We start from the raw sequence: 288,358 nt of genomic DNA on the forward strand, positions 1-288,358 counted from the left end.
CATTCCTAAGTTCAACTGTGATGCATGTCAATGACCCATTTAGACCTTGTTTAATAGAAAACACCAGTTGCCTTTCACAAGAAACATTTGTTAGTCCAGTCCTGGAAATCTGCATCTGCTTTACTATTAATTTCCCTAAAAATTGGGGCTAGATGCGCGACCGCTGTGTATGTGAGATGCGCAACTGCTGTGTACGCTGAGGTATATACCCGTGGCGCATATCTGGTTCCCAGAAGTGGTAGCCAGCACACAGGAATTACATCACGCTCCTACAGGAAGTTGCTTGTACTGCGGCTAATTTCTTCCCACCACTATGCACTGCGTTCTCTGAGGAAGAGATGATCCTTATTTTCAACTTCAGAAAAATACATTTTTTTTTTCTAACAAGGAGTGGGTGTTTGTGTGGGTCCCTAACACACATTCATACATATTAGGGCCAATTTAGACAGGATCCAATTTACCTAGCAGCATGTTTTTAGAGTGTGGGAGGAAACCCACGCAGGCACAAGGAGAATATGCAAACTCCAGGCAGATGGTGTCACAGGCGGGATTTGAACCAGTGACCCTTTTTGCTGCTAGGTGAAAGTGCTAACCACTACACCACTGTGCAGCCCAAATATATAGCTATAGATGTAGGTTTTTGTGTCCACCAGCAGAGAGAAGTTGGGTAGATGCCACACTCCCAATTCTGGAGGCATAATAATGGTCCAGCACAGGGGTCTTCAAACTACGGCCCTCCAGTTGTTCAGATACTACAAATCCCATCATGCCTAGTCATGCCCGTGAATGTCAGAGGTTTACAATGCCTCGTAGGATGTGTAGTTCTGCAACAGCTGGATAGCCATAGTTTGAAGATTCCTATCACTCAGCATGTCTTGAAAAAAAGGTGTTTTCTCATGTGCCTTGTATAATGCCCAAGAAATATCGTTAGGAAAATACAAGTGGGTCATGGTACATCTACATTCCAAATTTGGCACTTAGGATGGTCATGCACTATGCAATCTGATTGGCCGATATCTGTACAACTCGATATTTCGGCAAAATAGGTAATAGGAAGACGCACTTGAACAATTAATTTAAATTATAGGAAATCAAACAGGCTCTTGCACTAAATCTAATTTATTTAAGATCTAACTGATTGCAGTGTATGGTCACCTTTAAAGATCAAGATCTGAAAATATTAATTTATTGGGTTTAGAAACACTTCTCTGTTCTTTGTAATGTATTGAAAGATTTAGGTAAAAATAGAAAAAAAAACACATTTCAAAAATATATTAGAAGTAATAGGAATGAGATTAGCATCAAAAGGCTTAATTAACTGAGAACACCTACTAATTGCCTAACAAGACACATCCAATGAGATGAAATTAACCATTTGTATTGGGCGTGCGCTATTATCAATGAGAAAACCGCAGTTACCCTAGCACCACTTGCAGTTTACATATTTATTATCGTTTTGCGTTTCAAAGTGCACCGGTTCGCACGTTCAGTTAATTACTTTTCCAGCGCACCAATTAAGGTATGAACTGGCGTAACGCATTCTTCTTAGTAAATCAGCCCCAGTGTGTTTTTTTTTTTAAATTGTCGCTCTTCTTTTGTTTATAGCGCAAAAAATAAAAACCGCACAGGTGATCAAATACCACCAAAAGAAAGCTCTATTTGTGGGAAAAAAAGGACGTCAAATTTGTTTGGGTACAGCGCAATTGTCAGTTAAAGCGATGCAGTGCTGTATCGCAAAAAATGGCCTGGTCATTGAGCAGCCAAATCTTCTGAAGTGGTTAACAAAGACAATGTAATAAAATGGTAGGGATATCAACACACACTCAGGTTGAACTGGGTGGACTGGTGTTTTTTTTTTTTTTTTTTTTTTTCAACCTTACCAACTATGTAAAAGTGTAGCTTCTATGAATGGAGAACGGGGGCCCAAAGGGTCCACAGTCAGCACTTTCGATGAATGCCTGTGATAAGTGGTGCCTATTGTATTGGAACTAAAGGCAAAAATAAAGAATTGCAAACAGGCAGGCTCTTTATTGAAATAGAGACATGCAATTAAATAAACTTACCTGCCTTTGCATACCCTCTGCAGATTGCATATGGCACAGTGCTAATGTGCAAGGGTGAATGACTCCGGTGCATGCATGGGAGTGACAACATCCGGCACTGGCTAATCAAGATGTCCGAAGCCCAGCAACAGGAAGATGCCGATATCGGCAAGGGACCTTGTAAGTGTCAGACCGCTGGAGCATAGTCGAGTATTTCTTGCTTTGTTCTCATATCCATGTAGCCTAAAAGAACCTGATGTCATCTCCAAGCTATGGCCCTCCAGCTGTTGCGGAACTATATGTCCAATGAGGCATTGTAAATCTCTGACATTCACAGACTAGGCATGATGGGAATTGTAGTTCCTGAACAACTGGAGGGCCATAGTTTGGAGACCCCTAATTTCAATTTGCATTTCAAGCAGATATTACTAGTCACTTATGGATGACAACCAGGTTTAGGGAAATAAATGCTCCTTCTTTCTCTGTCTCTCTTTTCTATAATATACAGTAAAACCTTGGATTGCGAGCATAATTAGTTCTGGAAACATGCTTGTAATATAAAGCACTTGTATATCAAAGCAAATGTCCCCATAAGAAATAATGGAAACTTAGATGATTCGTTCCACAACCATTTATTCATGCGCCCTTCAGTTTATAGTCCATATAAAAAGATCATAGCAATGTGACCAGGTTGTGTAACCATAAAATGTCCATTTACAAATGGCAGCCTCCACAAGGGGATTAGAAGCAAAATCCAGCAGGAGCTACAGAGTATAAAAGAGAAGAGAGGCGCCTTTAAGTGTAGCAATATGGTTACAATTAATGAAGGTCCAACATTTAGCAACTCACATGGTTTATGATTAAAACTGGCACATCTAAGTATGCAGGCACCTGGGGTAAAGCTGTCCACATAGACCATCCTCCGCACCGCCGGCTCTCACCGCTGTCAATTTGCAATATGGAGGAATTTAAGTCTTCTTCTAGCAGCAGACTTGATGAACTACTTTATCTTCAGGACACTCTTTAGCATCCCCTTTACTGACACCCGTCCACTTCTAGCTGAAGGGGGCGGCCCTCACTCGACAGGCCCCAAAGACACAGATCTGTACTCACAGTAGGCAGAACCAGATCCTTCCTGGTGTCTCCCTTCTAGTCCGCTCGGCAGGACCTCTGGGTTCAGCTTCTCTCTCTCTAGGCCAGTGTTTCTCAACTCCAGTCCTCAAGGCGCACCAACAGGTCATGTTTTCAGGATTTCCCTCAGATGAAACAGCTGTGGTAATTACTAAGGCAGTGAAACTGATCAAATCACATGTGCAAAATAGTGGAAATCCTGAAAACATGACCTGTTGGTGCGCCTTGAAGACTGGAGTTGAGAAACACTGCTCTAGGCTCCTGGGTCGACCACCCAGGGCCACACAACCACCTCCACGGAGGAGAGGGCAGCCAGTTTTGATGGAAATAGAGATTTTCTGGACCATCTTATTGATCAGGAAAATATATATTTTTCTTTTTTCTTTTGGTCATCAACCCTGTACTCAGGGCCCACTAACAGGCCAGGTTTTATGTATTACCTTTGGGAGATGCAGACTAGAATACTGCAATCACTGAGCAGCAAATTATATCACCTGTGATGTATTTCAGTTATCTGCAAACCTGGCCTGTTAGTGGGCCCTGAGGACAGGGTTGATGACCACTGCTCTATATTACCAAAAGTATTGGGAAGCCTGCTTTTACATGAACTTTAATGGCATCCCAGTCTTAGTCCGTAGGGTTCATTATTGAGTTGGCCCACCCTTTGCAGCTTTAACAGCTTCAACTCTTCTGGGAAGACTGTTCACAAGGTTTAGGAGTCTGTCTATGGGAATGTTGGACCATTCTTCCAGAAACGCATTTGTGAGGTCAGGCACTGATGTGGACGAGAAGGCCTGGCTCGCAGTATCAGCTCTAATTTATCCCAAAGGTGTTCTATTGGGTTGAGGTCAGGACTATGTGCAGGCCGGTCAAATTCCTCCACCCCAAATTCACTCATCCATGTCTTTATGGACCTTGCTTTGTGCACTGAAGTGAAGAGAACTCACTTCACTGTTGTTTGATTTCCTAAGTAAATTGTAAAGTGTGTACCCAGCTTTAAAGCGTCAGCATACCAAGACATTTTGGACAGTTTATGGTCCCAACGTTGTGGGAACAGTTTGGCCCCTTCTTGTTCCAACATGACTGTGCACCAGTGCACAAAGCAAGGTTCATAAAGACATGGATGTGTGAGTTTAGGGTGGAGGAACTTCTTTTCTATGAATAAAAAATAAATGAATACAAAAAAAAAAAAAAAAAGCTGTAAGGAAGTGCTGTTGATTCCAGAGCCAACCAGGCAGCTAGCATTTCTAGAAGGCAGTCAATAAGGGAATCCTATTAATTTCTCTAACTACACGTTTCCTTTTATTCAGTGTGCTCCAGTGACAACAGAAAACATTGTTTGCTATTATTAACTTTTTCCTTGGTCTCAATTATAGCAGCAAGGTATAAAGCTTCATGGAATCCATGGAACAAAGTGTCATAGTTTATATATGAAGGAATGTTAAGTTTGTAAGTGCAAACGCTTATTTATAATGATGGGCTTGGCCATAGCAAACTGCTGATCTGATTTTGTGTTTAGGAAGGAAAAAGGTGGGGGACCCCAACAAGGAGGAAGTCAGGCCTGAAAAATGTGACCTTTCTACCCGTGCGGGTTAATACTCCTCGAATTCTGGAGCAGGTCCTTTCCGTGTCAGTTAGTAGGCTGGGGAATAAAGGCAGGAAGTTTAAACTCACTGACAGAAGAAATAGCTAGGATCTGGCGTCACCATAGTGTTGCTCCATCAGGGATGGGTGGGGGCCCTTGTCTCATCTGAAGAATTCAGTACGTGGAGATGGCACCAGTAACCAGTCTGTCATTGTACAATTTACTCCACAAGTCAAAGAGAAAATTGAATACTGTCCGTGATACTTTTTTTATTTGCACTAATATACAATATTTTAGGACAAGCTTTCGGGGTATGTCCCCTTCTTCTAGGTCCAAGCAGTACTCACAAGTCAAGTCTCCACAAGTCAACAAACAATATAACTAGTTACATCCATTTTCTACCTTAAAATCCTTTATTTCTTGGACACAGACAGCTCAATAATTACAAACATTGTTGCCAGTCTTGCGCATCCCTTGAAAGGATCAGGCTGCGGAGCAGAAAAAACAATGAAGTACTGTGAGAGTGCCGCCGTTGAAGATTACGTTGGATCCTAATGTGAGAGTGACTCATGTGGGAACAGTCTCACGTCCTCCTACCTGTCATAATTTAGGAGACCTTGACTCTGACCAGCCTTAATCCATTTGTGTTCTTGTTACCACCCCCTGTACAATAACTTTATAACCTAAGATGAAAAATGTATAGCATGAGCCTTGGTAAAAAATGTATAGCATGAAAAGTTCCAGATTTTTGCATACATCCAAGAGATGCTGGTACTTCAATGGTTGCTAATACAAATCAAGGGAAAAAACAGTCTTTTGAAGCGCTTATTGGCCCTGGTGAGGCGGGTTACATTCAGCCAGGACTACCCTCCACTGAGTACCCAGGATCATCACTCAGAGGTCAAACCAACAGAGGGGGTACCAGACCAAATTTAAACAAGGCCACAAACCAGTTTTAATGATTCACAAAACAGCCAACATGCTTTGTGGGGAAACCCCCCCTTTATCAGAGCATCAGCCTACCTGAGTACATTCAAGCACTTACAAACATTACTTAGCCCTGATGGGTGGGGAAGGTGTGTGCCCCTGAAACGCATTTGAAGTTCTTTTGAATCAATAAAGCTGGTTTGGACTGCTTTATGATTTTGGTCTGGCATTCCTTCTGTTGGTCAAAGCCTGTGGTCTCCAAACTACAGCCCATGGGCCAGATCAGATGTGGCCCTTTGCTTGCCTTTATCTGGCCCTTGGGACACTCTTTCTCCCTCTGACATCAACAATAGGGTATTATTCTTCCCACTGACACCAATCATGGAGCATAAATTCTTGCTCTGACACTAGTCCTCCCACTGACACCAACAATGGGGCACTATTTCTCACACTGACACCAACAATGGGGCACTATTCTTCCCACTGATATCAATGATTGGGAACTATTCCTCTTTCACCTAACCACAGGGATGCTATGCAGTTTTTTTACACCCACTGACCACCAAGCATGGGGCATTATCTACTCCCACTGTCCACAGTCCGGCCCCCCTAAAGTTTGAAGGACATTAAACTGGCCCTTTGTTTAGAAAGTTTGGAGACACCTGGTCAAAGCTTTGAATGATGTTCCTGGGTACCCACTGGTTGCATATAAGCCACCTCACCAGAGCCAGTAAGCTTTGGAAGCTGTACTTCTATGTTACTATCTCACTGGGGACGTGGCCTGGATCTGCATGGTGTAGGGTCTGTAGAGTGAGAACTCTGCTTGAGCAGAATCCTTTATACTGATCCTGGGGGCTATCCTCTTCACGAAACATCGACATCCTGCTTACAACAACTCTCAGACCTCATACCAACATACCAACATACCAACATGTCTCTGCTGAAGAGAGTGTCTGGAGCCATTACTAAGCTGGACAAGTATCGCCACGAGGAGCGAGACCCGGCAGAGGAAGATGGTATCGCTCCACTCCCGGAGGAAGCCAGCTTCTGGAGACACAGCCAGAGTGCTCAAGGCTATCTCCCTATGTCAGACCACTCTCACCTCGAAGATCGAGGAGGTGAAGGTTGACATATCCCTCATCTGGCAAGACATGCACAAGCTGTGGGAGAGGGTGACGGAGACCGAGCGCCAAGTCAGCCATGTGGAGGACGGCCTGTCACCATTGCAAGTAACCACAAAAAGGCTACATCACCAGTTAACCTCTGTTCTCCATAAGCAGAATGACATGGAGAACAGACTCTGGAGCTGCAATCTCTGTTTTGTGGGGCTACCAGAGTGGACCGAGGGCTTCAAACCCCCCCCCCACCTTCTTGGAAAACCTGCAGATCAAAACCTTCAGCAGAGAGGCCTTCTCCTCCATGTTTGTGGTGGAGCACGCCCATTGTTTGGCTGCGAGACCTCCACCGAGTGGCGCCCCACCGCACACCTCCATTGCTAAACTGTTGAATTACCAGGACAGAGACGCTATCCTGAGGCTTACTTGCGAACAAGGCAACTTCCCTCTCGGTATTGTGCAAGTCACCGTGTTCCCAGACTTCTCCGCTGAGGTACAGAAAAAGCGGGCGCAGTTCGTTGAGAACAAGCAGCAGCTCCGGATCCACCGCTTGACGTATGCGATGCTCTTCCCGGCAAGACTCCACGTGGTGTGCGTTGGCAAAGCTAGGTTCTTTGAAGATCCAGATGCGGTGCTCTCGTGGCTGGAACACCGTGGTGCGGCCGGCCCTGCACCTGCCTGAATCCCTTTTCACCAAGCCTCTGCTACCCCCCACAAGTGTTATGTTCGCTGCTGATCCTGGCACTCTGCCCATCAAGATTTTACTCTGGATCATCCTTTTCTCCATGAACCGTGAGTTGGGCATCGGCCGCCTGCACCCCTGCCTCCCCGAACTCACCCTGCTATATTAGGGGTTTCCCCTGTTACATATTCCCTCTCCCCCATTGAGGCCCTCAATGTGCCCCCCCATCTCTAGCGTTGTTATATCCCATGAGTCTCAAGTGTCCCACCTGCTGCTCTCTCACTGTCAGAGACTTGCCACCCCCGCATCATTATGCACTCTTCAGTTATTGAACGTCCCCTAGACCTCAAAGGCCGTCCTGAACATATGTCACTTTTAATTTTTTCATTTTGACTTTTCAAGCTTTGTTTTCCTGGCCAGCCCTTGCCCCCTCAGTTGCGGTAGGCAGCAGCCTGTTTGTTCTGCCACGCTGGTCCAGTGCTGATAAAGACTATTTGTTATTTGTTGTTTCTAATGTACTTTTGACATATCATCATAACTTTTATAGCAATATGCACAATTTGTCCTTATTGAAGGGTCATCTGCAATCTTCCCCTGACATGTATACAGCCCTTATCTACGAGTGGATATCTCTCCCAGAATATCAGTAGTGTACCATTAATTTTACATTTATGATGTCTTATATAAATATCTATACACCTGAGCAATGTCTCTTCATTTCTATGTTTCTGCACTGTATTATTGGTTGCTCGTTGCGGGTCCGACTGCATGCTTTCCTGCCCCCTCCCCCCACAGCTACCATGGCTACCCTTAAACTCATGACCTGGAATGCCTGGGGACTGTGCGCCAGGGCCAAACGTACCGCCATTCTAACGCATCTCAGATCTCTAAGGGCGGATATATCTGTCTTTGTGGAGATCCATGTCACAAGCCAAATGCAAGTGGTCCTCAAAAAATCTTGGGTTGTCTTGCTATACCAAACCCCATTCACTTCTAACTGCGGAGTGGCCATCCTGATAGCCAAATCAGTACAGTTCCAGATTCACACTGTGCAGTCGGACCACCAGGATCAATTGATATTTTAACATGCTACTATTAATGGTCTGGAAATTCTCCTTATGGTATTTTATATTCCCCCTCCATTCCAGTTCACTGTACTACAGGAAGGGGTTGCCTTTATGGCTCAGCACCCCACGGTGCCTGCAGTATGGCTGGGGGCTGTTACCATGACAATCAATCCTAGTCTTGACAAACTAAGCCCTAATGTCCCTATACCCACTCCATCTCTAACCACCAGATTTGGGAGATTCCTTTCAGAGTTCGCTATGATTGACACATGGATATACAAATACCTGACATCTATAGACTTCTCATGTTTTACCCCCTCCCACCTTGCCATGTCCCGCATTGATCTAATCCTAGTTATGCCCCCTCTCCTGCCTATCCTACTCATAGTGGAATTTGGTGTTAGGTGCTCTCCGACCATTCCCCATTTTGGGCTATGCTACGCTTGCCTGCTCCCCCTGCAGTCCAGATTTGGAAGCTGAATCCCTTCTGGCTTTCTACCCTGTCAAATTTGGAGGAAATTCAAAGGGAATGGGTGTACTATTTCCGTACTAACCAGGGTTCGGCCACGGTTGGGACCGTATGGGAAGCTTTTAAAATACATGCCCGTATGGTTCTGTTCTCATGCATCAACAGACATAAGGACTCCTCTAAATGGATACTCAGGCAGGCAGAGGAGCATCAGAGATCCCTTGAACAAGTGTTTCTGAATGATCCTTCTGCAGCCAATGCTTCCCTTGTGCGAATACAGACTAGACTCACCGATCAACTACACTTTGAGAAGGCCAAACCGGGAATCTTCTTCAGCAAACAACGCATTTTCGAACACAGCGAGCACGCTGGCAAACTGCTCGCCTTTATGGCACAACTTGATTATAAACCCCCGGTAGTGGTTACACTCTAAACTGCTTCAGGGACTAAGATTACGGACATCGATCTAGTGGCTGGAGAGTTAAGGAATTTCTATTGCGACTTATATACCTCCACTGCCAACTACTCTCGGGATGAGTTGTCTGCATTCTTACAGGATGTCAATTCCCCTATATTGACCCCCTCTCAAACTGATCAGCTCGAGGCAACAGTCACTACAGAATGCATTGAAGAGGCTTTGGCACACCTTCCACCCTCCAAGGTGCCCGATGAACTCCCCCTAGAATTCTACAGCCAATTCGGGGAGGTCCTCGTCCCTAAACTGTGGGAATTATATACCTACATTCAGCCACGCCCCCTACCACTATGGGTGAAGCTCTTGTAGTTTTGATACCCAAACCGGGAAAGGACCTGCTGTTCCCCCAATCACATCGCCCCATATCTCTCCTGCAATTAGATGTCAAGATACTTGCTAAGATCCTTACCCTGCATCTCAACAAAGTAATATTGGATCTCATACATCCAGATCAGATAGGGTTCATGCCCAATAAGAACATGGCTTTTCATAAATCTCCAATCCACTCATGACAATACCGGCTCCAGAGTAGTGGCCAGTCTTGAAGCTGCTAAGGCGTTCGACTCGGTGGAGTGGAGCTACCCATGGGAGTGTCTTTGCAGATTCGACTTGGGCCCCAAATGTGTTAAATGGCTCCAACTCCTATATCAGGCCCCCACAGCCCGCATTCAAGTTAATGGCAGGGTCTCAGATCCCTTCTCTCTCTCCCGTGGCACTCGCCAAGGCTGCCCTATATCCCCACTTTTATACGCTTTGGCAGTAGAACCCCTCGCTATTGGGCACACCTGGATATCAACGGCCTCCATTTCAGACAGGTCACCGAGGTCCTTAGTCTGTATGGAGATAACATGCTCGCTCCTGTATCTGAATGATGCTGGTCCATCGCTCCAGGCTGCCTTGCAGCTTGTCAAGCAATTTGGGGTATTTTCCGGCCTCCAGATTAATTGGGCCAAGTCCCAAATCCTACCAGTAGATATAGGGGCCCCTACGGCTGATCAGGCTGCGCTTCCCCTGGTAAGGGGCAGCAGGATCAAATACCTGGGCATTCAGGTATCCCGATCATTAACGGATTACATAAGCTTCAACCATGAACCCCTATACCACATTCTAAAAACCAAAACGCAGACATGGTCTCGTCTCCCCCTTGGGGATATGGGACGCATTAATCTAGTAAAAATTATACTGCTTCCCAAATTACACGCCCTTTATACATACCACCACGTACAGTAAAACCTTGGATTGCGAGCATAATTCGTAACAACAACATTCGCAACATACTTGTAATCCAAAGCACTTGTATATCAAAGCGAATTTCCCCATACGAAATAATGGAAACTCAGATGATTCGTTCCGCAACAATTTATTCATAGGTTTATAGTCCATATAAAAAGATTATAGCAAAGTGATAGGTTGTGTAACCATAAAATGTCCATCCACAATCGGCAGCTTCCACAAGGGGATTAGAAGTCCAGCAGGAGCTACAGAGTATAAAAGAGAGGAGATGCGCCTCTAAAACTTTATCTCGGAAGGGAGTTTAACAAGACACGTGGCCACTCATTAAAATTATTAGAAACCTTAGTTTAACCTTAAACTACATAGAGGGTTCTTTACTGTAAGAGCGGCAAGGATGTGGAATTCCCTTCCACAGGCGGTGGGGTCTTAGCGGGGGGCATCGATAGTTTCAAGAAACTATTAGATAAGCACCTGAACGACCGCAACATACAGGGATATACAATGTAATACTGACATAAAATCACACACATAGGTTGGACTTGATGGACTTGTGTCTTTTTTCAACCTCACCTACTATGTAACTAAGTGTATCAATATGTTGCTAAATGTTGTACCTTCATTAAATGTAACTATATTGCTACACTTAGAGGCGCCTCTTCTCTTTTATACTCAGTTGTGACATGACGCTACTCTTATATCAAGATATTGCTTGTGTATTAAGTCAAAATTTATTAAAAATTTTTGCTTGTCTTGCAAAACGCTCTCAAACCAAGTTACTTTCAAACCAGGGTTTTACTGTATATTCAAATCCATGGAATCCATCCTCAACACATTCATCTGGGGTTCTTCCCGTTACTATCTCTCACTGAATCTCTCTGCACATAGATACATTTGCCAGTAAAAGAAGGACCCTTCGTGAAGACTGTAAATACTTATCCCTCCTGCCACCCATTCTGATGTTTGAAGCGGCTGTAAAGTCAAAATTTTTGAAAATTAAAATAATAAACAGGTTTATACTTGCCTGCTCTGCGCAAGGATCTTGCACAGAGCAGCCCTTACCGCCTCTTCTGGGGTCCCCCATCGGCGCTCTCAGCTCCTCTTCTGTGTGTGCCACCGTAGCAAGCCGCTTTATATGGGGGCACACATGTGAGCACGCTGCCGAGTCATGCTGTGTGCGTCCATAGACACACACACAACGCGGCTCTGCCCCGCTCCCTGCTTTCTCCTTACAGGATTTGACTGTCAGCAGCAGGAGCCAATGGCTGTTATGAAGGGCAACAAAGCTAATAAAGGGTCTGGAGGATCTTAGTTATGAGGAAAGGTTGCGAGCACTGAACTTATTCTCTCTGGAGAAGAGACGCTTGAGAGGGGATATGATTTCAATTTACAAATACTGTACTGGTGACCCCACAATAGGGATAAATCTTTTTTGCGGAAGGGAGTTTAACAAGATATGTGGCCACTGATTAAAATTAGAAGAAAATAGGTTTAACCTTAAACTACGTAGAGGGTTCTTTACTGTAAGAGCGGCAAGGATGTGGAATTCCCTTCCACAGGCGGTGGTCTCAGCGGTGAGCATCGATAGTTTCAAGAAACTATTAGATTAGAGGCACCTGAATGACCGCAACATACAGGGATATATAATGTAATACTGACACATAATCACACACATAGGTTGGACTTGATGGACTTGTGTCTTTTTTCAACCTCACCTACTATGTAACTATGTAACTATGATTGTAGCCTGTGAATGCAGGTAGAGGGAAGAGAAGACCTGCAGAAGGGCACAGCGCTGGATCAATACAGGAGTCAGGTAAGTGTTAAGGAAGGAAAGGGGAAACAGTGGAAGATTTTATACTTTAATGCAGAAAACGTAAAAAAAAAAAACCTTTAGAATCTAGAACCACTTTAAAAGAAATGCCAAACGTTATTTCAAGAAAAATCCTCTGCTGAAGTTTTGCAGAAGTGTCAATCTCCTGTGAACCCAGTGACACACTTGGTGGAGGCTGAACTTTTGAGCTCTCCCTTACACCTCCTGTCCCTTTTGTCCCTCAAGATTAATGACAGAGTAAGACAGGACACGGAGCGACACGGGTCGCATGTATTAAGCCCCCAGCCAGCAGAAGAACTGGATCAGGATAATGTTTTATTGTTATTTCCTTAAGTGTAGGTTCTTGTTGGTATATCAAGTAGCTTGCTATGGGGGCACCTGAGCAGGCTTGCTCCTGAGCCGCTTCTCTGTGTGTCCATTAACACACAGAGCATGGCTCGGTCCCATCCCCATTCTTTCCCCATTGGCTCACTGGCTGTGATTGACAGCAGTGGGAGCCATTGGCTCCTGCTGTTGTCCCAGCCAATTAGGAGGAAGAGACCTAATTGGTCTCTTGTGCACATTGGTGGATCGTGGCGGGGCTCAGGTAAGTATGTAAGGCGGGCTGCTGCACACAGAAGGTCTTTTACCTTTTTTAACTTTAAAAAAACCTCGAGCCTTTACAAGCCAGCAGTAAAACAGTTATCTGGTGGGGCCTGCTGTGTTTCTTCACATGCGCAGGGGATCTGGTGCATGTGCAGACACAACACTGAGATCTGCTAGGTAGCTGATAGAGGCAACTGCAGGAAACAAGTAAATGGCTAACACCATGCAGCAGAAACTTTAAAAAAAGTACTTTTAGTACAGTTATAATTTTTTAAGTCAGACACCCTTCAACAGCTCCACTGTGATTTCAATGTGTGTTCTGGTCAGCAGGGCATAGCCTCTTTTTCACAGTTCTCCCAGCTGGGCTTTGGTTCTTCCTCACATGCATCCTGCAATCTCTGATCTTTCCAAAGGTCCTACAAAGTTTGGATAATTAGCGAATGGCCTTTGCAAAGAGATGATGAAGTCAATCAGGATGGCATAATACTTAAAGTAAGGGGTGAATATGGACCCAGTAAGGGGTGAATATGGACCTAGGGTTATTCATTCTGTATGTAGGTACCAGGAACCTAGCCATATGCAATACAATTCAAGAAATGGGTAACTTTCAAGGATTGCATGATACCACTTTTTATACAACTTTGTACTGCTCAGAAAAACAAGCTTTTTTATATATTAAAAGGACCGGTGATAGCAAATGTTATATATTCTGGTGAAAGTTTTCCCTTCATTTTTAAATGCAAAAAAGGCCACTGTCTTTATAGCGTACCCTTTTCCTCTGCTTCATAGTCTTTCTTTCAAAATGACAGGTGCACTTTGAACCGAAAATATGATAACATATCGACTGGAGGCTGTTGTATTTGGCAGTACGCGCCTCTAGATCGCTCCCCCAGCAGTTGTGGTTCCTGGGAACTATACAGATATATATATATATATATATATATATATATATATATATATATATATTTACAGAGAGCATACATCCTGGAGGGAAGTCGGCGCTCATTCAACGTGCAGATAAGGCAGCAGGAAGTGGCTGCATCTCTTTGATAGAGAACATAGTTTGTATAATGACATAGATCGAGGTCCCTACCACGCATGCTGCTGCTTCCTCACGCTCACAGCCATTTAATACACCCTTGGTCAAATCTCACTGCTATGGTCATTCCTCATGTACCTATAGAGATGATAAACGATTGGGTGACCATACAGAGCTGGGAACTGCAAGCGGTGAAGCCAGTCTGAGCATTGCTTATAATCAGAGGTTAACTTTGGAGTGATTAAAATTAGAGTGCTGAAAGTGCATGCAGAGATTTTCAAGCATGTCTATGGTTGCTCCAAAAATATCCTCTTTTCTTTATAGGCAATAAAACCTGCCATGTACAACATTCATATGTTGATGAAGCCCTAATAAATGATTGTGGGTCCCTGCAGCGAAATTTTATTGAGGGTAAAAGCAGATCTTTCATTTTACCCTATTATGCCGCATACACACGAGCGGACTTTCTGGCAGACTTGGTCCGGCGGACCGGACTCCGTCGGACAATTCGATCGTGTGTGGGCTCCAGTGGACTTTTTTTTCCCAAAAGTCCAACGGACCTAGAAATAAAACATGTTTCAAATCTTTCCGACGGGATCGAGTCTGGTCGAAAAATCCGCTCGTTTTAGTCCGATGGACTAAAACCAACGCTAGGGCAGCTATTGGCTACTGGCTATCCTTATTTTAGTCCGGTCGTACGTCATCACGTACGAATCCGTCGGACTTTGGTGTAAATGTGTGTAGGCAAGTCCGTTCATTTGGAAAGTCCGTTGGAAGTCCGTCGAAAGTCCATCGGACAGTCCGTCGGACCAGTCCGCTCGAAAAGTCTGCTCGTGTGTATGCGGCATGAGAGTGATGTCAGTGTAAGACAAGACTTTAGCAAAGGGTAAGTACCTTTAGTGATTGAATCAGTTCCATTGCAAAGATAAATAAAAACATAGCCTGTAAAAAAAGCGTGATAAAAGTTGCCTGTCCTGCTGACCAATGTTTGCTTTCTTGCCGAAACTACACAAGCTGGAGAATCTTCAGCATCAGACACCTCCAAGTGTGTCAGATGCTGCACCCTCTTCTGCACGTTGTAGTTCCACCTCCCAGCCACTACATCATTAGTGTGTTCCAGGGACATGTAAAATACTGTTTTTACATTTTTTCTTTATCCTTTGTGGCAGAGGCGTAACTATAACCTTCAGGGCCCCCGGTGCATCACTCCCAGGGGCCCTACCCACTGATCCCAGGGCCCTTTCTTATGGTCCCGCAGCGGGACCCTTTCACATGTACTGCAGCGGTCCCTCTTCCTGCCCCCACAGTGGTGGAATGCTAGGGCCTGGTAGCAGGTGCCACCTTTGCGACCCTGGTAATTTCGCCACTGACCTTACTATTACTAGGTGGGCATTTTGGAGGATATAGGGGGCACTCTGGAAGATATAAGGGGGCACGCTGGAGGTGCTAAAATAGTACCTCCACAGTGCCCCCTTACATCCTCCTCCAGAATATCCTCTTAATACCTCCGAAGTGCCCCTTTACATCATCCACAGTGCCCCCTTACATCCTCCTCCAGAATATCCTCTTAATACCTCCGAAGTGCCCCTTTACATCATCCACAGTGCCCCCTTACATCCTCCTCCAGAATATCCTCTTAATACCTCCGAAGTGCCCCTTTACATCATCCACAGTGCCCCCTTAGTGCCTCCAGAGTGCCCCCTAACATCCTCCAGAGTGCCCCTTTACAGCCAGAGCTCAAAAATAGCTGCGCATTTGCAGTTTCGAATTCAGCCGATTAGTGCACTGCTGCTCTTGATCTCTACTCATGCGGCAGGGGGTGTATAAGCCACACCACATTTGTTGTCGGAATTTCCGACAACAAATGTTCCATGTGAGCTTGTTGTCGGAAAATCCGACTGTGTGTATGCTCCATCGGACATTTGCTGTCGGAATTTCCAAAAACAAATGTTTGAGAGCTGGTTCTCAAATTTTACGACAGCAAAACTTGTTGTCAGAAATTCCGATCATGTGTACACAATTCCGACGCACAAAATTCCACGCATGCTCGGAATCAAGCGTACCGGCTATTGAACTTCATTCTTCTCGGCTCGTCATACGTCTTGTACGTCACTGCGTTCTTGACGTTCGGAATTTCCGACATTTGTGTGACCGTGTGTATGCAAGCAAAGTTTGAGCCAACATCCGTCAGAAAAAAATCCACGGTTTTGTTGTCGGAATGTCCGATCGTGTGTATGCGGCATTATTCTGCTCCACATTCTTCGATCAATAAGCCTTGTCAGGCAACCATTATTTTTGCCTTACCACATAGTTGGTGTAGCGAGAGAATGTCACCAGCACACCATGGATCTCCAGAACGGGTCCAAAGCTTTATTCAGAAATCACATCATTACAGTAGATGCAATGTTTTGGAGTCTTGCAGGACCTTTTAATTAGGCATTTGACATAGTTGTAGGGGGTCCCGTATCTGTGGTTGCAGGATGGGTCCATCAGGGGTTGCTCAACCCTGGCCCAATTAACTTCAGGGTTGTGGGGTACAAGGCTTAAGGTCCATACAGGGGATCTGTCACCAACAACAGACTTGCCAATCCTTCTCCGGACCACCACTAGTCCACTGACGGAGCCAGCGTTCACTTTTTTTTCCCATTTCCCTGGGTATAGGCCACCATGCACTACTGAAATTAAGAGACATAGTCCAGTCCTTCCTGGAATTTTTCTTTACTTTACAAATGTGCAATGAGCAATCCATTTCAACTTTGTTATTAACAGTCCATTTGGAGCTTGATCTCATATATCATGGCTGATCACATTTAGTTCTCTGCCCACTTCCAAGGTAGGTAACTCCATAAAAAGAAGTGCTTGACATGACATGTTCATGACGTGACCAGCAAGTATTCTTTTATTGAAAGTTAAGTTGCAGAATTATAACAAACTGAACATCACAGAGCCATTTCTTGTCCTGGCCAGTTGTCTTCTTAAAGCCCCCTATCACTCAGCACGTTAGGAGTAGCTGCCTCCACCTATCTCTATAGATATGCAAAAGGAAGAAGGAGGTCACATAACCACAACTTTATTTAATAAATGGCTTAGTACAAACAAGTATGTATGAATAGTTAGATGCTGGTGAAGAGTAGCCTTTCTTATGGTCCATAATATGTTACTGGGTCAGACAGCAAACATCCCTTCACTTCCATTACAAATGGTATCAAAAGAAGAAAAAAAAAAAGGCATTCTGCATACCTTAGTGCAAAGCAGGAAGAATGTGGGGGCGGAGTAGGCTGCCCGACATGACCCCGATACTGTAAAGTGGGAGAATAGTAAGCAGTGCTTAGTCTACGAGATAGATGGTCCCTGGAATTGAAGACATTAAATCAAAAAAATAGTATAGTACTATTATGTGTCATTGTGTGTTAATATATTTAAAAGATAGAGGTTCTTTGTCTAGTTTGTAATTATATAAGTGTATGTTTGTTCATTGCTTAAGAAGAAGAGGGCAATTCAATTTGCATGCTCAAAAACACTGTACTGGTGTAACACAATATCAATTTCATGCGTAAGGCTCCATTCACACCTAAGCGTAGCGTAGCTGACATCTGCTGCAGCGTGTTTTTCTTTCAGCTTTTTTTGTTTTTTTATTTGAGCGTTTTTGGAGTGGCACCATTCATTTGAATGGGCCTCCCTCTGCTTCAAAAGAAGCTCATGTACCAAATCTTGACACAGAGCCAGGAGCGTTTGCAGTCGGGATTTTTCCACGATTGCAGCGCGATTTGTCGCTTAATAATCGCAGCAAAATCACACAGCGTTTGGGGTGCCAATAAGAAATAATGGCATCGCAAATGCGTTTTGCTGCAATTCTAGAATCGCAGAATTCCAGGTGAAATCACAGCAATTCTGCCCAGGATCCAGAGCGCTTAGGTGTGAATGGAGCCAATGTTCATGCTTCCACTGTCATTTGGACATTGGGGTCATAGTTCCTGTGATGTCTCTTTGTTGTTGTTTTTTTCCAACTTGAGCAAGAAATGCTTGAAGTGAATATACCACTGATGCAAAATAAATGCAATTTAAATCTTATATTATCATACCTGTTAGATCAGCGCTTTTTCAACCAGGGTGTATTGGCAAGGTGCCTAAAAATTGACCCAAAATTGTATACAAGCTGGTAGGGGGATGAAACCTACCTTTTTAAAGAGGAAGTAAACTCTCCCACTCTGATCCGTTTTTTCATTTAGTCCATTATAATAAGTAATTTTCAAACTATAGCCACTGTAATCCAGCCCAAATTGCATATTACTCACTGTTTAAAGAAACTTTAAAAAACTTGTTTCCAGGGGTAAGGCAGCGCCATCTTAAGTATTGTTTTCTGAGTCCACAGTAGAGTGTATTTCCGCCCTTACATTGAGCACTTCCTGTACTGTTAACCAAGCCTCCTTCTCAATCCAACGTTTCTATGGCAACCCTGCTTCCCTGTTAATAGCTGACTTGTTTTTTTTCATAGTATTTACTTGTGCCGATTATCTAGTGTTTGCCTATGTCAGTCTTATCAGCTTCAGCTGATAAGACTGCAGTAATGCTGTCCGATGCTCAGGGTTACACTCCATGTGATGTCACATGGACACATGGGGTGTAGTAGGAAGCTCTGAGTGATTATGCAGTCTTGTGGGATTTCAGTGTTGTGCCGTAGGAAGTCCTGATAATAGACAGACAAGCACACAGAGTGTGCCATAAATCAGGGGAGATATGGGCATGCTCAGTGACGTCATTCTAAAGAACAAAAAGGATTACAACAATACTAAGCAAGTAAGGAGATATCTACAAGCAGTGTTCATTAGGGTTTTTTATGCTGATTTACATGGGACAAAGTTGTGGGGGAGAGTTTACAACCACTTTAATTACACAAGGCCACAGGTTTTCATTGTACACCATTACAACCTTCTAGCTACCAGCATCCTAACAACCAATGGCATCATTTTTTGAATTTACAAATTTTCAAATATTTGAATTTACGAATTTTCGAATATTCGAATTTACGAATATTAGGAAAAATTTGTTAAATGGATTTTCGTTAATTCGGATATTTCCGAATTAACAAATTTGTTGAAATTTGTTAAAAAACTAATTCAGAACAAAATGAATTGCACATGTCTAGACATTGGCTGGTTTAATTTAAACCGTGTGTATGGCAGCTGGTCCAACATCGGATTGTTAGTACAGCAGCTCCAACCTGAGTTGTCAGGGGTTTTTTTTTCGTTCAACCCAGCAAAAAAAAATAGTATGTGCTAGGCTTTAGATAAAGTGGGGAAGAACCTTACAATGGGAAGATTTATCCTCCTTCCTGTCCCAGAGACTTTACAGGAATTGGGAGGAAATCTCCCCAAAGTCAAGGAGAATCCCATCCTACACAGCTGTTGCTGTAAAATTTTGGATTTCTCCTCAATTTCAATCCAGGTCACAATGAGTGAGAATGAATCTCAGCAACAGGGCCATAGACTGTAATAAGATCAACAAAAGGAATGCCAGATGGTCGCCTTAAGAGTCCATAATCATTTACTTTCGATAATAATGTTACAAAAGAAAGATAAACAGTATCTAACGCATTTCAGAGGTTTAAAATCTCCAGGACCATGCTTCCTGTAGGACTAGATCTTAAGGTTACCTGGGCAATGCTCTATATTAGGAGAGGAACATTGATGGTCGTAGTCAATGTGTGTGTTAGAGATGATAGCTGCATGTTCAGTATCACAGGTTTATATGGCCATCGATGTTCCTCTCCTGATATAGAGCACTACCCAGGAACCTTTTTATAGAGTCCTATAGGCAACATTGTCATTTTCATTTAAGCCCTGATTGTTGGCCCCTGAAATGCATTGCACATTGTTTATCTTCCAATTGTCACATTATTATCTGCACTAACCAATTATGGTCCCTTGAGGTGACTATTTGGTGCTCCTTTTGTTGATGTCATTGTTATTGCATCACCTCTTGAGAGGGCCCCACATTGTGACAGAATACCAAGGTTAAAGCGGAACTAAACACTCTCACCCAACATTAACTAGTTGCCGCCCGCCCACCATCAAATGACAGCGGGGCTGTGCGGCTCTTGTTCTGGGACCACGTCATATGACGGCATCCCATAATGGCCGCTCTCGTGCACCCGCGGGGGGGGGCAGTGTGGCAATCGCGACCACGCCGTTTTGCTAGGACACGTCGTGACCCCGATCTCTGTAAAGAGCCACTGCTATTTAACCATGTGATCGGCTGTGTCCAATCATTGCCAGCAATCAGTGCCCACCACTGCCCACAAGTGCCACCAATTATTATTATTATTATTCAGGATTTATATAGCGCCAACAGTTTACGCAGCGCTTTACAATATAAAAGGGAGACAATACAGTTATAATACAATAAAATACAAGAGGATTAAGAGGGCCCTGCTCAGAAGAGCTTACAATCTAATAGGGTGGGGCAGGTGGTACAAAAGGTTGTAACTGTGGGGAATGAGCTGGTGGAAGTGGTAGGAGATTAGTTGGAGACGTGATAGGCTTTCCTGAAGAGATGAGTTTTCAGGGATTGCCTGAAGGTAGCAAGAGTAGGGGATAGCCGGATAGATGGAGGTAGCGAGTTCCAGAGGATGGGAGAGGCTCTGGAGAAATCCTGGAGACGAGCATGGGAGGAGGAGATGAGAGAGCTTGAAAGCAGGAGGTCTTGAGAAGAGCGGAGAGGTCGATTTGGGTGATATTTGGAGACAAGGTTAGTGATGTAGCTTGGGGCAGAGTTGTGAATGGATTTCTATGTTGTGGTTAGAATTTTGAATTGAATTCGCTGGGTGATTGGGAGCCAGTGTAGGGATTGAAGTAGAGGGTTGGCAGACACTGAGCGGTTGGTAAGGTGGATAAGTCTGGCAGCAGCATTCATGATAGACTGAAGAGGGGATAGCCTATGGAGAGGTAAGCCAATGAGAAGGGAGTTGCAATAGTCAAGGTGAGAGATAACAAGGGAGTGAATGAGGAGCTTGGTGGTTTCATTTGTTAAAAAAGGGCGAATTCTAGAGATGTTACGGAGGTGAATTCTACAAACTTTTGACAGCGATTGGATTTGAGGCTGAAATGACAAGTCGGAGTCTAGGATTACACCTAGTACACTGGCGTGAGGGGAGGGACTGATGGTTGCATTGTTGATTTTGATGGAAAAGTCATGGAGGGGGGGCACGGGCGGGGGGGAATATTAATAGCTCAGTTTTAGAGAGATTTATTTTAAGGAAGTGGTGCGACATCCATGCTGATATGTCAGTTAGTAAGTTAGTAATGCGAGAGGAGACTGAAGGAGTGAGGTGAGGAGTAGACAGATAGATTTGGGTTTCATCAGCGTATAAGTGGTATTGGAAGCCAATCAGTGCCCATTAGTGATGCCAGTCAGTGCAGTCAGTCAGAAGCCCATCAGTGCTTCCCATCAATGCCCATCACTGCTGTCCATCAATGCCCATCAGTGTCGCCCATCAGTGCCACCCATCAATGCCCATCCGTGCCCATCAGTACCGCCTATCTGTGTCACTTATCAGTGCCCACCAGTGCCATCTATCAATTCCCACCAGTGCTGCCTATCAGTGCCACCTAACAGTGCCCATCAGTGCCGCCTATCAGTGCTCATCAGTGCCACATATCAGTGCCCATAAGGCCCCTTTCACACTGGGGCGGGGGCGGCATCGGCGGTAAAGTGCCGCTATTTTTAGCAGCGCTTTACCGTCATATTTGCGGAGGTATTCGGGCGCTACGGGGCGCTTTTACACCCCCACTAGCGGCTGAGAAATGGTTAAAACCACCGCAAAGCCGGCGGTATAGCCGCGCTGCCCCATTCATTTCAATGGGCAGGAGCGGTATACACACCGCTCCTTCACCACACCAAAGATGCTGCTAGCAGGACTTTTTTTACCGTCCTGCCAGCGCACCGCTCCAGTGTGAAAGCCCTCGGCTCTATTTGTGTGAAGAAAATGATAAAAATTTCATTTGGGTACAGTGTAGCATGACCTCGCAATTGTCATTCAAAGTGTGACAGCGCTGAAAAATGGCCTGGGCAGGAAGGGGTTGTAAGTGCCCTGTAGGCAAGTGGTTAAAGAAAAAGTGTGGGAATTAAAAAAACAAACAAACATACATACTAACTTCTATGGCTTCAGCATCGTTGTGATGCTACAGCTGTTTCCCGTCGGCTCTAACAAGAGACAACATGACCGCTCAGTTCTCTGTCTTTTCTGAGCAGAGAGCGGTGATTGACAGTCACCGCTCTCTGCTCTGCCCCTCCAGTTCTCACTGGAGCACCAGGCAGGAGAGCAACTGTCTTATGCTCTCAGTGGAGCACAAAGAGGCTGAGCCAGCTGTCCATCAGGCATTTGGTGAATCCTGACATTATTGTCAGGATACATCCAGAGACTGGATTGGCTCTGTGATGTCAGCCAAAAGCAGAGCTTAGCTGATTCTGGCTCACAAGAGTGCAAAAGTAAGTGTACTCCCTTGACCCACATGAGAAGTATGATCAAATAAGCTTTGGCCTTAATTCTCTTTTAACTATTTGTAATTCTTATGCTGCTAGCATTAGTAAATAGACAGAAAGGTAAATTACATTTACTTGTGTTAAACTTTCTTTTTTGTTTTGTTTTTCAGTTGCTTTCTGGTTTCTGGCCTAGGCCAAAATGATGTCAAACGTCCCAGGAGTCTTCATGGGCAATTCTTGCTCTTTCATCTGGAAGAGGGGAGGAGGGGGCTTTCTCAGCTAAGCACACCCTCCTGCCTGCATGCCTGAGCTAAGGGCAGATGGATTCCAGGAAGTAAATGCTACACGCTACATAATAATTCATCTGCCTTTATTTAAAGAAGTATAGCCAAAGCTCATTTGACTGTACTTATCCTATGGATCACAGGAGGGCAATTCGTTTTGCACTCCTGTGACCCGTTTTCAGTAGAGAGTGGGCTGAAGTCTGCTCTTTGCTGACGTCACAGAAGCCAGTCCAGGCACCGCATCATTACAACAATAAAGTCTGGATCCGACACCCGACTCAGCCTTTCAGCGAGCCGCTGGGAGCCTGAGCCGGTGTCTTGCCGAGAAAGTTCCCTCGGCGGATAAGTTCCCCCCCTGTACTGCGCAGGCGCAGTACGAACTACTGTCAGCCGCCGGAGATAGCCGAAACTCAAACTCTTCAATCAGCTGTACACGGCTCCTGCGCCCTGGGTCCAGGTTCCTTCCCCACCATCCAAGTGGACCTAGAGGGGGAATCTAAAAGAGCCGAGCGAATCGAGGCCATGCCCGAAGCGTGGCGAGCGAAGCGTGGCAAGCGAAGCGAGCCCGCGAGGGGCCCTCTTACAGGTGCCGTGTACAGCTGATTTTCAGCTATTCTGCTTCGGCTATTTCCGCCGGATCCTACTGCGCAGGCGCAGTGCCTGTGCAGTAGAGGGGGGAACTTATCTGCCGAGCGGAACTTTCTCGGCAGAACACCGACCGCCCCCCACCCCATCCACAGCTCGGCCTCCAATGAGCGAGGAGGGGACAGAGCAGAGAACTGTGACTGACAGTCTGCATCTCTCTTTGAAAGGAAAAGAACCGAACGATCGGTGGTGTTCATTTGCTCGGTTCTCAGTGCAGAGGCACCGGGGGACATATGCTGCATCCACCTAGGTAAATATTAATATAAAAAAAAGCCCAAACCCATACTTCTCTTTTAAAGCGGAGTTCCACTCAAAAGTGTAAGCTCCGCTTGTTTGCTTCCTCCACCCCTCCGGTGCCACATTTGACACCTTTCGGGGGGGTAACGAGTACCTGTTTTTGACAAGTACCCGTCCCCACTTCTGGGAGACCTGGCTGCAGTGAGTTGTGGTGAGGTCCCCCGGAATTTCGCCCCCCCTCCTCCTTCCTCCGCTGCTGGGCCAGTTAGAAAGCTTTGCGCATGCACAGTAGGTAACTGCCGGTTTCCCTTACTACGAATGGCGGCGGCAGCACCTGAGAGCCGATCGGAAAATCGGCTGGAGTACCGACATTGCAGGATCCCTGGACAGGTAAGTGTCCCAATATTAAGTCAGCAGCTACAGTATTTGTAGCCATGGGCGTCCGCAGGTAGGGGCAGGGGGGGGGGGGGCGAGTGACCCCCCCCTGGAATTGGCAAGGGCCTGCCGTAGCCGCATCTGTAGCTGTGCTGTCTCTCTGGGTTTGTGCGAGTCGGCTCCACAGCTGCTGCAGATCTGTGTCATTGAGCTTACAGAGCTCTTTACTGCCACCTCTGGCTGCTTCCTGTATGTGCGCCCCTCGTGTTTGCTTTGCTGCCTGTTGTATTTTCACAGGGACGTGTGGAAACAGGACTTGGGAGAGGGAAGACCACCTTACAAGTGGGGGCTGTAAGTACAAGTGAAGGGAGGAGGTTGTTTGTGTACAGGGGGGGCAGAGCTGTGTGTGTGCTTACAGATGTCTGTGTGTGGGGGCCTGACATATATACAGATGAGGGGGCCAGATATAGGAAAGATCATATCCTCTGTCCTGTCCTGTATACAGCTATATACACCCATCTTCCTTCCTGTATTCCTCCATTATCACCTACTGCAGATATGCATCATCTGTCCTGTATATATAGCTGTATACAGGACAGATGATGCATGTCACGGAACGCCCCACACTCCGCTTGAGTGTTTCCATCATATACCGCTTCCTAAGTTCTGGAACACGAGTCCAATGGATCTGGCCATAGGAACCCCAAGAACTAGACAACACCAGTCTTGGAGTACATCAGAACTAACTTTATTTTGAGATCTCACAGACCTTTATACAGCAGGGATGACTCAAAGCTAACCTAATTAACATGACCTAATTTACTACAAAATGTACCCAGACCAGATGACAGTCTTGTGGGCACCGAGCTTCACACATTAATACAATTAACAATACAAACAACAATCTCCCCCCTCCTCAGCCTAGACCATTCGTCTATTAGCCAGGGCTGGTGGCTAATGTGATCAGCTCTCTCAATTAACATAAACACATGTTGATAACACCAGCATCTCCTCACAGGATGTGTCCCAGCAGAATGAATCAGTCTTATCAGCAGGGGGCTGCTGGAGGAATCCCCCCTCCCTCTTCAGGGACACAAATATACAGTAAGGAGTCCCCATACAATATATACATGACTGAGTCCGATTAATACAGTTCAGACTGGATTTCTCATTCACCTCAAATGCTAGGGCCCATAATCGGTGGGCAACAGGCTTGCACACAGTCCTCTCCAACAGCCTCCGCTCTGGCCATGCCCGTGACATTTCTTCCCTTTCGGCAGGAGACTAACACAGGAGGAGACCCCAGACGGGTTGACTCCGAAGTTAGTCCACAGCTCCAGTCCTCTACTGCCTGTACCCACACAGTACCCCAAACAAATCATCCCAAACAGTGCATTACTCACCCAGCCATCCTCTGCCTCTCTCAGAGAACATATCTGCCGCTGGGGAGAGGCCCGGACTGGCCCTTCTCCCTGGAATCCTTTCTGCCGCTGGAGAGAAGACAGGGGGACTGGGCTCACTCCATCCTGCTGTTGGGGATCTGGGCCGACTGCCCAGCATCCCTGGGGTATACAGGTGGGGACTGAAGCCCCATCAACCGACACCAGATCAAGCTGCAGTTGTGAGGTGATGACTGCATTCTCTCCTTGGATCCTGATCTGCAGCTCGCGATAGACTGCAACCTCCTCACCTTGGGCCTCCACAATTGCTGCAGGTGTGGGGCAGAGGTCTTGGACCCTCTGTCCGGTTGCCAGCACTTCTGCTGGGGGTTTGCCAGGTGGTTCCTCCTCTACAGAAACGTCTATTAAATCCCCAGTCTCTGGAATTGGTAAAAGTGTGGGACAGAGGTCTTGGACCCTCTGTTCAGTTACCAGATCTTCAGCTGGAGAAGTTTGTTTTAACTCCATAGATGCTGCTGGCAGAAAATCACATGTCCCTGTCAGTGTTGTGGGAGAAAGGCCGACTACCTCTTCTCTCAGGAAGGCCGAAGCCACTGTTGGTGCTGGGCAGAACACAGTGAACTTTGGCCCCGATAGCAGCTCTTCTGCTGGAGGCTCATCAGGTTGTTCTTCCTCAGCAGAAAAGTCTATCAAATCCCATGTCTCTGCAACTGATGTCGGGGAATAGGGGTTCACCATCTCCTGTCCATGGAACCCAGAAGATGTTATCATTTCTGGACAGAGGTTAGCAGAGCTCTGCCCTGTTGTCAGCACTTCAGGTTTGGGGACGGCAATCTCCGGATTTTCCACTGCCGATTCTCTGGCATGCTGCTGAACTTGTTCTAGCAGTTTCCTGTATGCCCTTTCCAGATGCTGTTCCTTCCTTAGCAAATGGTCCAGATCAGGTTTGAGCTCTGAGACCCCTGCAAGACCGAGCATAGACTCTCTATAGTCTCTCATGTCCTCAAGGTCAGGTTCCCCTTCATCGCCAAACATAAAAAGATCTGTAAGGTTCTCCCACAGCAATCCAGGGCCGCCAAGTCATATCCCTCCGGAGAGCATTCTGTTGTCTCCCCTAAATATCCCTCCTCTGCGTGCCATTGCAGAGCCCGATATCGATTGTCCAGCTCTATCTCCTGCTGGACCAACCTGTCCAACTCAGTCACCCATTGCTCCTGGGGCTGCTCTCCCAGGAATGCCATCCGCAATGCCCGTTGGTCACTGGCCCGTTGCTCTTGGGTTGGAAAGCACTTGCCCTGTTTTATACCAGCGAGACGGAGGGCTGCAATCCAGAGCTCCACCCTAATCAGCTGCCTGAGCTCCAGGTATTCATCCTCAGACACAGTCCTGGTGTACGTTGAAAGGATGATCCGCAGCAGCCCCGGGAATTCTGATGCCAGGTCCATATCTCCGCTGGGGTGACTGAAGTCTGCTATGCTGATCTTGGATCCAGTTGGAGGTTTGGATGTCCCAGACTTCAGACTTCAGGAAGCTTTCCCGCTGCTTGCCACCAATGTCACGGAACGCCCCACACTCCGCTTGAGTGTTTCCGTCATATACCGCTTCCTAAGTTCTGGAACACGAGTCCAATGGATCTGGCCATAGGAACCCCAAGAACTAGACAACACCAGTCTTGGAGTTCATCAGAACTAACTTTATTTTGAGATCTCACAGACCTTTATACAGCAGGGATGACTCAAAGCTAACCTAATTAACATGACCTAATTTACTACAAAATGTACCCAGACCAGATGACAGTCTTGTGGGCACCGAGCTTCACACATTAATACAATTAACAATACAAACAACAATCTCCCCCCTCCTCAGCCTAGACCATTCGTCTATTAGCCAGGGCTGGTGGCTAATGTGATCAGCTCTCTCAATTAACATAAACACATGTTGATAACACCAGCATCTCCTCACAGGATGTGTCCCAGCAGAATGAATCAGTCCTTTCAGCAGGGGGCTGCTGGAGGAATCCCCCCTCCCTCTTCAGGGACACAAATATACAGTAAGGAGTCCCCATACAATATATACATGACTGAGTCCGATTAATACAGTTCAGACTGGATTTCTCATTCACCTCAAATGCTAGGGCCCATAATCGGTGGGCAACAGGCTTGCACACATTCCTCTCCAACAGCCTCCGCTCTGGCCATGCCCGTGACAATGCATATCTGCAGTCAGTGATGATGGAGGAATACAGGAAAGAAGGTGGGTGTATATAGCTGTATACAGGACAGATGATGTATATCTGCAGTCAGTGATGATGGAGGAAGGTCTCTATATAAAGGTATATACCCACCTTCCTTCCTGTATATAGAGACCTTCCTCCATCATCACTGACTGCAGATATACATCATCTGTCCTGTATACAGCTATATACACCCACCTTCCTTCCTGTATATACTAATATCATCCACCCCCTATATATACATACTGTACACCCTCCGTACTATACAGGCCATATTTAATGGGCACAATGAGGCTTTAGTTGATGGGCACATGCCTGCGCTTTATGTGATAATGACTAAGCCCCTCCCCTTCATTACACTGTCAAAAAAGGGGCAGAGCATGGGTGACCTAAAATGATGCCCCCCCCTGAGAAAAAGTTCTTAGGATACCCATGTTTGTAGCTGCTGACTTTTAATTTTTGGAGGGGGGGGAGGCTGCAGCTCTGCTTTAAGATGGCTGCAGCTAGAAATGCTAGAGTGGTGATTTTCAATGTGATTTCTTTTCTCAACAAAAAAAAACTCATAGGCGAGCGCACATGGTGTGCCAGATGTGATTGGGCACACCCTAATCACCCTGTGTGGCGAACAGTCCTCCTGTTTAACCACTTCCATACCGGGCCTATTCTGGCACTCCTCTCCTACATGTAAAAATCATAATTTTTTTGCTAGAAAATTACTCAGAACCCCCTAACATTTTTAGCAGACACCCTAAGGAATAAAATGGTGGTCTTTGCAACTTTTTATCTTGCACAGTATTTGTGCAACAATTTTTCAAGGATGAAAAAATAACAAAACAGTAATGTTCGCCCAATTTTTTTGTATAATGTGAAAGATGATGTTATGCCGAGTAAATATATACCCAACATGTCACGCTTTAAAATTGCCCACACTCATGGACTGGCGCCAAACTTCGGTACTTAAAAATCTCCATAGGCGACGCTTACATTTTTTTTACAAGTTATCTGTTTAGAGAGGAGGTCTAGCGCTAGAAATGTTGCTCACGCTCTAACGCACGTGGTGATACCTCACATGTGTGGTTTGAACGGCGTTTACATATGTGGGCGGGACTTACGTGTGTGTTCGCTTCTGAGCGCGAGTTACCGGGGACAGGGGCGTTTTAATAAATTGTATTTTTTTATTGTTAATTTTACTGTATTTTTTTATTTTTACGCTTTCTCTTTCACTTTTTTTTTTTTTTTTTATCACTTGTATTCTTATTACAAGGAATGTAAACATTCCTTGTACCCCACATCTCTCCTCCAGGCTGAAAAGCATGAGATCAAAAAAAAAAAAATTCACGATCTCATGGTTACCAGCCACGATCATTGTTTTTTTTTACAATCTCGGCCCAAACGTGACGTCATAATGTCGCGCTCGGGCCTCCGACGGTCATAGACATCTGGTCACCGGAAATCCCCGATGGCATGGGAGAGCCCGGAGAAGCACCGGATGGTGGCAGAGGGTGGGGGGGGGGGTTGTCCCCTCCCATCACCTGTAAGAACGATCAAGCGGTGGAACTGCCGCTATGATCGTTCATATGCTGCACAGAATCACTGGCTGAAAACGAGGATATCTGTATGATGCATGTAGCTGCAGGCATCATTCAGATATTCCCACTGAAAGTCAAGGACGTCATATGACGGCCTTAGGCTCGAAGTGGTTAAACCCTTGATATTTCACCAAAGCCTACTAACAGGGCTCCTAAAAAAAAAAAAAAATACAAATAAAAACTACTGACACATCCACTGTTGTACAGACACCAATCTCTGCCCCACTAACACTGTACACTGCTCTCCTGACACCGTATATATAGACACCATAGATGTGCACAGGGGGGGGAGTTGGGTGTGCCTGGGCACACCTTAATCACCCCCATGCGGTGCAGATTGCACCTGCTGTACCCCTCCAACCCCCCCCAACCCAACAGCGCTGCCAGTTTCCCTCCTCTCTTCTCCTGCCAGCTGCTGCTGCAGGTACAAAGAGAGATGTTTCAGGATGTCATTTACCAACCCTTCCTTTTCTGAATGAACACAGCGAGTGATCAGTACCGATTGCTCACTGTGTCCATTCATAACTGAAGAATAGCAAACTGGGTTTGCTGTACATACACGTACACGTATGCGTGACTGAGCTTTGAGGTGCACACCCCAAATGCAATAGGCTATGCACACTTATGCATGGAGACATGGATGGATGAGGTAGTTTGCTTTGAATATTAAAAATGAATTAAATAGAATTTTCCGTTTGTGGTACTCAGATACAGCAGAGTTGTGTTTTAAGCCATCAAGCCCAACCAACACCTCCTGTCTGATGGACCAAATATCTAAGCCTTATGCCCCATACACACGAGCGGAATGTTTGACAGAAAAAGTCCGCCGGGAGCTTTTCATTGTATATTCCGATCGTGTGTGGGCCCCATCAGACTTTTTACGTCGAAAATTCTGACGGACCTAGAAAGAGAACATGTTCTAAATATTTCCGACGGAGCCAATTCCTATCGGGAAAACCGCTCGTCTGTATGCTGTTCCGACGTACCAAAAAACGACGCATGCTCTGAAGCAAGTACGAGACGGAAGCTATTGGCTACTGGCTATTGAACTTCTGTTTTCTAGTCCCGTCGTACGTGTTGTACGTCACCGCGTTCTGGACGGTCGGATATGGATGTGACCGTGTGTATGCAAGACCGCTTGAGTGGAATTCCGTCGGAACTCCGTTGGAAAAACCTTCAGAGTTTATTCCGACGGGAAAACCGGTCGTGTGTACAGGCCATTAGCCTAGCATTCACATCTACACTTTCTGGGCCATAGACTGCAGTAAAACCTTGACAGATGTTCTTATTCCTTTCCACTTTATCCAAAACGAAAAAGCTTTGGTTGAAGTTCTATTTTAAGGATAGTTTCCTTTCCCCCGAAGAATTTGACATTCTCCACACATTCTTCATAAAAGGAATTTCCATGGCACTTTTAGATCTATGACTGTGAAGATAAAGACATCGAGATCTTTGGTAAGGTTTTTGGTGGAAATCGGTAACTCTCTTTGGCCAGCCTTGGCGATATAAAAGCTGCAAGGGCAGTCAACTATGTCTGTTATTACAATAGAATATGACTTTCTGCACTAGATAATATACTGTATCACACAGCTGGGAAATGTTTGAGTGATGTCAGCCCTTTGCATCCAATGACAGGTCAGATAGAGTCATTTTGGGAAGTTTTTGTCCTCTCCCCTTCTGCATGGCCTCTCCCTCTGGCATTGAGTGTCACAGTCCTAGTGACAGCTCACACAATCTCTGGACCTTCCAGGAGAGAGCAGGCTGGGGGGGCTCACACCAAGAGGGGCTACTACAACGGACAGCTTGGTGAGTGTATTCCACTATAGACTAGTAGCTTAATGTATATCTATTGCATATGATAGCCTGTGATGTTATGTTTCATTGATCTTATCCTGTATTTATTTTATGAGCAACTTAATATATTTGTTGGTTTAATTTATAAAAAAAAAAAAAAACTGCAGCTGTTGTCGGTAGGAGCTAGAAAGAATCCTTATTTATTTTCTAGCACAGATTGCAGGATGAAAGGTGAAGTCTTGAGGTTCCCGAAGGAAACACACTATAATCTCTTTGTGTCAGTTGTCATAAAATTATTCTTTGCAACATTTACGGACGGATTTTAAAAGATCGCAGTTGACAAAATGGAAGCAGAGCGGCTGAATGTCTATCCTACCTAAAGGATCAGTCCACCCAAAACTGATGTTTTAGTTTTGGGTAGATCCTGAAGAGTTAACACCTAAACCTACCTAACAACTAAGTATACTGGTTGGAGACTCTATGATTGGGATCTCTTGCTGAGTCTGAACACCTGCTTTGGCTATTACAAAGATTTTTAACTCTCCCAGTTGGATTTTTTGAAATGTATTTTGGGGAAGGAAATGATGGAATACACAAATGTGGACAGGAACACCCCGAACTTCCAGGTGAACAGGAACAGATAGGGGAGTTGTGGCAGGGAGATTGCTCTGTTGGGGTATACAAGACAAATAAAAAGGCAGGCACTGACTCAACCCACTAGGGTCCACCTATAACTAAAATATCACTTATAAGTGGAATGGCCCTTTAACTACTTGCGGACCGCCCGTCGTACATATACTGCTGCAGGACGGGCGCTCTGTGCCAGATCACGTATTGGATATGTTTTATAGCAGAAAGTAAAAAACATTGTTTTGTTTTTTTTTTTTTTTTAAATTGTTTTGCATATAGCGCAAAAAATAAAAACCAAAGAAGTGAGCAAATACCACCTAAAGAAAGCTCTATTTGTGGGAAAAAAGGACATCAATTTTATTTGGGTACATTGTCGAACAACAGCGCAATTGTCAGTTAAAATAAGGCAGTGCAGTATCGCAAAAAATGGCCAGGTCATGAAGGGGGTAAATTTTCTGGGGGTCAAGTGGTTAACACACCAAATTATAAATCGTAACCTATTTTATATACATTTTTAAAGGAATTATTCAGTAGCATCCATCTATTCTCTATTCTTATCTATCTATCTATCTATCTATCTATCTATCTATCTATCTATCTATCTATCTATCTATCTATCTATCTATCATCTGTGTTCTATTTCCCAATATGGTATTTAAATGCAAAATGTTTCCATTTGATCCATCAAAATTAAGGCTCATGCAGACAGGTGTTTGGACTGCTTTGCCTGCAATCCATATGCACCTCAATAGGACCTGCTGCGTCTGAAGAAATGCAACACATTGCAAAGCTGGTCAATTGCTCCTGAACTGTCATCTACACTCCTCCATCAAAGTCAATGGGAATTTGCTAACCTGCATTTGATGTCAAATGCAACAAATCAATGCATCTTATAGTGATTATAAAGAATCTTATAGTGACTTTAGATCAGCTATTCTCAACCAGGGTTTCATGGCACCTTAAGGTTCCTCCAGAATTTTGGTTATCTCACTGGTCTTGCTAAACTTAAAGAATTGATGTAAATGATGTCACTTCCGGTTAGGCAGCTCCTACACCTTAGAGGATCTCCATAGTCTCTTTGGTTTGTAGTGCAATGTAACAAAAATTTAACCTGAAGCACCACAACACTGCTAAGGTACAACTTTATTCCAATAGAAATCAGGGGTACAATCCAAAAAGTAGCCAACGTGGAATAAAGCTGTTTCTGGACCACTTAGCATTGGTGTGGTTCTTCAGTTTAATTTTTTTTTAATAAGGTCAGTTTCAATTTTTGTTACATCAATGTAAAGGATCAGGTTTACACTGACATCCAATGTAATGGACATAGGCGTGCGCACATGGGGTGTCAGGTGTGTCTGGGCACACCCTAATCACCCTGTACTATGCAAATTCCCCTTACTGCCTGGTTGCAGAGAAAGGGACTGGGGAACCTCTGTACTCAGTACCTTTCTCTGTCTCAAAAGTGAGACATCAGGGGCCTGTTTACACCCCTGATATTACACCAAAGCCCCCCAACTGGGCTCCTAAAAAAATCATAAAAAATAAAATAAAAAATAAAAATAATATTGTAAAAAATAATAAATAAAAAATAGGGAAAAAAAGGAAACAAAAAATTAACTACTGATACCAATCTCTGTCCTACTGACACTGTCATGTATGTATATATATATATATATATATATATATATATATATATATATATATATATATATATATATATATGTACAGTATACACACGTATGTGTTTTTTAGTTTTGGGGCGCACACCACTTCATCATGAGAAAGAGAAGGAAAAGATGAGGACACAAGTTTCAGCATGGCAGCTTGGATAGTGGGCTGGGTTCCTGTGTCTTTTAAATGCACATGAAACTCAGGGCAGCAGATTTCCAATTATGTTAATAGTATAACGGGAATGACAGTTCTTGCATTTCTTTGGTCACAACAGATCCTATTAAGATGCCTTTAAAGCATGTCAAATGCATATGTTTGAACAGCACTGCAATCAATTACGAAAGACAACATTTAATAATATTGCCTGTGCAAGTCGTAATTTTATTATTTTGATAAGGATTTGATAAGGCAACTTAAATTGTTACATCAGCCTTTCTCATGCTTTTTAGAATGGAGAAATACTTGAAATAATGTTGCAGTCTCAGGCAACTCCTGCTAATAAATACTATATCTACAGCTCACTGTACATTAGTGTGATGGTCAGTGGGAATAGTGCTCCTTACATCTGTGGTCAGTTGGAAGAATGCTGTTTATGTAGGTGGTCAGTGGGAAGAATGTTCTTTACATCGGTGGTCATTTGGAAGAATGTTCTTTACCTTGATGGTCAGTGGTCCTTACGTTTTTTGGTCAGTGGTAATAGTGCCCCTGACATCGTAGTCATTGGGAAGAATGTTCCTTACGTTGATGGTCAGTGGTTCTTACATTTTTGGCCAGTGGGAATAGTGCCCCTTACATCGGTGGTCATTGGGAAGAATGTTGTTTACATTGGGGGTCAGTGGGAAGATTGCTCCTTACATTTGTGGTCAGTGGGAATAATGCTCCTTACGTTGGTGGTCATTGGGAAAAATGTTCCTTACATTGGTGGCCAGAGGGAAGAATGTTCTTTACATTGGTGGTCAGTGGGAAGAATGTTCTTTACATTGGTGGTCAGTGGGAAGAAGGTTCTTTACATTGGTGGTCAAATGGAATAATGCTCCTAACATCAGTGGGGTTGTCAGTGATAAGAATCTCCCCCATACAAATAGCTAAAAAGATCATTGGAGTCAGCGGTTATTTATCTGAGGGTCAGAAATTGCTCCATGTTCAAGGAACCCCTAGCAACCTCTGGAGGAACCCTAGTGGTCCAAAAAACCCTGGTTGAGAATGGCTATGTTACATAATTTTGGGACTTTTGATCCTACAATGTCTGGAAATTGTTCTGTAGTTCAGCCACCATTTAACAACTACGCATTCCTATTCCTTCACTGCATAGTAAGAGTTGTAGTTGGGCAGATGATACAAGGCATGTTTCTCTCACCAACTTGGCTCCATATGGCATCAGGTATTACGTATCTGTCAGATCTCAGTGTTGCCTGCTGGGTATTTTCATGTATTTTCATTCAAGGATGTGACAATTGATGGCCAGCTCTGACCCAATATAAACTTTCTAAACTTATCCAAGGCTTCATAGCTAATCACCCTCTGGGCTTCGAGAGGAGTTCAGGGCTCGGGTAACATAAATAATGCTGTGTGTATGACAGGCTGTCAGGATTGCAAGAGGATCCAAAGCTTACTGTGTCATATAGCAGGCTAAACCCATTAAGAGAAATGTAATATTTCAGCTTACCAATCCTTAGATTTTTTTTTGTGGCTTTTTGTCCCTTTTTTTTTTTTTTTTTTAAACGGTTATTCTGTCCTAGGGTGACAACACCTACTTACAGTACTGTATCCATAGAGCAGCAGCATTGTCACCACCATATTACAGGAAGTGTTAGGACTACAGAACACCTCCACCCCTCTGCATCTTCATAACATCAAGCAACGTATTCTGTAGCCCACAGGCAGAGAACACAGAAGTTATCAGTTTATAGGATTTCTGGTAGAATCAGCAGCCATTTTTTGCACTTAGTGAAGAGTGTCTTGTATTCAGCTCTCCCTTGTTTCATAAAGGGTCCCCATTGATTTTCATGAGTTTCTATTAAAATATAGTTTTCAGTAGAGGGATCATCTCACACTACTAACAGACAAAAATCTCATGTGTCGTCAAGATTTTAATTTAAAGAAAACCTATAGTGAGAAAAATACAGGGGGCTGCCATTGTTGACGTTGATGTGAACTGCGAGCTTCCTACCAGTCTCTGGTAGCTGTCACAGAACAAGCATACAGCAAGTAAAATCGTAGAAAATGTAGCGCTCCTGATGAGTACTTGTTCTTTTTGAGGGACTCATAGGGGTGTATTTACTAAAGGCAAATACTGTAGACTTTGCAAGTGCAGTTGCTTAGTAAATGAGGTGAAGCTTCACCTTGCAAGGAATACCCAAGCACATGCAAGGAAAATTTTAAAAAAAGGTATTTTTGATTGGCTGACAGAAGTTAACAGATCTTCCCCTCATTTGCTAAGCTCTGAAGCAACTGCACAGTCTGCCTTTAGTAAATCCACCCCAGAGCTCAAACACACATGCGCGCGCGTGTGTGTGTGTGTGTGTATATATATATATATATATATATATATATATATATATATATATATATATACAGTATACACTGTATATATATATAGAGAGAGATAGAAAGACATACACTCACAATCTTAAGCCTCGTACACACGATCGGATTGTTGGAAGACAAAGCACCAGACTTTTGTCCGAAGGGAGTGTGCCGTCAACTTGTCTTGCATACAAACGGCACACAATTGTCGGCCAACAAACACGAACGTGGTGACGTACTACGTGGAATTTAAGCTCTTGAGCGCCACCCTTTGGGCACCTTCTGCTAATGTCGTGTTTGGTGAGCATTGATTCTGAGCATGCGTGTTTGTACTTTGGACGTTTGTGTGACGAACTTGTGTACACACGATAGGAAAATCTCACAACAGACCGTTGTCTGACGAAAATTTACTAGCCTGCCATCCAACATTTGTTGGCAGAAAGTTGGCCAACAATTGTCTGATGGAGCGTACTAATGGTTGGATTTTAGGCAAACAGTCTGTCATCACACAATTCCCTGCTGAAAATCCCATCGTGTGTACGAGGCTTTAGAAAAAAATGTATTAAAACATGGACGGTGTCAGTAGGGCAGTGCACAGTGTAAATGTTTGTTTATTTTAATAATTTTATTTTTTTAATGTTTTTTACAATTTTTTTTACAATATTATTTTTTTTACAATTTTTTAGGAGCCCCGTTGGGGGGATTTGGTTAAATATCAGGGGTTTAAACAGACCCCTGATGTCTCACTTTTGAGACAGGAAAAAGGGACTGAGGACACAGATTCCCTAGTCCCTTTCTCTGTAGCCTCAGCCGCACTGGACACTGAATGAATGGGAAGGGCTCTGTGTTGAGCAGATTCCTGTTTATTCACAAACTGAAGCATAGTAAACACAGTTTAATCGTGGCTTTCTTTAACCACTTCAGCCCCAGAAGATTTGGCTGATTTTTGTGTCGCTTTAACTGACAATTGTCAGTTTTATTAGTAATGGCGGTGATCTGTGATTTTTATCGTGACTGCGACATTATGGCTGACACATCACACTTTTGACACTATTTTGGTGAAAGGCAGCAAATTTAAAGGAACGTACCTGTACGCCCATTTGCCTGCCTGTGCCATTCTGCCAACGTACATCTGTGTGCGCCGGTCAGCAAGTGGTTAACAGAAATCAATGCAAGTCATATTGAAGTCTCACCAAAAGTAGTGCAGGAACTTTTTTCTAAGTTGGAGCATCTTGAGTCGCACCGATTAGAACGGTTCCATTGCAGTTAATGGGGCGCGACTTTTCATTGGACTTTGAACTCTCAAGTCGCATGACAAGTCGCGGCAGTGGGAACTGGGAGTATTGTCAGAGCTTAATTGAACAGGCTGAAGTTAGGAGCTGACTGGTTACTATGCACAGCTGAACCAGATTCTGTGTGCACCAGTCTGTCCACTCTCTATCCAAAACTATGCCTGGCGTTATACTTTAACGTGGTTGTAAATGTTCAAAGTGTTTTACCATCATGCATTCTATGCATGAAGGTAAAAAAACCTTCTGTGTGCAGCAGCCCCCCCCCCAGTACTTACCTGAGCCCCATCTCAATCCAGCAATTTGCACTAGAGCAGCAGCTCTCCTGGGTCTCTTCCTCCTCATTGGCTCATTGGCTTAGACAGCAGCAGGAGCCATTGGCTCCTGCTACTGTCAATCACAGCCAGTGAGCCAATGAGGAGAGAGCTGGGGTGGGACCAAGCCGCGCTCTTTGTGTGAATGGACACACTATGGGGCACTCGGCAGGAGGAAGGGGCGACAGCAGCGGACCAGTGAAGAGGAGGATCAGGGCTGCTCTGTGTAAAACCACTGCACAGAGCAGGTATTTATGACATGTTTGTTTTTGTTTTATTAAATCTGCCTTTAATATCACTTTAAAACCATGAACAACTCTAGAAACAAATACCTACCCACCTCATTCAAAGTCCCAAAATCCCTCCTTTTCATAGAAACAAATGTGTGTTGATCCCAATGTTTCTTGGATTACCAGGAGTTCTTTTTAGCTGAGTAGCTATCCTTCCAATGTTTAGGGGTGTCTGCCATTCTTTTATTGTAAGTCCTAAACATATACTACCTGAATGGGAAGCCTCAGATGAAGATGACATTCTCCAAATTCTTGTGCGGTATACCAGCTCAGGGGCAATTATATCACATGTAGTAAAACTGAATGGTAGCTTGCAGTGAGGTGCAGCCCTATGGTTAGGATTTCCCTTTTGTAATGATAGGTTGGGTGGGAGGTGCCTGGCATTATATGGGTAGGTGTCGTCAGGAGAGAGAGAAGAAGTTGGATACCAGAATGTGCAATATTTAGGTTAGCCATAAATTATACAATTTTCCGTTAGATTTACCAAAACCATATAATATGAGGTCAAACCTAAACACTTTCAATATTATTAGGCAGGCTCTTTCACTACATAGTTGAAAGTAAATCTAAAGGAAATTGAACAAGAAAAGTGGTGCACTTGGGCTTTTCCTCTCTGCAGTTGACCAATAGTGGAAGAGCTTATGGGGAATACAGAAAGGTGAGTTTCCTACAGTTCACCCCTCCAGTAACACCCAGCAATGTAACTAACTTTATGTAACTGAAAATACATTTCCAAGCATTACCATGTTGTTTGAAAATGCACCATATCTTTGGAACCATATTTTGGAACAAATGGCTCTCATCGATGTACCACGTTAGTCAATTAACACCATAAACGTTATAAACCAACTATGCCTTCTTGGTGTGTAAAGTGGGGAATATCAGCATGTACGGCAAAGAGTGCAGTGCTAAAATTGCTAGGTCAGATTACTAATCTTTCTAAAATGACATGGAACAGACAACACCTGATAAGTGGGGAAAAGGAACCCCACTTCAGAAGTCAGTGGTGGCTTGATGGGGGGAAGGTCCACCCACCTTTTGTGTCAGGCTCCTGGTTAAATGGGACTCCAGAGTTCGATGGGACCCCCTTGCATTTAGCCTCTAGAATAAACAGGAATCTAACCTCAATGGAGAACCAGAAGATGTCCATTTGGGTCACTGGATCACCATCTTGAAAAATATATGCAAGCTTTTCCTGTGGGCCCTGGCAAGGGAACGACTGAACAACTTGCTTCTAGAGGATGCCACAAGATTCACTGGCCTAGAATCCTGGGTAGCCTAGTGAGGACTAAGGAGACATTTTGTTGCACACGGCTGTCTTCCTGTTAGATTAAGACAGCACAAGGTACTTGAAATGATGAAAAATTTGTTTATATCGAACCGAGTAAATAACAGAAAGACTGAAGGAGGGGGGACAGAAAGACAGAAAGGGGAAAGGGTGGAATTTTTTTAGTTTTTCATTGCTGCCTTTTTGCTCCAACAATGCCCCATTCAATGGAATATAATAATCAATTGGATACCTTCGCTGATCTGACTACCATATAGCAAAATATGAGTGGTTGTTCTGGGCCACTAAAACTAGTCATCGTCATTCCACCGCATTGTTGAAAAAGCCGAAATGTCTTTGAGATGAATCATTGCGTTCCAAGTCACTCATTGTGTCATTGTCTGGTATGGACATTTAAACGTGACGAGCCCCGGAAGGATGTACGCTGATTAACTGTGTTGCAAATAGAAATTGAGGGCTTTGGCCTTCTCCCGGATGCTGAGACATGATGCAGTATAGTGGGAGAGGCAGGAGAAGACGCCCAAGTGTCTGTAGACTGGTGAGGGCCATGGATGACAGGAAGGGCCTTTTCCTTCCTCGTGGTTTAATGTCAGAAAAAGGCAAGGGTATTTAAAATGTTCTGTTTCCCAGTCTGATTTGTTGGTTTTGTGTCAGACATAAGTTAGCTTTTGCTTGGGAGGGGTGCCATTTCTATGACTTTGTAGATCTAAATGCAGTTACTAAACTCGCTTATATAATCTTTAACATCTGAATGCAATGTCAAAAGTCATTTTCATAATTTTTAAATCTATAGCTGTCATAAAATAATAAAAAGGATTATTTAAAAATAATACCTTAACCTCAAATGGCTTTCTACACCTTCATTCTGCTTGACCAGAAATGGATCAATAAAAGCAAGAGATGGTCATTGTTTTGCCAGGTCATTTCTGATGTTTTGGATGTCATTGGGACACCTTAGATGGTTGGAAGGGCTCATTAGGACACATGAATTTCCATCCTGATGGAAAACTTCTTAATAAGTCTGACCCTAAATCTTCACTCTTGGGTATAAGAAGAGGATGCGAACGGAAGTACCACACACATGGGCATTCTAATGCAGCGTACACATGAGCGGACTATTTGACTGGACTGGTCAGGCGGACAATCCGATCGTGTGTGGGCTTCATCGGACCTTCAGCTAACTTTTCCAGTCGAAAATCTGACATACTTTAGATTTGAAACATGCTTCAAATCTTTCTGACGGACTCGAGTCCGGTCGAAAAATCCGCTCGTCTGTATGCTAGTCCGACGGACGAAAACCCATGCTAGGGCAGCTATTGGCTACTGGCTATCAACTTCCTTATTTTAGTCCGGTCGTACGTCTTCACGTACGAATCCGTCGGACTTGTAGGCAAGTCCGTTCGTTCAAGAGTCCATCAAAAGTCAGTCGGAAAGTCCGTTGTACCAGTCCGGTCGAAAAGTCCACCCGTGTGTACGCGGCCTAACTCTTCTTCATTGTACCCAAAATGTAAAAAAAATAGTTTGGGCTGCAGGATTTTTGCATGCATCATTGCATGGTATGCTCTCTTAATTTCGTGGTCCCTCACCTCTGACAGTAATACAAATCTTCTATGACAAGTATGAGCTAACTCACATACCACACTGGGAGGACAGCATAGTCTACGAGCTTCTTTTGAACTTGAAGCCAAGGGAACTCCAGCTCATCTCACGCACGTCTTGTCCTCATGCTGGTTACTGTGTTGTCACAGGCTGCGTGGGAGATTTGTTGTGTGTGACAGCAAGCAAAACAGCAAGACTATGGCCAGACCACATCCAAAAATGGAGCAGCAGCTGTGATACCAGAGCACTGGGGTATGTGTATCTAATCCATGAGTTGTGGTCATGTAGAGAGGACAGGGCCTTCAAACACCCACCATCTCCTGAGACTGGCATGCATCGCATATCATGTTTAATTTCAACTTTTTATCATTAAGTTTATTATTCGCAGTCATGTGTAAATATTAGAGGGGTAACTGTGGGGGAAAGAGTACAGACAAAGGGGGATGCAGGGTAATACAAAAATACATTAAATACAAGTTATTAAAAGAAAAGCTAAATGTCTGTGGGGTCTGGTTAAGTGGCTAACAAACAGAACTGTCACTATGTAATAAACCATGGAATTAGGACATAGCTAAAATGCTTCAACTTTTGTAACGAAGCACAGTATGATTTTTTTGGATGGGGGGGAAGGTGGGGGGTGTTGTTAGTACAAATGCTCATTTATTATGTTCTGAGGACATGTTCCCTTTAATAGAAGCCAAGGCCGCATCTAAAGCTCCCTGGCTGATTTGTTTGGTAGAAATCTACTGAATAATCATTTGTACAGCTGATAGTACACATACCATAATAAACCTATTGTATGACTGGGACACAAGGCTTCAAGTTTTCCTCCATAAAATGGAGAACTGGAAAATTTCCAAGGCTTCTTTTAAAGTAAACGTGTCCTCAGAACATAATAGATAAGCATTCAGTAGCAAGGAAAAGCAGGCCATGTAAGATGCAAATCTTAGAATTGTCTTAGAGCTCCAATGCACTCCAGAAGCCGTGGAACATGTTGCATTCACATACTGGAAGTCCCCAAAGCTAGCTGTAGCTTTTTAGTGCAGTGTAGACGCCTCTCAACATGTCACTGAAGATTCTGCATGGCCTTCTGGGAAGATGAAGAGCATTTTGCAGTGCACACCTTGAATTCAGCACATTTCTCTGCAATAAAATACTATACTATAATATGTCGTTGGTTGAGGTTATACAAAACTTCACAGGAGGAACATAGTTTCTATTTTACTGTAATCTAATGCAAGCTCCATGGAGAATAATGTCATATCCATCTCCTGGTTGGAGATTGTGTTGTGGTGGCCATTACCTTTGGTGGTGTCTTGCCAGATGTAAAAGTAGTAGAAGTTTACTGTGGTGTCCATGGACAATAGTGGAAGTCTAAATCTAGCACTGATAGCAACCACTTATAGTGATGTATGTATTATGTGTGAATGCAATTTGGAGGCTACTGTGGAAAAGGTTTATTTTACTGTCTTTGACCTTTTTTTGGAGGATTTCCCTCACTTTGTTTCCTTTGTGACACCAGGACAAGAAATGGAGGGCACAGTTGTCACCAGGACAGGAAGGCACAGACAGCAAAAAAAAAAAAGCTATAACGTTTCTTGTTTTTGTTTTTGTCACTATTAGAGAGATTTCCCATCACTTTTTGCCAGGATAGGAATTAAGGAAAGATCACTTTGTTAGGGACACAGATGGGAATAAAAATCTCACAAAACAGAAAAAGCCAGCACTCCATAATAAGCCTCGGTTATTTATTGAGGGCTCAAAAAACCACTGGGACCCATTATGGGGTGCTGGCTTTTTCTGTTTTATGAGCTATAATGCAGTATCACTGGTAACCACACTCTCCTCATTAGGGAAGAGTTAAGGTTCAGGCTGGGAAACTGTCACATGTCAGTAGGCCACCACCCTGATTGGCTGTAGCCATGGAATTTCCTGCCCCTAGCCAATGTAATGCTGATTACTTTATTGACCTAATATGTCCAGTCCACATGTCTTTGTCATGTTGCCAGATTAGGTCAATGATGCCACCGGCCACAACTTTTTTTACATGCAACTGTGGGGGGGAGAATTCCACGGCTACAGCTAATTGGGATGGCAGCCTGCTGTCACGTGACAATTTCCTGCGAGTTCAGGCTTGGCTTAGCTCAGCCACACTCCCCATCAGTGGTGTACAGGGTCCGGTGTTGCACTCTGCCAAAGCAGTTGCTCCAGAGTTAGTAAATGAGCAGAATCTCTGCTGACTTCCATCGTCCAATCATGTGCAAGCAAAAATACTATTTTTTAAATTTTCGTGGCACGTGATTGGGTATTCTTTGCTAAGTGAAGCTTTACCTCATTTACTAAGCTCTGGAGCAATGGCACTTTGCCTTTAGTAAATCAACCCCATAGTGTCAGCAGTGTCCAGAAATGTTTATGTTTTACCCATCAGATGTTAGCACAACCTGGTATTATATGGAGAAGGTAAAGTCAGTCCAATAAAACCATCGGTTACGATATTCCTCTTATTGCTGGGTGGCACAGTGGTGTAGTGGTAGCACTCTCGCCTAGCAGTAAGAAGGGTCGCTGGTTCGAATCCCAACCACGTCACTACCTGCTTGGAGTTTGCATGTTCTCCCTGTGCCTGCGTGGGTTTCCTCCGGGTACTCCGGTTTCCTCCCACACTCCAAAGACATGCTGGTAGGTTAATTGGCTCCTGTCTAAATTGTCCCTAGTATGTATGAATGTGAGTTAGGGACCTTAGATTGTAAGCTCCTTGAGGGTAGGGACTGATGTGAATGTACAATGTATATGTAAAGCGCTGCGTAAATTGACGGCGCTATATAAGTACCTGAAATAAAAATAAAATAAATAAATTGTTATCCACAGCTGTCAAGTCTTTTGGCGAACCACAAACTCAACAGTGGTGTCGCGGTTTGCTTCCAATATAGGGGTATGCATGCTTTGTCTGTGTTGAGGAAATGTATAAGGAGGGAGCATTTGTATCTTGAGGAAGGCATCCAAGATTTTTCGGTAGCTGTATGTGTGTTAGTCTGTGAATGATCTGTTTAACCTTATTCTTAAAATTTGAGATCTTTGGGCATAACCAAAAAATGTGAAGCATGGAGCCCTTTTCCTCTTGACATCTCCAACAAACTGAAGGGTACTGTGGGAAGAGTTTATGTATAAGGTACTGGATGGATTGTATATCGTTTGGGAATACAAATGTGACATAGGCTCTAACCTTTTTCCACTTTATCCAAAACTCACACAAAACGTTTTATCTGGAGATGGGATTTCAGCATTGACGTTTTTTGCATACATCATGCATTTTGGGAAAGGCAAAACAAAGAACAAACCACACTGCTATATAGAAATACATAAGCAGTATACAAAATCGGACCCATGTTGCTGATGATATACATGTATTTACTTTCTTGTCTTTGTTGCTGACTGTATACTGTTCCAGCAGTGGTTGGGTTAATAAATATGGAGCTGTGCCCTGTATTAAGGGAGCCATTGTTCACTTGTGTAAATCCTTTTTCTTGGTATGTCTGTAATGCTTTTTGAGGGAGTCTGAATATGGTTGCCTATTGTGCCGAGAAGGTCCGGGAATTTCATCTATGAAGCTTTGACCTTTCTCAGAATCAGTCAATGTGGGCAGCACTCTGCCCGGCGTGGGACTCTGGAATGGGCACCCAGGCTCCTGCAGCCAGTTCTACATTGGCCTGCACAGTCAACATATCCATACAGCATAGAGGAAAACTGCACTGCTTTATTTTGTTGTGAAAATGATATAGACATAACACTGCAGTTTATTGCAGTTCATATTGCTTTATGACAATGAACAGTAACAGCTAAGAGATGCGTGGCTGTTCTTGTTTACCGTCACTATCACAGGAACGATACAGGCAGTCCCAGAGATACGAACGGTTTAGGGACTGCCTGTTTGTTCTTAAGTCAGATTTGTTCGTAAGTCGGAAGCGCATGCGCAAAACGGCAGAGACGTTGTTTTCCAATGTTTTCCAACGTCGTTTTCCGCTGTTTTCCGATGTGCCTGCCGCCGCTGCCTCCCGTTCATAAGTAGGAGTCGTTCGCAAGTCGAAAGTTCGTAATTCGGGGACCTCCTGTACAGGTCCAATAATATAAATGAGACAAGATATAAATTGTAATGCCCCGTACACACGGTTGGATTTTCCGACGGAAAATGTGTGATAGGACCTTGTTGTCGGAAATTCCGACCGTGTGTGGGCTCCATCACACATTTTCCATTGGATTTTCCGACACACAAAGTTTTTTTTTTTTTCTTTTTTTTTTTTTTTTTCTAAAAAATAAAAAAAAATATTGTAGACAATAAAAAAAAAAATATTGTAGACAATAAACACAAAGTTTGAGAGCAGGATATAAAATTTTCCAACAACAAAATTTGTTGTCGGAAATTCCGATCGTGTGTACACAAATCCGACGGACAAAGTGCCACCCATGCTCAGAATAAATAAAGAGATGAAAGCTATTGGCCACTGCCCCGTTTATAGTCCCGACGTACGTGTTTTACGTCACCGCGTTCAGAACGATCGGATTTTTCGACAACTTTGTGTGACCGTGTGTATGCAAGACAAGTTTGAGCCAACATCCGTCGGAAAAAATCCTAGGATTTTGTTGTCGGAATGTCCGAACAAAGTCCGACCGTGTGTACGGGGCATAAGTGTGTTCACCTCAATGCTCAATAGCCAAGAAGATTCTATGAACTTGGTTCACACGTCAGTTATAGGACACAATAAATTAGGGGAGATTTACTAAATATGGAGAGTGCAAAATCTGGTTCAGCTCTGCATAGAAACCAATCAGCTTCCAGGGTTGATTGTCAAAGCTTAATTGAACAAGCTGAAGTTAGAAGCTGATTGGCCACCATACACAGCTGCACCAGGTTCTGAATGCAGCAGTTTTAGTAAATCCCCCCCAATATACGAGGTGGTATCAAAAAGTTTTGAGACTACCTTTGTTTACAAGAAAGTACTTTATTTATTCTATGTTTTCACACTATCTCCTTCGAAATAGTCCCCTTGCACAGCAATACAGCACTCCCAGCGTTACTGCCACTTCTGGAATGTGTCCTGGATGTCTTCTCTTCGAAGCGTGTCAAGCACAAGTTGCCGAATGGTTTCGTCATTTTCGGGGGTTGATCTTGTTAAAGGTCTTCCTGATCTCTTGTCATCTTCCAGTGATGTTCTTCCACTCTTGAAGCGTGCGTGCCACTCAAAACACCTTGAACCACTCATTGAAGCATCGCTGTAAACTTGCAGAATCGTGTCAAACGTCTCTGTGGCAGATTTGCCCAGTTTCAGTTTCACGCAGAATTTTTAAGTTTGCTCTTTGTTCTAACTTGCTGTCCATGATGAAATCACAGACGTGGTAACGTACGTGGTCACAATAGCACCAGTTGCACAGCTCCCGATGTACACAGGATGATGTCTTTTGGCACAATGACTTAGGAAGTTTGGTGCTCCCAGTGACTATGCGTGCAGCCTTGTGCTGGCATCTGTTGGTGTGTTCCATAACTAGTATCAAAACTGTTTGAGGCTGGATTTACATATGAGCACACAGTAGCTCACAGGAGGAGTCCGGTGCGTCCTCGTTCACTGTTTCAGGCCAGATTTCAGTCCAAATTTTTGTCTGAATTCGGACCTGAAACGGACCAAAAGACACACAGGGCTCCTGTGCAAATTGCACTGGAGCTGGTGTGGAGATATGTGAACCGACTCCATAGAGAGCCGGTCACAATCTCCTGCTGTGCAAATTGGATGCGGGGAAACCCAGAACTAACCATGCCCCCCCCCGTATTCCCCAAATTCCACCTTCCCCAACTTCATAGAAAAAAACACACAACACTTAAGTGGGGTAAAATGGCCGAAGACGGCCTTTTATTCACGTAAACTTTATTTAAATAACAGAACATAATAAATGCCTTAATCCTGAAACAACGCTTCGAGATCCTTGATGGTACCACATATCCATAAAATTTTTGTGTCTGAGGTACCAGATAACTGAGTTGTAACCCCAGACGCAAAACACTGGCTCAGGGCCAGTGGCGGCCCGTCCATATACATATATTTCTATTGTTGTGTAGGATCTGGGCCTGCTGTTCCTCCATTCCTCTCTCCCTCCCTCTCCCTCCATCCCTCGTTCATATCAGACTCTAACCACACCCCCTTAGAGCCACGCCCATTTAGGTCATCCCCACTATTTCACTGAAACCACACAATTTTCCGATGTGCCAAGCCTACAAACAAATGCCCCACCCCTAATTATAATAAGGGGTGTGGCTTATGAGAAGTGGGATGGGTCAAAAAGGAAGGGCGGGGTCTGGCGCCCCCCCATACTAAAACTTCACCAGCCGCCACTGCTCGGGGCCCAACCCAGCTGACCTCAGCCACCCAGGGTTCTTACCACTACCTGGTCACTATGCAGTGAACCGTACCAACTCGAGGATACCATACCTCAGATGGTTCCCCACCGTTTACCCAATGACCAGATTTTAGACCGCCGTCAAGGACCCCAAACCGCCAAACTGCAATTAGCACCAACGAGACTAATAGAAAAACAATAAGGGCGGGAGTGAGGGATGTTCATCCACCGATTTCTGCTCCGCAACTGCCCGGACCCCTCCTACCCAGCAACTATATCTTTTAGCTCCTCCCCATCACCCCGTCTCATGGGCCAATCAGGTAAGAGTCCATACTAGCCATACCACAATTATTTAACCCCTTGTGTCTGGTTCCCCTTCCACCCTGTCATGTATGCTCTATGCTGAATTAGTTCCTTCTCAGCTCCAGGCATGTCTTTAAGGTAAAAAAAAAATCTTTTTGACTTTATAAATACCTTCTGTCTGGTTTCTCTGGATTCTCATTTCCTGATTTCCTTTTTTTCTAATATGTTACTAGAACAGGAAGCAAGGGGAAAGCTCTCCAACAAGGACAAGAACAGCAATTAAAACACCTAATTTAGCAATGTGAGGAAGGGTTAGGGCATTGTCAGATTTTTATTGCTGTCTGTATCCCTATTGAGTTGGTTTCCTCTCCAGGGACAAGAAGTGAGGAAAAACTCCCTAGTAAGGGCATGGTCAGCAATAAAAACATATGCTAAACGTGCAAAAAAAAAAATAAATTAACAAATATAGCCTAATGCCCTATCACAATGTGCCATGAGAACATAACATGTTGCAGCAAGGATCTAGGAATGCACACCTGTGTGCGATCTTAGTTCTTAGACACCAGTATCTAACTGAAAAAGGTGTCGTAGAGTTTTAATCAAGTCAGCTGAAGCATACTGATACTTCTAAATGTGGTCTGGATATGTAAGTAAGCATCAATGACCTCTAGTCACAATAGAATTAAGGCAATATACTGACACTACTTGGTAAAGAGACAAAATGTTAGCGTAATGCCCGAGGCGTTTACTGAGCATTTGTAGGGCATTTGGCAAGCATTTTAATAAAGTCTTCCTATCATTTGGTAATGAGACAGATGATGTGAAATAAACCTTTGATCTTCTTCCAGAAAATATAAGGGTCCATTTACACTATAGGGTGGATTTACTAAAGGCAAATAGAATGCACACTCTGCAAGTGCAGTTTCTCCAGAGCTTAGTAAATGAGCAAAAGCTCTGCTGACTTCCATCATCCAATCATGTGTAAGCAAAATGCTGTTTTTTATTTTCCTAGCATGTGATTGGGTACTCTTTGCAAAGTGAAGCTTTACCTTATTTACTAAGCTCTGGAGCAGCTGCACTCTGCAATTTCCACAGTCTATTTGCCTTTAGAAAACCAACCCCTATGTGTTGTGGTAAAACACGTAAATTAATGCGACCCATTTTTGTGCATAAGGCTAGGTTCACACTGCTGCAGTGCGAATTTAGTGCAATTTTGATCCGATTGCGTTGCGAATTTGCATTGCGAATTCTTTGTGTGTTCTTGCGATTCTACTGCAAATTTTGCAATCTATGGAGCTGAATTCGCATCGCACACGGATCAAACTCGGACAGGACCCTTTTTTTACGCAGGTTAAATTCGCAATGCATTGATGTGAACAGCACTCATGGAAAACAATGTTATTAAAATGACTTGCGAATTTGAGCGATCGCAATAAAATTCGCAGCAGTGTGAACCTAGCCTTAAAAAGGAACTTTACCGAACGTGTGAAAATTAAAAGTCAGCAGCTACAAATACTGTAGCTGCTGATTTTTGGAAAAGGTACCCACTAGCCTACGAAGTCCAGTGCTGCCTTCCACACAGCCAATTCTTCTCATGGCTTCAGATCCTCCACGCCGCCATATCAGCGAGATGGCGGCCCACTGGTCCTGTAGTCTTCTGGTCCTGATGAAGGAGCACGCATGCTCCGAACGTGAGCGCTCAAGCCATGCCCCCTGTTTTTAAGCGCCTGACATGGCAGCTGACGTACCCTGCTGTGATATCCTCCAGCCTCGGAGCTACGGACACCACCAGAGCGGCCGGGGACTAATCCATCACCACTACCCAGCTGGAACCGAGGGAACACCCAGGACAGCGAATGCCGTGTACACACGGTCGGACTTTTTGACCGGATTGGTCCGACGAACTTTCAATGGACTTTTGACGGACTTCCGACTGACTTTTTAACGAACGGACTTGCCTACACACGATCACACCAAAGCCCGACGGATTTGTACGTGATGACGTACACCGGACTAAAATAAGGAAGTTGATAGCCAGTAGCCAATAGCTGCCCTGGCGTCGGTTTTTGTCCGTCGGACTAGCATACAGATGAGCGGATTTCTGGGTCCGGCGGAGTTACGACGTAAAGATTTGAAACATGTTCCAAATCTAAAGTCCGTCAGATTTTCGACTAGAAAAGTCCGCTGAAGGTCTGATGAAGCCCACACACGATCGGATTGTCCGCCGGACTCAGTCCGTCTGACCAGTCCGATAGAAAAGTCCGACCGTGTGTACGCGGCATAACAGAACCATAAAACCAATGCCCGTATACCACTGCTCAAATGTGAGTTTACTTTTAAAGCAAATTAAAGCTTTTTAAACTAACATATTGGGCTTAGAGCGGTGCTGCTCTCTTCCTTCTTCTCATTACTTTAGAATCTCTTCTGCTCTCCTGAGCTGGCTGCAACTATCAACACCGACCAGAACCTTTAATACAGGTCTGGATCCAGAAGGAAATGCTTCCAAATACTAACTGGACTTCTATCATTATTGTTGTTTATATATCTCACTAGCTGCCCCTTGCAGCACTCCATCCTACCCTCCTTAGTCTTCTGGGATGTGTGACGTTATTCTGGTGGGCTAGGTGACCCCATCTTCACCTAGATGAGGAATAAGGTAGGAGTAAGTACCACTAAATAAAAAGTACTCACTCCTCCAAAAAAAGATCTTCAGTTCTGAATGGGCCCCAAGAGCCCTCCTGGGTTGATGACGGGGATATGTGATGGAGTCTGGTGGGGCCATTATGGAAAGTTATGGCTGCGCAGATTTCCTCCCTGTGTCGACCACTGGGCCATTTCCTGAAACAATAAACCTCCAAGAAGCTATATAACCAACCACCTGTTAACTGTTTAATTTTAGTACATGCTTGTGTAGCAGAATCTCTAACCTCTTCCAGTCTAATGGGAACCTTTGAGGCCACAGACCGCTGACATCCTTCAATATGTAGTGGGTTGTGAGACACAGTGGGTGCAAAGGTGGTAAAAGTCATTGGGCACCAGACACTTCTTGGATGCAAAAGAGGTTTTATTTCTTTTAACAATCCTTTTTATATTTTGCAAGGGAAAGAGGGTTAGGGCCAGGACACCCTTAAGTAGTTACAATTTCAATAGGCAGATTCTGAGACTTCAATAGGAAGACATCCGTATAGGGAAAGGCCCCAGCAAGGTGCCACTATTGCACATGCAAGTTTGCTGTCTCCTATGGCAACAGTATTCAACAGTTCCTAATGCAAAGTTCAACAATTCTCTCAGCTCAGCTTCACTACAATGTCCACTTGTACCTGTTCAGCCCCTTGAGCTCCTAGTCTCTCACTGGGCTCTCTGATTCACTGACTCTGAATCCTGTGAGCTCCTCAAGGCTTTTGCAGTGGTATCTCCCTCAAGCGTCACCCACGCTTCCCTGCTGGGTCCCTAGCTTGGCACTCCAGATACCTTTCAAGCTTTACCCCTGCTGCCTGGCTCGGCCCCTGGTTTGACACACAAGGCTGCTCTGCAAGCGTCACCTCCGCTGGTTGGGTCCTTGACTTGATCACCGCCTGAAGTTTCCCGATTCTCTACCGTGCCCGGTGAGAATGTTGCTCCGTTACATGCTTTAGTTACTCACTGTGGTCCCTGGTAAAGGTGGTTGGCCCCTTAGTGGCGACAGCTTCCCCTCTGCCTCCGACCACGACAGGTTCTCCGGGCCGGCAGAACCGTCACTTTTGATTGGACTGCAAGTAGCAGTCCCAACCCTGCGCTGCCCTCTTACTTTTGGATAGGCCCTCACACATCCTGGCAGCCAGATGACCCTGGGATAGGCCCAATCTCTGGCCTATCAGCCCGGGCCAGATGACACACGTCCACCCAGATGGCAGTTCGGGTGGCACAGAACATAGATCAACTGACTCCACCCGAATATATAGGTTCTCCCAGCAGGCCAAGGGATTCAAGAAAACTCCTGCCCATTGGCCGAGATATCCCATATACCCATAACTTGACCTTGGAATGTCCTTCTCGCATCTAATGCCGCCAAGTGCCTGGCCACCTAGTGGCAGAAGAGAAAAGTACAACAAGGCCAAACTTAGGGAGAAATCAATGGATCTCTAATAACTATCTACAGTAGCTACTCCTGACAAGGAATTTAATGAGGAGCTCCCTGACTAAACCCCAGGGCGAGACACTTGAAAAATGCTTCCTAAGTATTAGTATAGCATTTGGTTAGAATTCTAATTGACTTCAAATGAGCTCCAATGTAGGCCAAGCATTGCTAAAAAATAAATGCCAATCTCATCCAATCCAATTTATTCAAATATTAAGTGTTTAAAGAAGACTAAGAAAAAAGCATAAAAGAAAATCTAAGCAGAAGTACACCTTTAGCAGTGTTAATTTTGGCAGAAAATTTCGATTTAGTTTTAGTCTTAGTCTTAGGACTAAAATGGCATTTTAGTTTTAGTCCCATTTTAGTCTTCTGCAATTGTTTTAGTTTTAGTCGTATTTAGTCGACTAAATCTCCAGTACATTTTAGTCGACTAAAATGTCCTACGTTTTAGTCGACTAAAATCTCCAGTACATTTTAGTCAACTAAAACTCATTTTAGTCATCTAAAATCGAATGGGTGTAATTCAATTGTAATGCATTAGTTAACATTTCTCTACAATTTCCAAACTCATTATATACTGCTGGAGTGAAAAATCTCATATATTATTTAAGGTATTGAGGCATGAACATGCACTACAGACCAGTGTTAATTTTGAAGTCAAATTTCAATTTAATTTTAGTCTTAGTCTTTTGACTAAAATGCCATTTTAGTTTTAGTCCTTTTGACTAAAATGCCATTTTAGTTTTAGTCGTATTTTAGTCATCTCAATTGTTTTAGTTTTAGTCGTATTTTAGTCGACTAAAATAGTATTCATTTAGTCAACTAAAATGTTTTAGTCGACAAAATTAATACTGCACCTTAGTAAGTAAGGGTTACATAAAGGATACCCTTTGAGGGATTTTTTATGTTTTGGCGTAAGATACAATCAAAATGTTACCAATAGGCAGTGGCGGACCACTCATTGGGGCGCCCCCCCGATCCATGCGTCCGGCCCCTAATCTACATGCAGGGTGCCGGACGCATGGATTTCAATGGGGGGGGGGGTTTAAGAAGCACATGATTAGAGCTTGAGGCTCTAATTGGCTTAAAAAAGGGTGAGCACTGCGCCCCAAGCCCACCCACTTCTGTGATGTGTGCGGCGGTGGTTGGAGCGGAGGAGGAGCTAGCGGCAGCCAATGAGCTTGCAGTCTCCAAAGTTGCTGTGCAGCCTGCGCTGGGAAAAGAAAGATGGCAATTTCTGACAGTGGCGCGTGCTGCAGCCTGGCTCTATCCACCTGACTTCTCTCCTACTGCTTCGTCCATCTGCAGTGCATGGACTTCACGGTGGCGGAGAAGGAGGGGAAGCTGCGATCGTGGATGGGGTAAGTGCGGACCCGGCAGCGGGTTGTTTAAACACCTACAGTATTCTGACTAACAGTATTTAACAAAACTGAACTGCATTTACCTAGCAACAGTATATAAAGACAGTCCTAACTTGCTATAAGAGTCCCTGTTTTATCCCACTGGCCAGTGAATGATAAAAAAACTATTGGCCGGCAAAGTCAGGGGCCCTTGAAGAAAGCAAAACAGTTCCCAGGAGACAACAGAGGAACTAGTACAATGTTAGACCCAGAACACCCTCTTCTGGGACTCTGGTGCTCTGATTCAGTAAAAGTCAAGCTCGAGTCAGACACGGATTGAAGTTCCTGTGATGTCTCACTTTGAGTTGTTCTGAGACAGTCCCTCTTTTCCTTCCTCACAAGTGGTAGGACTGCTCTCCAGTACAGTTTGATCTCACCAGACTTGCAGATGCTCTTTCACCTGGCCCTGTCGCATAAGTCAATCACCGCTGCCAGGGTTGAATCAGATCCAGCCAAGATGGCTGCCCCCTGCACTGGAGACACTCCATAGATAGTGGTCTCCTTAAAGATGGCTGCTGCACTTCTGCATTAATGAATATTCAGTTTAACCATGTCCACAGGATAATACAGCAGTAACAAAGGAAGACATTCCGAAGCATTATTCAGCTACAGTCCAGGTTACATATCAAAAGCATTTTTTTTACATAGAAATAGCATAGAAGCATGAGCCTGTCTTGATATCAACCTTCTGTCAAACTCTGTACAGCAGTACTCTGGAAGAGAGTGGAGCAGCATTAAGAGCCATTCAGACTCTACTGCATGTACATGTGCTGACTGCAGACAAGCATAGCTGATGACTTATCAGTATGTTGCTGCTCCTTCCTAGTCTAGGAGAACATGTAATCACTTTAACCCATTCCTGCGCAAAGATAGGTTGGTTTCCTACTTCTACCAGGGTGCTATGGGCTTGGGACCACCCTATGGTACCCGCTGCATCCTGCCATTCACACCCTGGGAGACTCCTGACCTGGCCTAACCAACACGCCCAAGCAGTCAGTCTCATACTTTCAGGCCTTACAGCAATGGACCCCAATAGCAGCCTCAGTCAGCACCATCACATTCCAGAGGAAATCACCATCTTGAGCTTAGGAGAAGGAAGACCCCACACTCACAAAAGCGCTTTAACTATTTACTGAACACAGATAATTATATATATATATATATATATATATATATATATATATATATATATATATATATATATATATACATCCTTTGGTTGTCCCAGTGTTAACAACACAATTCTTAAGGTTACAAACAATACAGAAAACATAGGAGAGTGATATCTGAGTCAGGGAGCCTATACCTTTTAGAGAGTTTTGCCAGTGTCCAGCATCCCATGCAAACGGGATACAAGTAGTCCCCATTAGTCCTACATCTTCTTCCTTTGACAACCCCCCAAGGAGAAGCTAAAACAAATAGAGTCTTACAGACTACATTTTTGCTGTGGCTTGGTCTTCCAAACACTTCCCATGACCACTTTAGCAGAATCCCACCAAGTCTAAAAATATCTGAGGTCTACTGAGGTCTACTTCTCAATATGCCCCATACTGGCTGGGGCAGGGCTGACACTTCTTAGCTTGGGGTTTACAACTACTTTAAAGCACACCTGTCAGTCACTTAAACAATTGAAATACTAGAATTGATATACTCACCTCTGCCTGTGTCCCCAGTTCCACACCTTAAATTTGTGGATGGGGGAATAGGGTCAGTTTTTTTTCGTTCACCTTGCTAGTTGAATGGAAAAAAAACGATCCATCTATGGGCTGCCTAACAGAGCAAATGTCCTCATCCTGGCTGTACTGTCTGGCAGAGGTGCATGAATCACAAAAGTGGCTGGATAGGGTTACAAACTTTTTGGAAGATAAGACTGTCCACATATTTATATTTTTAGCTGCTCACCTAAACTTTTGCTTTTAAGGTGTTTTATAAAGTCAGTGTAAGACCTTTTTTACTCCAGTGGTTCACGCGAAGCAAAGCAGCTTGTTATGAATGCAAAACAAGAACACACCTGCACTGCAACTCACCGCAGTGCTAATTAGCGCATGGTGGGGGGGAATTTATCAAGACTGGAGAAGGCACAGTCTAGAGCAGCTGTGCATAGCAACCAATCAGCTTCCATCATCAGCTTGTACAATTAAGCTTTGAAAAAGGGAAGATAGAGGCTCAATGGTTTCTATTGACAACTGCTCCAGATTCTGCTTGCTCCAGTTTTGCTAAATTCCCATTAATGTGCATTGACACTGCGCTGCAAAGAAATTAAGCTTTCCCTCTGAACCAGCCCATATTGAGCCCTAAAAAGTTTAAAACAGCATTCCTCTGTAGGTTTAGAGGACAATAAGGCAGGTATGTGCTGGGGATAGAGATGGGAGCCAAAGAAGCCCACCATACAAAGCGGTTTTAAATGAGGACAACAGCTTTATTACCCAAATGGATCGCTTTATTACAAAATGTAAATTAAATCAACAACGTTGTCATCTAATTTTAACGTTGAGAGATGGAGGTTCCTTTGTGTTATTTATTGATTTAATTTAGATTTTGAAATAAAGCAACCACTGTCCCCCTTGTTTGAAACTGCTTTGTATGGTGGACTACTTTGGCTCCCATCTCTATTTGTTTCAGTAGTATTATTAGGATGCAACCTGGGAATATAACGTTTTTAATTAGGTGAGTTGGTGCCCTTTTTGAGATAACGCATTTATATTATTTTTGTCTCTTCGTTTTTTTTTTTGCATTTGGAGTTATGTTCTGCAGGTAGCCTCCTCATTTTAACATCTTAAAGTGATACTAAACACACACTGTTTAATTTACATTGCCCCTTCTATTTCTGTATATGGATGATGGCACTGTAATTATTTAAATAAAAAAAAGAAAATCTAAGTACCTTTTTCCTAATCGATATATAGCTGTGTCATGACCCAGCTCTCTCCCAGCCTGTCTGCAGGGAAACATAAGCAGGAGGAACTTGTAGTCCTCTGCTGCTGGTCAAAATTAAAAAATTGCCTTTGGAATACAGAGTAAAAGTAAATAATTAATATCAATAAACTGTTTTAAATGTTCATACAAATATATACTATATTAGCAAAAGCATTGAGACACCTGCCTTTACATGCACATAAACTTTAATGGCACGCCAGTCTTAAGGCCCATACACACGATCGGACTTTTTGACAGCAAACATGCAAATTAGCTGTGTTAAGGCAACATCTGACCGTGTGTACGCTCCATCGGACAAACTTTTTTTGGTTTTCATCAGATAAATGTTGGCTGTGCGAACAGACAAACTTGGCGGCAACAAAAGTCCGACGTCGGCAAGTCTGATCATGTGTACACAAAACCATCAGACTTTAGTACAAACTACAAACACAGATGCTCAGAACCAATGCAAAAGATCAGACAACAATACAGAAGTTGACCAAAGGGTGGCGCCGGAGAATTGAACGTCCTCTTTTGAAGTGTTGTCAGTTACGTTGAAACGTCACTACGTTTGTGTTTGTTGCCTAAAAAGTCCTGCCGTGTGTATGCCTAACAAGTTCACGGCCAACGCCCTTTGTACAGAAATCCACAGAAAGGTTTGTATAAGTCCGATCGCGTGTACGAGGCTTAAGTCGGTAGGGTTCAATATTGAGTTGCAGCTATAACAGCTTCAAGTCTTCTGGGAAGGCTGTCCACAAGGTTTAGGATTGTGGCTATGGGAATGTTTGACCATTCTTCCAGAAGCACATTTGTGAGGTCAGGCACTGATGTGAACAGGAAGGCCTGGCTCACAGTCTCCACTCTAATTCATCCCAAAGGTGTTCTATCGGGTTGAGGTCAGGACTGGTCTGCATCATTTGGTGGAGGGGGGATTATGGTGTGAGGTTGTTTTTCAGGGGTTGGGCTTGGCCCCTTAGTTCCAGTGAAGGTAAATCTTAAGGCGTCAGCCTATCAAGACATTTTGGACAATTTCATGCTCCCAACTTTGTGGGAAGAGTTTGGGGATGACCCCTTCCTGTTCCAACATTACTACACACCAGTGCACAAAGCAAGGTCCATAAAGACATGGATGAGCGAGTTTGGGGTGGAGAAAATTGACTGGCCTGCACAGAGTCCTGACCTCAACCCGAAAGAAGACTTTTGGGCTGAAAGGGTGGGCCAACTCAATATTGAATTCTACGGACTAAGACTGGGATGCCATTAAAATTCATGCGCGCATAAAGGCAGGTGTCCCGGTAATATAGTGTATAATTGAAATCAAATCTTTACTATTTTTTGCCAATAACATGGTACGGGCGGATTTCTGCCACTCACAGGCTGTGTCATGCCCCTCCAGCCTGTGTCTTAGAATAAGAGGGAGGTAAGGCCTCAATTAATCTACATGTAATATCCCACCCATTGTCTTTAGCTGGTTAGTGGGCATGTAGGGGGAGGGAGTGGAGTGTCATTTACCACTGTGTATACTCCCACATGTGTGACTCTATAGTCACATGGGCTTCCCAGATTTAATCGGGAGAAAATGCTCAGCATAGAAACTCACTGAAAACTGAGCATGTGCAGAAGCTGCCAACACTGCTCTTCAAAATCCCCAACTACATAGGGGACATGATCAAAAGGGGGAGATAGAGAACATCAGGATCAACCAGGATTTTTGCAGAATACAGAAAACAAATCTCAGAGTAAGTATAAACAGTATGTAATACACCATTTATTGATAGTTTTTTTATGATGTGGGTTTAGTGACACTTTAAATCTACATAGTTCCAAAAAGTTCTTGTAACTTCAAGAAATCTATCTATAAATGTTATTGTCTTTTGTATAAACCAACTTCTCATTTTTGTTTTGTGGCCTTTTTCTATTTTGTGACTCTGGAGTTGATATACTAAAGGCAAATAGGCTTTTCACTTCACTTGGCAAGGGAATTTGTACATTGCAAGGGAATGTGGTGAAAATTCACTTTGCAAAGAATACTCAATCACATATAAGGAAGTGTATTTAAAAAAAAAAGTATTTTTGCTTGCGCATGATTGGATGATGAAAGTCAGTAAAGCTTCTCTTCTTTCAAAGGGTAGATTCCCTTGCAAAGTACAAATTCACTTGCATAGTGAACAGCCTATTTGCCTTTAGTAAATCATCCCCTACGCTGTATATCATAACACATGCACGTGTTTTTTATAGCTCATTCAGTAGGCATGCCTTGTGCAGGAATTCTTTGCACTGTCCAACATGATCACGCCCTGCTCTTGATCCCTATGTCGGAGACCCCAGAGTGAGGGAGGCAGGTGTCCATATGTCCTTAGGCATTCAGAATTTGTTTCTTAAAATAGCCAGGCCCACGTCTACCCCATTAGAAGATGAGGGATTCTGCTCTGGATTTACAGAATGAGTGATTGTCAAATAATAACCTGAAGTAACCCAATCATTGTAGTGCTGTAAATGTGGACTAGTTGATGTTCCACCCTGCTGATTTTGTCTCTCCGTTCTGCCATCTCGTAACCCCCCACCTCCTATAGGTGCCATGTTTGGTCTGACTGATATAATGTATGTTTGCATTATTTTGAGAAGGCCCTAAATCACATTGCGTGCTTTACCCTCTTCAAAATGTGCTAATGTATTTACTTTGTATATAGAGGCTGGTCTATTGCTGAATTGACAGTTGTTATAAGGAATTAAGCAAGGTAATTTGTAATTTGCCACTATCAAAACCAGTAAAGGTATTTTTACATAAGTACATCAGCCACCTGTAATTCTCTGTACAGCAGTAGTCAGAATGGATGAGGGATGAGCATCGGTGTGAGCCAGTCCAGGTTCTATTACTTTGCACAGTGCTGTCTGTGAACATGCTTACCTGGGGAAAAGCAGAGGGAAGAACTCAACAATCTTCTGCTGCTCCTTTATTGTCCAATCACACAAGGTGTGGTTAACCATATTATTTAAGTGCAGTCTGCAGAAAGAACTTAAAACTGGGGTCACACTTATGCAAATTGGATGCGGTTTTCCGCACATCCAATTCGCATGACAAGAGACTGTGACCAACTCTCAATGGAGTCAGTTCACACAGCTCCGGGCTGTGATCCACACTGGAAAAGTGTCCTATGCATCTTTGGCTCTGTTTCAGGTCCGAATTCAGGCAAAAATTTGGACCTGATTCGCACATGAAACAGAGAACAGGGATGCACCAGACCCCTGCTGCGAGCCGCAGCCACAGCTAGTGTGAACCCGCCCTAAGGAAAATATGGAAGCCACCAGCACTCCAAAATGTATTGTGAGAAACACATTGGGGTCGATTTACTAATGCTGGAGAGTGCAAAATCTGTTGCTACTCTGCATAGAAACCAACCAGCTTCCATTTTTTTTTGTTTGCCTAAGTTTAATTGAATAAGTTGAAGTTAGAAGCTGATTGGCTACAATGAACAGCTGCACCAGATTTTGCACTCTCCAGTTTTAGTAAATTCACCCCATTATGTCACATAGGTCAAAATGCCAATGTTGCAAGGTCCCCTTTCTCATATTGTGTTCTCACATTTGTAAAACACATCTTTGGGGAGCTGGTAACTTCCTTCCTTTCTGCTGGTTTTGCATTGCTTATCCATTGCAGTCACTGCGAGCACCACCTTTAATCATTGGTCCAGCATTGTCAGAGTTGAGAATCCATGTTTTCAGTTGCTTAGCCTGTAGTGTGCAGTTTGGTTCATCCTACATCTTCTGAAACCATCACTTGTGCCCACTCCTAATGTGTCACTGTGATAGAAGGTAGCAGCTGTATGTTGAGCAAAAAGCCATACTGATTTACCACTGTATGACATTTAAACTTTATTACAAATCATGTAAATGGAGTAGTGGACAGATTCAAAGCTGTTGGTAGGAATACAGTGGGATCCCTAACAAATTATGTATCTTACATCTCCTTACACTTTCATTTTGCTTGTCCATATATACTTTGGCTCTTTTGTATTGTTTGAAGATAATATAGTATAACCTACAGTTCTCAACTCAAGGGTAGATTTGTTTCCAGTTCTAGTAGGAAAGTGTCTAACAGGGTAACTGTTTGTCTGGTCCATATTAGGATTTTTGCTTTCATGCTCTCCACTTACACTGTAGAAACACCTAATAAAACTGAACAAGGACAGTATACTTCTCCTATTGTGTCCTTCATAATGGAAAATGGTATTTAACGAAAGAACATGAAACCTTTGTAATGGACCTGACTTGAGATGGAAGTTGGTGGAGTTCTAGTAGAGCAATTGGCTGCCAGAACCCTTAAAGCAGTGGTCTCCAAACGACGGCCCTTTGCTTGCCTTTATCCGGCCCTTGGAACACTATTCCTCCCACTGACACGAATAATGGGGCATAATTCCTGCTACTGGCAACAGCAATGGGGCAGTATTTCTCCCATTGATACCAACGATGGGGCCCTATTTCTCCCATTGACACCAACGACAGGGCCCTATTTCTCCCCCTGACAACAACGATGGGACAGTATTTCTCCCATTGAAACCAAAGAAGGGCACGCTATTTCTCTCATTGACACCAGCAATGGGGCACTATTTTTCCCATTGACACCAAGGATGGGGTATTTTTTCTCCCATCGACACCAACCATGGTGCACCATTCCTCCCCTTAATACCAAGAATGCATTGTTTGCTCCCACTGACACCCGGACAATTTCTATTCCCAATAAATTCTGAAGGACAGTAACCTGGCCCTTTGTTTTAAAAGTTTGGAGACCCCTCCCAAAGCTCTGCCCAAAAGAAGCAGACAGAGGGCAAAGGATTAGTCACCAGTATTGCCTGATTCCCCAGTACTGACTAATTATGCATTGTTCTTGTCCTTGACATTACCAAATCTCACTCCTGATCTTCAGAAGACTATCAGTCAGAGAAGAGCTTGCAACTGTGACTGTGTAAATGGAGGTGTAAACTCATCTACTCACATGCTTTCTGCTATCACTATATGGTTAAGTTTGCTATTTCTGTGTGTCTATCATCTATCTATTTATCTATCTATCCATCTATTTGTCTATCTGTGGATTTTCTGTTCAATTCTTGAAGGACCAGTCCATTAAAAACAGATACTGGAACACCCTTCTTTCTTCCGTACTTGGACGGCTGATGGCGAAGTGAGGTGTGGTAGGTTCTTCTAAGACCAGGGATTAATCTCATGGGAGGAACTTAGAGCTTAATATGGTAGATTCCCCTTAGATGATTGGAGATATAGACAGCTTCAACATTTTAGGCGTGGTTTACCTCAAGCCATATGCCCCCCTACCTCCTCCACTCTATTTGAGAAGCTTTGCATGTCAGCCAATCCAATCCCGCCCTCCATATCTGTCCTGTATGAGATGCTACTAGGGCTGGGACCCAAGGGGAAGCCAATATACTTTCGAGAATGGGAAAGAGACATGCAACATGAGTTTACTGAGCTGCAATTTGACCATTTATACCGCCTTACTCACTCTAGTTCTGTTGACATGAAAATGCAGGAGAATGGGTTCAAGGTAATGACTAGATGGTATGGGGTCCCCACCAAACTTGCTAAAATATACCCAGCCTCCTCAGATGCTTGCTGGCGGGACTGTGGGCATAGAGGCTCATTTTTACACATTTGATGGGCTTGCCCTAAGATACAGCCTTATTGGCAGGAAACTAGAACCCAAATAAACCTCATCTTGAACATAGACCTCCCTGACTCTCCAGTGGGTTTCCTCCTTCATGTCCCCACCATCCTTTTCAGCATCTATCGAAAGTCGGTACTACCTCACCTCCTGAATGTGGCTAGGAGATTGATCCCCATCTACTGGAAAAGCAGCCAAGTTCCAAGGTGCACGGAATGGATTGGTCTTGTGAATGATATTAGGGCTGCAGAGGAGTGGGTGGCGACATGTAAGGACAGACACGATAAATAGTATGGGATTTGGGTCACTTGGATTGATTATGTAGATGAGGCCCGCACAAACACACAACCAATGGTTACCGTCCCTGTGGGAAAAGTTTAACTGTCATAAATGTTATAGACTTGACTTGATCCTCCGAGATATTTGATATATGACTGCTAGTACATCTTAAGAGTGCTTCTTTTCTTTTATTCTTTTTGTTTGGTTTTAATGTTTCATGTTTTCTTTATCTGTATGCCTGCTGGGCTCTAGTTTTTCTGCCCAAATCAGTGTTTGCTCATTACTACCGCTAAGTTTAGTAGCAGGGACAGAGACAAACTAATATGGCTCATATGTTTTCATGACCACCAAGTAGACGCCTCCGTCTCTAATACCCTCTATGTTGGATGGCTAATCGGGCCTTTTGTTATGTACTTTGATCAAATACTTACTTGGGTTGCTTTGTCTTCTCTTTTTCATGTCTGTTACTTGACTGTTGTCGTCTTTTTGACAGTTTTGTCAGAATTGTGAACATAAATAAAGATTATATAAAAAAATTAAAAAAAACTGATACTGGCAAGCTAATTAGCCAATTGTTTTTTTTTTAAATCTCTTGGGTTCTCATTCTTGGTCCTTCCATGTCCATAATGAAGGAGTTTTCACCATCTTCATGGTGAAGGAAGCTGAGCTCAGTAGTGTGGAGATAAGATTTTATCACTATTGGACACAGACAAGAACTAAAATCCAACCTTCAGACTTTGGAAACGCCAATCCCTTCACCTGCCTGTCATTTATGCTATGGCAGGAGGGCTTGGTGGAGAGCTTCAGAGGAAGTTGAATGATGTTATGTAGCAGCTTAAATTGTTTTTAATGGCATGACCGTCTTTGTAAAAGAAGATAATGTGAAATCATTTTATGACTCTCAGCATTATTAGAATGTCGTGATTTTAGTAATAATGGATAAAATACTGACTGATTGTTCTTTTCCCAGGTGTAGGGGAAGAAAGATTAGAAAGGCATGTGGTCAGTAAAGTGTCTGAACCCACAGTAAGTATTTTTTCTATCATATGCATGCTGCCTTTGACTATAGCTGAATTGCTGCTCCTTTAAATTACACAAAGCTTTTGTCACTTGCGATGGTAACAAAAATATACTGGCATTATATATCCTAGGACAATGACACATTTTGGGTTTTAGGGCAATGACATATAGGACTTTTAGAACAACAATGGCACAATGACAACTGGAAGATTCCAGAGCAATGGTACACTGATACTTGTGGACCCATATCAATGGCTCTTTGGCATTTGAGATCCTATAACAATTGAACTATGGTAGAAAAGATACTAAGGAAATAGTTGTATACAAGTGTGCCTGTGCAAAAAAACTGAAGATGTGCACAATACAGAAATCATCTTTTAACTGATTTGTCTATAGTCAACTTCAATGTGATTATGCACCCGCTTATGAATAAAGTCAGGATCTGTTCCTATAGACACTGTGGTGCCCTAGAACAATATACATTCACAAATGGAGGTTCCAGTAGCAATGTGACAGCGACACTTAGGGTATTAAAACAAAAAATCCAGGACACTCTATACTGCAGGGGTAGGCAACCTGGGGCTCTCTAGCTGTTGTGGAACTACATTTCCCATGAGGCATTGCAAGGCTGGCAGTTACAATTACTCCCAGAGGCATGATGGGACTTGTAGTTCTGCAACAGCTGGAGGGCCCCAGGTTGCCTACCCCCGCTATACTGTGATTATACCCAATTATAAAAGGGTGCAGATGGTGCCATCAAAACATAAGTTCCAACCCAAGGTATCACCAGCATGCCATGTTCCACCAAAAAAAGGGCACACCATACAGTAATCAGAACCAAATATAAAAAGGTGCAGATGGTGCCATCAAAACATGTTATAATCCCAAGGAAATAACCAGCACGCCATGTTCAAACAAAAAAAAATGTGTTGCCCCCTAAAAATGTGATGTGACACTTGGGATTTGCAGAAAAAGGCAACACTTGGAGCTCTCCAGAACACAGCAACAAAACCACACAGACCTACGGTATGTTTTGAATAATGCTTTTCTCTCTCTGGGATTCATTTTAACTAATTTCCCTTCACCTGCCTTGTTAATGGTATATCATTTTTGTTTCTACAGCAAGCAACTGTAAAAGAGAAGTTCAGCCCCCTAAAGCAGAGGTCTCCCCCCGCCGGTCGCCCCCACCTGTCCCTAGAGGAAATCAAAGACGCAGATCGAGCGGTGAGAATTTCCTCTCATTCATTGCAAGGAGGGGAAAGGGATGTTAGGCTGAAGTAGCAGAGACTGGGGTCATCACTCCAGCTCACATCCTGTGTTATGTTAGAAGGTGAAATTCACTTCTCGCACAAGTGAAATCTAGGTACGTTACATGGCGGTGGAAATGGAAAAGTGATGTGTCGCTAAAATCAACTAAATATCCCTTTATAGTGTGTACTTGCCTCAGTTAAGAGCACTAGTTTCTAGTTTCTGCTGATTCGTTCATCTGGGAGGAGGTATCTCCAGCACAGAGCCTGTGATTTACAGCCTTAGCTCTGTTCCAGTGTGACGTGTGAACGGGGGGGGGGGGTGTCCCTTCCCTCCAATCAGTTCTCAGAACTCTCCTCGCTAAGCTCTGCAGTGTGTAATTTCATCTCCCCGTCCCCTTTTTCTGACGGCTTACGTGGCGTACACACGAGCGGAATTTCCGTTGGAAAAATCTTGGATGGTTTTTCCGACGGAATTCCGCTAAAGCTTGGCTTGCATACACAAGGTCACACAAAAGTTCGCTGAACATTTTCGAACGCCAAGAACGCGGTGACGTAAAACACTACGACGAGCTGAGAAAATGAAGTTCAATGCTTCCGAGCATACGTCGAATTGTTTCTGAGCATGCATAGGAATTTTGCGCGTCGGAATTGGTACAGACGATCGGCATTTCCGAACGGAACTTTTTCCGACCGAAAAATTGAGAACATTCTCCAATCTTTTGCTGGCTGGAATTCCGCCAGCAAAAGTCTGATGGAGCATACACACGGTCGCATTTTCCGACCAAAAGCTCGCATCGGTCTTTTGCTGCCCGAATTTCCGATCGTGTGTACGCGGCATTAGACAAGCTTTATTAATTCTGAACTTTGAACAGCTGTAGAGAAGAGAAGACTGCATATAGACAGGAGGATTTGACCCATCTCTGTGTATCATCTGTGTCCAGACACTTCACTGGGTGTATGTAAGGGGCTTACAACCACTTTATAGCAAACCTGTAGTGTAAAAACAAATATTCATAAATGTATTATCCTGAAATCTTAGAAGTTAAAAATTAAATTCATAGCAATGCTCACCTTGTCTCCAGAACTGCCCCCCCCCTCACAGACAGTCTACAGGGCACTGGTCCTTTTCTGGGTTAATTGTTGTCCACTTCCTGTGTGCACAGGCTGTCATGGACACACCCCCTGGGTCAGCCTGAGCACACAGTACAATACTGAGGCGCTGACTTCATTCAATGTGTGCAACGTTAAAGATCTCCCACCACTGACACCAGAATAGCGGAGGAAGGGTAATGTAAGTTGTAAGGTGACATAGCATTGCCAATCAGACGACTGCTAGAAATAAGGTATAATACATGTATGTGTGTGTGTTGGGGGGGGGGGGGGGGTTGAAGTCATGACAAATCAGCATGACAGCCTAGCAAAAAGAGGTGTCAGTGTTCTGCTGAGAAAGTTCCCCTTGGCGGATAATGACCCCCCTGTAGTGCGCAGGCGCAGCGCTTGTGCAGTAGGAACAACAAGGGAGCCGCCGAAAAGAGCCGAAGCTGAACACCTGAGTCACTTTGTAACAGGCCGCTCGCCACGCTTCGGGCACGGCCTCGCTGCGCTCGGCACTTTAATATTCTGACTCTATGTCCACTTGGATGGTGAGGCTTTAACATGGACTTAGGTCAGAATGTAGTGCGCAGGCGCCGTATAGAGCTGACGATCAACTGCTCTTCTTCGTCAATTTTCGGCGGCTCTGTAGTCATTTGAACCTTTAAGTGTGTTTTATGTGACTATTTTTGTGCACATGACAACCTCTGACCTCAGCGAGGAGGAGGGTGTTGTACAAGCACTGCTGTAATCAAAAATTGGTACAATTCTCTAGCAGATAACAGTACAGAAAGGTTGCGATTCGCAGTTTTGCTGCCAGAAGTAAACACAGCTATCACATGATCACTGCTGACACTAGAAGAAACTTGCAAAGGACTGACTTGTCCTCTGCACTGGGCTCCCAGTGGCCATCTTGGGGGAGATGTGTCTGATTGGGGGCAGAGCTTTTCTGAGATTTGGGAAGCCATCTTGGACTCAGACTTGGACTTTGATTATATATAGCCCCTGCTGAATCACTTTGGCATGCCAGCACTTTGAGGAGTACAGAGACGGACACCCACTGGTTATGAAAGACCAGGTAAAGCCCAGGGAAAGGTTTCACATACCGCCCAACATTTTGAGATGGGATTGAGGGACACCTACTAGTAAATGTATGTAGGCATAGGACACGCCCCCTGTCACACCCCCTTAAAGGAGAATTAACCACAAGTGCTTTTTTTTTACCACTACTATTCCTTTATATTGGCTTTTAAAATGTACAAATGCAGCAATTTAGAATTTGGATTAAATGTTTAGCACTGGGAAACACTTTTTGAAAGATAAAGAGTGTATTTTATATACTACTATATGGATCAGACCAAAATGAGGGACAAATGAGGAGGAAAGAGGGACAGAGGGACATTGCTCCGAATCAGGGACAGTCCCTCGAAATCAGGGACAGTTGGGAGCTATGGGTTTCAGAGAAGTCCTGCATGCTCTTGAGACACCCTGGCATTTGGGGAGGGACCTATGTGCCCAAACTGCTATCCGGATTGGTACATCCTTGCATACCGATCTGCCAGCACAGCACCCCTTCTGGAAGGCCACATGTAACAGCCACAAGGGCACCTGTTTGAAGAAGTAATCCTTGATCACCCTGATGTATGTAAGTCTTGCAAAATTGATGGTATTGTGGCAGATGTATATAAGCGCTTTACTGTCCATAGTTCAACTTTGGGAAAATGAACTCATTATTGTAACTACTGACAATTCCTGATGTAAATAAGAAAATCACAAGAAGACATTGTTATGACTGCTCCTTATAAGCCCAGCTTCACAGCTAGCCCAATGTAGAAACTCACTTCTAAATTATATTCCGTAATAGTTAGAAAATGCAGTAAAGCGAGGAAATGGGACAGGGTGAGAAGTGAATGGGTAGTATTTTTCTGAGAAACCTTCAGCCCCTCTGACCCAATTATCCAGTCCCTCGTTACTTGTGTTTCCTGATCTAGCCTGTGCCCAGTTATCTTATGAGTAACATCAACATAAGACGTTTTTCCTGTGAGTCAAATTCCTGATGTTTCCTGTCGAAACCATTTGTGAGGATCACCAAGGTTCCATTGCTCATTTCTCTGAGTGGCTATAAAAGGGCTCAAATCTGACCTATTTTGGAAAGTGAACCTGTTAGTCATTTTAAATGGATGAAAGTATAAGACACAGAAATCACAAGATGCCTTTTTATCCTTTGTTACTGGGAAAATTATTTTATTTGTGCCTCTAATCTAAGCTCTACCTAATTGCTACAAGCTTGTCTATTGAGAGTGCCTTCATTGGACACTGAGACAATCTCATTGGCCAGAGGGATGATGGTTAGGCTTAGCTATGAAGTTATGGAATGTGAGGTATCAATAACACAGTTAAAATAGGCTTCTCTGACTAATAACAGTAATCTCTGGGTGATCGCTTATAGGCAGAACGATAAAGCATCTCTATTACTAGATTTAAAAACTTTAAAAAGTGCTTTCTGCAAAGAAAATAATGAATACTACTTATACCTGTCCTGCCAACCGTGCCACCAGTCTTCACTCTATTGAAGAACTAAGCTTGTAGTAGAGCAATCAATTCCATCCAACACTTTTAGGAGTGTAGGGTGCCTGCAGAGGTGGCTCTTTAATTAGGCAAATTAGGCGGTCGCCTAAGGCCTCGCGCTTACATGGGCCTTGCGGCCGTCTAATTTGCCTGACACACTGACCCTTGAGCCCTGTTGGTTTCCTGGAGAGTTCGGTGGCAGGCAGCGGGAGAGTGGCAGCAAACAGTGACGAGGCCGCGGGAATTTGGGGAAGGTGGACAGCGAGGAGGGCAGCTAGACTTGTGAGAGCCTGGGAGGGAGAAGAGATCCACCCCCTCCCTGACCACCGAAGAGAGGTCCCCCCCTCTCTCAGCCCTCCTCTCTGTCACTCCCCCTCTCTCAGCAACTTCCCTCTCTCACACTTCACCCCTCTGTCTCTCAGCCTCCTCTCTGTCTCAGCCCCCCTCTCTCACCCCATCTCTCTCTCATTCACTACCTCTCTTTTACACCCCCCCTCTTTCCCTTTCATCCACCCCTTCTGTCAGTCCCCACTCTCTCTCCCACCCCTCTCTCACAGTCAGCCCCGTCTTTCAGCCGCCTCTCTCTTTCAACCCCCTCTCTCTCAGCCCCCCTCTCTCACACTCATCTCTCTCACACTCCATCCTCTCTCTCAACCCCCCTCTCTCACACTCCACCCCTCTCTCTCAGTCCCCCTCTCTCTCACACTCCACTCTCTCTCTTACACTCCACCCTCTCTCTCAACCCCCCTCTCTCACACTCCACCCCTCTCTCTCAGCCCCCCCTCTCTCACACTCATCTCTCTCACACTCCACCCTCTCTCTTACACTCCATCCTCTCTCTCAACCCCCCTCTCTCACACTCCACCCCTCTCTCTCAGCCCCCCTCTCTCTCACACTCCACCCTATCTCTTACACTCCACCCTCTCTCTCAGCCCCCCCCTCTCTCAACCCCCTCTTTCAGCCCCCCTCTCTCTCACCCCCCCTTTCTCAGCAGCCCCCCTCTCTCTCACTCCCCTCTCTCTCACACGCCACCCCTCTGTCTCTCAGCCCCCTCTCTGTCTTAGCCCCCTCTCTGTCTCAGCCCCTCTCTCTCTTGCCCCCTCTCTCTCTCTCATTCACTCCCTCTCTTTTACACTCACCTCCTCTCACCCACCCCCTCTGTCAGTCCCCGTCTTTCTCACCCCCCTCTCACAGTCCACCGCCGTCTCTCAGCCCCCTCTGTCTCTCACACTCCACCCTCTCTCTCAGCCCCCTCTCTTTCTCAGACCCCCTCTCTTTCTCAGCCCCCCTGTCTCTCTCTGCCCCCCTCTCTCACGCTCCTTCCTCTCAGCCCCCCTCATTCCCTCCTCTCTCAGCAGCCCCCTCTCTTTCTCTCTTCTTCACCTCCTCTCTCACACTCCACCCTTGTCTCTCAGCCCCCTCTCTCAAACCCCAGTTTTGAGGGACCTTTATGCTGCTGTGCTCAGGCAGCGTTAAGAGCCCTGTCTCACTTAAGTTGGCGTTGCGGAATTATTTTTCCCATTATGGGAATGAATGGGGCCTCATGTCTCAGTTTTGCCTAAGACCTCACAGAGTCTAGAGCCACCTCTGGGTGCCTGGTTCTCCTTTATGTTCGGTGGTTCCTTCTACCTCCCTCTACATCACTATGAGTGAAAGGTGCAAGACTGGTGATAGAACAGGAACAGGTAAGTATCCTTGTCTTTACAAGTTTGCCTGTTTTACAACTATTTTAACTAGTTTACCTGTTTTATGTTGAACTGGTGCTACAAACAAAACCAACCAATCTCAAGTGTTCATTCTTTTCTGGATGCTCTTCTATTCAGTAATATGGTGGAATGATGGGTAGCCTAAACTGTTGTTTGTGATCTTGTTTTTAGGCACAGAAAGAGAAGCTGCATGAGGAGCTAAAGAAAGTTTTACTACTGAAAGGACAAAGAAACTCAGCAGAGACAGAAGAACCGAAGATGGAGACTAAGATCAGCATCACTGAGGTGAGAGGGAAAGCATATTTATATATACACTCACCGGCCACTTTATTAGGTACACCTTGCTAGTACCAGGTTGGACCCCGTTTTGTCCACAGAACGGCCTTAATTTTTCATGGCATAGATTCAATACGGTGCTGGAAACATTCCTCAGAGGTTTTGGTCCATATTGACATGATAACATCACGCAGTTGCTGCAGATTTGTCGGCTTCACATCCATGATGTGAATCTCCCGTTCCACCACATCCCAAAGGTGCTCTATTGGAATGAGATCTGGTGACTGTGGAGGCCATTGGAGTACAGTGACATTGTCATTTTTTAACAAACCAGTTTGAGATGATTTGATCTTTGTGACATGATGCATTATCCTGCTGAAAGGAGCCATCAGAAGATGGGTACACTGTAGTCATAAAGGGATGGACATGGTCAGCAACAATACTCAGGTAAGCCGTGGCATTTAACCACTTGCCTACCAGGCACTTACACCCCCTTCCTGCCCAAGCCATTCTTTTCAGTGCTGTTGAATGACAATTGCGCGGTCGAGCTACACTGTACCCAAATAAATTTTTTATCATTTTCTTCACACAAATAGAGCTTTCTTTTAGTGGTATTTAATCACTGCTGGGTTTTTTATTTTTTACAAAAAAAAAAAGACCAAAAATTTTGAAAAGAAAATGTTTTTTACTGTTTTCTGTCAGTAAATTTTGTAACAAAGTAATTTTTTGCCTTCACTGATGTGCCCTGATGAAGCGCCACTGATGGGCACTGATAGACTGAACTGGTGGACATTGATGAGGTGGCACTTATGGGCACTGATGAGGAGGCACTAATATGCCGCACTTATGGGCACTGATAGGTGGCACTAATGAGCACTGATAGGCACTGTTGGGTGGCACTGATGGGCACTAATAGGCGGCACTGGTGGGCACTGATAGGCAGCACAGATAGAAGGCACGGATAGGCAATACAGATGGGCATTGATCGACAGCAGTGATGGCATTGATGGGCAGCACTGATAGGCGGCACTGATTGCCAGCACTGACAGGCATCGCTAATGGGCACTGATTGGTGGCACTTGTGGGCAGTGGTGGGCACTGATTGCTGCCACTGGTGGGCACTGTATGCTGGCATTGGTGGGCACTGTTTTGTGACAATGTATTTATTTATTGTAATCAGGGCACTGATGATCAGTGCCCTGATTACATCCCTAGATGTCCCCCCGTGAGGAGATGCCTCTGATCGGCTCTCCTCTCCTCACACTCTGTCAGTGTGAGGTGAGTAGAGCCGATTACCGGCATCTCCTTGTTTACATGTGACTGGCTGTGATTGGACACAGCCAATCACATGGTTGAAGAGCCGCGGACGCGGCTCTTTACAGAGATCGGGGTCACACTGTGTCCTAGCAATATGCCGTGGCCGCGATCGCTGCGCTGCGCGCACCCGCAGGCGCGCTGGCGTGGTCGTTCTGGGACGCCGTCATATGACGGCATCCCAGAACGAGATCTGCACCGCCCCGCCATCATTTGACGGTGGGCGGGCAGCAAGCAGTTAAACGATGCTCAATTGGTACCTAAGGGGCCCAAAATGTGCCAAGAAAATATCCCCCACACCATTACACCACTAGCCTGAACCATGGATACAAGGAAGGATGGATCCGTGCTTTCATGTTGTTAACGCCCAATTCTGACCCGACCATCTGAATGTTGCAGCTGAAATCAAGACTCATCAGACCAGACAACCTTTTTCCACTCTTCTATTGTCCAAATTTGGTGAGTTTGTGTGAATTGTAGCCTCAATCTCCTGTTCTTAGCTGACAGGAGTGGCACCTGGTGTGGTCTTCTGCTGTTGTAGCCCAAGGATCAATGTGTTGTGCATTCAGAGATGGTATTCTGCATACCTTGGTTGTAACGAGTGGTTATTTGAGTTACTGTTGCCTTTCTAACATCTCAAACCAGTCTGCCCATTCTCCTCTGACTTCTGACATCAACAAGGCATTTTCCAACACACAACTGCCACTCACTGGATATTTTCACTTTTTTGGACCATTCTCTGTAAACCGTAGAGGTGGTTGTGCATGAAAATTCCAGTAGATCAGCCGTTTTTGAAATACTCAGTCCAGCCCGTCTGGCATCAACAACGATGCCACATTCAAAGTCACTTAAATCCCCTTTCTTGTCCAATTCTGATGCTCGGTTTGAACTTCAGCAAGTTGTCTTCACCACATATAGATGCCTAAATGCATTGAGTTGCTGCCATGTGATTTGCTGATTAGCAATTTGTGTTACCAGGCAATTGAACAGGTATACCTAATAAAGTAGCCGATGTGTATATTTTATATTTTCTTTTTTCATATACAATATATGATAACTACTAACATTGTTTTTTCAACAGGGAGATCAGAATACACGGACAGCTGAATGAGTCAGAGGAAGGACAGACACCCCTCCCTCTCGCAGCAGAGATAGGACATTATGAAATAGCTAGTTGCACACAGGTTGCTAGCAAGCATGCTTTGCAAACGGATTTGCATGCAGGCTCTCCGTTGACCAGAAAAACACATTATAATTTCCTTTATTGGAAATTGTAATTCAGATCTGACAATACACAGCATTTTCAATCAGTTGATGATCACAGTAATGATCTGACAGAATCATTGTCCCTAAGCATCAATCTTTATTCCAAAAGGTGTTGAACCAATGAACACTGTAGATTGGAACCTCCTAAAGCACCGACAGGCAGGAGATAATTCCTGCCTGATCTTACTGAAATTAGCTAAATTGAGTAATGACCAGGATGTTTATGGCCAATCTTAGAAAGGGCAAGTATGTACTTTGATCATACTGATCTGCTTAATAACTATTTAATGTTTTTGATACCAGGAGAAGTTGAGAGCCTCGGAGATGGTGGAGGTGATTGTAGAAACAGAGGCTCAGTCTGGAATGAGTGGCATCAGCATCTCTGGAGGAGGAAAGGATGGGCTGTTCATATCAGATGTCCTCAAAGACTCCCCAGCTGCCAAAAATCTGCCTTTGCAAGAAGGTAAATGATCTAGCGGGGTGGGGTTAATGTCTCATCTGGGATGGAATTGGCAGAAACCTTATGATACTGTATTGCTTCCTTCCTAATTCAAACAGGTGTAGCAGGCCTGTTGTTCAGAAGTCTAATAAAGAATTGGGACTAGAGCATTCTATTTGCTATAGAACAGTTATTGAGTGTGTGCTAATTCCTCCTTCTCTCTCCTTAACAATGTCACAGGGGACCAGATCATCAGTGCCCGAGTATTCTTTGAGAACATTAAGTATGAAGATGCATTGAAAATCCTACAGTATGCAGAACATTACAAAGTCTCCTATTGCCTCAAGAGAACAGTGCCGTCTAGTGATGTCACAGTGTCATCAGAATCTGGGACGGTAGAGGTCAAAGGCCCAAAGGCCAAGATGCCAAAAATGGTATGTTGGAAAAAATAGGACTTATGCCCCGTACACACGGTCGGATTTTTCGATGGAAAATGTCCGATCGGAGCGTGTTGTCGGAAATTCCGACCGTGTGTGGGCTCCATCGGACATTTTCCATCGGATTTTCCGACGCACAAAGTTGGAGAGCAGGAGATAAAATTTTCCGACAACAAAATCCGTTGTCGGAAATTCCGATCGTGTGTACACAAATCCGACGGACAAAGTGCCACGCATGCTCAGAATAAATAAAGAGATGAAAGCTATTGGCCACTGCCCCGTTTATAGTCCCGACGTACGTGTTTTACGTCACCGCGTTCAGAATGATCGGATTTTCCGACAACTTTGTGTGACCGTGTGTATGCAAGACAAGTTTGAGCCAACATCCGTCGGAAAAAATCCATGGATTTTGTTGTCGGAATGTCCGAACAAAGTCCGACCGTGTGTACGCCCTATAATACAGTTATTGGAAGCAGACCACTCCACTCAGGATTTATTTTTTTTTCTGTTTTGAATGGAGTGGAGCAGGTTTGGTATACTGCTTAAACTTTACAGTTGCTCAGTATCCTAGTGAAGATAGTTGTCTAGCTTCACTTAATTGTAAGTTGATTTTGGCTTTTTGGACAAACTACTGGCATACAGGGTTAAAGTAGAAGTATGGTCAAAGCTAACTTAAACCTACTCCCACCCCCATTCCAAACCCTATACTAATTTCCGTGCTAGGGAAAGATGTGTATACTTACCTAATCTAAGGACTCCCTGGTCTGGTCACGTGATCTGCTCCCAGCGCTGGCTTTGGGGGAGAGGAGGGACAGCAAACAACGGATGTCACATAGTAAGTCTATGGGTGACCTCACTGCCCAGGCTCTGCAGCCGTTGTCACTGCTGTCTCCTCTCTCCTTAAGCATCTGCTGGGGAGATCACATGACTTTACCACCTTTGGATTAGATAAGTATACATATCTTTCCATTACAGGTTAGTTCGTTTAGCACTTAGAACTTTGATTTTAAAGTGTTGGCCAGGAAGAGCAGAAGACTCTGAAGGCAAAAAAAATGTACTCAAAGAGAGGAGTGATGCATAGGAAGTCTGTGACTAGCAACAGCGTGATCCCAAAGCATGCTCCTGTGCATCTGAGGTCAGTTCTTCTGGAATATAAACATCAGAGTCCTCCTTCCCGGCCATGGGCCCCAGACTATGTCTATAGTTATGCCACTGTCCAGCTAGCAGGTGACAGTCTTGGTTCCTTTTCACATGTTAACCAGGCAATATTTAATCGCTGTCCTGAAAAAATGATTGCTGTTTACAGAGGTAGATAGCTGAAGCTCAAATTAGACACACTGAATGAGGCGGAGGAGCAATCCCCCTAAACCTCCCTCTCTGTTCTGTACATCTCCATAAAGAGTGTTAATATTCAAAAGATAATTACAAAAGGGGAAGCTACTACTGAGCTTTCTTTATAGAAAACCCTGAATTTTCTACATAACCATATGGGTGCATCTTGTACTAATGTTTATTTGTAAAATAAAGAAGTTATATAACTATTACAATCCGTTATATAAAACATCAATAAATATTGTATATTACAAAAATTATATAATTATGTAAAACACTGTAAATATAACAGGAACCCGAGTGGGAAAAATAACAGGATCCCTTTAATGTATCCTTCATCAGCAGCATGTACTTACCTTCCTCTCAGTGCCCTCTCTGCTGTATTTAGCAACCAGGAGATACCAGTTTCCAGAGTTGTAGCTTACACAGGGCTATGGGCTCACCATGTCACAGCAAGGATTGGTCAAGTGCTGTCACATAGAGTGATTCACATGCTTTACCATAGCCACAGGCATCAGGTATTTCCTTTATCTCCAAGCGTTGAATGGAGAGGCTAAGGAAAGGTAAGAATATGCTGGGGAGGGGTAGGGGGACTAAAGAACCTGAATAGGAAAAAACACAGGTTTGCTTTAAAAGAAGCAAATAAAATTGACCCAATACCATTATTGCTTACCTTTAAAAATTTAGATCACCAGATATGTTAAAATTGTGAAAAAGTGATACGACATCAATAAGCAAAACAAAAAAGTTATCCCCTTGATTTATGAATTATTTAAACTGCTGTAAAATGTTGGAACTAAAATCAAACATATGCTAAGCAATATTTTGTTTTTTTCCCCAGTTTGTGAAAAGCCTTACACCTGTGAAGAAGAAAAAAAAGAAGGTGCCAAGTCAAGTGAAGGACTCCGAGGTTTCAGTGGAGGCTGTGAAAGGCTCTGAACTATCTGTTTCCAATATGGACATTCCACCAGTAGATGTTGAGTTCTCCTTCCCCAACTTCTCCAAGCTACTAAAAACAAAAGGTGGTGCAGAAGGTGAAGCTGTCACCAAGACTACAGAGGTTTCCACAGCTGAAGAACAGAAAGGGCTAAAGATGAAATTCCCACGATTTCGGCTCAAGGATACTGCTGGAAGAGCTTCTGTAGATGAACACAAAGCAAAAGCCAGAGCTGAGGGTGAGATTAAAGAAAAATCTTCAACCAAATTTGGTATTTCTGTTCCGAAAATGAAAAAAACCAAAATAGATGTTGATGTGTCTATGCCAAAGGCTGCAATTGAAACCAAAGAAGAAACAATTTTTAAGGCACCTCAAGTAGAACTTGACATACCTCTTCATGCTATAAAAACTGAAGCACCAGATATTCCTGAAAAGATTAAAGTGCCTGGGCTGAGCACTGCTGTTAAAATTCCAGATGTTGAAATCAAGATGCCAACAGCTAGTGTTGAATTGGAAGCTCCAGAAGCTAAGTTCAGCGTTCCCCAACTGCCAAAAGTTGGCATTTGTACACCTCATATAGAAAAGGAGCAAGACATTGCTATTCGGGTTGATAGAAGGTCTAAAACAGAAATCACATTACCCTCAATTGAAATAGCAGCACCTAAAGTGGATGTAGATCTGAGTCTGCCAAAAGTTGAAGGAGCTGTAGAGGTTGAGCCACCTGAAAGCACTAGCCATGGTTTTCAAATGAAACTGCCAAAATTTAGCATGTCTAGCAAAACTCCAGAAACTGGTTTTAAAGCAACACCACCAGAAATAAAAAAAAATATTGAAGTGAAAGTTTCCGATGATAAGCTAAAAATGCCATCTATAAAAACACCACAAATTGGTATTTCTATACCTAAAGGTAAAGTGGAAGGAGATAGTCCTGATGGTCAACGCAAAAGTGCCATAAGATTGCCCTCTCTTGAAATATCTGTTCCAAAAGTGGATGTTGATGTAAGTGTTCCCAGGCTGGAAACAGGAGACATTTCTGTTGAACAAGTTGAAGTTCCAGATGTAACATTAAAAATGCCAAAAATAAGCCCCCCTGGAGTACGCATAAAAGTAAAGGATGCTTATGCTGCAAGAGCCCATATGGGCGATGCAAAGACAGAAAAGTCTGAAGCAGGGGGCACAGTTGAAATACCTGATGTGATGCTTCAAATGCCAAAACTTAGCCTACCTAAAGTGGGCTTAATAGGTGATAAGCAGGAGGTCCCGGCTGAGGAGGTAGCTGAGAAAGACGAAGATGAAGAGTTTAAATTGAAAGGGCCTAAAATAAAGTTGCCCAGCTTTGGAGTTTTGTCATCAAAGGAGAAATCAGAGACTGAAGCTCCAGAAAAACCATCTATGGAATTGGAAGGGAAACTAAAATTTCCCTCTGTTAAGTTGCCATCTGTTGACATTTCATTACCACAAGTCCAAGTCACTGAGCCAAGTAAACTAGAAGTTACAGCTCCCTCAGCTAAGGTAGATATTAAAGCCCCTAAGCTGGAAAGCCCAGACTTGAAGCTGAAGATGCCCAAAATCTCCATACCCAAGTTAGATATCTCAACAAAGCTTAGCAAACCTGACGCATCTCCTCCGAAAGTGGGAATCCACATTCCAAGAGGTGATTCAAAAATAAAAGATGATGTGACTGTAAGAGAAAAACAAATCATCCCTGAATTGGATATTTCTATTCCCAAGATTAAACCTGTTGACTTTGGCATAACATTACCTAAATCTGATGACGGCATTTTGCTGGAGAAGCCAAAATTAGCAATGAAGCTTCCAAAAGTGGAGTCTGATGCAATAGCATTTGATGGGAAAATGGGAGACTCAAAAATTGGTCTTCCCTCTTTTAAAATGCCTGTTCTTGAGATAGAGACCCCAAGTCTTCAGGTTGACTTAAACCTTCCAAAAATGAAAACTGATGAACTTGAACTAGTTAGTGATGAAACTGAGACTAAATTCCACATGCCCAAACTAAACCTCCCTAAACTGAGTGATGTAGCCAAAGTTATGGATGTAGAACTTGATGTTCCAAAGATCACAGGTGATTTGTCTTTACGACATGTTACTGCAGACACAAAGGTACCTGGACTAGATATAGAAGATAAAGGTGTGAAAATGAGCTTACCAAAAGTTGAGATTGGATTAGGGAAAGTCTCTGACCTAGAAGTTGGTGAGCTTAAGCAAAAAGTTGATGTCAAGCTCCCTAAAGTAAAACTGGAAAAGCCTGATGTGAAAGATGTAGAAGCTAAAATTAAGTTTCCATCAGTCAAACTTCCTTCTGTTGAAATCACTACGCCCAGCATTCCTGATGTAGACATTGATACAGGTGTACCAAAAGTTGGCATGGAGCTGTCAGGTAAAGAGGATTTAGCAGTAGATGTTTCCAGTGAAGCTGAAGCTAAATGGAAAGGTCCAAAATTTTCTCTTCGCAAATTTGGCATTTCAGGCCCTAAAGTGAAAAAAGTTGGTGAGGTAGATATAAAAACATCACACCCAGAGAAAGATACAGAGGTTGCAGTCAAAGGACCAAAGTTGAAAATGCCTAAATTTGGAATGGTGTTCCCAAAAGCAAAACAGGATGTTGAGGCTGAAGGAGACAAAAAAGCTAGCAAAGGAAAGTTGGAGTCCTTTGAATTATCCACTGATGGGAAAGTGAAGCTCCCATCCATTGAACTACCCACTATTGACATTAAGGCTCCAAAGTTGGAGGTAGACATTGCGGTTCCAAAATGTGAAGAATCTGAAACCTTGGACAAACCACCTGAAATAAATATTGACATTCCAGATACAAAGCTGAGCCTTCCCAAATTTTCTTTGCCAAAATTTGGAAAGGGCAAAGGAACTGATGAAGACACAGAATCAGAAAAAGTAAAAGTTGCAGTCTCTTCATCTAAAAAAACAAAGACTATTGAGGCTTCTGCTGAACTCAGTGAAGGTAGCATTGAGGCCAAAGGAAAAGGCAAAGAAGTGAAAATGAAAATGCCAGCAATCAAGATGCCTTCATTTGGAATATCAAAGAAAGATGCTGATGCCACTGAAGCAAAAGTGGAGATCAAAACTCCTGATGATAAAACCAGAAAAGCAAAAGAAACAAAAGACGATAATGGAAAAATGGCTTTTATTAAAATGCCTATGTTTAAAATGTCCCCTCCAAAAGTGCAGGCACCCAAAGCTGATGTTACGCTAAAAGGTTCAAAAGATGACCTTAACCTGTCAGACATTCATGTGAAAGTACCCCAAGTTACACTGCCTTCTTTTGGCATAAAGGGTGATCAAGCAGCTGAAGCTAATCTTTCAAAAACGGAGACAAAGATATCAGAGAGATTGGAAAGCCTTGAGGTTCAGCTGAGTGAAAAGGTGAAGATTCCTTCTCTGGAGATCTCTACTCCACCAAATGTTCCCGCTTTGCAAATTTCTGTACCATGCGCTAAACCAGATATTTGTGGTGCCCTGCCCAAAGCAGAAGTTGATGTTTCTGATGCAGATATTAAAAGATATGAAGGTGATTTAAAAATACCCAAAATACCTTCCATTGATGTCTCTTTGCCAGATATAGAACTGGACATTGGATTGCCCAAAGCAACTGTGGACACAGCAAATAAAACTAGTCTTAGCCTAGAAAAGTCAGCTGCAAAATCGGCAATGCCAAAGATTGAACTACCAAAGTTTGGAGAGCCAGAAGCCAAAGAGGACAGCAGCATGAAAGGGTCAAAAATTAAAATGCCACATGTGGACATTTCATTTCCCAAAGTCAAATTAGATGAAGAAGACATACCATTTATTGAGAGTGAATTCAAAATGCATGGTTCAAGTGCTGAAACAAGATCTACTGAAGCCTCATTCACCTTGCCTTCTGTAGAGTTACCAAAAATGTCTACTCCCAAAATAAGGGCGCCAGAACTTGAGCTAGATGTCAACCTAAGCAAAGATGATGTAAAATTTGAAGACACGTCAAAGACACCAAAAGCAGATTTAGACTTTTCTGAAGGTGAACAACATGAGCTAAAACTCAAGATGCCAAAAGTAATGTTACCTAAATTTGGAAGTCACAGTGCTGGTGTACAAGAAGACATGGTCAAAATAGATGCTAAGGCTTCCAAACAAGAGGAAGGTTCAGATTCAGGGATTATGGGCTTTAAAATGAAAATGCCTAAGCTTCAAGTAGGATCTCTTAAGGGAAAAGGGGATGTTGAGAAAGAAGGTGACCATAAAGTGTATGTGAAAGGTGATGCAAAATCTTCAGATCATGAAGATTCTGAAAATGGGCGACTATTCAAAATTAGGATGCCTCCATTTGGAATTACCAGGGACAGTGCAGATGCTGCTACTGAGCCACTGCAACCATCTGAGGAAGGTACGAAGTTCAAAATGCCAAAAATCTCCTTGCCTGATGTTGGATTTTCAGGAAGTGATAGTGAGGCATTGGTGTATTCAGAAGGTGGTCAAGCCAGTACTATAGACAAAATCAAAAGCACCACATCATCAAGCATTGAAAATTTAGAAATAGATTTGGGCCTGAAAATGCCAAAAATCAAGATGCCAACAATTGGATTACCAGGAAGGAAGGGAGATGATGAAATGGAGATGTCACTTAATGAGGAGTCAGAGACAAAGAAGTCTTTCCTTAAGATGCCAGATGTGGAACTTTCTGCTCCAAAGATCAAAGCACATGGTGAATATGAAGTGGATAGTGCAAAACTGGACACAGAAGGAAGTGATTCTTTAAAGAGGAGTAGTAAAACCAAGGGGGAACACAAACATCATGGCACTACGGAAAATGATTCTGAAAATAAACTCAACATGAAACTCCCCAAGGTTGCAGTCGGTTTACCAAAAGCTGTGACTGCTAATATTGAGCTTTCTGCTCCCAAACTAAAGTCAGACACGAATGACTATGACATAACTTTGAAAAGTTTAGGCCACAGGGAAGATCATGAGGGAAAGAAAGCAAAAAAAACGTTCTCTCTTGGAAAAGTAAAGGATAAAACTACATCTGATCTAGATAGAAGTTTAGAAATTGAAGGACCAGACCTCAAGATAAAGTTACCAAAAATAAAAATGAAACCTTCTTTCAGTCGGTCACGAGGAAAGGGAAAGGGGGCAGAAGTAAATGGAGAACCTGATGCTGCAGATGCTGATATTGGTGCTGATGGCTCAGGGAAGTCTTCAAAGATTAAATTTCCCAAGTTAGGGTTTTCCTCCTCAAAGACACATTCTGGAGAGATCGGTGTAAATGGAACTGGTTCCTCTGGCCACTTGAATGGTGAGAATGAGATGTCTGTCCAAAATGGATCTCAGGATGGGGTCCTAAAGGTTGGGAAACTCAAATTTCCTAAACTTGAATTTTCGTCACCATACAAAGGCAAAGAAATAGACTCTGAAATGAATCTAAATTTGGTGAAGAAGGAAGAGCTAGATTCTAAAGAGGAAACAAATGAGAGCTCCTTCTCAAGCAAATTTAAATCTCCTAAAATAGCCTTCTCTGGTTTCAAGAAAAAAGATAAAGGTGAGTATATGGCAGCAGAGGAAAAGGTTGGGGAGGGAGACTCAAAATCAGGAAGAGGTCGCATTTCACTTGGATTCTTGTCAAGTAAATCCAAAGGGGAGTACACAGTGGACAATACTGGCATAGAGGATGACACAGAGGGGAGCACCAGCAAAGACAAATCAGCTAAATATAAGATACCTAAATTATCCCTGGGGACTAAGACAGAAGTGGACAGTTCTAAAGAGATAGAAAAACACATTGAAGAAGGTTCTCAAGAAGGTTTCAAGATCAGCCTGCCACAAGTAGGTTTCACCACCCATCAGGAAGAACAGATAACCAAGGAGGAAGAGACTACTCTGGGCTTCCTGACAGTTACAACGACAAAACAAATCAAGACAGAGATTGTAACAGAGAAGACACTTGCCATATAAGACAATCAGAACTGTTTTTTTGTTTTGTTTTTGCCAAACACTTGATATAACAACAGTATTTAATAGTTGCAGGCCTCACATTTCCAAGATAATCTCTCCACTCTAACCCCTAATGCAGCTTCGATCAAAGAGTGCTAAAGACATCATTGTAAAAGTGACCTTTTTGGCTTGTTTCTGAAATTGATCAGTTTAAATCAAACTATAATTAACACATGGCTTAAGAAAAACACTAAAAAACATTGTGTTAGTGTCATACATAATGAATATAGAGTTCTCTCTCTTTAGTAAATGCTGTGGTGAGTAGTATTGTAGAAAACATTTATAATTGTCACTGGGGCTATTACCACTGAGTTGGATGGAACACTTTTGGGATTTTGATGCCAGAACTGGAATTACTACTCTAGGGTTATTTTTCTTGGGGTCACTGATTCAAATCCCCAAATTGTTCTATGATATTTCCTAAAGCCAGTTTTCATTATCTGAGGTTATACCTTAATATCAGCTTATATGGGGCAGATGACATACTTCTTCTTGCTGTTTGACTGTCTTGGCTCTTAATTTACCTGTTATAGTTGTAGGTCACCAGAGATGGCCAATAAAAAAACTGCAAGGAGAAAGGTCCAACATAAACTAGAGCGAGCAACAACTCCTTTAATACTTGCTTCAAGTATAGAAATGTTGTTATCCCTGGGTAAAAAGTCTTATACGCTGTACTTTTTTCAAACATACACAACATGGACAAAAGTATGTGAACACCCCTTCAAATAATTAAGTTTGGGTGATTCCACAAAGGGAGTTGTTAATACTATAGCATACAAAGACGTTTTAGACAATTGTGTACTTCCAATGTTGTGGCAACAAATTAGGTAAGGCCTCTCTCTGGTCTAGCTTGACTTTGGCCCTTGCACCAATCCAGCAACATAAAGACTGATTTGATGAGTTTGGGGTGGAGGTTATTGTGTTGCCTGTACAGAGACCTGACTTCAACCCTATTGAACACCTTTTTGTCCAATATCCCAACCCAACCCAACCTCACAAATGCTCTTTACAACTGAATGGGCACAAATGCCCAAATAAACACTCCAAGATCTTGTGGAAAGCATTCTCAGAAGTGAGGAGCCTGTTACAGCTTCAATGGGGGTGCCAATTGATGTCCAACAGACTAATATAGGTGTGATAGTCATGTGTGCATAATGGTTTGGCCTATATGTAAATCTCTTGTGTATTTATACAGTAGCATATAATTAACAGAAAACTGGATCATCATCAGCAGATATTGGGCCCCTGTCCAGAGCATCACTTTACTAAAGTGCCTTTCTTTATTATACAGGGTCAGACTGTCCTACCAGAACAGATTGATGCATTTGTATTTTTGCATTTTGTATTCGTTTGAAAATACCTATATTGCCAGGTTTGTTATTCAGCTGTTCCACTGTCATTACACATATCTCCAGAGTAGAAGGGAGTCATTGGGGTTGATTTATTAAAGACAAATAGACTGTGCACTTTGCAAATGCAGTTGCACTTATTTTCACTAGAGCTTGGTGAATGGTGAATCTTCACTTTGTAAAAAATACCCAATCAGGTGCAAGGAAAATTAAAAAAAACAGCATTTTTGATTGCACATGATTAGACGATCATAATTATACCACATTTACTAGTTCTGGGGAAAAATTAGTGCAATTGCACTTGCAAAGTGCACCGTCTATTTGCCTTTAGTAAATCAACCCTTCTGTGTGTGTGTATGGCTTGCTCATTGGATACGTGAAGCAAAAGGTGGCTCAATGCATGTGAAATCAATGCCCTTGAAATAGAAGGAGAACACAGTCGGTGGATAGCTACTTCTATCCCAGCTATCTCGTAACCGGTGACTTACTTTATAACAGACTCCCTCTAAACCCAAAAAGTGGCCACGTCTACTTTGTTAACAATTTCTGGTTTCATCGTTATTAAGGCTGAAACCTTGTAAGGGATATGTAAACTTCAGACAATATTTTTTTCAGTTTAGAGGGAACCCCTGTCATGTTTTATTTTCAGTCTGTGTCTCCATTGGAGAAATTTTCCCTCACTTCCTGTTGGGACAGTAAGTATTGGCAAATTCCACCAGTGGGAACACAGCCTTCAACAAATTACTTATTTTTAATAAAATTAAGAAGTATTAGAATCTTTGTCAGGTTAGTTTTTTTTTGTTCCTGTGGGACAGGAAGTGATACGATATCCCTCAAATGGGTCATGGACAGCATTGACAGAAAAATCTACTTTTACCAAGTCTATCCAAAGCTTAAAAAAAAAAGTTGGGCTTTAAGATCTTTTTTTCCAGACTATACTTTCTTTTTAGAACCATTCAAACCTATAAGCACCATCTGCGCATCTTTACCTTAAATTGCAAAGTACATACAACTCCCTGACAATTTTGCTCTGTATATAATGCCAACATTGTATACAACATTGTATGTATAGGCTTATACCGACTGCTGTTTCAACGCAAACCCTGTAGTGATTTTGTGAGCCAGCAGTTGACTAATGCATATTCTAATTCTTGCATCTAAGTTCATGTTAATGTCTTCTTTTATGAATGATGGAGTAAAAAAAAAATGGAGCAAGAGTGGATCTTTGCCTGTAGCAACTAGATATTCGAATTTCGGTAAAAGATGAAAGCAGACCAGTTGCGATCGACAGCGATTCTTCTCCTGCTCTGCTTTTGACTAGTAGTTACAGATTGTTCAGAGCAAACTCGAGACTCTCTGTGAAGTGTCAGGGGCCTCTGTATTGTTTAAAGCTGAACTCCAGACAAACAGATAATTACAGCATGAGAACACATATATGAGAGCTGTTTCACCTGCCAAAGGATTTGTGTTTCTGTCCATCCAGTCCTGAGATTTACACAGCCTAAACCAGCTAGGTGACCAGAGTTTTATTTGCACCAGTTGAGCAATACAGCTAGGTCACCTCCTGTCCCCGGCCTGTGATTGGCTAGTGAAAGAGCAGCAGCTGACTAATATGGTCATCTGTCTGCTCTCTTCACCTTTTAGCATGTTCCTTGTCAGCACATGTGCATTCAGGATACGTTTGTCTCCTAGTGCTGTCCCTCCTGCTCTCAATCTGCTTATGAGACTGAAATAAAGTCAGGTATTTACATTAACTACATTTAAAATACATATAATATTTTTTTCCCAATAAATACATACTTGCGTTCAATGGTGTTATTTTTTATAATCTACCTGGAGTTCAGCTTTAGCATTGCTTAATGACATCACTTCCTGCCAAGGTTGCCCAGAAACAAAATGGTCAACTTGTACCTGCATTACCCTTAGGTTTGTATCCCTAGTGGTTTTCTAAGAGAAACATAAGATGAACCGAGACCGGGTTTACATAACCACCATAGACTGTCAGAGGCAGCTGCATGTAGAAAATAAATGGGTTTTCTTGTATTTTGGAGGTTAGAGTGGGAATTGTAGCACGAGAGAGTTTATCGTCCTGCAGACTGATGTGACATTTGTGTTATCGATAACAGCATTCGTCATTCTGTGTAAACATACTTGTGAAAATCTACAGGCTACTACAAGGTGTATAATGTCTTTTTTTGTATTACCATTACTGTTAATTATTAAAAAAAAAAAGAATAAAAGTGACTTTATATTTGAAGTGAAGAAAAAAAGAAAAACGATTGTTTTGTAAAGTATCAACTAATCCTCCTTCTGCTATGGACTTATTTTTTAAGTGGCGTTTTGACATAGTAATCAAATCTTTAATCAAAACGTTTTAATAAACATTTCACTGAAAAAACATGAAGAGTGGGGTGTGCCTGTGTATGTTCTGACTTTCCAACCCATATGTGACTTCCTAATTAGTTGTCTTGTAGAAGAACAATGCCAAGTGTCGCTTTAAAGAGAATCAGTCACAATTGTAGTTAGGAAGAATCTGACTATACAGTCTTTTTTTTTTTTTTTAACAAGAAAGACTATACATGTACAGTCTTTAATTAGGATAATTTTACATTTTTGCTTTTAACAGCTGTGTAGTTATCCCTTTTATTTTACACATTTTTTTTATACATTCTTTTTTATTAGATGTAAAGTCTCCCTCTTGTTAAAACAGTCTTACTTTAATAAGACATATACTTTCCCTCTTGTTTTTTACAGTCTTGCTTTTATCACATTCATATTTGCCCCCTTGTTTTGCTTCTAAAAGATGTATAGTTTTCCTCTTGTTTCAACAGTCTTGCTTTCTATACTGTATAGTTGCCCCCTTGTTTTATACAGTCTTGCTTTTTATACTGTATAGTTGCCCCCCTTGTTTTATACAGTCTTGCTTTTTATACTGTATAGTTGCCCCCTTGTTTCATACAGTCTTGCATTTTATACTGTATAGTTGCCCCCTTGTTTCCTACAGTCTTGCTTTTTATACTGTATAGTTGCCCCCTTGTTTCCTACAGTCTTGCTTTTTATACTGTATAGTTGCCCCCTTGTTTCCTACAGTCTTGCTTTTTATACTGTATAGTTGCCCCCTTGTTTCATACAGTCTTGCTTTTTATACTGTATAGTTGCCCCCTTGTTTCCTACAGTCTTGCCTTTATAAAAGTTATATTCTCCGTCTTGTTTCATACAGTCTTGCTTGTATAGTTGCCCCCTTGTTTTTACATTCTTGCTTTTATAAGATGTGTAGTGTCCCTCTTGTTTTGAACAGGCTTGCTTTTATATGGTGTATAATTTCCCTCTTGTTTCAACAGTCTTGCTTTTTTAAGATGTATAGTTGTCCCCTTTTTTTAATACAGTTTTGCTTTTAAAAATGTATAGTTTCCCTCAGTGACGGCCGGTGCTTTATATAATGCGAGGGGGGGGGGGGATGAAAATGAACACCAAGCCACCCCACCCCCCAGAGACGGATGTGAATGCGGTGATCGAACCCCCTGCCACTTGCGGGAGACGGACGAGAATGCGGCGAACAACCCATCCCCCACGCAGGATACGGATGGCACGGCAGCAATCAGGGCATTACCTTTGGAATCAAGGCGAATGAAGAGCCGGCCCGCTGATTCTCCTTCCAGGCGAACAGGAAGTGTGTTCTGAGACACGATTGGCCAGGGAGTCCTAAGACTCCCTGGCCAATCGGGTCCCAGGAACTGCTTCCTGACTGGCTGGGAGGACAATCAGGAAGACAATAGCTAATATTAATTCGCTATTGTCCCACAAGTGGGTAAACTCGAGGCACAGTGCTCTGCGGCCTGAGCCCACCCTTTTTTGAAGCCAATTAGAGCCTCGGGCTCTAATCATGTGCTTAAAAAAAAAAAACCCATTGAAATCCATGCATCCGGTGCCCCGCATGTAGATTAGGCGGGTAGATGCATGGATAGAGGGGGCGGCGCCCATGCGCCCTGCATGAGCAGCTGCCACTGGTTTCTCTCTTGTTTCAACAGTCTTGCTTTAACCAAGAGGGTTTTACCCCCTTAATGACCAGGCCATTTTTTGTGATATGGCACTGCCTCGCTTAAACTGACAATTGCGTGGGCGTGTGACATTGTACCCAAACAAATTTGACGCCCTTTTTTCCCACAAATAGAGCTTTCCTTTGGTGGTATTTGATTACCTGTGCGGTTTTTATTTTTTATGCTATAAACAAAAAAGAGCGACAGTTGTTTACACTGGCAGATCCCCGTTCTGCTTTTCTTTCCTGTGATCGCGGGTGGCCGTCGGACATAGAGTCCGCCGGACCTGCAGGGGAGTGCCTGCAAAAGCTAGTGCATGGACCACCGTACATGTTGGGTGATTCACGCAGGGGAGCCAGCCTGCCGCAGTATAACTGCGGCAGCTGGTCGGGAACTGGTTAATAAGACATATACTTTTCCTCTTGTTTTAGACAGTCTTGCTTTTATCACAACTATAGTTGCGCCCTTTTTTTATACTGTTTTACTTTCTAACGATGTATAGTTTTCCTCTTGTTTCAACAGTCGTGCTTGTATCACATTTATTGTTGCCCCTTTGTTTTATATAGTTTTGCTTTTAAAAGATGTATAGTTTCCCTCTTGTTGCACCAGTCTTGCTTTTTTAAGATGTATAGTTGCCCCCTTGTTTTATATAGTCTTGTTTTTATCAGATGTAAAGTTTCCCTCTTGCTAAAACAGTCTTGCTTTATTAAGACATACTTTCCTCTTGTTTTATACAGTCTTGCTTTTATCATGTTTAGACCCCTTTCACACTGGGGCTGCGTCCGCGCTAAAGCACCACTTGTTTTAGCGGCGCTTTAGCGCTGTTTAATCGGCGGTTTTCAGCCGCTGGGGGGGGGGGGGGGGGGCGCTTTTAACCCCGAAGAAGGGGTTAAAAACGTCCGAGTTGCGGCACATCCGAAGCACTTTTCAGGTGCTTTGGAAGCGCCCCCCATTCATTTCAATGGGCATGCAAGAACTGGGATGTCTTCAGCTTCCAGGAATTGATGTACAGATCCTTGCAACATGGGGCCGTGCATTATCATGCTGCAACATGAGGTGATGGTCGTGGATGAAGGTCACAACAATGGGCCTCAGGAACTCGTCACAGTATCTCTGTGCATTCAAAATGCCATCAATAAAATGCACCTGTGTTCATTGTCCATAGCATACGCCTGCCCATACCATAACCCCACCGTCACCATGGGTCACTCAATACACAATGTTGACATCAGCAAACCCTTCACCCACACAACGCCATACACGCTGTCTGCCATCTGCCCTGTACAGTGAAAACCGGGATTCATCCGTGAAGAGAACATCTCTCCAAAGTGCCAGAAGCCATCAAATGTGAGCATTTGCCCACTCAAGTCAGTTACGACAGGTCAAGACCCCGATGAGGATGTCAAGCATGCAGATGAGCTTCCCTAAGACTATTTCTGATAGTTTGTGCAGAAATGCTTTGGTTATGCAAACCGATTGTTGCAGCAGCTGTCCGGGTGGCTGGTCCCAGATGATCTTGGAGGTGAAGATGCTGGTGTGGTTACATGTGGTCCACAGTTGTGAGGCCGGTTGGATGTACTGCCAAATTCTCTGAAACGCCTTTGGAGACGGCTTATGGTTGAGAAATGACAATTCAATTCAAGGGCAACAGCTCTGGTGGACATTCCTGCAGTCAGCATGCCAATTGCACACTCCCTCAAAACTTTCGACATCTGTGGCATTATGCTGTGTGATAAAACTGCACATTTTAGAGTCGCCTTTTATTGTGGCCAGCCTAAGGCACACCTGTGCAATAATCATGCTGTCTAATCAGCATCTTGATATGCCACACCTGTGAGGTGGATGGATTATCTTGGCAAAGGAGAAGTGCTCACCAACACAGATTTAGACAGATTTGTGAACAATATTTGAGAGAAATAGGCCTTTTGTGTACATAGAAAACGTCGTAGATCTTTAAGTTCAGCTCATGATAAATAGGGGCAAACACAAAAGTGTTGCGGTTATAATTTTGCTCAGTGTATATAGTCTTGCTTTTATCAGATGTATAGTTGCCCCCTTTTTTTACAGTCTTGTTTTTATAAGATGTATAGTTTCCCCTTTGTTAAAACCTTTTTCACATTTACAGTTGCCCCTTGTTTTATACAGTTTTGGTTTTGTAAGGTGTGTCGTTTTACTCTTGTTTTAAACAGTCTTGCTTTTAGAAAATGTATAGTTTCTCTCTTGTTTTATATAGTCTTGCTTTTATCAGATGTATAGTCCCCCCCCCCCTTTTTTTTACAGTCTTGCTTTTATCTGATGTATAGTTTCCCTTGTGTTTTATACAGTCTTGCTTTTATTAGATGAATAGGTTCTCTCTTGTTTAGTTTTGGCTGAACCCGACACTTAGGGCTCATTCACACCACGTCCACTGATCATCATAGACTGAACGCAAGGGCACATTGAAAACAATCATTACCCCCTGCTCAGACCATATAGGTGCGGAGGTGAGCGCTGCAGCAGTAACATGGAAACAACTATCCGATATGAGGTAACCTCTGACCCTGAACTCAATCTTCAAGTAGATGTAAATCCTAACTGAATACCATTATAGGGCTCATATATTATAGAGAACATAACATTTAGGACACAGTATAAAGACTTTGGTATCTTATGGTGTTGTCTTCGTTTAAAGCAGCAGGGAGAACTCCTTGATTGGAGGAGAGACGCTCACATGACTTTAACAAGTCTTGTGACTAGGCTCCCTTCCCAACAGAGCATATCCCTCTATAGTGTATATTTGTCACAATTAGGGGAGACTTACTAAAACTGGACCGTGCAAAATCTGGTATAGCTCTGCATAGAAACCAATCAGCTTCCAGGTTTTATTGTCAAAGCTTAGTTGAACAAGCTGAAGTCGGAAGCTGATTGGATACTGATTGGAGCTGCACCAGATTCTGAGTGCTCCAGTTTTAGTAAATCTCCCCCCAATTGTCATTTCTGTCTGCTGCTCCATTCCTCCGCTATCAGCATGAATGACTTCTGACAAGTTTTCCTGACACCAAGAGAAAAAAGGTGACGGGAGGGACCTCCAGTTGATTGACAGCCTCAGCTCTGTTCCTGTGTGCTGTGTGAAGAGCATAAATCCTTTCCCTCCAATCGGCTCTCAGAGTTCTCCTCGCTGAGCTTGGCAGTGTGTAACTTCAGCTTTCTTGCCCCCCTGTTTTCTGAAAGAAGTATTATAAATTCTGGATTTTGAACAGATGTAAAGAAGAGCGGGGGTGTCCCTTCCCTTCAATCAGCACTCAGAGCTCTCCTCACTGAGTTTTGCAGTGTGTAACTTCAGCTCTCCGCCACCTGTTTTCTGAAACCTCAAACAAGCGTTATACATTCTGGACTTTGAATTGATGTAGAAAAGAGAAGACTGCAGATAAACAGGTACAACTTACATAGGAGGATTTGCTTCATTTTCTTCACTGAGTATATTGTAAGGGTTTACAACCACTTGAAAGCTACCAATTGAAAATGGTGTTTGAATTTACATTACCAATTTACATTATTTGAGATTTCAGTGATTGGGTTTACTTACTGTATGCTAAGAGTACAATGTTCAGAGTACATCTACTAAAGAAATTTAAAGTATACTGTAAATAATTCATAAGGAAGACTCCACCGCTGTACTAAATAGAGACCGATTGTTCAGATTTTTGTTAAACCCCAATCTGGTTCTTCTCAAAGCACAGCTATGATCTAAAGCTAGATCTGTTTTGCTCAGTTAGGCAAACATTGTTGATAAAGTACATATCTATAGCGTCACGTTAAGTCACATGGCCTGCATGTAATGAGTGGTAGTAGCAGAAGTATCAAAGGAAGAAGACAACACAACTGTTCCTGCACTTTTATCCGAGAACAGGAAATACAAAAACACTTCAAGGTCTTCGATGGTCAAGGTTCTACTTCTAAGGCAGTCATGAAAATGTAACAGCAGATAATAGTTCAGAATAGGAATTCACTTCTTAAATTAGGGAAACTACAAGAAGCATTCTTTCCTTGAAATCCTAAAAATAATGTCTCTCTTTGGACCAGTATCACCTCTAATTACGGTAAAAGCACTTCTGGTAACACAGCTGGTAGGCAAGTCCGCCTTTAGGAAATCCACTGCTGACTGAAAGGGTGAAATTTTGTATAAAGCATAACTGTCCTTATCTACACCTACCCAAACCAGGGCACCCCTATGATGCTATATCTAGAACTTCTGCGTCTCAAAATCTCATTAGAACTCTGCGTCAAAACAAGCAGACACTATGACCAGATGGTGCCTGGCTGGAGCCCATCGCAGAGGACACATTAATCCAATGCCGGGCTTCCCCTAGTGCCAACATCAACACAGTGGTCACATGACCACCCCATCAATCCTATACACCAGTGGTCTCCAAACTGTGGCCGGGGGGGCAGATGCGGCCCTTTGCTTGCCTTTATCCAGCCCTTTGGGGCACTTTTCCTTCCACTGATACAAGATGGAAGATGCTATTCTTCCCAATGACACCAACAATGGGGCATAATTCCTGCTACCGACATCAAAAATAGGGAACTATTCCTCCCACTGACACCAACAATGGAGAACTATTCCTCCCAATGACACCAACAATGGGGCATAATTCCTGTTACCATCATCAAAAATAGGGCACTATTCTTCCCAATGACACCAACAATGGAGAACTATTCCTCCCAATGACACCAACAAAGGAGAACTATTCCTCCCAATGACACCAACAATGGGGCATAATTCCTGCTACTGACATCAAAAATAGGGCACTATTCCTCCCAATGACACCAACAATGGAGAACTATTCCTCCCAATGACACCAACAATGGGGCATAATTCCTGCTACCATCATCAAAAATAGGGCACCATTCCTCCCAATGACACCAACAATGGAGAACTATTCCTCCCACTGACACCAACAATCGGCATAATTTTTGCCGCCAACATAAAAAATGGGGGACTATTTCTACCATTGGTGCCAACAGTGGGACACTATTCCTCCCACTGACACCAACAATGGGGCACTATTCCTCCCATTGACACCAACAATGGGGCACTATTCTTCAGTAAACTGACCCTATGTTAAAAAAGTTTGGAGACCCTTGCTATACACAAAAGGTGTTTACTGGTTACCTGACTGCCATATTACCTCCTGCACAGCTCTGCCATGCGTCTCTGGGAAACAGGCAGAGAGAAAAGCAATGCCTGACACCCTGTCTAGACCGTGCCTACATGTAAAAACTCAGCATTTTGGGTGCCAGCATCTATAGTCCTTATTAACTTTGACTGAAGATAATGCTGCCAACCACACCCAAATATGCTGCCTCCACAGCATAAGGTCATATGACCTGGAAATGTCACACCACAGTCCCTGGTTTTTGCTCATAATTTAAAATCAAAGCGCCGCACTCCTGCCCAGCCAACCTAGTGCAGACTTGAAATTGGCCTAAGCCTATGAGTCGCCACCAAAGTCATGCCCCACAGAATAAGGATTATACTTTGTTGGGCAGAGCGAAACATGTCAAGGGGTGTGGCTTTGGCGGAGGCTTATGGGCTGAGACCATATTCAATTCTACACTAGGTTGGCTGGTCGGGAGTTCGGCACTTCTTTGATTTTATATATGTATCACTTCGGATGAGCACCTTTCTCCTTGGTGAGTTTGGTTCTCCCGGCTTAAGCGGCGTTCATAATCTAGCATCTTGGTCATAATAGTTAGGGATAAGCTGTTTTTTATTTCTTCTGTCTTGTCTTTCTATTACCTAGCCAATTGCTTATGGCAGACAGATGCTTTTACTGCCACATCCAGCAATTTAGTTGGATGCTAACAAATGCTGTGCTATGTGAAGGGGGGTGTGTCCCTTCTCTCCAATCAGCTATCAGAGCCCTCTGAATCTGTCCCCCACAGGCTCTAACGCTGAGAACCGAGCGATCAAACACCGCTGATCACTCAGTCAGCAGCCCTCTGCTCTGCCCCTCCACGCCCACTGGAGCGCTGGGCTGTGGAGGGGGTGGGAGCGACCGGCTCAGGCTCACAATCTTGCCCGAACCTGCACTGGCTCTGTGACATCAGCCGACAGTGAACTTCAGCCCGCTGTCTGCTGAAAACGGGTCACAGGAGTACAGAACGAACTGCACTCCTGTAATTCGCAGGCAAAGTACAGCCAAACGAGCTTTGGCTGTACTTCTCCTTTAAAATGAATTAAATATAACTGTGAGTGTGAAGAACACAAAACAAATATACAATGAAGGAAAAGGCCACACTGTGATAATGACCTTCAATTTGCTGTAATTGTAGAACATTCAGGGCTGATTTATATCTATGATGCAGATCTCCCAACATTTTAAGATGGGAATGAGGGACACCTACTAGCAAACGTATGTAAGCATAGGACACGCCTCCTGCCACACCCCCCTAAAGGAGAATTAACCAATAAAAAAAGGTTAATTAAATACACAAAGGCTTTTTTTTTTTTTACCACTACTATTCCTTTATATTGGCTTTTAAAATTTACAAATGCAGCAAGATTTTGGATGGAAAGTTTAGCTCTGGGAAACACTTTTGGAAAGATAAAAAGTGCATTTTATATACAACTATATAGATAAGACCAAAATGAGGGACAAATGAGGGGGAAAGAGGGACGGAGGGACATTGCTCCAAATCAGGGACAGTCCCTCCAAATCAGGGACAGTTGGGAGTTATGATGATGTTATATGCATTGACACATTGCACTGCCATTTGCACCAAAAATGTATGACATGTCAGATTATTAAACTATTTAGTACATCAGACACCTAGTGATTTTAATAGAATTCCTTAATGCAAAACACATTAACACAGATAAGAGAAGCTCATTGTTAAGGTTTACTTCATCAACTTTCTGGCAGTCATCCCAGTAGTCTAGAGCAGTCTTTTTCAACTAGGTTTCCCAGACACCCTGGGTTGCTTTCAGGTTTCTTCAGGGGTGCCTTGGCAAAATGTCTAAAAAATTGCCCAAAAATTGTATACAAGCCAGAGGGTGGATAAAGCCTGCCTTTTAGTTACACAAGCCACAGGTTTTTATTGTGCACCATTACAACCTACTAGCTGCTGGCATCCTAACAACCAATGACATCATCCGTTGATAAGGAGGACATCAGACACCTGCACAGCCACCTTGCTTGCCTCACCTTTGCTTCTCTTTGTCAGTGCTGGGGTCACATTAGCTGAGTGAGGAAGAGAAACTGAGGCAGAAGAGAAACATTGGAATACTAGTCAGTACCAGTGTGCTAAAGGTGTATTTGGAAGTATAAATCACCACTAATGTTGGGTGTCCTACGTGTGTGGATGTTGCTGCATCGCTGTAAAAAAAATTGTTTAGTTTTTTACATTTTAGAATGGGGTGCCTCAAAATTGGGCAGGATTTTAAAGAGTGCCTTGACAGAAAAAAGGTTGAAACACATTTGTTTAGAGCTACAGAGAAGATTTTAATTAGCTTAGGCATGCCACTAAAATCACTAGCGATTACTCCCAAATTGTAGCAGCTGATCACTAAACAGTTGGAACAAATGGCTTTTTATGGTTTAAGCTACATAAGTAGAATGTAGTTTCAATAAAACTCGCATGATCGCACAGTGCTCCAGTCTAGTGTGATCGTTTGCTACAAAATACTACAGCATTCTACTTGTATAGTCTAGTTCATTTGTGCCATCTGTTTAGCAATCTATTGCTACTACTAGTAATTAAAGTGGCAGTAAACCCTCCCATACTCCCCTCCATGCATGCAATGTCCATGAGCTCCCCTGTGCTGAAATTTTCTCTTCAGGTTCTTCCAGGTTTGGGGTCTTCAGCCATCTTGATCGGCCAGGCTGGGATGAAGTCCTGCACATGCTCATGGGTGTTCATCTTGGCATCGAGGTGTGCCAAGTTGTACACTGAGCTGATGATAGGCAGCTCAGGGTACATTATGAAGCTTCTCGCGAGGAGGAACGTAGGAAGCCTGGTTAAGGTCAACAGTGGTCTGGTTACATAAGATAAAGGATATTTGCACAATGGAGGATATCATAGCCTCGTCTACTCATAATGAGGAACAATTTTGCAAAACCTGGTTCTATTGGATTGACTATACTTTCTCTGCTGCTTGACCTTAATAGTTTAACTCAACCTACGCATTTGACTTCCTGTGGGTCAACTACATCGCGGCTATGTCGCTTACTCTCATTTTGCGGGAGTGCTGGAGGGACACCTGGTGTGTCACGGCGCCCCAGACCCACCTATTTTGCAAATTCTCCTTTGCGGGGGTGCTGGAGGGACACCTGGTGGGTCACGGCGCCCCAGACCCTCCTATGTTGCCTACTCTCATTTGTGGAGGTGCTGGAGGGATAATTGGTGGCTCATGGCGCCCAAGACCCACCATTTAACAGGATTTTTTTTCCTTTCTACCCCTCCCCTCCACAACCAAATTCTCCCTTTTTTTGGCTTGTCTCCGAAAGTCCATAGGTGTGAGAGACCTTGTTTATGTCTGAAACCCCTTCGTGAAATATACCCTAGACACCTAGGTTGATCGCTGGGGAGGCCTCCCTCCCCATTCTGTTGACTTTTATGTCCTGATGGACTTGTTGAGATATCACCTAGTATTTTTGATATACTGTTTATTACTTCACTATGTACTTTATTTTTTATTTTTTTATGTGCACCAAGATTTTTGGTTTATTGTTGGCTTTCTTTACCTTACTCCAATTTATTGCTGTATTTTTGAAAAACAAAGAATTAAAAACTAAAAAAAAAGATGGCCAAATATTAGGTCAAAGATGTCTTTAGCAGCCACTTGTAACAAATGGGATGCTGGTGATCTAGTTGACCCATTATGATCATAGAATTCCATGTCCACAGCTGATTGGGCTGGCATCTGCTATCATGTAACAGTTTTCTGTGGGTTTGGGTAAAGCCGAGTTCAGCTCAAACCTCATTCTTCTTAGTGTGTTTCATAATTACACAGGTTTATATATCTCTCAGTAGTAAGAGGGTAAAACCTCCCATGTAGGATGAGGTAAGGTTCAGGTTGAACGCAGCTTGACACAAACCCACAGAAAACGGTCATATGATAACAGGCACCGGCCCAATCAGCTACAGCCATGGAATTCCATAGCCATAGTAGGTCAATGATGTCACCAGAATTCCCCCACCATTATTCCAAGTGGCTGCTGGTGACATCTTTGACCCAACATGGCCATATTTGCTCAATGACATTCTCCAAATATTGTCATGGGGCCATTTGAGATGGGCTCAAGCATGTTTGGGATCCTTGTCCCAACCCACCTGCCCGATCCTGCCAGGAAGCCGACACTGCACACCACTAATCACAGGCAGCGAGACATTTCCCGATCTGTGCAGCTGCGGACCGGGCAGGTGGGTTGGAACTAGGATACCGAACACGCCTCAGCCCATCTCTAGTGGCCATATTAAGTCACTGACATCACCATAATCCCTGTCTTTTTGTTAGGGGAATTCCACGGATGCAGTTGATTGAGCCGGCGGCCTACTATAAGCACGTTCCGGGCAACTTGAGTTTGTTCAAGACTTTAGCTCCTTCCCACCAAGCTGGAAATAAAAGATTCATAGACAGAACTTAAAGGAGTTCACTGAATTTATTTACTTTTGCACAATGTTATAATACAAATACAGAAGGTCTTTACATATAAAATCTTGGAAGTGAGGATTGGCTGTTCAGATTTCGTTTAGACTGACAAAAAAAAACTGGAGGACAGGGGGAAAGAAAAAAAAAATACGATTTCTTCTTTATAGAAACCCATCAGATTATATAAAAGATCATTTAGAAAGGCAGAAAGGAGGGGATTTTGAGTGGCAGTGTCATTATTCAGTAATAATCACCAGTCAGGTGCTGTTGTGTGGCAGTGATTGAATGAGCTTCCACCTTCACAAGAAACAACCCATCTGTGTATTGGTGGCAATGATTGCTTAGCCTACACCTGTGACAGTAATAGGCAGTCAGATCGAGCGGCAGAGACCGCGCTCTATGGCGGTATTTAAAACACAATCTGTTCCTTATATGAAAGAGCCAATTGTACTTCTCACCACCAGGACCCTACACCACTTGGCAAAACCTAGATCTGAAATGCAATGTGTTCCTTTGGGAAATCAGTTTCCTCCCGTCTTCATTTTCCCAAGAACAAAATGCCTGCTGTTCATTTCAATGACTTTTCTGGCCTAGCCGATGAGGACATTACAGAATTACAAAGTCAGCAGTTTGCAGAAACATTATCTTCATGCTGCTTGAAAACAAATGTAAAATTTCCATATTAAGTCTTGATTAAAGAAGCCAAGGCATAGGCATACAAAGTGCATGCGTCTGGAACCTACTGCGATGCTGTTGATCACTTGATAAAACAGAGCTAAATGCTGATATATTTTAGAAAACTTCATTAAAGAGTACCTGTCATTCATAGAAATCACCATCTACTCTTCTAGTGGCTGGTGATATCTTACCCCCTGTTCCAGCAGAAAATTATAAACTTGGCTCAACTCCAGCCAGGACATGGGAAGGATGATAGTATAGTGCTATTGTGTTATAGATGAGCTTGTGTGTGCTCCGGATTCATCGCTAACTAGTAATGAGCTCAGGCGTGTTCGGATGTAGTTTGAACCCACCTGAACAAGAGTGCCAAGAAGATGTCTCTGTACTGGGCCAATGATCTGAGGCCATGTGATTCCAAACTATGCAGCCATACGTATATAATGGGCATGTATAAATGTGGCTGCAGGGTAGAAAATGCCTAGACCACTTATGATTGGTCCAGGACAATGCAGCTTCCTGGCGGATTTGATCAGGTGGGTTCAGACTAGGATATGAACTCACCTGAGTTCATCCCTAGTTCTAAACAAAACGCTCACTTTTTTGTAATCCAATGAGCTGCAGGCTGGGTCATTTCCCAACCCAGTGTAAGTGTGTGTATTACCCAATATATTTGTGCCATTAGAGCTTCTGAAAATGCTGACTACCTGGCTGTCATGCTGATCTAGCACCTGAGTAAGGCCTTATTCAGACAGTAGAATGATAGTGGTTAGGCTGATACAATGGCCACATACAAACTGGACAATTAGTTTGTATGCAACCAAAAACGCCATCCCTGGACACAAAAGTCTGCATCCAGGGCCATTCAGATGCCAACAGCAGTGTCAGGCATTAATTTGTTAAGAATAAAAATCTGGCTGCACCACTGCCGACTGTGCATGGGGATCGTTTCTCCACCGGTAAGAATAAATGATTCTCATGGATGACTCCCTGGATTCTCATGGATGATGTGTGAATAAAGCCTTAATGACCAAGAACAAGTATGCAGATCAGGTGTCCTGACGTTACTGGCTGCAGGCTTGTGCTGCTCCAGTGACTCAAAGATATCCAGGCAGCTAGAATATTCAGAGGGAAGTCAGCAATGGCAGCCTGCATAGTTCTATATGTACTGGTTTCCTTTAGGTTATGTTCACAGGGGCAAGTCAAATTCCTGCAGTAATCCCCTTGGAAATGTCTCCCTATGACGTAACGCGTCAGAGTGGGGCTAAGAGCTGACATCATCACGCTGTTGGTCAGTTTTGTATTACTGCTCTGTTTATATTACATAATGTGAGTAAATAAACTGGTGATTGTGGTTTTGCACTATGGGTCTTTTGTGATTTATATTTTTGCCAGTGTTGTGCAATATACCTGCTGGTGAGGACTGTGGTTCCTAGTACCCCATCTATACAGGAAAGCACAGCCGACTGATTTCTTATCTCACTGAGCACTATACAGACCTCCTATGACTTGGGGTGTTACATTCTGGTAAGAAGCTGATGTTTTTGTGAGGTGGTGGATCACATGGACTCACCAAGAAGCCCACTAGAGAAAACCAGAAGGTCTCACTATCTGGCAGGGATGGGGGCTGCACTGGTCTGGCTTAAGGCCAGGCCGAAAGAAGCCCGTTGTGCATGTGCCCCTGGAGTGGCAGTCCAGGGGTGCTGTAACTTCACTGTGAGTGAGGGTCACTTTGTGTTGCGGAACCAAGGTCACTGCACTACCACACATTTTTTTTCACACCTGCCTCTTGGGCCGGGGCCTTTTGGATGGGACCAGAGGAATTTTTTATTCCTGGCTGAAGTATTGCACAATGGTCATTTTCACTTTCTCGCTCCACTTTTTCCCCCACTTTATTAATTTATTGCCCTTTGTTTGTCACTTTTTTGGTGCTGTACACAGTTTTGCACGTGTGACTGGTAGGGTGTAGGTCCTTAGGCCTGCCCTGAAAGTCTTTGGGAGCGGGTGGACATGGCCTTCTGGCTTAGTTCGCCCTCTCTCATTGGGTCTACCTTTGGGGAAGCCCCACCTAGTACTTGGGTGGGTCTGTTTCAGCAGACGCTCCAAAGAATGGGGTCCATCTGGTTTCGGCCAGGTGGACCAAGTGTAAGTAACTCAGTCCCCGTCTTTAGCCTAACGCCCTGGGGGATCAGGGTTAAGGTCTTTCTCCTTTGGAGGACCATGTGTACACCCGTTGCACGTTTTGTTTCACATTTATGTGTGCACTTTTTTTGGCACCGGGTGGAGTTTTTGGAGTGTGTTCACATACCATGGGCTTAAAAAAAGAAGCTCACTAGTAATAGCGATGGACTTTCCATATTGATTATTTATTTACATGTCCGCACATTGCGGTGTTTGCAAAAAATATTTCTGATTTAAAAGCATGGCACATAAAAAGTTTTTAACTGTGATGGAATTATATTTATTGATTATAAAATGAATTATCTTGCATGTTGAGTAGTTTGCACAATGTAATTTACCGGTACAGCGCAACAATATTTATTAGACAATATTTATTAGATTCCTGCAGTAGGTATCACAGCTGTATGCAAACAAAATGAATGACAGGCTGACACTGGCCGCATATGTCCGCATGTAGTGGAGCGATTGCCTTCGGTTAGAGATGGACGATTTGCCCCAAATGCAGGAAGATTGCATCCGTGACTGATCCCTAACTGCAGGTTATTGTTCTATGTGCGATTACATGCTGACAGCGATGGACAGATGCGGCCACTGTCAGCCTGTCATTCATTTGTAAAGGCCGCAGCCCTTTGCATACACCTATGATTGGTGCCGCAGGAATCCGCCGCCTGTTCAGAACCGCCCATGTGGACACAGCCTTTACCCGTTAAATACTTTTTTTTATTCATACTTTTGTCCAAGCAGACACCATCTCCACAGATCTCCCCATTAGCTCCTTCATATAAGGCAACATATCTTTATGTATATAAAATGCATTATAACACCCAATACCTGCACGCTCTGTTTATATGTAAACACAAATTATATGATGTATATGCAAATCCTATACAGTCATAGACACATGTTCTGAATATAATCTATAATGAAGATAATTTACACTTTAAACAGACACCTGAGTCAAGTTTTCTGAATATGTACACATACAGATGTATGTTTATATACACATTATATATGGTTATAGTCTCAAGATATATACGTTCTTTGCGTCTATTGTCGGCCATGATCCAGTCTCTGTCGTCTGGAGGAAACATGCTCCTATTGGACAGAACACATTGCACTCTGCATGATCATCATATATTGGATGTTCACAATTTTACAAACCAGAAGATAGCATTTAAAAACTGAATGATTCTGGGCATTAGCCAAAGACATAAAGATGATCTATACATAAATCTATGGAATATATTTTCTATCAGTCTCCAGCAGATGGCACTGTATGAAGAAGCGGTTTTAAACTTGTTACTATGGCAGAGCTGATCAATGGCGGTCTTTCCAAAATGTATTTTAAATTTAAAGGGACACCCGCTAGATGGAAAACAGGAAGGCTGCTTTTGCTGTCCTTTCCCTCTTGAAATGCTAGCTGCTTGGCCATCAAGTTGGCCCCCTAGCTTCAGCACTAAGAACCACTGACCCAGGATGATTATTCAAAAAAAGGGTTTCTGGTTTAAAGCTGAACTCTGGGGTAACTAATGTTGTCTAAACACATTCGTCTTTTGGACATCGGGCGTGCCTTCTTTCCTATTCTTCCAAGTCTACATACGGAAACAACCTTAAGGCCGTACCAGAAAGGCAGCAGCCCAAGCCCTAGGCCCATATCCACCATTGGACATGACCTACTGGAGGGGCATCTCCTTACCCACCCACGACTAGTGACTGATCCAGTCAGTCCAACGCGGTCTTCAGCACAAACAATAATACAAGGATATCCAGTTGGTTTAGAAAATAATCACTCACATTTTGTTGCTTTGCCACCTAAAATGAAGAAAGACACAGTTTTTGTTTTATCCAGCTGTATTTATTAGTGCAACTTATAACATCCAAGTGAAAGATCTAACACCAATATGTCAAGAAAAAAATTACAAAACAGTATCACTAAGTTGTAAAAAGGATCACACCCCTTGTGTCAGTATTTTGTTGGCCCACCTTTTGCTTTACTTACAGCCTTAAGACCCCTTTCACACTGAGGCGGTTTTCAGGCGTTTTAGTGCTAGAAATAGCTCCTGTAAAGAGCTCAAAAACTGCCTCCCATGCCGCCCGAATGTGACAGCCAAAGTGCTTTCACACTGGGGCGGTGGCGCTTGCAGGAACGTTAGAAAAAGTCCTGCAAGCAACATCTCTGGGGCGGTTTGAAATCACTGTATACAGAGCTCCCAAAACGCCCCTACCCATTGCAATGAATGGGCAGCGCTTCCGAAAGTGACTGAAAAGCACTTCGGAAGCACCGCAACACGGCCGTTTTTAACCCCTTCTTTGGCCGCTAGTGGGGGTTAAAAAGCGCTCCGCTAGTGGCTGAAAAGTGCCACTAAAATAAGTAGCGCTAACACGGCTCAGTGTGAAAGGGGTCTTAGTCTGTTGGGATATGTTTCTACTAACTTTGCACATCTAGACTACAACATTTGCCTGCTCTTCTTTGCAGAACTGCTCAAGTTCAGTTAAATTGGATGGCGGTCCAACAAAATACTGACATAAAGGGGTGATCCTTTTTCCAACTAAGTGATTCTGTTTTCGAATTTGTTTTATTTTTTTCCTGACATGTTGGTGTTATATCTTTCACTTAGATGTTATAAGTTGCACTAGTAAATACAGCTGGATAAAGCAAAAACTGTGTCTGTCTTCATTTCAGGCTGCAAAGCCAACAGTGATATGTGTCAAAATACAACTAAGATTTTTTTTGCAACCCCAGTTGGACGCAGTATTTCAAAAATTTGAGGTAACTAAGCTGGACCCAGCAAACATCAAAAAAGATTTTTTTCCTGAAGTCCCACTTTAACAGCCAATTCTGCGACGGTAGCTCCCATGATTCCACTGTCTTTAGGGTAACACTGCGGTTTTCTTCCAGAATGCAGCAAAGAAGTGAGAAGAGCATCAGGTACACCTCTCATAATAGAAACAAGGGGGCTGTGAATTCTGACCATAGAATTTGTTGAGTCACTGGCCTGGAATAGGTATGCAGATAAAGGTCAGGATCTCTTACCTACATACTGGTTCCAGGCAAGGACCTGAATCTGGGGGGGGGGGGGGATTGACAGTCCCCATGTTTCTCCAGTTATAGATTTCCTTTAAAAGGGTCCTATGGCTTACTGAACCATCCATAGCAGTGAAGGCCCCTTTTATGTTTAATAGTGTTAGCTACATTCAACATTCGATATGTATTTTTTGTAAACGGGAATATGACTGGCCTCTACTTCAAAAAAGACACACAGACCTACAACAGTCTCATTTAAAGAAGATTGAAAAATATAAATGAATGCCCCTTCATGACCAGGGTATTTTTTTTTTGTTGCCATTTAGCACTGCACTGCTTTAACTGGCAATTGCATGGTCATACCACGCTGTGCTCAAATTAAATTTATATCATTTTTTTTTCACACAAATAGAGCTTTTTTTTGGTGGTATTTGATCACCACTGGGTTGTTTTTTTTTTTTAGATATATGAAAAAAGACCGAAAATTTAGAAAAAAAAATTTAAAAAATTTTACTTTCTGTTATAAAACATATTGAATAAAATAAAATGTCTTCATAAATTTAGGCCAAAATGTATTCTGCTAAATTCCTTTGGTAAAAAAAAAAAAAAAAATGCATTTTTGGGGACACTAATATAATTGTAATAGTGATCAAGATACCGATTCATGCAGACACTACACTAGTAATGGCAGTGGTCAGTGACTTATAGTGTGACTGTGATAGTGCGGAGGACAATCTGGTGGTAATTATTTGCGATATGGCACTGCGTTACTTTAACTGACAAATTGCGCGGTCGTGCAACACTGTAGCCAAATAAAATGTATGTCCCTTTCTCTCCTATAAATAGAGCTTTCTTTTGGTGGTATTTGATCACCTCTGCGGTTTTTATTTTTTGCGTTATAAACAAAAAAAGAGCAGCAATTTAAAAAAAAAAAAAAAAATGTCTTCATCAATTTAGGACATGTATTCTGCTACATATTTATGGTAAAAAAAAAACTCCCAATAAGCGTATATTGATTGGTTTGCGCAAAAGTTATAGTGTCTACAAACTATGGGATATTTTTATTTATTTTTTTCTTTTTACTAGTAATAGTGGCGATCTGCGACTTATAGCGGGACTGTGATATTGCGGCGGTTAATTTGGACACTAACTGATACGTTTGAAACTTTTTAGGGACCAGTGCTAAAAAATATTCACTCTCACTATACTAATGACACTGGCTGGGAAGGGGTTAACATCGGGGGGTGATCAAAGGGTTAAATGTGTGCCTAGCCTGTTCTGTGTAGTGTGGGAAGTGCTTGTACTAGGAAAAAGGCATGAATCCTTGTCCCTGCTCTGCAGGAACACTATATCCATGCCTTCCCTACTGACAGAAAGGACGATCTGCCCTGTTTACATAGGCAGATCACCGTTCTGCCGGTATACTGAACAATCAACAGGTGCTGGTGCACATTGAGTCAGCGGTACCCGCCGCTGAGCTCCAGCTGTGTGTGATCACAGCGGGAGTGAGCCACCGGCGGCGGCATACAGGCGCACGCCATGTAAACGTGATCCGGCGCCCATGTACCACCCTGTAGCAGTAAATCTGCTATGAGGCGGACCTGAAAAGGTTAATGCAGTGTAAGTATCTAAATCTGACTTGGTATCAGACTGCTGGAATTCCTGTGCAGCAGAGCTCTGACTGTGGGTTAGGGAAGCAGCGCAAGCAGCCTGTCAAGGGTGCTACAGTGCTTATGTGCTAGCAAGGAGCATCCTGATAGGAGTAGAGAGTAGAGTGATTGGTAGAGATGAATTAATCAGTCTGCTTCTAAGCCATGGGTCAGGTACAATTTCCAAGACGTGGATCTCTATTTAAATGAGTCTGTTGCAGGTCTCTATGTGCCAGTAAAACAAACCCACCCCAACTGTCTGGTTACCTCCCAATAATGCCTGGCCAATAAGATCTCCAGATATCGCCGCACGACAGAACGTAAACATTTGACTAAACAAGCGGTTCAACTTGCCTGTGCCAAGACACACCCTGGCGTTTCTTTTAAAATACACTTTTCTCCTATCAATGGGCCATTGCCTGAATCCTCCAGGGTATATCCTTATTTGGTCAATTTACATTTCTTAAAGATAACAAAAACAAAATTAAGAAAATATATATATATATATTAAATATGAAATACATTTGGCATTTAAGTTACAATGCTAAAAACATAAAACTACAAAATAGTAAGTGGTCAACCTCTGAGAGGATTTAAACAGACATAACCCCCTATTATTGCCATGAGCTTCGTCCAATGGCAGTTCTAGAGTAACCTTGAGATGTAACAGAACTTGGCACAGAAAAAAAATAATGAGATGCGATGCTAAACTTCTCTTCTACCACCAGGTGGCAGTAGTGAGCCGAGGCATGGTTGTTGCGAGAGGTATAATTTAGATGAAACGTACTATATATACAAATAAATAAAATTTTAAAAATGCGCATACCCTGGATGAATAACCAAAATAGCACCACATGGACAAACTAATGCAAAGGAACAAGGGGTAGGTCTAATGTGGTGTCAAATATTGCATGAAAAAATGAGACATCTGCACCATCTTTATTACATCCTTCACAGACCTTCACATCACGTGCCGCGAGCCTCTGCCTTACCTACCAAACCCTCTTACAAAGACAACTTACTATAACTTTTTTTTATCTGCCGAATCTGTGTCCAGTTTGTACATTGTTCCCACCAAAAACATCTTTCTGAAATGGTAATTCACTTCCTGTATCAGTCCAAACAATCCTCAGCACCCTAATATATCGTAGTGTTGCTATTAGGTTAACATACAACTCTGTTGTTTGTATCCATCAGTACAGATGTCATCATTGGGGGGGGGAGGGGGTCACATGAACTCCAGTTTTACCCAACCACCCGTTTGGGATTTGGAACCTCTGAGGTTCTGTCACATGGCTCTTCATGGGATACTACTGGCTGATCAATTACTGGTGGTCGTTCCTGAACAAAGTCTGAGTAATGATTATGTTGGCTACAATTCTATCTGGAAGGTCTTCTGCAGTTCATTGGAGAAAGGGTTGGCCAGGCGTTGCTGAGATTTGGACTCCAGTGCGGCCCACTGAGCTTCAAACTGGTCCACTTCTTGTGCGGTGGATGCCAGTCGTAGCTGGCTGGGATCTGGAGGCCAAGTACCATTGGCAGGGTTGTTTGACTTTGGTCCAGACAGGTGAGGCTGGGTTGGGGCAGGGTTGTGGACACTTGTTGCTGAAGAGTGCATTATGCTGTGAGGGAATGGATTAGTTTTGCTTGCCAGGTTGGACGATGGTACTTGGGTAGCAGAGCAGAAAACATTGGCCACCATCTGGGAAGGAGTGATGCCTACCACCGGTACGCTTGGTGTAGGGTATGATATGCTGTTGGCCATGGGTGGGACATAACCACCCACTGGAACATAGGCAGGCTGCATATGAGGGGTGATGAACATACCCACAGGGGCAGGAGCGGCATCATATGAAACAGGATAAGCCTGTATTGCAGCTGGTACTGCCATGGGTATAGCCACCATAGGCTGCGGTAAGGGCTCTGGATGTTGCTGTTGCTGCTGCTGTTGGGCTTTGGCTGCCTTTGCTACCTCTTCCAGCCAGCGTTCTGCTTCAGACGGTGTACGACGGTGACCCATTTGGACGTTAGAAGGAGTTGAGTTGGTGGTCACAGCTTGATCTGGCCAAACTGGCATGCCTACATGAAACAGACATTTAAGATGCTTTATCCTGACCCATATACACAACAAAAATTTAAAGTTCTTCACTTAACTCAGAGCTAGGAATTTTCTTGGGGTAAATATTTCTAAAATTCCTCAATAATTATAATAAATATTAATAAATATAATAAGAATTATAATAATATTATAATTCTGAGAAGAATTTAATTACCGGAGCTTATATACTTTAGCTTTAACCTAGAGGTGCTAAATTCGGCCAATGCATACTAGATGGCCCTATTATGTTAGAACTGAAAGATACATTGGCTACTTTACTAAACTGCAAACTTTGCTTAAGAAAAAGCTTAAAGTCCAGCTTGTTCTTAACCTCTTCACGCCAGTCATACACATATATGCAGCCTCTCGGTGGGGGGGGCTTAACGCCGAGCGGCAACACATTTGTGGCCCCATGTAAACCACTTACCATGCTGAGAGCGCGCTCCCAGCACAGCCGGCAGGGATTGGTAAGCTCCTGATGCATACTTGCGATAGGGAGCTTTCCAATCATGTGACCACCGAATCACAGCGTTCACATGACCCGAATGCCTGCCTCTGCCTCCCAGCTTTTATAGCTGGAAGGCAGTCAGCATGAAAGGGATAACTAAACTTAAATCTGCCCCCACCCCTTTCTAAATCCTATTCTATCTACCCTGTGAAAGGAAAATGTGTATACTTACCTATTCTGAAATCACCCCGGTCCGGTCACATGATCTCTCCAGTGGCCGGCTTCAGTGGAGAGCCCGCCGACATCACCCATAGACTTGCTATGGAACATCCATTGTCGGTTGTCACTCCTCTAAACTAAAGCCGCCACTGACAGATGATCACGTGATCGGACTGGATCGCTCCCAGAATAGGTAAGTATACAAATCCTCCTTTCACAGGGCAGATAGAATAGAGTTTAGAAGAGGGGGTGGGAGCAGATTTACACTTAGTTTGGAATAGAATGGACTTCTACCTTAAAAGTGAATTCAAGGTATGGTAATTTTTGACATAGTGATATTGGTGAAGCTTGGGCCAATGTAAATGTGCATGTGCAATACCTGAGGGATCTCCACAGAAGTTGAAAATCACTGTAGTAGGCACTGCTACTACAGTGATCGCCACTAGCTTCCGGGTCCTGTGCCGAGCAGCTACCCTGCTGGATTGTGAATACAAGAGGTCGATCGCTTGGCATGGACGTCATTCAGGGAACACTTTGCATTTTCTCAGTGACTGTAAAGTGTTCTCTGAGTGGGTGAGGTGGATGGATGGGGTAGTGACAACACAATGCCCACCTCTGCAAAGTGTTCTCCGAAAGACGTGCAAGCCAAGCGAGTGATGCAGCAGGGCAGCCCCTTAGAACGGGACCTAGAAAGCTAGCACCAGTCACTAGAGTAGTGGTGCCTACTACAGCGATTTCCCTGCTTCCATGGGGATTCCATGTATATGGCACATACAGTACATAGTAACATCGGTCCAAGCTAAATCAATGTAACTATATAAAAATTGTCATACCTAAACTTCAGCTTTAAGAGCCCTTTCACACTGGGGTGGTTTGCAGGCGCTATTGCGCTAATAATAGCGCCTGCAAACCGACACGAAAGTGCCGCTGCCTTCATTCCAGTGTGAAAGCCCCGAGGGCTTTCACACTGGAGCGATGCGCTGGCAGGACGGTAAAAAAAGTCCTGCCAGCAGCATCTTCGGAGCGGTGAAGGAGCGGAGTGTATACCGCTCCTTTACCGCTCCTGCCCATTGAAATCAATGGGACAGCGCGGCTATACCGCCGGCAAAGCGCCTCTGCAGAGGCGCTTTCCGGTGGTTTTTAACCCTTTCTCGGGCCGCTAGCGGGGGGTAAAACCGCCCCACTAGCGGCCGCATACCGACGGTAAAACGCCGCTAATAATAGCAGCGTTTTACCACCGACGCCGCCCCCGCCCCAGTGTGAAAGGGCTCTTAAGTTTATCTAAAGCCAACATTTTTTTTTCATTTTCGAGTATGGAAGGGTTAGACACTGTTGGGTTTTTATTGCTGTCCCCAAGCAGATACATCCTCGCTGTTCGTTCTGGTGACCATTGTCACTGAGACGTACAATTTTAAAGGTTGTCGCTGAAACAGGAAAGAAAGAAGTTATGGGGATGTCTTATTCTGGTGAATACCAGACATAATTTCCCCAACTTCTGGAGAAATCTCCATTCGCTTTCTGTTGTGCCATAGAAAAGTGGTGAAGAGAAATCTCCCCAACAGGACAACATGTTATGAAAGAAACATGGAAACTTCCATTGCTGAGCTCCTCCATAAAGAGGATCTCCAGTCTCCTGTGCAAAAATTAAAAGTCAGCAGCTACAAAAACTGTAGCTGCTGACTTCCACTCACCTGTCCCATAATCCAGCGATGTGCTCACCCCAGCCGGTTTCCCTTCCGGTGATCTGTCCCCGGCATCTTAACTGTGGGCAACTGGCTGTGACAGCTTGCGGCTTCACAGCCTGGTGCCTACCACGCATGCACGAGCCGTGCTGCGCATTGTGAATGGTCTTGCAGTCTTCTGGGACCGGTCACTTGTTCCAGAAGACTGCAAGGAGGGAGAACTTCCGGTTGGATCGCCTAGGCGGTCAGAGCAGAAGTGGGAGTGGGTCAAAATCAGGTACCCATTTCCACTCCCCAAAAGTGCCATTTCACAAACAGGGGTGGGGGAGGAGGCCTTAAAGCGGAACTTCCCCTTTTGGGCGGAGCTCTGCTTTAGAATGCTTTGTATCTGTCATATTGACCCTCTTTCTTTGAGTCGGCGTCTCTCTGGCTCTGCCACTTAGCAGGTGTCTCTCTGGCCTCGCGTCTGTCTGGCTCTGCCACTGAGTCCGCTTCTGTCTGTCTGTCTCTGCCATTGAGTCAGTGGCTCAGAAGTAGAAGAGGACATCTTGTATGAGATTGGGTATTCCAAGGTGTCTGCTTTTACCGAAAATGTCCAAGATTACGCTGCACAACCCTGAGTTAGTCACTTTTCTTTTTTTTACTAGAATTGAGCTTCCATGACCCAACCAAAATGGATCCTGACCCATAAGAGTGCACAAGAGAGTTCTCAATGGACATTATAGAAATAGTATTTTGGAGCTGAACCCAGATGTCAGGGAAGTCCATTTTCAAATTAAAATAAATTAAAGAGGCGCACAGAAAAGATTTCACAGTCTATTAAATGTCACCTTTGGCATCTTATGGTACCTTCTTTTAACAAGGACATTTCATTTTTAATATTTAAAATGACGTGTTCATGTTGAGCTGGCCAGATAATCTGATTGTACAATCTACTAATTGCAATGGTACAAATGTGAAACTTCTTATAATGAAATGGTTTCATACATAGTAGATTGTAAAGTCATACTAAAAATTGCGTGGTTAGCTTTAGAAAGTCCCACTAAGACAACTGCCCAATAGGAATATCCGTTCTTCAGGAACAGGCAGTATGACATATCTTAATCACCCCCCCCATGCTCTTACTTTGTGCTGCCTGTCGAGGAGGAGGGAGACAAGCCACGTTAGGTGGGGTTCTCATCCCATTCCCATTCACATAGTGATCTTCAGATGATTTGTTGGTGAAGGAGCTATTGATCTGGTTGCACAGGTCAGTAATTCCATCTGGGTCAGGTGGTCCTGTGGGATCCATTTCTGGGACTAAAAGAAACACTGGATTCAATCAGATGGCGAAATTGTTTGCTTTCAGTAGATGTTAATAGAGGCAATAGAAAAAAAAAAAAACGTGCTCTGGATCAAAAGAATCTGTAGGCCGAATTTGACAGATGTATGTGCGAAAGAGTTCTGTATTAGAGGAACAGGTCTGGAAATTTAAGGCAACAGTTATACATGTTCCAGACTGCTGCAATGTAATGTCCCCCTTCTCTTGGACAACGATATTGTGGATTGTGCTGAACACTGAACTGCACTGCCACCTGGTGGCAGGTATGAAAATGTCCTATGCACCCCGCTAGTTCTTACACATTTTGAGAGAAAATGACTCCCCCTCATTTTCCTGGGCTCATCTCTCTTACACAAGCATCTCCACACTCCTCTGAGACACTCTCAAAACCATCACAGATGAAGACTGGGTGGGGAATCTGTTTTTCATGGCCAAAAGCTCTTTTAATATCTTAGCTCCAGAGCAGTGGTCTCCAAACTGTGGCCCGTGGGCTGGATGAGGCTCTTTGCTAACTTCTATTCAGCCCTTGATTCACTAATTCCTCCCACTAATACAAGGCACTATTCCTCCCACTGATACCAATGACAGGGCAATATTCCTCCCACTGATACCAATGACAGGGCAATATTGCTCCTACTGATACCAATGACAGGGCAATATTGCTCCTACTGATACCAATGAAGGAGCACTATTCCTCCTACTGATACCAATGAAGGAGCACTATTCCTCCTACTGATACCAATGAAGGAGCACTATTCCTCCTACTGATACCAATGACAAGGCACTATTCCTCCTACTGATACCAATGACAAGGCACTATTCCTCCTACTGATACCAATGACAGGGCACTATTCCTCCCACAGACACCAAAGATGGGGCAATATTCCTCCCACTGATACCAATGATGGGGCACTATTCCTCCCACGATACCAATGATGAGCTACTATCCCTCCCACTGACATTTATGATGGGACACTACTCCTCCCAATGATACCAATGACAGGGCACTATTCCTCCTACTGATACCAATGACAGGGCACTATTCCTCCCACTGACACCAAAGATGGGGCACTATTCCTCCCATTGATACCACTGATGGGGCACTATTTCTCCCATTGACACCCATGATAGGGCACTATTCCTCCCACTGACACCAAAGATGGTGCACTATTCCTCCCACAATACCATTAATGAGCTACTATCCCTCCCACTGACATCCATGATGAGGCACTACTCCTCCCAATGATACCAATGACAGGGCACTATTCCTCCTACTGACACCAAAGATGGGGCAATATTCCTCCCACCGATACCACTGATGGGGCGCTATTCCTCCTATTGACACCCATGATGGGACATTATTCCTCCCACTGACACCCATGATGGGACACTATTCCTCCCACTGACACCCATGATGGGGCACTAGTCCTCCCACTGACACCCATGATGGGGAACTATTCCTCCCACTGACACCCATGATGGGGACTATTCCTCCCACTGATATCAATGAAGACCATTCTATGCATTAATGTAAAAAATCTTCTGGGTGCAGCACCCCCCCCCCCCCCCCCCCCTTATACTTACCTGAGCCCCATCGCGACCCAGAGATGTGCATGAGAGCAGAGGCTCTCCTACGTCCCTCTCTCCTTATTGGCTCACACAGCAGCGGGAGCCATTGGCTCCCGCTGCTGTCAATCACAGTCACTGAGCCTGGCAAGAGCAAGAGGCTTGCTATGGGAGCACTTGGCAGGGGGGGAGGGGCCAGGACCGCCGGCAGGGTCCCCAAAAAAAAAAAAAAAAAAAGGATGTGGGCTGCTCTATGCAAAACCAATAGACAGAGCAGGTAAGTATAACATGTTTGGAATCAATTTAAAGTATAAGATTGGAGGTGACTTTTAATCAGTTAGATCAGAACAGCCTAATCCATGGTCCTCGCCACCAAGAACAAATTAATTTTCCCCCACCACCCATGTCTCACCTTGGCCCTTGTCCTGGAAATTTGTTTTGCGCTGCAGTGTGGATGGGAGCTCGTTGAGCCTCAGTGACAGCTGACGTTTGAAGGGTGAATTCTTCTGGCTAAGAGCAGGAAAACCGCGGAACGATCCTTGTCTTACAAGCTGTTCTATGGGGGCGTGTCGGCGTGGGATGGCATGCTGGCCCCCCATCTCTGCCTTCTCTGATGGGACTGAAGACCCCTGCAGGGGAGAAGAGTTCTCTGTCTGGGCTGGTAGTCCAGTACTGGGAGAGGCAGTCAGGGACGATGCATTTGATGACTGGCTCTGATTTCCTTCATTTATCAGACCTGAAATACATAGATTACATTAAAAGGGCTCTATATGTGTTTCAAGTCAATTTTACAACAATCTTTTAATGTAAAAAACCCATCTCCAGGAAAAGGAAAAAACCTCCCTTGCAGTGGGGTTGCCCCAGAACTGCGAGGGTAAATGTGCTCCTCTGCTCCCCTATTCTTCAGCAGTGGACTGACCCTTGACATCTTCACCTCCAATAGAGGCCTATGGGCCCTGCATTGTACTTGAAGACGTCAAAGGATCTGTGCCTGCTGGAGTATAGAGAAGAGGCTGCATAGACTAACTAGCAGTGCAAAGGAAGCTTGCGGGAGTGGTGGATCGGGTAAGTAGAATGGCTTTTTCCGATACCCTAGACATGTGGTGTCAAACTCAATTTAATCGCAGGCCGCATCAGCATTATGGTCGCCCTCAAAGGGCCGGTTACATCTGTAAGACTAGATGGCCAGAGCTCAAACCCCTCCCCCCCTTTTATATCTAAATTCAAGAGTCACCCCACCCTCCCTTTACATCACAGCACACCCCCCCTTACCCCCTACAGCACTGATGGCGAACCTTGGCAGCCCAGACGTTTTGGAACTACATTTCCCATGATGCTGAAATACACGGCAGAGTGCTTGAGCATCATGGGAAATGTAGTTCCAAAACATCTGGGGTGCCAAAGTTCAACATCACTGCCCTACAGGTATTCACCGACTTCTGGTTATTTGGAGAATCCCAATAGAACACATGTACAAAGTGCACAGCGCCCTCTGGTGTTTTTACGCTATGTACTGCTTTTGCACAGGAAAGCCTTCTTAGAGCAGAAGGTATTCAGGCTTATTTCTCATTTGGGACAGTGGGCAGAGCCATTCAAATCATTCCTTTACACCTCAACAACATCCAGAACTATTGGCATATAGTGCAAATATAGCCTAATATTATAGAGCCATTTATTCCAAACTCCATACAACTGTGTCAGGCTTTTTGCCCATCATCAGTGCAGTGTATGGAAACCATGGCTTCTATGGAGTAGGGCTTGGGACCCAATGAGACAATATATCCATACAGGTCATTGTGAGAGGAGACTAATGAGCTCAAAAAGCCCTTCAATTTATTAAAGTGTCACTAAACCCATATCATAAAAAAGTAATCAATAAATGGTGTATTACATGCTATTCATACTCACTCAGTCACTATGAGATTCTTTTTATTTATTCTGCAAAAAAACTGGTTGATCCTACTGCTCTCTATCTCCCCCTTCTATCCATGTCCCCAATTCAGCCAGGGATTTTGCAGAGCAGTGTTGGCAGCTCTGCACATGCTGTTTTCAGTGAATTTCTATGCTGAGCATTCCCTCCTTCACATCTATCACATCTGAGCAGCCCATGTGACTATAGAGTCACAGATGTGGGCATATACAAAGTGGTAAATGACAGCCCAGTCCCTCCCTCCTCTGTCACGCCCACTAAGCAGCTAAACACAATGGGGAGGGATATTACATGTAGATTGATGGAGGCTTCACCTCCTTCTTATTCTAAGACACAGGCTGGAGGGGCATGACACAGCCTGGAATTGGCAGAAATTCACCCACACCATGTTATTGCCAAAAAATTATAAAGATTTATTTTCAAATATATATATTTGTATGATAATTTAAAACAGTTTATTGATATTAATTATTTATTTTTACTCTGTGTTCCAAAGGCTGTTGCTTTTTTTTGTTTTTTGAACATGTGACCAGCAACAGAGGACTAGAAGCTCCTCCTGCTTATGTTTCCCTGCAGACAGGCTGGGAAAGAGCTGGGTCATGTGACAGCTGTATATCAAGTAGGAAAAAAGGTGTTTTTTTTAAATAAAATAATTACAGTGCCACTATCCATATGCAGAGGGACAATGTAAATTAACCACTGTGTGTTTAGTATCACTTTAATCATTGTGTAGCACAGCAAAGCCTTCTTAGACCAGAAGGTATGCTCAGGAGGTGATCCTTCTGACCTTCAGCTTCCCCTAAAATTCACCATTGTTTATTCTTTTTATAGATCTTTGTTCAGATTTTTGGCATTGTAATCTACCTTTCTTTTTTTCTTGAACTTGCCGCACTGTCTCTTCTCGGTCGCTTTGGCCAGATGCAGAGGTGACACGGAAGGAACCTTCACGAGCAAAGCTGGTACGGCTGGCATCAAAGGACGCAGTGACTCCGCACTCTTTTTCACGCTTCTGCTTTCGTTCCAGGCAAGCGGCAAATGCACAGCCTACTGCATGACTGAGGCGTTCCCCCTATTACGGAGGGATGAGAGGTCACATTCATATGAAGTCCTCCATATACATTCGAAGGAGATCTAAACACAATCACTAAAATCCTGTATAAGCTTAGTAATTAAAAAAAAATGTATTCCATCTTTTTAAATTAGCCTTTGTTAAAATAGTAATGATCCTGCCATAAAGGTCCTTGTTCAGGCACTTCCTGTTGTCTCCCAACTGTGCTTCTATGTTGCCACCCTGTCACATATGCCCCCTGGTGGAGAATAGAAGTAGCTGTAGTGATACACATTGTGCACACATGGCCCACCATTGTCACTATCAGGAAGCTTTTGCAGAGCAATGATGTGATACCAAAGCTGTACCAAAGCTGAAGAATGTGCATATAGACAAGAAGTGGCTGAATGAGGCTGCACAAGATCCGCAGCACTGACAAAAAAAAAAAAAAGAAGAAGTGTAAAAGATGTGAAGGCAGTATTTTATGAAAAAAAACTATGGTAAACGATTATGATACACAGTGCTGCAGGAAAGTGTGCCCAGTTAGGGTTTAAGTATATCAACTTTATCATAAGCAGGACACTGGGTTACAGCACTGCGATAATGACCTTCTTTTTTTTTTTTTTGCGTCCGTGGTGCTGTTGTTAATCACAGAGTAACATGAAAATTTTTAATGGAACCAACCAACAGACATACAGACCAAATGCATACTGAATACAGCAGATCCTTTAAATCCTGACAGCATCACATAAATTAAAGCTGAACTTTGGGAATGAGACAAAATCTACCCTTGCAGTGAGGCCCCCCCACACTCTGAGGGTTAAAAGCTTGATTCGTCAGGGGGTGCAGGGATAATGTTTTTACTCATTCTATACCTTAGTCCAACAGGCTCCAGAGCTGTGCTATAATAGGTCCCTCAGCATTATCATACATTGTGCATGGCTATTAACATGTATTGTACATGAGGAGGCGATCAGCGAACATGACCCAAAGCTGCAGAGAGGACACTGCAAAGAACCAGTTGCATGGACTGAGGAAGCCTGTCCGAGCCAGGGATAATGTAATACACCAGCCCTCAAAACTTCCACTCGCCTGCTCACATTTGGCGAGTAGAAATAAGCTGAGGGCGAGTGTGGAGCCACTTTGGAGAGGGGGGGGGACTGCCGGCATGCTGGGTTGAACAGCAGTGGATTCTCCCAGCCTCTGCCACCTATCAAAAAAAGAAAAAACCCACGGCTGAGCGGGGCTCCGCCCACCTGGCCACGTCATTCATTCACAGCGTTCTGTGAATGTGAAAACTACAAGTACCGTCAGCCTTTGTGGCTGTCGGCTTGTAGTTCTCAATGAACTTCCAGTGTGCTGTTAAGCGCTGTGGTAGTTCGTGCTTTCTATCAGATTGTATCTGCTTGCCCATATCGGAGGTATGGTCAGACAGCGTCACAGACAGTCTGCAGGACTGTGTCAATGCTTTACAGGCTCCTAAGAAAAGAAATAATAATTTTTTTTTTTTTGCAGGTAAAAAATATGAAAGTGCTTTTATTATTTTTTATGTAAAGGTGAACTTAAGCTGGCCATATATGTTCAAATCTCGCCTGGTTCAGAAGGGACTGGCCAAAATTTGAACCATCTATGGGCAGGCTGTTTGTATCCATTCATCAACTTGGGTACAACCACATGTCAGATTTGTAGCATGTGATTATTGCCAGCGGCTATACGGCGAACATATCACCATACGCCTGTTTGCAGTGGATTTTGTCAGATCAAATGCCAGGCGGGTGTCAGTGGACACATGTCCGCTGACATCCGCCTCCCCATAGGAGGACAATGGGTGGCCCGATCGGGACCGCCTGAAAAACGGACAGGCGGGTCCGACTGTGTGAAAGGGTCCTTTTTTTTTTTTTTTTTTTTTGCACAGAGCAGCCCCAAACCTCCTCTTTTCGGGGCCTCCATAGCAAGCAGCTTGCTCTGGGGGCACTCAAGCAGGCGCGCTCCCAAGCTGTGAGTCTGTGTGTCCATTCACACACGGAGCTGCGGCTCAGCCCAGCCCCCTCTATCTCCTGATTGGCTCACTGACTGTGAATGACAGCAGCAGGAGCCAAAAGTCAGGAGTGTGGTTCCTCAGAGAGGAAAGGCTCTCATGAACATCACTGGATAGAGAGGGGGCTCAGGTAAGTACTGGGAGGGGGGGCTGCTGCACACAGAAGGTTTTCTTACCTTCATGCATAGAATGCTCGAAGGTAACAAACCTTGTGCCTTTAATGACATTGATGCATTCTCTGCATTAAGCTAAAAAACCTTTTACCTTTATAGCCACTTTAATTCTGTATTTTTCAGAAACCTAGAGCTCTTTCAGTAGGACATACACAAGTTGCAACCATTCTAAAATGCCAACATTCACATTTCACTTACAGAATCTTTCAGGGCCAAGAAGCAGTGGCAGATCCAGCGTCGGGTGGTGCCATCCCGGCAGATATATGAAAACGCCTTGTCAAAATTGCGGTCAGGAGCGCAGAACGAAACTTTCTCTATGGTCTGATCTACAATGAGGTCCTTAGAAAGAAAGAAAATGTGAGTGGAGGAGGAATGGACTGAACTGATGTTCAAAGACAAGTTTTAATTGGTATAAAACAGTGATAAAGTGTCCTTCGCGCTATCTAACTTGATAATAAATTGTAAAACAATAATATTAAATAGTTGCAGCAAAATCTAGGTGTTAACAATAACACAATGTGGTAGTATTACAAAGAAAAGTGATTTTGCGCAATATTCTAGTGTATAGAGAAAAAAATTAGTCTAAATGGTGCGCATACAGTGCACTATGAGAAAAAAATCCATAAATAACAATATAGTGAACTATGTGATAAGTGAACACTCACTACAGGGACATAATAGTCTCACATAAATAATAAATGCTAGAAATCATCACATAATGAAGATGTAAAAACTAACGTGTACAAAAAAGTTCACTAATACCATAAGTATTAATAAAGCAGCAGTGAAAAGATAAATCAAAAACAATCAAAGTGAATAAAAATGTATAGTGAATAATGGTAAATAGTTTAGTCCATATAGAAAAATCAATAATTCATAAAAAGTCTCTTATGTATGGGACTTTAAATAATTGAAGATCATCTATTGAGTGACTGGCTGGTGATGTGATATGGTTAAATAACCCATAAAGATTCCATATAGTGACTTCTAAGTGTGGTCTCACAGAACTCTCACCTTCAAGTTGGTAAATATTAGCATTAAGGATTAAGGATATGTTGATATAATTGCTGATGGGTTCTGTCAATGAAGCCTGTGGGTCTCTCCCATAAATTCCTCCATCGATATCTCCTGTAAATGCTCCGATATTGCCACCCCAGTGGCGGGGGGAGAAAAGGGGAAAAAAGAGAGGCCTCCACTAGTGTAATAACGTATAAACAATAGGGAGATGTTTATTAAGTGTCTAAAATTGGACTCTTACATTGTGACAGATAAAAGAGGCAAAGTGGATAAAATGACAGTCTGGCGTTCTCAGCGCCCTCTCACTTGTCTTCCTGATGTGCGTATCGCTCCGGCCATCTGGTTTTCCCCAGATGAAGACACGTGACCGTGTTGTAACGGGTAGGGAATGGCCGGAGTGATACGCACATCAGGAAGACAAGTGAGAGGGCGCTGAGAACGCCAGACTGTCATTTTATCCACTTTGCCTCTTTTATCTGTCACAATGTAAGAGTCCAATTTTAGACACTTAATAAACATCCCCCTATTGTTTATACGTTATTACACTAGTGGAGGCCTCTCTTTTTTCCCCTTTTCTCCCCCGCCATTGGGGTGGCAATATCGGAGCATTTACAGGAGATATCGATGGAGGAATTTATGGGAGAGACCCACAGGCTTCATTGACAGAACCCATCAGCAATTATATCAACATATCCTTAATGCTAATATTTACCAACTTGAAGGTGAGATTTTCTGTGAGACCACACTTAGAAGTCACTATATGGAATCTTTATGGGTTATTTAACCATATCACATCACCAGCCAGTCACTCAATAGATGATCTTCAATTATATAAAGTCCCACACATAAGAGACTTTTTATGAATTATTGATTTTTCTATATGGACTAAACTATTTACTATTATTCACTATAAATTTTTATTCACTTTGATTTTTTTTTATTTATCTTTTCACTGCTGCTTTATTAATACTTATGGTATTAGTGAACTTTTTTGTACACGTTAGTTTTTACATCTTCATTATGTGATGATTTCTAGCATTTATTATTTATGTGAGACTATTATGTCCCTGTAGTGAGTGTTCACTTATCACATAGTTCACTATATTGTTATTTATTAAAAAATTCTCATAGTGCACTGTATGAACACCATTTAGACTAATTTTTTCTCTATACACTAGAATATTGCGCAAAATCACTTTTCTTTGTATTTGGTATAAAACAGCCTTCCTCAACCAGAGTTCTTCCTCAACCAGGGTTCCTTCAGAGGTTGCTAGGGGTTCCTTTAGAAGAGAGAATTGCCACATTGCCTGCACTGAACTCCAATGTACAGGGGTCCAGTGGTGTATTTAGGTTTTGTGCTGCCCTAGGCCTGACTAAACGCATGCACCCCCCTAATTTAAATACGACCCACCCCATCCTGTCGAGGCCACACCCCTTCCTGTTTAAGACCCACCCTATCATCTGTAAACCAAGCCCCTTCCTCTTTAGGCTTATTTGGCACCTTTCAGGGGGAACGGGTACCTGTTTCTGACAGGTACCCTTCCCCACTTCCGGGAGCCTGCGCTGTCCCCTCTGAAGTTTGCCCCCCCTCCTCCTTCCTCCACTGGGCCATTCAGAAAGTGCAACGCGCTTCGCACATGTGCAGTAGGGAACCGGTCGGTTTCCCTTACCATGAATGATAGTGGTAAAACCCGAGAGCCAATCCGAAAATCGGCTGAGGTGTCGACATCGCTGGACCCTGGGACAGGTAAGTGTCCTAATATTAAAAGTCAGCAGCTACAGTATTTGTAGCTGCTGAGTTTTATTGCTATCATGGGGGGGGGGGGGGGTCTCACTGTGCCCATCAATTGCAGCCTCACTGTGCCCCATCAAATGCAGCCACTGTGCCATCAAATGCAGCCACTGTGCCCCATCAAATGCAGCCACTGTGCCCATCAAACGCAGCCACTGTGCCCATCAAACGCAGCCACTGTGCCCATCAAATGCAGCCACTGTGCCCTCAAACGCAGCCACTGTACCCATCAAATGCTGCCACTGTGCTATCAAACGCAGCCACTGTGCCCATCAATTGCAGCCACTGTGCCCATCAATTGCAGCCACTGTGCCCATCAATTGCAGCCACTGTGCCCCATCAAACGCAGCCACTGTGCCCAAACGCAGCCACTGTGCCCATCAAACGCATCCACTGTGCCCATCAAATGTAGCCATTGTGCCATCAAACGCAGCCATTGTGCCATCAAACGCAGCCACTGTGCCCATCAAACGTAGCCACTGTGCCCATGAAACGTAGCCACTGTGCCCATCAAATGCTAACACTGTGCCCATCAAATGCTAACACTGTGCCCATCAAATGCTAACACTGTGCCCATCAATTGCAGCCACTGTGCCCATCAAACGCAGCCACTGTGCCCATCAAACGCATCCACTGTGCCCATCAAACACATCCACTGTGCCATCAAATGTAGCCATTGTGTCATCAAACGCAGCCATTGTGCCCATCAAACGTAGCCACTGTGCCCATCAAATGCTAACACTGTGCCCATCAAATGCTAACACTGTGCCCATCAAATGCCACTGTGCCCATCAAACGTAGCCACTGTGCCCATCAATTGCAGCCACTGTGCCCATCAAACGTAGCCACTGTGCCCATCAAATGCTAACACTGTGCCCATCAAATGCTAACACTGTGCCCATCAAATGCTAACACTGTGCCCATCAAACGTAGCCACTGTGCCCATCAAACGTAGCCACTGTGCCCATCAAATGCTGCCACTGCCAGTGCCCATAACACTGATATAATTTATTTAATCATTATACCTGCTGTCCTGGGGGTTTCCCTCGTGCTCCTCTCTCTCCTCTATCTGACGTCACAGCCAGATCCCGCCCCAGGGCCGAGGAGAAGATTCACTGCAGGGGAGGGTAGGCGGAGCTTAAGGCTCCACCTGTCACCTGCTGATTATAGAGGAGCGAGTGACACACGCCGCCCCCCCGCATGAGAAACACCCCCACCTGTCTTGCCGATTCCCGGATGCCGCCTCCCGCACACATGCAGCCCACGGCGGCCGGCTTTCTGTAGCGGCGCCGCGGTGTATGGGCGTGCTTGGCAGAGAGTGGGGGGGCGTGAGGTACACGCCCCCACCCTCTGCCAAGCACGCCCATACACCGCGGCGCCGCTACAGAAAGCCGGCTGCCTTGGGCTGCATGTGTGCGGGAGGCGACAGCGGGAGCCGGGAATCGGCAAGACGGGTGGGGGGGCTTCCTCTCATGCGGGGGGGCGGCCCTTTTCGCCGCCCCCCGCAAAGTGCCGCCCTAGGCCTAGGCCTTGTTGGCCTAGGCCAAAACACAGCCCTGCAGGGGTCACTAACATTTTCATTGTCTGTTTTACTTTTCTGGTCACTATTATTTGTTTCAGTTCTTGATTATTAAACTCTATTTTTTAAAAATTGCTGACAGGTAGGATTTTTATGACAATCTTCTATCATAAATATTTCCTCCTGCCTGTCGGCTGTCATGTTGTCTCTTTCGCCACGATCACGACAATCCTGTGCATGTACAGCACTGCATTCATTTAAGGCACCCAATCTGTGCCACGGTGATCTGACTCCTGTGCGCATGTGCGGGAGTGATGTCACTGGGGCAAAAGAGACAGAACCTGGTAGGAAGGCCGGTTGAAGATGGAAGTGCCTGGGACCCATGGGATTGGTGACTTCATAGTGCTAGAGGGCACATTATGACAGGTAAAGCAGTCCATAGATAAGTCTTTTTTTTTTTTTTTTTAATGTTCACCAGAGTGGGTTGAACAAAAAACAAAATGGACTTGATTTCTCCCAGGGCCGCTGTTAGAAAACATGGGGCCTCATACAGCCTACCTGATGGGGGCCCCAACCCGCCCCTGACCACGCATACCTGGCTAAAATCTTTTGTCTTCAATAGGGGACAAAAAGGGGCACTGGTGCTCAGTCAGGGGAGATGGGGGGTCCTGCTGCTTAGTGGGGAGAGATGTGGGGTCTTGGTGCTTAGTGGGGGGAAATGGGGGGGTGTCCGGGTGCTTAGTGGGGAGGGATGGTGGTCTTGTTGCTTGGGGGGGGTCCTGGTGCTTAGTGGGGGGAGATGGAGGGTCTTAGTGCTTAGTGGGGGGAGATGGGGGTCTTGTTGATTAGTGGGGGGAAATGGAGGGGTCCTGGAGGCACTGCGTGTCAGTGGGAGAAAGGGGGCACTGGTGCTAAGTGGAGGGAGAAGGGGGGTCCTGGTGGGCTTAGCGGGGGCCGATTAGGGGCACTGCCAGTCAGTGGGAGAAAGGGGGCACTGGTGCTAAGTGGAGGGAGATGGGGGGTCCTGTTATGCTTAGTGGGGGCAGATTGGGGGCACTGCCAGTCAGTGGGAGGGGGGGCACTATTGCCCAATGCCTGGCTGCTTGATCCATTTGGAATCCTGTAGTAGAAGAATCATCCCCTCTCAATGTTCTTCTTGTTTTGTTTTTCTTGTTGATCTTTCTTGTCTGAAGAGATGCTGGGGATGCCAATGCAGTGATAGCTCAGATGATTTCTGCTGCCAATTGTCAACAAGGAGCCGAAAGCAAAAGAAGGCTTCCTCTACTCACTTCTCTGCCAAGCTCTGACCGATGACCATCTAATGCAGAGCCCAGCAGAAGAGGCCAGTGGTGGAAGTCTTCCTTTGCTTACGCTTTTTGTTTACTTGGCTGAGCTATCACTGCACTGGCATCCCCAGCATCCCTCCAGGCCTGGGAATATGAGTTACCACCTGGGAGCCACGGGGGAACAACATTATGTACTTACAGTATATCGAAAATGTACTAAGCGTTTCGGGGGTCATGTCCCTTTCCTCAGAGACAAATCCTCTCTGAGGAAAGGGGCATGACCTCTAAAACAAGTCAGCCGATCAACCATCTGTTCCTAGGATGGGTTACATTGCGTTCAAGTTGGAGCAGATCATGTTTGCTTGAGGTTTTTGTATTGGCATGTGAGTATCCAATTGTCTATGTGGATTTAATAAAATTTACCAATGGTAATGCAGGAGCGCAACCCTTCACTTAACTGAATAAAAGAATTGCTGCTAACACCCACAAAGTGATTTTACCACACTCAATACAGGAATATATAAATCATAAATACAGTGTAGCGTAACTCAAATAAAATTATTGCTACCAATGCTATATCATAAGTATGCTCAAAAAATATAAAACCAAAAAAATAATTACATGCAAAATAGTAAGTCCACACCCCTGGGAGTATTTTATTACATGCATAGGGGCGGAGCTTGGAGCGTGACATCATCCCGTGGCATCTTAGATAGTGACTGTAAGCTGAAACCTGCTTTTTAATGCAAATATAATACTTTTTATCTCGCCGGCATGTTGGCATAGGAGACACGGAATAGTGGGAACGCTACACCTACATCCAGGGCTTTTTTTCAGCGGGAACGTGGAGGAACACAGTTCCGGCACCTTCAGCACTGTATGTAATGGCAAAGGGGTGCTGGGTTGTGTTATAGTGTCTATTGATGCTGGCTGCTGGGGGATCTATTGTTACTGGAGGTGCTATTTTTTGCAGGGGTTTATTGTTGCTGAGGGGGGACCTCATGTCTCTTGAAGCAATCTACTTTTGCAGGGGGAGGTTTGTTGTTGCTGGCGGGGGATCTATTGTTGCTGGGTGGGGTGGGGGTCAGTTGTTGTTGGGGGTGGGGGTATTTACTGTTGAGGGAGCAGTCTATTGTAGCTGGCTGCTGGAGGGTCTACTGATGCTGTCTGTGGGGGGGGGTCTGTTGTTGATGCCGGGGGTATTTTTGCAGGTGGTCCATTGTTGTCCATGTAAATGATTATTTACATGGACACTTTTATCTGTAAGACTAGATGGCCAGAGCTCCACCCCCCCCCCCCACCCCTTTTATATCTAAAGTCAAGAGTCACCCCACCCTCCCTTTACATCACAGCACACCCCCCCTTACCCCCTACAGCAGTGATGGCGAACCTTGGCACCCCAGATGTTTTGGAACTACATTTCCCATGATGCTCATGCACTCTGCAGTGTAGATGAGCATCATGGGAAATGTAGTTCCAAAACATCTGGGGTGCCAAGGTTCACCATCACTGCTCTACACTGTATTTATGATTTATATGTCATAGTAAAACATTCATTTAAAGAAAGTTATAAGACTTCTGGTGGACTCTATATTATTCTTTAGCTCACCTTCGTCTTATCATCCACAACACGCAAGCCATCAGCGGAGACCCATAGAATCGCTTTCACAGATTTCTTCCCAAGCTAGCCATGTAAAAATGAACACAAAACAAAACGTTAGCAACGGGAAATAAATTAAGCTGATTTTAGACTATATAAGCCCCTCTGAAAATGCAACAAAGTATCTAATTTTCTGTTCAATATGCTATACAGTATATGACCAACCTCGTTCCTTATATACAAGCCCTAAGCTTCCAAAGGAAAAAGTTCAGGTTTTTCTAGTTTCAAGTATTGGAATACGGAATGCTGTGTTATGTGAACATTCTGTACACTGATGAGCACAACTCCATACTGATCCTCTAAAAACCCTGGTGCCCAACCTGCGGCCCGAGGGCCACATGCAACCCTTTGATATATAATGTACAGCCCTGAGCAGTCTGTGGAGGAAACATTGATTAGGGTAATAGCATTGAGCTCTACTAGCCTCATGTAACATGTTCCCAGTTTCATATTGTCTTCTGCAGCATCTTCCCCACCAACAATGTATCCTGTCCTCACTCTCTGACCCTCATTCCCTCTATTAGGTCTGCAGTTTTCGGACAGTTCTCCCAAGCATCACACATTGAACATTATGTATGGCCCTTTGGTAATGTCAGGGGCCACATTTGAGGCCCCCTTTAGCTGATGAGTTGACAACCACTGATCTAAAAGTGCAGCATAAACTGTCGGTGCTATATAAACATAGCTCCCAACTGTCTCCGATTTCGAAGGACTGTCCCTGATATGGAGCAATGTCCCTCTGTCCCTCTTTCCCCCTCATTTGTCCCTCATTTTGGTCTGATCCATATAGTTGTATATAAAATGCACTTTTTATCTTTCAAAAAGTGTTTCCAGTGCTAAACCTTTCATCTGATTTCTAAATTGCTGCATTTGTAAATTTTAAAAGCCAATATAAAGGAATAGTAGTGATAAAAAAAAAGACCTTGTGGAATTAATTAACCTTTTTTAGGTTAATTCTCCTATAAGAGGGTGTGGCAGGGGGTGTGTCCTATGCCTACATACATTTGCTAGTAGGTGTCCCTCATTCTCATCTCTAAATGTTGGGAGGTATGTATAAATCCTGTATAATAATAATAATAATAATAATAATCTAAAAGCCAACCTTCACCCACTAGATGCCCCAGGAATCACCGCTATCCCCATGCAATCTAAAATTGTAAATTTTTTAGTCTATTTACCTTTTTTTCTCCTTTTCCTCCTTAGCCCCCTATGCAAGTCACATATCCCAGGATGCTTCACTTTCCATTCATAGTGGCTGGAGGAGAGTGGGCCCGGCATGCATCACCAGGGATTCAGGCTGCCTGAACCAGAAAGAGGCACCTGGCACCCAATACCAGCAACAAAGATGGCGGCACAGGACCCGGCTTGTGGCAGCAGCATGGTGAATCTTCTGGGCAGGTGAGTTTAGGAATTATTGATAACACTACCAAAAAGGTAAGGTGATCCTTGTTTCGAATCTTAGTCAGGACATTATCTGCATGGAGTTTGCTTGCATGGGTTTCCTCCAGGTAGTCAGGTTTCCTCCCACACTCCAACAACATACTGGTAGGTTAATTGGCTCCTGTCCATATTGGCCCTTGTATGTGTGTGCATGTACAGTATGTACTGTATGCGAGGTGAGGAACTTAGATTGTAAGCTCCTTGAGGACAGGAACAGGGATAACATACAATATGTAAAGAGCTGCATGAATTGTTGGCGCTGTATACTTGTAATAAATAATCAGTATTTTTACAGGTCTAGAAGCTCAACAAAGCGCTGCCAAATCCTACTGATCAGTCTATCTCTCGGCCTTTCCCTGATATGTACAGCTCCGGTATGAGTATTAAACTCATTTTGTAAAGGCGCTCTCTTTAGTTTTCATTTCAAACAAATTCAGCATCTTGTTCTAAAGGAATATTTGAGGTAAATGTATCGCACAAAGGCTTTAGGCCTGTGAAGACCCAGCAGGTGAGTAACCGAATCTTCAGAAGGTTGAGGAAGGTTATAAACCTGAGATGGTTTGCAGTATACCATTAGCTATTGGCCAGTAGTGTTGGATTACTTGGCATGAAATATGAAATACAGTACCCTCCGCTTCCGAGCTTCTCAAACACACATTGTCTCATGCAGAATAAATATTATAGTAAAGTCCAGCTAAACTTTGAATCAGCTAAATACATTCCAGGTGCATCAAAACTAAAGGTGTGCATCACTTTACTGCTTGTTTTCTTTAGGCTACTTTCACACTGGAGGCTTTTTTCAGGTGTTTTAGCGCTAGAAATAGCGCCTGAAAACCGCCTCCCCTGCCACCCCAGTGTGAAAGCCCTCAGCGTGCTTGCGGGACAGGAAAAAAAAAGTCCCGCAAGCAGCATCTTTGGGGCAGTGTAGGAGCAGTAATAAGGAGGTGTAATACAGCGTTCCTAAACCGCCCCTGCCCATTGGAATGAATGGGCAGCGATTCGGAAGCGCTGCAACACGGACACTTTTAACCTTTTTCTTCGGCCGCTAGCGGGGGCTAAAAGCACAGCTAAAATGACGGTAAAGCGTCAGACTGACTAAAGTGTGTCATCTGCTAGCATGATCCAGAGAAGAACCCTTGCCCGCCTTGAAAGCAGTGGTCTCTCTGCAGAGGTCTGCTATGCTCCCTGATGAGTGAGAACCAGAGCTTTCCAATCAGAGGGGGGCATGTGTTTTACTGATTGCAGAGATATAGAAGTGGCTCAGCAGAAAGGGTGTCAGACCTCTGCAGAGATCCCACTGCTTCCACACAGAGAGCAAGAGTCCTTCTCTGTAGAATGCTGGCAGCGGGCTCTACTCAGGCTGTGACTGCTTTCTGTTACATTGGTTCAGCTTGGACCTGTGAGATCCTTGCGAAAGCTGGAAATCATTGTCAGAGGCAACGTTACTGCAGTAATCTCTGCTAGCTTCCTAGTCCTGTGCAGAGCGGCTGTTTTACTGCTTCCTAAACATAGGTGGCTGCCCACTTGGCACGGGTGCCATTCAGAGAACACTTTGCATTTCCTCAATTAATATAAAGAGTTCTGTGATTGGTTGAAATGGAGAGGCGGGGTCTGAGCAGCCCCGATCCTCCTCTTCTGGGGTCCCCTGTCAGTGTTCCTGGCTCCTTCTTCCTGCTGAGTGCCCCATAGCAAGCCACTTGCTATGGGGGCACTGAAGCATGCTCATTCCCGAGTACGGTTCGGCCTGTCCCTCGCTCCCTCCTTACTGGCTGTGAATGACAGTAGCGGGAGCCAAAGGCTCCTGCTGCTGTCTTTTAGCCAATGAGGAGGGAGAGAGCGGAGAGAGCCCCTGCTCTTGTGCACATAGCTGGATCAAGATTGGGCTCGGGTAAGTATTGGAGGGAGATTAGGTGGGGATCTGCATACAGAAGGTTATTTACCTTAATGCAAAGAATTCATTAAAGGCGAAGCACAGCCCATTTGGTTCATTTTGGCTGTACTTCTCATTTGGATCACAGGAGTGCAGTTTGTTGGCTGATGACACAGAGCTGGTCCAGGCACGGGAATATAGCGACCGTATGGTCAGGATATACCCACATGCCTGGACTGGCACCGGGCCCAGGCTCTCAGAGACCGATCCCACCCCCTCCACAGCCCAGCGCTCCTTTGAGCAGGGAGGAGCCAGAGCAGAGAGCGGTAACTGACAGTGACCAGCTCTCTGCTCAGGAAGACCTGAGAACCGAGCGATTGGCGGTGTGTTTGATCGCTCAGTTCTCAGTCTTAGAGTTGGCGGGGGACCGATGCAGCATCCACCTAGGTAAGTATGATTCAAGAAAAAAACAAATTCCTATACTTCTCTTTTAAGATAAAAAAAAAACTTCTGCCTTTAGAACCACTTTAAGGGTAATAGGACCAACTCGTTTTCATACCTAACAATAATGAACCGCAGCACAATGGATACAAACATTGGAGCTTGCTATGCTAAAAAAACTGACTTGTAGTTAAAAAATTAGGTAAAAATAAATGAATTCACTTTTTACTACAGGGAATACAAAGAAATGTATTTAAAGCGGTGAAAATAAACAATACCGGCAGCAATCCCCAGCACGCCCCTGAAAGCTCATCTCTGATTGGTTGCTGAACAAGGCGACATGATATTATATTAAGCCGGCAGTGTTTCTGTCTCTTTCATGTACATTTTTTGGGCAATTTCCTAATTCCTCACATACAGGCAAGCCTTTCATCTTATCTTCAGAGAACCCAGAGCTGCAGATTTCCTGGCCTTCTAATTCCCTCTGTGCAGAGCACACTTCTTATGCAAATATATTTATTGGTGTCACTTCAGGTTCTTCAAAGGAACTGCTGCTGACATTCAAAAGGATGGCCGGGGAGATGGCAGGTCTTCGCTGCTGGACTGTGCCAGTCAGTCTGCCTTACCCCCCTTTAATCCCTTCTTTGCCATTAAATTTTAAATCCCGCACTCAGTGGTCTTGCTGTCAATTTATTTTCTCACCAATTTGAGCTTCTTGACGGCATCCTCGCATACATGCATGCCTCGCGATTCCTCCACCTCCACGTGCCCCAGGTACTGCGCACACACACAAAAAAAAAAAAAAAGGAACACATTACTGAAAGTCACGAGAGACAAGGGATAATTCAAAGGAATGACATTAAACACAACAGTGCGGCAATAATGACAGATGAACACTAGAGGGCAGTATACACCACAATGACAGGAAGCAAGAACTATTTAACTACTTGCCATCCAAGCCAATTCTGACACTTCTTTACATGTAAAAATCATCATCTTTTGCTAGAAAATTACTCAGAACCCCTAAACATTATATATATTTTTAGCAGGTGGTCATTGCATTTTTTTTTTTATTACACGGCATTAGCACAGCATTTTTTCAAATGCAGTTTTTTTGGGGAAAAAAAAAAACTTTCATGACTTAAAAAAAAAAAACACACATTTACCCCAATTTTTTGTAGAATATAAAGGATGATGTTACGCCAAGTAAATAGATACCCAACATGTCACACTTTAAAACTGCACACACTGGAATGGCACCAAACTTTGGTACTTAAAGCGAAGCTCCGCCCATCCCTGAAAAAATTAACAGCCAGCAGCTACACATACTGCACATACTTACCTGTCCTGGAGTCCAGCGATGTCGGCACCCCAGCTGATGTTTTCATCAGCTGTCGGGTGCTGCTGCCGCCATTGCGGGTAAGGGAATCCCACAGTGTAGACTTGTGGCTTCACGCCCGGAACCCTACTGCGCATGCGCGAGGCTCAGCTCTCTCCTACTTGCCTGGCGGCGGGGGAAGGAGGAGGGAGTCGAGCTGCTGGCGTAATTCACCGTGGCCGGAAGTGGGGACAGGATGTCTTTGACAGGCAGGTATCTGCTCCCCCTCTCCTCCGAAAGGTGCCAAATGTGGCACCAGAGAGGGAGGAGGAGGGGGGACAAGTGAGCAGAAGTTCCACTTTTGGGTAGAACTCCACTTTAAAAATCTCCATAGATGACATTTTAATTTTTTTTTTACAGGTTATAGAGTTACACCTTCACCCCTTCCCCGCCAGTATCATTAGTACAGTGACAGTGCATATTTTTACCACTGATCACTGTATTAGTCTCACTGGTTTCCAAAAGTAGTGTCAAAAGTATCAGTTAGGTGTCAGACTTGTCCAACGCAGTATTGCAGTCCCGCTATAAGTCGCTGATTGCCGCCATTACTAGTAAAAATAAATAAAATATACCCATAGTTTTTAGATGCCATAACTTTTACACAAACCAATCAATATACGCTTATTAGGATTTGTTTTACCAAAAATATGTAGCAGAATACATATTGGCCAAAATTGATTAAGAAATTAGATTTTCTTTTAAAAAATTTATTGGATATGTTTTATAGCAGAAAGTAAAAAAGATTGTTTTTTTATTTTCAAAATTGTCGGTCTTTCTTTGTTTCTAGCGCAAAATATAAAAACCACAGAGGTGATCAAATACCACCAAAAGAAAGCTCTATTTGTGGGGAAAAAAGGACATCAATTTTATTTTGGTACAGTGATGCACAACTGCGCAATTGTCTTTTAAAATAACACAGTGCCGTATCGCAAAAAATGGCCTGGTCAGGAAGGGGGGTAAATCTTCCAGAGCTGAAGTGGTTGTAAAGCTTTTTTTTTTTGGTATTAAAATAACAAACACCTCTATACTTACCTGTTCTGTGCAATGCTTTTGCACAGAGCAGCCCCAATCCTTTTGTACTGGGGTCCCCCGCCGGTGTTCCAGGCCCCTTCTCTTCATCGGGTGCCTCCACGGAAAGCCGTTTTCCTTGGGGACATTCGTGCATGCTTGCTATAGAGCTACCCTGTCTGCGTCTATTGACACAGACAGCGAGACTCGGCCCCGCCCCCATGTCACAGGATTTGATTGACAGCGGATGGAGCCAATGGCTCCTGCTGCTATCAATCTGTCCATTGAGGAGAGAGACAGCGGCTGAAGCTGCTGAACTCGTGCACTTTGCTGGATCAGATCGGGCTCAGGTAAGAAAAATAGGGGGTGAGGGGGGGCAGCTGCAGCACAGAAGGTTTTTCACCTTAATGCATAGAATGCAGAAACCTTAAGGCTTTAAAACCAGTTTAAGTTTTGACAATAAAACCTGGAAGTTGATTGGTTTCTCTGCAGATTTTGCACTCTCCAGTTTTGGTAAATCAACCCCTTTGCATTCTGGGAAAGGATAATATGAATTGCATGAATGGTGGCACAACTCTTTCACACTCGCAGCGGCTGATATTAATCCCAGCAGCACTGGAATGTTGGTGCCGCGGACTGGACCCAGTGGGGAGAAAATGTCTACACTATACAGCAGCCAGCCAGACATGGGACACAAGTCTTTAATTTTTGCTGCATAACGAAAAAATAAATAAATTCAAAGCAGAACTAAACCCAACGATTTAACGGTTTCCAAAAACTGTTACATTCAAGGCACGCTGTGAATAATAACTGTCATGATTGCTTGTGTGCCTAACCAAACTGTCAAACCATCAAATGGCTGGTGTCATAACTGATCACATGTGCAGCACCAACTGTAGATCAAACAGAGGCCAAGATGGCAGCTTCCTTGGCTGTAAAGAATGGGAGGGTTTAGTTCCACTTTAACTAAACTTCAGCTTTAATAAATCCATACCCATTTTTACTATATTGTAATCTATGTGAAAAACAAAGTGAATGCCCTGTCTAGTAAATTAGTAAAGAATCACAAGGACATTGCTAAAGCAGAACAATCAGGCCCCTTTCACACTGGGGCGGTTTGCAGGCGCTATTGCGTCAAAAATAGTGCCTGCAAACCGACCTGCCGCTGCTGTCTCTCCAGTGTGAAAGCCCCGAGGGCTTTCACACTGCGGCGGTGCGCTGGCAGGAGGGACAGCATCTTTGGAGTGGTGAAGGGGCACCCCTTCACCACTCCTGCCATTGAAATCAATGGGGCAGCGCGGCTATACCGCCAGCATAGCGCCGCTTTGCAGGCGATTTTAACCCTTTTTCGTCCGATAGCGGGGGTTAAAACCGCACCGCTAACAGCCGAATACCGCCGCTAAAGCGCTGCTAAAAATAGCGACGCTTTACCGCCGACGCACCTCCTGCCCCAGTGTGAAAGGAGCCTCATTGAGAAGGAGAACGGTTTTATCCTATTGGGTCTCATCAGTACAGGACACACAGGGGGGGATTTACTAAAACTGGTGCAGCTATGCATAGTAACCAACCAACCAGCTTCAAGGTTTAAATCCTGTATAATAATAATAATGTCTAAGCTTACAGTGCCTTAAAAAAGTATTCATACCCCTTGAAATTTTCCACATTGTGTCATGTTACAACCAAAAATGTAAATGTATTTTATTGAGATTTTATGTGATAGACCAACACAAAGTGGCACATAATTGTGAAGTGGAAGGAAAATGATAAATGGTTTTCAAAATGTTTCACAAATAAATATCTGAAATGTGTGGCGTTCATTTGTATTCAGCCCCCCTGAGTCAATACTTTGTAGAACCGCCTTTCGCTGCAATTACAGCTGCAAGTCTTTTTGGGGATGTCTCTACCAGCTTTGCACATCTAGAGAGGGACATTTTTGCCCATTCTACTTTGCAAAATAGTTCAAGCTCTGTCAGATTGGATGGAGAGCGTCTGTCAATTTTCAAGTCTTGCCACAGATTCTCAATTGGATTTAGGTCTGGACTTTGACTGGGCCATTCTAACACATGAATATTCTTTGATCTAAACCATTCCATTGTACAGTAGCTCTGGCTGTATGTTTAGGGTCGTTGTCCTGCTGGAATGTTAACCTCCGCCCCAGTCTCAAGCCTTTTGCAGACTCTAACAGATTTTCTTCTAAGATTGCCCTGTATTTGGCTCCATTCATCTTCCCATCAACTCTGACCAGCTTCCCTGTCCCTGTTGAAGAAAAGTATCCCCACAACATGATGTTGCCACCACCATGTTTCACAGTGGGAATGGTGTGTTCAGGGTGATGTGCAGTGTTAGTTTTCTGCCACACATAGCGTTTTGCTTTTAGGCCAAAAAGTTCAATTTTGGTCTCATCTCACCAGAGCACCTTCTTCCACATGTTTGCTGTGTCCCCCACATGGCTTCTCACAAACTGCAAATGGCACTTTGTATGGCTTTCTTTCAACAATGGCTTTCTTCTTGCTACTCTTCCATATAAAGGCCAGATTTGTGGAGTGCACGACTAATAGTTGTCCTGTGGACAGATTCTCCCACCTGAGCTGTGGATCTCTGCAGCTCCTCCAGAGTTACCATGGGCCTCTTGGCTGCTTCTCTGATTAATGTTCTCCTTGCCCGGCCTGTCAGTTTAGGTGGACGGCCATGTCTTGGTAGGTTTGCAGTTGTGCCATATTCTTTCCATTTTCGGATGATGGATTGAACAGAGCTCTGTGAGATGTTCAAAGCTTGGGATTTTTTTTTATAACCTAACCCTGCTTTAAACTTCTCCATAACTTTATCTCTGACCTGTCTGGTGTGTTCTTTGGCCTTCAAGACGCTGTTTGTTCACTAAGGTTCTCTAACAAACCTCTGAGGGCTTCACAGAACAGCTGTATTTTTACTGAGATTAAATTATACACAGGTGGATTCTATTTACTAATTAGGTGACTTCTTGAGACAATTGGTTCCACTAGATTTTAGTTAGGGGTATCAGAGTAAAGGGGGCTGAATACAAATGCACGCCACACTTTTTACATATGTATTTGTAAAAAATTTGGAAAACAATCATTTTCCTTCCACTTCACAATTATGTGCCACTTTGTGTTGGTCTATCACATAAAATCCCAATAAAATACATTTATGTTTTTGGTTGTAACATGACAAAATGTGAAAAATTTCAAGGGTTATGAATACTTTTTCAAGGCACTGTAATTGAACAAGCTTGTTAGAAGCCAAATGGTTACCATACACAGCTGCACCAGACTCTATGTGCACCAGTTTTAGTAAATCTCCCCCATAGTTATATGTCAGCTTCTGAGGTACCCAAAAGCAATTTCATTGGAACTCTAGGTGCATGATAGATGGTTTTATACAATAAAATGCTGAGATATACATGCATAAAGACCAATCTATAGGGAGATAGGAGTTTTGGAGCTATAGAATGAAACCACCAGCCCCGTCTCCAATGAGTACCAGTAGGCTGAAACAGTCCTAACTACAATTAGGTGGTGTGAGTCAGCAAAGTCTAAAGCTGACCATACTGTACATGGAAATATTTCAGGCCAAAAGAAATCCATAGATTGTAAGCTCCTTGAGGGCAGGGACTGATGTGAATGTACAATATATATGTTAAGCAATGCGTAAATTGACAGCGCTATATAAGTACCTGTAATAAATAGAAAATTATAAATAAATGGCCTGGCTCCTTTATTTCTCAGTTGAAGTTGGTCACACCAGGTGGTGTTGGCAAGGCCATCAGTGGCCAGAATTGCACCCGAATCAGACAAAATGTGAGCAGTGTATGGCCATCTGTTGTAAGACATTCATTTCCAGGCCTGCCATGTACAATGTCATTTAATCAGACGTCACTTCTGCTTTTCTAACATCTGGAGCATTTCCTGAGGTCTCCAAACCCTCCACTGATGACCTTCCTGAGCGGAGACACTTTGTAGGTGTGCACAATGACGGAGAGGTCACAGGGGACAGAAGATGGTGGCAAACACAATGTCACTCACCCGGACAGGAAAACTGCATTTCCCCCTCCTCACCGCCTCCTCGTCTGCCCCCCACTGGTGCGGGCGGCTGGCCTCTGGGACATACGTTGGTTTTTTCCTCCTCAGGCTCTGCCGCAACTTGTTCATCTCAGGAGCTGCCAGGCTGAAAATGCCAAAAAAGAGACATTTTAAATTAAACCAAAACTTGTTCTCACTAGAATTTAAATCAAATTCAATATGACACTGGGTCATAGAAGAAAACCTGTACTGAGGGAAATACACAATATTGTCAAAAGTATTGGGACACCTGCTTTTTATTTTATATATATATATATATATGTATATATATATATATATATATATATATATATATATATATATATATATATATATATATATATATACACACACACACACACACACACACACACACACACACACACACACACACGAACTTTAACGGCATCCCAGACTTAGTCCAGCTATAACAGCTTCAGCTCTTCTGGGAAGGCTGTTCACAAGGTTTAGGGGTCTGTCTATGGGAAGGTTTGACCATTCTTCCAGAAGTGCATTTGTGAGGTCAGGCACTAATGTTGGACGAGAAGGCCTGGCTCACAGTCTCCGTTCTAATTCATCCTAACTCTGTGTAGGCCAGTCACGGTCCTCCACCCCAAACTCGCACATCTACACGATATTGCCAAAAGTTTTGGGCCATACACCCAAATCATTAGGTGGAGGGGGGATTATGGTGTGGGGTTGTTTTTCAGGGGTCGGGCTTGGCCCCTTAGTTCCAGTGAAGGGAACTCTTAAGGCGTCAGCATACCAAGACATTTAGGACAATTTCATGCTCTCAACTTTGTGGGAACTGTTTGAGGATGGCCCTTTCTGTTCCAACATGACTGCACACCAGTGCACAAAGCAAGGTCCATAAAGACATGGATGAGTGAGTTTGGGGTGGAGGAACTTGACTGGCCTGCCCAGAGTCTTGACCTCAACCCCATAGAACACCTTTGGGATGAATTAGAGTGGAGACTATGAGCCAGGCCTTCTTGTCCACATCAGTGCCTAACCTCACAAATGCGCTCCTAGAAGAATGGTCAAACGCTCTCATAGACACACTCCTAAACCTTGTGGAGAGGCTTCCCAGAAGAGTTGAAGCTGTTATAGCTGCAAAGGTGGGCCAACTCAATATTGAACCCTACGGACTAAGACTGAGGTGCCATTAAAGTTCATGTGTGTGTAAAGGCAGGTGTCCCAATACTTTTGGCAATAGAGTGTATGTAGGCTGCCACTGCCAACCTTTCCTTCTGAAAATGCTAACTGCCTGGTTTTTATGCTGATCTAACATGCAGAGATGTCAACATGGGGAACAGTTTATAGCGTGGAGGTGGCACATACTAGATTTGGCTATACTCCAAACTCCAGGAATTACACAAAAATACCCTTGCCCCCACCCCTACCCCGGCATTGCCAGGGTTGATTGCTCATTAAGTCTTGCAGTAGAAGAGTAAACGGTAATATCTTATTCCTCTCTCCAACAGTCTACCTCCATGCTGTGCTACTGATCCCCCAAAGCCTCTTCTCCAAGGTCCACCAGCGAATGGTAACACTGATGTCTAGGGATGAGCCGAACACCCCCCTGTTCGGTTCGCACCAGAACATGCGAACAGGAAAAAAGTTCGTTCGAACATGCGAACACCGTTAAAGTCTATGGGACACGAACATGAATAATCAAAAGTGCTAATTTTAAAGGCTTATATGCAAGTTATTGTCATAAAAAGTGTTTGGGGACCTGGGTCCTGCCCCAGGGGACATGGATCAATGCAAAAAAAAGTTTTAAAAACGGCTGTTTTTTCAGGAGCAGTGATTTTAATAATGCTTAAAGTCAAACAATAAAAGTGTAATATCCCTTTAAATTTCGTACCTGGGGGGTGTCTATAGTGTGCCTGTAAAGGGGCGCATGTTTCCTGTGTTTAGAACAGTCTGACAGCAAAATGACATTTTGAAGGAAAAAACTCATTTAAAACTACCCGCGGCTATTGCATTGCCGACAATACACATAGAAGTTCATTGATAAAAATGGCATGGGAATTCCCCAAAGGGGAACCCCGAACCAAAATTAAAAAAAAAAAATGACGTGGGAGTCCTCCTAAATTCCATACCAGGCCCTTCAGGTCTGGTATGGATATTAAGGGGAACCCCGGCCAAAATTAAAAAAAAAAATGACGTGGGGTTCCCCCTAAATTCCATACCAGACCCTTCAGGTCTGGTATGGATTTTAAGGAGAACCCCGCGCCAAAAAAAAAAAAAAAAACGGCGTGGGGTCCCCCCAAAGATCCATACCAGACCCTTATCCAAGCACGCAACCTGGCAGGCCGCAGGAAAAGAGGGGGGGACGAGAGTGCGGCCCCCCCTCCCTCCTGAACCGTACCAGGCCACATGCCCTCAACATTGGGAGGGTGCTTTGGGGTAGTCCCCCAAAACACCTTGTCCCCATGTTGATGAGGACAAGGGCCTCATCCCCACAACCCTGGCCGGTGGTTGTGGGGGTCTGCGGGCGGGGGGCTTATCGGAATCTGGAAGCCCCCTTTAACAAGGTGACCCCCAGATCCCGGCCCCCCCCCCCCTGTGTGAAATGGTAAGGGGGTACATAAGTACCCCTACCATTTCACGAAAAAAGTGTCAAAAATGTTAAAAATGACAAGAGACAGTTTTTGACAATTCCTTTATTTAAATACTTCTTCTTTCTTCTATCTTCCTTCATCTTCTGGTTCTTCTGGCTCTTCTGGCTCTTCTGGTTCTTCCTCCGGCGTTCTTGTCCAGCATCTCCTCCGCGGCGTCTTCTGTCTTCTTCTCCTCGGGCCGCTCCGCACCCATGGCATGGGGGGGAGGCTCCCGCTCTTCTCTTCTTCTCTTCTTCTTTTCTTCTCTTCTTCTCTTCTTCATTTTCTTCTCCGGGCCGCTCCGCAATCCATGCTGGCATGGAGGGAGGCTCCCGCTGTGTGACGGCGCTCCTCGTCTGACAGTTCTTAAATAACGGGGGGGGGCGGGGCCACCCGGTGACCCCGCCCCCCTCTGACGCACGGTGATTTGACGGGACTTCCCTGTGGCATTCCCCGTGACGTCACAGGGAAGTCCCGTCAAGTCACCGTGCGTCAGAGGGGGGCGGGGTCACCGGGTGGCCCCGCCCCCCCGTTATTTAAGAACTGTCAGACGAGGAGCGCCGTCACACAGCATGGATTGCGGAGCGGCCCGGAGAAGAAAATGAAGAAGAGAAGAAGAGAAGAAAAGAAGAAAAGAAGAAGAGAAGAAGAGAAGAAGAGAAGAGCGGGAGCCTCCCCCCCATGCCATGGGTGCGGAGCGGCCCGAGGAGAAGAAGATAGAAGACGCCGCGGAGGAGATGCGAAGAACCAGAAGAGCCAGAAGAGCCAGAAGAACCAGAAGATGAAGGAAGATGAAGGAAGATAGAAGAAGCATTTAAATAAAGGAATTGTCAAAAACTGTCTCTTGTCATTTTTAACATTTTTGACACTTTTTTCGTGAAATGGTAGGGGTACCCCCTTACCATTTCACACAGGGGGGGGGCCGGGATCTGGGGGTCACCTTGTTAAAGGGGGCTTCCAGATTCCGATAAGCCCCCCGCCCGGCCAGGGTTGTGGGGATGAGGCCCTTGTCCTCATCAACATGGGGACAAGGTGTTTTGGGGGGCTACCTCAAAGCACCCTCCCAATGTTGAGGGCATGTGGCCTGGTACGGTTCAGGAGGGAGGGGGGGCCGCACTCTCGTCCCCCCCTCTTTTCCTGCGGCCTGCCAGGTTGCGTGCTCGGATAAGGGTCTGGTATGGATTTTTGGGGGGACCCCACGCCGTTTTTTTTTTTTTTTTGGCGCGGGGTTCCCCTTAAAATCCATACCAGACCTGAAGGGTCTGGTATGGAATTTAGGGGGAACCCCACGTCATTTTTTTTTTTTAATTTTGGCCGGGGTTCCCCTTAATATCCATACCAGACCTGAAGGGCCTGGTATGGAATTTAGGGGGACCCCCACGTCATTTTTTTTTTTTAATTTTGGTTCGGGGTTCCCCTTTGGGGAATTCCCATGCCGTTTTTATCAATGAACTTCTATGTGTATTGTCGGCAATGCAATAGCCGCGGGTAGTTTTAAATGAGTTTTTTCCTTCAAAATGTCATTTTGCTGTCAGACTGTTCTAAACACAGGAAACATGCGCCCCTTTACAGGCATACTATAGACACCCCCCAGGTACGAAATTTAAAGGGATATTACACTTTTATTGATTGACTTTAAGCATTATTAAAATCACTGCTCCTGAAAAAACGGCCGTTTTTAAAACTTTTTTTTGCATTGATCCATGTCCCCTGGGGCAGGACCCAGGTCCCCAAACACTTTTTATGACAATAACTTGCATATTAGCCTTTAAAATTAGCACTTTTGATTTCTCCCATAGACTTTTAAAGGGTGTTCCGCGGCATTCGAATTTGCCGCGAACACCCCAAATTGTTCGCTGTTCGGTGAACTTGCGAACAGCCAATGTTCGAGTCGAACATGAGTTCGACTCGAACACTCGAAGCTCATCCCTACTGATGTCATCCAGTACAATGCAGGTCCAGCAGTCCTGCATTGTAGATGTGTGCGGCGAGGGCCCACCCATAACCTAGAGTGCAGAGTGCCAGTGGCTGGGGGATCAACTAATAAGGGAAGTATTACAGTCGTCTCCTCTACCCCTAGATCTAATAAACATATATCTCTTGCAGTGCCGGTGGGCCCCCTTTCTCTGAAAGGGTATTTTTTGTGTAATTCCCAGTGTTTATGTTGAAAATGGGATCATAAACACACAGTAAAAATTATGTTAAGTAGACATAGGAGGTTGTGCAGTGCACTTGGCAAATACTTAGAAAGAGCATACACAGACGCCCCCGGCACTCAGAGGACTTCTACACAATCCCAATAATATGAGGACCGTCAGAGTCCACAGGGACTCTTCCACTGAAATGCTCAGCCAGGGCAGCCCTCCTCAGATAAGGAAATCTAACAAAAAGCTGTAGAAAAAACAAACAGGAGGGTGCAAACACCTAGTGCATTACCAAAAAAATTATTGATAAACATGAAAGCCTAATGTGTACTCCCAAAAGAGGAAAAAGTATAAGCATTGTATCTCACCAATAGCAGATCCAGTGTTGGTGAAGAGTCATCCGATCCAATGCACTACAACTTTGGCAAGCCGACGCGTTTCGGGGACGAAACCCCCTTTCTTCAGAGCATCTTCCAAAACGCATCAGCTTGCTGACATTGGGGTGCATTGGATCGGGTGACACTTCACCAACACTGGATCTGCCATTGGTGCGATACAATGCTTACACGTTCTCCTCTTTTGTGAGTACGCATTTGGCTTACATGCTTATTTATCAATAAATCTTCTGGTAATGCTACTGTGCAGAGACCATACATACAGAATAAGAACAGATACTGAGAATTACACCAGCACATGGAAAAAGAGAAGTGCTACTGTGCAGGGTCCATACATACATAGGAAGAGATACTGAGGATCACACATGGTGTAGAAGACAAAAAGAAGTGCTACTTTGCAGAGCCTATATATACATAATATGAACAGATTCTGAGGATTACACTCTGTGTACAAAAACAAGAGAAGTACTACTGTGCAGCATCCTTACATATAAATAAGAACTGAAACTATAAATTACCCCCCAGCACACTGGACCAGAGAAGTTCTACTGTGTAATGTCTACATACACTGAACAGAAAGAGATGCTGAGATACAGACCCAGAACACAGGGCAATAGAAGTGCTACTCTGCAGAATCCATATATACAGAATAAGAACAGATAATAAGAATTACACCTGGTGTACAAGACAAGAGTAATGTCACTGTGAAGCATTCTTACATATACACTCACCGGCCACTTTATTAGGTACACCTATTCAATTGCTTGGTAACACGAATTGCTAATCAGCCAATCACATGGCAGCAACTCAATGCATTTAGACATCTAGACATCTTGCTAAAGTTCAAACTGAGCATCAGAATGGGGAAGAAAGGAGATTTAAGTGACTTTGAACGTGACATGGTTGTTGGTGCCAGTCGGGATAATCTGAGTATTTTAAAAACTGCTGATCTACTGGGATTTTTCACATGCAACCATCTTTCGGGTTTACAGAGAATGGTCCGAAAAGAGAAAATATCCAGTGAGCTGCAGTTGTGTGGAGGAAAATGCCTTGTTGATGTCAGAGGTCAGGGGAGAATGGGCAGACTGGTTCGAGATGATAGAAAGGTAACAATAACTCAAATAATCACTCGTTACAACCAAGGTATGCAGAATACCATCTCTGAACGCACAACACATCGAACCTTGAAGAAGATGGGCTACAGCAGCAGAAGACCACACCGGGTGCCACTCCTGTCAGCCAAGAACAAGAAACTGAGGCCACAATTCGCACAGACTCACCAAAATTGGACAATAGAAGATTGGAAAACCATTGCCTGGTCTGATGAGTCTCGATTTCAGCTGTGCCATTCAGATGGTCAGGTCCAAATTTGGAGTAAACAACATGAAAGTATGGATCCATCCTGCCTTGTATCAACATCTCAGGCTGGTGGTGTAATGGTGCGCCCGATATTTCCTTGGCAAACTTTGGGCCCCCTAGTACCAATTGAGCATCGTTTAAAGGGGTTGTAAATCCTCATGTTTTTTTCACCTTAACCTCCCTGGCGGTATGATTATGTCCGATTTTTGATGCTGAAAGCGGTACAATTATTTTGCATGGAAATTTGGCGTTTTATATTGTAGGTCTGTAATTCTTAGGAATAACACACTTAAATCTGTCCAAACCAGAGTCTAGTAGTAATCCCGGGTTTGATAAAGTTTGAAAAACGAAATCATAAATTATAATATAATGAATGACTATAAATAATTATAACAAATAATAATATAATAATAATAATAAAAATGATTCAATAATGTAATAAAATTAAAAACACTGAAATTTGCTCAGTTGCAGAATTGTCGCTGTCATTACTTTCAGTGTTTGATGACGGATCTCCCCACAAATCACTATCACTCAATTCTGCAAGTGATTCTAATTTACTATCGCTGTTTTCTAGCTGGTCTAAAACCATTTTTGATGTAAAGGGATACTTTTTGGTTGCTATGGACAATCTCCAGTTTCCAGGCAGAAAGAACAGTATATATCATATAAAATTGCATGCAGGGCATAGGACAAACCACTAGGGCCAAAAGGGAGGTGAAAAATTGATACAGTAATGTAATCTGTAAGATTACAGTGTACTGTATATGTATTGTGTGTTTTACTTTTTGAATTTGACGCCGTTCTCCATCCCCATGCGTCGCAACACTTGCAGGGAACGGAGCCTGGTACTGTAATAGATCCGGCGGAGGACGGCTCGCTCACACTGCGGGGAGACATCGTAGGATCCTGGGGACAAGGTAAGCAAGCTCTTCCTGGATCCTGTGATGCGATCCCGAGTGTGGCTCGGGGTTACCGCTTTTGGTACTGAAAATACACCCCGAGCCACACTCGGGAATACCGCCAGGGAGGTTAATGCATCCTATGCATTAAGGTGAAAAAACTTCTGTCACTGACCGCCCCCCCCCGCTTTACTCACCTGAGTCCTGTATTCCCCCGCCAGAGACACACTCTTCTCCTCTGCCCGTTAACTTGGCTCTTGATTGGATAGATTGATAGCAGCGCAGCCATTGGCTCCAGCTGCCGTTAATCAAATCCAATGGTGCGGGGCCGAGTCCTTGTTGAATCTATGCTATGAAGAATTAAGGCAGTTCTAAAGGCAGAATGGGGTCCAGTGGCGGCCTGTGCACTGTGGGCGCACGGGTGCCCCCCCCCCCCCCCATCCATGGGCCCGGCCCCTTTCAGGAAGCCAGATGCATGGATTCCTATGGGGGGGGGGGGGTACTTTTTGAAGCACGTGATTAGAGCCAGAGGTTCTAATAGGCTTCAAAATAGGGTGCGCTCAGGGCGCAGAGAGTGCGCCTGATCCCACCCAATGGTGTGACGATAGCAAATTAATTTCCGCTATTTTCACACTAACCTTCCTCCCTGCCAATCAGGAGGCAGAACGTCAGAGCCGCAAACCCCGTGAGTGGGGGGGGGGGGGGGGGGGGTTGTCGGTGGGCACCACAGTGGCTGCATTTGATGGGCTCAGTGGTGGCATATACTGGGAACAAATGGCTGAATTTGATGGGCAAGTGGCTGCATATGATGGGCACATGTGGCTGCATATGATGGCACAAGTGGCTGCATATGATGGGCACAAGTGGCTGCATATGATGGGCACAAGTGGCTGCATATGATGGGCACAATTGGCTGCATTTGATGGGCACAAGTGGCTGCATATGATGGGCTCAAGTGGCTGCATTTGTTGGGCACAAGTGGCTGCATATGATGGGCACAAGTGGCTGCATATAATGGGCACAAGTGACTGCGTTTGATGGGCACAGGTGGCTGCATATGATGGGCTCAAGTGGCTGCATTTGATGGGCACAAGTGGCTGCATTTGATGGGCACAAGTGGCTGCATTTGATGGGCACAGGTGGCTGCATTTGATGGGCACAGGTGGCTGCATATGATGGGCTCAAGTGGCAGAATTTGATGGGCACAGTGGCTGCATATGATGGGCACAGTGGCTGCATATGATGGGCACAGTGGCTGCATATGATGGGCACAGGTGGCTGCATTTGATGGGCACAGGTGGCTGCATATGATGGGCACAGGTGGCTGCATATGATGGGCACAGTGGCTGCGTTTGATGGGCACAATGGCTTCAATTGATGAGCACAATGGCTGCATTTGATGGGCACAGTGAAGCTGCAATTGATGGGAGCTTCAGTATTTTTCAGTTTGTTTGCGCCCCCCAAAAATTTTGAGCACCAGCCGCCACTGAGGGTGACCAACTCAGTACTAGCAAGGTCTACCTAATAAAGTGGCCAGTGAGTGTATATATATATATATATATATATATATATATATATATATATATATATATATATATAATGTATGAATAGGGACTTGTATGTGAAATTGAATGCTACTGTCATCATTATCCTCATTTCATTATTTGGCGAGTCACTGCGCTGTCGGGGCATTTGATGTCTACATGCTTGTTTCAGATCAGCAGCTTGTTATGTAGAAAGACGCCAATATTAATGACAGCCTTGTATCCTTCACCAAAGCCAAGTCAGTAATGACGGCTTATCTTATTTCTCTCTAAACAGAAATCTCATGGGGGTTAGTGAGGTGAGTAGGTGAAGCATTGAGAACTGGGAAGGAGGGGTTCATGATAAAGCTGAGCTCCAAGCAGAAAAAAAGCTACCAATGAATGCAGTTATTTATTCATTATAATATAATGGAATGTATTATTGAATGAAACTTGAAAAATGGAATAAGCAACCAACTTTGACCGAATATCAGCCTCCTGAGATCCTCCTCTGCACAGACTGGGAGAGGGAGGAGGAATCAATCAGCCTCTGCTGCATGCACACATGCTGACCAGAGCTGCTCTTCCCTGCAACCCTATCCCCATTTATTACATACCATTAAAGTGTTATTCCTGAGCACTAGTGCAAAGCTAACTTTCATCAATACAAAGCTAGAGAGTTCCCAGAACACCATTGCAAAGTTTTAACCCCTTCATGACATTTTTTTTTTTTTTTGCTATTTAGCATTGCGCTACTTTAACTGGTAATTGCGCAGTCAGGCAATACTGTACCCATTTTTTTTTACTTTCTGCTATAAAACCTATCCAGTAAATTTTTTTTTTTTCAAAAAAATCTAAATTTCTTCATAAATTCAGGCCAAAGTGAATTAAATGTATTCTGCTACATGTCTTTGCTCCAGAGCTTAGTAAATGAGCAGAAACTCTGCTGACTTCCATCATCCAATCATGTGCAAGCAAAAATGCATTTTTTTTATTTTCCTTGGTCATGATTGGGTACTCTTTGCAAGATGAAGCTTTACCTCATTTACTAAGCTCAGGAGTAACTGTGCACTTTGCAAAGTGCACAGCATATTTGCCTTTAGTAAATCAACCCCATAGTGTCTACAAACTATGGTATGTATACTGGAATTTTTGTTGATTTGATTTTTTTATACTAGCAATGGCGGTGATCAGCAACTTATAGTGGGACTCTGATAGTGCGGTGGACAATCTGACACTAACTGAAGCTGGGTGGGAACTGACTGACACCGACATCACCAGTGACACCAATACAGTGATCAGCGATAATACTATACACTGTCGCTGTACCAATAACACTGGGTGGGAAGGTGTTAACATCTCTGTGTAATCAAGAAATTAAGTGTGTGCCTAACAAGTGTTAATGTGTGCTGCTTTTTTACTAAAAATCTGTTTGTCTCTTCTCTCTGCAAAGTAGGGAGAAGAAACAAAGACATTGTTCCCGCTGTACACAGCCCTGTGTTGTTTGTCAATACAGAGCTCAGGGTTGTGATTGGACACAGCCGATCAGCAGGTCCTGGCCATGATTTATTGGCTGTGACCTGCTGACAAAATCACCTTGTGTCCAATCACAGCAGTAGTCAACAGGAGGGGGCTGTTGCGCCCTGATCCTGGCAGCGACATACAGGTATGTCGCTGTGCCTGTAGGAGTCGCACGTCCGCAGTACAATGCGGGTGAGCGATCCTAAAGAAGCTAAAGTGGTTCTAAAGTCTAAAAGCTGTTTACCTTAATGCATTAAGGCATTAAGGCAAAATACTCCGAAACTAGGCTATGTGCAGCCATAGACAAACACACAGGGCTGGTAGGTAATGCTCCCTCTTCACTGGAGTTTGACTGTCACAGCTCCAGTGCTGTCTCTAGGCTCCTGCTGCTGTCAGTCAAACTCCAGTTAGGAGTCAGCGGGAGCATTGCCTACCGGCGCTGTGAGTGTCTATGGCTGCACACAGCCCGGTTTTGGAGCATGCATGCACGGGTGCCTTCTCAGCACCCAGCTTGCTAAGGAGGCACCAGTAGCAGGGAGAAGGTGACAGCGAGGGGACTACTAGAAGAGCAGAAGACAGCGCTTTCTGTGCAATATTGTTGCACAGAGTAGGTAAGTATAACTTTTTTTTTTTTTTTTTTTAAATGAACCTTTAGTATCACTTTAAGTTTATCCCTGAACATCAGTGTATAGTTCATAGCTTTGCAATGAGCACCAATGCAATTTCAGTGTATTTTTGATGATCATTCATATATTTAATATGCAATTCTGTTTTATATTTTATTAGTGTTGGTTATAACTACATACTGTATATATATATTGCTACATCTACAACTTATTTTAGTGGTCCCCTGGGATCTTAAAGCTGAATTCCAGGGTAAGAATCCTCCCCTGAAATAGGGCTGCCTCCGCACTGCAAGGCTTATTTGTAACTGATCTTCCAACCCCAAAAGGCTTCCTCCACTCTGCAAGACCGGTCCTGATAGCCTCTCCTCTGTGGTCTGGCAGTTGCAGGTCCTCTGACGCCATCCAGATCCACACATGGTCCATAGGCCTGCAATGGACGTAAGGGTGCCGATGAGCAGTTCACCGCTGAAGTGTAGGGGAGCACTGGCTGCTGCGAGAGCTGAGGATTGGATAAGTATAACTGAATTTCCTGTCCCCTAGACCAGCGGTCTCCAAACTGCAGGCCGTGGGCCGGATGAAGCCCTTTGCTTGCCTGCATCCTGCCCTTGGGCCACTATTCTTTCCACTGATGCAAGTCAGTATTCCTTCCACTTCCACAAAAGATGGGGCACTATTCCTCCCACTGACACCAGAGATGGGGCACTATTCCTCCCACTGACACCAATGATGGGGTACTATTCCTCCCACTGACACCAGAGATGGGGCACTATTCCTCCCACTGACACCAATGATGGGGCACTATTCCTTCCACTGACACCAGAGATGGGGCACTATTCCTTCCACTGACACCAGAGATGGGGCACTATTCCTCCCACTGACACCAGAGATGGGGCACTATTCCTCCCACTGACACCAATGATGGGGCAATATTCCTCTCACTGATACCAATGCTGGGGTACTATTCCTCCCACTGACACCAATGATGGAGTACTATTCCTACCACTCCTCATTACCTCTTATTTAGTGGCCACCAGTGCATAGGAGGAATCCCTTCAGTTCTCCCAGATAGAGGAGTTCAGCTCCCATGGTTGAGACAGAGGATCTTCCATTCTATTACTAGTGTAGGACCCACTAATTCGGGGTACTTTGTTGCAGTAAGTGGGCTTAGCACTATATGACCATATAGTGTGACCAAACCCCCGTATTTTTTTTGAATATGTTCAGGTGTTTTTAACTAGCCCTGCAGGAAATGTCATTCTTGAATGTGTGCGCTGTAATCTGTTTTGTACTGTTTGTTGGTCTTATAGCAGCGCCATCTTGAATTTAAACGCATTTTAGGGTGTGCCCCCCAAATATGATTTTATCTATTCCTCCCACTGACACCAATGATGGGGCACTATTCTTCCCACTGACAGCAATTATGTATTTTTTTTACTCCTGCTGACCATCAAGCCTATGGTATTGTTTACTCCCATCGATGCCCGGGCATTTTCTATTCCCAGTGGCCACAGTCCAGCTCCCATAAAGTTTGAAGGGCAATACACTGGCCCTTTGTTTTAAAAGTTTGGAGATCCCTGGCCTAGACCTACACTAGCATGTAAACCCTGCAGTGCAGGGGCAGCCGCATTGCGAGAAAGGATTTTTTTTTGGCCCCGAAGTTGGGTTTTAAAAGGATGTCAAGGTTTCCTCGAGGAGAAAAAGGTTGAGAAAGGTGAGAAAGGTTGTTGTAACCAATTGTATGTAAGTCGGTTTCTGGAGTAATATATGTACTTTGTTTTGTGGGCTTCTAAGATCTTCTGTAAAGCACAAAGCAGGAGGATACATCGCCACCTTACATAGTGGTGAGATCACACTGGCCGCGTCCAGGAACAAATGTGTTAATTCCCAGAATTCCAGGCTCTCCCCACCCTTCCAGACATATGTGGTTAGATTGAAAACATATGGTGAGCATTTTCCGGAAACAAAAAAAGGATCCAAAAAGGAAAGAGAATGAATTAAAGGAGGAAAAACAAAACAAAAGTAAACAAACCCAGACCCCTCCCGGGGGTAGAGGGCGTCCTGCATGGCGGCGATTACAGCATCAGAAAGAGCGATAGACTGCCCTGCGCTAATCTACAAGGAAAGAGGGAAAATACTGCCGAAGGGCCTTATAGGGAGCCAATAATGAGCAGCGCAAGTCTGTAACCTCACTGATTGTATTAAGTGGCAATGAAATGCAATAAACACACATTCTCCAAGAGATAGGAGACCGCGCGGGGAAGCAGAGAAGGGCAACGTCTACAACATTCCCATTTTTCTACTCTGGCTATGTGTAAGATGTCAGAGGGATGAGCAAATTTCCAGATCCCAATTCCCTTCCTTGTTATAGTATATTTTCCAACTGCTGTAGATCAACAGTTCATCCTCTGTCACAGAGAATGAAACAAAAATTCATTAGTGATAGGGGACTGAGCCAGGGACCCTGATGAAGATATCTGACCACAGAAGTCTTTAAGAGATATAAGGAGGTCAGATGTGATTCAGTACAGCCGTATCTACCCATAGCGGAAATATCAGTTTATAGATACATGGTATCTACCAGTAGTTGCAGCAGTAAAGCAGGCACTAGATAGAAGCATCCTGGAACAATCCAAACAGATCTTTCCTTCACTTTTATTCAACAAGGCAGTAAACACACATGATTCAATACGGGAAGGCTTTGTACAGCAATCTACAGCATAAAACAAAACAAAACATCTGCTCATTTAAACCACTAACTAAACTCAGATTGGTTCCCAACTAGCAAGTTGATTTCTAATAGGCTCCTCAAAATAAACCGCTAGCACATGTACCTTTTTAGTGTTCCGTCAGCAGTCAGCCTTTTCTTCCAGCAGACTCCCATAGCAGATAAATAGAAAGGGGGCTCTGAGCATTAGTCAGCTCACATGTATGTATGAAAGGGGGGAGGGCGGGAGAGAGAGAAGAGGAGAGAAAAGGAGAGAAAGAGGAAAAGAGAGAAAAAGAAAGATAGCCATGAGCATCAGTCAGCTCACATATATAAAGAACAGAGAAGAGAAACACAGAGAGAGAGGATGCCCTAAGTATAAGCCAGCTAACATATATAAAAGAAGAGAGAGAGAGGGTGCTGTGAGCATCAGTCAGTTCACATACATAAAGAGAGAGAACGAGAGAGAGAAAGAGAGAGAGAGAAAACGAAAGAGAGAGAGAACAAAAGAGAGAATGAGAGAGAGGGAATGAGAGAGAACCAGAGAGAACAATGAGAACCAGAGAGAACAACGAGAGAGAGAGAGAGAGAGAGAGAGAGAGAGAATGAGAGAGAGAATGAGAGACAGAGAATGAGAGAAAGAGAGAGAAAGAGAGAGAACGAGAGAACAACGAGAACCAGAGAGAACAACGAGAGAGAGAGAGAACGAGAGAGAGAACGAGAGAGAACTAGAGAGAACAACGAGAACCAGACACAACAACGAGAGAGAGAGAGAGAAAGGGAGAGAAAAAGAGAATTAGAGAGAACGAAAGAGAGCACACGAGAGAGAACAAGAGGATGCCCTAAGCATCAGTCATCTAACATAAAAGGAGTGACGGAAAGGGGGGGGGGAGAGGGGGAAGAAAGAGGGGGGGAAGAGAGAGAGAGGGGGAAGAGAGAGAGAGGGGTGAATAGAGAGTGAGGGGGGAAGAGAGAGAGAGGGGGGAAGAGAGAGAGGGGGGGGAAGAGAGAGAGGGGGGGAAGAGAGAGAGGGGGGGAAGAGAGAGAGGGGGGAGAGAGAGAGAGACAGAGAGAGAGGGGGGAGAGAGAGGGGGAGAGAGAGGGGGGAAGAGAGCGAAAGGGGGGAGAGAGGGGGGAGAGAGCGAGAGGGGGGAGAGAGAGAGGAGAGAGAGGAGAGAGAGAGAGAGAGAGAGAGAGGAGAGAGGGGGAGAGAGAGGGGAGAGAGGGGGAGAGAGAGGGGAGAGGGGGAGAGAGAGGGGAGAGAGAGAGAGAGAGGAGAGAGAGAGGGGAGAGAGAGAGGGGAGAGAGAGAGGAGAGAGAGAGGGGAGAGAGAGGGGAGAGAGAGAGGGGAGAGAGAGAGGGGAGAGAGAGGGGAGAGAGAGAGTGGAGAGAGAGAGAGAGACAGAGAGAGAGAGAGAGGGGGGAGAGCGAGAGAGAGAGAGCGAGATAGAGAGGGGGAGAGAGAGGGGGGAGAGAGAGGGGGGAGAGTGGGGGGGGGGGAGAGAGAGAGAGGGAGGAGCGAGTGGCAGGGTGCCCTGAGCATCAGTCATCTCACATATATAAAGGAGAGGAGAGAGAAACATGCATGACACACAGTAATACGTTAGCTTAAATGTTCATTTGTGTACAGGGAGATGACCACTTTGATCAGAAAGAAGTTCCCAAAAGAGGGGAGACAGGCAAACAGTTGCATTTCAATGGTTGAAGGAAGACATCCCTAGAAGCCTTGTAGATGTGCTTGTTCATTGCTCATTACTGTGGAGTCTCCAAATTACGGCCCTCCAGTTGTTCAGGAACTACAATTCCCATCATGCCTAGTCATGTCTGTGAATGTCAAGTTTTACAATGCTTTATGGGACATGTAGTCCCGCAACAGCTGGAGGGCCGTAGTTTGGAGATCCCTGAATGATTACTGTGGACATGCACATCTAAAGGGACGCCATCTTCAACAACTAGCCCTGTGTTTAGTCAAGTGCCTCGGACTGCAGAGAATGGTTAGGAAAGAGATTAGTATAGGTTTTAAAGTGGAATTAGAAAGGGCTGGCATTAATAAATGATTTAATAGAAGAACTGGTGTGACAACTTGCTTAGGAAGCCTTTGTTAGGTTGTGATGGTTTTAAATGTTCTGTTTACTTGCACCTTGTAGCCATGGTCCTACACAATATTGGAGTGGTTAGAGAGTTAACATGCGGTCAGCGTTCCATGCCTGGCGTACTGTTACCCCGGGTAGTTTGGTGTGTGATGCTTGGGTCAAAGTTTGTTTTAACTAGTTTTAATAAGGCCGTGGCTGACTTCCACCCACAATAGGGAGCTGCGAGCATCTCCGAGCCAATAGCTATTAAAGGTTAATGTGTATTCTGGATTAATTACCCACTGAGAACCCGTGTTCCTCCCCGCGGTCTTCTCTTTGTGGGGATATTTGCAAGGCACAACTAAACTTAGCTTAAGAAATCATGAAAATGAAGAGCCTCATTATTATTTAACCCTTTTCTAGCTGACAATAAGGCGAGATGAGGGGGTAGGAGAATGAAGTAGAAGGCGAGGGAAGAGGCAAGGGAGGGAGAAGATTGGTACAATTCTCCGCACTGTGTGGGGAAGAGGTTATAACCTCGTTCAGTCTGGAGTCACATGCCATTGACAGGAGAGAGATTTCCCAGGATACCAGAGACTTTTAGAAACTTCAGTCTGCTCTATAAACATTTCCAGGACTGCATTATATAATCGGCACAGAATTTGGCCCTGTGAGGAGAAGATCAGGTTCAGGATTCTATAGCTGCCATCTTCATGTCAATCACGGTCGGTGGAGCAGGCCCGGCGTCTCAGCTCTTCTGTGCCTGTGGCCCCAACTAATGTCTATAGCCTGAAAAACTTACCTAATTCATGATTTTTACAGACATTGCCATAGTAACCGTATACTAATATTAGCTAGTTTTATAGAAGGGCTTTACAAAACTCTGGCTTGGCCACATCTTGATATGCCGTCCAGACCAGTTCTGGTCACCAATCCTCAGGAAGGGTGTGTGCTGGAACTGTAAAGAATCCAGAGAAGGGCAACAAAGCTAATAAGGGGGCTGGAGGATCTCAGTTACAAGGAATGACTTCAAACATTAAACTTATTCTCCCTGGAGAAGTGGTACTTAAAAAGGAGATATGATAGCAATATACAAATACACTATATTTTCAAAAGTATTTGGACGACTTTACAAACACACATGAAGTGACCTGAGCAAGGTCCATAAAGGCATGGATGAGTGAGTTTGGGGTGGAGGATCTTGACTGGCCTGCTTAGAGTCCTGACCTCAACCTGATAGAACACCTTTGGGGTGAATTAGAGTGGAGACTGCAAGTCAGGCCTTCTTGTCCACATCAGTGCCTGACCTCACAAATGCACTTCTGGAAGAATGGTCAAACATTCCCATAGACACACTCCTAAACCTTGTGGACGGCCTTTCCAGAAGAGTTGAAGCTGCTATAGCTGCAAAGGGTGGGCCAACTCAATATTGAACCTACGAACTAAGACTGGGATGCCATTAAAGCCGAGCTCCACCCATAAGGGGAAGCCCCGCTTATCTGCCTCCTCCCCCCATCTAGTACCACATTTGGCACCTTTATGGGGGGAGCGGGTACCTGGTTTGGCACTTCCGGGAGATCGGGAAAAAATCGGCTGGGGTGCTGACATGGATTCCGCTGGATTCCTGGTCAGGTAAGTGTCCTAATATTAAAAGTCAGCAGCTACAGCATTTGTAACTGCTGACGTTTAATTTTTTTCTGAAGGAGCTTGGACCCTCTTTAAAGTTCATGTGTGTGTAAAGGCAGACGTCCCAATACTTTTGATAATATAATGTATCCAACAGGTGATTCTAACATAAGGAGTAAATTATTCTCTCTCAGAAGAAGACATGTGGCCACTAAATTAAGTTGGATGGGAAGCAGTTTAATCTTAAACTGCATAAAGGGTTCTTTAATGTTGGATGTTGTGGAACTCCCTTCCACAGTTGGTGGTGATATGGAGGCTTTGAAGACTCTTTGAAGCACCACTAAAGCGACATGGGGTATAATTTTTGAAGTGAAGCTGAAACAAAGCAAAAGCAAGGTGTAAACAGGATTGTAAGCTAACCGTTTTATTTAGTGACAGGAGCTTTGACTGGTGTTCAGAGAGATTTAACAAAGCCTGCCTGAAGCAAGTGTAAACTAGCTGTCAATGTGTGTTGAAGCCGCAGCAAGCGTAAATGAGCCCTTAAGTTACATGGGGTATAGTTTTTGAAGCAAAGCCAAAGCAAAGCAAAAGCAAGGTGTAAACAGGACTGGAAGCAAACCATTTTATTTAGTGACAGCGTTCAGAGAGCTTTAACAAAGCTCGTCCGAAGCCTTGTTTTGAAGCAAGTGTAAACTAGCCGTTAATGTGTGTTGAAGCCGAAGCAAGTTTAAAAGAGTCCTTGTGTCTGTCTAAGTGAGGGGGATATGGATACATAATGGATGTGTATACATACCTATCTGGATGGTACCGGCTTCTTTGTTCATGATTAATATTTAATCTTTCTGTATATACCTGTTCTATCTCAACCTACCCCCCGATATGTGGGGTGGGTATTAGCATTATTGGTCTTACCTAAAAGGCACATTAGGTGTAACTTAGTTGTGTGTATGGCAATACTCTTAGTGAGTTGATTATGGACCTGAATCCCGGGTCATTTTAAAGTGGAGTTCCAGCCACTTTTACAACTCTTCAGCATCCCTCACTAAACTGTGCACTGTAAACGAACTGGATATTTTTTTATTTTTTTTTCTCAGCACCTACTGTATATCTCCTGTATTAATTTTTCACTTCCTCCTCCCTGGCCGTGGCCCATCGCATCATTTCCTGTTTGCAATGCCTTCTGGGAAGGGGCGGCAACTTCCTCTGACACTGCCGTTGCTATGGAAACCTGACCTGAAACCTATTACACTGCTTGTGCTGCACTGAGCATGTGCGAGATCTTCAAGGATGAGATCCAGGAAGAAATACAGTCTGGCTTCAGATGCCCACACTTGAGATGGCCACGGCCTGCTGTAAGTTTATAAAATAACAAACTACTGCTATAAACTAACAAAACAGACCTTAGTTTACAGACTAACTTTACTAGAATACATTAAGCTTGTGTATTATAGGGGTATTTTTATTTAAAAAGTATAATTTCGGCCGGAACACCACTTAAGATTAGAAGGGGTGGGATTTAGCCCTGATTTAACCTGGAGACAGCTCACTGTCTTGTATGTCCTGATGAAGTAGGGATGGCCCCCTCCTCCCTGTATTGCCACACAATCTGTTTTATTGGAGTTTTTTTGATCTTCTGTGATCTTTTTTTCTTTTACTTGGACCTGCCTGGATTGCCCGAGACCGACTAGCACATAGTGAGAGCAGCTATTAGCGCCATCATCATCGCTACCCTACTATATGGCTATATAGCTTGAGACTACAGCGGGAACTGGCACCGGAGGAGATCTACCCTCATGAGAGCTGTTGAGACACACCACAGCAGAGTTAGTGGCTAATCGGATGGGCCGAGAGTACCATAGACGTCACAGGTCCTAGGTGTTTCTGCTAATGGTCACATCAGCTGCGTGTTGACACAGGGGGTAGGTTACCCACCACTTGGGACCAACCTAGTCCTGCAAGCCGGACCTTAAACACCTTAGAGCAGGGGTCTCAAACCGGTGGCCCTCCAGCTGTTGCAAAACTACAAGTCCCATGAGGCATTGCAAGGCTGACCGTTACAAGCATGACTCCCACAGGCAGAGGCATGATGAGACTTATAGTTTCGCAACAGCTGGAGGGCCACCAGTTTGAGACCCCTGCCTTAGAGAGTCTATACCATATACCACTCAGCTGGATTGGATGGTTTGTTCCTGCTAGTTATATTACAGCTCTATCCCGGTCTCTATAACCTTGACTTTTACTGTTTTTAATACCACCAGGGGATTTCCATATCTCATGCGGATATAGCTATAGACTCTCACATGGCTTTCTAGCAGCCCATGGGCACATCCTATTATCCCAGGATATGAACAGGAATATTTTTCTGGGAGCTGAAATAACACTGCAGAGCTCAGTGGGGTACACTCTGAGAGCTGAATGGAGAGAAGGGACACACCCCGCTTCACACAGCACACAGGAAAAGAACTGAGGATGTCAATCATAGGCTGTGTGCTGGAGCTCCCTCTCCTGTCACCTTTTTTTCTTTTGTTTTGTTGTCAGAAAAACTTGTCAGAAGTGACTCATTCTGATAGTAGAGGAACAAAGCAGCAGACAGAAATGACACTTAGTGCTCTTAATTGAGACAAGTACACACTATAGAGGCATATGCTTTGTTCATATTTCATGTCTGAGGTTTACAACCATTTTAATATAAAGACCTCCTTTTGCTATACGGAGAGTATCAGGCTTCATAACCCATCTGTCTGTGTCATCCTTCAATGGGAGGGGTAAACTAAGTCCCACAACTAACTTCTGTCTTTGTCCTCTGCAGTGGCTAATGGATTGGCAGCACATTGAAGAATACCTGAAAAGTACTTGACTTCAGGCAAACATGCATGACAAAAGCAAGACCTACAAGAAGGTCCCTTTTATCAAAGTGCACAGGTGATGAATCTTTATCCATCACCTTTGTGCTTTGATAAAATGGACCTTCGGCTCCTTGAAATGTTGGTCTGCATGTTTGCCCTGAAGTCAAGTACTCTTCAAATATTTTTTGGAGAACTGACTAGATATTAAGGCCGTATCTGGGCGAAACGCGTTATAAACCATTTGATGTAAGCTTGTTTGTATTGAAATAATTTTGAGGCTCATTGCTGTGAGATTTTATACAATGCACAGCTCAGTGCTGGATTAACCTTGCAGGTTTCTGGAGGTTTCTCATGCAAGTGCTCCAGTGGGATAACATTCAACTACGTAGTGTCCACGTCGGCCACTAGATGGAGATGACATCACTACTGTACATTACATGTATGTAGGTTACACCAAATTCTGTTTTTCAAAGTGATTTCTCAACTAAGTAAACCATGGAGACATGGATGGATGGGTGCGTTTGCTTCGAAAATTAAAAATGAATTAAATATAGTGTTTTTGGTGCTCAGATAGAGTGAAGATCCACTTTAACGGATCTCCTTTCCTCCCACAGACACAGCGTGGGAGGAAAGGACTGCCGATAATTGGCAAGTCTGTTTACATGTGATAATCTGTGATTGGCCCTTTAACCCTGATCTGTGATCAGCTATCTCCGAAGGACACAGAGCGCGTCCAATGCACGCTGCAGGTGCCACGCTGTAGCTGTCTTTTGGCTATAGCGCGGTCGGGAAGTGGTCTGGGGCTGCATGAGTGCTGCCGGCACTGGGGAACTACAGTTTATTGAGGGAACCATGAATGCCAACATGTACTGTGACATACTGAAGCAGAGCATGATCTCCTCCCTTCGGAGACTGGGCCGCAGGGCAGTATTCCAACATAATAACGACCCCAAACACATCTCCAAGATGACCACTGCCTTGCTAAAGAAGCTGAGGGTAAAGATGATGGACTGGCCAAGCATATCTCCAGACCTAAACCCAATTAAGCATCTATGGGGCATCCTCAAACGGAAAGTGGAGGAGCACAAGGTCTTTAACATCCACCAGCTCCGTGATGTCCTCATGGAGGAGTGGAAGAGGACTCCAGTGGCAACCTGTGAAGCTCTGGTGAACTCCATGCCCAAGAGGGTTAAGGCAGTGCTGGAAAATAATGGTGGCCACACAAAATATTGACACTTTGGCCCCAATTTGGACATTTTCACTTAGGGGTGTACTCACTTTTGTTGCCAGCGGTTTAGACATTAATGGATGTGTGTTGAGTTATTTTGAGGGGACAGCAAATTTACACTGTTATACAAGCTGTACACTCACTACTTTACATTGTAGACAAGTGTCATTTCTTCAGTGTTGTTATGTGAAAAGATATAATAAAATATTTACAAAAATGTGAGGGGTGTACTCATTTTGGTGAGATACTGTATGTGTTATGCGGGCAGCAGCAGGTTAATAAACCTGAATTGTGTATGATGACACAGAGGGACTGCCCACAGATCGGAGCTTTGGGGAGAAGAGGGCAGCGCCAGCTGAAGCAGGGGAGAGGGTAAGTAATCATTCCTGTTCCTCTACCCCCTAAACATGACGAGCACAGGGAAGAGGGGAGATTTAAAGGCATCCTAGTGGTCGGTGTGACTTCAAAGACAGAATGGTTTACAGTACACAGATTCCACTATGGAGCCACTATAGAAGAGAACCATCTATAACATCAGAATACTTATCAGACTACGGATCCTGTCCTGTGTGTGGTCTCTGTTTAAAGGGGGTTTCACAGTAAAGGACTCCTGCTGCTCATGAAAAAAGGGGGAGCTGGGAACATAGAGGCGGACAAGTCAGATGGAGCTTTTTTTTCTTTTTAATGGTTTTGTCTAACGAACGACTAATTAGCAGTGGATTGGCAAGAAAGAAAGGCCGGTCTGTGGCTATTTGCTTTGTAGGATGGAATTCTATAGGCCATATTGTAGAGACAGTGATAGAGGACTCATGATTCTGGCACAGACCTCTGAACACATCAACCCTGTGTAGTCCCTATAACAAGACATGTCCCCAATTGTACCACACTGGCACCATATACAAAGAGAACACGCCGCAGACAAGCACCAATCACTACAAAGATGAGCTGCACAGTGCTGACATTCACATGGTGTGAAAAGATTCATGCAGATATACTTAATGGAGAACTCCAGCCTGGACAAGCACTGACTATTAATACATGAATCGTTTTATAAAATTAGCAATGTATTTTTTCTGTAATGGAGTGCTGCAGGAGAGCCTTAAAGCTGAACTCCACCTTCTCTTCAGTTTTGCACATTTGGACAGGCACCTGTCCTTGACTCAAATTGCTTACTCTGAATTCACTACACACTGTGTGCATATACAGCCCATCTTCTTTCCTGGTTGGAAACAAGATGGGTTCCAATTATTAGCAGTGGTTCCCTGAGACCAGAAAGTTATTTTAAGGGTATCTCCATGTTAAAAAAGGTTAAGAAAGGCTGCTCTAGCTCTTTTGTCCCCAGCCTTGGTGTCCCTGGCCCACCCCTTTTGTTCATCGGATTTCAGTTCTTACCATCATGGGGGTTTGGTATCGCATGTGGGCTTTATCTAGGGTGGTCTGCATGCAAAAATGTTCTGCCTAGGAACAGCAGGTCCTCCACAGTGACACCCACAAATCAGGGCTTTTTAAAGCGGAGTTCCACACAAAAATGGAACTTCCGCTTTTCGGAACCCCCCCCCCCCCCCCGGTGTCACATTTGGCACCTTTCAGGGGGGAGGGGGGTGCAGATACCTGTCTAAGACAGGTATTTGCACCCACTTCCGGCATAGACTCCCATGGGAGTCTATGCCTCTTCCTGTCCCTCCGCGCTGTCTCCTGGGAAACACACAGGTCCCAGGAGATAGCAGGGACCAGTCACGATGCACAGCGCGACTCGCACATGCACAGTAGGGAACCGGGAAGTGAAGCCGCAACGATTCACTTCCTGATTCCCTCACCTAGGATGGCGGTGGCAGCTGCCGAGAACCGAGCGGGTTCTCGGCGTCGCCTGCCGACATCGCTGGACCCTGTGACAGGTAAGTGGCCATTTATTAAAAGTCAGCAGCTGCAGTATTTGTAGCTGCTGGCTTTTAATATTTTTTCTTTTTGGTGCTTTAACCTGGAACAGGGCTTGCATCAGAACTGAGGGCTCTTGAGAGAAGTACTGAGGTAGGGTGCTGGGATGTTTTCAGGAAGCTATGCAGGCAGAACCCCCCCATCTGGTTTACAGTGGGGAAAATTATTATTTGATCCCCTGCAGATTTTGTAAGTTTGCCCACTTACAAAGAAATGAAAGGTCTATCGTTTTTATCATAGGTGTATTTTAAATGATAGAGACAGAATATCCATCAATAATCCAGAAAAACACATGACTCAAATTTTATAAAATTGATTTGCAGTTCAGTGAGTAAAATAAGCACTTGATCCTCTACCAACCAACAATAATTCTGGCTCCCACAGACTGGCTACAGTATATGCTCATGTGGTACAGAGATTAGTCCTGTCAATTTAAGAAGGTGCTCCTATATAGATACCCTGACCTGATACTGTAAATAGGCAAGAATTGACTGTCTAAAACTGACTGTATTGTAATACTGAATTGTTTAATAAAAACTTCTCTGTTAAAAAAAGAAGGTGCTCCTAACGACAACTCTTTATGTGCATAAAAGACACCTGTCCACAGAATCTCTTTCTTCCATTTAAACCTCACCATCATGGGCACGACCAAAGAGCTGTCAAAGGACATCAGGGGCAAGATTGTAGACCAGCACTAGGCTGAAATGGGCTACAAGATCATCAGCAAGAAGCTTGGTAAGGAGACAACTGTTGGAGCAATTATTCGCAAATGGAAGAAACACAAAATAACTATCAATCGCCCTCGGTCTGGAGCTTCATGCGAGATTTTGCGAGATGGGGTAAGGATGATGAGGAAAGTGAGGGATCAGCCCAGAACTACATGGGGGGAGCTTGTCAATGATCTCAAGGCAGTTGGGACCACAGTCACCAAACAAACCATTGGTAACACAATACGCCGCCATTGAAATCCTGCAGCGCCTGCAAGGTCCCCCTCCTTAAGAAAGCACATGTACAGGCCCATCTGAAGTTTGCTAATGAACATCTAAATGATTCAGAGAAGGATTGGGAGAAAGAGCTGTGGTCAGATGAGACCAAAATTGAGCTCTTTGGCATTAACTCGACTCGCCGTGTTTGGAGGAAGAAAAATGCTGACTATGACCCTTAGAACACCATCCCTACAGTCAAGCATGATGGTGGAAACATTATGCTTTGGGGTTGTTTCTCTGCTAAAGGTACAGACTGACTTTGCCGCATTGAGGGGCCAATGGATGGGCCATGTATTGTAAGATCTTGGATGAGAACCTTCTTCCCTCAGCCAGAACACTGAAGATGGGTCGTGGATGGGTCTTTCAGCATGTCAATGACCCAAAACTTACCGCCAAGGCAACAAAAGAGTGGCTTAAGACAGGGCTGGACTGGGACAAAAATTTGGCCCTGGATTTCATCATGACCAGGCCAACTTTAATTTTGAGTGTCCCCAACAGCGTCCCCCTTACATCAGAGAGTCCCAATCAACAGTCCCCTTCACATCAGAGTCCCCTTTAGCAGCTCCCTTCACATCAGAGTTCCCACCAGCAGCCCCCTTCACATCAGAGTCCCCATCAGAAGTCCCTTCACATCAGAGATTCCCCATCAGAAGTCCCCTTCACATCAGAGAGTCCCCATCAGAAGCCCCTTCACATCAGAGAGTCCCCATCAGAAGCCCCCTTCACATCAGTGTGTCCTCCCTCTCCTCCCCCTCCCACATGTACTCACAGTTTTGAAGGCAGCTTCTCATTCCTCTCTCCAGTCATGTGATAGCAAGTGAAAAGGGGAGAGAGGAAGGAAAGTCTGCCGGCTGTCTATCTCCCCCTGCAGGCTGGAGGGAGCATAACGCCTAATGCTCTCTCCAGCAAGTGACGGAAGCAGCTTCTCCTGACAGGAGTGAAATCGCGATCACTCACTGTCAGTGAGGAGCGACTCCAGGACTGAACCTGACTGGCCCACTGAGCCATTCGGCCCAAGGGGAAACTCCCGGTAGTCCCGATGGCCAGTCCATGCCTGGCTTAAGATAAGGAGCACATTAAGGTCATGGAGTGGCCTAGCCACTCCAGACCTTAATCCTATAGAAAATTTATGGAGGGAGCTGAAGCTTTGAGTAACTAAGCGACAGCCAAGAACCGTTTTTACAGAAGATCTGTAAAGAAGAGTGGACCAAAATCCCTCCGGAGATGTGTGCAAACCTGGTAACCAACTATAAGAAACGTCTTACCTCTGTGCTTGCCAACAAGGTTTTCTCCACCAAGTACCAAGTCATGTTTTGCTTGGGGATCAAATCGGTATCTGAGTGCCCTATCACAGTGCCAACTCACCAGATATTTGTGTCCAATATTCACACTAAAAGCGGTCTGACTTGTTCAGAATATACAAAACCCTCCCAGCTCAGATTTCAAAAAGTCTGCAATACTTACACATAGCTCGGTGTTCATTGTTCTTACAGCAGTTTTATTTAGGAAAGAGTGCAGACTGCACTGTCTGATTTATAGATCTGTAGCCGCTACAGGGCTGACTTTTCCTTGGAAGAAGTAACATCATTAAATAAATGATATCTTTAACTATTTGGATATCCTTAACTAATTAAGGACCTTAGACATAGTATATAAGCCCTAAAAGACTTCAAAGCTTTTAGGTTTATCTCCTAAATCCTGCTACTCTCTCCCTAAGTGTAAGTGAGTAAATGCAATGTAACCATGTAATGTTACATTGTTTTTACTATTTTATTGATTCGTATTTATATGTAGATCAAAGGGTTGACCTTAGATCTGTAATATATATCAGTTAAAGAAATCTTACAGGTAAAACATAAATGAATAAAACATTTTTTAAATAATTGTATTCCTTTTTAATTCTTTATTAGTTGTTAATTAACCCTTATCAACCTTAATTAATTCCATCCATTCTTTCTTCCATTAGCTATTATTTTTCAGCTAAATGTTTCTTTGTATTTCTCTCAGCACAGGTTTCCTTTAATCTTCTTTTCACAATAATGTATGATACTGCTTATAATACATTAAAACGCATAATAGTTTCTTATTACAGAGTATGTAAACCTTAATGGGGCGTACACACGGTCGGACTTTTCGACCGGACTGGTCTGACGGACGCCGATGGACCAAATCCGGCGAACAATCCGATCGTGTGTGGGCTTCACCGGACCTTCAGCGATCTTTTCCAGTCGCAAATCTGACGGACTTTAGATCTGGAACATGCTTCAAATCTTTACATCGTAACTCCGCCGGACCCCGAAATCCGCTCGTCTGTATGCTAGTCCGACGGACAAAAAAGAACGCTAGGGCAGCTATTGGCTACTGGCTATCAACTTCCTTATTTTAGGTTTACGTCATCACGTACAAATCCGTCGGACTTTGGTGTGATCGTGTGTAGGCAAGTCCGTTCGTTAGAAAGTCTGTTGAAAGTCCGCCAAAAGTCCATCGAAAGTCTGTCGAAAGTCTGTCGGACTTTTGTAGCTGAAAAGTCCGACCGTGTGTACACGGAATTAGGCTACTTTCACACTGAGGCGCTTTACAAGCGTTTTAGCGCTAAAAATAGCGCCTCTCCTGTCACTCCAGTGCAGTGCTTTCACACTGGAGTGGTGCGATTGCGGGACGTTACAAAAAGTCCTGCAAGCAGCATCTTTGAAATCAATGGGCAGCTCCGCCAAAGCGCCTGCAACGCGCTTTGTGGGTTCTATTACCCCTTCATCGGCCGCTAGTGGGGGATAAAAGTGCCCCGCTAGCGGCCGAAAAGCGCAGCTAAAATGACACTATTTTTAACGGCGCTTTACCGCCCACGCCCCCCGCCCCAGTGTCAAAGTGCCCTAAAGTGATTGTAAAGGAAAAAGGTTTATAAAAAAATAAAAACAACAAACATGTTATACTTACCTGCTTTGTGCAATAATTTTGAATAGAGCAGCCCCGATCCTCCTCTTCTGGAGTCCCCCCGCCAGCGCTCTGGGCCCCTCCCCCTTACTGAGTGCCCCCATAGCAAGCCGCTTGCTGTGGAGGCACTCGTGCGTGCTAGCTCCCGACCTGGCTCTCCGCATCAATAAGACACAGAGCCGGGTCCATCACAGCGCCGCCCACCCCACCCCCCCACTCCCGCATCACTGGCTGTGATTGACCGCAGTGGGAGCCAGTGGCTCCTGCATCCCAGCCAATCAGGAGGGAGAGACCCTGGAGAGCCTCGGGTCTCGTGCACATCGCTGGATTGAGATCGGCATAGGTAATTATTGGGGCGGGGGGGGGAGCTGCACACTGAAGGTTTTTTAGCTTCATGCATAGAATACATGAAGGTAAACAAAACTTCAGCCTTTACAGCCATTTTAAAGCATACATCCCCCATTTCAAAAATAAGATAACAGTGAAAAGCCCATTACAATATAACATTAAAAAAACAGCTTTAGATACAATATTCATCTTCCATCCACAGACTTCCCCAGCAGTGCTTTTGTCCTCAGCCTGATAGATAGCATCATACAACCCACTTCCTCTGAGCCCAGGTCACCCTGGCCCTACCCCAGCTTGTGACAGCACAGTGGAAGAAAAAAACAGCACATTAATGGGCCCATCTCTCTGTTACTTTGCTCTCTCCCATCAGCATGCTCCTTGTCAGCACATGAACTGATTGGCTCCTTGTGCTGCTTCTTCCTCCCATACTTCAACCCTGCTGTACAGGGACTGCAAGAGGCTGGCAACAGGTCAAAGTCAGATACGTACACTGGTCCTCCTTTAACAGTGATATTCTCTTATTTGCTCTCTTTTTGTCTGGTAAATATACTAATGAAATCATTTTGTTGTATCTGTTTGACAAGTGTAAAAAAAATACCTGTTGATCCGGCCAGAAATCCGGTGAACCAATAAATTCCTGTGCACTCTGCCTCTGCTGACTATAACCAGCTGTATTGTTCTGAGGACTACAGAACCCAATCCATCAATGCATGGACAAGAGGACATGGGGAGGTTCCTGTAGTCCTGTCCTGATACAGACTGTTGAGTGAGTGTTGCCATACTAGGGCAGAATGTGGGCTACCGGCAGAGTCCCCAAATAAAGAAAACAAAGCCTGAAAGAATTAATACAGACATCCCATCCAAGTATTGGTAATCTGCAGTCTATTACTGTTTTATTTTTGGATTTGGATGTGCTGTATTTTATAGGAAATAATATAATGCTCTCTCTGGAGATTACCCTTTTGATTATTATTTGCAGTTTCTGTTTCACCATCATTGTGCGTCGTTTATGGTAGGACAAAAGAAAAAAAAAAAAAGAGAAATGCGCACTATTGCTTCTGGGCTGTACTACAGGTACAAAGAACCAATAACATACACATATGTGGTATCGCAGCGATCTTCCGGAGCAGGAGAATTTATTGTGGGTTGTTCTTTGGTGGTAGGTTATGGTAGGAACAAGAATTTTTTTTTTCTTTTTTTACTATTTTGGGACAGTTTTCCTCTGATAAAAAAAAAAAATCAGGAGACATCTATAACCATTTGTCAAAGTTGCAAAATTGTGCTTAGGCATTAACATTTGTTTTACCCTTGGGCGTGAAGGGGTTAAACTGTTCCTGTCTACTTTGGAGTAAGGGGTGTTCCCGCCTTTCTTGGAGTGTTTCCATTTTTCCTGTAAATGTATATAGAAACAAAAATCCTGGAATTATCTGTATTGTCGGCTTACATTGGTCCAGCTTGACACGATGTAATTATCCATATCTCATATCTGGAGGACCACTGGGGATGTTGAGATATAAGGAGGGCCGCTGGAGATATAAGCTGGCAACTCGGTGGACTCAAACGTTGAAAATCTTTATTGGCCACCCAGTAAAGCAATACTAATGCGATTTGGCCGCTGTGGCCTTACTCATAGCATGAGCATTTGATGCTATGAGTAAGGCCACAGTGGCCGAAACGTGCTAGCAAGGTTTTACTAGATATACTTATACAGCCTATAAAGATTTTAAACGTTTGAGTCTACCAAGCTGCCGACTTATCTCCATCAACGTTAAAAGTATTGAGGGACTGCACATCCCAGCCTTAGATAACATCACCAGCAGCGGAGCTTGGGTATTGTATTTAGTGCCACTGGGGATGCTGGAAATCATTGTAGTAGCCTGTGCTAATAAAAGCGATAGCCACAATCTTCTTGGTCCTACTCAAATAACTTCCCCTCTGCACACTAACCACAAAGGATCGCTCGCTCGGCACTGCCACCATTAAGAGCACTCCACTCTGTATTTTTTTTCTATGAATAAAAGGAGTTTTCCATTGAGCAGGGTGAAGAAGAGGGGTGGATGATGTCATGATCTACCCTCATCTAATCAGAGGAAGCCTTGTTTACACAAAAAATAAAAATAAAAGGCGCTCTCTAAATGTCGGAAGTGCCAAGTGGGTGACTTTCCTGTGCAGGACCCAGAAAATGGTGGCCATCACTGTATGTAGGATGGGCTACTACAGTAGTTTTCAGCATCCCCACTGGCCCCTTGGAAATAAAAGATGGGTAAATCTATTGTGCCAAGCTGGACCAATGTATATTAACAATACAGATAATTCCTGGAGTTCCGCTTTAATTAAAAAATACAAGAAGAGTAAGACTCCTTTATATATCGGCAGTTTAGGTGTGTGAACCGAGAACCTCAAATGCAGAGATCCCACTATCAGAGTTGTTGAGAGATATGAAACAACCATTACATTCCTAAAAATAAGATTTGGACCCTTTTTATTAATTGAAGGCGTCATGGAACGCCACACTTACTGTGCGGGTGGGAGCGGCAGGGTTGTCCGATGTGGGCATCCAACAGGCAATCGTCTGTGCCCTATTCCTCCTCCAATCGCACAGGCAAAGGACAGCGCAATGGTTGGACAGTGAGGATAACAGAAAAGATGACCTACAAGAAAAATAGAAGCATTACTATACGGTATAATACAAGATGGAAAACCATGCATTTACAGTGGGTAGCTTCTTCATACTCCGACCCCAGTCTTCCTCCACACCCACATTGATTGAAAAAGCAGGACTCACATCCAGGGTACCCAACTGTCCTGTATTGTCAGGGAGTCCCTACAGAAAGAACCCACTAAGGGCCCATTCCCATTCAAGCATTCTGATGTAGTGTGTTAATGCACATGTGTTAAAGCGGAGTGGCTAAGTGGTTAGCACTCCACTGGCAGCACTAGGGATGCTGGTTCGAATCCCAACCACAGCAATACCTACTTGGTGTTTGCATGTTCTTCCTGTGCCTGCATGGGTTTCCTCCCACCCTCCAAAGACATGCTGGTAGGTTAATTGGCTCCCGTCTAAATTGGCCCTAGTATATACATGTAGGAATGTGAGTTGGGGACCTTAGATTGTAAGTTCCTTGAGGGCAGGGACTGATGTGAATGTACAATATATATGTAAAGCCCTGTGTAAATAAGGCAAAGATGTTATTTAATTCATTTTTAATATACCAAGCAAACTCCCCCATCCATCCATGTCCCCATTTTTTATTATGCTGAGAAATCACTTTGAAAAACACCCCCCCCCCCAGCATTTCTAGATGTGCCCATCTTAAAGAGGAACTGCAGTCTGCTCACATCATTTGTAATAAAAACATCTTTGCCATTCTGAAGCTTCTTCCCTCCAACCACTTTGCATATTATTTTATATATACTGCGATTCTGTACTTGCCAAGTATGCTACAGAAATCTCCCTCCACTGAGTCTGGCTGCAATTATTTTAACTGGGAGCAGCTAAAGCTGCTGTCTGTTCACTTCCTGGATTTACACAGAGGAGGGCACACCTCCAGCTTTACAGCTCTCGTTGGCCCTCTTATGACTCATCCCCCTTCCTTCCTTCCTGGCAAACTCTCACAAGAGTGAGGGAGAGAGAGCTGTGCATGATGTCATAAGCCTAGGCTTTTTACCAGAAAGGAACAGGAAGTGGGCTGTATAAGGTATTTAATGGAAGAAAAAAAAATGTTTTACTATCCAAAGTTAAAACAACAAGGGCAGAAGATTTAATAGATGGAAAGATGAAAAAAATGACTGAAGTTCCACTTTAAGTAAGGGTAAATGATTCATGTAGCATTTACTTCCTGTAATCAATCTACCCCTGCAGAGCATCCTGAAGACTCCTGTGATGTATGACATCATTTGCCTAGGCTAGAAACCAGGAAGTAACTGAAGAAATGCGAAGAAAAAAAAAATCAACACAAGTAAAAATGATATGCTTTCTTATCAATTTAAATGCTAGCAGCATAAGCATTATAAAAATAATTAATATTGATTGAGTGAAGTTCCACTTTAGCATTCATGTACACTAGGCAGCAGGAAAAATGCCAGAGCTGCTGTCACATAAAAGCAGCATAACAAACGCTCCTAAGGAGCACATTGTACGGCGTTTAGGTGCTCTTGCATTTAGAAGCGTTTTTCCTCAAAACACTAGAAAAATGTACACTTTTGATGCGCCTAAACACAGATTTCCCAAATCTCCCGCGATATCCCGGCTGTCAGTCCCAAGAAGAACGGCTGCGGCCACAGTCAAAGAGGAATACAAGCCTGGAGCGCCACCTCCCTGAAATGAGTTTTTGCAGGTTGGAATGTCTGTAAACACCACGGTAGCAACAGGCTGAAATTAAAAACGCAAAATGCCTGTATAAGCAGCATTTTTGTATATGCATGAGGCATTATAAATGCACTGCCAACACATCAAAGACTGAAAAAATGCATGCAATTGTAAGCTCTAACGAGCAGAGCCCACTGATTCCTCCTATATTGAATTGTATTGTAATTGTACGGTCTGCGCAAACTGTTGGCGCTATATAAATCTTGTATAATAATAATAATAAGACTTTTTTTAAAAATGCAGTGCACCAAAATGCATGTTATATGTGTTGTGGTGCACTGCGCCACTTTGAATTCTACTGTACAATGTGTTAGGGCACCATTCATAATGAATAGTACTGCACAGTAGATGCACCGCCATGCATTGGGGTGAAGTCCAAATAGAAGTTGCACTCCTAAAGTACTTGACCTTTGAATGATGGATGCTCAAAGTGAGTGCCACGCCAGAACCAAAGACAAAAGATGCAAAGTCACTAGCACGCCAAATGAATGCGTTTAACATGTTTATTGTGAAGACAGCATGACATAAGACATAACAAATCAGTGTTTTGGGTCCTTGCAGGGTCTCTTTTTCAAGACAACATAGTGATGTCACCATGCTTGCTTAGGAAAGGGACCCTGCAAGGCCTCCAAACACTGGTTTCTTATGCCTTATACAATGCTGTCTTCACAATAAACATGTAAAATGCATTCATTTGGAGTGCTGGTGAATTTGCATCTTTGCACTGTGGTGAGGCGTGTTAATGTGTATGCTTTTTAGCGCGCATGGCTACAACACATAAGTGTGAATGAGCCCTAAATCTATGCAAACAGCATTCCGGTGGCAAACCCAGGACCACAACGCTGCAATACAAGACTGGTCTGCTAGCCACTTAGTCAATGGTCCTAATTTTTCCAATAAGTGATATTCTCTTTGAGTAACCTGGGTAAAAAAGGAGAAGTACAGCCAACACTTGTTTGGCTGTACTTCTCCTATGGATCACAAGAGTGCAGTTCGTTCTGCACTCCTGTGACCTATTTCCAGCAAACAGCGGGCTGAAGTCTGCTGTCTGCCGACAGCAAAGACCCGGCCCAGGCTTGGGCAAGACTGCGACCGTGGAGTTGGGTTCAGCCAACATGCCTGGGTCGCCACCCGGCTGAGTCTCTCAGTGAGCTGCTGAGAGCCTGAGCCAGCTGCTCCTGTCCCCTCCACAGCCCAGCGCTCCAGTGAGCAAGGAGGGGCAGAGCAGAGAGCGGTGACTGACAGTCTCCAGCTCTCTGCTCAAGGAGCTGTAAGAAACCGAGCGATCTGCGGTATTCGATCACTCGGTTCTCAGTGTTAGAGGCGGTGGGGAACAGATGTAGCATCGGAACGATACTGCATCCAACTAGGCAAGTTTGATTATAAAATAAAAAACAAGTCCATACTTCTCTTTTAAGGCCCCAAGCACACAGGGCATTAGCCAACCTCTCCTAAATGCTGAAATCCCTGTACAGAAATCCCAAGGAGTCTTATTAGCCCTACCTAGGTTACCTTGGTGTACTACAGAAAACCTCCCCCAATGTTAAAGGAGAAGGTGTTCTGTAATCTAAATCAGGAGTGAACAACCTAGGTTGTCAATGCTGATCTTTAAATGATATGGTAGAGTGATCATCACCATAGGACAGCATGCATTGCAATATTTTTATCCCAGTCCCCGGGACACAGTCACACCTGCCCAAGGCCCACACATATGCCCTGCCTTCTGGGTGGTCCAGCCCAGATCACGCCCATTTCTAATGTGGCGCTGTCCAGATCATGGCCACTTTCTGGGTGGTCCCACCTTTAACTATGTGGTTACCGCCACTGGTGTCCGCAATACCCTCACTAATACTCCCTGCATGCACAGTAACTCAAATGAGAGTGGTGCTGATCTTGGGACGCGGTCTGGGACACAGCATCAACAGGCCAGCAGCCCCTAAGGACTGCAAGATATTTTATTGCTCTTGGGTTTAGATACGCTGTAAACTCCAAATTTTTGGCACGGATGCATGGCTACTACAAAACTACTACTGTGCACTTTGTTGTCAGATTGAGTAAAAGAAAATCCCCAAAAATGTACTTGAGCAAAATATCATACAAATATTACAGACCCATCATTCAAGTTCCATAACTCAACAATGACATTTTTTCACACTATAGTGGATGTTGTATTGTATACAATATTGGTATTCTTCTACTGAAGCACACCGAAGACCAAATCAGAACACTCCCATACCAGTCCAGTACCAAAATCACAGTGACATGCATAGATAAGCTGTATTTCCACAGGCGGTAGGCATGCATTTCAGACGCAGAATCCACACGGACCCATATTATGCTAAAGCTCATTCCCTGGACCATTGCTGAGGCTGCTTGGCCTCCTGCTTGCAGTATTGTTGGGATTAGCCATGGTTCTAAACTGTTCTTTTCTAAATGGGGGAATTAAAACCTCCCAAGTCTGGCAGGGGGTGTAATGCAATAGACAGGCAATGCAATCGTTTTATCCACCATGAACAGCACCTGGAGCGCTGGCAACCATCATCTACCCCAGCATTCTCCAAGGAAGCAGTACCATCTCCATATGCACTTTTCTCTGGCCCTCATTACCAAACACAGTGCCATCTCAGAAACCTCATCATTAATTTTTGGAGACAATCTAATCTACAATTAAGGAACGGTAAAACAACACATGACAAGTTCTATAGCAGAATTATATGGCCCTGATTTGAGCCGTTTAAGGCAACACAATTTTTGAGGTAATAGGGCCATAAATATGGCAGACATGATCCAACTCATGGGTAGGTGAAGCTTGGTGCAGCGGCAGCAAACACGAAGATTCCAGTTGTGGAAAACAGAGCTGTATTGAAAGTGAAGTTCAGTAATGTACAACAAGCTATGAGTAGTAGCTGCAGGTCTCAGGTGTGCCGACAGCATGTCTCGAGGGGCGGAATGCTGCCTGGCCGGTCTGTACCCAAGTGGGGAGGCTTCTGGAATGGATGACGTCAGGTCTGAAACTGGGGGGAGGGGGTTGTGGACCATGTGCCAAAGGTGTCACATTGAGAAGGTTGCCATCGCTGACAGGAGTAGTGACATCGACATCACTACTTCTGTCAACCTAGGGATGGGAGCGAGGAGGAGAGAGCCTGGAGACAGTGCAGGCTGTGTACTCTCTCCCCCTTCCTGCCAGTGCAGTACTCCTGCTGCCTGTACTGTTCTCCATTAAGTGGCAATCCGGAACTTCATCTCCCAGCCTCCACCCGGGATCCGCACTTATTGCAGCCATGAGGAAGCTGCTGAAAGTAAGTGTGAGAGACGGAAACAAAATGCTGCCTCAGTGTGCACTGCGCAGCCTTCCCAGGAAAGTTTGTGTAAGCATAAAGAAAGAGCGAGCCAGGTAAGGCAGCACATTGATGCAAGTAGTGGAACTCTTATGTAAGGGGGCACTGATGTAAGGAAGGACTCTGGGGTAAAGGGGGGGGGGGGAATTGATGGAAGGAGAGCTTTGAAGGAAGGGGGACTCTGATGTGAGGGGGCACACTGATGTAAGGAAGAACTTTGATGTAAAGGGGGAATTGATGTAAGGGGAGGCACTGATATAAGGGGGGACTCTGCAAGGAATACACTATTGTAAAGGGGGACACTGATGTAAGAGGGTATTAAGGTGGGGCTCTGAAGTGGAGGGGGGCTCCAATGTAAAGGGGGCAACTGATAGAAGGGGGTGCACTGATGTAAGGGAGAAAGAGGGAATTGATGTAAGAGGGGACGTTGATATAAAAGGGGGGGGCACTTATGTAAGGGGGGGCACTGATGTAAAGGTAAATACTAATGTAAGGTGGGGCATTGACATAAGGGGGGACACTGATGTAAGGCAGGACTCTGATGTTAGGGAGGATTCTAAAGTAACAAGGGACACTGATGCAAAGGGGCACTAACATCCAGGGGGATACTGATGTATGTTAGGGGGGGATTCTAAAGTAATGTCGGACTCTGAAGCAAGGGGAACACTGATGTAAGAGGAGGGGTATTGATGTAAGGGGGACACTGAGGCATAACAGTATTAAAAAAATACAATTGTAAAAAAATGAATAAACCAAATACTAAAAACCTACGGACACCGTCCACTGCCCTTGTGACAATGTTCTCTTTAATGGGAGGGGGAACGCCAAACTGAGTTTTTGCCCTGGGTGAAAGAATGGCTAGATAAGCTGTAGCATGTCCCTACACTTTCTCTGTTCATCCGGAACCTTTCCCTAATGCTAAGCACTGTCCCTACTCTATCCACAACCGAAATGCATGCAAAACCCAAGATGGCCAGCAATGTCACATGGGATGCCAGCATCCATTCGAATTCTGCCTCTCTGTGACTATGGAGAAATGAGGTTCCTCTCGACTCCCTCCTCCACCTGCACTGCCGTTGCCCTATGAAAATTGGGAAGACCAAGTATTCAATAAACAGTAATGCTCAACCTGGCCACACATTTCATAAACAGAAACGTGGAAGAAGAGTAGAGGAGGAATGCTACCAGACAGTGACTGACGCAGATTGAATATTGACAGAGGCCATGAACAGGGATGTTGGAGGTCCATGGCATTATAATCATATTCTATGAGAAATACTGTGACGATAGAATACAGGAATTGAACAATGTTTATCACTGCAGCCAAAAAGGTGTTACCCTTCATTCTATAAATTGTGGCAGGAAAATTGGGACTGAAGTTAGGATGATGTAGGAAACAGGTCTACTTCATTCCTGTGTATAACCCAAGCCCCTCATAAAATACTAAACTCATCTATCTTGTATAGCGTGGAGAACACACACTGATCACTGATCCTAGGCCTCTGCTGTCATCATGTCGGTACGATCCAGGCTTCCCACATATCCTGGAAACACTGTCTCCGTGGTGATGGTTGCCAGGCTACAGGATTCTGATGGGATTAAGAATGGTGTAGATGATGCTGCAGAGGTGAATACTCTTAAGATAGGTCTGGCCGGGGTTCCATAGGTATGTAGTACAGGGGAGAGATCGGGTGATGTCTTTGAAGACAGTAATAAGGCAGAAGGATACAGACAGGACTGGAAGATGGAATTGCCTTCAGTCACGTTCAGTTTCAATCATGTAGCAGGATTTATCAGGACTACGGAGAATGGTCCTGCTTAGGAAAGAGGATTTACCTGAAGTTTAGACTAATGCCGCGTACACACGAGCGGACTTTACGGCAGACTTTGCCCGGCGGACTTTTCAACGTTCTTTACGACGGACTTTCTGAATGAACGGACTTGCCTACACACAATCCACCAAAGTCTGTTGAATTTGTACGTGATGACGTACGACCGGACTAAAACAAGGAAGTTCATAGCCAGTATCCAATAGCTGCCCTAGTGTGGCTTTTTGTCCGTCGAACTAGCATACAGACGGCGAACTTTTCGACCGGACTCGATTTCAACGGATTAATTTAAAACATGTTTCAAATCTAAGTCCGTCCAACTTTTGAGAAAACAAAGTCCGCTGGAGCCCACACACGATCGAATTGTCCGACCAAATCCTGTCCGCCGGGCAAAGTCTGCCGTAAAGTCCGCTCGTGTGTACGCGGAATAAGACTGTAAAATACTGTTATGCTCCCAGGTCCAGCAGACACTGTTCAGAAGATCAAGGCTCTGCATTCACATAATGTATAAAAAATAGACCTTCAACGGATAGGGCAAATGTACTGTATATATAATAATAAACCTAAATGTGGCCATGAAAACCATCTGGCATCCAGTCATATTCTCTGCCAAAAGAGGCTTGATGGAGTGACATTCAGGCCACAATGTAATTCTCTCCTTCGGCAAAGGTCACTTGACCAATGTTCCAGCATCTGGTTACAGGAGGGTGGTTGGACTGCTAGGTGTAGGATAGCACAAGACCAATGTCAGTAGAGATTAGTTCAAACAAATAAGGAATAGAGTACATTTTCCTCATCACAGGTTAGTTTGTGGTTAAGGTAGGAACCCAGACCTAGGCCCAGGCTACAACCTCTTTAATGATCATAGTCAACTTCTGGATGTGCGCCTAGTAGAAATTCCATCTAACTTGAACATTTTTTGGAATATTTAAGATCATCATAAACATGCAATGGTAAAAAAGCACCTCCCCTTCTTCAGGGCTAACAAATGAAGAACATTTCAAATAAAATCTATAATGAACTATAGCTGTAGTATTAGTAGTAATAGCTAAAATACAATAATATTTAAAATCCGATTGAACAAAATAAATCATGGTAAAAAACTATGGTAAATCATTAGTATCTATATATGCATAGTATCACATAACACTTGACTCATATTGTGCGCATTTGGCATCTAGCATTTAATTGTATTGACAAAATTAATTACTTTTTTTGGTCAATACAAAATCGAAATGCTAGATGCAAAATGCGCACACTAGCAGGGGGATTTACTAAAACTGGAGAACGCAGAATTTGGTGCAGCTGTACATGGTAACCAATCAGTTTCAAACTTTAGCTTGTTCAACTTTGAGGCTGTGTTCACACTTATGCGAATTGGATGTGGCTTTTTTTCCCGCATCCAATTCGCATGACTGGAGATTGTGACCAACTCTCTATGGAGATGGTTCACACATCACCGGGGCGGCTGCGGAGCGAATTGCACAGCGGTCCTGTGCATCCTTGGCTCTGTTTCAGGTCCAAATTCTGGCAAAAATTTGGGCCCCATTCGTCCCTGAAACGGAGAACAAGGATGCACTGGACCCCTGCTGGCAGCCACATCCCTCTTAGGTGTGAACAAAGCCTGACAACGAGGGTATGTTCACACTGAAGGAGGGTTTGAAATCGTGTGAGTTCAGCTGAATTCGCACAATTTCAAACCTGCATTCCAGTGCGAGTTTGCGGGCGATTTGGAAGACATCTGTGCCGGTTCATGCACAGATGTCTACTGAAATCGCCCCCCAAAAGTAGTGCAGAAACTACTTTTGGAAATCAGTGCAGCGATTTGGCATGTGATTTGACATGTTTAATTGCATGTCAAATCACGCCGATGTGAACAGGGGCTAAAACCTAGAAGCTGATTGGTTACTGTGCACAGGCGACTACAATAGGTGTGCTCTAGTTTTAGTAAATCTCCCCCTATGGGTCATGCTGTAAGTTGTACTAATTTATAAAAAAAGAAAAAAAATTATGTATTGTTGGGTATTTATTTACTTGGTGCAACCTCATATTGTATATTTTACCAAAAAATTGGGTAATATACCACCATTTTATCCTCCAAGGGAGTGTGGGGGTTTTAACTAATCTTCAAGCCTAAAAAAGATTTTTTTGTACAAAAGTCTGCTCTGACAGTAGAAAGGTTGAAGCAGAGTTCCAGTCCCCCAATTCATTTTTTTTCTAAATACTCCACTGTAATGCCGCGTACACACGGTCGGACTTTCCGGCATACTTGGTCCGGCGGACCAGAGTGTGCCGGACAATCCGCCCGTGTGTGGGCGGCGGCGGACTTTTCCGGCGGACTTCTTCCCAAAAGCCCGCCGGACCTAGATTTGAAACAAGTTTTAAATCTTTCCGTAGGACTCAGTTTCGGGCGGAAAGTCCGCTCGTGTGTGTGCTGGTCCGACGGAAAGCCCGCTCGTGTGTAGGCTGGTCCGACGGACCAGATACGACGCGAGGGCAGGGTATTGCATCTCGCGCTCTCTGCAATAGGAAAAACAAATTTTCCTATTGCGGTGAGCGCGGTGCATGCCAGGCCCTTAGGTCTGGTATGGATTATAAAGGGAACCCCCTACGCCGAAAAAACGGCGTGGGGTCCCCCCTAAAATCCATACCAGACCCCGATCCGAGCACGCAGAGTGGCCGGTCAGGAAAGGGGGTGGGGACGAGCGAGCGCCCCCCCCCTCCTGAACCGTACCAGGCCGCATGCCCTCAACATGGGGGGTGGGTGCTTTGGGTGTTTTTTCGGCGTAGGGGGTTCCCTTTATAATCCATACCAGACCTAAGGGCCTGGTATGCCCCGCGACGGGGCTCGCAAGGTGTCAATCTCGCCGATAAAAGCGGCAAGATTGACATCCTTTTCTAGTCCCGTCGCACCTGAGTCACGTTCAAAATGAACGGACTTGTCCGTGTGTGGGCAAGTCCGTTCATTCTGAAAGTCCGCCGGAACTCCGGCGAAAGTCCGTCGGAAAGACGGGCGGACTTAGCCCGCCGGAAAGTCCGGGTGTGTGTGGGCAAGTCCGTCCGTTTTAAAGTCCGGCGCACCTGGCGGACAAAGTCCGTCGGAAAGTGTGCCGGACCAAGTAGGATAGAAAGTCCGACCGTGTGTACGCGGCATAATTGTCTCCACTTCAACTGCAACATCTAGAGAATGTCATTAATGTGGTCCGTTCATAGGTGTGCACCCCAAAGCTCAAACACATCTGTGTCTGTGCATGTCTGACCATGACCATGTCAGTAGAGCAGTGGACAGTGTCATTAGGGCAGAGATTGGTGTCTGTAGGGTAGTAGACAATTTCAGTAGTTTTTATGATTTTATTTTTTTAATTTTTTTTTTTAGGTGCCCCATTTGGGGGCTTTGGTGAAATATCAGGGGTCTAAACAGGGGGAATCTGCTCCTCACAGGGTATGCCCAGGCACACCCTGTGCACACACCTATGTGTCTGTTTATTTTATATTTAAATTGTGCAATACTAACCTGATATAGAAAGCAGGCAGGGTCCATCTCTGCTGTGGGCATCTGAAGCCCTCCTAATTTTCGGGATTTGCTGCAGCTGGCTAACCAGCATGCACTTCCCGATCTCGCGCCTGCGTGGCGCTTTTTCAGTATTAGGCGATTCCCATGGACTCCTGGGACAGATGACGCTGATATCCCAGGAGTCCATGCGAATAGCCTCGTGACAAAATTGAATAGGCGGCCGCAGCCAGAGGTGCTGCAGAAAAATAATTGCAAATAAAGTATCTGCAAATAAAAATAAATAAATATTGCCATTTATAATAGCATTTCGGATGGGCATGACAATGATTGGACATTTAAAATATGAGTGAAACTCCGCTTTAAAGAAGATAAAGTGAATGGGAGGCATATAAATTCTAGTTGAACGCTTTTTTAACTGGCCTTTCCACCATGATCAGGCAGTAGGCCTCATGTTGGGGATTTGTGGGCATCAGGACAAGTAACATTAGCGGAAGTCTTGGGAAAGCCAGCTCGTATAGATCTGCACGACTCTCCTAATGAAGACGCATGTTCTACTCCGCAAAACAGTCTCCCTAATGAGGCAAATTTACAGATTAAGGAAATAAAAGTGAGCAGAATCATTTGGGAACACAACTGTGCATGAGGTGGTGCGTCGCGCTTCTGTGCTTACAAATGAGGTAATTTACTTGCGGTGTGAATGTTAATGAAAGTAACTCAGTTATAGGTTAACAGCCTACTGTGCTTTCTAGAGAGTGTCTCATCATACTGTGACCAATCATGTGTCTAGTGTGCAATAACTTGGTAAGGAATACCCTGCATAGAACACAGTTCTGTATTGGTCACGTACACCATACAGCTATAAGAAGCAGAAGACCACACAATCTAACCCTAAACTGCAGCGTAAGCCAAGCTGGAATTTAATCTGCTTATATTTTTGCCTTCCCTGGTCCCCCCCAATGAACATGCTAATGACATTTTTGCAAAAGAAAAAAAACTGTTTTCATGACATTTTTACATTGATGGCAGGGATATCATTACTGGTTCTCTGTGCTTCTCTATGCCAGTGTTTCGCAACCTTTTTTCAGTCAAGGCGCCCTTTAAAATTATGGTTGGACAATCTTGAGGCACCCTTCAAAATTATGGACAGTCTTGAGGCACCCTTCAAAATTATGGACAGTCTTGAGGCACCCTTCAAAATTATGGACAGTCTTGAGGCACCCTTCAAAATTATGGACAGTCTTGAGGCACCCTTCAAAATTATGGACAATCCCGAGGCACCCTTCAAAATTATGGACAGTCTTGAGGCACCCTTCAAAATTATGGACAGTCTTGAGGTGCCCCATTCTAGAATGTAAAAATGATTCTAATAGTTTTACATAAATGCAGCATCATCAATACACAAAGGCCATCCAACGTTAGAGGTGATTTATTCTTCCAAAGCAAGCACACTTTTGCAAACTGGTACTGACTAATATTCCAATAGCCCTCAGTTTTTCTCCATCATTTAACTAATAAGACCCCAAAGCTGATGGAGACAGGCAAGGGAAGGTCAAACAAAGATGATATGCAAGCAACTGACATCCTCCTCATCAACTGATGTCATTGGTCGTTTATTTGGTTGGCAGCTAGAAGGTTGTAATGGTGTACAACAGGGGTCTCAAACTGGAGGCACTCCAGCTGTTGCAAAACTACAAGTCTCATGAGGCATTGCAAGGCTGACAGTTACAAGCATGACTCCCTCAGGCAGTGGCATGATGGGACTTGCAGTTCCGCAACAGCTGGAGGGCCACCAGACTGAGACCCCTGGTGTACAATGAAAACCTGTGGCTTTGTGTATCTAAAAAGGCATGTTTCATCCACAAATCAGCTTGTATACAATTTTGGCGCAATTTTTAGGCATTTTGCCAAGGCACCCTTGAAGAAACCTCAAGGCACCCTGGATGAAAAAGGCTGCTCTATGCAATGCAGGCCGATCATGGCTGGTGGGGGGACAGGGAGATAGCCTCACTACTCCTCTCAAACAGCCCTCAGCCCTGATGTAACCAGTGGGCTGGATTTGGGAAGAGTTATGCAACAAAATGCCTTCATGGCTGGTTATATGTTTATACTCAGACTCCTGACTTACAATGGAATAAAGTTGTATCTGGACCTCTTGGCAGTGGTGTGGTGCTTCAGTTTCAATTTGTGTTACATTAACCACTTGAGGTCCGGGCCATAGCCGAATGACGGCTACAGCGCGGACCTCAATCTCCGGGAGGACGTCATATGACGTCCTTCCCTATGCACGCGCACCGCACGCACCCTGCAGGGCGCGCGGTGTGCGCGCTGTGATCACCGAGTCACGGAGACTCGGATGATCACAGATCCGAGTAAGGGGCCGGTCCCGGCCCCTTACCATGTGATCAGCTGTCAGCCAATGACAGCTGGTCACATGATGTAAACAAAAGCTCGGTGATCGGTTTCGTTTTCTCCTCACGCTGACAGCGTGAGGAGGAAAAAAAAGCAGATCACCGGCTTATGTCAAAGGGACATCGGTCCCGAAGAGGAAGGAGGTACAGACGCCTCATCTGTGCCTCCAAGTGCCATCTGCCAGTGCCCACAAGTGCCACCTATTAAAGCCCACAAGTGCCACCTATCAATGCCCCCAAGTGCCACCTATCAATGCCCACAAGTGCCACCTATTAGTGCCACCTAGCAGTGCTGCCATTAATCAGTGCCCAATCAGTGCCCATAACCGCCACCCATCAGTGCCACCTATCGGTGCCCATCAGTGCCGCCTCATCAGCGTACATCAACGAAGGAGAAAAATTAACTGTTTGCAAAAATTGATAACAAAATATAAAAAAAATATAATTTAAAAAAAAAAATTCTGTCTTTTTCAATTTTTTTAACAAAAAATAAAAACCGTAGAGGTGATCAAATACCATCAAGAGAAAGCTCTATTTGTGGGGAAAAAAATGATAAAAATTTCATTTGGGTACCGTGTTGTATGACAGCGCAATTGTCATTCAAAGTGTGACAGCGCTGAAAGCTGAAAATTGGTCTGGACAGGAGGGGGGTTTAAGTGCCCAGTAAGCAAGTGGTTAAACTACAAGCCAAGCTGACTGTGGAAGATCCTCTGGGGTGTAGAAGCTGCCTGCCTAGAAACCAGATCATTTACACCAACATCAATACCTTAAAGCAGAACTCCACCCAAAAGGGGAAGCAATGCTTGTCTGCCTCCTCACCCCCCCCCCCCCCCCCTTTCGGTGCCACATTTGGGTACCTGGTTTTGACAGGTACTTGCTCCCATTTCCTGCTGAGTTTGCTGATGTGACCACAGCAGGAAATGTGGCCCCTGTCGCAGCTGGCCCATTGAGAAAGTGCAGCGCGATTCGCAGGATTCCTGGACAGGTAAGTGCCCTAAAAGTAAAAAAAAGTCAGCAGCTAGCTACAACTTTAAATTTTTTGGTGGCGGGGGGCTGGAGCTCCGCTTTACCCACTTGCTGACCGTATAACTTAGATATATGCTAGTAAGGTGACACGGCTGCGCCAGATCACGTAACTAGTACATGATCCAACACTTCTGGGTCTGGGGCGCACATGCACAACCCTGGTGGCTCACTCTCGCTGTGATCACACTCAGCGGGAGCCCAGCAGTGGGTACAGCAAACTCAATGTCTGCCGACACCCACCAATTGTTCAGTACACAGGCAGAACGGCGATCTGCCTATGTAAGGTGGGTGCCCACAGCTGTAATGCCGGCGCCGGGGAGAGGGAAAGAATCGAGGGTTCAGGTGACCACATCGCTGGACCGTGGGACAGGTGAGTGTGCGTTTATTAGAAGTCAGCAGCTACACTTTTTGTAGCTGCTGACTTTTAATAAAAACACAAAAACAACTGGAGCGCCTCTTTAAACCTCCTCGCACCCGTACTATAGCCGACAGAGGGCTACAGCGGGGGCCTAAATTGCCAGGAGGATGTCCATGTATGTCCTCCCGAGCATGAGCTCTGTGATCAGCGAGTCAATGAGACTCAGATGACCACAGATCAGAGTAAGGGGCTGATGATTCCGGATGTAAACAGAAGCGAGTAGTCAGCTTTTTTCCCCTCATGCTAACAGCTTGAGGCGAGAGAAAAAAAGCAGTCCCGCACACGGAGAGCCACTGCCGCCTCATCAGTGCCCACCAGTGCCCATAAGTACTGCCAAGCTGTGCCCACCAGTGCCACCTATCGGTGCCCACCGGTGCTGCCAATCAGTGCCTCATCATCAGTGCCACCTATCAGTGCTGCTCATCAGTACCACCTAAAAGTGCCCATCAGTGCAGCCTCATCAGTGCAGCCTCATCAGCGCACATCAATGAAGGAAAAAAATTACTTTTGCAAAATGTTACAAGACTATGAAACTTTTTTTTTTTCTTCAAAATTTTTGATATTTTTTTTGTTTGTTTAGCAAAAAATAAAAACCCCAGTATTGATTAAATACCACCAAAAAAGAAAGCTCTATTTGTGTGGGAAAAAAATGATAAAAATTACACTTGGGTACAGTGTAGCATGACTGTGCAATTGTCATTCAAAGAGTGACAGCATTGAAAGCTGAAAATTGGTCTGGGCAGGAAGGGGGTGAAAGTGCCCAGTAAGCAAGAGGTTAACTGAGCAAGCTGAAGTTAGAAGCCTATTGGCTACCATGCAGAGCTGCACCAGATTTTGTACCCTCCAGTTTCAGTAAATCAACCCCCTTAGTGCTCTGGATTGAGACAAGTACACACTATAGAGGGATATGCTTTCCTGTATGAGGTTTACAACCACTTTAAGCCCTGGTTCACATTGGTGCGATTTGACATGTCAAATCGCATGTAAAATCGACGGCAATTGCCGGCAATGTCACCGTCCTAATCGGTGCGACGCTGCATTTGTGGTGCCGCACCAATTTCAAAAAGTAGTTTCTGTACTACTATTTGCGATTTCTGTGTGTGATTTCCATTGACATCTGTGCAGAAACCCGCAAAGATGTCTGAAATCGCAGACGAAATCGGGACTGACATGCGGGAGTGAAATTGTGCTAGTTCAGCTGAAATCACACGGCTTCATTCCCACTGCTCAGTGTGAACCTGGGCTAAGGCCAAGTTTGCACCAGCAACAGTCTCCACTGCCCCTCTGAAATGCAATCTGTGGCGGATCTCTTTTCAGAGGGTGGTAGAGCAGCAGCTTTCAGTAGTTTAGGAGGCAATACTGCTGCATCCTACATTTTTTTGCACCAGGGATTTTTCATGTAATTTTTCTCAAGACCTCCTACTCTCAAGCTCTCTCGTCTCCTCCTCTCATGCTCGTCTCCAGGATTTCTCCAGAGCCTCTCCCATCCTCTGGAACTCGCTACCTCCACCTGTCCGGCTATCCCCTACTCTTGCTACCTTCAGGCGATCCCTGAAAACTCATCTCTTCAGGGAAGCCTATAACGTCTCTAACTAATCTTTTACCACTTCCATCAGCTCATTCCCCACAGTTACAACCTTTTGTACCACCTGCCCCACCCTATTAGATTGTAAGCTCTTCTGAGCAGGGCCCTCTTAATCCTCCTGTATCTTATTGTATTATAACTGTATTGTCTCCCTTTTATATTGTAAAGCGATGCGCAAACTGTTGGCGCTATATAAATCCTGTATTATAATAATAATAATAATAATAATAATGTAATTACTGCGCCGCAACTTTGAGCCAAAGTTTAGCTTGCGGTTGCTACAAGGTCTCATTAGTTTTAATGGCCAAGTCTGACACGCTGTGGTGCCTGTCAAACTCGACTTGATGAGTTACATTTGGTACAGCTGTGGTATGTGTTAAACCCACTCCGGTTGAATGTTATGTTTTAGGTGGGCAGTCTAGTGGAGGTAAAGCTGTGGCTTCAACGGCCTGTTTTTACTGTCCCCTTGCTGTCTGAGTAAAAGAAGCCTAACTATTCCCCATGTTTAAAAAAAAGAAAAAAAACTGGCTGGAGTTCAGCGTATTTAGCTCTATTAGCCTTGTACCATTCCACTTTTCCAGAACACCCTCTCATAAATCCACCAGCTAGAGTAGACCTCGTCCGTTCCAACCTCCTCAATCTCACTTTATGGTCTTTCTCTCACTTTTATTTGCTCTGGCACCCTACAGAATGGCCGTGTTATAAAAGAAGAATGTGCATAATGTTGGAAGATACAGGAGCAAGCAGTGTCATACAGATGGCCAATGCAAGTCACTTAATTCTACCATGCAAATAATTAATATAAATGACCTTTCACTCACAGGGGGGTGATTGTGAGTGACGGGAGGGATAGTACAGCGTGTGCCGCAGACAATACCCATCTCCCTTCCTTTTATGCCCCCTGAATAGGTCCAGCACGAGTGCCTGAATAGGACACAGATGCTGTGACAACAGTAATTCCTCCCCAAAACACCCGCCCCCCCTTCAACAACTAAAAGCTCGTTTACTTCAGCCATAGGCCTTGCAGGGACACACTAGGCCTCAAAAGCAGACTGAGGGTGGTTGCCTGAGAAGGCGTGACCGATGGCCCCCTTTCCTTCCATTGTGTATCCTCGTTTTAATTAAGGCCAAGAAAAGTCATACTTGGCAACAGCTGTGCGTAGACGAGGGGGGTGTTGGAGAGAGCGGGGACAAAAGATTCGGACAGCGGAGAGGGTATGGAAAGCAGCTGGGGAGTAACGTAGACACAAAAAAAATCAGGACAGCTGTTTGCTAGACTCTCCTCCCCCACCCGGGCCTACAGATCACCAGCAGTTGGCTTGAGTCAGGCAGGGGTTCAATCTTTTATCTGCAAAGAAATCCGAGAAACAGCCTCCTGCATACAGATCTGGAAGGTACAGACCCAATTCAACAGAAAAGCAACACCCAAAAAAAGCGTAAAAACAAAAAGCATCAAAGTGACTGCTATGTAGTTTTGTTTTTAAGGGGACTACTGGATAGGAAGAGTTTATATTGTAAATATTGCTCCCCACCCTCCATTCTAGTATGTGTTCTGACAAACTCCGACAAAATGTTTAACCTGGTACACACAATGAGTATAATCAGATGAATGATCATCTGTTTTTTTTGCATGCTAGTCTCATATCGAAAATGAAGAGGTTACTCAACTTATGAAAATTTTCGTACGACAGATGAACTGTCTTTTTTTCAACCTGACTAACTATGTAACTATACTATATTACCAAAAGTATTGGGACGTCTGCGTTTACACGCACATAAACTATAATTGGCATCCCAGTCTTAGTCCATAGGGTTCAATATTGAGTTGGCCCACCCTTTGCAGCTATAACAGCTTCAACTCTTCTGGGAAAGCTGTCCACAAGGTCTAGGAGTGTGTCTATGGGAATGTTTGACCATTCTTCCAGAAGCACATTTGTGAGGTCAGGCACTGTTGGACGAGAAGGCCTGGCTTGCAGTCTCCGCTCAAATTCATCCCAAACATGTTCTACCACTTTGAGATCAGAACTCTGTGCAGGTCAATCAAATTCCTCCACCCCATACTTGCTCATCCATGTCTTTATGGACCTTGTTTGTGCACTGGTGCGCAGTCATGTTGGAACAGGAAGTGGCCATCTCCAAACGGTTCCCACAAAGTTGGGAGCATAAAATTGTCCAAAATGTCTTGGTATGCTGAAGCCTTAAGAGTTCCCTTCACTGGTACTAAGGGGCCAAGCCCAACCCCTGAAAAACAACCTCACATCATAAACCCCCTCCCCCAAATGATTTGTACCAGTTCACAAAGCAAGATCCATAAAGACATGGATGAGCGAGTTTGGGTGGTCTTCCAGGTGTATATCCACCACACGCCTCGCTGTAATAGCACATGATGCATTTTGAAACATGTAAGGAGGGGGTGAAACCCTATTTAACTGTGATTCTTTTTTTGTGTGGAAATGTGCTATCAGGAAGGCTGTTACATGTAAGGAGGGGGTGAAACCATATTTAACTGTGATTCTTTTTTTGTGTGGAAATGTGCTATCAGGAAGGCTGTTACATGTAAGGAGGGGGTGAAACCATATTTAACTGTGATTCTTTTTTTGTGTGGAAATGTGCTATCAGGAAGGCTGTTACAGTCGAAACGCGTTAGTTTACCAGTGTGTTTTATATGTAGCCAATAAACTATCTTCATTTTACAGACTACACCAAGTGCTGGCCCAACTGTACTTTGCCCACCTCAACGGACTACCAATGTGAAGGAACACAATGATTTCTGCAGCCTGCATTCCTTTTGTGACAGTCATTATCATTTGTTTAATTTCTATAGAATTACTGATGCCAATTAACTTACAAAACTTTAATTTGGAATTGTGGGAGGAAACTAGGGCACCTGAAAGCAACCTAAGCAAACAGGGGGAATGCCAAATAAACTACATGCAGGGTTTGTCCATGGTGGATTTCAAACTTAGAGCTGCAAGACAAGATTTATAGTCACCCAGCCACCACGTGAGCAAATGGTCTGTATCATCAGTGGTCAACCTAAAGTGAACCTCTGCTTTGACAAAGCAGAATAAAAAACAGGTTCACTTTAACTGTGACTTAGCCCTCCTCAGCTGTATATAATTAAAGCCCAACTCCAGGATCTATAAGAATGATCCCTTGGTGGTGCTGCACTGCAAGCCTTAACTGCTTGTTTTGTCTGGGAGAGAGAAGAATCACTTTTACTGGGTGGATTGTCCCTTGATTTCACCAATGCAGGGCTAGGGCAAGACCTTTGACTGCTGGAGCAGGAGGGAGAAGATGCTGCAATGACCAGTCTAGAAGTGTGGAGGATTGGCAGTTAAACCTTGCAGTTGGCTTTAACTTTTTTCCTGCCTACTGGGCACCGTCACACTCTCCTATGGGCATGGGAGGATGCCATCTGAGACTGGGGCTGATGGAGAAACTCTGCACTCCACCGCAGGGGTGGGCAGCCAGGGATCAGGCCCACCCACCGTTAGCTCTCCAGTTTGCCCCTCACCACCAGCAGCATCTTCTGGCCAGGCCCGATTCTCCTTTGGGTCCTGGCAGACTCACTGGATGGGCACAGGGAACCTCTCCCCATCTGGAACGGGGACCCACCGCCTGGGTGTGCAGGTGGGAGGGGAAGGCACTGGGCGGCCACTAGACCCGAGGTTGAGGCCTGGACGTGCTTTTCCCTCCCTGCGTGACAATGCTGATCAGTCCAGCACTATTACATAGGAATATCACATGTTCCTTCATACCTACAGTAAAAGTAAAGGGTAAGTCCTTTGGCTATTGGCGCCTATTGTACTAGGGTACAGGGCTAAGAAAAGGTAAGTATGTCCTTTGGCGGGGTGTTTTACATTTTAAATCTAAGAATGGCCAATTTTAGTTTGCAAGTCATTATACCGACTTGCTGGTTTTAATACTTTTGAGTCATGGACCAAAAACAAGTATGTAGATCAGGAGACGCCTAGAAAAGTACTGATCTTTTTCTAAAATACTAAATATCTTTGTTTTGCAAAAGCACTAAAAAAACAGGGTTAACATGTGAAAGCCAAGTTACTAGCTTTTTCAGAAGGTCAGCTTCATAATGGCAGACTCCATGATATTTACTATATTGGGTGCACACAGAATCTGGTGTAGCTCTGCACAGGAACCAATCAGCTTCAAACCTCTGTTTGTTCAATAATGCTTTGACAACAAAACCTAGAAGCTGATTGGGTCCTAAGCACAGCTGCATCAGATTCTGTGTGCACCAGTTTTAGTAAATCTTCCCCCATGTTTTCTTTTGACAGGGTTCCTTTAAGTACCCTAAAGGCATGCAATGACAGTCATCAAATCCAGTCTATGGGGTGAGGTAAATGCCCACCAACTGATTAGTCTAAGGGGAACACTGATTGGGCAGGTTTGAAGATCTGTTACAATAATTACAATCCAACTCCCCTCCACTCTTGAAATGAGAGGTGGCAGCAGCATCTGCCTATGATGCTCTTCATCTTCCCCACTTCTATTGACTTAAGACACTCAGCCAAGCCAGACATTTGTGTCCATGAAAGCACTCACCATTCATGTCCATTGGAATCATTAGGGTCAAGGCCAAAAGGAAACTCCAACAGGTACAATGGCTGCCGCAGGACTAATCCAGCTGGTACATTTATATTAAACATCCCATGAAACTAAGCAGTGATCAAAGGTAAACCACTTTTGTAAATGAAAGCCACTACTTTTTTTTTAATAATGACATCAGAACTTGAGAATTTTATAATTACATCACAAAGCAATATTTAGATTAATACTAAAGCAGTAAAAATAAATACATTCAGGGTGTGTGACTTCCTAGAAAGATTTCAGCCCCTAGAACTTCCTTCCTTGATCACCATCATTCAGCATCTTTAAGGGTGTGGTCCCCCCTACCCTCAGACTGCTTGGGAGACATCAGGGAGGGTTTGCATTCTCACATCAACAAAAGGATTTCCTTCCGTGAAAAGCTTGGAAAAATGTGTGGACCTTCTGACCTCAGAAGAGGAACTGACAGGTCTGATGGTAACCTCTCGGCATCCAAATCATCTGTACACCGTCAACTATAATAGGAAAGTCTACAGCAGCCTGCCTGAACCACATGGAGACCAAGGGTGGCCACTGGCCAGTAATGTTAGGGCTTGCGGCCAATATTCCTAATAGAAAACATATCCTAAGAATTTATATTTTTATAGAAGAGGTGACAGCCTCTAAGAGACCCCATCACATAATGAAAAAAAACCTAAACAAGTCCATGTCTGTAAAAAATACTTACTTTTCATTCTGCCTGTACTGCTAAATGTCTTTTCAGAGAAACCAACACTTCTGGAAGTGACAATCTCCATGGTCTTCTGCAGCTCCCACTGGCTGACCCACACATCACCACTGTCTCCTGCAGTGAAGTAGAGGTCAGGCAGGAGGAACCAGTGGGGGCTGTGGAGGACCTAGAAGATCGACACTTCTGAAAGCGTTGCTTTCCATGCGGACTTTGAGGGACCCATTCTCGGGATCAGGAGCTACAAAGCAAAGCAGCCATCTCCTTGCTAGTTGCAGTGTCTGGCCACCATGGAAGCTAGTGTTACAGGGCACCTAGGGACACTGGACAAAGTACTATGTGTGCATTGTCCCATCAGGAACTCAATAAAAAATTGTGATAATTCTTCTTCAAGGTATGTGCTTGGACCAGAATTTTTACTTTATGTGATATGGTCTCTTTAAGGAGACCCTGAGATTAAACATGACATTCTCTTGAATTATTCACAAACAAATTACTATCATCAAGTAGAACTATAGGCAAAACTTTTTTTCATTTTGGATAGAGCAAGGGAAGGTTATAACCCTGGTCACATCTTTTTTCGCCATCTGTCTCCCATTGCGGAGATTTCCCTTAATTTCCTGTCCCATAGCCAAACAGAAAATGGGAGGAAATCCCTGTAAATTAAGGAAATTCCTTGGGGACCCCCAGGTCACCAGAGCTAGTGTCCCAATTGGAAGATTTTCCCTCTATTAGTTTTTTGGGGACAAGCCAAAATTTTAAATTTTCTTTTACTTTCAATGATAAACAGGGGCGCAGGGACAACAATGAAAACTGACAGGTGTTCTAATCCCTCTCTACTCTATCCACAGCTAAAAAAAGTTTTGCCTTTAGTTATACTTTTAATCTGCCCAATTTTAAAAATTCTGGGTGGCATAAATCAAAGACTAATCTGTAACCAAAAAAATTTAAAAATAAAACAAATTGCTTTATCCTTGCTTTTTTTTAGGTTTACTTTTAAAGGGCAGAAGAGTAAAAATAAAGGTATGCTTCCCCTCTGCACCTCTATCCCTATCTATTCCCATACTTATGCAGTTACTGTACAAAGCTGATTGCAGGGAATAGTGCAGGAGCAAATCAAACATATGCTGCTGTGAATGCTGCTACAGTAAATCAAGTTCTTGCCTTTACATATTTAGTTTAGGTTAGAATTATAGGAGATGTAGATAGTGCAAATTGTGTCTGCCCATAAGTGACATGGCTCACATGTGCCCATTAGAACATTTATATCTAAAATATTTCTTCTGTTTCTGTATTCCTCTGGCCATTAACCTCGGTATCTATGGGCACCTGCAAACACCACCCATCAAAAAATCTTGTGAAGTGATTGGGAGACGTTCCTTAGGTTTCCTTTGCTGCAATTGTTGCCACCATTCTAAGTAGGATGCTGCATTCCAACATGTGCTTTCAAACTTGGCTGAATTTTTTACATCTTGTACATTCATCCTTACATGCTCTATTAAATCTAATCCCCCCTTATAACTCTTTAGTATGATGTTAAGTAATAAAAAGAGGTATGGACAACTGGCCTACTCATATTGGTGAACTTATCTCCCGCAGAAAGGGGTCTCCATAGTTCTGATGTTACTGGTGCTCATCACGGCCAACATTTGACACCAATGTAAAAGGACATTCTTTCTCCCACAGCAATGTACGGGTGCATTTTTCCTCCAAGGACCCTTGATGTAATAAGTATCCCCCCCCACTAACCCTTAATAGACAGGGCATATTTTCTTTCCACTGAAAGACCACCAATGTAAGGGGCATTCTTGCTTCCACTGACCACCAATGTAAAAGGGACATTCCATTCTACCTCCCCCAGTGACCAGCAATGTAAGGGGCATTCTTCTTCCCACTGACATGCAATGTATGGGGAGCAATCCTCTGCCCACAGTCCCCCGATTTAGGATGAATTCTCCTCTAACTGGCTAGGGATGTAAGAAGCATTCTTCCTTCCACTGACCAATGTAAGGCAGCATTCTTCCTCCCACTGACCACCAATGTAAGGGGGCATTCTTCCTCCCACTAATCACCAATGTAAGGGGGCATTCTTCCTCCCACTAATCACCAATGTAAGGGGGCATTCTTCCTCCCACTAACCACCAATGTAAGAGGGCATTCTTCCTCCCACTAATCACCAATGTAAGGGGGCATTCTTCCTCCCACTAATCACCAATGTAAGGGGGCATTCTTCCTCCCACTAACCACCAATGTAAGAGGGCATTCTTCCACCCACTGGCCACCAATGTAAGGGGTCATTCTTCCTCCCACTGACCACCAACCTAAGGGGGCATTCTTCCTCCCACTGTCCACCAATGTAAGAGGGCATTCTTCCTCCCACTGACCACCAATGTAAGGGGGCATTCTTCCTCCCACTGTCCAACAATGTAAGGGGGCATTCTTCCTCCCACTGTCCAACAATGTAAGGGGGCATTCTTCCTCCCACTGTCCAACAATGTAAGGGGGCATTCTTCCTCCCACTGTCCAACAATGTAAGGGGGCAAAATCTTCCACCCACTGTCCAACAATGTAAGGGGGCAAAATCTTCCACCCATTTGCAAATACTTACCTTTTCAGGGGTTCCACTGCTGCTGCCTCAGTCAGTTCAGTTACCAACACACCTCTGCTAACTCTAGAGGCCACACCTCCCTGCATCCTGTTGCCAGGTAACGCGGCCTCACCTTTAGCTCCTCCTCTCTGCTCCCATTGGATGAGCAATATTAAAATAAACCTCTGTGCACTGTATGTACCTCCCCAAACACTAAATACATCTGAGTACAAATATAATATGTGTCCCTGAAATACATAAATAATATAACCAAGAAAACTTTTTTGACAATCGTGCAGATCATTCTCAAATCTAAATTAAAAAAAATTATCACACAGCTCCAAGAATTCTACCACAACCACACTCCTGTGACCTAGTCCCTGAGTGCTGTAAGGATTGACTTCTTGCCAGCTTACTGACCACATCTCTACCTGGCGCCTGGACTGACCTCTGGCCCGTTTACTAACTACATGTATGCCCGCTGCCTGAACCAACCTTTCCGCACATCCCTGCTGAGGCACCAGTTTCTGCCATCCTCTGCTGACATCTGCATTGCCCGTGGACCCCTGGAACCCCTTTTGTTCTACCTTTGCTCAGCCTCTTATGCTACCTGGCCAGTGAATGTAGCATTGTGTAATACATCCTGGGGGCAATTGTACCAGTAGGCCCTGCTTGCCTTAAAGGGGTTGTAAAGTCTAAAAATGTTTTACCTTAATGCATTCCTTGCATTAAGGTAAAAAATGTATAGGTGTCAGCATCGCCCCCTCAGCCCCCCCTTACTTACCTGAGACCCTATTAAACCCAGCGCCATGCACGTCTGCAGATTTTTACTCCCCTCACTTCTGGGTCTCGCTGGCTTTGCTGGGGCACCGGGAGCCATTAGCTCCCAGTGCTGTCAATCACAGCCAGTGACGAGGAAGCGGGGGCGGGGCCGAGTCCCGCTGTCTGTGTCAATGGACGCAGCAGGAGGGACTCGGGTTCGAGCACGCACGAGTGCCCCCAGGGGAAGTGGCTTCCCGTGGGGGCACTAGCCAGAGAGGAGGGGCCAGGAGCACTGGCGGGGGACTCGAAAAGAGGAGGTTCCTGGCTGCTCTTTGCCATTCCATTGCACAGTGTAGGTAAGTATAGAAAAGTTTGTTAGTAAAAAAAAAAACCCACATTTTTTACCTTTACAACAGGGATTGGTATAGGTAAGGATTCAATCATCTCTGACCTCTTGTACCAGCATTACACCTGATACAAAGGTGGTCAGTGAGATGAAGAACAGTGAGTTGAGGTGGTCAGTGAGATGAACACCACCTTACATTGGTGGCCAATGAAAAGAAAAATCCTTCTTTACATTGGTGGGCAGTGGATTTTTCTTTTCATTGGCCATCAATGTAAGGTGAAGTTCATCATCTCACTGGCCCCCAATGTAAGGATAATGCGCTGTACACACGATAGGATTTTCCGACAACATTTTTTTCCGACGGATTTTGGCTCAAGCTTGTCTTACATACACACGGTCACATAAATCTTGTCACAAATTCCGAACATCAAGAATGCGGTGACGTACAATGAGCCGAGAAAAATGAAGTTCAATAGCCAGTGCGGCTCTTCTGCTTGATTCCGAGCAAGAGTGGAACTTTGTGCGTCGGAATTGTGTACACACGATCGGAATTTACAAGAATGGATTTAGTTGTCGGAAAATTTGAGATCCAGCTCTCAAACTTTGTATGTCGGAAATTCCGATGGAAAATGTCCGATAGAGCCTACACACGGCCGGAATTTCCGACAACAAGCTCCCATCGAACATTTTCCGATGGAAAATCCTATTGTGTGTACGGGGCATTACTCTTCGACTGACAACCAATACTAGGGGACATTCTTCTTCCACTGTAGGTGAAAGAAAGCTGGCAGCTCAATCTTCCAAAATGAATACATTTATTAATCCATGAGGATTTTTTGGCTAGGATTATGGGTACATGCCAAAACACCTGGATTAATAAATTTATTCATTGCGGAAGATCAAACTGATGGCTTTCTTTCATCTACATCTTTTCTCGGGTGCTAGGAGGACACTACAAGCCAGTGCACCGACCGCACACCACCTCGGGGAATTACTACAGGTGTTTTCTACTATATTTATTCTTCTCCCACTGACCTCCTATGTAAGGGGCATTCTTCTCCTGCTGACCACCAATGTAAGGGGGCATTTTGTCACAGTCCACAGTTCTGGTCAGGAGATAGGGATAGGTGGTGTTGGTTTTGTGACTAGTGTGGTCAAGCGGTTTAAACACCATAATCTCAGGTAAGGTTATTTGGCATATACAGTTCTAATTTACAAAACTTGACCTAGACACTTGATGGTTACAGATAATAACACATGCAATATAGCTTTGTGAATTTAGCCTTCTCTCTGTAAATTGCCCATGTATTGGGCTTTTCACCACTCAGTCTGAAAAATTCACTGCAGGGAAGATTTCTGCAGATGTCAAGCCCTATATGAATAGAGGAAGTGCCAGTATAACAAACCTTTTCTTCCCTCTGCAAATAAAACAATGAGTAGGGTGTACCCAGACAGAATGGGGAAGAGAAGAAGACGGATACCGGTGTTAATGTTTCCTGTACTGTACTCTGAATAAGAACATAGAACACGCAAATCACACACTGTTCCTAGAACACTGAAGACGTTCAGTGGAGACTCCTTACACATTGGAAACCCAATATTAGTTTGCGTAACCCAAGTGTGATCATCTATACAATGTGATTCATGCAACAATTACCTCCCGACTCCTCCCTACCCTTTGTATTCTCCGGGGAAATTGCTATTTTGATTCTTTGATGTGAACAGCAGGAGAAATAAGCAGGGGAATATCTCTCTGATGGGAAATGTTTAATTAAACTCAATTACAGACCTGCTGGGGAAGACAAATAAGAAAAGGGGACAGCTAGGCTTGCTCGTGTAATATCTGAGCCGTGAACGAGCCTTTAAACAATAAAGCAGCCCAAGGATGCACAAGAACTCACGGAAAACAACATGTCAATTCACTAAAGCCAAATAAGCGAAAGCCGATAGGTTGCCATGTCATAAAAGTCTAGTAATTGATCGGAATTGACTCTGCTGAAGTCATACCTATTGAAGCATAATTCCTATCGGATGCTATGGGATAAGGCTGCAGTACATAGGTCGAATTTCGCCATTTCATGCTGAATTGTCTGAAACATGAACCATGGGTGCCCATGTCAGCACCACCTGGCTCAACAAAAGTCAACTGTTTATTCAATTTTTCTTAAAGGAGCTGGGTAGAAAATTGTCAGCCGAACAGCGACTGCATCCAATCAGAATGATAACTGTTTGGGTATGCCAACAACTGTTTGAGCCAGGTTTCCAGCACCAAAAAAGAATGCAGTAATACATTATGCTAGTGGTGGGAATATTGCAATTTCTTTTAAGATTGCTACCCTGAAAAAAGTCATGTGGATAAAGTATATCTAATGCTTAAACTTTTTATTTTTTTATTTTTAGAGTAGGGAAGGGTTTAATTTAGTGGTAAACTAAAAAAAAAAAACAAAAAACAAAAAAAAAAATAAACCAAATAAATAAATAAATATGGTCCCCTGCAAGTTAATATGATAATGTGCTAGTATGCATCGCATGAAAGGCTAGCCCTAAAACGAAGCCCTCCAGCAACGTGCTTTCACCACTGACAGAGCTTCCATCTTCACCCGTTCTTTTTTCTGGGTTCGCCGGCTCTGGCCATTTGAATAGCTGAGTCACGATGAGGCTGCTCCCGCGCGATGGTATGGTAGCAGCACAGCACTCTTATTGGACGGCACACTCGAGTATGTCATCCATTCAGAGCGCATTAGCGCTAGTGCCACCACCGGCTGCAAAACATGCAAATATCTTCTTAACAGTGCACATTTATGAGATATTCATTTTACCTACAGGAAAGCTTTATTTTAAGTATACCTGTAGGTAAAAGCGACGATGTAGAGTACTACCACTTTAAAAACTCTTCTACTTCCTGTAAGTACACATAACAGGAAGTGAGAGGAAATCTCTCCAAACTGAGGGACATCTTTTCTAAAGCTGGCCATAAACTAGTACAATTTGGTCCAAAATGAACGTTCATTCGATTTTTTAATCGTTAGCGAGGACAAGAACATTTGAAGGCGCAATTCTAACATGCTAGGAACAAACATTATAATTATACAGTCTCTCTCTCTCTCTCTCTCTCTCTCTCTCTCTCTCTCTATACATATATATATACATACACACACACACACACACACACTGTAATAAAATAAAAATGGGACCACTTGGTCTTTGTGCTGATGAGAATTTTCATATGAATATTTGCACAAACGTTTGTTCTACTACGGTATGGCCAGCTTTAGGTAGGTGTCACCGCAACAAGCGTCCCTACTGAAAGATGTCCATTCTATTGGTTGAACTGGATGGACTGTCTTTTTTCAACCAGACTAACCATGTAACTATTCCTGTTCCAGTGAAAACAAACTGTTGGATTGCTTTTCAAATTCATTACCATTGGCAAGTCAATTGATCATCTAGAGAGAGTGAATCCCCTCAACGAGAACACAGAAAGAATTCCAGGTATAGATATTTTCACATAGTTACAGGGTGGTAACTATGATTATACGATACATCCCTGATGCCCCTGGAAGCTGGAAATCACCGTAGTAGGCACTGCTACTACAGTAATCTCCACTAGCTTCTGGGCCCTGTGCCGCGCTTGGCACAGGTGCCATTTAAAGATCGCTTTGCACTTTCTCATAGGTTGCAAAGCGTTCCCCGATTGGACGAGGTAAAGATTGCGACATCACCCCGCCTCTCCATCTCATCTAATTGGAGAATGATTTGCACTCATTGAGAAAATGCAAAGCGATCTCTTAATGGTGCCCCTGCCAATCAGGTGACTTATATTCAGTAAGCTGCAAGCCAGTCGCTTAGCATTAGATCTGGAAGCAAGTGGAGATCACTGGAGTAGCAGTGCCTACTACAGGGATTTCCAGCTTCCAGGGGCATCGGCCAAGTAAGAGATATTATATAGATATTATATATATAGGCCCCTGCCCTACATGCATAGTTACATTGGTATAAACTGGACCAATGTAACCATGTAAAACGATCCATACCTGGAATTTATCTTTAAAGTGGAACTTCACTCTCTTAATCAACATTGATTATTTTTAATACTCATGCTGCTAGCATTAGTAAATAGATAGGAAGGTATATCATAGTTACTTCATAGTAATGAAATAAATAGTGTTTTTGGCATGTGCCATTCAAATGTAGTGAAGATCCGCTTTAAAACCCCTTTCACACTGAGGCAGTTTTCAGTCATTTTAGCGCTAGAAGTAGCGCCTGTAAAACGCCAGAAAACAGCCTCCCATGCTGCCCGAATGTGAAAGCCTGAGTGCTTTCACACTGGGGCAGTGCGCTTGCGGGACGTTAAAAAAAGCCCTGCAAGCTGCATCTTTGGGGCGGTTTGGGAGTGGTGTATACACCGCTCCCAAAACACCCTGACCATTGAAATGAATGAGCAGCGCTTCCGAAGCGCCTGAAAAGCGCTTCAGAAGCACCGCAACACGGGCACTTTTAACCCCTTGTTTGACCGCTAGCGGGGGTTAAAAGTGCCCCACTAGCGGCCGAAAAGTACCGCTTAAACAGCGCTAAAACGAGCGGCGATTTAGCGCTAACGCTCATATGGCCCCAGTGTGAGAGTAGCCTAAAGTAGCACTAAAGTCAAATTATTTTTTTTTTGCATTGGACAGACTAAAGCCTCGCCTAAAATCCGACCATTAATACACTCCTTCAGACAACTGTTGTCCAACTTTCCGCCAACAAATGTTGGATGACAGGCTAGTAAATTTTCGGCAGACAACGGTCTGTTATCAGATTTTCGTATTGTCTGTACACAAGTCCGTCACACAAAAGTCACGCATGCTCGGAATCAGTGCTCACCAAACACGACATTAGCAGAATGTGCCCAAAGGGTGGAGCTCAAGAGCTGAAATTCCACGTAGTACGCCACTACCTTCGCGTTTATTGGCCGACAATTGTGTGCCGTTAGTATGCAAGACAAAATCCTCGCACACGCCCTTCGGACAAAAGTCTGACGCTCTGTTGGCCAACAATCGGATCGTGTGTACGAGGCTTTAGGGAGGGTTTTAACCTGTCGGTGTTTTTGTGCAATCAAGGCCTATCGGGAAGATTTCCCTTCACTTCCTGTTCCATAGGTAAAAGTAGGAAGTGAGAAATCTCTCCAAAGTGATGGAGATCCCTGGTTGTCACCACAACTAGTTTTCCCCTTCGGAAGATTTCTTCACTGTTGTCTGGTGCCAACCCAAAATTTGGAGTTTCCCGGCACTTTCACTCTTCGTGATAATCGTAAACCGGACAAATATAGATGATGAATTTCCGAATGGGAGCCCAGACAGCGATTAAAACCTCCTCTCCACTCTATCCAAAACTAAAATAAAATTTACCTTTAGTTATACTTTAATCTACAAAAGAAATTCCTTTTCCCCCCTAGTTTTTTCCTCTAAATTAATTTTTAATGAAATGGCAGTAAGCGTAGGATTGTCCCCAGTGACCCATAGCAACCAGTCAGAAGTCAATTGCCCTTATTGTGGCTGCGCTAAATTGTTATAGACTGACTGGACGGGTTGCCATAGCGCACAGCAAATCACTGTCCCGCCACACTCGGGTATTTCATAAAGCCCTTATGACTCCTGCTGCGAAGATATTACTTCTTTGTGACTTTTGGTATCTACAGCAACGGATGAATCGGTCAGTGTCCCCTGCACAGAGAACAGAATTCAGATTCTTCGGAGTCTCTCCTCCCTCCCAGTCTTCCAGCCGCTGATCCTTCCCAGGGTGAGTCAAGAGACCAGAGCAGAAAATAAGAAACAACATCTTGTAGGCTGCATGCAAGTCATGCCATGCTAATGTCTACAGGCAGAGCAACAAGGCACATGAGGACAAGCGAGTCCCATACTGGAGGCAGGAAGAGTGCCAGTGGAACGCAGAACCAAAGCTGCCAGGCCTCATCTGAACGGTGACAGATTGGACATGGCGCTTTTTTAAACGGTCATAACGATTTCTCAGCTATAGTGCTGCAGAAGAGGCAGTTTTCCATTTATAGATGCCTACGGTCATGAGCAGCGCACCTCTAAGCAGACATAGGACTGAAGATGTGCCTGCAAGAAGTCTGAAGATACATATGTATTATTTTTTTTTTATGGCTCAATGAATTTTAAAAATTCTGTCACAATCATATAAAAGTACAAAAAAAAAAAAAAAAAGTAACAGGAAGTGCTTTGCGAAAATGTACAGATCTGACCAACTGATTTTAGAAATCACATAATCAATAGTTTAAGACAGTGGTCTCCAAACTGCGGCCCGGGGGCCTGATGTGGCTCTTTGCTTGCCTTTATCTGGCCCTTGGGGCACTATTCCAACAATGATAGGACACCATTCCTCTCACTGACAAGATCAATGGCACTAGGATACCAACAATGGAGTCTTCTTCCTCCCATTAAAACCAATGATCGGGCATTGTTTATGCCTACTGATGCTGGGGCACTTTCTAATCCCACTGGCCACAGTTCGGCCCCCTAAAGCCTGTAGGACAGTAAAATGGCCCTTTGCTTAGACATTTTGGAGATCCTATAGAGGAGCAGAGTTGTCACCCTATGATGGGAAGTGTGTTACTGGCAGGATCACCAGGTAAAAATAAAGGCCTGAAAAAGAAAAACTAATGCAGCCAAAGCATCTACAGATTGGTAAACTACAATGTATTACAGTCTTAATCTTAACCTATAAATGCTTTATCTCTTATGCCCCGTACACACGGTTGGATTTTCTGACGGAAAATGTGTGATAGGACCTTGTTGTCAGAATTTCCGACCGTGTGTAGGCTCCATCACACATTTTCCATCAGATTTTCCGACACACAAAGTTTGAGAGCAGGATATAACATTTTCCGACAACAAAATCCGTTGTCGGAAATTCCGATCGTGTGTACACAAATCCGACGCACAAAGTGCCACGCATGCTCAGAATAAATAAAGAGATGAAAGCTATTGGCCACTGCCCCGTTTATAGTCCCGACGTACGTGTTTTACGTCACCGCGTTCAGAACGATCAGATTTTCCGACAACTTTGTGTGACCGTGTGTATGCAAGACAAGTTTGAGCCAACATCCGTCGGAAAAAATCCTAGGATTTTGTTGTCGGAATGTCCGAACAAAGTCCGACCGTGTGTACGGGGCATTAGGGTGACAATGTTCCATCATTATCACTTTAGAGCAGTGGTCTCCAAACTGCAGCCCAGGGGCTGGATGTGGCCCTTTGCTTGCCTTTATTTGGCCCTTGAAGCCCCATTCCACCAATGATGGTAACATTCCTCCCGCTGACAATATCAATGGTACTATTCCTCTCAATGATACCAACAATGGGGTCTTCTTCCTCCCATTGAAAAACAATGATGGGGCATTGCTTATGCCCACTGATGCTGCTGCATTGTCTCCACTGCCCACAGTCATACCTGAAGGACAGTAAACTGGCCCTTTGCTTAGAAAGTTTAGAAACCCCTGGTTTAAAGACATTGAAGTGATACTAAACACTAGAGCTGCACGATTAATCGTTAAGAATCAAGATCTTTTTTTTTTTTTTTCCCCGCGCGATCTTAACAAAGCATTTTGCCAATTCTTTCTATGCAGAGAATTCTCTGCTGAAACCGACAGCTGTCAAAAAATAAAACAAAAAAACAGGCAGTCTGCCAAGTATCACAACACTCCTCAGCTGCTGAGCTAACTATAAACACTAAGGTTCTGTTCTTTAGATCAAAGGAATGAATTTCGGTCTGTAAATGAGGGAAGTTTAGCCACTTAAAGACTAAACCTTTTTCTGACACTTGTTGGTTTCAAGTTAAAATCATTATTTTTAGCTTAGAACCCCCAAATATATATATATATATATATATATATATATATATATATATATATATATATATATATTAGCAGAGACCCTAGAGAATAAAATGGTGGGTGTTGCAGTATTTTATGTCACACTGTATTTTTCGCAGAGGTCTTTCAAATGCAATTTTTTTGGGAAAAAAATAAATTTTAATGATTTAAAAAAAAAAAAAACACTAAACAGTAAAGTTAGCCCAATTTTTTTGTATAATGTGAAAGATGATGTTACGACGCGAGAATCGTGATCTTTATTCTAAGCAAAAAAAAATTGTGATTCTCACTTTGGCCAGAATCATGCAGCTCTACTAAACACACACTGTTTACATTGTCACTCCTATTTCTGTATATGGATGCTGGCACTCATTTTTCTTTGTGTTTATTTTATTAAAAAAAAAAAAAAAATCTAAGTACCTTTTTCCTAATCGATATACAGCTGTCACTTGACCCAGATCTTTCCCAGGGAAACATAAGCAAGAAGAGCGTCTAAGTCCTCTGTTGCTGGTCACATGTTCAAATTAAAAAATAAATAAATAAAAAACAGCATTTGAAATACAGAGTAAAAATAAATAATTGATTATCAATAAACCGTTTTTTTTTGTTTTTGTTTTTGTAATTCGTTTATTTTCCAAAGAAATTGCGTTTTACAACCAAAGCAACAGAAACATATAGTATAATCAAGTAGCAAAAAGGGTCACACAGTTAGATCTACATAGCAACAGGCTCAGCAATACACAGTATGGGTGGTCACGAAGAAATAGCACGGGTTTTGAAAATAGTTGTCAGTGCGTAGAATCGGGAAGGCATACAACTACATGGGACACCCAAAACATAGATCATAAATGCAAAACTGACTAACAAAAAAAAAATTCTTACAATATATCGGGATCCTGATGGCCAGCTGAGCCCAGAGATGGGACATTGAGGTAGGGATATCAATAAACTGTCATACAAAAATATATTTGAAATCAAATCTTTATTTTTTGGCAATAATAAGGTGTGGGTGGATTTCTGTCAGTCACAGGCTGCGTCACGCCCCTCCAGCCTGTGTCTTAGAATAGGATAGAATAGGAGGGAGGTGAAGCCTCCATTAATCAGCATGTAATACAGTGGGGAAAATAACTATTTGATCCCCTGCAGATTTTGTAAGTTTGCCCGATTACAAAGAAATGATGGGTTTATAATTTTTTTTATCATGGGTGTATTTTAAATGATAGAGACAGAACAGCAACCAAAAATCCAGAAAAAAAAACACACAATACAAATGTTATAAACTGAGTTGCAGTTCAGTGAAATAAGTACTTGATCCCCAAGCAAAACATGACTTAGTACTTGGTGGAGAAACCCTTGTTGCCAAGCACAGAGGTAAGACATTTCCTGTAGTTGGTTACCAGGTTTTCACACACCTCAGGAGGGATTTTGGTCCACTCTTCTTTACAGAGCTTCTCTAAATCCTTAAAGAGGAGTTCCGCCCCCTCACGAACAAATACTGTAGCTGCTAACTTTTATTATTAGGACACTTACCTGTCCAGGGTTCCCGCAATGTCGGCACCCCAGCCGATTTTCAGATCGGCTCTTGGGTGCTGCCGCCGCCGCCATTGATGTTACGGGAAACTGGCAGTGAAGCCGGTTCCCTACTGCGCATGCGCAAAGTGCACTGTGCTTTCTAACTGGCCCGGCAGCGGAGGAAGAGGGCAAAACTTTCGAGGGACGGCGCCGCGGCACAGTCTCCTGGAAGTGGGGAAGGGTAGCTGTCAAAAACAAGTACCCATTCCCCCCTGCAAGGTGCCAAATGTGGCACCGGAGGGGGGGGGGGAGCAGATAAGCGGAGGTTCCACTTTTGGGTGGAACTCCGCTTTAAGGTCTCTTGGTGGTCGCTTGGCATCTCAAAGTTTCAGCTCCCTCCATAAATTTTCCATAGGATTAAGGTCTGGAAACTGGCTAGGCCACTCCATTACCTTAATGTGCTTCTTCTTGAGCCACTTGTTTGTTGGATTGGCGGTATGTTTTGGGTCATTGTCATGCTGGAAGACCCATCCACGACCCATTTTCAGTGTTCTGGCTGAGGGAAGAAGGTTCTCATCCAAGATTTTACAATACATGGCCCCATCCATTGGCCCCTCAATGTGGCAAAGTCGGTCTGTACCTTTAGCAGAGAAACAGCCCCAAAGCATAATGTTTCCACCACCGCACGGTGCTTGACTGTAGGGATGGTGTTCTTTCGGGTAAAAGTCAGCATTTTTCTTCCTCCAAACACAAGTCCCCCTCCTCAAGAAGGCACATGTACAGTCATGCCAATGAACATCTATATGATTCAGAGAAGGATTGGGAGAAAGTGCTGTGGTCAGATGAGACCACAAGTGAGCTCTTTGGCATTAACTCAATAGCCACAAAGGATATACATTCATCAATGCCTCTGCAAACTCAGATATTGCCATATAATATAGTGGCAGTGACATCACTGTGGCGTTCATAGCCTGTGCAGAGAGCAGTCCAGCAGGTCCTCCCACTGCAGATTGCCTGCAGAAAACTACAAGACCAGTCATCGTGCACATAAAGAAAAAAATACTGTCCGGTCTTTACAGGAAATCCTGCACAAAAGAAACATTTTGCTCTAGCTCACTGCATAGATCCAGAAGGAATATGCGTGACAATATTTACTTAAATTACACATGACTCTTGCATTTGGACAATATTTGCTTATCCTGAAGTCTGAAGTTCAGCTTTTTTTTTTTTATTACGTTCTTTTTCTAATACATAACTTCATTAATTGGTGATTGTATATACCAGGGGTGTCCAAACTTTTTTCAAAGAGGGCCAGATTTGATGAAGTGAACATGCGTGAAGGCCCACCATTTCGCTTTATTCATTCTTTGAACCATTAAAATTCGGTCCAAGTGTGTTCGCCCGAGCAATAATACACTGCCCAACAAGAATTCTCTTGCCTTTGTGGCTGTGTGTGGTGAAGAAATGAGCTTGGGCGTGTTATTTGGATATATATATATCTTTTGTGGCCCCAATGAATCCCCAATGAATCCCCAAGCGCCCCCCAGGACTGAGGATGAGCTTGGGCGTGTTATTTGGATATACCGTATTTATTGGTGTATAACACGCACCTTCACTTTAAGAGGGAAGTTCCAGGAAAAAATTTAAATTTTAAATAAAGAACTGTGATGCAAAATAAGGGTCAGTGCCCATCAATGCAACCTAATCAGTGCCCATCTGCAACCTCACCATTACCATGAATGCAGCCTCACCATTGCCATGAATGTAGCCTCACCAGTGCAATCAATGCAGCCTCACCAGTGCAATCAATGCAGCCTCACCAGTGCAATCAATGCAGCCTCACCAGTGCAATCAATGCAGCCTCACCAGTGCAATCAATGCAGCCTCATCAGTGCAATCAATGCAGCCTCACCAGTGCAATCAATGCAGCCTCATCAGTGCAATCAATGCAGCCTCACCATTGCCATGAATGCAGCCTTACCATTGCCATGAATGCAGCCTCATATGTGCCATAAATGCCTCCTTACCATTGTCATCAGTGCAGCCTGCTCGATGCCCATCTGCAGCCTCGGAGGGGACAGGGAGGGGAGATGGGACGAGCACTGGCAGATTACATAAGATACTGTACATGAGAATAGCAAGTCTACCTTTTAAGCTTAGAAAAAATCCTCTTTGGGTATTATAGCAGGCAACTGGTGATCTACTGTACATCCTCAGATATCTGTAGAGCTCAAAAACCTGGGGTGCACTATTATGCAAACACCAGCTTCAAGCTGTGAGGTGGCCAATGGTGTCCACCAAATACATAAAACCATGCGCAGCTCGGCCAAAGATGCCCAAGAAATACATAGCCATGCACACCTTGGCCAAAAGCTATCCAGCAAATACATAACCATGCATTGAAGAGTAACAAACCTCAAAAATTGGATTTTAAAGGCAATTATAAAAAAAGAAAAAATGTATAATAAAGAAAATTATATATATAAAAAAAGTAGAATTTATTGATACAAAATACGAGTCATAAAAACAAAATTCTTATGGAAGCAAACCACAAGAAAAACATATGTACATGCATAGAAAGTATTACATGATTATAGACAAAGGTGGTAGACTCCTACTACATAGGCATAAACCATCCAAGCGGGTAGCCTAGAAGGTAAGTAGTGAAGAAGTCCGTACATAACCATGCACACCTTGGATAAAGCTGTCCAGCAAATACATAGCCATGACCACCTTGGCCAAAGGTACGCAGCAAATACATAACCAGGCACACCTTGGCTAAAAGGTATAATGGCAAATACATAACCATGAACACCCTGGACAAAGGTGTCCAGCAAATACATAACCATGACCACCTTGGTCAAAGTTGCCAGCAAATACATAACCATGACCACCTTGGCCAAAAGCTATCCTGCAAATACATAACCATGTACACCTTGGACTAAGTTACCAGCAAATACATAATCATGTACAACTTGGCCAAAAGGTTTCCAGGAAATACATAACCATGTACACCTTGGCCAAAAGCTAGCCCGAAAATACATAACCATGTACACCTTTGCCAAAGGAATCCAGCAAATACAGAACCATGACCACCTTGGCCAAAGTTACCAGAAAATACATAACCATGTACACCTTGGCCAAAAGGTATCAAGCAAATGCATAGCCATAGCCAAAAAGTATCCAGCAAATACATAACCATGTATACCTTGGCTAAAAAGGTATGCAGCAAATACATAACCATGACCACCTTGGATAAAAAGGAGTTCACAAAATATATAACCGTAACCATTCACACTTGAGCAAGAACTATATGCATATCTTTGCACCTATCTAAAAAAAAAAAAAAAAAAAAAAAAAAAAAGCTTAAAAATTAATGTTTACGACCACCTTATGACTGCCTGTTCTTGTGTGAAAACCATTGAGAAATGTCACCATTTACTCTATAGTCTCGTAATTCACGGTTTCATTCAGTCGCCTACTCGTTATTCAGATTGCCCAATTATATGTAGATGAAGGACTCTGGAAATGTATGAATGGAAGAAGATGAAAGGGGAGGGGAGGGTAGAAAAGGAACAATGAGGGGAAGACACACTGCAGATGACATGCAGCCGCTGAGTAGATCGAAGGGAAAAAACGTTTCTCTGAACCAAAGACACTCAAAAAAAGCTTCACACTGGGAATAAAACGCAGCTTTGGCAGATAGAGTCACTTGAATTCACATTTATGAGTTTTCATAGGCAAGAAAGGGTTAGGCCACAGCTTCTGGCCTAAGATGACTAGGGCTTGTTTCAGCTGACTTGGCCCACAAATCCATTCTACCATTACAGACGGAGCAGAGCCAAGACCTACCACTAACAGTCAGGAAAATTTTTGTCAGCGTGCTAGCTGCTGTTACTCTAATGCCTACAATATGCATAAAGCGAACATTTTACCTGCAATCGGTCACAAACAATTGATCCATCGATTGAATTTAATTATAACATACACCGCACAGCTCAACCGAGTGATCTATTTGAATACATTTATCGAAACTGCACTTACCAATAAAAATTGATCCACTGGTGGTGATAAACCCTTGGACCCATACAAGAACCAGAACACATTAAATCACTTTATTTGCTATACTACTATATAAACTAAAAGTAGCAGCGCTGACCATAACGTGACCAGATAAGTGTAAAAATGAAAAATAAAAAATGAATTAGTCCAAATCAATGGTTGTGTAAAAATGACTTAAGTAGTAAATAAACAGTCCATAAATAGCACATAAAGTGAGTGCTTAGAAATAACACCTCTTGACGACAGTGTACCACCACCACATAGATTGTGCGCTTACCAGAAGGCAAGCTTTAAGGAGCCTGCGGCTAAAAACCCAGCCAGGGCCTTTATCCAAAGGGAAGAGGGTAATCCAGCGATGGTTATGGGAAGGAGCTTATAATGAGCACCAAATAGCCTGGAATACTCGAGCATCAGCCACCAAGGAGCAAATTCAGGTATTACCCAGAAAATATAAAGAGAGACCCCATAGTGTATACCGTACCAAATAGGGTTTAAAAGAACAAAAGGATTGCACTTACAAATAAGAAGATAAAAATTATCGTAACAAACAGCCGGCCAGCAAGCGAACATCCGTCCACTGAGAAAGCACGATGACGTCAGCGCGTCCACCTCCCTACGCGCATTTCGTCACAATCTGACGTTGTCTTGGGGAACTGCATGTTTATGAGCGCCTTTCTATTGGCCTTCTCATGTTTTACTGATTTCTATAATTTATTTATTTCTATAAAAAATGTCTAAAACCCGAAATTAATAAATAAAAAATAATAAAATCTCGACAATTGAAATGAAGACATAACAAAACAGAAAAAAAAACTCTAAAAAATGTACATTTTTTTTTCTTTTTAAAATTCTCTTGTAAGAGATTGCTGTTAAGAAACCCAAGTTATTACTGAGTCTAAATTTATAAAGAGAATTTTATAAATTGTTTTTATTTTGAATATTGTAATCAACTCTCTACATGTTGGTTTAAAACATTAAATACAAATTCATAAAAAAATTATGAAATTCAAATAGTGCTAAAATCAATCACTGTTCTGATAGATGTATTCCTATCCAAGTGACTGATATGATGGATTCTTCATTAGAAGAGTAGTAGATGTGCAATTGGCGGCCGAGACCAACTATGAAGTTCTTCTCCACTGGCACTTGGTGCCATCCAGACTAGTCTGTGCCTATTTGACCAGTCCCCTGACCCGTTTTCATGGATGTCCAGATACAGGGATGAAGAAGCCATTGGTGTACATTCACATACAGCCATTCACTTGCATTAGGGGCTGTATGTGGATGAGAAAAGATGCTTTAAAGGTTTGCTTTAATACCCTTCTACCCAATACTGTAATGCTGACCACACACACACCAATTCATCAATTTTTGCATCAGTCTTTTACCTTTGATCAGAATTATAGTATACAGCAAATATTTTCTATCAAGATGCTACACACCTTTGATGTTTTTTTTTTTTTTTTAATCATAAGTTGCAACAAACTTTGACTGTGTTTATCAAAAATATTTTTTTTTTCTGCATGCTCTAAAATGATCAAAAAGAAAACTATCCAACCTGTCCTATGCATACCATATCTTCCATCTGACCTGAAAAAAAGCTATTAAACTCAAAACCAAAAATGTAAATTATTGCAGCTTACCAAATCATTAGATGTGGTGGCTGCATTTGTTTTTTCCCCACGTTTTCACCTGATGATCTGGCCAACAACAAGCCTCCTGTATTAAAGTACCTCCACTCTGGATGAAGGAGCACATGGGGCACCTTTGGACAGTAGCTTTGTCAGTCTGGGAGAAGGGGAGTGTTAGATGGACTAGCTGATTTAAATACACTAACAAATTGAAGCTGAACCCCAGCTAACACTTTATAACAGGGTGAATAAAAATCGAAGATTTAAAAAACAAATAAATAATAAATAGAAAATGTTATATTTATTTATTTTTTATTTTATTTAAATGGGATTTTTTTGGATTTTTATCAAATTTATTTTAATAAAATGATTTGAGTAAAAACCTAAAAAAAAATCTAAAGATAGTTTTCGGTTTACGAGAAATTAATAATTTAGTTTTTTCAGCATGAGGCTGTATATTCTGCAATATTTATATTTCTGGTAAACTCATTCAATGAATCCAAGCCCTGCAAGCTGACATAACATGCACTGCATTGATGCATTCACACAATTTCACGGTAACCATGAGATACAACAAAGTTCAGGTATATTCCTTTATCCCATTGTTTTGCAAATCTATGTACACTAAAAACTGTATGATTGATTGAAGAGAAATGCATCTGTATCCCACTCTAGGTGTGAGGAGGAAGGGCAAGCAGTAAAAATGAAAGTGAAACCATCTAAGCACCTTCTAAACCTTGTGATCTTTCTGCACATAGCTTGAAGTGCTTTATTCCTCCCTTGAGGAGCAAAATGATAGCAGGCCCGTAAAAGAGACCCAGTTTTGGAATATTTTAATGAAATTCCTCTATCTATGGGTAAAGCAGGTATGTGTACAAAATGCAATGCAACAAAGAGATGCAAGGCCTGGTGGCCCGAATGAAACAACATCTTGAGAAGATGTGCTGTGATGAAAGGACCGTGTTTGAATTTTTTTTTTTTTTTTTTTGTGGACCCAGCTGATATAGTCAGATTAAGTTATTTTGTTTGTTTGTTTTTTCAAATATCAAAATTTTATTTATGCACTTCAGTTACTAAACATTGATGTTTAAGCAAATACAAGAATATGTAATATAATGTTACTGTTTTAATTAAATAAAAGTATTTGAGTAGTTCTCCAACTATGTGTGATTAACCTAAAAATGGTTTTGATATCGCCATTTTACCAACCTGACTTATTATTCTAAATAGGAAACCTTCGTTTTGTTTGCATATATTAAAGATTCTAGTCCTTACATTTAAAGAGCACCTGTCATTTCAGATCCATCATGGCAGCGCCCGTTAGCGGGCATCCACTCACCTGCTGCCGCCACGTCCCTCACCTTGTTGTGTCACTGCCGCATCACCAGTCATCCCATTAAAGTGAATGGGACTGTCGGTGAGTCAACAGCAGGTCAGAGACGACAGTTGCTCTTTAAAAATTATGATTAAAATCAAGCCTTTTTACTCGTGATTTAAATCATGACTTAAATCAACTTGATTTAAATGAAATCCACCCTGCTTTAAATATTTTATTCTATCTTTTCATGTGACAACACTGAAGAAATGACACTTGTCTACAATGTAAAGTAGTGAGTGTACAGCTTGTATAACAGTGTAAATTTGCTGTCCCCTCAGAATAACTCAACACACAGCCATTAATGTCTAAACCGCTGGCAACAAAAGTGAGTACACCCCTAAGTGAAAATGTCCAAATTGGGCCCAATTAGCCATTTTCCCTCCCCGGTGTCATGTGACTCATTAGTGTTACAAGGTCTCAGGTGTGAATGGGGAGCAGGTGTGTTAAATTTTGTGTTATCGCTCTCACTCTCTCATACTGGTCACTGGAAGTTCAACATGTCACCTCATGGCAAAGAACTCTGAGGATCAGAAAAAAAGAATTGTTGCTCTACATAAAGATGGCCTAGGCTATAAGAAGATTGCCAAGACCCTGAAACTGAGCTGCAGCACGGTGTCCAAGACCATACAGCGTTTTAACAGGATGGGTTCCACTCAGAACAGGCCTCGCCATGGGCGACCAAAGAAGTTGAGTGCACGTGCTCAGCGTCATATCCAGAGGTTGTCTTTGGGAAATAGACATATGAGTGCTGCCAGCATTGCTGCAGAGGTTGAAGGGTTGGGGGCCTGGTGGGTCAGCCTGTCAGTGCTCAGAACCTACGCCGCACACTGCATCAAATTGGTCTGATGAGACCAAGATAAACGTATTTGGTTCAGATGGTGTCAAGCGTGTGTGGGGGCAACCAGGTGAGGAGTACAAAGACAAGTGTGTCTTGCCTACAGTCAAGCATGGTGGTGGGCAGTGGCGGCCCGTACATTGTGGGTGGGCACGGGCGCCGCCCCCCTAACACCTCCGCCGCCCTCCCTATTCATGTGCCCAGCCCCTTTCAGGATGCCGGACACATCAAATACTATGGGGGGATATTTTGAAGCACGTGATTAAAGCCAGAGGTTCTAATAGGCTTCAAAATAGGGTGGGCTCCGGGTGCAGAGCACTGCGTCCCGATCCCACCCTGTTGTGTGACATAGCAAATACATTTTCACACTAAGGTTCCTCCCTGCCAATCAGGAGGCAGGTCAGTGAGAACTATTGGATGCCGCTTTGGCGGAAGAGGAGACACGGCGGAGGAAGCCTGAGGAGCCGAGGAGACACCGGAGCCGCCGCTTCCCGCCACTGCAGAAGAGGAGGAGGAGAGCCCCGTCACTCCAGGAGAGGGGCAGAGCCCCGCCACATAAGTGGTAAGTGCCGCCGGACCGGCCACGGGGGGTTGGTGAAGTGACAGCTGGGGGATAGGCACAGTGGCTGCATTTGATGGGCACAGTGGCTGCATTTGATGTTTTTGTTTTGTTTTTTTAAGTCATTTTTATAATTTTTCTGTTTGTTTGCGCCCCCCCCAAAAAACTTTGGCACTCCCACTGGTGGTGGGAGTGCCATAATCTGGGGCTGCATGTGTGCCGCCGGCACTGGGGAGCTTCAGTTTATTGAGGGAACCATGAATGCCAACATGTACTGTGATATACTGAAGCAGAGCATGATCCCCTCCCTCCAGAGACTGGGCCGTAGGGAAGTGTTCCAACATGATAACGACCCCAAACACACCTCCAAGACAACCACTGCCTTGCTAAAGAAGCTGAGGGTAAAGGTGATGGACTGGCCAAGCATGTCTCCAGACCTAAACCCTATTGAGCATTTGTGGGGCATCCTCAAACAAAAGGTGGAGGAGCGCAAGTTCTCTAACATCCACCAGCTCCGTGATGTCATCATGGAGGAGTGGAAGAGGACTCCAGTGCCATCCTGTAAAGCTCTGGTGAACTCCATGCCCAAGAGGGTTAAGGCAGTGCTGGAAAATAATGGTGGCCACACAAAATATTGACACTTTGGACCCAATTTGGACATTTTCACTTAGGGGTGTACTCACTTTTGTTGCCAGCGGTTAAGACATTAATGGCTGTGTGTTGAGTTATTTTGAGGGGACAGCAAATTTACACTGTTATACAAGCTGTACACTCACTACTTTACATTGTAGCAAAGTGTCATTTCTTCAGTGTTGTCACATGAAAAGATATTATAAAATATTTACAATAATATGAGTGTGGTGCTCACTTTTGTGAGATACTGTATACGTACACACTTGTCACTTTATTAGGTACACCTGTTTAATTGCTTGGTAACAAAAATTGCTAATCAGCCAATCACATGGCAGCAATTCAATGCATTTAGGTATGTAGATGCGGTGAAGACAACTTGCAGGGGAAGAAAGGGGATTTAAATTACTTTGAATGTGGAATGGTTGTTAGTACCAGATGGGCTGGTCTGAGCATTTCAAAAACTGCTGATCTACTTTGATTTAACCATCTCTCGGGTTTACAGAGAATGGTCTAAAAAAGGAAAAATATCCAGTGAGCGGCAGTGTGCGGAGGAAAATGTCTTGTTAAAGTCAGAGGTCAGAGGAGAATGGGCAGACTGGTTGGTGATGATAGAAAGGCAACAGTAGCTCAAATAACCACTCGTTACAACCAAGGTGTACAGAATACAATCTCTGAATGCACAACACATCGAACCTTGAAGCAGATGGGCTACAGCAGCAGAAGACCACACTGGGTGCCTGTCAGCTAAGAACAGGAAAGTGAGGCTACAATTCGCACAGGCTCACCACAATTGGACAATAGAAGATTGAAAAAACATTGCCTGGTCTGATGAGTCTCGATTTCAGCTGCAACATTCAGATGATAGGGTCAGAATTTGGTGTAAACAACATGAATGCATGGATCCATCCTGCCTTGTATCAATGGTTCAGGCTGGTGGTGGGGAATTCTGTGGGGAATATTTTCTTGGCATGCTTTGGGCCTCAAAATCTCTGAGAGATGTTTCCAACACCTTGTCGAATCTATGCCAAGAAGAATTAGGGCAGTTCTGAAGACAAAAGGGGATCCAACCCAGCAAGGTGTACCTATAAAAGTGGCCGGTGAGTAAGTAAGTAATATATATATATACACACACACACACACACACACAGTTTTGCTCATAAGTTTACATACTCCGGCAGAATTAATGATTTCTTGGCCATTTTTCAGAGAATATGAATGATAACGCAAAAACTTTTCTTTCACTCATTGATAGTGTTTGACTGAAGCCATTTATTATCAGTCAACTGTGTTTACTCTTTTTAAATCATAATCACAACAGAAACGACCCAAATAACTCTGATCAAAAGTTTACATACCCTAATTCTTAATACCGTGTATTGCCCCCTTTAACATCAAGGACAGCTTGAAGTCTTTTGTGGTATTTGTGGATGTGGCTCTTTATCTTCTCAGATGGTAAAGCTGCCCATTCCTCTTGGCAAAAAGCCTCCAGTTCCTGTAAATTCTTGGGCTGTCTTGCATGAACTCCACGTTTGAGATCTCCCCAGAGTGGCTCAATGATATTGAGGTCAGGAGACTAAGATGGCCACTCCAGAACCTTCACTTTATTCTGCTGTAGCCAATGACAGGTCGACTTGGCCTTGTGTTTTGGATCATTGCCATGTTGGAATGTCCAAGTACGTCCCATGCGCAGCTTCCTGGCTGATGAATGCAAATGTTCCTCCAGTATTTTTTGATAACATACTGCATTCATCTTGCCAACAATTTTGACCAAATTTCCTGTGCCTTTGTAGCTCACACATCCCCAAAACATCAGTGATCCACCTCTGTGTTTCACAGTAGGAATGGTGTACTTCTCATCATAGGCCTTGTTGATTATTCTCCAAATGTAGCGTTTATGGTTGTGGCCATAAAGCTCAAATTTGGTCTCATCACTCCAAATGAATTTGTGCCAGAAGGTTTGAGACTTGTCTCTGTGCTGTTTGGCGTATTGTAAGCGGGATACTTTGTGCATTTGCATAGTAATGGCTTTTTTCTGGCGACTCGACCATGCAGCCCATCTTTCTTCAAGTGCCTTCTTATTGTGCATCTTGAAACAGCCACACCACATGTTTTCAGAGAGTCCTGTATTTCACCTGAAGTTATTTGTGGGTTTTATCTTTGCATCCCGAACAATTTTCCTGGCAGTTGTGGCTGAAATTTTAGTTGGTCTACCTGACCGTGGTTTGGTTTCAACAGAAGCCCTCATTTTCCACTTCTTGATTAGAGTTTAAACACTGCTGATTGGCATTCTCAATTCCTTGGATATCTTTTTATATCCCTTTCCTGTTTTATACAGTTCAATTACCTTTTCCCACAGATCCTTTGACAAATCTTTTGCTTTCCCTATGACTCAGAATCTCCAGAAACATCAGTGCAGCACTGGATGAAAGATGCAAGGGTATCATAAATCATAAATTCTACCAGGGTACGTAAAGTATATATTAATATATATATATATATATATACCTAGAATTTCTGATAACTGAAAATAGAAACAAGGGCAGTGTCTACATTATACCTGCCAGCAATATATCACCCCTGAAATGAGAGGTGCTCTTTATGGAACACTGAATGAGACCCTGTCCTTTCGCTTGCTATTGTATTATTGCATATATGAATAAATGCTCAAAACTCCTTCCTTTATATACGGGGATGCCAACAGCAGGCCCAGTATTTTCTGGGAATCAGCCAAATTTATTAACCCTCACCACAGCCCCTGGCACTGGAAGATGGCGCTGAGTGCCCGCAATGTAAGTAACACGTCTGGACAATTCAACAAATGTCTTCTGAACCCAGCCAAGTCACTCGATCAATATATAGAATGTATTCAGTTACTGGAACTGTGAGGGTTCCATTTTCCAGCCCTCCCCTCGCTCTCTTTAGAATAGATTTAGCCTGCGTCGCAGGTTTTCATGTCTGCCAATCAATAGAACATGGCATTGTGTTACCCATTTACTACTGATGCTTTCCCTAAAAGGAAAAACTATTATGTATTCTCCGTCAGAGCACAGTTCTAGTTATCATGGAGATTTTCAGTTTTCATCTGCCTGCAAACCATGTCTGATGTGACATTTACAATTTATTATGCTTGTTATTCTGTATTTTTTGTGAAGGTAGGTCACATAAAACTTTGTAGATTCTATAGCGGCATCAATGGCAGACACCTTACCGTCGGAGCTCTTTAGCTATCCAGCCCCTTAACCTCAACTGTGGTCTTTTTCTGGTCACTGCTGGGTCGCTGCTGTCAAAGTCTGGCAGGGGCAGCTAAGAATTTGTGCCAAGATATTACCAGACACTGAGAGACACACTGATTTTTTAGTTAGCCTGAGCAGACTAATGGTGGCCATACACACTTTTTATGTGTGATTCGATTAAAGGATAGAATCCCCAAATAGCCATAACTTCCCTTCAAACGGAGTCGATCAGCCAGGGCAAAAAACGATTGCTTTGCATCATTTGGCAACACCAAGATACTTTGATAATGAATACTATCGCATTTCAATTGATCAGTTCATGAGATTACCTGGTGGAAACATGGAAACAGAGATGTGATCGAGAAGTTACAATTGTAACTTACAACTGAAAGTTGACTAATCGATCAAATTTAGATTTTGTCTTTGTATGGAGTTCAGTTTTAACAGAGCAAAAAGGGAGCAAATTATAAAAATGTATCTAAACCCACAATCAAAAAATTTTATATTTTACAGCTTACTAGTAAAGATGGGACAAATATCCCCCTGTTCATTTCACAGCAGAACTCCCGAACGGGGTAAAAGTTCTAACGTTAACAGCAACCCCATTGAGGTCTATAGGAGCCGAGCAGGAAAAATCAAAAGTGCCCATTTTGAAGGCTTATATGCAAATCATTGGTCATAAAAACGGTATGGGGGCCCGGGTACCGCCTTGGGGGAAATGTATCAATGCAAAAAAAATTTTTTTAAAACAATCATTTTTTCAAGAGTGCAACAATAAGAATGAAAAATTCCTTTAAATATAGTGCCTGGGGGGTCTCCTTAGTCTGCCTGTAAAGTGGCGCATCTGTAGCATATATAGAATATGCTGCAGCAAGTCAAATAACACATAAAATAACTCACGGTTGCAATTGCCGGCACCCCGCTACTGAAAATAAATAAATAAAATGCGTGAGGTCCCCCCAGTCCATACCAGGCCGCACTCCAAAATTAAAAAAAAAAAAAAAAGAAAGAAAAGGAAGAAACAAAAAGGAAAAAACAAAACAAAAATGGTGGGTTTAAATCTATACTAGACCGTTATCCGGGCATGCAGCCAGCAGGTCAGGAAAGGGGGAGGGGGAAAATGAGCGCACTCCTCCCCCCTCCTGAACCATACCAGGCCACATGCTCTCAACATGGGGGAGGGAGCTCTGCCCCCGACCCAAAAGCACCTTGTCCCCATATTCATCATCCTCACAACCGTGGCCGGTGGTTGTGGGGGTCTGCAGGCAGGGGGCTTATTGGAATCTGGAAGCCCCCTTTAAAAGGGGGCGCCCATATCCCCCACTGGCCCAGCATGCACCAGTCGGTGATGTCAGAAGGGGTCGGTGTCACCAGGTGACGCAGCCAGGTGGACCTGTCCCTTACCTATATAAGAACTGTCAAACGACTTAGCCTGCAAGTTGATGGGAGTGTTTTTTTTACGTGATTGACGTTGGATTTACATTGGGGGGGGCACTGTTTTTTAAATTTTTTTAATAAAGGAATTGTCCAAAACTGTGCGTGTTTTTATTACTTTGACATTTTTTTGGTGAATGGGTAGGGGTACTATGTACCGCATACTCATTCACATTGGGGGGTGGGACCTTGGGGCCCCCTTATTAAAGGGGACTTCCAGATTCTGATAAGCCCCTTGCCCACAGACCCCCACAACTGATAAGGCTCTAGTCCCCATCAACATAGGGACAAGGTGCTTTGACCGGATAAGGGTCTGGTATGGATTTAGGGGGGGGGGGGCGCAGTATTTTCTTTAACTTTTTTTTTTTATAACCGGCAATTTTATTTTGTATGCAGCTGTCAGCAGGGAAACCCATTGACAGTTTATGACTTATCGGTTGTTAAGGACACTGCGGCCGGCTTCCCGACCCCGCTCCTTAAAAACCAGCTTATACTGCACCCTGAATTGGCAAAATGCAGTATGCATACTAGCACATGACAGACTTACCTGAAAACGAAACCCTCCAGCGCTGTGCCTTCACCGCTTCCATCTTCACCCAGTCTTCCTTCCGGGTTCATGGGCTTCAGGGGTATGAATGGCCGACCTGTGATGACGTCACTCCCGCGCATGTGTGCAGGAGTCACTGTTTACAGCACAGGGCTCTAAAAAAAACGGTACGGGTATGCAGTTCCTTCAGAGCGCATGCGCTGGTGACGTCACTGGATGCTTCTAAAGTAAATATCTCCTAAACAGTACACTTTTAGGAGATATTTACTGTACCTATAGGTAAGCCTTATTACAGGTTTCCTATAGGTAAAAATCCTCTTCAACTTGTCCAACCAGAGAGCAATTTGATTTCATTGAGAAAATGCAAAGCAATCTTTGAATGGTACCTGTGGGAGAGACTGACCTAGGTTCAGAATGCAGCCGCCTCTCAGCATTGAGCTCGGAAGCTGGTGGCAATCACTGTAGTAGGAGTGCTTACTACAGTGATCTACAGCTTCTAGAACAGGGTCTCTCAACAGGTTGCTAGGGGTTCCTTGAGCATTGGGCAATTTCTGCCTCTCAGATAAGTTCCCACTGACACCACTGATTTTTTTGTTTTGTTTTTAGCTATCTGCAAGTCTTCCCAATGACCATCACACTAGTGTATCAGGAGTTGTAGATATAGTCATTTTGAGCAGGGGTTCCTGGAGACCGGAAAGTTATTTCATGGGTTCCTCGATGTTGAAAAGGTTGAGAAAGACTGTTCTAGAGGGATCCCATGGGTATAGTATATGCATAATTACATTGATCCAAGATGGACCAATATACTGTAAGTATGTATACAAAATCTATACCTGGAATTCATATTTTAAAGTTGGGTTCCACCCAAAAGTACAACTTCTGCTGATTTGTCTCCCCCCCCCCTCCGGTGCCACATTTGGGGCACCTTTCGTGGGGGGGGGGGGGCACATACCTCTTCGACAGGTATCCTGTTTCCACTTCTGGGAGTCCAGGCCACGGCCCATGACATCACAGTTTGTCTCCCTCCTCCTCCTCCGGCCAGGCCAGTAGGAGAGAGGAGTGGAGCCTCGCGCATGCGCAGTAGGGTTCCCGGCGTGAAGCCGTAAGGCTACACTTCCGGGTTCCTTAACTCGCAATGGCGGCGGCATGCACCCAACAGCTGATGAATACATCAGCTGTGGTGCCGACCTCGCTGGACTCCAGGACAGGTAAGTGTCCTATTATTAAAAGCCAGCAGCTGCAGTATGTGTAGCTGCTGGCTTTTTATTTTTGTAGCGGTGGGCGGAACCACTTTAATATAGAACTAATTTAGTGCAGTGCTGCTGAGTTCCTAAGCTTGGGTCTCCCCTTGGACACTACCTGTAGAAATGGAAAATTAGCATTTTATCTTGTGGTTTGGGTTCATCCGGAGGCTCTGTTTCCCACAAATTATTAAACCAAATAATATTTGGACAAGCATCTTTTACTTTGGGTGTATTGGCCCTGCAACGGACCCAAGTTGAGATAATGGCTAAATCTACAATCACTTAAGCCTGGTACACACGAATAGTTTTTTTTTTGTTCAAACCAGCGGGTCGAAAAAACTAACAGCTTCGGTTTGAGCCACTGTACTAATGATCCATCGTTAGTACACTGATCTCCCCCGGTGAGCTGTTGTGTTCTAACAGGGGGACGCCCCCCCCCCCAAAAAAAAACTCCGGTCAGTGCACTCAGCCGTTGGCTGAGAACGCTGATCAGGAGCTGATCGGCTGCTGGTTTTCCAGCATGCTCGTCCAACAGAAATGGGCGCTATACACACGGGCTGAATGTAGGCCTGTTTTTATTAAATCGGTTGATGTCTCCCCACATTCAGCCTGTGTGTACTAGGCATAAGGAACTGTAGACAAATCCAGCCCTTGCTTGAATCCCCCACCCAGCCACACTTTCACTCTGTAGACCTAATGGGATTTGTTCAGCAATACGGATATAAATCCCTTCTGGTGCTGTACATAACGTTTCAGTGCCTCGTGGAATGTCAGACACCTATAAGATTAATAGCAGCCAGCCATATTGCCTTTCATGGGTGATCTGTCACATCTGCTCCTGTTTCCAGCAAGAGACATTACTTACCACGCACTATTATGCAATAAACACTCTTGGAAAGATCCCTTGAAGGCTGCAAGAACACCGGCCTTTCTGCCATCAGAAAGAACATCTGCTGCCTTCTACAAATTCCATTTAAAAATTCACCTTTATGTGACAAAATGGGAAGAGTGGAAGTATACGGTCACCTGAAGCAGTCAAGGAAAATTCGGCTTTCAGAAATGTAGTGGCTCGTGCAACCTGGTATATGGGTATAACAGGTATGTGATATAATCCACGGACACATACAAGCCAAAACGAGGCAGGAGACAAACAGGGCCATCGGGGACAGGCCTCACCTCTCTGTGAGCAGCTGTGATCCCCCTCCAGTGCAGAACCGAACATACTTTTTGTGCATGCGGCTCCAAGAGGGTCGCACGGCATACATTCAAGTGTATTTCTCTGCCCAGCCTATTAAATAGCCAGTCTGTACAAATTAATGACAGTCTGCCTGAAGGCGCAGCTGTAAGGGTATATACTATATATAGAAATCCCATTGTTTACATGCGTACCAGGACAGGTACTCAGAGGATCAGCGTTCAGTACAATGTTCCAGTTCGCTTGTGAACAATGGACTCCAATAGACAAAGCATCACATTGCCTCCCATGGCTTACCTTCTTCCCATACTGCATCCTGATGCCATCTCTTCCCCTGGTAAGCAATGTACATGCACCCAGATGATGTAAAAGAAAACATGATTTATCAGGTAGCCTTTCATTGCTCTGTGGTGCAGTTCTGATGCTCACGTGCCCATTGTAGGTGCTTTTGGCTATGAACCTGCGTCAGCATGGGCACCCTCACTGGTCTGCAACACAACAAACTGCGATGCACTGTGTGTTCCAACGCCTTTCTATCAAAACCAGCATTAACTTTTTTGAGCATTTTGAGCTACAGTAGCTCTACTATTGGATCGGACTACTCAGGCCAGCCTTGGCTCCCCACATGCCTTAATGAGCCTTGGCTGTCCATGACCCTGTTGCCAGTTTGCCGGTTATCCTTCCTTTGACCACTTTTGGTAGGTCCTTACCACTGCAGACCATGAACATCCCACAAAAGATGCAGTTTTGGAGTTGCTCTGACCCAGTCATCTAGCCATTACAATTTGGACCTTGACAAAGTTGCTCAAATCTTTACGCTTGCCCATTATTTTTGGCTTTCAACTAGGGTTGCACCAATACCACTTTTTCAAGACCGAGTACAAGTACCGATACTTTTTTTTCCAAGTACTTGCCGGTACTGATTCCTTTTTTTAATGTCATGTGACAGTGGCACCAATACGCAGCACTGATGAGGCATGGACTGTGTCAGTAGTTTTTTCATTTACAATTTTATTTTTTTATTATTTTTTACAATTTATATTTTGTTTGTTATTTTTTATTTTACAATGCTTTCTTTTGTGTGTGTGTGTGTGTAAAATTTTACAAATTTTAATTTAAGCATTTATTTATTACAATTTTTTTTCTTTTTTTTTAGCAACCCTGTTGGGGGGAGTCCTTGGTGCAATATCAGGGGTTTAAACAGAGCCCTGACATCTCCTCTTTGAGACAGAGAAAGAGACTGAGGACACAGATTCCCCAGTCCTTTTCTCAGCAGCTTCAGCTGCACTGATGATGAATGGACATTCATAAACTGAAGCATTGTAAATACAGTTTACGCTGCACAGTAATGAATGGACAGAGTCAGTGGTCACTTCGGAAAAGGAAGGGCTCCTTTCTCTGCTCTCCATCTTGATAGATCCAGGACGAGGGAGGACCGGAGGAGACCAGAGGAGGACCCGGGATAATCGGTGTGGCGGTGGGGGCAGTTACAAGCACCGATCTCCCGATCTCCCTGACAGCTGCAGGAGGGAGAGGAGGAGAAGCGGCTGTCAGAAAAGCTATACAAGGAGATTGTTGTTTGTAACTGCCCCCACCGCCGCATCGATCATCTGTGAGACTGCCCGGCCCCCCTGCTACACTGAGGACGCTGGTTGTACTGGCCTCCTGCCAGGCATTGGGTTAAGCATCAAGAGACAATCAATATTATTCACTTTACCTGTCAGCGGTTATGGCTGATCGATATACAGTGCCCTGAAAAAGTATTAATACCCCTTTTGCTTTTAGGCCAAAAAGTTCAATTTTGATCTCATCAGACCAAAGCACCTTCTTCTACATGTTTGCTGTGTCCCCCACATGGCTTCTTGCAAACTGCAAACAGGATTTCTTATGGCTTTCTTTCAACAATAGCTTTCTTCTTGTCACTCTTCCATAAAGGCCAGATTTGTGGAGAGCACAACTAATAGTTGTCCTGTGGACAGATTCTCCCACCTGAGCTGTGGATCTCTGCAGCTCCTCCAGAGTTTCCATGGGCCTCTTGGCTGCTTCTCTGTAGCCATCTCTTGATAGGTTTGCAGTTATGTCATACTCTTTCCCATTTTCAGATGATGGATTGAACAGTGCTCCGTGAGACGTTCAAAGTTTGGAATATTGTTATAACCTAACCCTGCTTCATACTTCTCCACAACTTTATCCCTGACCTGTCTGGTGTGTTCCTCGGTCTTCATGGTGCGGTTTGGTACCTTAAGGTTCTCTAACAAACCTCTGAGGTCTTCACAGAACAGCTGTATTTATACTGAGATTAAATTACACACAGATGGACTCTATTTACTAATTAGGTGACTTCTGAAGGCAATTGGTTTTACTAAATTTTAATTAGGGGTATCAGAGTAAACGGGGCTAAATACAAATGCACGCCACACTTTTCAGATATTTGTAAATTAAAAAAAATTGAAAACCATTTATCATTTTCCTTCCACTTCACAATTATGTGCCACTTTGTGTCGGTCCATCACATAAAATCCCAATAAAATACATTCATGTTTTTGGTTGTAACATGACAAAATGTGGAACATTTTAAAGGGTATGAATACTTTTTCAAAGCACTGTATATAGCCACTATAGCCACTATTGACATATACTAACAATCATTGTTTAATCCAAATCTTTAGATTGAAAGTAGTAAAGTTGTAGTGGTGCCTGGAGACAGAGGCAGGCACCTAGACATGACTGCGTATTTCATAAGAAATCTTCCAAAGTACTCCAGGATCCCTGAACTAAGGGCACACTAATATGTTCCGACTTTTGTTCCTGAAGTCAAGCTCAGAATGAACCTCTCCCATTCCTCTCCATTGGTTGATCGGCCGACAGAACTCAACTGAACACCTTGGAGAAGCAGAACCAAGCTCAACTATAGGAACTGGAGCTAAACACCTATAGGGGAAAAAAAAAATCAAACACAACTATAGAAACCAGAGCTGAACACCTGGAGGGACAGAACCAAGCTCAAATATAGAAATCAGAGCTGAACACCTGGATTGGCAAAACTCAAATATAGGAGCAAGAGATGAACACCTACAGGGGCAGAACCAAGCTCAACTATATGAACCAGAGCTGAACACCTGGAGGGGCAGGACCAAGCTCAACTATAGGAATCAGAGCTGAACACCTGGAGGGGCAGAACCAAGCTCAACTATAAGAAAGAGAGCTGAACACATATAGGGGCAGAATCAAGCTCAATCAACGGAACCATATATTTGGACACCTAGAGGGGCAGAACCAAGCTCAATCAAAGGAACCATATCTGGACACCTGGAGGGGCAGAACCAAGCTCAAAGGAACCATATCTGGACACCTGGAGGGGCAGAACCAAGCTCAATCAAAGGAACCATATCTGGACACCTGGAGGGGCAGAACCAAGCTCAGCTATAGGAACCAGAGCTGAACACCTGGAGTGTAGAGCCAAGCTCGATTTCAAAAACCAGAGCTGAACTTTCAATATTATGTCCAAGGTTACCATATACAAACCAGTCTACCAACAGTTCCAACAGCCAATAGTATATTGTATATGGTCATACATTTTATGAATATTTGTTTTATCTCCATACTTTATATTACAATAATTGTACCCATTTCCCCCCCAAACATTGAGACCTCACAATGTGAGCTGGCCCAGGCCTCGCTTGAACTTTTTAGAGCCTGCACATTCAGGTCAGGGTTCACAGAGAGGGAATGTACAGACATGTGGCCAGATCTGGCTGGAAATTTCTGAATCTAGGAGGGGCGCCTCATTCATAACATCACAGCATCTGCGCAGAAACTAATCTGTTAGTGATAAGCTCATAAAGTTTAACAAATTCGAAAATAACACACAGGCACTCAGCACCAGTCAGAAATGTACATAAGATAAATGTAAGGAGATATGCTTTCCAGGGCAAATGTTCCAGTATAAACATTGACTCCACACATAAAATTACAATGTCGGATATAATATTGTTAACCTTTGGCATTCGGCAGTACAAACATGTTCACTTAGGCTAGGTTCACACTAGTCTATTTCCATTTTTCACGCATTTTACTTGTATTTTTGGCAAGTGTGTTTTTAGGCTTCACTTGGTTTTTTGTTTTGACCATTGACAAGCAATGTCTTCTATGACATCATTAAGGGTCATCTCCCTTCGAGCTGCCTGCTTGCTCTGGCTGTTTTACCTGTGCAGCAATCTTGTGTCTTGGCCACTATGTCAGTCAATCTCTATGGCAGTCAATCTCTATGGCAGATACTGATGTAATTTTGATGGAAGAAGAGATGGAGAACAAGAAGAGAAAATACTGGGTCCATTCAGTGATTTCTGTATTGCTGATGAAAGAGATCATACACCAATGGCCTCACTCTGACTACACGGATGAAGGCTTCAACATCCAGCATTCTGTGGGCTCATCTCTTCATCCTATGTAGAGCAGAAGTTGCTAAGGGAGGAGCCCTGTTGTAGCAAAGAAAACACATAACAAAATGTTCTAAAATGCATGTACATGCATTTTTGCTACAGTTCTATTAGAATCCATGGGGCAAAAATCACACCAAAAGAAGAACATGCAGCATTTAGAAAATACAGATGAAAGAGAATTGCCAAGATGTGAGTAGGAACCATAGGAAACAATTGGATTCCTTTGTCATGCAATGTTGCACAGATGAGAACAGGTGCTAAAAATCTGTCATATAATCTTGCAATAAAGCATGTTTACTGCTGTGCCTTTGTTGGTGAGATTTTCCTTTCTTCCTGTCCTGGTCACACCCTGGGCATTTATACCAACTGAACTTCCCATTTCCACTTATTGTAATGCATTATCTAATTTCTGGATCTTGATAAACGGAACGAGCTGCACTCTCCCCTGGATCTAACAACCTTTAGTTTATTGCGAAAATGAAAGTCCGGCACCAAGTTATCCTGAAGTAAAATCTTGCGCTTTACTGAAGATCCATCAAGACATTAAAAAGGCCCCAGTTATGCTGCTATTTAATGAATATCCACATGAATTTATGTATAAAGACAAGGGCACCGTTAATGGACAAAGTGCAGTAACCCATAGCATGCTATCAGGTTTCAGTTTATCGCAGATAACTTGGTGAAAGACATTGCGGATAGTTGCTGTGGATTCTTCCCTTAACACAGGGCCATTTGCTTTAGTAAGACTTGAGTTGAAAATGTTTAAAAGGTATGCTATTTATATGAAAGTTGGCCTTTGGCTGCCATCTGCAAAAAGATAATTAGGATTAAGATTAGGGCCCATATGGCTAAAACACATCTATTTTTACTGTAGGAATGGATTATTTTTAGGTCTTGATGGACCTTCAATAAAGTGCAAGATTTTACTTCAGTATGACTTAGTGCCAGACTTACACTTTTCACAGTTTCATGGATGGTATGTACAGCCTATGATCAAGCACCTGAGCCTTATCCTTTCAAGTGTGGAATAGGGGTAGTAGCACTGCAATTTACCTTTATTTTTAGCCCATTGCACCCAACAACTGCAACAGCAGAGCCCCCTGGCATTGTAAACATCTCAGACTCAAAAATCCCCAAAATCAGCCCAACCATAGAAATAAGCTATCCAGGCTGTTGACATATTTCTACTAGTTCTGAATGTCTAACTCAGCCTTTTCAACACAGAGGAGCCATTGAAATACTGTTCTGGCCTCAGGGAACCCTTGCCAAAATTACTATAGCTACAACTCACGATACATTAGTGTGATGGTCATTGGGAAGAATGCTCATTACACTTGTGGTCAGTGGGAAGAATTACCCTCTTACAGATAGCTAAAAAGATCAATGGTGTTAGTGGGAACTTATCTGAGAGGAAGAAATTGCTTATTTCTCAAGGAACTCCTAACAACCTCTGGAGGAACCCTAGTTGGGAAACCCTGGTCTAGCTGCCCAAAACTGGTGGAATCTGATTCAAACCACAGCAAAATCAACAGTAAGGTGCTTTCAATCAATTTTAAATCCTTTAGTCACTCTGGGTGGCAGATGACGTAGGTGGAAAGCTGAAGAACTGCCAAAAACTTTGCCAAATGACATAATGTGCATGTCCGACGAAGTCATACATATGCGAGTGAAGTCATTTATTCCAGTTTTATTGTAGCAGAAGCCTCATAATGCAGAGGCATTGGTGGGAGTGCCATCTCTAAAATACCTGCTTGTTTGCCAATGGTAACCAAAGGCCAATTTTCCTAAGGTTAACAAACATATCTATTAAACATTGCAACTCTTTCATAAAGTCTTACTAAGGCAAATGGCACTGTGTAAAGGGTAGGAATCCACAGCAACCATCCGGAATGTCTTTTACTGAGTTGCCTGCGGCAAACTGAAACCTGATAGCATGCTATGGGTTACTGCACTTTCCGCATCATCAGTGATCTTAACTTTATACATAAATTCATGTGGATATTCATTAAATAGCAACATTACTGGGACCTGTTTTCAGAGCACCAGTGGCTGCTGTACCTTGCAAGCGGTTTGAATAATGGCACCGAAATGTCACCAAGAAGAAGTGACATTATCAGCAAAGGACAACAATGGCTCGAGGCACATAAGACTGACCACGATGTATTCATACATGTGTATATAAAAAGGTGAAGTGAATTCCAGAAATAGGTGCAGCATTTGATACTTGTATTTCAGATTGCTGGACAGGGAAGTATACATTATACCAGCCTCGCAACCTTTGTCTACAGCTCACAATACATTATTGTGGACAGTAAGTTGATATACACAAATAAATAAAAGAATAAAGATTACATACTTAGCTGGTTTGAAAGCCAGGGTTGTTATTTACAACAAAATAATTTTCAGTAACAAGTAAGGGCCCTTTCACACGTGCGGACTGTTCAGATCCGCCTGTCACCTTTTTCAGGCGGACCTGAACGGTCGCTCCATACATCTCTATGGAGCGGTGACATGTCCGCTGACATCCGATCCACTCCGCTAAATCCAGACAGATGGAAACCATATTTTCCATCCGCCTGGCGGATTGGATGAAAACGGACAGGCGGTCCGTTTTTATCCAATCCCCCAATAGAGGATAGAGGAGATCTGACAGGTCCGTTTTTGCACACTTGTCATCCCCTGGCTCAGCAGCGATCAAAGGAGGGCATGTTGCTTCTGCTCAGAATCCATGATTTACTTGCACTGAAAAAGAGGAAGAGTAATGCCCTGTACACACGATCGGATTTTCCGACAACAAATGTTGGATGTGAGCCCGTTGGCGGAAAGTCCGACCGTGTGTATGCTCCATCGGACATTTGTTGTCGGATTTTCTGCCAACAAATGTTGGCTAGCAGGTTCTCTAATTTTCTGCCAACAAAATGTTTGTTGTCGGACCTTCTGATCGTGTGTACACAAGTCCGTCGGACAAAAGTCCACGCCTGCTCGGAATCAAGTACGAGCCGGAGATATAACTAGCGTTCGTAATGGAGACATCACGTACGCCTTGTACGTCACTACATTCGTAATTGTTGGCCAACATTTGTGTGACCGTGTGTACGCAAGACAAGTTGGAGCCAACAACCTTCAAACAAATTCCACGGTTTTGTTGTCGGGAATTCCGATCGGGGCATTACTCTACCAACATGTGAAATTTGAACGACCTATGTAAGTTGATAAAAAAAAAAAAGGTATGCCCTGCTTTCGGTACAGCCCTCTACAAAATCTCATTCACAATGTGCCCCAATGTAAGGCTTCAACAGCATGCAAGGGCATTCAGAAGTCTCAACGCACTGACATTTGGGGTCACAGAATAAAGGAACATTGATGTACCTTTTTATTTCACAATATATTTATAGACATATTAATATATCATTCTGTGCCTAGTCATCCCTTACAGGCTCAGCCAATGTATAGAGCACACACAGGCATCCATTTATCCCTACTGAACGATTTTTGTTTCAATCCCTCTCCAGAGAGCCAACATCCTGTTCTGAGCTTATTATCTTACATAATGTAGTATTGTCTGTTAAGAAATAGACTGTGCTATGGGGTCTAGCCTCATTAATAAACAATATGCAAACCTCAGCGTTCTGTCCTTCAAGGAGTCGTCCCTTCTGCCCAGCAGATTGGAATGAAGCTGTGGACATTGGGATCAACCAATCTCGTCTTTTTTTACTGGAAAGACATGCATGTTCCTATGGGTATGTGTGCAAACACAAACATATATGGAAGATCAAATGAATACAGAAATTCTGTCTTGGGTACAACCGAGTTAATTATTTGCTGGGGGATCTTGAAAGAGATTGTGAGAAAGTGCTGAAATATTTTTTTTTTTAATTGATTTGCTGATTCTTGGAAGAAAGTGGCAATTAGCCATAGTAATGCATGTATTTTATGTGCCTGTTTGAGAAAAAGATCATAAGCTATAAATTATCAGGATGTGTATCATTTTCATTATTGCTTAGAACGAGTGCTACAAGTTTTTTTTTTTTTCCCAATACCGGGCACATCTACCCCCTTCCTGCCCAGGCCAATTTTCAGCTTTCAGCGCTGTCACATGACAAATTGGGCGGTCATGCAACACTGTACCCAAACTTCATTTTTATCATCATTTTGTTCACACAAATAGAGCTTTCTTTTGGTGGTATTTAATCACCACTGGGTTTTACATTTTTTGCTAAATAAATAAAAAAAAAAAGACCAAAAAAAACCCCCACATTTTTCACGGTTTCTGTTAAAAAAAAAATTAAATAAATAATTTTTCTTCATAAATTTAGGCCAAAGTATATTCCACTCCATTTCTTTGGTAAAAGTAACCCAAATCAGTGTATATTATTTAGTCTGTAGGAAAGTGCACAAAAGTATGGTACAGATCTAAAAATTGATCAATCCTGATTTATCGACGGCCCATCTCATTTATTGAGGCCCAAAAATGTCAGGACAGTACAAATATCCCCCAAATTACCCCATTTTGGAAAGTAAAAAGTCAAAAGGTATTTAGTAAAAGGCATGGCGAGTTGAGGTTTGAAGTTGTCTTTTTTTTTTTTTTTTTTTTTGTCATACTTTTGGGGAAAAATATTTTACATACTGTCACCAGTGCAGTAAAGTGTCATCATATAATGGGTGTGGTGGTGATTGGGGACACTGGTGACCGTACGAGAAAAAAAAAATTGAAGACTTTTTTTTTTTCATTTCTCTTCCTTTTTATATTTTTAAACACACTTTGACCAGAACAATATAATGTTACCATAGTAACATTGTACTACTCTGGGGAAGTGATCAGTATTTTTTTTAACACATATTATGTTTGTATAGCAATGAAATCGATTCACTCGGTTTTGCTGTGATTAGCTGCGATTGGCCATAGCTGATCACATGGCACAGATGGGCCGTGATTTGCCCAGTCTGTACCATGTGATCACAGCGACCAATCACAGCTAGCAACACAATTGTATACAATGGATGCCTTGAAAGGAAGCCATCCACTGTATACAACTGTCATGTGACCTGCTGTTATTGGTTACATCGGTCATGTTACCGACAGTGGGCCGGTACTGTGATTAGTCACAGCCAGCCAGTGACAGATCGTGCAGGGCACGATCCAGGAAAACGTCATATGATGTCCACCTGGTTTGATGAGAGGCCAGCCCAGGCCTCAAATCGCCAATAGGCCGGGTGAGAACCAGTTAAATACCACCTCCCAGCCACCCACCTTAAGGCTGAACACCAGCTGAAAGGCCCCCAAATGAGGACAGGCACCACTTAAGCCAGCCATAGACAGATCAAAATGTGTCAGATTCAGCAGGAACCAGACAAATTTCGATTCATTCATGGGCAGGCTGGTTGCACTGAAGTCGATCCATCGATCAACTTTGGTACAACCAGCCTGTCAAGTTTTTTTCAAATCATGGCTGTCGGCTACAGTGGCCAGCAGTGATCATTGTATTCTGGCGGTGGGGAAGTCAGGTCTCTCACTTAGAACAAACAACAAAAGATGAAACCAGCACTGGGGGGGGGGGGGGTAATGGCTACAAACCACTGGAGGCATACCTCAGAAAATGTCAATGCCACGGTTTGTGATAAAAAGATTTATTTAATTAAAAATCAAAGTCAAAGGATTCCAAGAATGGAAAAGGGTTAAAATATGGCTGACAGACAATCAATGTTAAACATCACGCTTGATTTTGAACCTTGATCTCACCCAAACCTCAGCAGGCTGGCTCAGGCATATCAAGGCCGCTGCTGGGGGCGGCCAAAAGGTGTGTAGATGTCGCATGGGCATCCACCCAATGGAAGAGATGACAGACCACTGGTTGAACCCATAAGGGTCAGTAATGTGGAGAGGTACCCCAATGGACATAGGACTCCAAACCGCCGGATGGTGCAGCTGGTGTGGTCAGGTGGCGTGCTGCATGTGACGTCACCAGCACAGAGCGATGTTGAGACGCACAGCAGCGCTAATGAGACAGCGGGAGCTTCCGGAGTTACCTTTCCAGGTGATTCGTTACTAGGTGGTCCTAGCAACCAATCACCAGCTTGTTAATATGAAAAATTAACCCCGGAAGCTCCCGCTGTCTTATCAGCGCTGCTGTGTGTCTCTCCCGTGTTCTCATTTATCTTCCTGCTTCGCTCTGTGTCCCTCTCTGCATGGGGCAATTTAGGAAAGGACAGAGCTGCGGGGGTGCTGTGTGATGTGCAGGGGGGCTGTGTATTATGCAGGAGGGCTGTGTAATGTAAAGGGGTCCAGAGGTACGGAGGCTGTGTAATGTAAAGGGGTCCAGATTACTATCTTAATTTATTAGCAGGTAAATGCGGCCCTCCTTGCATTCACATACATTGAATCCGGCCCTTAAGTGGAAAAAGGTTGCTGACCCCTGCTTTAGAATGTAGCCACATAGTAGAAAAACCTCTCCTCGCCAGAATGCTGCAGAAAAGGACCCTTGCTCTCTGTGTGGTGGCAGTGGTCTCTCTACAGAGGTTCAATACACCCCCTGGCTGGGAACTATAGGTCTGACTCAGCAAAGGGTGTGTCAGACCTCTGCAGACAGACTACTGCTTCCAGTTTGCAACATGCTGGCAAAGGAGAGGCTTTTCTACTCATGTTGTGGCTGCTTTCTAAAGTAAGCAAACTGTAAGACTTTGCTTACTTTTTACTTTTGACGCACCTGGAATGTATTTGGCGGATTAAAACTAAAAGGTTCAATTTGGCTTTAAAGCTTATATGAGACGTTAGTGATTTGGTTATGATGCACTGTTTAGGTGACCATATACATAACGATCTGATCGACCAATCCTTCAAAGTATGATCGAACCTATCAAAAAAGACAAACTGTGCCATTAATCGATTTTGAGCAAGGTCCGGTGCGGTTCTTTTCATCAGTTCAGGTGTGATTTAGGTGCAAATTTTTACCTGAACCAGACCCAAAATCGTACAGGACTCTTTTTAAAACCGCACTGCGGCCGCCTTGCACGTGTGAACCGGCTGCATTGAGAAGGCTGCCAGTTCACATGTTATGCGAATCAGATGCCGTTCAAAACGCATCCGATTTGCATATATGTGAACCGAGCCTTCATCTAAATGATACTGGTCAGTCTTGACGAAAAATCTGATCACAGGAAAGTAGACAGGCTGATATAATCATTAAATGTATGCCAAACATCTTTTCGCTATTCCAACTGCATTGTCGATCAATTTACTGTCCAGGAGAAAAAACTAATATTGTATAAATAAAATTGTTCCGTGTATTGCCACCATTATTCCAAAATCTGTTCCCAACAACTACGTCCCTCTGCAATAACCAGCATTAGCGGTGGTTTATTATGAGAACATAAAAATTGTACCTATGTAATGACTGAATAACCTCCAAAAATCACACAAGCAAGCTGGCATCAATGCATATGTTACATGCCAAAACGAACATTATACCATTCCTTTTCAACTCATGGTTACATTCAAAATCAAAAAGATTACAAAAAGGTATATTATTAGTACAGCAGTAATGCAATCCACTAATTTTCATGTGTAATACACAATGCTACCCTATCAATAGGTTTTAAAAGCAGGTCTACCAGTATGTACGGGTTATAATGCTTGGTCATTCCAGGTTTTATAAGCAAAAAAATGTGGCTGCCCCAAGTTCTATGCACATAAAGCTCAGCTGCTGGCTTCTACGGGCATCAAGCCAGCCTGCCCCAAGTTCTACGGGCATCAAGCCAGCTTGCCCCGAGTTCTACGGGCATCAAGCCAGCTTGCCCCGAGTTCTACGGGCATCAAGCCAGCTTGCCCCGAGTTCTACGGGCATCAAGCCAGCTTGTCCCGAGTTCTATGGGCACCAATCCAGCTTGTCCCGAGTTCTACGGGCATCAAGCCAGCTTGTCCCGAGTTCTACGGGCATCAAGCCAGCTTGTCCCGAGATCTAAGGGCATCAAGCCAGCTTGTCCCGAGTTCTATGGGCATCAAGCAAGCCTGTCCTGGGTTCTACGGGCATCAAGAAAGCTTGTCCCAGGTTCTATGGGCATCAAGCAAGCTTGTCCCGAGTTCTATGGGCATCAAGCTAGCTTGTCCCGAGTTCTATGGGCATCAAGCAAGCTTGTTCTGAGTCCTACGGGCATCAAGCTAGCTTGTCCCAAGTTCTACGGGCATCAAGCTAGCTTGTCCCAAGTTCTATGGGCATCAAGCAATCTTGCCCTGGGTTCTATAGGCATCAAGCAAGCTTGTCCCAGTTTCTACGGGCATCAAGCAAGCTTGTCCCAGGTTCTACGGGCATAAAGCATAGTCTCTACAGGAATAAATTACGGTCATCTCTGTTCTAGGAGTATAAAACAGTTGACACCATTCGTCAAAGCAAAAGCACAGGCCTCCTCAAAAAAACAAATGTACTTTATTTATGACACCGCCCACCTTAGACTTGTAATAGAATACCTAATATAATACAAGTGATTCTCAGGTTGGATTTTATTTAGCAGGAATAAGTCACATTCAAGCATAATATAATAATCTTTGATGTGTAGTAGTGGACAGATTTACAGAGACATTTTGTTAAATCCAAGATCCAGCTGGCACTTTTATAGAAGCCAAGGAAAACATGCTTCTATTGACACTAGGAAATTCTAAAAACTGGAGTTGTCAGCTGTAAATTTTTAGGCGATTATGAGGTTGGTTGAAAAGCATCTACAAAATAGCACTTCCCAAACTCCAAAATCTATTTACAGCTAAATTGTAGGTATGGCAATTTCAACATAGTTACTTTGGTCAAGCTTGGACCCAACCTGTGGGATCTCCTTGGAGGCTGGAAACCGCTGTAGTAGGCACTAGCTTCGGAGCTCCATGTCGAATGGCTGCCCTGCTGCTTAGTGGATACAGAAGGTCACCCGCTTGACACAGGGACCTATCAGAGACTATGGGGTTGGTTTATTAAAATTGGAGAGTACGACATCTGGTGCAGCTGTGCATGGTAGCCAATCACCTTCTAACTTCAGCTTGTTCAATTAAGCTTTGAAAAACAAACCTGCAAGCCAAATGGTTTTGATGCAAAACTGCACACAAATTTGCACTCTCCAGTTTTAGTAAATTTAACCTCAATGTTACATTTTCTCAATGAATGCAAAGTGTTCTCTGTTTGGATGAGGTGGAGACCATGACATCACCGCCCCGCCTCGTCCAATCAGAACACTTTGCATTCACTGAGAAAATACAATAGTGTTCTCTGAATGGCACCCATACCAAACAAGCGACCTCCTGTGTGCTCCCTCAACCTCCCACAGTGCTGTTCAGCATCCCACAGTGACCCCCATCTCCTTTAGGTGCTCCCTAGCATGCTGCAGAGTCTCCAGACCCTCATAGTGCCCCCCTCCCATCCTTCAAGTGTGTTCCACAGCACCACTAAGTCCCTGCCAGTGCCCATACAAAGCACCCAGCCACCTGGAGGGACCCAAAGCTCCCAATCTCCCTCCACAGATCCCAGCCCCCATAGTTGCCCCTTAGTTCCCTTCAGAAACCCCATCCCTTACAGGGCCACCAAATTTGCTGTAGTGTCCCCCAACCCCATCAGAACCCCCATCCGTTTGCAGCCCCATCCAGAGCCTTCCAGCATATGAACACATTTTGTATTTCTATATTTTTATTGTGCGACTATGAAAGTTAAACTTTTTATTTTATTTTTTTTCTGTGGGGGCATGGAAGGTTTCGAAAGGATTTACTGGGCCCTGGTCTCAATAAAGGGGAAACACGGATATATATATCTATATATATAGATATATATATATCTCTCTCTCTCTATATATATATCTATATATAGATATCTCTCTTTCTATATATATATATCTATATATAGATATCTCTCTAGATAGATAGATAGATAGATAGATAGATAGATAGATAGATAGATAGATAGATAGATAGATAGATATAAAAAATTTTAAACTTTTGCTAAATTTTAAACTGGGACATGGCATATCATGCACCAAAAATGTCATGCAGTATCGTTCGCCTTCATCTGCTTATTTTTATTACATCGGGGTATCCCCATCTTGTCTACAAGAGATAACAGAATGAAGAATAGGCTGGAATAGAAGAAACATGCTTCATTCTTTAGAGAATGCGAAAGGAGCACACGGATATCTGGGAATAGGAGTCATGCTTGGGCCCCTGACCTCACAGGTCCTGCATTGAGGACTTCCTTTTGCACCCCCCCCCCCCCGTAGTTCCGCCTTAGCATATACAATGCCTGTCTTTCCTATAAATGAAATCCAAGGGCGGATGACTCTAGAAGGGACGGCATTACTTCCACCTAGGGCGGTACTACTCAAAGGATTAGCACGGCAATTAACGTGAATTTTTTGTAGTCATTTTTGAATGGTCAGTGACCGTCTTTGCACATTAACTTACTCTACACCTTGCTGAATTTCCGTCCCGATTTTATTCCCTGAGCTGTAAAATAATGAAGGCATCACCATAATGAGTTGTGGAACACTTGAACCTCATTTAGTTTAAACTCTGCAGCTGGCTGAGGGCCACAAGGAGGGAGTGAGAGGGCCGCTAGCATGAAGCATCTGCACAGTGTAACATGCCCCCGACAACATAAGAAGGTAATACATAGGCTTCACTAGGCACCCTCAGGTGTAATACACAGATTAGAACAGGCCTGTTGCTGCTTAACGTCTGCTCTGGTGCAGACAGCTAATGTATGATTCACACGTGTTGTGTCTGGCCGAGATCCATCATACAAGCTGATCACAGACAGAAGCAGATCCTGGCACTCCGTCACCCCAGACCCATATCTGGTCATCGTTATCCAGTAATCTGTATATGAAGTATTGTTATTTATGTCTATGTCACTAGGTACTACAAGGTGAATCTAGAGTCTAGTCTAGAAGATGTATTATCCTTAGGTATCCTGGCATAGGGGTTAGATACGAGGATAGACACACGTACAATGGAGCAAGCAAACTGTATCAAGTCATAGGCTTGTGTACAGAGCTTAAGATGTGATAGAAGCAGAGATTTGCTTGTGTACACTGGCAGAGGTACGAGGTATAGACGGATAGCTTTGCTGCATGGATCTAAAGGATTAAAGGCTATGTATACAGTGCCTTGAAAAAGTATTCATACCACTTAACATTTTCCACATTTTGTCATGTTACAACCAAAAACATAAATGTATTTCATTGGAATTTTATGTGATAGACCAACACAAAGTGGCACATAATTGTGAAGTAGAAGGAAAATGATATACGGTTTTCAAATTTTTTTACAAATAAATATCTGAAAAGTGTGACGTGCATTTGTATTCAGCCTCCTTTATTCCGATACCCCTAACAATAATCTAGTAGAACCAATTTCCTTCAGAAGTCACCTAAATAGTAAATTGAGTCCACCTGTGTGTAATTTAATCTCAGTATAAATATAGCTGTTCCGTGAAACCCTCAGAGGTTTGTTAGAGAGTCTTAGTGAACAAACAGCACCGTGAAGGCCAAGGAACACACCACACAGGTCAGGGATAAAGTTGTGGAGAAGTTTAAAGCAGGGTTAGGTTATAGAAAAATATCCAAAGCTTAGAACATCTTACAGAGCACTGTTCAATCCATCATCCGAAAATGGAAAGAGTATGGCACAACTGCAAACCTACCAAGACATGGCCGTCCACCTAAACTGAAAGGCTGGGCAAGGAGAGCATTAATCAGAGAAGCAGCCAAGAGGCCCATGATAACTCTGGAGGAGCTGCAGAGATCCACAGCTCAGGTGGGAGAATCTGTCCACAGGACAACTATTAGTCGCGCACTCCACAAATCTGGCCTTTATGGAAGAGTGGCAAGAAGAAAACCATTGTTGAAAGAAAGCCATAAAGAAGTCCAGTTTGCAGTTTGTGCAAAGCCATGTGGGGGACACAGCAAACATGTGGAAGAAGGTGCTCTGGTCAGATGAGACCAAAATTTACCTTTTTGGCCTAAAGGCAAAATGCTATGTGTGGCGGAAAACTAACACTGCACATCACTCTGAACACACCGTCCGCACCGTGAAACATGGTGGTGGCAGCATCATACTGTGGGGATGCTTTTCTTCAACAGGGACAGGAAAGCTGGTCAGAGTTGATGGATGGAGCCAAATACAGGACAATCTTAGAAGAAAACCTGTTAGAGTCTGCAGAAGACTTGAGACTGGGGCGAAGGTTCACCTTCCAGCAGAACAACGATCCTAAACATACTGTCAGAGCTACAATGGAATGGTTTAGATCAAAGCATATTCATTTGTTAGAATGGCCCATCCAAGTCCAGACCTAAATCCAATTGAAAATCTGTGGCAAGATCTGAAAATTGCTGTTCACGGACACTCACCATCCAATCTGACAGAGCTATTTTGCAAAGAATAGGCAAAAAATGTCACTCTCTAGATGTGTAAAGCTGGTAGAGACATCCTCAAAAAGACTTGCAGCTTTAATTGCAGCGAAAGGCGGTTCTACAAAGTATTGACTCAGGGGGGCTGAATACAAATGCACCCCAAACTTTTCACATATTTATTTGTAAAAAATGTTGAAAAACATTTATCATTTTCTTTCCACTTATTAATTATGTTCCATTTTGTGTTGGTCTATAACATTAAATCCCAATAAAATACATTTACATTTTTGTTGGAACATGACACAAATGTTGAAAATTTCACGGGGTATGAATACTTTTTCAAGGCACTGTAAAGGTTCTGGAAATTTTATAGATAGGCAACTCCTATCCTCATATTGATTAGTGGTTCCACATTCATAACAACTACTGCAGTAGGGAACAGACACAAAGATACACAAAGCTTCTTTCCACATAACTTTTCTGTTTTATTTGACACAATTGTAGGTTTATACACATGATAGGTATCACATTAACCACTTCCCTACCAGGTCAATTCTGAAATTTCTCTCCTACATGTAAAAATCATCATTTTTTTTTGCTAAAAAATTACATAGAACTTCCAAACATTATAAATGTTTTTTGGTTTTTTTTTTTGTTTTTTTTTTTTAGCAGAGACCCTAGAAAATAAAATGGCAGTCGTTATCTCGCACGGTATTTAAGCAGTAATTTTTCAAACGCTTTTTTGGGGAAAAAAAAGGTTCTTCCTTAAAACAAAAAAAACAAAAAAAAACAGTAAAGTTGGCCCAATTTTTTTGCATAATGTGAAAGATGCTGATACACTGAGTAAATAGATACCCAACATGTCACGCTTCAAAATTGCACACGCTCGTGGAATGGCACCAAACTCCGGTACTTAAAAATCCCCATAGGCGACGCTTTAAAAGTTTTTACTGGTTACATGTTTTGAGTTACAGAGGAGGTCTAGGGCTAGAATTATTGCTCTCGCACTAACGTTTGCGGCAATACCTCACATGTGTGATTTGAACACCGTTTACATATGTGGGCGCAACTTACGTATGCTTTCGCTTCTGCGTGCGAGCACACGGGGACAGGGCTACTTAAATTTTTAATTTATTTTTCTTGTTAATTTTACTTTTATTTTTCTACATTTTTTTTTCATCACTTTTATTCCTATTACAAGGAATGTAAACATCCCTTGTAATAGGAATAAGCATGACAGGTCCTCTTTACAGTGAGATTTGGGGTCAATAAGTCCCCACATCTCACATCTAGGCTGGGAAAGCTGAAATAAAAAAAAAAAACAAGCTCAGCTTCCCAGCCGAGGCAGCACCATTTTTTCGAATGCAGAGGCCGAGCGTGACGTCATAACATCGCGCCCAGCCTCCAAACGGTCATAGAGACTCCGGGGACCATCTGGTCTGCTGGAAATCTCTATGGTCAGCATCTGGGGCCGGCGGATCCCTTCTTCCTGGTTCGCGGCGAAGCACCGGGTGAGGGTGGGGTGGGGGGGAACGTCCCCTCTCACTGCCTGTAAGAACAATCAAGTCGCTATGATCATTCTTATGGTGTAGGGAATCGCTGGCTGAAAAAGAAGACATCTGAATGATGTTTGTAACTGCAGGCATCATTCAGATATCAACGCTCAAATTCAAGGACGTCATACGACATACGGCGGGCGGGAAGCGGTTAATATTACGATTGTACTTTTATAGTAACAAGGGGCGCAACATAGGCAGGCTAAATTCTAATCAGGACTCGAAAGAATGCAACATGTAATGGAAACATTATTAGTGCCATGTGCACAATGAATGCAGTGTGTGTAATACATACAAAATAGAATACAATAATATACAGAATTTACAAATTTCCCTTACGATATCTCGTAACGACTTCAACATGGCTGAACTACTGTTCTGGAAATTTTATAGATAGGCAACTCCTATCCTCATATTGAAAAGTAGTTCAGCCATGTTGAATCCATATTGTCTTTTATACGTCTTCCATTTAATGTAGAATTGTCTGTGTTTAACTATGCTGATAAGTCAGCATGTCCACAATTAAGTTACAAGGCCATTCTGGCTACAGAAGTGTACAGCCAATTACTTATAAATATTTCTTATCAATCAGTTGTTTTTCACAATGAAAAGTCAGTTTGGTAATTAATAAAGCTGCTCTCTGCCATTATATTCTTCACAATGGAATTTGCCTCCTTGGCCGGGACTACCTCCGGCTAAGCGCGTGCAGGTTCCAGGTTAAGGGTGATAGCAGGTATGGTTAGTGATCAAAATATTGATGAAAAAAGAGGGGAGATTGTAAAGGAAATTTGTAAATTCTGTATATTATTGTATTCCATTGTGTATGTATTACACACTGCACTCATTATGCACATGGCACCAATAATGTTTTCATTGCAGGTTGCATTCTTTCGAGTCCTGATTAGAATTAGCTTGCCTATGTTACGCCCCTTGTTATCAAAAAAGTAAAATTGTAATATGAATGTGATACCTACGTAATCATGTGTAAAAACCTTCAAACATCAAATAAAACAGAACAGTTATTTGGAAAGATGCTGAGTGTATCTTTGTGTCTGTTCCCCACTGCAGTAGTTATTAATAATTTGGAACCACCAATCAATATGAGGATAGGAGTTGTCTATCAAATTTCCAGAACAGTTGGCGAGCTTTGCCTAGGAGGGAATTTCCAAAACAATACATAAACTGGCATAGGCGGTACACATTATGATGATGGTGGAATACACTAGTAGATGCACATAGGACTGAAGGCCATGATGGTATACACTGGTAGATGCATACAAGACTAAAAGCTGTGGTGGTATACACCGGTAGAGGCATACAAGACTGAAGGCCATGATGGTATACACCGGTAGAGGCATACAAGACTGAAGGCCATGATGGTATACACCGGTAGAGGCATACAAGACTGAAGGCCATGATGGTATACACCGGTAGAGGCATACAAGACTGAAGGCCATGATGGTATATACTGGTAGAGGCATACAAGACTGAAGGCCATGATGGTATACACTGGTAGAAGCATACAACACTGAAGGCTGTGGTGGTATACACCACCACCAGAAAAATGGAGTAAAAAAACTACAGCTACATGTACCACACCGACTTGCACATTTATGGGTTTCATGGATGCTTGTAGATACGTGCTAAGAATCTTAAACTGTATACTGATATTGGAATAGGTAAATACAAGTAAGAGTAAATACAGTACTGGTACACAGCAGTTCTATGACATGGGGGATTTAAACCTCCATGCCTCGGAGTAATTTAACCACTTGCTGGCAGTCACCCCATCTGCAGCACATTTACTGTTACCACTGAGCTGTTTGGCAGGAAGAGTCTAAATCGCTCATTAGCGAGAGATTAAAATTGCTCATGTAGTTCAACCCTTGAGCTGTATGTGCAAAGCCAAACATCACATCTCTGAGATACATAGAACACGGTACACACACATGTGATACCCCCGACAGGATGTGTATACAAGAGCCACTTATACCAAACGGCACTAGAGTCCTTTCTGTGGATTAAACCAATGGCAAAAATTCTCAGAACCAAACATGTTAGCTGCTAGAAGGAATTATGGATGAACCAGTCGACCTCCCTCTCATCTCCAAGATGTCCACCAACGCATGCATGGCTACCATCTCTTTTAGGAGGCCACACAAATCGTGTACACGATATATGGCTGACTATGCACACTATACTGCATAAAAGAGGTGATCATTCACACTTTATGTACATAGACCCATGGCAGTGTTCACATATACACTACGTATAGGTTCACACATGCATACACAATGCATGTGTGATTTAGAAAAAAAAAAAGAAGATGCAAGCAGAGACGATAAAGCTCTATATATAAAAATTCACATACATTATATATAAATATATATATTTTATTTCATTTCAGGTACTATACACACATATGCGCACACACTGTATACTATCAATAAGAGGCAATATACACTGTCTGTGAAATACAATGATTGCTGAAGAATGCCAACAATACCTCTGTGTGTGTGCAGTGCAATATCTAGATCGATCTACGATAAATAGATATTGCACTGCACACACAAAGCGATCAATGCCAGTCCTGAAGAAAGATCTCTGTATATATTTTGCACAGCACAGAGTGGTCAGTGCCGGTCTTGCGATAGATAGATGGATAGATTTCACAGCTACCACAGATACCAGTATATATAGAAAATGGTCAGTAATCAGTGCCAGTCTGGAGGGATCCTTGTATACAGATAGATATGTATAGATATTGCAAACACAGGATGATCAGTGCCAGTCTGAACAGATCTTTGTACATAGATGTAGATTTTGCACACACAGAGTGATTAGTGGCAGTCTGGAACAATCCCTGCATATATAGTTATTGCACACAGAGGGTGATCAATAATGCCAGTCTGGAGAGATTCATGAATGAACGTATAGATATTGCACACGCAGGGTGAGCAGTCTGGAGAGATAGAGGTATATAGGAGGTATTGCACACACAGGGTGATCACTGGCAGTCCAGAGGGATCCCTGGACATGTGTAGATATTGCACACGCATGTGATCAGTCTGGAGAAATCCCTAGAGATAGAATATATTACACACATACATACATATTGCATATGCAGGGTGATCAGTGGGAGTCTGGAGGAATCCCTGTGTATAGATATAGCACAACCCAGGGTGATCAGTCTGGAGAGATCCCTATATATATAGACAGATATTTCACACACAGGGTGATCAGTGGCGGTCTGGAGAGATCCCTGAATCAATATGTGTAGATATTAAACACCGGGTGATCAGTCTGGAGGGGTCCCTGTACCTATGTACAGACTGATCACCCTGTGTTTAATATAGCACAGAGAGGGTGATCAGTAATAATCTAGAGGGATCCCAGTCCTCCCATACATTGCACACACATGGTGATGAGTCTGGAGAGATCAATGTATATGTATAGATCTACAGGGTGAGGAGTCTGAAGGATCCCAGTCCTCCCATACATTGCACACATAGGGTGATCCCATACATTGTGCACATAGGGTGATCCCATACATTGCGCACATAGGGTGATCCCATACATTGCGCACATAGGGTGATCCCATACATTGCGCACATAGGGTGATCCCATATATTGCGCACATAGGGTGATCCCATATATTGCGCACATAGGGTGATCCCATACATTGCGCACATAGGGTGATCCCATACATTGCGCACATAGGGTGATCCCATACATTGCGCACATAGGGTGATCCCATACATTGTGCACATAGGGTGATCCCATACATTGCGCACATAGGGTGATCCCATACATTGTGCACACATAGGGTGATCCCATACATTGCGCACACATAGGGTGATCCCATACATTGCGCACACATAGGGTGATCCCATACATTGCGCACACATAGGGTGATCCCATACATTGCGCACACATAGGGTGATCCCATACATTGCGCACACACAGGGTGATCCCATACATTGCACACACAGGGTGATCCCATACATGGCACACACAGGGTGATCCCATACATGGCACACATAGGGTGATCCCATACAATGAATAGGTCTGTACAGTGGTCACCCTGAGGTCTGTTTCCATTGAAGGCTGTCATTGCCATAAGATGATCCATCCTCCTCCTCCTCCTCCACCACCTGCAGTACCAGGATCTCTGGAGACATCTCCCCACATCCTCCTTCTCAGGTTCCTCTGTACACATCCAGCACCCGCCCACTCTCCTCTCCTCTCCTGTAAATCCAGATTAATGTCCCCGTGTGACTCATTCATAGAGCGCTCCCTTCCTTCCCTCCTCCAGCACTGTACTCACTGCGAGCTGTCACACGTCCCCAATCCCGCACACCGGTCCTCCTTCTCCCTGCACTGCCCGCAGCACACACTCCCCGATCTCTGCTTCCAGCGGAGAATACCCAATGCAGACACTCAGCCTTCGCTTTGTTACTGCTTCATCCACGCATGCTCCTTAGACCACAGACCATCACCATAACCACGCCCCTTTGCTCCCTGACTGGCCAGTGCTGGAAGGATATGTAAATATCATGTCTTGTGCCACGCCCAGCCTGCCTCCTCAGCCCCTCCTCCTGTTATGGTGTCAAATTCCTTCCTCCTGCTACAAAGTATCCAATTCTGACAAAATTCTTTCCTCTAAATTTAGAAACAACAAGAAGAGCGGAAATTAACTCAACATAAATAAATGTTTGCTGGATCCCATCATCAAGTGTTTGTAGAGATGCTGGAGCTGGATTCCAGTGGTCTGCTTGCTGGCCAAGGATTGGCTACAACATGTGCTTTCTTGTTATAGCTAGCTGGGTTTTAGACAGTTCATTATTTTATTGTTTTGTTCATTTTTATTATTTTTTTATATTGTTAGGGCTAATATTGTATTATTATTCTTATATTTATTGTTTTTCATGTATTATTTTTATTTCATTAGGTTTAATATATTTACATTTTGTTACATTTATTGTATATGCTTTTTATATAAATTTTATCATTTATTTTACGTTTATTGTTGTTGTTGTTTTTATATTTATATACGTTTAGTCTTTTTCTTCATTATTAATATTATTATTAGTTTATTGGGTACATTATATTATTTTTTTTTTTAAATATTTTTATTTTAGGGTTTAATATACTGTAAGTTTATTTTATTATGTTTATTGTTTTATATGATTAGGTTTATTACATTTATGTTTTGTTATTGTTTATTATTAATTTTGTTTTTTATATTATTTTATTGTTTTTTTATAAGTTTGTTATTTTTATTATTTTTTATATTTTTATTTTTAATAAGTGTAATATTTTATTATGTTTCTTAAGTTTATTGTTTTCATTTTATATTATTGTTATTATATTATGTTTCTTATGTTTATTTTATTTTTCTATTTATTTTATTATGATTTTTTTATTATTATTAAAATGTTTGTTATGTGTTTATGATTATTTTTATTATTTTTGTATTTTTTATTTTTAATAAGTTTTATATTTTATTAGGTTTCTTATGTTTATTATTTTAATTTTATAATATTTTATTATATTGTGTTTCTTATGTTTATTTTTATTTTTATCTATTTTATTATGATTTTTTTAAATTATTATTTAAATGTTTGTTATATGTTTATTATGATTCTTATTATTTTTGTATATTTTTATTTTTAATAAGTCTCATGTTTTATTAGGTTTCTTATGTTTATGGTTTTCATTTTTAGTTTTATAATATTTTTATTATATTGTGTTTCTTATGTTTATTTTATTTTTCTATCTATTTTATTATGATTTTTTTAAACATATTATTTAGTGGTTTGTTATATGTTTATTTTTTTCTATTCTTATTCCTATTAATATTATATATTTTAATACGTTTAATATTTTATTAGGTTTCTTGTTTTAATTTTATATTATTTTTATTCATAATGTTTCCTATGTTTATTTTATTTTTCTATTTATTTTATTATGATTTTTAAAAATTATTATTTAAATGTTTGTTATATGTTTATTATGATTCTTATTATGTTTGTATATTTTTATTTTTAATATTTTATTAGGTTTCTTGTTTTAATTTTATATTATTTTTATTCATAATGTTTCCTATGTTTATTTTATTTTTCTATTTATTTTATTATGATTTTTTAAAATTATTATTTAAATGTTTGTTATATGTTTATTATTTTATTATGATTCTTATTCTTATTAATACTATATATTTTTAATACGTTTAATATTTTATTAGGTTTCTTGTTTTAATCTTATATTATTTTTATTCATAATGTTTCTTATGTTTATTTTATTTTTCTATTTATTTTATTATGATTTTTTTAAAACTTTTGTATTATTTAAGTGTTTGTTATAGGTTTATTATTATATTAGAATTCTTATTTTTATTTTAGTGTTTATTACATGCTTATTTTTATTTCTCTTTTTATTATGAGGAATTTTATTCTGAGGATTATTATTCCACACACATATGGAAAAACAGTCGCTTTCTGATCCACTTTGTTTACTTTACAGATCTAAATGCAGCTCTATTATAATCAATCTATCTGTGCTCATAGTGGTGTTTAGCTCTGTAATTTACATCAATGTTTACTAATGTAAAATAAATGCCCAAACCTTTCATACAAGATGAGTATGTAGGTTTATTTTATACTGTTAGACTTGGAAATATGTATAAACTTGTGCACGTGTATGAACGTGTGTTACATGTGTACTCGGCGGATTATAGGGTATGTGGCTGTACAGTGTATAGTACATCTGTATTTGCAGCACATGGGAGACACATCTGCTGAGTAATTCTGCCCATAAAGATGTATTCCAGAATATGTTGTATGCAGGAATACACGTGTAAACATTGATACTTGTTTTTACACGCACACGCCTATGGAAGTATTTCCCCAAATGCATGCATGTACATGTTATTACTCCAAACACAAGACATGCATTTGGGGAAATGCGTGCCATAAGCATGTGTGTGCGTAAATGCAAGTATTGGCATCTACATATGTATATCCACATACAGCGTATTCTGTAATACACTTGTATGGGCAAAACTACATGGCAAATGTGGCAGCAAATATAGGTGTGTTACATGCCATTTGACCGTTTGACCTACAATACTGATTTGCCTTAAATGTAAACTGGTAAATGAAGTTGAGTGAATGAAGAATTATACGCATCTAAACACACATAAATGCAAGAAGATTACACGCCATTGTGTATGTTTTTTCTTGTTGGATGTTTCTGGCAGCACGAGTCCAGCATAGATATGAGTATAGTGATTTCACCCATGTAAGTAAGTGGGCACTCTGATGGGCGCGCCTGATGTAAGATGGCACTCAGATGGAGGAGCCTGATGTAAGAGGGCACTCGGATGGGGGGCATGTGAAGTAGAGGAGCACTCTGATGGGGACACCTGAAGTAAGCGGGCACTCTGATGAGGGTGCCTGAAGTAGGCGAGCACTCTGATGGGGGTGCTGGTGTAAGCGGGCACTCTGATGGGGGTGCTGGATTAAGCGGGCACTCTGATGGGTGCATCTGAAGTAAGGAGGTACTCAAGTGGGAGAGCATGAAGAAAGGGGTCACTCAGGTGGGCGCGCCTTATGTAAGGGGGCACTCTGGTGGGTGTGCCTAATGCAAGATGGCACTCAGATGGTGGAGCCTGATGTAAGAGGACATTATGATGGGGGAGCATGATGTAAGGGCACTTCTATGGGGACAAGTGAAATAAGGAGGCACTCTGATGGGCACACTTGAAGTAAGGGGGCACTCTGATGGGGGCGCCCAATGTAAGAGGGCACTCAGATGGGGGAGCCCGATGTAAGAGGGCACTCAGATGGGGGTGGGTGAAGTAGGGGGGCACTCTAATGGGCACATCTAAAGTAAGCGGGCACTCTGATGGGGTTGCTGGTGTAAGAGGGCACTCTGATGGGTGCGCCTAAAGTAAGGAGGCACTCTGGTGGGAGAGCGTGAAGAAAGAGGGCACTCTCATGGGCACGCCTGATGTAAGCGGGCACTATGATGGGCGTGCCTGATGTAAGCAGGCACTCAGATGGGCGCGCCTGACGTAAGATGGCACTCAGATGGGGAAGTCAGATGTAAGCAGGCATTTAGATAGGGGAGCCTGATGTAAGGGTGCATTCTGATGGAGACGAGTGAAGAAAGGAGGCACTCAGATGGGCACACTTGAAGTAAAGGGGCACTCGGATGGGCACACTTGAAGTAAGAGGGCACTCTGATAAGCGTGCCTGATGAAAGGAGGCACTAGGATTGGGTGCCCAATTTAAGAAGGCACTCAGATGTGGGAGCCTAATGTAGGAGGGCACTCAAATTAGGGCGAGCCTGATGTAAAAGGGCACACGGATGGGGGTGCCTGAAGTAAGAGGGCACTCAGATGGGGGCGAGGGAGGCATTCTGCTGAGCACACATGAAGTAAGCAGGCACTCTGATGGGGACACCTGAAGTAAGGGGACACGCTGATGGGGACGCATGAAGTAAGCGGGCACTCTGATGGGGACGCCTGAAGTAAGGGGGCACTCTGATGGGGACGCCTGAAGTAAGGGGGCACTCTGATGGGGACGCCTGAAGTAAGGGGGCACTCTGATGGGGACGCATGAAGTAAGGGGGCACTCTGATGGGGATGCCTGAAGAAAGCGGGCACTGATGGGGACGCCTGAAGTAAGGGGGCACTCAGATGGGGATGCCTGAAGTAAGGGGGCACTCTGATGGGGATGCCTGAAGTAAGGGGGCACTCTGATGAGGACACCTGAAGTAAGGGGGCACTCTGATGGGGACGCCTGAAGAAAGCGGGCACTGATGGGGATGCATGAAGTAAGTGGGCACACTGATGGGGATGCATGAAGTAAGAGGGCACTCTGATGGGGATGCCTGAAGTAGGCGGGCACTGATGGGGATGCATGAAGTAAGGAGGGCACTCTGATGGGGACGCCTGAAGTAAGGGGGCACTCTGATGGGGACGCATGAAGTAAGGGGGCACTCTGATGGGGATGCCTGAAGAAAGCGGGCACTGATGGGGACGCCTGAAGTAAGGGGGCACTCTGATGGGGATGCCTGAAGTAAGGGGGCACTCTGATGGGGATGCCTGAAGTAAGGGGGCACTCTGATGAGGACACCTGAAGTAAGGGGGACTCTGATGGGGACGCCTGAAGAAAGCGGGCACTGATGGGGATGCATGAAGTAAGTGGGCACACTGATGGGGATGCATGAAGTAAGAGGGCACTCTGATGGGGATGCCTGAAGTAGGCGGGCACTGATGGGGATGCATGAAGTAAGGAGGGCACTCTGATGGGGACGCCTGAAGTAAGGGGGCACTCTGATGGGGATGCCTGAAGTAAGCGGGCACACTGATGGGGATGCATGAAGTAAGCGGGCACTCTGATGGGGATGCATGAAGTAAGCGGGCACTCTGATGGGGACGCATGAAGTAAGTGGGCACTGATGGGGACGCATGAAGTAAGGGGGCACTCTGATGGGGATGCATGAAGTAAGCGGGCACTGATGGGGATGCCTGAAGTAAGAGGGCACTCTGATGAGGACACCTGAAGTTAGGGGTATTCTGAAGGAGACACATGCAAGGGGGGACTCTGAAGAGGACACATGATGCAAGAGAATGAGAATGTTATGGAAATTATACATTACTTATTTTTTTATAGGCATAAATGACTACATACAGTATATACGGGAGAAAACATAAGATTTGGAACGCTGCTAGAAGAAAATTTTACTGGCTTCATGAAGAAAATATAATTACTTGTTCCCCACAATTCACACTTCGAAATCATTGTTAAAAGTTAAGAAAAATTCAACTATTGCCCATAGCAACCTGTCAGATCTCTGGTGTCATTTTCCCAGTGCAGACTACAAAATGAAAATGAATCTTGGTTGGTTGCAATGTCTATGGGCTGCAGCAAACATGTGGGGATGACAGATCTCAGAGCAAATGTGGTCGGACATCTGAGTGTTCAAACCTGTGAATGAAAGTATCAGAGGATTGTTAGATGGCGCTCACATGCTCAGTGTCCTTAGGGGCTCTCTGTCACGTGCATTTGTTCGCATGTATGCGGTTATATGCATTGTGGCTCTCTGCTTTAAGGCAGCCTATTCAATTTTAAGCTGAATACAAACCATTATGTCATTGCTTGATGTATTTTCCATTCAAATAAATGGAAGTGCATGAAACACATACAGTACCTTAAGACAGGTCAACTCACTTTAAAATGCGAGTAATGCATCGCGACAGGCATCAACGAGTATAAAATGTGAAAAGAGAAAATTGGTGGGACTTTATATGAGACCATGACCATCCGGCACACAGGTCTCCATCCCTATGTATACAAGAAAAAAAGGGGGAATCAGGGGGAGGCGGGACAATTGGGACTTTATATGAAACACAACACTAGGGCAAGCTAGGTCATCAATTATAGATAAAATCATTTTATTAATGCCTCATGGGAGCAAAGTGCAATAGATGATGGACACATAAGATAAATAAAAAACGGTACAAAGTAAATAAAACATTAAATGTATCACATGGTAGTCATATAGTAATATCTTATACATTGTAGCACATGATATATGATGATAGCAACAACATTACACCCAACATGAGTATGCATAGATAGTTATAATCAAATAGAATCAATGACCTAGACATAAAAATGCTCATAGTAGATGCATGATTGCTGTGGCATAACATCAATTGTGAATGCTGTATTGTATATGCTCGACGCGTTTCGTGGAAGTTTGTCCACTCATCAGGAGCAGCTAACTGGAAGTACCTAGAGTATAGTGTAATAGAATAGTAATTAATGGTAATTAAATTACACCAGGAAGAGAGGGAACAGTGACTCTGATCCTAACACTCTTACCTGTGGATATATAGTACACTCAGAATAGAACATCTATGGTATTGTTCATAGTGATAGGAGAATAAGAAGGGTGATTGTAACATCCCCCCGGGAGCTGAGGAGGTAACCAGGCGGCGGCAAGGCGGGGCAAACCAGGACCCACATATGAGGATAGGTAGCAAGAGGATCCCTCTTCCAACATAGTGGTGTAAAATACGATGACCTCATATATCTGTAATATATAAGTATTATAATTGGTATTGGTGTACAGTAATTATGATATATAGTGTGGGGGGAAAATGTAGGAGGACCACTAAGTGAAGGATATGGTAGGAAAAGGAGTGAAAGAATGATTGTGACAACCTGTGACACCCAAAACAGGGATAGAAGGGGGATAGAGTGCATCAAGGAAGAGATAAGGAGGAGGGCAACCAACCGCAGACCCCAATGTGCAGAGGTATAAATGGAGTGAGAATCAGAGAGTATAAAATGTGTGTTATGACACACGTTGACATTCAATACAAAGTGCATTATAATGCATGTTATAATGTGCATCAACATGCATTTTTAAGTGTTTCCATAGATTTTAATACAACTGAATCAGCAGGAAAATCATATAGTTGTAAATAGGCCCTAAATAGGCTGGCAGCACACAACCCACAAAAAAATGCAAGCAAAGCATTTTCAGCATTACAGAGCACAATGCATGGGATGTGAGCTTGGCAGCTACTGTATATGCATGTTGGGGTACCAATTCAAATGAATAGTGCTGCATCGCACCCCAAAGCATCAGTTTGTGTTGCGGTAACATATGTTTTACCATGTTAAACCAGCCCTTTATTTTTTTTTGCCCCGTTTTGCTTTTTATAAACCAGCCCCAGTGGATTGGTCTTATTTAGAATTGTACAGGAGTAATGTCACATTCAAAAAGCAACTCAGCACAAAGTTCTCAAGGGACATGAAAGTCTGTCCTTGAGAGTAGCTACCAAAAGGACATAAGAGAAAAAAAAATTAAGTCATTAGGCAGAAAAGCAAAAAACGATCTGAGCAGGGGTTGTGGAACTCTAGCAGCAATGTTTGATATAAACAGTATGAGAGAGAAAAAGACAGACAGAGAGAGAGAGCGCATAAGAGCAAGCGGAAGAGAGAGCATAAAAGCGAGCAAGAGAAAGCGAGAAAAAGCATAAGAGCGAGCATGAGAGAAAGAGAGCAAGCGTTGGAGCTAGGGAAAAAGAGAGAGTGTGCTTAAGAGCAAATGAAAGAGAAAGCGCTAAGAGTGAGCAAAAGAGAGAGCGAGCATAAGAGCACATGAAAGACAGAGTGAGCGCAAAAACCTGTGAAAGAGCGAGCAAAAGAATGCACAAAAGACAGCATGTAAGAGTGGGCGAAATAAAGAAAGCATAAGAGAGAGCAAAAATAGCAAGCCAAAGAGGGAGATAGCATATTAGTTAGCAAAAGAGAGAGCGTGCATAAAAGCATGTGAAAGACAGAGTGAGTGTAAGAACCCATGAAAGAAATTGAGCAAAAGAAGGCACAAAAGACAGCATGTAAGAGTGAGTGAAAATGAGAGCATAAGAGAGAGCAAAAAGAGCAAGCCAAAAGAGGGAGACAGCATATTTTTTAGCAAAAGAGAGAGCAAGCATATTAGTGAGCAAAAGAGAGAGAGAGCATAAGAACCCATGAAAGAGAGCAAGCAAAAGAACGCACAAAAGAAAGGATGTAAGAGTGATCGAAAGTGAGAGCATAAGAGCAAGCAAAAGAGAGAGCAAAAAGAACAAACAAAGAGGAAGACAGCATATTAGTTAGCAAAAGAGAGAGCGAGCATAAGAGCATGTGAAAGCCAGAGTGAGCGTAAGAACGCACGAAAGAGAGCGAGCAAAAGAATGCACAAAAGAGACAGCACATACGAGCGAGCAAAGGAAAGTGCTTAAGAGCAAACAAAAGAGAGAGGCAGCATGTTAGAAAGCAGGGAGAGGGAGCATAATGCCCCGTACACACGGTCGGACTTTTCCGACGGAAAATGTTTGATGGGTGCCTTTTGGAAATTCCGACCGTGTGTGGGCTCCATCGGACAGTTTCCACCGTAATTTCCGTTGCACAAAATTTGAGATCTGGTTCTCAAATTTTCCGACAACAAAATCCGTTGTCGTTAATTCCGATCGTGTGTACACAATTCCGACGCACAAAGTTCCACGCATGCTCGGAATCAAGCGGAGGAGCCGCACTGGCTATTGAACTTCATTTTTCTTGGCTCGTCGTACGTGTTGTACGTCACCGCGCTCTTGACGTTCAGAATTTCCGACCAACATTGTGTGACTATGTGTATGCAAGACAAGTTTGAGCCAACATCTGTTGGAAAAAAAAACATGGATTTTGTTGTCGGAATGTCCGATTGTGTGTACGAGGCATTAGAGTGTAAGAGAGAGAGAGAGAGCAAAAGAGCATAAGACCTAGCAAATAAGAGAGTGTAATGCCCCGTACACACGGTCGGATTTTCCGACGGAAAATGTGTGATAGGACCTTGTTGTCGGAAATTCCAACCGTGTGTGGGCTCCATCACACATTTTCCATGGGATTTTTTGACACACAAAGTTTGAGAGCAGGCTATAAAATTTTCCGACAACAAAATCCGTTGTCGGAATTTCCGATCGTGTGTACACAAATCCAACGCACAAAGTGCCACGCATGCTCAGAATAAATAAAGAGATGAAAGCTATTGGCTACTGCCCCGTTTATAGTCCCAACGTACGTGTTTTACGTCACTGCGTTCAGAATGATCGGATTTTCCGACAACTTTGTGTGACCGTGTGTATGCAAGACAAGTTTGAGTCAACATCCTTCGGAAAAAATCCTAGGATTTTGTTGTCGGAATGTCCGATCAATGTCCGACCGTGTGTACAGGGAATAAGTGTGAGTGAGAGAAAAAAAAGAGCATAAAAGAGGGAGAGAGCATAAGGACGAGCGACAGAGAGGGAGCAAAGGAGACAGTGAAAGCATAAGAGTGAGATAAAGAGAGAGCATTATAATGTCCTAGAGCAGTGGTCTCCAAACTGCGGCCTGGGGGCCAGATGCAGCCTTTTGCTTGGCTTTTATCTGGCCCTTGAGGCACTATCTTATCCAATGATACCAATAATGGGGCATAATCCGCCCCCCCCACCTGACAACAACGAAGAGGAAAAAATCCCAACACTGACACCAATGAACAGGCACAATTCCTCCCAATGACACCAACAATGGGACACAATTCCTCCCAATGACACCTATGATGGGGCACAATTCCTCCAAATTACACCAATGATGGGGCACAATGACACCAATGATGGGACACAATTTCTCCCAATGACACCAACAATGGGACTCAATTCCTCCCAATGACACCAATGATGGGGCACAATTTCCCCCAATGACACCAACAATGGGACCCAATGACACCAATGATAGGACACAATTCCTCCCAATGACACCAAAGATGGGGCATTGTTTTTTCTCACAGACATTGGGACCTTTTCTACTTCCGATGACCACAGTCCAGTCCTCCTGAAGTCTGAAGGACAGTAAACTGGCCCTTTGTTTAGAAAGTTTGGAGACCCCTGATCTAGAGAAAGAGACATCATACGAGAGAGAGCATAGGATTGAGTTAGAGGGAGCACAAGAATAAGGGAGAGAAAAAAAAAAACGTAAGTGAGTGAAAGAGAGAGCATAAGAGTGAGGCAAGAACACAACAGCGAGCAAGAGAGATAGCATAGGAGTGAGCAAAAAAGAGAGAGAGCGCAAGAGCATGCAGAGTGAAAGAGGGAGGGAGAGATGGTACAGATGTGGGCACCATGGAGAAATTTTACTACTGAAATCTTAAACGCTGAAAAGTTTCTCTAGTTCTAACTTCAGAAAAAAAAAAAACAGAACTCGACTAAGGGAAAGCAACTATTGCAATATTTTTGTGTGCATTTTTGGGTGGAAACACCAGACGGAGAGGAAATCACAGCTGCTAGTGATGCTCAGAGATCATTAGTAAAATGAGCAATTATCCGATTCTTTACTGTTTCAACTAAAGATGTCCCTGTATATGGCCAGCATTACAATGGCCCCAAGGAAGAAAGGATGCCAGCTACAACTCTGCAGCACCACCTGCTGACTGTTCTCTCTTTTCAACCAAGAAGTCCTTATGAATACATTACAAATCTCCACTCTACATTAGAGTCATCTGTTTTACAGTTCATAGTCAATAAGACATTTTAACTTACTGCCTTAGGGCAGTCATTACGTATAGGAATTATTCCACAGCATCACCTGATGGCTTAGATTTATAGACCTGTACAGAAACAGATTCTTGCTAGGTTTTTGTTTCATCATAGAAAGCAGAAATGAAAATACATTCTGTTTTCACTGCAATATAAGTTCCTTAACCAGATTGCATTTCCCCTTGTAAATAATGCTTGCAATACATTTTGTTTTCATTGTGATTTAAAAAGTTTATTTGATTTGATTTTACACTGGTCATGGCGCAAACTTACAATATATGGGATCAATATAGATTTAGAAAAATATTGATGCCAATAAATCTCATATAAGCTTTAACATATGAATGTACCTTTAATGTTATTTTTAATCATTCGAAATATTCAACACCACAGAGAAGATGGTGAAGAAGAACAGTCAGACACAACAGAGAAGACGTTGAAGAAGGAGAACAGACAGACACAGAGAGAAGATGGTGAAGAAGGAGAACAGTGAGACACAGAGAGAAGATGGTGAAGAAGAACAATCAGACACCACAGAGAAGATGGTGAAGAAGGAGAACAGTGAGACACAGAGAGAAGATGGTGAAGGAGGAGAACAGTGAGACACAGAGAGAAGATGGTGAAGGAGGAGAACAGTGAGACACAGAGAGAAGATGGTGAAGGAGGAGAACAGTGAGACACAGAGAGAAGATGGTGAAGGAGGAGAACAGTGAGACACAGAGAGAAGATGGTGAAGGAGGAGAACAGTGAGACACAGAGAGAAGATGGTGAAGAAGAACAATCAGACACCACAGAGAAGATGGTAAAGAAGAACAGTCAGACACAACAGAGAAGATGGTGAAGAAGGAGAACAGTCAGACACAGAGAGAAGATAGTGAAGAACAGTCAGACACAGAGAGAAGATGGTGAAGAAGAACAGTCAGACTCAGAGAGAAGACAGTGAAGAAGGAAAACAGTCATACATAGAGAGAAGACAGTGAAGAACGGTCAGACATAGAGAGAAGATGGTGAAGAAGAACAGTCACAGACAGAGAAGAAGGTGAAGAAGAACAGTCAGCCATGGAGAGAACAGTCAGCCATGGAGAGAAGATGGCGAAGAACAGTCAGACAGAGAGAAGATGGTGATGAAATAGAACAGTCAGAGGGAAATGGTGATGAAGGAGAACAGTCAGACAGAGAGAAGATGGTGATGAAGAACAGTCAGACACAGAGAGAAGATGGTGAAGAGGGAGAACAGTGAGACACAGAAGATGGTGAAGAAGGAGAACAGACAGACACAGAGAGAAGATGGTGAAGAAGGAGAACAGACAGATACAAGAGAGAAGATGGTGAAGGAGGAGAACAGTGAGACACAGAGCGAAGATGGTGAAGGAGGAGAACAGTGAGACACAGAGAGAAGATGGTGAAGAAGAACATTTAGACACCACAGAGAAGATGGTGAAGAAGAACAGTCAGACACAACAGAGAAGATGGTGAAGAAGGAGAAAAGTCAGCCACAGAGAGCAGACGGTGAAAAAGGAGAACAGTGAGAGACAGGGTGAAGATGGTGAAGAACAGTGAGAAACGGAGAAGATGGTGAAGAAAGAGAATAGTGAAACACAGAGAAGATGGAGAAGAAGGAGAACAGTGAGACACAGATAAGATGGTGAAGAAGAACAGTCAGACACAGAGAGAATATGGTGAAGAAGGAGAACAGTCAGATGCAGAGAGCAGCTGGCAAAAGAGTATTATAGTCCAACACAGAAAGAAGCTGGTAAAGGAGAACGGTTAGACAAAGTGAAAAACAGGTGAAGTAGGGGAACAGACACAGAAAGCAGCGGGTGGAGAACAATTGGACACAGCAGGGAGCTGTTGAAGAAGAGTTGGATACATTGGAGAGCTGGGAAAGGAGAACAATTGGACACAGTGGGGTGCTGGTGAAGAAGAGCGGAACACAGTTGAGAGCTGGGGAAAGAGAACAATTGAACACAGTGGAGAGCTGGAAAAGGAAACAATTGGACACAGTGGGGAGCTGTTTAAGAAGAGTTGGATACAGTTGAGGGCTAGGAAAATAGAACAATTGGACACAGTGGAGAGCTGGGGAAGAAAAACTATTGGACATGGTGGGGCGCTGGCGAAGAAGATCTGAACACAGTTGAGAGCTGAGGAAAAAGAACAAATGGATGCAGTGGGGTGTCGGTGAAGGAGAACGATTGGACACAGTGGAGAGATGGTGAAGAAGAACAATTGGACACAGAGGAGAGATGGAGAAGAAGAACAATTGGACACAGAGGAGAGATGGTGAAGGAGAAGAATTTGACACAGTTGAGAGATGGTGAAGGAGAACAATTGGACACAGTAAAGAGATGGTGAAGGAGAACAATTGGACACAGTGAAGAGATGGTGAAGGAGAACAATTGGACACAGTGGAGAGATGGTGAAGGAAAACAATTGGACACAGTGGAGAGCTGGGGAAGGAGAACAATTGGACACAGTAGAGAGCTGGGGAAGGAGAAAACAGGGAAGAGCTGGTGAAGAATAAAAATTGGACACAGTAGATTGCCGGTGAAAAAGAACAAAGGCAAAGAGGAGCTACACGAAGCTTGTTAGGAGAAGATTCACACTGGTTGTGTGAGAAGATGGTGAAGAAGAACAGTCAGAAGCAGAAAACAGCAATTGAAGGAGAATGGTTCAATACAGAGCGAAGCTGACGAAAAAGAATAGTCACATGCCGAAAGCAGCTGGCAGTGGAGGAGAATAGTCTGACACAGAGAGGCAAAGTGAAAGTTAGTGAAGTAGGATAACAGTCAGATATGGGAAGCAGTTGGTGAAGGACAACAATAAGACACAGTGGGGAGCTGGCGAATGAGAACAAACACAGAGAAGAGCTGGTAAAGGATAACAATTGGACACAGTGGACAGCGGGTCAGGTAGAATAGACATAGTGGACAGCAGGTGAGGGAGAACACTTGGACACAGTGTTGAGCTGGTGAAGGAGAACACTAGCAAATAAAAGACAAAACCAGAGAAAATTCCCAGCTCAACTCACCAACTAGTCTGCGTTAAAAACAGGGGCTTAGTTAGCACACATTTGCAAATGCATGCATAAGCTGCAAGGCCTCTTCACGACACCCTGTATCACTTGCAGTCCTATCCCTTCTACATTGACGAGAGTCTCCACAGTGGGAGCACATGTATTCTAATGGATAGATAAGGGGCATATGGACCTGGAGGTAGCCCAATCCTCCTTAAAGGCACAGGGGCACATTGGGCACCCAGAACATAGCACAATGGCGGAAAAGGTGCCCAGTGTGTCCCCTGACCAAATTTATAGAACACTTGGACACAGTGGGGAGCTGGTGCGGGAGAACACTAGGACATGGCGGGAAGCTGATGAAGTAGGAGAACAGGCAGACACAAAGCAACCAGTGAAGGAGAACAATTGGACACAGCTGTTTAAGAAGAACGCTCGGATACAGTGGGGAGCTGGTGAGGAAGAACACTTGGACACAGTGGTTAGCTGGTGAAGGAGAACAGGTACAGAGAGATGCTCAATGAAGCTGGTTATGAGAAGATTTACAACCAAGACAGTAACTATTAGTAAATGAACCAGATTTACAGAGTTTTGTTGTTACCTTATCAGTGTAAGCTCCGTCATATAGAGAGATGGGTTAATGCAATGCGTTCTAAACAGGAACCAGGCAGTGGAAGATGGTAGTCATAAGAAGACCTATCAGACAAAGAAAAGATTGTTTGGACAATCAATGTAGACAAAAAGTCAATCTCAAATACCAACCTACTGGCCTAGATAAAGATGGTGGTTGCACAGCAACACAAGCCCTGTGATTCCAAATAAGAACGGATGCTAGCACACCAGGGTGTGAGGTACAAATACCTAAAGGCTTGACTTGTGTAGCATGGAGATCGTTTCGGGACTGGGAAGGTTCTCTTTATCAAGGTGACAAAGTCTTCATCTATTTGTATATCATTTGAGTATAGGAGGCTGCTGTGGAAACAGAGGACAAAAACAAAGTTCCCAAGTGGTAAATCATAACAGAATATGTGAAATTGGGCAGATCCCCAAAATATGAGCAGCCAAGACAGCATCTACTCTATAGGCCATTAGATTGATTGAGGAGTAGGTTTCCCTCATGGAGGTAGTAGTACCACTGTTACACATGAATTTTTGTTGACTATACTCTTAATGAAATAAATGACTCTAGGTTGGATTTACTAAAGGCAAATAGACTGTGGACTCTGCAAGTGCAGTTACTCCAGAGATTAGTAAATGAGGAAAAGCTCTGTTGACCTCCATCGTCCAATTATGTGCAAGCCAAAATCCTTTTAGGATAAAGGTTTTGCATGAGTAAATAAAAGCTGATCATTTTAATCACCCCTTCCAGAGTTAGGTGGTTTGTCTTATCCATGTAAACTGATACATTTTGCTAGAACGCTTTTGCTTTTGAAAAACAACAGACTTGCTGGTTGGATCACTAAATGAAAATAGAAGAAAGAAAGCCTAAAAAGGGTACAATTGCAGCCATCACATCTAAGAATTGGTAAGCTGCAATATAATAAATGTACGCTTTTGAGTTTAATTGAAGCTTCAGCTTACAAAGCTCTGGAGAAAAAGTGCACAACTACACTTGCAAAGTGCACAGTCTATTTGCCTTTAGTAAATCCACCCCATTATGTAACTCAAGGGTGTTTCTGCATTATATCCTAAAAGAAAAACATGTTTTTTTCTGTTACTTTAAAACGAATACACTACGATGAGCAGTATCTGGGTGTGGACAGATAACAAAGCTTCATTGCTGAAGTCTGATCTGTGTGTCCAGAGGACGAAAACTAGATTTTCCACATTACAATGACAGCAGTAAAACCACAAGATTAGACATTATTAATAAAATGCATGACTGGCTCCAAAGCTCTGGCTCCACACTTGAGATTTTAATATGGAAATTGCTTAGCTGGATGACTCTGGCTGCAAACAGCATCAGTAAAGATTGGCCTACAATATAAAAGGAAATCATTTTTTGTTATGGTATGGTGACCGTACGTTCCGCAAGTCTTCCTTTTCTGGTCCCTTTCCTCGCAGTCATGTATCATTCAACAGTATGTGGGAAATGGTCACCTAAAAAGGGAAAAAAACATAAAGCTAGGAATTCATCACTTAGGCCTGGTTCATACTTGTGTAGGTTGCAGTTTGCATATTGCAGGTGCATTTTGCGTTTTCAATACACATCTTTAAACCATTGAAGTCTATGGAACCAAAAAGCAGGCCCTTTCCATAAAATGCACAGATGTGAACATCCTTAGGTAACCATGTATGGACTGTAGTGTGTTTCTGCAAAACTTAATATGCATTTTAAAATACATAGGTGTGAACCAGGCCTTAGAAGAAACCGTGACAGGTGATTTCATAGAGTACATAGCAACCAAAAATGGGGCCCAAACCTTACTAGATCACCAGCGGGCCCATTCCCATTGCTGCCATGCATTTGTGCCCCTGTGCTGACAAAGAACATGTAAACAGAAGGGAAGATGAAAGTGATGAGGCTGTTGACCTGGAGCTAAAGAAGAACTCCAGGCAAAAATTTTTATTTGCCCATGCAGTGGTGCTCTGTCTAGTCTCTGGCCTAGTTCTACAAGTACAAATACGTTTAAAATAACATTTATATAAAGACTGCTTGTGGTATACTGTTAGACAGCATCTGTCACCTCAAGGGCACCCCCCATCCCTTATTTTACCTCAAAGGGATCCTCCATCTCCTCACACTCAGCCTCCAGTCTTCTGAGAACTTTTCCCCACCATCTGAGCAAAGTTGCTGCTCTCCCATCAAACATACTACAGGAGATGGTCAGAGACCGCAGACATACTACAAGAGTGGATCAGAGACAGCAGACATACTACAAGAGTGGATCAGAGACAGCAGACATACTGCAAGAGTGGATCAGAGACCGCAGACATACTGAAAGAGTGGATCAGAGACCGCAGACATACTGCAAGAGTGGATCAGAGACCGCAGACATACTGCAAGAGTGGACCAGAGACCGCAGACATACTACAAGAGTGGATCAGAGACAGCAGACATAGTACAAGAGTGGATCAGAGACCGCAGACATAGTACAAGAGTGGATCAGAGACCGCAGACATAGTACAAGAGTGGATCAGAGACCGCAGACATAGTACAAGAGTGGATCAGAGACCGCAGACATAGTACAAGAGTGGATCAGAGACCGCAGACATAGTACAAGAGTGGATCAGAGACCGCAGACATAGTACAAGAGTGGATCAGAGACCGCAGACATAGTACAAGAGTGGATCAGAGACCGCAGACATAGTACAAGAGTGGATCAGAGACCGCAGACATAGTACAAGAGTGGATCAGAGACAGCAGACATAGTACAAGAGTGGATCAGAGACCGCAGACATAGTACAAGAGTGGATCAGAGACCGCAGACATAGTACAAGAGTGGATCAGAGACCGCAGACATAGTACAAGAGTGGATCAGAGACCGCAGACATAGTACAAGAGTGGATCAGAGACCGCAGACATAGTACAAGAGTGGATCAGAGACCGCAGACATAGTACAAGAGTGGATCAGAGACCGCAGACATAGTACAAGAGTGGATCAGAGACCGCAGACATAGTACAAGAGTGGATCAGAGACCGCAGACATACTACAAGAGTGGATCAGAGACCGCAGACATACTACAAGAGTGGATCTGAGACCACAGTTATACTGCAAGAGTGGATCAGAGACCGCAGACATACTGCAAGAGTGGATCAGACACCGCAGACATACTACAAGAGTGGATCAGAGACCGCAGACATACTACAAGAGTGGATCAGAGACCGCAGACATACTACAAGAGTGGATCAGAGACCGCAGACATACAAGAGTGGATCAGAGACTGCAGACATACTACAAGAGTGGATCAGAGACTGCAGACATACTGCAAGAGTGGATCAGAGACTGCAGACATAGTACAAGAGTGGATCATTTGGTTGGGTGGAGGTATGAGGCACTGATACAGAGACACCGCGCTTCACGCAGGATCTTGCTGTCCACAGGACATATGAGACCGGGCACTTACGGATCCTATTGGCTCATGGAACAACTACATTTGTAGTTTTTTGAGATATCCCGTCCCGGTCCCGCCCCGGAGACATTGCATACACATGCTGCTACCGTTTACAGGTGGAACCTGATTGCTGTCAAGCACATTTACTGCTATACATACTTTGGAAACACAACAGCTTTTATGCATCCAGCTACCCCCTTCTGGCGTTCATCTCTGTGGTTATTGTAACAGCCGCCTCCTATTTTGAACATGGAATCATTCAAATTGAATTAACATTTATCTGAGTATACTTTACTCTCTACCCTTGATGAAGGTGCTTTTTTAAAGACTGGAAACGCGTCGGGTATCGAGGTACACTACCCATTGGAGAGTATTGATGTTCTTTTGTATACTATGATCTTTTTTGTGTTTTGTTTTTGTGTATCATGTATGTACTGTATAGATGCTACACGTCTTTTTATCCATTTGTATTGAACATGCAATATTATTAAAGTTAAATGTTAAATGTTAAATGTAAAATGCAATATTATTAAAGTTATTCATTTTTATATCATTTTTTTATCAGAGTTGGTGGTCTTTCACTTAGGGGGTATTTCCTTTTGTTCAAGTGCATCAGGGATGGGACTTCCATACTCTGGATCTGACATGATAGAGGTCTCCTTCTCTTTTCTAGGGTGGAGTTAGGAGTGCTGGATGTATATAAGATGTAGAGGGGTTACAATGTTGGGGGAATCTGAGGCCCTGTCAGGCTGGATGGTGCCTCATGATTTTTATTGGCAGCCGTGTCTATACTTTTTAGAACTGTCCTGAGTATCATTCTAGCAGATGTATTATATGCACAGGACAGCTTTGTTACTTTATGTATGTAGTATTTTCCCACTGTTTCTTTGCCCTACAGAATGATTGTTCATGTAGTTAAAGCAGCGCTCCACCCAAAAAGAGAAGCTCTGCTTGTCTGCCTCCTACCCACTTGATGTCTGTTTACCTGATTTATAGGGGCCCCAGAGCATTACTTTGCCCAGGGGCCCATGATGCTATTAAGACGGCCCTGCTGCCGAGAGTGAGACTCTGAGACTGTGGAGCAGAGCAGAGTAAGTTAACTTGTTATGCGCAGTGTGGACTCACTGGTCACTGGAGTGGACTTAGCACCTCAGCAATAGCCAGGGACAGTCACAGGAGGGAGGGACTGGGTGGTCTGGCCCGGGACTGGGGCCTGCCTGGGGGTCAGTGCAGTGGCCGCCCCAGTGCAGGAGGAAAAGCACAGAGCCGAGGAGGAAACAAGGAAAGAAGGTGCTGCTGGCGGCTGGCCTGGGTACCTACGTAGGTGTTTTAGCATGTGAGATAATATTAATTAAGGTAATATTAATGATTGCATGGATTCATTCAAGAAAACATGGGCTGCTGCATCACTATTGCAGATTTGCAGAAGCTGCGGGTCTGTTTGATGCAGTGCCAAACAAAGCAGGAGACTGCGGATGTGACTACAGGAAATGACCAGAGACTGCGGATGTGACTACAGGAAATGACCAGAGACTGCGGATGTGACTACAGAAAATGACCAGAGACTGCGGATGTGACTACAGAAAATGACCAGAGACTGCGGATGAGACCACAGGAAATGACCAGAGACTGCGGATGTGACTACAGGGAATGACCAAAGACTGCGGATGTGACTACAGGGAATGACCAGAGACTGCGGATGTGACTACAGGGAATGACCAAAGACTGCGGATGTGACTACAGGAAATGACCAGAGACTGCGGATGAGACCACAGGAAATGACCAGAGACTGCGGATGTGACTACAGAAAATGACCAGAGACTGCGGATGAGACCACAGGAAATGACCAGAGATTGCGGATGAGACCACAGGAAATGACCAGAGACTGCGGATGAGACCACAGGAAATGACCAGAGACTGCGGATGAGACCACAGGAAATGACCAGAGACTGCGGATGTGACTACAGGGAATGACCAGAGACTGCGGATGTGACTACAGGGAATGACCAGAGACTGCGCATGTGACTACAGGGAATGACCAGAGACTGCGCATGTGACTACAGGGAATGACCAGAGACTGCGGATGTGACTACAGGAAATGACCAGAGACTGTGGATGTGACTACAGGGAATGACCAGAGACTGCGGATGTGACTACAGGAAATGACCAGAGACTGTGGATGTGACTACAGGAAATGACCAGAGACTGTGGCTGCGACTACAGGGAATGACATAGCATAACGATGAGTCTACAGGCAGTGTGAAACTACTGGCAGAAAGACCTACCTGGCCAGCGGGCTCACCTCCCACTCTCAGGTCTGGGGGCTGGGCTTTCCACAGTAGGGGGCGGGGCTTTCCACAGTAGGGGGTGGGGTTTCTGCGGTCTGGGGCGTGGCTCAAAAGTGGTCCGTGGCGGGGCTCAAAAGTGGTCCATGGCGGGGCTCTCAGATGTGCAGGGGAGGCACTGCTCCCTCTCTGCTCCGAGTCCATACAAGCTACATGGGGCGGGGCAAGGCAGGGTCAGAGCATCAAAGGAGCTCCCGGCCCCGCCCCTCCCTGCTGACAGAGCCTCCCTCAGCCCAAGCCGAGCCCAACAGCCCAGGCCGGCGCACCCCGGTGGTCGGACGGTGTAAAAGCAGGCTCAGGCAGCACACAACAGTGTGTGAGTCAGTGCCTGCCGAGTGCGGCGATGTAGTTGAAGCACACATAATGTTACTACATCTGCACTGATGCTCTGGGGGGAGTTTCAACCCCCCCCCCCCCCTTAGCTACGTCCCTGTGTGGGCACAGCCTCACTTCATGGGAAAACATGGGAAAACATTTTTTTTTTTCATGGAGTTTTGCTTTAAGCAGTTTCACTTTTATACCTATTACAAGGAATGTAATAGAAATAGGAATAGGAATGTAGAAAAAAAAAAGCATGACAGGACCTCTTAAATATGAGATCCGGGGTCAAAAAGACCTCAGATCTCATATTTACACTAAAATACAATAAAAAATAAATAAAAAACGGCCCTTTAAGAGCTATGGGCGGAAGTGACGTTTTGACATGGCTTCCACCCTGCAATGATATGGAGACGGGTGGGGGCCATCTTCCCCTCACTCAGCTCCATGCCAAGCAGGGGAGAGGACCCGATCACCTCAGAGTCTGCAGAGTCCCCCCTTACAGTGGAAGGAAACTCTAAGCGGTGGAGGGCACTGGAGCGTGGCGGTAGGGGGGGGGGGAGTGATCTTGCGGCGAATCCGCAGCAGAGACCACTTTTATCTTGAAGTGGACAGCCTGCTGAACAAGAGGATACCGTGGTTATGGCAGCTAGCTGCTGCCATAACAATAATCCTCTTCAAAGTGCCGACATATAACGACGGTGGGCGGTCCGGAAGTGGTTTTTAAGCTTGGTGACTCTGAAAGAATAAAGTCAGTTGGGTTAGCATTACAGCCAGGCAACTAGCATTTTCAGAAGGAGGTCAGCAATGACAGCTCCCAATGTTACTCTCGTGACAGGTTTACATTAATAGGCCGGTTGATGTAAAACATGGCAAGCACATGGCTTTAGGCCAACCATTCTCACAGCGGCAGTGCCCTGACACTCACACAAAGGAGATTTTGGCAGGAAGGAAGGCCGCAGCATCAACATCACAGCCAGACATGGCAGCTTACATTCATTCTGATGTGAGGCACAGCAAGCCATTTTTAAGCAGCCATTTTGCACCACAGAAACCTATTTTTTTGGGGGGAAATTCTGAGTACGAAGCCTCAAAACACATCCTACATAAATCAATATGTGCTACAAAGCAGCTGGATGTTGGGAATGTGACCTACAGCACCACGTGTGCATGAGAAAAGCCTGCATCTGAGGGCTAGGAAAAGCTGAACTCACAGAATTTGAAGAAGAACGGTTTGGGGAAAAATGAGGGATCGGTGGAATTTAAAAAAAAACGTACGTCATTCACTGGGTGAGGTTTTTTTTTTGTACATTCCAGACAAGACGTGAACCTGAAGTCCATCCAGTCTACGCATACAACGCCCCCACGGCTCCTTCCTGCCAGCCATGGAAGGGTTAAAGGATATTCCAGACACCACAGAAGTCTGCCAGAGAGCAATCTAAGGACACGTTATTCTCTGGTCAGGGTGTGTACCCCATGACGCACCTCTCCGAGGCTTGGATGAAGATCTGCAGAGCGGAACACAGGGAAGCAACCAAAAGGGACAGCAAACTGTGCTAAGAGGAAGACAAAGCATGGAAAGTGAATGCTGAGCTGTATACACTATACACATACTGTATACATTAGGGCTGCCACCTTTTCTTCAAGTCAAACCTGAACACTTTAGTGGCACACGGCAATTTTTTTTTTTTATAGTATAAACTATACATATATTTTGCTATTAAATAACATTTCTAATCATATGAAGTTAATAACAAGAGTCCCCCTCTACATCAGAGTCCACAGAGTTCCCCTTTTACATCTGAATCCACAGTTCCCTTTCACTGTAAGGGGGGACTCTGCAGACTCTGATGTAAGGGAGAACTCTGGGAACATAAGAGATCCTCTGGGAACCCTGATTTAAGGAGGAAACACTGAGAACTCTGATGTACGAAGAAGACTCTAATGTAAGGGGAAACACTGTGGCCTCTGGTGTAAAGGGGAACTCTGATGTAAGGGGTGCTCTGAGAACCCTGAATTACCTTAGTGTACTTACTCAGAGGCAGAAGAGAGAAGGGGGAGACTTCAGTCACAGACAGGGATGGATGGTGAGCTCACTCACCCCTTGGCAGTCAGCACCTCTCATCCAGATGTATCTGAGGCTGCTCGACTTCAAATTTCCAGCCCCAACTTCCCTTTTCTGAGGCACAGCGCCGGGGATTGGAGTGTGGGCAGAGGCGTTGCTAGGGGGGGGTGCGGGGGGTGCGGTCCGCACCCGGGTGACACCCGCTAGAGGGGTGACACCCTCCCGACAGTAAGGAAAGCCCTGGCATTTTTTTTTTTTCAGCTGACCCGTTCACCCTGCAGCCCGCTGGGCTGGAACAACACACCTTCAGCGCCGCGGCCGCGCCTGGTGTGTCACTGTGCGAGTGTGTCCTCCTCCTTCCTCCTCCCTACCCTACTGAGCCAGCGAGCCTCAGCCTGTCACATCTCACACTGCACTGCAGACATGATGATGACGTCACTACACACACTACTAGTATCTCCGCCCATGCTGTGAAGCTGCCCTCCTCTCCTCTCCAGACTCCAGCTGCTGCTGGCGCCCAGGTTCGGAACAGGTGCAGGGGGGGGTGTCCTGGTGTCCACCACCGGCCCGAGCCCAGGGTGAGGTATGTATGTGTGTGTGTGTGTGTGTGTGTGTGTGTGTGTGTGGGGGGGGGGGGGGGGGGGGGGGGCGACACCATGTTATACCGCACCAGGTGACACTAACCCTAGTGACACCACGGAGTGTGGGCAGACAAAGAGGGGTAAGGGTGGGGGTGGGGGGGAAGAGGTGCAGATCGAGCCCTCTCTCCTCTCCCATTTGTGTGTGTGTGTTTGGGGGGGGTTGATAGTGCTGGCTTTGGGCAGTGTGAAAGAGTGTAACAGACACTCTCAGCTTAGACAACTGTAGCCAGCATCCCGGGTGGGAAGCCATAGTCCAGTCTGAATAATTTGTCCGGGTTCAGACAGTCTGAAACCCGGACACATGATTCCAAAACCCGAACTGTCCAGGTGAATCCTGGACAGGTGGCAACCCTAGTATAGATACAACTTGTATTTTATGAATGGGTCAAACCTTGTATGCTGTGAGTGGTTCATACTTTGTATGACGTAAGTGGTTCATGTCGTAAATGGTTAAGGATTGTATTGCGTGATTCATACCTTGTGCATTGTGAATGGTTCATGGTTGTATTTTGTGAATGGCCCATACCTTAGATTTTATGAAAGACTCATGCCTTGAATTTTGTGAGTGGTTCATACCTTGTATCACGTGAGTGGTTCATGTTGTAAATGGTTAATGGTTGTATTTTATGAATGGCTCATACCTTGTGCGTTGTGAAGGGGTCATGTTTGTATTTTGTAAATGGCTCATACCTTGTGCATTGTGAATGGTTCATACCTTGTATGACATGAGTTGTTCATGTTGTAAATGGTTAATGGCTGTATTTTGTGAATGCTTCATACCTTGATATGTAAATGGCTCATACCTTGTGCGTTGTGAGTCATTCATGCCTTGTATGTAGGGTTGATACCTTTTCTTCTAGCCAAACCCAAACATTTTAGCGGCCAGGGACACCTTTGGATGCCCCAAGGTGAATAGTAATGTGGTGCACATAGCGTGCTGCAGCAAAATATGGGTGTGGCCAAATTACTCTTGCTGAAATCATCACCCTGCCCCCCCCCCCCCAGTGATGCAAAACCTGCCCCCAGAAAGCCGCCCACAGCTCCTGGACAGCAACAGATTTGTATGTGACTATCCTGGTTACTTGGGGAGCCACAGCCTGGTCTGAATAATGTGTCCGGGTTTCAGTCTGCTTGGAACCCGGACACATGATTCAAAAATTTGGACTGTCCGGGTGAATCCCGGACAGGTGGCAACCCTACTTGTATGTTGTGAATGGTTCATGGTTGTATTTTGTGAATGGTTCATACCTTGTGAATTGTAAGTAGTTCATGCCTTATATGTTGTGAATGGGTCAAACCTTGTATTTTGTAAATAGGTCATACCTGCGAGTGCTTGCGAGTGGTTCATGTTGTGAACGGTTCATACTTTGTGCATTGAGTGGTTCATGGTTGAATGTTGTGAATGGTTCTTGCCTTGTGTTTTGTGAATAGTTCACAGAGTACAAGGCATTCTGTGAATGGCCAAGGGGAGAGAATGGGCCAAAAAGTAGCTATTTTAAGAGACACAGCAGCATTCCAGCAAGAGGTAACTTTTGTACACACACCTGAAATAAAAATAAATATATATATCGTATATACTCGAGTATAAGTCGAGGCCCTAATTTACCACAAAAAAATGGGAAAAACTTATTGACTCGAGTATAAGACGAGGGTGAGAAATGCACAGCTACTGTAAGTGGAAAAGAGGGTCAACAATGCCCATTTGCAGCCTCACTGTGCCATTTGCAGCCTCACTGTGCCCATTTGCAGCCATAGGTCCCCCGAACTTCAAACTTGGTAGTTAAGGGTTCCTAGATGCCCCCTAACTGCAGCCAAAATTTGGGGTCTCTGAACCCAAAGAGTCCCGAAATGACATTGCTGCAGATGGACACAGTTGACCGACTTTGGGGCCCTGTATCTCGGGGCCACTTAGTTCTAGGAACCCCAAATTTGGTGTGCTAACCCAGTGGAACTGGTACCACAACATATCCAAAGCAGGATATGCCTGTAAGCTGTCATCTTCGTTGAGCCGCGCATGCGCAGCTTAGCGAACATTTACGGACCAGATCCGTGCCGAGGGGATGTGACTCCCATGCGCCTGGCCTATCAAATGGCCGAAGGCACGGGACTCGGAAGGAAGACCGGGGCAAAGATGGAAGCGCAGGAGGCCCGCCGGATCGGTCCCATGGCTCCGCTAAAGTACACCGTTTGACAGGTAAGACTGACATAATGTACTAATATGCTGTGCATACTAGCACATTATTATTATTATTTAAGGTACTTATATAGCGCTGTCAATTTACACAGCGCTTTACATATACATTGTACATTCACATCAGTCCCTATACCCTCAAGGAGCTTACAATCTAAGGGCCCTAACTCACATTCATATACTAGGGCCAATTTAGACAGAAGCCAATTAACCTCCCAGCATGTCTTGGGAAGAAACCGGAGTACCCGGAGGAAACCCACGCAGGCACAGGGAGAACATGCAGACTCCAGGCAGGTAGTGGGATTCGAACCAGCGACCCTTCTTACTGCTAGGTGAGAGTGTGTGTGTGAGCGGGTTGATGTTTGTTTGTGTTTGTTTTGATGTTGGTGAGTGCGTTTCTAAAGGGCAGTGGAATCAGGGCTGGTGCGGGGTCTTTTGACACCCTAGGCCAAACCTCATTTTGTGACGCCACCAGCCACCAGCACCGATCAAATGCAACTTCACCAATGCCAGTCAAATGCAGCCTCACCAGCACCAATCAAATGCAGCCTCACCAGCACCAGTCAAATGGAATCTTACCAGCACTGATTAAATGCAGACAACATGATGGTGACCGTCCATGGTGGGAAACACAGATTGGTAACTGGCAGTCTGGCACTGATGATCGGAGGCACGCAGCGGCGCAGCGCAGGGGATGTCTCCTTATCTTCCTCCATTTGATTCAGTCGGGACACTGTCACAGGCGGCACAGTCCTCCGCCCACCGCCGCTCCGCCTCTGGCACTGGATGGAAGGGCATCAGGAGTGGCTGCCTGTTGTATTGAGACTGACATAGTTGCTGGCTGCAGAGAGAGGGAAGAGGGTCACCAATGGCCGGGCGCCCTCTAGTCATCCTAGTGGTAGCACCAGCCCTGAGTGCAATCACTAAATGCACGCGGTGTGGTGGAAGATTTGGAGGACCACAATTCTGATTTAGCCTCATTTGGAGCCATTTTGGCCTATTTATGGACTGTTTAATCACAGACTATTATTACAGTCACTATTGTTATAGTAACTAACACTTGTCACTGGGTGTTCATTGTACAGTATTTAGGCATCAGCACCACTATTTACTTTTAGGTATAGGGTAAATACGGTTTAAAATTACATAGTTAGTCTGGTTGAAAAAAGACACAAGACCATCTCGTAGTTCAACCAATAAAAGAGAGAAAAAAAAAAAAGAATCATACAATCCCATATACACAACCCCATACACACAGTTGATCCAGAGAAAGGCAAAAAAACCCAGCAAAGCATGATCCAATGTGCTCCATAAGGGGAAAAAATCCCTTCCTGATCCCCTGAGAGGCAATTAGATATTCCCTGGATCAACTTTACCTAGAAATGTTAGTATCCAGTTATATTATGTACATTTGGGAAAGGATCCAGGCCTTTTTTAAAACAATCTATTGAGCTGGACAGAACCACCCCTGGAGGGAGCCTATTTCACATTTTCACAGCTCTTACTGTAAAGAAGCCTTTCTGTATTTGGAGATTAACTCTCTTTTCCTCTAGACCTAAAGAGTGCCCCCTTGTCCTCTGTGATAACTTTAATTCCCAGCTTGTTTCACTGCTTGGCAAGTCATTAGCTGAGCAAAAGCACTTCCTTGGCTACATACTACTAACTCAGTAGGTAGGTGAGCAAGTCAGAGGATGTTTTGACTTGAGCTCTTCCTTGAGCACAGATGAACCACCCCTTAAAGTTTTGTGAGCTGCCATTGCGGATTTATTTTTAAAGGTACAGGCACCAGGGATGGTACCTGGCTTTAGAACCTAGACAGTCCCTGACATGTCTGAAGTCAATAAAGTCTCCAAAATGTCTAAGCACTGATTTTGTTGGCATGGGCAACAGAGAGAGTTCTACTTCAGAGACTTTCAATTCCACATCATGGTGTCAGGGTTAGCTGAAAGTCAGGGTGATATAAAGTACAGAAGGAGGGGTTATTTAATACAGAGGGTAGTGGAGAGGGGGGGGGGTGAACGGAGATGGCAGAGACACGGGGGGGGGGTTTGCCGCAGCATGCTCGGTAAATGAGCACAGATTCTGCTCAGTGAGTCAACACTGACCCCGGACTCCCCTTTGCTCAGTCAGTTCTTTTTCTTACTGTTAAATAGGTTTTCAAACCTTTTTCATAAAGTTAGCTTCTGGGAATCCAGTTACAGTAAATCCATTGTGCCTTGGTCATTGACCCTCGCCAAGTGAACTTCACTACCCTGCAGGGTTTTGTGTGCGGCGTTAAACCCTGCCAGGGAAAGGCGGCGCGGCGGCGATCCTAAATCACCCTCCTCCAGAGCTATAGACACAAATCCTTGCCACTCCGTGTAACAATTCCAGCTCATGCATTAAACAAACCCGATCGCATATTTTTTACGGAGTTGCCACTTGCCGTTAAGATTTGAAACCTACAAAATAAAAATTGTGTATGTTCATACAATATCATAATGTTGGCCTGAAGATACATTTTTTTTTCCCCTATGACATTGCAGCATTATATTTCAATAATGAGATTTCGTCAACAAATTGCTATGTGCTCGCTGTAGTGGCAATTAGTACATCAGACAATGTCCTCTGCAGATTGCTGAGCAATTTAATTTGGGAAACAGCAACAGCATAAGGCACATGATTATTAAATACACTAAAAAAGTCTTCAGACAAAGCTCTTATCACTGAACTGCAAAGAGATTGAGGAGCATGTAAAGAGGCCCTGTCACCAGTCCAACTTTTTGACATCGGTTCTGTGCACAGGCCATTTGTCACTGCGCCTACATCTGTCCAGAGCTGCACATTGGCAGCCTACAGAGGTGGATTATACACTATATTGTCAAAAGTATTGGGACACCTGCCTTTAGACGCACAAGAGTTTTAATGGCATCCCAGTCTTAATCCGTTGGGTTCAATAGTGAGTTGGCCCACCCTTTGCAGCTATAACAGCTTCAACTCATCTGGGAAGGCTGTCCACAAGGTTTAGGAGTGTGTCTATGGGAATGTTTGACCATTCTTCCAGAAGCGCATTTGTGAGGTCAGGCATTGACCGCTCTATTTAGTCCCAAAGGTGTTCTATTGGGTTGAGGTGCAACAGTCAAGTTCCTCCACCCCATACTCGCTCATACATGTCTTTATGTACTGGTGCACAGTCATGTTGGAACAGGAAGAGTCCATCTCCAGACTGTTCGCACAAAGTTGGGAGCATGAAATTGTCCAAAACGTCTTTGTATGCTGACGCCTTAAGAGTTCCCTTCACTGGAACTAGAGGGACCAAGCCCAACCCCTGACAAACAACCCCACACCATAATCCCCCCTCCACCAAATGATTTTGACAGGTGCACAAAGCAATGTCCATAAAGACATGGATGAACGAGTTTAGGGTGGAGGAACTTGACTGGCCTGCACAGAGTCCTGACCTCAACTCAATAAAACATCTTTGGGATGAATTAGAGAGGAGACCGCAAGCCAGGTCTTCTCATCCAACATCAGTGCCTGACCTCACAAAAAAAAAAAAAAAGGGCCCTGCACCATTTTGGTGTGGTGCGATTCAAGCCATACAAAATGAATGTCTCAAATTACACTGCACAGATATCGCATGTGTTTTGCACAGGAATTCAGTGCGATTCCTTTGTAAATCACATGCGATGTGCCACATCGTGGCAGTGTGAACCTAAGCCAAAACAGAAATGCCAGTTGGAGCAGCCTTTAGGGCAGGGGTCTCCAAACTTTTTGAACAAAGGGCCAGTTTACTGTCCTTCAGACTTTGAGGGGGCCGGACTGTGGCCAGTGGGAGTAGAAAATCCCTTGTCAGTGGTAAAGAGTGCTCCATCATTGATATTAGTTTGAGGAATATTGCCCCATTGTTAGTATTAGGGGAAGAAATTGTGCCCTATCATTGGTTTCATTGGGAGGAATGGGACCTTGCAGTTGGTGTCAGTGGTAGGAATAGTGCCCCATTGTTGTGTTTAGTGGTAGGAATAGTGCCCCATTGTTGGGTTTAGTGGTAGGAATAGTGCCCTATTGTTGGTATCAGTGACAAGAAATATGCCCCATTGTTGGTGTAGGAGGAATAGTGCCTTGTATCAGTCGGAGGAATAGCAAAGAGCCACATCCAGCTCCCGGTCCACAGCTTTAGGGCATAAAATGTAAACAAAGCAGGAGCTGCTTTGAAAGTGTACCTGCTGGCATCCGTGTTCTGCTGTGTGGGCATGCCCGCTATCAGCCTCTCTGCTCCTGTCCATCAGGTAAATGATTGGCTGTTCTGTGAGCCACAAACATAGATAAATGACAGCAGGAAAATACTACAGAGCATCACTTGAGTAAAGCTGCCTAAATCACTTATTAGTAAAATGATAAAATACCTATTCAGCAATTACTGCGAAACTCCATAAAGTGAATATTCAACTACAGAGTGACCATCAAGCATGCTTATAGATAAGATGAAACTCCCATCAATCGGTAGCCAGACTTGATCCACTCGAGCTCCTATCTCCTTTCTCAGTTAAGGATCTATAAGGAAGGTTCCACCATTGAGGCAGATTATCATTTAATACTTTGTCTATTTGTAGACAAAGTTAAAAACACTGGTAAATCGCACTCACATGCTTGAAATAGTAAATAAGCATCAGATCAAGTACAGCTCTAGACCGATGGTGCCCAATCCGCCTGTTCTGTGACAAGCAGCGTCCGCTCTGTAACAAGTAGCGCGCATTCCACCCAGGTTAATAGCTAAACCTAAAGGCTCCTTCACATATGCGCCTCAAGCCTCTCTTCAAAAGGAGGGATATTGTATCTTGATTTTAATGAAGAAAATGAAATGAGTATAAAATTTAGGGAGTAAAACTATGTCGTTATTGATCCACCAAGCATAGTCTGTAGCAACATGAATGCCAGGAGGAAATTTGGGGTCCACTATAAAAGAAGCTAGTGGGGGAGTGTTGGAGATCATTCCATATTTTTTGTTATGTTGTCTCCAAAGTTGGTATTGGAGTACTAGGCAATTAAGTGTTGAAAATAGGATTTTTATAACAGCTTACCTGTAAAATCCTTTTCTTGGAGTACATCACGGGACACAGAGCCATAGCTTTTAACTATATGGGTATATAGGCACCTTCAGGTGTTGGACACTGGCACACCCAATACAGGAAGTTCACTCCCTATATAACCCCTCCTCCTACCAGGAGTACCTCAGATTTGTAGCAAAGCAATATACACAACTCCCAAAAGAGGGGAGGGACCTCTGTGTCTCGTGATGTACTCCAAGAAAAGGATTTTACAGGTAAGCTGTTATAAAAATCCTATTTTCTTTATAGTACATCACGGGACACAGAGCCATAGTTATTAACTATATGGGATGTCCCATAGCAATGCTATTTGAGGGGAGGGAGACACAACCCGCAGGGCACCCACAGACTTGAGGACCTATACCGCTGCCTGCAGCACACTACGCCCAAAGGCGACAGCCTCATGCCTTTTTACATCCACCTGATAAAACCTGGTGAATGTATGTACTGAAGACCAAGTTGCGGCCTTACAGATCAGAGCCATGGAGGCCTGGCGATGCACTGCCCAAGAAGCACCAATTGCTCTGGTAGAGTGCGCTTTGACTTGAAAAGGCGGAATCTTACCTTTTAAACCATAAGCCTGAATTATAACTTGCTGAATCCACTTAGAAATAGTGGATCTCGATGCTGCCTGACCTTTCCTAGGACCCTCTGGCAGCACAAATAAGACATCAGTCTTCCGGATCTGAGCAGTGGTTTTTAAATAAACCTTGACTGCTCTCACCACATCAAGACAATGTAGTGACTTCTCTTCCCTAGAACATGGTTTTGGAAAAAACCATGGTAGGACAATATCTTGGTTCAGGTGAAAACCAGAGACAACTTTAGGCAGAAATCTTGGATGAGGGCGCAACACGACCCTGTCCTCGTAAATCATCAAATATGGCTTCTTACAAGAAAGAGCAGCCAATTCCAAAACCCTCCTTGCTGAGGATATAGCAACCAAGAATACTAACTTCCTTGTCAGAAGGACTAAGGGAGTATGCTGTATCGGTTCAAAGGGCTGTTTTTGTAACACTGACAAAACTAAGTTCAAGCCCCAAGGGTTCAAAGGTGGTCTAACAGGCGGATTAAGCCGCATCACCACTTGCATAAAAACCCGGACCAAGGAATGCGAAGCAAGCGGTCTTTGAAATAAGACCGATAAGGCTGAGACTTGGCCCTTAATAGTACTCAAGGCCAGCTTCATCTCTACCCCTAATTGTAGAAAGGCAAGAATTCTGCCTATGCTATACTTCCGAGGGTGCCAACCCTTGGATTCACACCAGGAAACATAAGCCCTCCAGACTCTATAATAAATGATTCTGGAAGCTGGCTTCCTTGCATTAATCAAGGTAGATATAACTGACCCGGATAGCCCACGTTTCTTTAGAATGTGGGTTTCAATAGCCAAGCCGTTAAATTTAGAGTTTGTAAGGTAGGATGGAATATCGACTCTCGTGAGAGTAGGTCTGAAGGTAGTGGAAGGGACCAGGAATCTTTACGATTTCTGCATACCAGGACCTTCTGGGCCATGCTGGGGCTACAAGAATTACCAGCTTTCTTTCCAGCCTGATCCTTCAAAGAAGTTGTGGCAGCAACTGAATAGGGGGAAACGCATTCATCAGTGAAAACTGATCCCACGGGGTCACCAATGCATCTGTCCCGCATGCAGGTGGATCCCTTGTCCTGGACACAAAGTTGACCAACTTCGTGTTGAACCTGGACGCCAGAAGATCTATGTCCGGAGTCCCCCATTTTTGGCAAACAGACAGAAAAATGTCGGGGTGAAGGGACCATTCCCCTGGGAACAACTGCTGGCGGCTCAAGTAGTCCGCTTGCCAATTCTCTACTCCCGGAATAAAAACTGCCGATAGGCACAGGACATTCCTTTCTGCCCAAGTTAGAATATGGTTCACCTCTTTCTGTGCTGCGAGACTCTTGGTGCCCCCTTGGTGATTGATATAAGCCACAACTGGCATTGTTGAATTGGATCCTGACAGGACAACCCCATAACCTGAATGTCCAGGCCTTCAGGGCCAGACGCGCTGCCCGAATCTCTAGGATGTTGAAGTTCTTTCGGTTCTTGACCACTGTCTCTGGACAGTCGTCCTTTCTAGTACTGCCCCCCAACCTGAAAGGCTGGCATCTGTCATTACCACCTTCCAGATAACTGGTCTGAAGGATTTTCCGTTCAGCAGACTCCAGGTTACCAACCACCAACCGAGGTTCTGGGACACCCTTGGGGACAGTTGCATTGGCAAATCTAGAGCATGAACCGTTTTGATCCAAGTAGACAGGATACTGTTTTGCAACAGTCTCCAATGGAACTGGGCATAGGGAGCTGCTTTCAATGAAGCCACCATCTTCCCTAACAACTTCATGCAAAGGCGAATGGAGGGATCTCCTTTTGACCTGACCATCTGCACCAACTCTCTTATGGCGTTGATCTTTGAACAACTTTTTCTGGGCTGTGCCTATGATCAGATCCAAGTACTCCAGTCTTTTTACCAGTTTTAAGGAAGACTTCTCTAGGTTGAGAATCCAACCTAGCTTTTCCAGGTATTTGATTGTAATGTGCACGCTTTACTCCAAACGGGCCACCGACTGGTCTATTAGCAATAGATCGTCCAGGTATGCCAAGACTGTTATGCCCTGCGCCCTTAACCTGGCTAGAGGTGGAGCCAGCACTTTTGTAAATACCCGGGGTGCTGTAGCCAGCCCGAAGGGCAAAGCTACAAACTGAAAATGATGCTGTTCTACCTCGAACTGCAGAAACTTCTGGTGAGCGGGACATATAGGTACATGCAGCTATGCATCCCTGATGTCGATAGACGCCAGAAGTTCTCCCCCTTGTAGGATAGAAACCACTGAGCTGATCGTCTCCATGCGAAAAGAGCGGATCAGGAACTGATTTAGATTCTTTACATCTAGAATGGGTCTGACATCTCCATTTGGCTTTGGTACCATAAAGAGGTTTGAATAGAACCCCAAACAATGCTTTTCTGTGGGGATTTGCATGATCACCCCCTGAGCCAGTAATCAGTCTAATGCCCGAAACAGAGTTTGCCTTTTCCCTGGATCTTTGGGAACGTTTGACCTCAGAAAACGAGGCGGTGGAAACTCCCGAAATGCTTTTCTTTTGTTTGTATCCTAGAGTTACTGTGGAGATGACCCATCTGTCCGAATTTCCTCTTGCCAGACTTCTGAGAATTGCAGAAGTCTTCCCCCCAACCTGGCGAGCGGGGGCGCCCCTTCATAATGAGGCTTTAGAATTCTGTTTTGCAGGTTTCCACCCCCAGGACTTCTTTTGTGCCTGGGGCTGCCCCTGAGCCTTTCCTCTAGATTCTGACGGCGGAGGCCGTCGCGACGGCCTAGAGGTGGATGCCCCTGGCACTGGAGAAAGAGCCCGCTTAAATGAGGGGCGTTTATTCCTTCTCTTGACTGGCAAAAGAGTACTTTTCCCACTTGAAATCTTTTGGATGTATTTGTCCAAATCATCCCCAGATAGCCGATCCCCATGATAAGGAAAACCAGTCAGGAGCCTTTTGCACGGTGCTTCGGCTGACCAATATTTCAACCACAGGATCCTATGCATGTGCAGTAGCGTGAGCGCAAGGGGGGTCGCCTGGTGAATGGAATCTTTAATGGCGTCTATAGCAAAACATAATGCTCTTGGCAGTTCGGCCAAATCCCGGGCTTGTTGTACAGGAACCTCCTTAAGAGTCTGTCTAAACTGGTCCTTTAGGGATTGACAGATGCCTGTTGCAGCGACTGCAGGCTGAGTAACTGCACCTGCCAAGGAAATAGAGTATTTTAACAGGAATTCCAACCTTTTATGTGTTGGATCCTTAAGCATTTGTGCATTGTCTACTGGACAAGTTAGACTTTTTTTCACACTGGATATAGCAGCGTCGACTGCTGGTATATTCCATCTTTTGGTGAATTTCTCCTCCATGAGATAGAGTACTGTGAATCTCTTTGGAGGGAGAAAATGCTTATCCGGGTGATCCCATTCAGCATAAATAAGCTGTTCTAGTAATGCATGGACAGGAAACGCATGTAAAGCCTGTGGAGGTTTTAAGGAACCCATAGAAGAAACAGAACTTTCAGCTGACTCTGTTAGGGGTAGCTTGAAAGCAGAACAAACCATTTCCATAAGAGATTGTACCAGCAATTTCTCAGATTGCGAGGCTGAAAAGGGTTCATCCACCGTTGCTTCCTCCACAGAGTCATCGGTTTGTCTTTCCTCCTGATCGTCTGAGGGTAACACCTCATCCTCCACCCACTGCTCCCTTGGTAAAGGGTCTGAGGTGGGAGAGGGGGCTCTACCACTCTTCCTCTCCCTTTGGATGGAGGATGCGATTAAAGCCGCTAATCTTTCCTCTAACCCCACCAGGGTGGAGGAAAAGGCATCTTCAGTCATGTATACAGGGGCTGATATGTGAGAAGCAGCTGCAACACCAAGAGTTTCCAATGACTCACCCTGGCTAGCCACTTCTGGTATTTCAGGAGAAGACGACAGTGTGGAGGCACGACTGGAGTTCTCAGCGCGGTGATGTTTTTGGCACCTTTTTTGAGGTGTTTGTACTGGCCTTTTTGGGAGATATAGTCCAAAGCACAAAGCATAGGTACTATTTACATGCACTAATTGCTGAACAATAGTCTGACAATAGTATGCCGCTAATAAAAAGTTCAGCCTAGTGCTGGGAAAAAAATTTCCTTTTCCCCTATTGGGAATGCCCATATGCAGCCCTTAAGTGCCCCAGATTGTTCCCGTGCGGGGCATTCAGGTCTGCCTGCAGACCTATCAAGAGGGGAGGAGAGGCAGAGCCCAAAATGGCGAGCAGAGTGGGGGGAACTTTTCTTAGAGCAAATGGGACCTCCGCACCCCCCCGGGGGAATACAAAGGGAGCAGCAACCACTTTGTTGAATTCCCCCAATCCTTATAGTCCCTCCAGGGGGGAGAAATGCGGAATGGCAGATCTCTTTACCAACACGAGGAATCCTCCTGTGACAAGCTGCTGCTGAGTCCACACACATACTGGCACTGAGCTGAAGTGAAGACAACAAATTAAGGTATGTGCATTTACTCCCTCTAGTGGAGATTTTAGGACATGACAACACTTTTTTCCCAAGGAAGAAAAAAACCATAGGTTGACTTTTCACAGTTCCTAGGCTTCTGCCCTTATCCTCGCCGCAGGATACTGCTGATGACAGACAGATCCAATCTTCACCTATCACGGTGGGCTGTGTTTAGTAAACCTTCAAGGACCGGGTCCCTTTTTAATTGGGGTTTCACTCCCTTGGACCTGTATAGCCCCCCGCCAGGAAAAACTTTAGGTAATGTGAGCATGACCAAAGCACTGGGTCCCGGGGTCCAGCCCTGCAAGGAGAGGCGTTACAAGCAAAACCTTGTTCTTCCTATACGAGGCCTGGGTACCATCCACCTTGGCCTCAGTGGCACTTTGGATGGATCCGGTCTGTGGAGGCTAATTAAATCCAGTAAGGATCCCTCCAGTGGAGCTCTTCAGAGCACACCTTCACTTGTGACCAACACCTTAGACACTGCCGAAAAAACGTAGGTACTCCTGGTAGGAGGAGGGGTTATATAGGGAGTGAACTTCCTGTATTGGGTGTGCCTGTGTCCATCACCTGAAGGTGCCTATATACCCATATAGTTAATAACTATGGATCTGTGTCCCATGATGTACGATAAAGAGAGTTTTGTGGAATGCTATTGCCCCATGGTAGTCCTGAGATTGAAAGAGGGAGAATGGAGTCTCTTTAAAATCTGACCCATGGAACCTTCGGGTTATGTATATGCCATTGAGCTATTTGTGACCAGCGACCAAAAATCTGGTAGGCCTAATCCACCTCTAGTGTGTGGTGTATATAATATTATTTTGGAAAAGCGAGGGTGTGTATCTGACCAAATAAACATATTAATTGCTGATTGAAATTTAGTTACGTTAATTTTATTAACTCTAATGAGGAGGGCTCTATATAAATATAGTAACTTTGGTAAAATTGACATTTTAATTGCCGTAATATGGCCCAGAAAGGAAATGTGATAGGATTTGCACAATTTAAGCATCCCTCTTAATTTTTGTAATAATTGGAGGTCATTTTTGGACTATAGATCATTAATATCTGGGGATAGGTGAATTCCTAGATAGGAGAAAGATACATTGGAGCACATTTCTTAAACACAACGGTGTTGAAATCTGATTGAACTGTTTGCTGTTTTTTTCATCACCTATATCCTTATTTTTTTTATTATTTTTTTTTGCTTGAAAGGACATTTGAGATTTGTATTTTTCAGTTTGGACTTACACTTTTCCTTTTTTTCATATGAATTTTCTTTTTCTTTTTTCCATGGTATTGTATGTTCACAGTCACTTGTTGAATATTCACTTTATGGAGTTTCACAGTAATTGCTGAATAGATATTTTATCATTTACTAATCAGTGATTTAGGCAGCACTCCTCTTTTTTTGCATTTCAATTGCTTTTTAGTGTTTCACTAAATTAGGAGCAGCGACCTCATACAGTAGGTCATCTTTATTCATTATTAATTGAGTTTAGTTGTGGCGCCCCCATTTTTCACTTTTTATTGGAGTAAAGCCAGCCATACATGGAAAAAAATTTGTCTGGTTTAGCAGGGACCTTCGATAGTTTCAAAAAACTATTAGATAAGCACCTGAATGGCCGCAACATACAGGGATATACAATGTAATACTGACATATAATCACACACATAGGTTGGACTTGATGGACTTGTGTCTTTTTTCAACCTCACCTACTATGTACTATGTAAGGGATCGGCTAAATTAGGAATCCATGTATGAGCAGGGAGGTTGTACAGAAGTCGATCTACCCAGCAACTTCTGTACAACCACCCTGTTGGAAAATTTCCTTTAGATCAGCACCGCCGACTTTAGCCAGCAGTGCCTCAGTGTATTCTGATGGAGGGGAAGTCTCCCCTCTAAGGAGGCTGCATTGTATGGAGCCTACATGCCATTGGGCTACCAAGAAAGTCTCCGATCAGAAAATATTTTATATAGGACACCACATAAAAAAAAAAAAAAAAATGGCGATTGCCACACAATCATTCTTCTGTGTTATACTTTATCAAATAACTATAAACATATACATACATACATACAAAGTATCTCACCAAAGTGAGTACACCCCTCACATTGTTTGTAAATATTTTAGTCTATCTTTTCATGTGACAACACTGAAGAAATGATACTTTGCTACAATGTAAAGTAGTGAGTGTACAGCTTGTATAACAGTGAAAATTTGCTGTCCCCTCAAAATAACTTAATACACAGCCATTAATGTCTAAACTGCTGGCAACAAAAGTGAGTACACCCCACACCCCTAAGTAAAAATGTCCAAATTGGGCCCAGTTAGCCAGTTTCCCTCCCCGGTGTCATGTGACTCGTTAGTGTTACAGGGTCTGAATGGGGAGCAGGTGTGTTAAATTTGGTGTTATCGCTCTCACTTTCTTACTGATCACTGGAAGTTCAACATGGCACCTCATGGCAAAGAACTCTCTGAGGATCTGAAAAAAAGAATTGTTGCTCTACATAAAGAGGGCCTAGGCTATAAGAAGATTACCAAGACCCTGAAAGTGAGCTGCAGCGTGGTGGCCAAGACCATACAGCGGTATACTGGGACAGGTTCCACTCAGAACAGGCCTCGCCATGGTCGACCAAAGAAGTTGAGTGCATGTGCTCAGCATCATATCCAGAGGTTGTCTTTGGGAAATAGACGTATGACGGCTGCCAGCATTGCTACAGAGGTTGAAGGGGTGGGGGGGTCAGCCTGTCAGTGCTCAGACCATATGCTGCACACTGCTTCAAATTGGTCTGCATAGCTGCCATCCCATCTTCTAAAGATGATGCACAAGAAAGCCCACAAACAGTTTGCTGAAGACAAGCAGACTAAGGACGTGGATTACTGGAACCATGTCCTATGGTCTGATGAGACCAAGATAAACTTATTTGGGGCAGATGGTGTCAAGTGTGTGTGGCGGCAACCAGGTGAAGAGTACAAAGACAAGTGTGTCTTGCCTACAGTCAAGCATGGTGGTGGGAGTGTCATGGTCTAGGGCTGCATGAGTGCTGCCGGCACTGGGGAGCTACAGTTCACTGAGGGAACCATGAAAGCCAACATATACCATGACATACTGAAGCAGAGCATGATCCCCTCCCTTCAGAGACTGGGCCGCAGGGAAGTATTCAAACATGATAACGACCCCAAACACACTTTCAAGATGACTACTGCCTTGCTAAAGAAGCTGAGGGTAAAGGTGATGGACTGGCCAAGCATGTCTTCAGACCTAAACCCTATTGAGCATCCACAAACGGAAGGTGGAGGAGCGCAAAGTCTCTAACATCAACCAGCTCCGTGATGTCTTCATGGAGGAGTGGAAGAGGACTCCAGTGGCAACCTATGAAGCTCTGGTGAACTCCTTGCCCAAGAGGGTTAAGACAGTGCTGGAAAATAATGGTGGCCACACAAAATATTGACACTTTGGGCCCAATTTGGACATTTTCACTTAGGGGTGTACTCACTTTTGTTGCCAGCGGTTTAGACATTTTTGGCTGTGTGTTGAGTTATTTTGAGGGGACAGCAAATTTACACTGTTATACAAGCTGTACACTCACTACTTTACATTGCAGCAAAGTGTCAATTCTTCAGTGTTATCACATGAAAAGATAGAATAAAATATTTACAAAAATGTGAGGGGAGTACTCACTTTTGTGAGGTACTGTGTGTGTGTGTATATATATATATATATATATATATATATATATATATATATATATATATATATATATATATATATATATAGGCTTAATGTACACAGGACGTTTTACAATCTCTCCTGAAAGATTTAACTTGACAGATGGTAAACAACGTTTAAAAACATCAGTTTTGCCACGCTTACATGCCGCGTTTTTTTTTTTTTTAAATAGTCAAAAATTAAAACGCCTGTAAACGAAACGCAGCTAAATGCGAGCTACTGCGTTTACAAGCTGTAACAGGCATTTGGCATTTCAAATGCCTCTGAATATCCATCCTGAACGCATTTTCTTGCTCCCAAAAAATGCTTCTAAACTCAACTGCCAAGAAACGACCCTGTGTACATGTACTGATAAAATAACAGAGGAGAGTTCAGGGGCAGCTGAAAAAAATGCCCAACTCCTCCTAAGTCCATTTACCAGCAGCAGTGTACATAAGGCTACAATTCAATACAGGAGGAATCAGAGAGACATCACCCATAACATCAATTGCAAAAGTGGGGTGGGGGTTATTTTGCTGTATTAATGGGCTGTCAAAAAAAAAAAAAAGAAGAATCAACATCTGGTCGAAAGGCAATAAAATGGGAAGTATATGGAATGTTTTTTGGCATTTAACCACTTCCATACCGGGCCAATTCTGACACTTCTCTCCTACATGTAAAAATAATAATTGTTTTGCTAGAAAATTACTCAGAACCCCCAAACATTATACAGTGGATATAAAAAGTCTACACACCCCTGTAAAAATGTCAGGTTTTTGTGATGTAAAAAAATGACAAAGATAAATGATTTCAGAACTTTTTCCACCTTTAATGTGAACCTATAAACTGTACAACTCACTTGAAAAACAAACTGAAATATTTTAGGGGGGGGGCGGCGGTGAAGTAAAAATAAAAAAAATAAAATAATGTGGTTGCATAAGTGTGCACACCCTCTTATAACTGGGGATGTAGCTGTTAATTGAGGAGGTAGCTGTGTTAGGAATAAAACAATCACATTCAAACTCATGTTAAATAGGAGTCAGTACACACCTGCCATCATTTAAAGTGCCTCTGGTTAACCCCAATAAAAGTTCAGCTGTTCTAGTAGGTCCTTCGTGACATTATTTTAGTCGCATCCTACAGCAAAAGCCATGGTCCGCAGAGAGTTTCCAAAGCATCAGAGGGATCCCATTCTTAAAAGGTATCAGTCAGGAGAAGGGTACAAAAGAATTTTCAAGGCATTAGATATACCATGGAACACAGTAAAGATATTCATCAAGTGGGAAAATATGGCACAACAGAGACATTACCAAGAACTGGACGTCCCTCCAAAATTGATGAAAAGACGTGAAGAAAACTGGTCGGGGAGGCTGCCAAGAGGCCTACAGCAACATTAAAGGAGCTTCAGGAATATCTGGCATGTACTGGCTGTGTGGTACATGTGACAACAATCTCCTGTATTCTTCATATGTCTGGGCTATGGGGTAGAGTGGCAAGATAGAAGCCTTTTCTTACCAAGAAAAACATCCAAACCCAGCTACATTTTGCCAAAACACATCTGAAGTCTCCCAAAAGCATGTGGGAAAATGTGTTATGGTCTGATGAAACCAAGGTTGAACTTTTTGGCCATAATTCCAAAAGATATGTTTAGTGCAAATACAACATTGTACATCACCAAAATAACACCATACCCACAGTGAAGCATGGTGGTGGCAGCATCATGCTTTGGGGCTGTTTTTCTTCAGCTGGAACGAGGCCTTAGTCAAGGTAGAGGGAATTATGACCAATCAAATCCCAGTATATAATTTGATCTGACACAGATCAGATAGCAACCACTTGAAGTATAATAAAAGGTGAAATTCTCTTAAAATACAGTAATAAAAACTACCAGAAATAACATATAAAGAAACAGTCTAATTAATAAAACAGTCCAAATGTTATAGCAGCACTGATGATGGATAAGTGTCCAACTCCACAAACATGTAACATATACACTCTGATGATGTAGCAAACTGAGTCTGTAAAGGTGGGTGATCCTAGGCAGTGGATTGTATGTGCACCCTACACCAACTCCCAGTTTTCACCACGTGAGGCACCCTTTCCCCCAATGGGGTTCAAACCCAAACAGATGAAACAAGATAGCCTTAAACCAGCATTTTCCTTCCTTCCAGACTCCCATCATCATCTTAGAAAGCGGGTGAATGTTGTGCTCCAAAGCGGTTCATAAAGACACAGAAATGCGGACTTAGCGTAATCCTGCTTTATTAAGAAATACCCCAATACAGCCAACCCAGCTCCCAATACACGTACATTTAAACACTGTTAGTAAAACATTGAAAGAGAATTTCTTCTCACCGATTCTCTTGGTGCCAGAACCGCCCGTGTTGCATACACGGCGTTCTCGATCACTTCCTGGTTGGGAACAGCTGACGGTGAAGCGCACTAGTCACTTCCGGTTACGTTGTTGTAGCCCCGCCCTGAGTTTCGTCACTTCCTGGCTTCAACAGAGGGCGCCTATTCCTCATTTTAGGCCGATATGTATTCTTCTACATATTTTCGGTAAAAGAAAAAAAAAAGAAAAAAAAAAATAGAATCGCAAAAGCGTATATTGATTGGTTTGCGCAAAAGTTATAGCGTCCAAAAAATAGGGAATAGATTTATGGCATTTTTGTTATAATTTTTATTTTTAGTAGTAATGGCGGCGATCTGCGACTTTTATCAGAACTGTGTGCGGCGGACAGATCAGTATCAAAATTGTCCATTTTGGGACCATTGACATTTATACAGCGACCAGTGCTATAAATAGCCATTGATTACTGTATAAATGTCATTGGCAGGGAAGGAGTTAACACTAGGGGGCGATCAAGGGGTTAAATGTGTCCTAGGGAGTGATTCTAACTGTGGGAGGTATGGGACTGCCTGGGGGAGGAAACAGATTGTTGTACATTACATAACAATCTCCACAGGCGACGTTTATAAACTTTTTACAGGTCATCTGTTTAGAGTTACAGAGGAGGTCTTGGGCTAGAATTGTTGCTCTCGCTCTAACATTCACAGCGATACCTCACGTGTGGTTTGAACGGCGTTTACATATGTGGACGTAATGTATGTATTTGGGGGGTTTTTTTAATTTTTTTTTTTTTTTTTACACTTTCCCTTTAATTTCATTTATTTTTTGATCACTTTTATTTCTATTACAAGGAATGTAAACTTCCCTTGTAAAAGGAATTGGGCATGACAGGTTCTCTTTACAGAGATATGTGGGGTCTATAAGTTCCCACATCTCTCCTCTAGCCTGGAAAGCCTAAGATCAAAAGAAAAAAAAATGTCGCTCCCGGCCTTTGAAGGTCATAGTGACTGCCGGGGACCATATGGTCTGCGATATTCTCTATGGTAAACTTCCGCCGCCGGCGAATTCCTTCTCAGGTTCGCCGATCGCACGGGCAAGCCGGTAGAAGCACCGGAGTGCGGCGCACGGGGGGGGGGGTCGTCCCCTCCCGCCGCCTGTAAAAACAATCAAGCAGTCAAACAGACGCTATAATTGTTTTTATGGTGCAGGGAATCGCCAGTGGAAAAGAATGATATCTGAATGATGCCGGCAGCTGCCGGCATCGTTCAGATATCACCACTCAAAGCCCTGGACGTTATATGACGTACAGCGGGTGGGAAGTGGTAAAATGTATTTGGTTTCACGTGCATCTTCTGTTTGTCCCTGTACCAATCACATTGCTGCCAATGTTAAGGTTAATGGCAATCAGGGTCAGATATAGGGGGTGCTGGTCTGGGTTGTGCCCCCCTCCCCCTCAAGTCTCAGAGTACATCCACTGATCCATGAGCAAGTCTGATGGGGGAAACTGATTTAAAGGAGCATACTGATGCAAAAGGGCACTCTGATTGGGACACCTGCATGTAAGGGGGCACTCTGATGGGGATACCTGATGAAAGGGGGCACTCTGATGGGGATACCTGATGAAAGGGGGCACTCTGATGGGGATACCTGATGAAAGGGGGCACTCTGATGGGGATACCTGATGAAAGGGGGCACTCTGATGGGGATACCTGATGAAAGGGGGCACTCTGATGGGGATACCTGATGAAAGGGGGCACTCTGATGGGGATACCTGATGAAAGGGGGCACTCTGATGGGGATACCTGATGAAAGGGGGCACTCTGATGGGGATACCTGATGAAAGGGGGCACTCTGATGGGGATACCTGATGAAAGGGGGCACTCTGATGGGGATACCTGATGAAAGGGGGCACTCTGATGGGGATACCTGATGAAAGGGGGCACTCTGATGGGGATACCTGATGAAAGGGGGCACTCTGATGGGGATACCTGATGAAAGGGGGCACTCTGATGGGGATACCTGATGAAAGGGGGCACTCTGATGGGGATACCTGATGAAAGGGGGCACTCTGATGGGGATACCTGATGAAAGGGGGCACTCTGATGGGGATACCTGATGAAAGGGGGCACTCTGATGGGGATACCTGATGAAAGGGGGCACTCTGATGGGGATACCTGATGAAAGGGGGCACTCTGATGGGGATACCTGATGAAAGGGGGCACTCTGATGGGGATACCTGATGAAAGGGGGCACTCTGATGGGGATACCTGATGAAAGGGGGCACTCTGATGGGGATACCTGATGAAAGGGGGCACTCTGATGGGGATACCTGATGAAAGGGGGCACTCTGATGGGGATACCTGATGAAAGGGGGCACTCTGATGGGGATACCTGATGAAAGGGGGCACTCTGATGGGGATACCTGATTAAAAGGGGGCACTCTGATGGGGATACCTGATGAAAGGGGGCACTCTGTCACTTGCCACCGTCACCTGCCACACGTTGTGGTTTGTCACTTGCCACATGTTGTGGATTGTCACTTGCCACGTCACCTGCCACACATTGCGGATTGTCACTTGCCTGCCACCAGATGCAGATTGTCACCTGCCACATGTTGCGGATTGTCACTTGCCTTGTCAGCTGCCACTAGATGCGGATTGTCACTTGCCACGTCACCTGCCACCAGATGCGGATTGTCACATGCCAGGTAAGGTGGTGTTTTGCTTGTCTCTTGCTTCTTTGTCCCAGAGTCAGGCAGCAGAGAGATAATGTAATCTCCCTGCTGCCCACACTGCCTGCACAGTGAGGGCGGAAGTTACTGCAGAGATGCGGGGGCGATGAGAGATGATGTCATCTCTCTGCTCCCCTGCCTGTCAGCACTACTGATTGGCCAGCCACCCACACACACACACACACACCTAGCCTGCTCAGTCTCACCCGCCTATGCACACACGGAGCCACCTGGCAGCCCGGCCAATCCATTCTCTCACCCGCCTGCCCACAAGGCTGCTCGCTCTCTTATCCGCCCACTCTCAGAGCCGCCCGCGGAGCTCACCCGCCCGGCCCGCAACAGATTTCTTGGGGTGGCAATTGCCCAGTTGCCCCCCCCCCCCCTGGATCCGCCCCTGCTCTGATGATACCTGATCATATGTAACGAGGCAGTTGATGTAAGGCGGCACTCTGATGGGGACCCCGATAAAAGGGGGCACTCTAATGAGGACTCCTGATGTAAAAGGGGACTGTAATAGGGACACCTGATATAAGGGGGCACAAGTTCTGTTTAATCACTCTAATCTAATATATACTAGTGTTTCCCAGGTCATGATACTGTGTGACAAACTGTCAGTGACTCACTGTTGACATTGTGTCCCCTAACGATTTTTTTTTTTATTGCACCCCCAGATTTGACAGGCTAGATCCGGCCCTGATATAAATTTACAAAAATACCAAAACACGAAGAATACATTGAATGATAGTGTGGGTAACACGTTGGTTGGAGAGCAATGTTGAAAACATGGATATAACAAAGGACATCTCCCATGGTGACTTTAGAATGTCATATCTGTAAAGCATAAATACAATGCAATTATCCCTCAATTAGGTGAATCACATCCCCCTAAAGCGATATTACAAGTTTTTTTTTTTTAAATAACAAACACGTCATACTTACCTGCTCTGTGTAATGGTTTTGCAAAAAGCTGCCCTAATCCTCTTCTTCTCAGCTCCCCCGCTGGTGCTCCTGGCTCCTACTCCTTGACCAGTGCCCCCAATAGCAAGCTGCTTGCTATGAGGGCACTGGTGCGTGCTCGTTCACCGAGCCCCGCACTATAGGTTTATGGGACACATATAGGTGGCTGGGGGCGCTGCCGTTCTCTCATTGGCTCACTGGCTGTGATCGATAGTAGTGGGAGCCAATGGCTCCTGCTGCTGTCTCAGCCAATGAAAAGAGAGCGACTCAGGACAGCCGAGGCTCCCGTGCACAATCGCTGGATCGAGAGGCGAGTATTGATGGGGCTGTGGGGAAAGCAGCACATGGAAGGCTTTTTTACCTTCATGCATAGTATGCATGAAGGTAAAAAACCTTCAGCCCTTACAACCACTTCAATTACCTTCTCTAATGAAAGCGGCCTCTCACCTTGGCTGGTAAAAAAGTCTATTGCTGAGCTGCACATGTGTTAACATCCCATAGACTCAAATTAGATGTACCCATACTATACCAGCAATGTCCTGTTCAAGTCAATAGAACTAACCCCTTCAAGTGTCTCCCCAATTAGGACACAGGCAGTGAAAGCCTGATTCGGGCTTTAACCTTCCCCTAAATAAATAGAACATTTTAGGAGATGTTGAACTTTGAAGTAGACTTATTCGGACCTTAGATGTTTCTAAATTAGCAAAAGTGCTGAAGTGCAGGACCAGCTATATATGCTTGTCTATAAAATTATGATTGTGGAGCCCCCTAAATACTCTATGCTTAACATAGGAACTCGACTTCTAACCTTGTCAAGATGAAGTCCTCCTCCCAGCACCAATTTCAATCCCCAGACATTCTGTTTAATGTCAGGGTTGCTAGTGCCAACTAACTTGCTGACAGTTGACAATTAAATGACAAGAGACATGGAGTTTATTTACTAAAGTTGGAGAGTGCAAAATCAGGCTCACTTCTGCATTGAAACCAATCAGCTTCCAGGTTTTATTGCCAAAGCTTAATTCAACAAGCTGAGGTTAGAAGCAGATTGGTTTCTATGCAGAAGTGACCTGAATGTGCACTCTCCAGCTTTAGTTAATAAACTCCATGGTCTAGCCCCAAAAGGGGGCAAAAGCCCTTCATCCATGCAGATTAAAAAAAAATTAAACTAAACCCAGCTGATTGCGGTGGGCAGCAGCCTTACCTTTTCCAACAGTTTCATTAAATCAGCCTCACAAAATGCAACTTTTCACAATGAACATAAAATAGTGAATATGCATCATGGTGGTTCAAACTTACCACATGGGATGATTCTACCACATCAGACCAAATTCCACAAGCCTTTTAGAACGATCGATGGTGTCCTATATCTCTGCTGAATCGTGCGTCAAATCTACACTCTCTATATGCAGATGTTATGCTTTCAGCTGTTCAGTAAATAAAGTTAAACACACAATATATAAGAAAAGCAAGGCTATCAATTATTTATTAAAAGTACATTCACTTTACACAAAGCATATCATAAAGCACAAGGTGGAGATTTTTGTTTTGGTGAGGATAAAGTCATGATTTTGTGCACTGAGTGAAGTTTTTGGACTACAGAAGTATACCTGGCACAGGCAAAAAAAGAGGGCACTGAGTCCAAAAAGGGAGGATATGCTTGTCTTATAATGGATCCATTCATATGTACTAATTAGCAGAACAATAGAACTCGGGCAGCTCCTTGGACACAATCACACTCAAGAGCCAGTGAACCTAAAATACAAGATAAGTTCCACTTGTACATTTGATCAAGTCTGGTGTTGAATTCCCCTTCACTGTGAAGCCACATCAAGTCTAGGTTATTATCAATATTATGGCGACTGGTCATTTTGGAGCATGTAAAAGATCACTCTTTAATTTTTAACTAGCACAGAAATTTTAAGTCCAACTTCAGGCTCCTTTTTCGTAAATGTACTCCATCAGCAGAGAAAAAAAAAACGTGCCATGATCTGCAATAATTTAACCCATCTACAGTGCCACCACAAAATATGTGAGGAAGCCGAAGCAGTTATCAGAACCAAAGAAGATGCAACCTTTATATAATATAGTCAATATACTATATGTGACCTCGCCACCAGAACCTGGCCAGTTCAAAGCCCCTGCTTATGTCCTCTGGGAGCTTTTGCCCCCGATGGCCACTGTATTATACGGCTGAAGTTGGGCCTCTGATTGCACACATCCCCCTCCCTTTACTTCTTCTTCTTCTTCTTCTTGAATCGTACTCTGGAGTTATAAAACTCTATATAGGTGGAAGGCAAACCCTAACAGTGGATGAGGGGACCCTGCTTTTTCTGTGGTAGGGAACCCTCTTGCAGTAAGTGGATCTATTCTGGTTAATTTCCCTGAAACTTTCAGCTACTGTATATTCCAGTTTAACCACGTTTTTATGTTTTGCTTTTCCCTATCAACAGGTTTCCCCTGCAGACAGGCTGATTTGCCCTATTTGGATTCTCATACTGTATTTTGTATTTTGCCAAAAAAACTTTAAATAAAGAATTTAAAAAAAATATACAATATCTGAGCAGATTTAGGCTAAGTTCACACTGGCATTAAAAGCGGGCATTTGAGGGGCGTTAAAAATTCCCCTCAAATGCCTACGCTTCATGTTTATCAAAACATGAAGCATTAGTGTTGCTTCAAAATTCATGTCGATTCAGGAGGCCTTTGAAGCCTTTCAACGCCTCCCATTCAAGTCTATGGTAATGCTTCGCAAACACTCTGGCAGGCGTTTGCAGCATGGTTGCAGTGCGGTTGTGGGGCATTAAAATGTGTTTATCTTCTGTAATGTCACTTTCCATTTTAGAGCAGTTTTAACATTCATCAAATGCTTCAATACTGCACATAGGGTGTTTGGGGAGTGTTATTAACTCGTCATTAACACTTGTAAAATGCCAGTCTAACACCCATACTAAAGCTCATAAACATGAGGCTAATGCCCATATTAACGCTATAGGAGCATTTGTTAAGCAAACAAGCCCTTAGATAGGTGTAGAAAGACAGCATTAGTCCCCGAAAAGGCCAACCATATGCCGAGAAACTCTTAAGCACTAGTTTCCAACCACACTCCTCAGGTCCTTCCCCCACAGGTCATGATTTCCTTCACCTTGCATAGGTGTATTGAATTAAAGTCAATGGCTTGGAATATATCACAGCTATTTTATCTAAGGGAAATTCCCAAAACTTGGCCTGTTAGGGTAATTGAGAACGGAGGTTAGGAACTACTACATCAGCAAATAATCAACCCTATGTTATAGGTACCTTTTAATTGTGTTTGTTTCAAATGCCCAATCCAATGTACAACTGACTGTTTATGAGAAAACAGGTTTACTGGGCCAACAGTAAAAATGACTCTCATCTCAATTCATTGAAATTCCTTCAAGCTGTAGAAATATTTAACTATCTATAAATGTTATACATTTTTCTTTTAAAAAGCATCTACTTGCAAATCAGGTTTTTTGCCTTTAACCTGCAACTTTTGACTAAGCTAAGTAAAATACACACTCACCAGACTGCCAATCCACTATGGCTGGGCTGAACATGGGGAAAATAATTTGAAATGAAGCTTGAGAAAGGAAATGATTGTTATCAAGACTGCCAAATTATGGTTTAAATACTTTAAGACGACAGTACGGAATAAAACTGCCATAGTACGATCTCAATACTTTCAGAAGAAAAACTATGCATAAAAACTGCCAAGGAATGGCCATAATGTAGAATTAAATATACCAGCCATGATATAATCATATTATAAGAAAGAACAGAAAGAATAGCATAAAAACTGAAATGTTGTGCTCCCAATACCATGAAAAGACAGAATGGAGTAAAACTGCGGTAAAGTCTAAATAGGGTCCACAGTCAAAAAGAAATAAAACTGCCATACTGTGGTCTCAAAGCCTTCCAAAGATAGACTGGCGTAAAGTTGCCATGGTATAGTCTCATATCCTTCTAAAGACAGAATGGAGTAAAATTGCCATGGCATGGTCTCAATACCTTCTGAAGACAGAATAGAGTAAAATTGCCATGGTATGATCCCAATACCTTCTGAAGGCAGAATGGAGTAAAAATGCCATGGTATAGTCTCAATATCTTCCGAAGACAAAATACAGTAAAATTGCCATGGTATGTTCTTAATACCTTCCGAAGACAGAATGGAGTAAAATTGCCATGGTAGGGTCCCAATACCTTCTGACGGCAGAATGGAGTAAAATTGCCATGGTATGGTTTCAATACCCTCTGAAGACAGAATGAAATAAAATTGCCATGGCGGGGTCCCAATACCTTCTGAAGGCAGAATGGAGAAAAATTGCTAAGGTATGGTTTCAATATCTTCCACAGAGAGAATTTAGTAAAATTGCCATGGTATGGTCTCAATATCTTCCAAAGACAGAATGGAGTAAAACTGCTATGGTTTGGTCAGAAAACAATAAGAACCCATTCTGAATTTCACATTTACACTGTACCAAGCCAAATGATCAAAGGTACAAGTCTTCCAGTCTCCATAGTAGCAGTGATTACATTTCAAAAACACAAAACAGTTAAAATTGGGAGTAAGTGCTGCATCAACCAGAGTAACCTTCTAAAGAAGTTTTAAAAAGCACACAATTTTAACTTTCAGTTTTGTCAGGCGAGTACAAGCATATTCCCAGAAATAAAAAAACATTATATATATATCTATCTATCTATCTATCTATCGGTGACGTGGTGCATGGCTCCAAAATCTGAGCCTTGTCTCTGAAGGAAAACCATGCAGTGCAGCTGAAGTGAGCACTAACGAAAACCAGTAGATACTGAAGTGTGTGCTTGCATCCTGATGCCATTCTAGCTCTCACTTACAAGCAAAAAT

General features: G+C 43.8%; 3 protein-coding genes across 6 annotated transcripts in view; 1 reads left to right on the top strand and 2 right to left on the bottom strand.

Annotated features, from left to right (window-relative positions):
• The first annotated feature begins 31,123 nt into the window (after window positions 1–31,123).
• On the top strand, window positions 31,124–85,283 carry PRX (periaxin). Its single transcript, XM_073598525.1, has 7 exons — window positions 31,124–31,231; window positions 62,867–62,922; window positions 64,039–64,140; window positions 69,704–69,817; window positions 72,692–72,851; window positions 73,068–73,261; window positions 75,438–85,283. Exons 4-7 carry the CDS (start codon window positions 69,791–69,793, stop codon window positions 81,489–81,491), a joined length of 6,435 nt encoding a protein of 2,144 aa, XP_073454626.1. The 5' UTR covers window positions 31,124–31,231; window positions 62,867–62,922; window positions 64,039–64,140; window positions 69,704–69,790; the 3' UTR covers window positions 81,492–85,283.
• A 17,747-nt stretch (window positions 85,284–103,030) lies between these two features.
• On the bottom strand, window positions 103,031–238,286 carry NUMBL (NUMB like endocytic adaptor protein). The gene is made up of 10 exons (XM_073598526.1): window positions 238,157–238,286; window positions 164,364–164,496; window positions 134,058–134,199; window positions 128,334–128,408; window positions 123,830–123,904; window positions 116,805–116,945; window positions 114,212–114,416; window positions 111,830–112,153; window positions 109,656–109,829; window positions 103,031–106,162 (listed from the first exon to the last, which is right to left on the bottom strand). The coding sequence occupies exons 3-10, from the start codon at window positions 134,181–134,183 to the stop codon at window positions 105,456–105,458; spliced, it is 1,827 nt and encodes a 608-aa protein (XP_073454627.1). The 5' UTR covers window positions 134,184–134,199; window positions 164,364–164,496; window positions 238,157–238,286; the 3' UTR covers window positions 103,031–105,455.
• Window positions 238,287–284,933: 46,647 nt separating this feature from the next.
• The window catches only part of COQ8B (coenzyme Q8B), a 114,430-nt gene continuing 111,005 nt past the window's right edge, over window positions 284,934–288,358 (bottom strand). For all 4 annotated transcript variants that reach the window (XM_073598529.1, XM_073598528.1, XM_073598527.1 and 1 more), the window contains one exon: window positions 284,934–288,358. This exon is cut by the window's right edge and continues 8,458 nt beyond it. The gene's annotated coding sequence lies outside the window, so the exon portion shown is untranslated.

Source organism: Aquarana catesbeiana, linkage group LG09 (assembly GCF_042186555.1).
Source record: "Aquarana catesbeiana isolate 2022-GZ linkage group LG09, ASM4218655v1, whole genome shotgun sequence".
In the NCBI taxonomy this organism is placed as follows: domain Eukaryota; kingdom Metazoa; phylum Chordata; class Amphibia; order Anura; family Ranidae; genus Aquarana; species Aquarana catesbeiana.

Excerpts from the sequence above, each read along its gene's own strand:
- PRX (XM_073598525.1), top strand. The coding sequence starts at position 69,791 with ATGGAGACTAAGATCAGCATCACTGAG. Across the intron at positions 69,818-72,691 it reads CTAAGATCAGCATCACTGAG|GAGAAGTTGAGAGCCTCGGA; the intron begins GTGAGAGGGAAA and ends TTTTGATACCAG. Across the intron at positions 72,852-73,067 it reads AAATCTGCCTTTGCAAGAAG|GGGACCAGATCATCAGTGCC; the intron begins GTAAATGATCTA and ends ACAATGTCACAG.
- NUMBL (XM_073598526.1), bottom strand. The coding sequence starts at position 134,183 with ATGAACAAGTTGCGGCAGAGCCTGAGGAGGAAAAAACCAACGTATGTC. Across the intron at positions 114,417-116,804 it reads TCTTGGCCCTGAAAGATTCT|GGGGAACGCCTCAGTCATGC; the intron begins GTAAGTGAAATG and ends CCTCCGTAATAG. Across the intron at positions 112,154-114,211 it reads AGTTCAAGAAAAAAAGAAAG|GTCTGATAAATGAAGGAAAT; the intron begins GTAGATTACAAT and ends TATGTATTTCAG.